This window comes from Phalacrocorax carbo, chromosome Z (assembly GCF_963921805.1).
Source record: "Phalacrocorax carbo chromosome Z, bPhaCar2.1, whole genome shotgun sequence".
Classification (NCBI taxonomy): domain Eukaryota; kingdom Metazoa; phylum Chordata; class Aves; order Suliformes; family Phalacrocoracidae; genus Phalacrocorax; species Phalacrocorax carbo.
The window spans coordinates 31162698-31451055 of record NC_087548.1 but is presented as its reverse complement, the minus strand read 5'-3'; the positions used below and the strand labels follow the sequence as shown (position 1 = coordinate 31451055).

Sequence of the window (288358 nt, the reverse complement as noted above, 5' to 3'; positions counted from 1 at the left end):
GGGGAAGTGATACACCCACTCAATGCCGTGCTCTTTGGCCCAGGTGTCTATGAGGTTGTTTTGGAAATGAGTCCCATTGTCTGACTCAATTCTGTCTGGGGTGCCATGTCGCCACAGGACTTGTTTTTCTAGGCCCAGGATAGTGTTCCGGGCAGTGGCGTGGGGGACAGGATATGTTTCCAGCCAGCCAGTGGTTGTTTCTACCATTGTAAGCACATGGCACTTGCCTTGGCGGGTTTGTGGGAGTGTGATATAGTCAATTTGCCAGACCTGCCCATATTTATGTTTCAGCCATCGTCCCCCATACCACAGAGGCTTTAACCACTTGGATTGCTTGATTGCAGCGCACGTTTCACATTCATGGATAGCCTGTGCAATAGCATCCATGGTCAAGTCCACCCCTCGATCACAAGCCCACCTGTATGTTGCATCTCTCCCTTGATGGCCTGAGGTGTCATGGGCCCACCGAGCTAGAAATAATTCACTCTTATGCTGCCAGTCCAGACCCACCTGAGCCACCTCAGCCTTAGCAGCCTGATCTGCCTGCTGGTTGTTCCGATGTTCATCAGTGGCCCGACTCTCGGGGACGTGAGCATCCACGTGACGTACTTTCACAACCAGGTTCTCTACCCGGGCAGCAATATCTTGCCACAGTGTAGCGGCCCAGATGGGTTTGCCTCTGCGCTGCCAGTTGCTCTGCTTCCACTGCTGTAACCACCCCCACAGGGCATTTGCCACCATCCGTGAGTCAGTATAGAGATAGAGCACTGGCCACTTTTCCCGTTCAGCGATGTCTAAGGCCAGCTGGACAGCCTTTACCTCTGCAAACTGGTTTGATTGACCTTCTCCTTCAGCAGTTTCTGCTACTTGTCGTGTAGGGCTCCATACAGCAGCCTTCCATCTCCAGTGTGTTCCCACAAGACAGCAGGACTCATCTGTGAACAGGGCATACTGCTTCTCATTTTCTGGTAGTTTGTTATAGAGTGGGGCTTCTTCAGCACGTGTCACCCCCTCCTCTGGTGATATTCCAAAGTCTTTGCCTTCTGGCCAATCCATAATCACTTCCAAGATTCCTGGGCGACTGGGGTTTCCTACTCGAGCCCGCTGGGTGATCAGTGCAACCCATTTACTCCACGTAGCATCAGTTGCATGGTGTGTAGAGGGGACGTTTCCTTTGAACATCCAGCCCAGCACTGGCAGTCGGGGTGCCAGGAGCAACTGTGCCTCAGTACCAAACACTTCTGAAGCAGCTCGAACCCCTTCATATGCTGCCAATATCTCTTTTTCAGTTGGAGTATAGCGGGCTTCGGACCCTCTGTATCCCCGACTCCAAAACCCTAGGGGTTGACCTCGGGTCTCCCCTGGCACTTTCTGCCAGAGGCTCCAGGTAGGGCCATTCTCCCCGGCTGCGGTGTAGAGCACATTCATTACATCTTGTCTTGCCTGGACTGGCCCAAGAACTAGTACATGAACTATTTCCTGTTTAATTTGTTCAAAGGCCTGTTGTTGCTCAGGGCCCCATTTGAAATCATTATTCTTCTGGGTCACTTGATAGAGAGGGTTTACGATCAGATTATAATCTGGAATATGCATTCTCCAAAAACCCAAAACGCCCAAAAAAGCTTGTGTTTCCTTTTTGCTAGTTGGTGGAGACATGGCTGTTATTTTGTTGACCACATCCATTGGAATCTGACAATGGCCATCTTGCCATTTGATTCCTAAGAACTGGATCTCTTGTGCGGGTCCCTTAACTTTACTTTGTTTTATGGCAAAACCAGCTTTCAGAAGGATTTGGACTATTTTCTTCCCTTTCTCAAAAACTTCTTCTGCTGTGTTGCCCCACACAATGATGTCATCAATGTATTGAAGGTGTTCTGGAGCTTCTCCCTGTTGCAGTACAGTCTGAATCAGTCCGTGGCAAATGGTAGGACTGTGTTTCCACCCCTGGGGCAGTCGATTCCAGGTGTACTGGACGCCCCTCCATGTGAAAGCAAACTGTGGCCTGCACTCTGCTGCCAGAGGGATTGAGAAGAATGCATTAGCAATATCAATTGTGGCATACCACTTGGCTGCCTTTGAGTCCAGTTCGTATTGAAGTTCTAGCATGTCCGGCATGGCAGCACTCAATGGTGGAGTGACTTCATTCAGGCCACGATAGTCTACTGTTAGCCTCCACTCTCCATTAGACTTCCGCACTGGCCATATGGGACTGTTAAAGGGTGAGTGGGTCTTACTTATCACTCCTTGGCTCTCCAGTTGGCGAATGAGCTCATGGATGGGAATCAGAGAGCCTCGGTTGACGGAATATTGCTGCCGGTGCACTGTTGTGGTGGCAATTGGCACCTGTTGTTCCTTGACCCTCAGCAACCCTATAACAGAAGGGTCCTTCGAGAGGCCAGGCAAGGTAGACAGCTGTTTAATCTCCTCAGCTACACCAAAAGACCACTTGTACCCTTTTGGGTCCTTGAAATACCCTCTCCTGAGGTAGTCTATGCCAAGGGTGCATGGAGCCTCTGGGCCAGTCGCGATGGGGTGCTTTTGCCACTCATTCCCAGTTAGGCTCACTTCAGCCTCCAATACAGTTAGCTCTTGGGATCCCCCTGTCGCTCCAGCAATGCTGGTGGGTTCTGCCTCTGTATAGTTTGATGACATTACAGTGCAGATCGGATAAACTAATATTGAGAACAGAGTCTGTGCTGTGACCAGCAACTGTTATTATCTCAAACCCTTCGTGTCCGTCGTTTGGTGCCAAAAAGGACTGTTGTGGTTCAGCCCCGGCTGGCAACTGAACACCACACAGCAGCTTGCTCACTCCCCCCACCCCTGTAGGATGGGGGAGAGAATTGGAAGAGCAAAAGCTAAAAAAAACACTTGTGGGTTGAGATAAGAATAGTTTAATAATTAAAATAAAATGATAATGATAATGATTATGGTAATAGTAATAATAATGATAATATAATAAAAAGGAATAGGGAAAAAGAAAATAATAATAATAAAAAAACAAACGATACAACTGCTCACCACCCGCAGACCGAAGCTGCCAGTCCCCGAGCTGCGATTGCTGCCTGCCTCCCCCACCCAGCTCCTCCCAGGTAACATACTGGGCATGACGTTACATGATATGGAATATCCCTTTGGCCAGTTTGAATCTTCTCTCTTAGCTGTGCCCCCTCCCCTCCCGGCTTCTTGTGCACCCAGCAGAACATGGGAAGCTGGAAAAGTCCTTGACTAGTATAAGCTCTTCCCAGCAACAACTGAAATATCTGTGTGTTATCAACATTATTTTCATACGAAGTCCAAAGCACAGCCCTCTCCCCTCCCGGCCTCTTGTGCACCCAGCAGACCATGGGAAGCTAGAAAAGTCCTTGACTAGTACAAGCTCTACCCAGCAACAACTAAAACATCGGTGTGTTATCAACATTATTTTCATACTAAGTCCAAAGCACAGCACTAGGCCAGCTGCAGTGAAGAAAATTAACTCTATCCCAGCTAAAACCATGACAGTAAACTATAGTAGAAAATAGTCATTCCAAGAAACAGCATCTTGTCTGTAAAAGGATTAATAGGTAAGTGTCTTTTGTTCTCATCTTTACCACCCACACCCCACACATACTTTGCATTTTTATTGCATCTTTTTATGTTCAGCCATGTTATTTCAGCTCTGACAAAGGTCCTTGGGTGGGCAAGGAGTTGTATGATCATGCTAAGCTGACCTGTAGGTTCACTGACCTGTGTCATTTATGCAGGAAAACAGAAAGTCTGTGGAAAAGCAGGTACCCACATGCTTTTCCCATGTTCAGACATGATCCTGTTTGAAAGAATGTAGCTTCAGCTCCAGCTTTGAAAGCCCATGGCTGATTTTGTTCTCCATCACCAATTTATATATTTCCTTTTTGGAAGTGGGAGGGAGGCCTTCAGATCACTTTGCAACTGCAGGAAATACTGCCTGAGCTGCTGTAAGGTCTGTCCTGCATGGTTGCCTGATCCAAATGCAGGCACCCCAATTGAAAAGCCAAATGTGCCTGGCCTTCCTGGTTCAGAAATCAGTCTGTAAAGGGAGACCATGATCTAGGCCTTTCACTTAGAATACTGATTTATCATTAGATCCTGTCCTTGATACACCTTCTTCCCTTTGGTTATTTAATCTTTTGGTGATGTCTTCTGCTTCTGAAAACAGGTGTTGCCTCTGCCTCCATTGAAACTATGCACAGTGCACAAGGCTTTTCTGCTTAATCTGGCCCTTTGAAAGCCTCTGTGCAGAGATGAAAACTGGTGGTATCGGAAGGATATGTGTCCTTACCCTCCCGTCCACAGTGTGCACTTCTGTCAAGGTGCAATTTGTCTAACCTTGTTATGAAAAACTGTGGTGCATATATGGTCCTGGCCTGGAAAGACTGCTGCCAGGAGAAAAGCAGATGCCCTCTCTCACCTGTCTTTATAACCATCAGGACAATGCTGTGCTCAGCGGTAATTTCTAGGATGTCATTGTGCACACACTGCTTTATAGGTTGTTGTAGGTGAGCTAATTCTTGGGTTTTTGTAGAAGATAGTCTTTAGTAGTTTCTTCTGGTACCCAAAATAAAGCCCTGTAGTCCAAACAGGCTTTATTTGTAGATGTATCAACCACTGTCTTTCAGAAACAGCCAGTATTGTTAGTGTATTCCCCTGACTTAGAATCCACACTAAAATTCACTGGAATTGGTTGCTATGGGCCTTCTCCCCTCTTCTTATTATAGCTTGTCATATTAAATCAGTTTAGGGAAAGTTTTTCAGATATGTCTGCAGGATTCTACATGTCCACAGTAAGAGAGAAGCTTGCATGCTTTGCTCCAAAGCATGCAAGAGTTTTATAGTTTTTTTTAAGATAAAAGGGAGATACAATGCCATATACAAATGCCTTGTTTGTCCTGCAGCACTTCCCTTGCTTTTAAAATAGCATCTCAGGTCTAAACTCTGAAACCCTCTACTGTAGGCAAAACCAAGGATTGCTCTTACAGAGCTGTCATCTAGCCAGCCTCCTAGGACAAGAGTCAAAGGACAGTTCACAGTCATGAGTTTGACAGCAAAAAGTGAAATACAAGCAAAAGTCTGCAGAAGTTATAAAGGCTCTCTTCTTTTGGATTGGACTCAACATAAATGTAGTGAAAGGTGGTAAGCTTAAAACCTTCCCTCCCCAACTCTGCTGCAGTCATAGAGATCTTATAAGGTCCTGCATTCTCCTTGACAGATATTTTGTCAGCTGTATAACAATACATACAATAGTGTAAAGTCCTGGAAGGAGAAAGGTAACGGGGAGGGAGAACTAGAAGGTGACATGTCCAAAAACTCTGCAAAAATTGCTAATCTTTTAAGGAAGTAGAGTCAGCCAAAAAAACCGGTTGTATTCCTCTGAAATGAAGAAAAATGTCCAGTGATATCTAGTATACCCATATCTAGCTCCTCAGCATCTTTTACAGGGAACTATCATGGTCTAGAAAAATGTGGTTTTCTGAACATGTTCAGAATCATGGCAGGTGTACATGTTATCTACCAGCAGAGCAGACCTTAGTGTTTATACAAATATCTGAGTTCATAACAGAATCACAGGATCACAGAATCACAGAATGGTAGGGGTTGGAAGGGACCTCTGCAGATCATCTTGTCCAACCCCCCTGCTTGAGCAGGGACACCCGGAGCAGGGGCACAGGAAAGCATCCAGGTGGGTTTTGAATGTCTCCAGGGAAGGAGACTCCACAGCCTCCCTGGGCAGCCTGTGCCACTGCTCTGTCACCCGCACAGTGAAGAAGTTTTTTTCTCATGTTTCAGTGGAACTTCCTGTGTTCCAACTTGTGCCCATTGCCCCTGGTCCTGTCATTGGGCACCACTGAGAAGAGCCTGACCCCATCCTCCTGACACCCACCCTTCAGATATTTATAGGCATTGATGAAATCCCCCCTCAGTCTTCTCTTCTCCAGGCTGAACAAACCCAAGCCTCTCAGCCTTTCCTCATAAGGGAGATGCTCCAGTGCCCTGATCATCTTGGTAGCTCTCTGCTGGACTTGCTCAAGCAGTTCCACATCCTTCTTAAATTGGGGAGCCCAGAACTGAACGCAGCACTCCAAATGTGGTCTCACTAGGGCAGAGTAGAGGGGGAGGATAACCTCTCTTGATCTGCTGGCCACAGTCCTTTTAATGGAGCCCAGGATATTGTTGGCCTTCTTGGCCACAAGGGCACAGTGCTGGCTCAGGGTCAGCTTGCTGCCCACCAGCACTCCCAGGTCCTTCTCAGCAGAGCCACTTTCCCGTAGTTCAGCCCCCAGCCTGTACTGGTGCATGGGGTTGTTCCTCCCCAGGTGCAGGACCTTACACTTGCTCATGTTGAATTTCATGAGGTTCCCCTCGGCCCAGCTCTCCAGCCTGTCCAGGTCTTGTTGGATGGCAGCACAGCTTTCTGGTGTATCAGGCACTCCTCCCAGCTTGGTAACATCGGCGAACCTGCTGAGGTTACACTCTGTGCCTTCATCTAGGTCATTGATGAATATGTTGAACATGACTGGACCCAGCACAGACCCCTGGGGAACACCGCTAGTGACGGGCCTCCAACCAGACACTGCCCTGTTGATCACGACCTTCTGAGCTCTGTTGTGCAGCCAGTTGTGAACAACACAGTTAATCTTGTGTTGTATGTGTTTCTACCCATTATATATGTCAGCAGCCCATAGCCTTAGAGTTCCTCTGAGGAGGGACATGCTGAAAAATTCAGTGGCTTATTTCTTTCTCCTTAAATACTTAACCCACCATTCTACTGCCACAAAAATAATTGTATCAGGGCTCAGTCCTCCAGGAACTAAACTCATTTGTGCTGCTTCATAGCTCATGTAACTCTAAACTTGCAGATGATTGCTGGTGTCAAGGTTTAGCATGCTGTACCTTTTATATCCAGAGCAGAGATGACTTTCAGGGTGCCAGGCTGAGGAGCAGGCATACGGCAAAGTCTTGAATTAACAAAGTAGGGGATGTGGCAAGAGTCTGCCTTTGATTTAATCAACAGTTTTGAAATGTCATTCTCATGCAGTTATTTGCAATTGGGAATCAGATCAAGTTAAGACTGAATGAGAAAGACTGCTTTTGTTTTGTCTGCCATACTGCAAACAACTGTTATCTTAGATGACTGGTCTATGTCTCCAGCTGTGATAAACTTTCATACAGAGAGGGAGGGAGGAGGATGAGTGTACTGTTAGCCCGTCCTTGCACAGTGCTCTGAGCTGCAGAATGACCTTCTCTGCAAAAGCACTGGGCAGATGAGCAACGTCACGTTCACTGCTGTCTAAATAATAGCTGTGGAGGTGGTTACTGACAAGAAGGCTGTAAGCGTTTAAATGAAAGCAGTGAACAAAATAGGTATTTCAAGTCAGGTGGGCAAATTGCCTTTCTAATTTTCTTGGTTTAGTTGGATTGCCTTTGAAGCACACAGCCTGTAAATGCACAGATCATGTTTCCAAGAAGACTGCGCTCGTACACGCCCTGATCCAAAGTAAGGTGTTTTCCTAGTGACTCTTCCTTTCATGGGAAGAAGGAGTTTTGTGGCTATGTACTAGGCTGGGACCACTTGAGTGTGCTTTAGCACTGTCTGATTGTGAGTTTTGACAAACTACTGTGTCCCTGCCTTGGACACAGAAAGCAGGACCTACTTGTTACTCCCTCCACTTTTGCATTAGCCTGCTTGCTAAGAACTGTGCTGTAGCAAAAGGAATGGTGGCCTGACTCCTGCATACAGCTTCTTGTCATATTATTACAGAAGAAAACCTAGCATTACACAGAAATAATTTTCTTAGGGTATTAAGCCCAGAAGGATACACCCTGCAAAAGCAATAAAAAGCACGATTCATACCTAGATAAGCAACTGCTTTGAAGAGAGCTGTTTGAAGGGAAAGAGGTAAGAAGGCCTGAATCAGTGAAGAAAGCAGGAGATATTAGGACTTAATTTAATGAGGAACTTTGAACTTTAAATATGTTCAGAAATGTTAATAATAATCCTGATCATGCCTAAACAATGTGACTCTTCCTTATAAAAACTTGATTACCAGGACTTGTATTATTCCCCATAAGGTGTGAATTCCCATATTAAAAGACTAATCCTTCCTAATATACAAAATATAAACCACTGACATAAATGAATCTACATTTCCTCCCCATCTGACCTTCATTTTACTGTGGCATACACCAATGGCTGGGCATTAGAGCCAGCTAGAGCAAGTAATGATTGGTTCTAAGGTTGTGACACCTGAAAACAGCACAAGAGAAGCAGCAGGGTTTTTGCTGTTGAGTTTCTGACCTGGTTAAGAGGTTTTCTCTTGAATGTCTCAGTCTCTGGTGAAGATTGGCTCAGGTAAACCATAGTTCAGGCAACCTGAAATAAGAGGGTGATAATGAGGCAGAAGAAACTCCAGTCAGCAGAATGTTTCCGCCTTCTGTGCACGTGCCGCTAACCTCCTGGGAAAGAATATTATTGCATAGCTCAAACCTTGAGGATTTCTTCCTTAAATATTAGATCTCCACCTATTAAGACCGTATCAGTTTTCATTCTATGGACCTTAATCAGTTCTTGCTCATATAGGTGGTTGTGCATTTTCTAAGCACGTATTTAATTATCCATGTGGTATCTTGTTCATAAACTGAACCCTTTCATATTTTCTCATGTCAAGTGATTCAGTAGCCATAGCTTTACTATATTTAATAATAGAATAGCCTTTCATAATACAATGCCATCTCCTGAGAGATTGCTGTCGTACGAAGTCCTGTATTTTTTTGTTCTCCTGGAGAATCACTCATCCAAGAACAAGCTAAGCGTCTCTCTGTTTTTGACAGTGGATAAGATCAGTGGCTGATGGGTGTGCTAACACAGACATTAAATAATAGAAATTGCCAATTAGACAATAAAAGCAGCCTGTGGACGTTGTTTAGCATTTTAATGCAATAAGTGGTTTTCTAACAATCAAACTACATTTACTAACAGTGTTTAAATAGCTGAGCATGCTCTTTCAAAAAAAGGTGCTAAAAGCTAGGAAGTTCAAACACTTTTTTCCTAGATTATATACGAAGAATAACAGGTTTGTTACTGAGATGGAGTGAACTCGTACTAGGAACTAGCGGATAAGAGCTGAAACTTTGAACTGCCTGGGAACATCTGTTATGATAGTGAAACTTACACCTAGCAATAAGGTTTCTGGATTGAATCCCTGAATTACAGAGCCACAGGACTGGATACACCATCAATACACTGTCTCAGTAAAACCTCCTTTATGGCATGCGTACTGTTGCACAGTGAGCCAAGGACTTTTTTGTGTAAAGGTCAGCGTGCTCATGACAGAACGAGGCAAATTGGTTGTACCATATGGACAGACTCCCCGTAACATGCCATGCTTCTCACTAATGCCTATTAAAGAGAGGAAAGGTACTCTAGAACTTCCTTATATTTAAACCTTAAAGAGAAACAGACTTCACGCTGAAAAGTGAAATTAGGCTGAAAGACTCTGGCATATAAATCTGACTTGAGTGCTTGGAGATAAAGTCCCCTGTCTGTCAATATCGATGTCTGTCTATACATATTTTGCTGGGACCAGACAACAGTGGACAAAGATGCAAGATGGACCAATGTCCATACAATACTATCATACAATAGTGCCTACAGAAAAGCCATGTGCCAGCACTCCTGATTTCAGATTGTGTTAAAGCACAACCTGTGACAGAAGTTAGGAATCCATGTGAGGTGGCTTTGGTACAGACATTCTCCTTCTGGATGCTCTTGGCTGAGCATCCAAAGATGCCATGAGTCACACAAGAGTCATGCATTTGGTATAAGCCTTCTGTTTTTTCCAGTGATTTTTACTACACCGCTACCTGACACTGCTAGTGCCCTGAAAGGGAGCATGGTGTTTGAATTAGTGAATTGAACTTTTGGCAGGTGTACAAGCCAGATCTTAAATCAGCTCTATATTTGGAAACTGTGTAAACCACTGAATTGTTATCAACTCTCAGTTTATGAAATGGTGTGCAGTGCAGAGGGAAAAGGAGCTGCTCAGGCACCCACTGGTGACTCCCACTAGTCAGGGAAGTTTCCCAGGTGGTATCTAAACCTTTTCACAACAGAGTGGAAGTCCTGCTATCAGCCTAAATGGAAGTATGGCACAGCACCTTATAACAGGATGACTTCAGGAGGCTTTTCTTTTTCTTCTCTGGGGTATGGCATGCTGGAAGGGCTTTTTGTCTTGCTGGTTGGTAGATCCTAACTGACACTTGGAATGAACAGATGGTGGTGAATGGTTGTTCCCCTTCCTTCAGTTAAATTCCTTGAAGTCCATGAATGAAAGATGGGGTTTGGTGTTAAATCATCCTAAGTAAAAGCCTACAACCAAATGCTTATTTTACAGCTAGTTGAGGCACTTTTGTTTCTCCACTAATCACAGGAGAATTTCTGCCTATGCATCAACTCTGACATTTGGAGTACTGGTTTTATATTGTCCGCTATCAGAGAGTTACCAGTCTGACCAAGATGATACAAAAATGGCACCTCTTTCTGTTGACATAGGCCAGCAGCAACCTGCTAGTACTCCTGGTGAGTCCTGCATGGAGGACCAATGTTCAATTTTACAATCGGACAGTTTATTTTAACAGGAAGATCTGTTGCTACTAAAGAAGAATATATTTCACAGAACATTGGTGATTTAAAATATTGGCTTCACATACTTTCTTCCTATATGCTTGCAGCCCCTAAACGAGCCTGGGTTCTCTGGAGGATTCGGGGCAGGGGGGGAGGACTATTGCTTTTCCTTTAAGCTATCTAATGGTTGCTAATAGAAACTGTCCGGCTGACTCCCTCCTGAACTGTAGTAATCATGGATGAGTTTGCTACATCATTCCCAAGTGGCTTGTTCCCTTACAACACTGTCTTGTACATGAGACCAAACAATGTAGGAAAACAAGTTCGTTTGAAGGCAAGTTCAAAGATGAGTTCATAAGCTTTTCCCTCTTTCTTGTTAAACAACTGCTTGAAATATCAGTGGTTTTTATTTTTCTGTGATACTCACATCAGTTAAGTTTAGTTTCAGTACCCCAAACATGCACTGAAGCTTACTGTTAAACTTGCAGCTAACACACCTGACTTGTTACTGAGAGTTGCTGTGCAAGAGGAAAGGAGAGAAGTGGTTCTAACCTACAGTGCCGTGGGAAGAGGAAGGTGCTTATGGAAGCCGGTATGTACTCCTGACATACTTTGAAGCACAATTTCTGAATCTGAGACAAACAGAAAAGTGAAAGTAGTATGAAAAGGGCAAGGTATAGCTGTGGCCTGGCAGAAGAACTTGCTCTTGTTAGTGTGGACATAACATGTGTGCCTTGCAAATACTACTGTTCTGGCCTTGTGTTACAGGACTTCACATCAGGTGTGGGTTAGACCAAATTAGGCACAAATTTTTGTAGGATCATCCTCCCTTTCCCAGCATTCATTAGAGTGACAGAGTAAAATGAGGTCAGACCAATTCTAATCCGGGAGAACAGATATTCCCCCAAACATTTTAAGCTGTCAAGAACTAGTCTGTCAGATCTTTGAACTGGAAATGCTTCTATAGTGCTCAACTGCTCACCCCCAAGGTGTCTGTGAAGGATGAAGCTGCCACTCCTCTCCTATCCCAATTTTTTGCCTAATGGCAAGTAAGCCATCATATTAAATCTACATGAATTCAAGAAGTCCGTGAATAGTTCCACAGGAAGAATTGCAGCATTACAGCTGTGCTTCCATACACATTAGATTTGAGATGTAGTGAAAGAGTTTTGAGAGAATATTGCCATATTCAGCCAAGTGGAAAATTCGTCTTTAAATACATCTGACTGTTCAGAATATAACAAGCTAGTGAAATAATTTTACTGGTTGCAAATATCAAGTTTTGTAGCATCATAGCCTCAAGGCTGATGCTTTAGATTATGATGTCAGATGTTGTTTCCGCACCAGTCAGGAAGACACTTAATTGCAAATATATTTTATACACTCTATGGATTGTTCAACATGGCACATCTCACAGATCAACCAATGTAAAGTTAATGGACACAGGAAAAACGTTCTTCCAGTGTTGATCCAACTTTGTCTTTTGACTTTCCTAAGAGCCTAGTATTAATTTCACACCAGTTTTCCCTTGTTTTAGCATTGTCTTTCCTATTTTAAGGGATGCAAGTGAATTCTGTGTATTGTTTAGTGAAATATTAATAAACAAAAACAATCATTCTAATCTGATGCACAGAACCAAAGCAATTCACTGTGATATAATATAGTATTTTAAAGGTTTACTTGCACCCTTAAATAAATACCAGTATTCTTGGAGGGTGAGGTAGACAGGGTGCTTTCCTTCTCCTCTGTGCCACAGTGTTGGTACTGGTGGTCAGAGTAATGACTCTCAGCATAGAAGCTGTTCCTCACCACACAACAACCCTGTCACAATTAAGGAGAAAAGGTCCAGAAAAATAATTCTTCATTTTGTCAGGTTGAATTATGCCTTGGATAATTATGCAGGTGACAGCAATCCTTCAGCGTTTAATGGAAAAATATTACTCACTGCAATCCAGAAGGGTGAAGGCCATTTCTATTTCATGTCTTCAAACTAGATAGCCAAATGCTGCAATACAATCAATGCTCTCTGCATGTGGGAATTCGTATAAGTATTTTGTTCTCTTAAAATATGAGGGTGGGGGACCCCCTCAGTGAATTTCTTCATGCATAAACCAATATTGTCCTGCAAGCTTGGTATTAGCAGCAGCTCAGCAGAGAGCACAATGCGGAGTAATTTGTATTTCTAAACCAGAGAGCTTTTCCCTACAGCTTTTTTTTACTCTGCTAGCTGTGTGGCAGAGAACAGTAGTTGCTACGTGTCTTACTGCCTGCCAAGCACTGCTCTGCTTCAAATGTTTTCTTCAGCCAACCATGCAGTAGGTTTTATCCTCTGACTCTTGTTGTCAGCTTTGTGCTTGACCCTAAGATTTACAGGCTTACAACAGAGCTATATACCAGTCTTCTGGCATATAATTCTGTCCAAGTGGCACAAACAAGATGGGGGGTTTTGGAGGTGCCAGTCTTACTGAAAGCCAAATAACTAGTGTCTTCCTCTCCTCCTTTTTTTTTTTTTTTTCTAACAATAGAAAAGAAAGACAAAGTTAGCAAATTTCACTTTAGTATAGAACTACTCTGCTCTATGACCAGTGTCGTCTCAGTAAAATATTTCTCAGAAGACTTCCGTATTAAGGTTGAAAGACTATAGAAATTAACAGTGAATACTTTGGTTCATTGATATAAGAAAAATGCAGCAATAATTAGCATCGTTGTTTGAGTGAGGTGGCCATGCAGGTTGAAACCCAGTATTATCTCTTCTGCCGGTAACAACAAGGATACTAGTAAATGAGTAGTTATGGACCACGAAGCATTCTCCAAGCTCAGAAGGCAATCACTTCATGCTATCACTGATTAATCTGGTGGAGGATTCATAGCTGTTGTCACATGTCTCTTTAAATGCAGATGGATTTCTATATCATCCTGCAGACGGAATCATGTCGTGCTGTGGGGCTGCATTGACTCCAGCAGGTGCAAGAGATTGCGGGCACTGAAGTCCCAAGGACTTTGTCCCTTAAAGCTGAGAAGTATACATTGGCAAAAGCACAGGAAACCATTTCCTAAATCCCTATGCATAGGGACATCTGCTGTTTTGTGTAGTAAGTGTCATCATATAGAAAGTCAATCTGAAAATCAACACTTTGAAGAACAGGGCTTGCAATGAAGATTTTCTGTGAGTATTTCTTCCCTTATTTCAAGGAGGGCAGTGGGGAGGGAGGAAATCTGAAAAGAATGCACTGCACGGTTTTTTGTCTTGATATTTTAGAAAACACACTTTTTCAGATGTTAGTACAGGTTTCGTTACTTGTAAATTGCTCCTTCATATGGTTTATGATTTTTGTGATATGGCTTATAAATAACTGATGAACTACTTCAAGGAAAACCATAAAAATTACTTAAAAGGATGCTGTCAAAATGTATGTTACCTTTTTTTCCTAGCCTTGAATATTTAATGACTTCATTTTCCTTGTTTCTTACTTGAAAAATAGCTCCACCATGCAGCTAAAATGTTGATCTTTTTAAAAATAGAGCACACTAGAATCTCACTTATCTTAATATGTATGTATTTCTGAGGATTTACGAAATAGTACACAGAAAGTATTCTTGTGGGTGTATTAAATACTGTAAAACAAAGCCCACCATGCTTTATGAACTATTGAAATCAGTTTGAAGATGGTCCATATATTGTTTGAATGAGACTTCCAGTCTCTGAAGTACACCAGTGCTAAACACAGGTCTGGAAAATGGGAAGACAAGGAGTCTGTTTTTGTAGAACTCCAGGATGACACAAGTTTCTTCTTCTCCACACCATTTTTGATTTGGTGAGTTCAAAGTTCAGAACTCCCTATGTCTTTTCCTAGAGGGAGAGGAGGATTCAATGCTGAGCGGTGGTCAGGTTCATCTGATACGATGTTTACCTAAATGAAAAGTGGATGGCATTCACAATTTTGGAGCACAAGTCATGAAATTGCAGAGGACCATTTTCTTGCTTCCAGCCATAAACAGCTTTCAGCCAGCATTGAGTTCAAAACTTCACTTGGCTTTTCCTCAGTCAACATGGAGTTCTCCCTTTTGCCTTCTCCCTGATCTTTGTATTGCTTTGGATGTATGATCCAAAGATCCGCAGTCCAACCAGTGCTCTCATTTATGTATTTGTTTGCCGTTTCTATTTAGACTCCGAGGAAACTGTTTAGACCACGTGATTAAATTTTATTTCAAGCACTGTCATGTGCCAATAGCTTATATTCTAAAGGCCCTTGATATTTTTTTAAATAATTGTAATTACTCTAAAACTACACCCAGCTGCTAAGAGTTTAAGACAGACCACAGCATTAATACTTTCTGCTTTACAAAGTGATGGCATAAAGAATGCTAACTGGGTGATGAGCCAGGGTGATCCAGTGAAAGGACATGATCTGGTATTTACAGTTGAGTTCTCCTGGATCTGCCTGTTTCCTTGCTCTTGCTGTGTAATACAACATAGCATTTACTTTGGTTCTGAAATAAACATAACTTCCTCAAACAGCATTTGATGTGCTCTGAGGTGAATAGAAAGTGGTATCTTAGTTACAGCCATGTAGAGTGAATGGATCTTCCCACAGTAGAAAACAAAACTGAAGTAGTGAGATAAAGGGAAATTCGTGCTGTGGAGGCACTGAATCCTCTCTTTCAGAGACATTAAGATAAGGGTAATTGCTTTCCAGTCAAATGTCTAGCAGTTTTCAGGTATTTATAGCTAAATATCTTTTTTCAAAGGTATTTTGACTAACTTTTTTTACAGTCATAAGCATTCTACAATAAAGCAATTAGGAAAAGGGGAAATAAAGTCAAATTTATAGAGAAGAAAAGTATAATTACAAAGTTTCCTAGAAATCTTTGGAAAGAGAGGGGTACACATATGAGTTTGAAGTTTAGATGTATAGGTGAGTTTATTTGCCATCATGATTCTTAATGTTGACAAGACAGCAAGTCCTTAACAATGGTTGAGGACAAAGCAAGCAGTACTCACAGGATCACAGAATCACAGAATGGTAGGGGTTGGAAGGGACCTCTGCAGATCATCTTGTCCAACCCCCCTGCTTGAGCAGGGACACCCGGAGCAGGGGCACAGGAAAGCATCCAGGTGGGTTTTGAATGTCTCCAGGGAAGGAGACTCCACAGCCTCCCTGGGCAGCCTGTGCCACTGCTCTGTCACCCGCACAGTGAAGAAGTTTTTTTCTCGTGTTTCAGTGGAACTTCCTGTGTTCCAACTTGTGCCCATTGCCCCTGGTCCTGTCATTGGGCACCACTGAAAAGAGCCTGACCCCATCCTCCTGACACCCACCCTTCAGATATTTATAGGCATTGATGAAATCCCCCCCCAGTCTTCTCTTCTCCAGGCTGAACAAACCCAAGCCTCTCAGCCTTTCCTCATAAGGGAGATGCTCCAGTGCCCTGATCATCTTGGTAGCTCTCTGCTGGACTTGCTCAAGCAGTTCCACATCCTTCTTAAATTGGGGAGCCCAGAACTGAACGCAGCACTCCAAATGTGGTCTCACTAGGGCAGAGTAGAGAGGGAGGATAACCTCTCTTGATCTGCTGGCCACAGTCCTTTTGATGGAGCCCAGGATATTGTTGGCCTTCTTGGCCACAAGGGCACAGTGCTGGCTCAGGGTCAGCTTGCTGCCCACCAGCACTCCCAGGTCCTTCTCAGCAGAGCCACTTTCCCGTAGTTCAGCCCCCAGCCTGTACTGGTGCATGGGGTTGTTCCTCCCCAGGTGCAGGACCTTACACTTGCTCATGTTGAATTTCATGAGGTTCCCCTCGGCCCAGCTCTCCAGCCTGTCCAGGTCTTGTTGGATGGCAGCACAGCTTTCTGGTGTATCAGGCACTCCTCCCAGCTTGGTAACATCGGCGAACCTGCTGAGGTTACACTCTGTGCCTTCATCTAGGTCATTGATGAATATGTTGAACATGACTGGACCCAGCACAGACCCCTGGGGAACACCGCTAGTGACGGGCCTCCAACCAGACACTGCCCTGTTGATCACGACCTTCTGAGCTCTGTTGTGCAGCCCATTCTCAATATATCTCACTGTCATCTCATCTAACCCACACTTCCTTAGACTCTCTTTGAGGATATTATGGGAGAGAGTGTCGAATGCCTTACTGAAGTCAACGTAAACAACATGCAGTGCTCTCCCTTCATCTACCCAGCCAGTCATGCCATCATAGAAGGCTATCAGGTTGGCCAGGCATCATCTCCCCTTGGTGAATCCATGTTGACCTCTTCTGATAACCTTCTTGTCCTCTATATGCCTGGAGATGACCACCTTTCCAGGGATGGAGGTGAGGCTGACTGGCCTGTAGTTTCCCAGCTCCTCCTTCATGCCCTTTTTGAAGACTGGTGTAACATTTACTTTCCTCCAGCCCTCAGGCACCTCTCCTGTCCTCCACGACCTTTCAAAGATGATGGAGAGTGGCTGGGCAAGAACATCCACCAGCTCCCTCAGCACTCGTGGGTGCATCCCATCGGGGCCCATGGATTTGTGAGGATATAGTTTGCCTAAATGATCTCTAATCCAATCCTTCTCAACCAAGAGGAAGTCCTCCTTTCTCTGAATTTTCTCTCTCACCTCTGGGGGCTGGGGTACCTGAGGGACAGCCTTAGCAGTGAAGACTGAAGTAAAGAAGGCATTCAGTAACTGCCTTCTCTGCATCCTGCGTCACCAGGGCACCCACCTTGTTCAGCAGCAGGCCCACCGTTTTCCCAGTCTTCCTTTTACTTCTGATGTATTTGAAGAAGCCCTTCCTGTTGTCCTTGACATCCCTTGCCAGATTTAATTCCAACTGGGCCTTGGCCTTCCTTGCTGCGTCTCTGCATACTCTGACAACGTTCCTATTTTCCTCCCAAGTGGCCAGTCCCTTTTTCCATATACTGTGAACCTTCTTCTTCCATTTGAGTTTTTCTTGAAACTCTTTGGTTATCCATGCAGGTCTCCTTGCTCCTTTACCTGACCTCTTCCTCCTAGCGATGCACCGATCTTGAGCTCAGAGGAAGTGGTCCTTGAATACTGTGTGCCTTGGTGTACAGGCATTTCAGAATGGTACTTGAGTAGGCAGATTTCCTTGGAGGGGTGCACGAGGATCCACTATAGCGGATAGCCATGCATGCCCTTGAGGTGGCTGGTTTCCTGACTGTCATCTTGTGAGGCAGCTAAGGCACCTTTGTCACTGCTCTGGTTGGCCTGGCTTATTCCCCCATTAGATGTGAAGGCATTAGCGTTGCCACTTCAGCCCTCACCACCCAAGTCCCTCAGTTTAAAGCCCGCCTCACCATAATCATAAATTAGGTCTCTTGAAAAAATAAATCCTTGCATTATCTGTTTATCAGCTTCTTTAGGGAATATACCTCAGTGATCTATTTTTGAGATGTGTTCAACCTGACTGGTGACTGGAAGGCAATTGGAAGTTCTAAGAGTTCTTATAAAGATGGAAATCAAACAATTGCTTAGATGATGTGCCAGTCTCTACAGCAATATTTCAGGGAGAACCTGACCAGTCTAGAGCAGGAAGTATCTTAGGAACTTCAGTGTTATATTTTATCCTCCTAGAATAACAGAAATCTCTGGAAAAGCATACAGCTTTGGCTGCTTCAGTCTGGATTGCGTTGCATTGAAATGATTCAGGCTGTGATCCAAAACCCATTGAGGTCAATGGAGATATTCCCATTAGTTTTCAATAGTTTTTGAATCAGAGCCTTGAAGCTGCTGTTTTGCTGTCAGAATTTGCTTAGACAGACCATGAAACATAAGTATGCATTTCTCAGAAGAGCAGGAGAACACTGAAACTGGTCTATTCCCTGCAGCTATATCGAGGATTATGCCTGATTGGCAAAGCTTTCCAGAATGTTTAATCTTCACATTAATTTGACGGTTCTGCTCAGCACAGGGTAAACACAGCAGCAAAATGTTCTGCAACATTTATTCACATTTTTAAATGGATGGTTGTCAACAGTATTTTCTTTCTTTTTGTTTACCTTTTTGATAAATCATTCTAGTGAACAAGTTTGCTAGCTGGAAGGGATTGCTGATACAGCAAACCTTGATTTGCACTCTTCAGTCAATTAGCAGTGAAACCCATGCATGCTATAGTTAAAGGTGCAGCTGCAGTTTGCGTAGTTGTGGACAGGCTGCTTTTGTACTGTCAGCTGTGCTGAGTGGTCTGTTTATCCAGCAGATCACAACATGCAGTGTAGCCATTGTGGATTGAGCTGTCTCCGTATCCTGTTAAACATATGGCTAGCATAGCTTTGTCTAGTGGAGTGGCTGCCTGGTATAACTCCTGCTATTGGCAGCATATGGGAAAATGTGTCACTTTTAACACCTACAAGTTGCAGAGAATTTATGTCTGATAGAGAAAATGCATATCAGCTGCTTTTAAATGCAGTGCCCAGTGGCAGTAGGGGAAGTATGAAGGTAGACTAGGTGCCTAATTTGTTAATAGTCACTTTACTGAGTCCTTAAAATACTTTCAGATGACACAAGAGTTGGCATCTAAGTTTTTTTAAAAGTCAGGACCCTGCTGTATCCACCTCTTTCTTAAGAGATTTGCTTTCTCTAAACAATAAAGCCATGCAATGATAATCCAGAGGATCACACCAATTGTTGGTTGTGAGAGGAAATGAAAGATAAGTCTGTGATTCATGATCTGGGTTAGGATTTTAGAGGTCTGGCCTCTTTCTTTTTCATTGCTTTTCTGACTGACTTCTAAGAAATTGTTCAATCTCCAGCCACAATTTCCTACTGTAAAACAGGAATAATCTCCCAACTTTAGGGAGGAGTTTGAAGATGAATTTGTTACTACCTGCCATGAAATCAGTGGTACTACAAATGAGCAGACCAAAATCAACACATTGTAAACATTGCTAGAAGAGTTTTTTTTTTATACTGCACTGCCATTGATCATTCTGGCATTGTTAAGGCAACACAGAAGAGACACTTACTGTACCCAGGTTTATAGACATTTCTGAAGTCTAGGGAAAGAGCTATCACTCCCCGTGGATAGTAAGCAGGTGGCCACAGCCTCTGGCGGAAATTCTGATTGTTGATACTTATAGTTTATAAGTACTTATAAACTTATAGAAATTGTTTATGGTCAGAAAGAAGGTGTTCTGGAAGGTCAGTCCTCATAGTACACCACCCAGAGAAACTGGAAAACAAAGTGGATTTATTGCAGCACACGCACACTTTCAGCTTTAAAACATCATCCACTGTGAAGGATGTGATTCTGTGTGATCCCCATGGTAGCATGACAAGCCAGTAAACAGGGCACAGCTGAAGGTATTAAGTCTGTCCTCAAGTGTGTGTCCAGGATGGCTCATCTACACAACTACAAAATGTATGTAAGTGTTAGCTATACATAAATATTTAGTGCATAGAAGTGTGTAAAATTTCCAGTAGTCTTCAAGACAAGGCACTATACTTAAAAAAACTGTAGATCATACAAGCTTGATAAAAGAACGAGTTAGTGCTACTGCTTCTCCAAGCAGTAGCAGGATGTCCCCAGCAGGATATTTCTCCTGGCATACACGGAGACCTGGCTCCCCCTTTATGATGCTGTGGGGCAGCTATGTACTTGATGCAATTTTAGCCACATTCTTTAACACCACCTTTCCATTTAGAGCACACAGTGAAGTAGGATGCTGCAACTCAAACTGCAGGCAGTGACTTCCAGATTTTTTTATGAATGCTTACCATTCTTCTGTTGGGAGTGAGAGGCAAAGAGAGGCATCACTTACCCTCAAGCCAAGCAAACCCCCAGGTCTGAAATCAGGTATTAGGCATTACATATTAGGTATGTCGTAATTTGTAGTATCAAATGTGGGCAGAAAAGATACTAAAAACTTTCAAGCAAGGGAAGGTTTCATTTTTATCTTCCTTTTTTACAGTTTTCTCATAGCTGTTGCAGGTTCCTCCGAACATATCACTGGAGAATGAAGGAAAAAGTGAGACATATTCCTTTAACCATAGGCAGGAATTGTACACAGTTTCCCTTCTTTTGTTAGAAAGCAGACACTGAGATGATTCCCTCATTTTAAATTATCTAGCATAGCTGAATGCCTTTATGTTCTGTTGATGCATTATGTCTGTATTATGCATTATATCTTCATATAATAATGCATTATGTATGATATGTTCATATATACCTTTTTCAGTCTGTTAAATAAACTCCTCAAAAACACTGCTAACACCAGAAATTACAAAGTACTGCTGGTTGTCCAGATGAAATACTTACAACAGACGTTCTTACTTTCATCTTTAGGGCTGTCCATCTGCTTTACTTCTTGTTGTAAAATTCTTAAAAGGAAAATCTGAAAGGCTAGAGACAAATATTTTAATCTTCATTAAAAAATCTATTGTCTGTGTAATTCCCAAACATTCAGAATGCTCTCTGCTTTCTGTTCTGTGAGCTATTTACATCTTTGTACATACACTGTTCATGATGCTGAATTTATTCTTCCCTGAACAAAATTTTGTTCAGGATGGGATGGCCTGGTAGTTCAGTAAAAGGACAATTGCATTTCGCTCTTAAACTGTGAAGACTTAGAAAGCCCCACTGTGCCAGAGAAGGTCAGCATGTTCCTGGGAGCTGCTTATGGCAAATAAATGTCTCCTGCAATAAGGCTCACGTCTGAATGCTGTGGTTACTCTTTCATAAAGGAGCTGGGGGAGGGGTTAGGGAAACACCACTCCTGAGACCTCTACAAAAATTCTTTTCTAATAATTTCTGGCAGGCTTCACTGATATCAAGCCCTGGTGCTCACACCCTTCCCATGTGTTGCAGGCTGAAAGCCAGGCTCCTGCTGCAGCTGGACCCCCTCCCTCTGCTCAGCACCACCCTGCAGCCCCAGGTGTAAGGGGCACCTTGGTCACCACCACCCTAGTGAAGAGCATCCCCCCTGCTGGGGCTCCATTCTGCAAATATCTGGAGCAGTTTTGCCATGTGCTTCAGTCTGGCTTTTGGCATATCTCCTTAGTCTCTTTGGGTTTGCCACCGACATGTTGTTCCCCATGGCTTTGTTTTTCTCTGCATTCAGCTTCCCACGGGTGGCTGTGGTGAGATGTCCCACTCAGTTGCCCCTGGATGTCACCTGCTTCTGGGGAAGTTCAGGCAGCCTCATGCCACACACACACTGGTAACACTGTGGGAACCACACAACCATGGAGCAGGGCAGCCCATCCCTGCTTTTTAGAAAAGTTAATGAGGCCCTCTGTACTTGGCTACAACCCCATACATCTTCCCAGCTCAGGTGGGCCCGTGGCTCTGTGGAAGCTTTTCCAGGACACAGAGCTTAATACTGTTCCCAGTTAAGCCAGCAGAGAAACTGATAACGACTTTGGTACCTGCAGAGCTGGGTCTGCTGTAAAGGAGGATGCAGCAGGCAAAACAGGTTCAAAGTACACAGAAAACTGTGAAGAAGCATCCTTCTTTCATAAACCTGGAAGAGGATATAACTCTTTAATGAATGGAAGGATATGGGTCATAAACTTGTGGGAAGTAACCAGCTTTTTTATGGTAGAAATACTTTGAAAATACATGATTTTATTAAGAAGGTTACATATATCCCAAGTTTCCAGGAGAAGCAGTATTTTATTTTGGCCTTACATATCTTCTCTATGTGGCTTTAAGGGTGTAGCCATGTTAATATATGCTGATGAAAAACTGTCTCCAAACAGAGATGAGCAGTAATAAGCCATCTCACGCTCCTTTTCTCACCCGGTCTGCCTTGGAGTGCTGTGAGTAGCTCTGAGCAAAACCAGATGAAATTTAACACATCTGCCACACTCCCCATCCCTAGGCCAGCAGAAAGAGCTCAGTTATTTCAATACACAAAGTGCTTTACCATTACACAAACACAAACATCTCCCTGTCTTTGTTTCTGAGCAGAAATCCAGCAGATGGTGTGTTAGTGTGCATTGCATGGCTCTGTGGGATCATGGTGAGAGAGGGAGAGAAAACTCCTTGCTTCCATCACTTCTCTGGCATGTTAAACCAACCTTGTCTGTGATTAATTTGAGTTCTGGCTCTTGATGTCCCTTGTACTAACTTCCCCAGCAGACTGAGAAATACTTTAATTCAAAAAAAGGTTCAGGCTAGTGGTTCTGGCTGCTTTGATTGGAACAACTTTCTCCAAACATTGATGGGCCTTGGGGTGGGCCTCTGACGTTTCAAGAGAAGGCAGGCTGGTGCCAACCACACATGGCTGTTGCAGAACCCATTTATTACCCCTGAAGCTGCCTGAAAATCAAAAGCACTGTTTCCTATGTGTGACCAGAAATACATTGCACTGAGCAGTGACCACAAGACACAGGGGTGTCAAACATCCTCGTCTTCTAGCTTCTGCTGGTGGGCTGCTGAAAAAGTGTATTTTTAAACACCAACCTTTTGCTGTAACTACCTTACCAAGAAAAAGCTGTCAAAAGTGTCATTCCTTACTTTTATTCCTAAAGATCTGAGTGTTAGTAAAGAGATTATTATGCCTACAGCAGACTCTTAAAATCTTTGAATCCACAATATTTTAGTTTTTGAAAGCCACTGGATAGCTTTGAGTGGCAACCATTATCCAGAAAAGTTTCTTTTCACCAGTATCTGACCTTGAAATCCATCTGTCCTACAAGGTTTTGTTGTGCTTTGATTACCTCTGTAGCCTCATTTGGGCATGAGCGCAAAGGTGACCGTGCCTCTGACTTTAATATTGACTCAATAGTACCAACTGTCTGTGGGGAAAAAAAAAGTTTTCGTGAATTTGGCTCCACCATTTTTATCCTGAACTAGTTTCTGGGTAGACCTACAGGGCCTTTGAGACTTCCAGAGGAGAAAAAGAATTTGGGGATCAAGCTTTAAAAAACCAGAGATAAAAAAGTCTCTCTTCAGGTTATCTCTGCTGTTGAATGACAGTGAAGTGAATAAGTGCTGGTGCCACACACACACACTTCTCTAGAACAACCTGAAATACTACCATCCAGAAAGCTTATCACTGGTGGTGGTGCAGGGCGGCAGTCAGGATTAAACCAGCTCCTAGCTGCTGAGTAGTACCACAGCATCAGTGCATCCTGACTGTGAGAAGGGAAAAGCCCAGGGCTGACAAGATGTAGTCCAAACGAAGCATACAAAGTCAGAGACATGTAGATAGTGACACCCAGAAACATAGCTGAGACTGGAAACAGCAATTCCCTTTTACACCCAGCATGTTAACTGCCAATATGTACTAACTGCAAAGACAAATATGAAGGAGGACAAGAAAACCTGCTGAAAGTCAGTGAAATTAGGATGGACAGTGTTGGCAGCTGACGTAATAGGAAGAACTCCTTCATGCTCCCTCATCCTCCAAAAGCACAAAAATTCAAGTGACTTTTTAAAGTCTTCTGCTATGCAGGAGATTTTCCCAAAGCATTTTGATTGCTATTGCTGTTAATCCACATTACAGATGGATGGAGGAACAAATCAGTGCAGTGGGATGAATTATATGGTTTTTGTAGCCATACATCTTCTCCTATCTCACCTGACCAGCTGCAAAGCCATGTGATGACACAGCTTCTGACAAGAAGCCAGACAGATTCTCTTATTACAGGGCTGAGCCTTTCAGAGAACAAACATACTAGTTTAGCAAAATAGTCAAGGACCAGAGCATGAAGACTCTTGCAAAGACTGTCCCCTTCCCTTCAACAAAGGGATGTGAGGAATCACACATGAGGCAGGTGCCTTCAGTGCACATGTTGTTTTAACTCCGGGGCAGCTATTTGCAGGCGAGAAGGTCACATTGCAAAGCAATGGCAAGAAGCAGCGGTCTAAATACTGTGAGCGAAGGTAATGGAGTTTTGCTTCATTTGCCTGCAGGGTACAGTAATAGGGGCCCTGATAGTACTCCGCAGCCAGAACTCATTCATTTGGTGCCTCATGCTGTGTAGAAGCATGTTTAAGAACCAGTTTAGTTTCACAGTCACCTGAAAGCCCTCATTGTGTAGTTCATAAAATAATCCTAAATTGCCATCTTGCTACTTCTTATCACCTATCCTCTGGGAGACATTAAAATGGAAGACCCCTTCCAGGATTACATGGCTGCTCTAACCTCATAAACCAATTTTAAAATATTCAGATAATGTCAGAATTATTTTTTCTTTTCCTTGTTTAGACTTTATGTTTCGTTTTTAAGTCTATCCAGCAGTGGTAAAAAAATCCAGACTAACTGCACATTTTCTTTGTATAGAACCATAGACATGAGCTTTAATTTATGTTGGCAGCAGGATTTCATTTAAGATTTAGGTATTGAAGAGTGAAATGTTTGCCCTCCAGAAAGATCAAAACACAGATGTCATCTAGCCAAATAAAGAGAACCCATAATCAAAACTCCATACACTTCATAGCCTACAGTCCTTATCTGAGAGTTTGAAAGCAACATTGTTGTATTAAAACTGAGTTTTTCAGCCCTTACACGGTATTGCATTCTGCCTATTTGTGTGAACAGTGGGTATGCGTGGAGCTCTGCCTGGGCACAGGCAAAAAGCCACCTGAGAGCTTAAGGATTAGAAGGCAGACCAATGTGGGTGATATTGCAGTGGGTATCTGCTACAGAGACCACCTGCTCAGGACGAAGAAATAGGCAAGGGACATCTTCAAACAACTGGAAGAAGCCTTACATTCAGAGATCCTGAGACATTGAACAACCCTGATAACTGGCGCAGGGGCAACACAGCAGGGCACAAGCAGTCCAAAAAGTTTCTGAAGTGTCTTGACAATAACTTCCTGACACAGATGATTGAGGAGCCAAGCAGGAAAGATGCTTTACTGTGCCTTATGTTTACAAACGAGGAGGAACTGGTCGGAGATGTGAAGATTAGAGCAGCCTTGGCCACCATGACCGTGAGATGGTAGAGGTCAGGATTGTGGGAGGGAGTAGCAGAGCAAATAGCAGGAACACAACCCCCGACTTCCAGAAAGCAGACTGCAACCCCTTCAGAGATCCGCTTGGAAAAATCCCATGGGAGACAGCCCTGGAGAGAAGAGGAGTCCAGGAGAGCTGGTTGATTTTCAAGCACCACCTCCTCCAAGCTCAAGAATGGTCTATGCTTACAAACAGAAATCAAGCAAAGGGGGCAGGAGGCCTGCATGGAGCTCCTGATTTGAGTCAGACATATAAAGGGGGCGTACAGGAGGTGGAAGCAGGGGCAGGTGGCCCAGGAGCAATATAGAGATGCTGTCTGACCCTTCAGGAAAGCCAAAGCTCACTTGGAGTTTAATCTAGCAAGGGCTATGAAGGTAAAAAATAAAGATTTCCACTGGATCATCAGGAGTAAAGGGCATCCCAGACAAAATGTGGGCCTGTGACTACGTGGAGCAGGGATTTGATGGCAAAGAATACAGAAAAGGTCAAATTAATCTGGGTCTTTTTGCCTCAGCCTTCAGGAATCCCAGGTCCCTGAGACCAAGGGGAAAGTACAGGGTGATGTAGACTTGCCCTTGCTGGAAGATGATCAGGTTAGGAAGCATTAAACAAACTGGACTTACACAAATCCATGGGATCTGAGGGCACACACTGAGTGCTGAGGAAGGTGTCTCATGTAGCTGGCTGTGGAGTCTTCACCAATGGAGGAATGCAAAATCCTTCTGGACAGAGGTCTCAACAACTACCTTGAGCTGAACCTGCTTTGAGCAGGGAGGATGGACTAGATGTCCTCTAGATAAGGTCCCTTCCATCTTTAACCATTGTGTGATCCTGTAAAGACAGAGTAAACAGTGCTCCAGCTGCTCAGCGCTCTAACCCTGTCAGAGCTGGCTTAACTGGAGGGAGCATATTTCTCTCAGGCAGGGCTGCTGAGCTAGGTTTCTTCCATACCATTTCCATCATGACTGCAGCCAGGGAGTCATCTGGGAGTCTTCTTTCCCAGGTAAAGAAGATGATAATGAAGAGCATTCAGCAAGGTTAAGAAAACAAATTCTCTGAATTTCTGGCATAGCCCATGGAAGCAGAGATATGGTAAGCTCTTTTTATATAACCACCTGTGCTTAGGAGTGCAACCCAACTAATAAATGACAAGAGTGAAGAAGAAGCTTCCCCACTGGACAGCTTGCTCCCTAATTACCAGTTACTGGGACTTCTGGACTTTCCTTTGAAGCACCCCACAATTGGGTGCTGGCACCCAATAGGAACCAATAGGAAGGGAAAGGATGCTGAGATGCTAATCTGCTAATTTATACAGTGCAGGAAATATCAAATACCTTTGTTAATTTTAATCCAAGTTTAAAGACTCACTATTGTATAGGGAAGCCCTTAAGTGTCATCTGAAAAAAATATATAAGTTGAGCTTCTTTCAAATTTGAAAGTGTTTAAGAAGTTTTCCTAGGTTTTCTAATTTTTGTAGAAGTTGGAAAAGAAAATGTCCTTCCCTTCCATTCACTGTCCCTCCCAATTTATGGTTGAATTTATACAAATATGGCCAACATGCTTCTGTTGCTCTATCCCCTTACTCTCCAGACTCTCATCTTCCAATTACTTTCTTGTCTGTTTGGGCAGGGATGGAATTGTGAGCTTCTGGGTCTCCTACAGCAGATGGGCTACATGAGCAGGTTTCTCAGATGCTGACTCACATAACTGCTGTGACAGCAAATGCCCTGGCTGTTTGGGGTGAAGGCAGAGGAAAATGCTTTTTTCTTTCCATATGAATCACAGACCTGAGTACTGTAAAGCCAGCAATGACAGAGTTAAACAAGATTGTGAAAGCAGGTTTTTCAGAGACCAGACTACGTTTGCAGCTTGAAAGCATACTGAAGGTTTGAGGAGAGTTTTTCATTATTGGACAGAATCCAGCATCTCACCATCTATGTTACAGTTTGCTCAAAGGCAGGCAGATTATGAAGAAATAGCAGCCACATCTGTGGCAGCTACATTTATTCCATCTGCTTTTTATTTTTTCAACTGGGAAAGTAAAATCCTAGTCATCACACAAGACTGTTTTATAAGGATTAGTGGAAATAACTCAGCACTGACAAAACATACACATAAATGTTTTTCTTTCTGGATGAGACATTTAAAAATTACATTTCCAGTTGATTTAATTACAGTTAAAATCTTTCACCATGTATTCCAAGTCATTATGGTTCTTACAAGCTTCATTCAAGTAGTTCTGTGCCTCCCTTGCCCAAGTAATTTTTAGAACAGGCTATTAAAAACATTACCACACAGTGGTCTTTAATACAGCATGGGTCTGGATACACCCATTTTACCTTTGCTCAGGTCAGTGTTACTACTGCCACTGGTAGGAGGTTGGCATGGATGTGGGGAGTGGGAAGGAACAGCAAGCAGGAGAACTAGGGAACAGAAAATACAGCTCCATAACACACTTTCTTCTTTCACTGGGACCTGTCCCAGGTATCACCAGTAACCATATACAATGCTGTTTAAAAAGTGACCAGGCGCTTCCCTGTGATCTCCTTATGCTATTAGCCTGACCACACACAACCTCACTTGTCTGGAAGGGAACCTTTCATTTCTGGTTTAGTTCTGCAGGCACTGCCCATTTGTTCCCATGCCAACATCGGTTAATTGATTTCTTCTCCCTCTTTTTTTGTTCAGATCTCCTCGTTCTTTCCTGTGTATTTGCCTAGAAAGGTCATAACCTCTAAGAGAACAATGGTTTTACTATATTAGGCAAGTCGAAATTGTTTATGTCCCCTCTTCCTAATCATTTTGCCAATCCTGTCCTATACCTTTTTTGGTTTTAGTTAACCTTTCCTGAGCACGGGTGACAAGAAACTTGCACAGCATGCTGGGGTAATGTTGCCAATGCCTTGTATAATGACATTAACATGTTCTTATCTCTACTGGAATTGATTCATGTGTCAGAGAGTTTTTGATCTCCCCAGGCACAGAGAAGCTGCATCTTTGGCACTAAAGCACAGCATGTTCAGTTCTTACTCACTGAGTCCTACATGGAGTACATCTGAAAACCCTCTCAAAAGGATGTTAGTGTCACTGTCCCCATTTTACAACAGCAACTCAGGCAATGAAATAGCTTGCCCAAAGCCACGCAGCAGGCTGATAGCCAAAATTAAGTGAAGACTCTTTGTGCCTTGATCAAAAAATGCTTTGTGCTCTAGGCCACAGACTGCAAAGGGATATCAGACAGGCCTTTTTAATCTAAGGGCTAGAAAAAATAAGGTGAAATAGTATAACTGAGGAGGATGGAAGACCTTTCATATGGATAAAACAGAAAGTGACCCCTGTATGAAATTTTGTTTACATTATATCCATACTTTTGAAAAAAAAAGAAAAGGAAACATGCCAGAGCACAGCATTGTTTTGCACATTGTGGGGTCTTTCATCCATGGGGTACAGGTTATCTTTGCCAGATCAGAAATCATTTCCAGCTTGCAAGCAGACAAGTAGCTGTATCACAGACCCAAGTAATATTGCATAGCCCTGACTCTGCAAGACACAAATTTTTACTTTTTCCACTGTGATTAGCAGCAGCTGCTTACATGGCTTTTCATTAAGTGCTCAAATGAGTCTTTGGAAAATTTTAGTGCAAGTTGCTGGGAGCTGGAAAATTAGAAATCTCTGAGTTTGGGACATCTGTCCCAACCCACTGTCTTCCACTAGGCGTCTTAAAATTTTGCTATTGACATCTTTCTCTGAGACAAAGAGTAAGCTTCCAAGGAAGTAGATATCACATATATTTTATTGCTTGGAGCAAGGTCTGAAAGAATAAACTTCACTGAGTTTAGATCTTATCACGGGTTTATAAACATGTTATCCTGACTACAGAAAGACAGAACTGTTGACTTTGGGAGGTATCTCTGGAGATCACCTAGTCCAAGCCACTGCTCGGAGCAGGTCAGCCACAGCAAGTTGCTCAGAGCTGTGCCAAGTAAGGTTTGAATATCTCTAAGGATGGAGACTCCACAACCTCTCTGGGCAATCTGTTCTAGTGTTTGACCACACACAGGAAAAAAAAGTGTTTTCTCACATTTCAGGGGAGTTTCATGTATTTCAGTTTGTGCCTGTTGCCTCTTGTTCCTTCATTGGATACTACCAAGGAGAGTCTGGCTCCATCCTCTTTACCCAATACCCATGTCCCCCCACCAACTGTGCTCCCCACTCCCTCAGGTATTTACACACATAGTTAAGATCCCCCTAAGCCTTTTCCTCTCCAGGCAGAACACACCCAGAACTCGCAGCCTCTCCTCATATGACAGATGCTTTAGTCCCTTCATCATCTTTTTGGCCTTCACTGCACTCACTTCAGTATATCCATGTCTCTCCTTCACTGCGGAGACCAGGACTTAGCATACAGAACCCACATGTGCCGCAACAGGGCTAAGTAGAGAGGAAAGAGCACCTAGGACCTCCCTCCACATGTTGGCAATGCTCTAACACAACCGAGAATTCCATTGGCATTGTTTGCCACAAGGGTACATTGCGTCCACCAGAACGCCCAGGTCCCTTTCTGCAGAGCTCCTTTCTGGCCTGTTGGCCCCAGCATGTAGTGGTTGATGGGGTTATTCTTTGCCAGGTGTGCAGTTTGCCATTTTTCTTTGTTGAACCTCATGAGGTTCCTGTCAGCCCATTTCTATAGCCTATCCAGGACCCTCTGACTGGCAGCACATCCACCTGGTGCATCACCTAGTCCTCACATTTTTGTATCATCTGCAGACATGCTGAGGATGCACTCTGCCCCATCTTCCTTGGCATTAATGAAGACAGTAAACAGGATTGGACCCATTATTGCCTTGGAGGGCAACCCTTGTGACTGGACTCTAAAATGGGCGTTATGCCACTGATCACAACCCCTTAGGTCTGCCCATTCAGTTTTCAATCTCCTTCACCGTTCACTTATCTAACCCACGCTTCAACAGATTGTCTATGAGGATGTTATGGGATACAGCAGCAGCAATCCTGCCAAAGTCCATAATAACACTCTCCACTGCTCTTCCCATGCCCATCAAACAAACCACCTCACTGTAGAAAGCCATTAAGTTGGTCAGGCATGATTACCCCTCAATAGTTCCATGCTAGGTACTCCCAGTCACCTTTTTGTCTGTAAAGAGTTTCTAGGATTACTTGCTCCATCACATCACAGGCAAACTGTAGGTCCACTTTTTAAAAATGTTTCCTAACCTGATTGTCCTCCACTGAGGGTGAGCCTACATCACTCTGGACTTTACCACTGCTCTTACTAGCCTGGAATACCTGAGGGTGTTGTACTGGTAAAGAAAGGGGGAGGAGAGCATTGAGTACCTCAGCCTTCTCCACATTATTTTTCACCAAGGGCCCTGCCTTTTTTTTTTTTTCTGCTGGTGTTCCTGTAGAAACCTACCTTGTTGCTGTTCAGATCTCTTGCCATATTCAACTCCAGGTGAGCTTTGGCTTTCCTGAACCCATCCTTCCATGGTCAGACAGCATCTCTATACTCCTTCTGCCCCCTTTGCTTGATTTCTGTTTGTAAGCATAGACCATTCTTGAGCTTGGAGGAGGTGGTGCTTGAAAATCAACCAGCTCTCCTGGACTCCTCTTCTCTCCAGGGCTGTCTCCCATGGGATTTTTCCAAGCGGATCTCTGAAGGGGTTGCAGTCTGCTTTCTGGAAGTCGGGGGTTGTGTTCCTGCTATTTGCTCTGCTACTCCCTCCCACAATCCTGACCTCTACCATCTCACGGTCAGTGCAGTCAATTCTGCCACTGATCCTCATATTTCCAGCTAGTTTCTCCTGGTGTGTAAGTGTCTGGTCCAAGCGAGCACCTTTTTTCTTGGCTCCTTGTTCACCTGTGTCAGGAAGTTGTTGTTTACTCTTGCATTGGAAATGTCTTGAATATCAGGTCTATTGCTGAAAAAAAAAGTAAGTAAAGAACACTTCCTTTTGTAGATAATAGCTTGTAGCTTCATAGATGTAGGTTTTTACTAACTTTGTCAATCCTGGCCTCAACCTGAAACACACATCTGTAGTTTTTGCTTACTGCACAAATCAGGAGTATATAGGCTTGGATACAGGGCTGAGGATTACAGTGACTTATTCCTCAAATGAAATTGGCACAGATGTCAGTTCTTCCACTCCATCAAGCTGTGGAATGACAGTTCAGTTTGTCAGCAGCTTGTCTATTTTAGGAGCAGGACATGTATTCTGCTGGACAGTGAATTACAGAAAAATGTAAATGCAGCTTTGCATTTCTGAAAGATGTTTACTGCACAGATTTGTGAAACTGTACCCAATGACATGGACCTTAAACTTATATTTTTACTACATTTAATTTGCTGTTGCACTAGGTTTATTTGCTTTTTGTGCTAGTAAGTCTGCTGTAAGGAAGACTTACAATGCATCCATGAAAGATGTTATACTGTGATGATCTCTGAAACGGAACTAATTCTTGCTCCCCTCCCTACTTAATTTTTAACTTACATTAACAGTCAAAGACATTTGCTTGGTTTTTGTTTGGGGCTTTTTGGGAGAGGCTGGGGGGATGACGTAACTGGCTTTTATATAAACCAAAATAGAGGGATTCTAAGAAACTTTCATCTGCCAATCTGTATTTCATAAGCAAGTTTATCTGGGACAGGGGATGAGGTCTTCTATTTCAGTGAGTATTCAGAGTGCAGAACCACCGTGTGGGAATGGGCATTGCCCTTTTATCATCATTAGCTCTGTTCTCCTGACTTACTGAAAGGTTCCCTAGACCTCTTCCAGGGCCCTGGCTGGAGGAAGAAAAGGAGAAAAGAACATGAATGCAGAAAAGGGAAGACAGGAATGCTCTAGTACATCCCACAAGCCATCAGGAAATTAACACTTACAGTGCTCTTGCTGTAGCCTTAGAGGGTGGTTTTAATGCTGTAAAATAGATCCAGCTGTGTCACACTAGGAACAGCTGCTTGGGAAACAGTCCTTGCTAGTATGGTCTTCTTACAAAAAAATCTTTCATCCTGTTGGCTGAAATGCCCTGAATCATGAAGTCTGCAGAGGATAATGCAGCTTTTGCTGCCCAGCAAGACTTCAGGAAGTATATTGTTCTCCATTTTCACCAGATTTCCCAGTCTTCTTGCTCCTTTGGCATGTTGTGAGCCTCTGCTATAAAGTACAATCAATTTTGTGCCCGTTCTGACACAGAAGGTGACACTCGCTAAGTTTAAAGAACTGTATAATGTGAAGTGCTTCTATGTTATTACACATGTACAATGGAAAAGTCCAAAATCTAAACCTTTTTCCAAGCAAGTAAGTTCTTTAGCATACAAAAGCTAGCCACAATTTTCATGTTCTCAGCTCCATTTAAGTCCATTGTATTAAAACTTGGAGCAAAGTGTATGTACTGGTACACCCATTCGACTTTTGTAATAGCTTGAAAACTTAAGATATTTTAGCAAAAAATTTTATTTCATTAATAAATTGTTTGGTTAATAAATTAAAAATCTAGAATTCGTATCTTCACTTGTTTATTTAAATAGAGGTAGTGTTCTCATGCAGAGGAAAGTAAGTGGAAGGCAGTGCAAAAAGTATGGATGGAAGGTAAGGGTGACCTCTGCGTTAAGTCTTTACTATTCAAGGCTGGTATGAATACCAATAAAACAAAATGACATTGTTCCTGGAAAAATCTGGGATAGTAAAGAGTGGCTTGTTTATCTGTGTTAACTAGCTGCCTGCTGCAGTGTTGAGGCTGAAGCTGTCAGCTGTAAGAAATGATTCAGAAGTTGGTTGTACACATAAGAGCTCACAGAAGTATAATTCAACCACCACCATGCTGAAGTACATCCATTCTCTTCCTATTTATTGTGCTTTCAACCAGCTCATGGTATGCATTACAGAATTTATATAGGGATGGGAAATGCATAGAAATTAAAGTAGAGAACCTTTTTTCTGGACTTCTGGAAATTAAAACTAGCTATCGGTTACAATATATACACTCAAGAAATGGATATTGCTTGGTGCTGGCTGTGGAAAGGATCAAATCTGTGTTGTCTTTCTCTCCAGGACAGAGTTATGCCATGACAAAGCTAGTAAAGTCCCTCATGACTTGGTTTCCAGAGCCACAGATTTATGAGCTGTGTCAGAGCTGAGGAAAAGGTGCATTTTATACATGCTGTTCTTAACACATATTCAAGATCTTGAAGATCCATCCAGACTCAGCCTTCTCTTTTGACATGCTAACTTCTCTAGCCAAGAATGCGACTGAAAACAGCCAGGTAGCTGCAGTCACTACCCTAAATATTTCCCCATACTATGACAGGAGCTCTGTCCTCCAGCTCTCCTAACTGGTACCTCCTCCATAACAATGATACTCACTGTCATGGAGACTGGCAGTGTTTTCAATAAAATACATTTTATCTCTTTCTCTGGGAGATAGATAACTTAAATACTTCAGTGCAAGTAGCCCTGTTTATTGACAATTAATATGACCTTAGTACTGTATTAATTTCTGCAAGAAGAGTTTAAAGGTTGGGGAAAGGAGTGAGCATGGTTGAGCAAGTAGATGAGAACATCTTTACATCAGTAAAAACAGGTATCAGGCAATTTCTAACACAAGGAGTGCAGAACTAGCCCTTCCATGAATAAAGACAGGTGTGTCAGTTTCCAGAAGATATTTATGGACAGAAGGGAAGTTTAATAGCTGACAGTTTTTAAAAACAAGGGGTCATAATACAGTTTTGGTACAAAATTGTGCACCTGGAGAAGCATCTTATTTCTCTATCAAAATCAAACAGAAGTATTGGAGAGGTTTTAGTACTTATTCGCACAGCATCCAATTTAAACAGCAGGCAGAACTCCTTAAGAACTGATAGAGACCTAACAGATAAAGTCCATTTGATGCCAGATTATGCTAGTTCATGGAAAGTAGAGTTAGGCTCAATGGCGTTGGACTCAAATTGGACTTGGTGATCCTTATAAGCTCCTTCCAATTTGAGATATCCTATGATTCTAAATTCAAACTGAGGGAAGAAAATTTCATTCTGGAGTGACTGCATTCAGGAAATGAAAAACAGTGCAAAGATGGTTTTGCAGAGCTGCTTTCCTTGTTCCATACTTTAAACAGCTCTATACTTCTTTCTAGAGGACTTCTGATGCAAGCCTTTGGAAAAGAGTTTCCTTAGAACATGGAATTTTCTCTTGGAGGGAGTGGAGCTGAAAGCCAGCACACAAGAATTTGAAAGTTGCCTTTGCGTTGTCCAGATTTATTTCAAACTAGATGATTACACCGAAATGGAATGGAAGTTAGCTTGAACTTCAAATGCAGATAGTGTGTGAGGTGTTTGAGACTGCTCAGTCCATTTTAACAAAGCCAGGGGTTTTCACCTGGAGTTACATCAGCTTAAGCAGATGATCTTTGTCTGGACAAAAGCACTTCTATAAATTACAGAGGTTTGTATGAAATCTAGTCAAATGAAGATGCTTTGTGGATTAGAAATTTCTGACCAAACTGACTGGCCACATTGAACTTCTTGTGTTATCTTCTCTGAGTGCAGAGGAACTCTGCACTTTCTGCCAAGGTCAGCTGGGTGGGTTTTGCAAGCCAATTTAGACGGAGCATTTCTGCTGGGTAGTCTTTAATTATAACCTCCAATGTGTCAGGTTTTCAGGGAAGAACTGCACAGTTATCCCATCTGTAAGAAGAGAGAGAGAGACAGATAGACCAAAGTTATGTTTTGGGCTTCTTCCATCGAAGGTTCCATCAATAGAAGATACAAAAACCAAAAACTGTGGGCATAGTGTATGTAGTCCTAGTACTGAGATGTTCTTGATGCAAGCAATTCTGCTTGCATTTTTGACATTTGTATTTGTGCTCCCAATGAAGCATGAGATCCTTTAATCCTTTTGGTACTAGTGTTTTCAGATGTAGTAATAAAAAATAGATTGAATATTTTCAAGATAAGACTTAGGATAGTTCTGTAACATTAGTTGTCTGATCACAAGCACATACTGTATAGCTTCATGCTTCCAGGACATTGTAACAACTTACCCAGATTTTAACAAAGCTTATCCAGACTTCGTCTTGTCAATCATTATTCCTCCAACTTATTTTCAACAGTTTAAAGTCCGATTTAGTCTTCTTTATCTGTGTTCCAGATAGTTCAGGTAGAGCAGCCCTTGTAATGTTTCAGGTTGGATGTCCACACCAAACTGGGACATGCTGACCTTTCCTACTTTTTCTCCTGGGCTCACAGAACTTCAGGATAAAAATACTGTTTTATTTTAAGTGTAACTGAACTATTAGACGTAACAGAGCAGTTACAGTTTATCATTATGAAATGTATCTGTGGATTAAACAATGAAATGAAATGGTGGCGTCTGTGTGTCATTCTATTCTGAAACCACAGACCCACAGAAGTGGTGGGACTTCACATCTCCTGCCAACCATTTTAAATTACAAAAGAGAATATAATTCCAAACAAAGAGACCTGTCTGGGAAATCAACTTTAACATTCTTATTCTTGAAATTGATTCTGAACCCTGCAAACATAAAGCCAAATTATCAGCAGGTTGCTCTGCTGTGACCCCTTGAAGAGAGGATGGGGCAATCCAACATTTGCACTGATGGAGTTCTGGTGTGGATTTAAATTCTCCCATTAGACACATTCATCTCAATTTTCAGATTGCTTTGCTAAGTGTGTAATTATTAAAAGCACTACATCAGCACTACTAAAAAAAGCAACTTGCTTATTCATATTGATGTTGTAATATACCCACCAGTTGCATAAAGCTCAGTACTGCATCCTTTAGCACAAAAGTGGTCACAACACACAGTTACATTTGTTGGCCATTGTATTAGCATGTTGACATATTGCCTACGTATCTAGTATGCCTGATGCCTGTAATAGTAAACTAACCAGAACACTTAGTAAAGTCTGAAACATCTTGTTTGTTTCTCTTTATATTTCATGGTTATATTCTTCCTTCCTTTTGGCTTTTGCACATGATCCTTTTCCCCAGCACACATATGTTAAAGTGAGAGTGAACACAGTCTCATGCTTTCACTTTAGAAGGCAGTTTTAAGCTGCCCCGTGGGAGCCTTCAACTTCTTGAGCTACATCCACTCACCCTAAGACTGGGCAGCTGTGTTGTGAGAGGCAGAATCAAGGCAGGAGGGTTGCTGATATGTTTCCTAGCCCGGACTATCACCATCTGTACTGGTGCAGCTGGAAAACCATCCTTTTCAATTACTACTAATAGATGATGTCCCCTGTCATACCCCAACAGCTGTGTGTGCTGGGTCAGCTTTCTCAAAGTTCACCTGATAAAACCATCACAGACGAAGCCATCAGGATGATTACCTTAAAATATGCTTTACTATACTCTTATCTCACATCTAATATATTTTGCATTTTTGTGTCAGACTTGTTAGCAAGCTCACTTCAAGCTGTCGAGCTCAACTTTAAACCTTGCCATTTGAGAAACAGCACCTTAGAGCTCAGAAACTTATTAAAGATGGTAGCAAGTGCCTTTGCAATGACAGTTGCCACTTCTCTCATTACTCTTGGATGCCAGTGCAATAGGCTGTGCCAAGTTTCCACAAGTGATCCCTTTGCCCTCCTCCACCTTTGTATGTTTTCAGGACCCAGCCAGACAAATCCACAGCTGACCTGATGGGTGCTTCAACAAGAAGGTTGGACTGAGCTACCTCCAGACATATTTCTATGTACTAGCTTCTAGAGGAAAAGTGTCAGAACACAACATCTGTGGATGGAGATTTTCTGTTTGTTAGTTATTGCTTCTCAGAACAGGCAGTGCTTATTGTTTAGGTTTTCTATTGCATGGAGTATGAAAAGGCTGCCTGCTCTGGCCTTGTGCTCTGAAATTGTCCCCTTGTGCAGAACTAGCACACGGCTGTAGTGTGTTGGAGATGTGTTTAAGCATGTTCTGCCACAAAACATGGGGAACGTTGTGATCATGAAGACACAGACAAAGAATTTAATAGGCTGTTCACAAAGAACCTGAGTAAACCACTGTAACAGGAATTGCATTGAACAAAAGATGACAAATAAGGATTAAAGTAAACCACTGGAGGTTGTTTGCAGCCCAGTACTCTACAGAAGTGCAGAAGCACTGGGGAGAGGGAAAAAAGACCCACCTGTACAGAAAAAGGTAAGTTCTTCAAAATAAGTTCAGGCAATCTTTAAAAATGAAAGGTTGAGACTACAGAGAAAGAAGCAACCTGTGATAATTGTATAACATATAAAGAAATGGAGGGGGATGCCTTTCAGACCAGTACTAAGGTAAACAAAGGTAATGTAGAGTACATCAGATTATAGTGCCTTGATTCACTCGTTTTAATACAGAGAAGAGCTTTCATTTTACAAGAAAAATCATCAAGGGTAGCAAAAGATGGAGGTTTTCTTTAGAGCAACTAACATACATTAATAAAGTGTGGAGAGCAAGCTACATACTATTTATAAATTACCCTTTATCCAGAGAGTTGTTAAGACCAAATTCTTGTTGCTTAGCAGTAGTGTGTCCCCTTGAAAGATAATTCAGTCAAGGTAGGAGACAGTCTCCAATGTTCTATTCACTGTAGCCTTACTTTAAGTGACAACACACTTTATTTGATAGATATTTTGTGGTTGCTATGGCTAAGTGTAGAAAAGTTTCCCAGATGTCTTAGAGATGTCCGTGTGTCGTCAAAGCCTATGTGCTGCAACTTCTCTAACAGTTTTCAGGTCCGGGTTGATTATGATTCATTGTTTAACATATCCCAGAATATTTTCCTTTCCTATTAAATGTTCATGGTTCTACAGAGTTTATTGTACATTAACCTTTCTGGAGGTAGTGACAAAGTTACTACATGTTCAGTCTATGTTATCAATAGCTTGCAAAATAAGTGGCTGATTGCAGTTTAGTAGCAAATTAATGCAAGGCTATATTACTTTCTCCATCTTCGGTATCTCGCTATATGCAGTTGGATAGAGCTGGACAGCAATGGAAGACCTTTCAAATGGGTAAATCCAGGTCAAATTTTTCCACAGAACAATCCATGAAATAATTTTAGCAATGTAATAAGAGGATTAACTACCCCAGCAACCTCCTTTCAGGTTTTTTTTGTGTAGAAATCAGAGGCTGGACTCCTTTCTAGGGCTCTCTAACTACTTTGAAATATGATATTAACTTGCAGAGTTAGTTAATATTTCAAAGATACTTAAACCCAGTTTAATTTAATCCTAATCCATAATTACACTTTTGATCTTTCCAGTTTTGTCCCACAGAAAGGTCCAGCCTTGACATTTTGGTTAAAGTTGTATTCATCTTCACAATAAAATGTATATAGTTTTCCTGCTCTGCAAAAACATCCTGAGAACAAAGCACTAGACTAGCATGGGAGAAACATGTTCTAGTGAAATTCTTAGACAGAAGCAAGCAGCAAGTCTACCTTTAAAAAACTGTTTATGGTTAGCACTGCCAGTCACACATGTCTATTAGTATGGCTCTGAGTCCCATATTCAAGATTTCTTTAGCTCTCCAGGGAGAATTTATAACCTATAAACATTGCCATAGATCTTGGCCTTATTACTGAAAAACAGGTATCTTCAGGAGGCATTCAGACTATCTGAATAAATGCTCAGTGTGGTAAACCATGGAATCAGCCAAAGGTGACAACATGCACAGAAACTGTTGTTAATTATAGACAGCTTACACCTGATTAATTAAATGAGGATTATATGACTTCAGGTATTTGATATTAGCTAATGGTAGTAGAAAACATATTTCTACGTTGTGTCCAAGAAGCAGCAGAACAGTGGTTTTATATGCTGTTAAAACATATTTCCTCTAAGTGATATTGAGAAGCAAAGCCACAGAAACCAGAAGGGTCACCCAAAGGGCTTGAGAGATGTTTCTTATGATAGATCCCCCTCCAAAGGCACTGTGGCTGTTTGCACAGACCTTGACAGTCTCAGACCCTAGAGCAGCTTCTGCAGTGTACTGAGCTTTTAACTGTGCTTCTCTGTTCTCTTTAATACCATCTCCCTACTTAAATGGAGAAGAGTGGGATCTTAGACATAGCTTTACATGAAAATGCTAGTGCTTATTTCACTGGCACAGATGTTGTTTAGTGTGGACTGAATGGTTTCTGCCAGAAGAAGAGAATATTATATGCTCGTCCTCTTCGTTTATGAACCCTACATATTTGACTTGGTAGCATGCATGAGATTTACATTGCATGTTACTCTCTGATAAAAATAGAGCCATTCCCTTATTGCCATTTTTTCCAGCTGTAGAGATCAAGTTTAGCCACTCTGCTGTAATTTCAGTAACTTCAGTAAACATTTCCACCATATCCTCTAACCCTCCCCATACAACACTGTGATCCGAGCATCCATGTAAGTCATATACACAGTGTATGTCCTTTATCACTCAATTACTAGAATCATAGACAGAGTACTGTCTTATTTTATCATTATTTTTGGTAATTGCGAGGAACAGTGAAAAACCTGGCTCTGATCAGTGAGTTCCTCCTGTGAGAAGGCAAAATTTTCTTCCATGTTAATGTTCATCATTAAAATAAATAATCTAGTCCTGTCCTGAGGTGAGTAGCCGAATAAATCAGCAGAATATTATAGCTTCAGAAGAAAAGCAGTTCCTAAAAAATTTATTTTACCAGGTTTTGGTCTGCACAGGAGCCACAATTTTTGTTGCCCCGAATGTATTGCATTGTATTTCCAGCGAGAAGAGATTCATGAAGTTCAAAAAAAAAGAAGTGTAGCATAAGCAAGGATACTCAGTGGGGATTTATAACCCACCAGCAAATAGCCATCTGAATTATAACAAGGAGTTAATCCTACAGAGGGGGAAAAGAGAAGAGGGGACATATGGGAGCAGTTATAGATAGGATAAGGGATTCAAAGACCGTGATTCATTAGTTTGTATACTATGTCATAGAGAAAGTCTGCTGCCAAGGTTTAGTTGACAGCCATTAGAACACACTTCCCAAGTGTTCCCTTGCTAAACAATTAGCATGTTTAATCCCAAGCTCTTAGATCCAAGTAGGTAAACAAGGAGGTATAGACAGAAGAAATGGACTTCATTGTGAAGCCATGGGACTGGGATGCAAGACTGTTAGACCCTTCCCTGATCTCACCCAGGTGCACTGGAAGTCTCCTGCAGGGCAGATGGGATTAGACTGTAGCTCAGCTGGGTGCCTAGTTTAACTCTGCACTGCTGAGTGTCCTGTGTATGGTTTTTAATCATCAGGAAGAAGAGAAAAAAAACAAGGAATAAACAGAGGTTTGGTCCCAGTAAGCCAGCTACCTAAGAGAAGGGAATGTAGACCAGCATGTAGTTACAGAGATTACACCATGGAAGGTTGCCTGCAGAGTGCTGCCTCCTATGATGCTGCCCTGAGATCAGGCAGCCATGAACTCCTGTGGGTCCTGCCTCTGAAGTGTACAGCCTGGTTAGGATGTTTTGCACTAAGGTATCAAGTATAAAGACTTTGGCCGGAACAGGGCAAACTTCTATTTATCAGTATAGAGTTATGGAGCAATACTTAAAAACACAACATAGACACACTGCTTAGGACATTTGTGTTGCTCAGGAGTTTTAAATTATGCTGTTTTTTTCTGAAACGCTGTCAGAACTGGCTGAGGCCCTAAACTAGTCTAAGCATATGTGTGTTTCATCTCTTCAGGTGCAAGGAGATAATTCTCTCCATTTCATAATGAAGCCAGCAGGTAAATTTTTTAAATAAAAATAACTGAGTTGCTTTAGAGTAATATTTCTGACTCAGTCATTACTTCCATCTAGGTAACTAAATTCTCAAGCTGAATTGGTTTAATTTGAACACTTCCCTATTTCTCGGGGAAAAAAAAAAAGAAACAAACCCACAATTTCCCACAATTAACCCTTCTTTTAGAGGAGGGAATTTGCTCAGCAAGCTCTACCCGTTGACTTTCTACCAACTTAACCTCCAAAAGGGAAACAGTTGCAGTTTTAAGAAATAGAGTGGGAGGGAGGAGGCATCTATAAGACAATCAGTTGTCCCAAGCACTATGGCTAAATTCATTCTCATCCTGGCACATACTAAAACAATGTAGTGCAGAACCAATCCCTCCCTGGTGTCTAGCTTCTTCCCTTCTGTAAAGATGCTCCTGTGAAGGCTTCAGTAGGCTTGGGTGAAAAAGAATGTCTTGGACATCCCCTCTGTGCATATTGAGTGATGTTGGTGAGTGCATGTTTTTCTGTCCCCCTTTGTGTCCCCTATTCCACATGAATGCCACGGCCTGATCCTAATCAGGCAAAAAAGGGGAATTTGAAACTCTTGTAAGACTTCAGTAGAACAGTAACAGCACAATAAGTTATTAAGTATTTCTCCGACATTTCATTTATAATAAGGAAGAGAAAGAAGACAGAAGGAGAGATCAGCAGGGCAAGAGAAGATTTTGACTTCCAGCAAATATTTCATGTCTAATTTCCAAGCATCTATCAATTATATTGAAAAAAAACAAACACAAACAATTCCTTTTTTTCCCTGTCTTGCATCATCTGTCCTTTGTTAGTGCTTTTTCAAACTTTACGAACTCATTAGATTGTTAGCATGCATTAGTGTGTTAGTGTGACATTTTCAACAAAATATCTTAGTCATGCAAGATCTAAATAGCTTCCTGGGAATTCAGGCTCTGTTAAGATACAAGATGCTTTTCTTTATCTGCATCGTCAGCCAGAGATGCTATTCAACATGGAGCCCCCCAACAGAGGAAAAAAGCTAAAAACAATCCCTGCAGATAGAACAAGAAACATTCAAGTTGCTGTTGACATCAATGAACCAGGGAAGTTTTGTTCTCTGTGAGTATACTGCAATTAATTTTTAATATTTTTTTTGGCAATGTAGGGATTAGCACAGCTGCCACATACTTCAACATCATGCACAGTGCTCAAACCTATGAAGCAGATATAATAGATCAAATTGAGGATTCCAGGACTGGCAGAATTATTCTTGATTTGTCCACAGGTATTTTTCAACAGCCTTTAAGGTTTTAGGTGACAGTGCTTTATTTACTTTGTCCAAAGTATGGCACAGGCTAAGCAGAACATCCTGACAAACAAGGCCGAGCTGCCTTTTCCCTCTAGTGTACAACCCACTGAACATGCAGGCTGAACTGCTTATTGGACACACAGCCAGTATGTTCTCAGGGAAACACTGACTTCAGCCAAAATACGTAGGCTTTGACAGATAGATTTTGATTAAGCTTCTTCACTGAGCTAACCATTGCTCTCAAATATGTAGCAAAACACAAGTTTACTGAATGTGCTTAAAAGGATTTGTGTTAGTTCAAGTCACAGGTGAACTAGAAAATCAGTGTGAAGCAGACTTCACATCTCCTGCCCAAGGCATAAAGACTAAAAACTAGTCAACTGCAATGGGCACCATTCTTGAGGGAGAGCTAATTGCTTGGTGTTAAAAGGATTTATCTCCTTTTTCAGGGAGAATCAGTTCCAATCTGTGAGTTAGCCTCATGGGCAGGCTTTGGCTTCCCCTCCACATCAGATTTTTTCAGCTTCCGAAGATGGGATGGTTGTCCTTTGATCCTTGCTGGGAGCAAAGAAATGCTGAGCTTATCCATGCTTTAGCAGCCTGTGCCAAGAGCTGGAAACTCCTTGGATGTATAATTCATCTGCACAAAGGCAAATCAGAGTCCTACACAATATAGCTGCATCAAATTGGCAGGCTGTGTTTTCCCCTCCTCCTCTACTCATAAGGCAGATAAAACTGTTCTAAGGCATGGGTCTAGCAAGACTCATACAAAAGCTATGTGCACTCACTAGTATCAACTCAGCTTCCACCAGTAGCCAGGGAGGTTGGGGCTTCTCCATTTGGAATTGGAAACATGCCAAACTACTCACCAAACCAGCAGTACCCTAAAATCATTGAGTGATGTGCTTTTGTCAATGATGAACTTAGCATCTGAGCGTCACTCTGCCCAGGAAACCTCAGTTTCTGGATCATTTGCCTAAGGATGTTCATGATACTATAGAAAATTTTCCTGAAAATTGGACTCATTTTCTAGACAGCCATGAGAAAAAGATTTATAGGCAAAGCGCTGCACTGTAGATGAGTCAGGATTGCACGAGTAGTTCTGGCAAGTTAGAGTAGAAAGAATCATCTGTTTGATGCCGTAAGAAAGCTCCAAGAACAAAGGCTCTCATTTCCTGAGTTCCAATTTCTTAACCTGGAGATTACATATTTTTTGGCCTGGAAACACACATGTGTACACATAGTCTTGTTAAATAAAAAATCATGATGGAATAGGAAAACCTTATGGGTTAATCCATGACCTCAATGAAGTTGTTCCAACAGATATGACAAAGCTGTTAATGTTTATACAGAATGATGTGATTTTCCATACCGTCTAGCCTCTGTGTGTCTAGCCTCACATGGTTCTACTGGCCAACATTAGTTATTCAACTCCCTTTGCTATTGGTTTCAAGCTAAGATAGAGTGTCTTGCAGAATCCTACATCATCTTAATGAAACCTCTTTTAGTTTCAAAGCTTAGTGGTCTGAGGGGAGATAGGTAATGAACAGTCATTTAGTCAGCTCAGCATAAACCAGCCTAGTGGAGAACTCTAAATTTCCTTGTCCAGGCATGGCAGGCTGCAGACAGAAATCAGAAGAGGTATATACAGCAAAAAGAAAGATGTGAGACAGATACAAACCTACTCTCTGATTTCTGCCTGAGACAAGAAATTTGATATAGTGGCAGCAAGGTGCGCATACCCAGCATTTATGTCAAAACATTATTCCCCCCAATGACAAGCAACTATCTTTTGAACTGGCAAGAGTAAAGACAGCGGAGAAGCAGGAAAGTTACAGGAGGCAAATTTGTTATTTGCAAGAAAGAAGGGGTGGCCACCAGGACAACCGTGATCAGAGTTTCATTTTGTTTCAGCTTCATTAGCCTCATACTATCTCCGTTTGCATCAGGTCTTTGTGTCCTTCCAGTTCTGGCATTTCAGGCTGAGGCTTTGTTCTGGAAGAAAGCAGGTCAGATGGAGAAAAAACCCAAACTGTATAAAATCTCTATCTCTAATTAGAGTACAGTATCTCTAATTCTGATGAAGCATTAACCAAATAACACTTCCAAGGGAGCACTACAGGCCAAATAGCTTCTAGCTTGTGGATCAGTTAAGTGCTAAAGAAAGAGCAAGAGAAAGAATTGAATTGCTGTAGAGATGGAAACAATAAGATGGTTATGGCCTTTCAGAAATACAGGCATGAAAGACAGAGGCACTGAGGGAGCTGCATACAGTATCATTTATGTTTTAAAAATGCCCTTTCTCCCCATCATCACTGCTTGACCTCCACCCGTACCCACCAATGATCCCTTCACTGCTACTGGACAAAATGCTGGACAGAGGCCAAGGTGGACACATTTCTTGTTTTGTTATGGAGGATAAATGCCAGCTTAAATGCTCTGCAAGCCAAGATGAGAACAGCTGCCTGTAGAAGGGCAAGACAAGAAGAGATTGTCTGGGCCATGAGCTCTGCTTTGTACCCCTAGGCAGTAGGCCACAGGGCAGTGAAATGTGGTAGTGGGGTGGGATTCCCAGGAGGCACCCAGAGGGTAGCACTGCTCTTAGCAGTCTTTCTTTGCGTGTTCAGTATAAAGGACATGTCTGGAAAAAGGGAACCAAACAGCAGACTTCTTCACCTGGTTTCTCCAGGCACCCTGCTGCCCACAGCTGCCTAGCTCACAGAAGCAGCTCGTAGCCCGGACACCCTCAGGGACTGCACCACAGCTCACAATGCCCACACTGGGGACATGACTAGTGCTGGTTACTACCTCTACCTTTTCTAACTGTAAACCACTAAAGCCCTGATCAGCCTGTGATCCAAACCCTAGCATCACCTGAATCTCTCCCAAACATCTCCTATGCTGCCTCCTACCCCTTCCTTTCTCCCGCTGCTGATGGCAGGGCATCCACCATCCACAATGGGGTCCCACCCTCCTACTTGGGAAAACATGAGAACTGCCTGGGCTCTGCAGACCTGCATAACCAGCAGAGGGTCTCACATATCGCTAGGCCTCCAGCTCTTAAACACTGTCTTTTCCTTGTCCTTGCTCATCTTCCAGAGGCTCCTAATCACTCTATAGCCTCCTCCTGTTGCTCCTGCCAGCACTCTCCAACAGCATCTGCACCCTCCAGCCTTTTACAGCTGCTCTTTACACCTCACAGGCAGTAATTAATTTGACACTGGCAGGCATGGCCAAATTCCCATTGAGAGGTTCACATCCTCTTGGACCTGCCTCGGCAGCTGGAATAGTACAACAGAGATTTAGATTTGCTCCTTCCCCCATGACCTCTGTCTTCCTGGATCCTGGTCCCAGAATCACATATATTCACGACCATCAGGGCAGGAGGGATAATTTTTAAAAGCCCAGATGCTCGAAGAAGCAACAGGGCCTGGCTAAAACACCAGTGACAGAGTGATTCTTGACAACATCCCAGAAATTCACCATCTGGGATTAAATGGTAAATAGGCTTTTGAGGTCTTACATGAGGTCATCAAGGCAAATCAAGAGAAGATGTTTCTATACCTCTCTACAGGAATGCTCGGGGCCTGGATCAGAGAAGCAGCCCTTCTTTACCAGGCTAAGCTTCACATGAGATGTGACAGGAGATGGCTACAGACGGTTTCCCCTTTTGCTCTTGCTTTACATCCAGATAACAACCAACTTCCTTACTGATACTCCCAAAATGCTTCTGTGTGAAGCAGAAAAGTGTTTTGTCTTTTGGGTCTAAAACCAGCTGAAGTTGGGTTGAACAAAACTGTAGCTGGGAAACAAAGATTAAAAGATCAAACTAATAATTACGCGGATTTATTATTTTATTAGTATGATATACTCATCTGAATTAACTTTTATTGATCAGAAATGGGGGAATTTCTCCTTTGTTATGAAAAGAGACATAAAGCAGATAGACTTGGCTTTTTCCTCTTCCTTTGTTTTTATATATATATATTTATATATAATTTGATCTGGTCCACATGATGTGTCTTTCTGATGTAGGAAGCAGGAACTGAAAACACATTCCCTTATTTATTAAATATCAGAAGATATTTATTAGTACAAGGCTGTTTCATGGCATTTTGCCAGCCTTCCTTGACAAGAAGAGGCAAACGATTGGTAGACCCAGCTGGTCTCTCACGCCCTTTGATTTTACTCTCAGATGCAACCTAGATAAATTCACAAAACCATCTTCCCTGCATGCATGTTGTGTACATGCTCGTGCAAACATTTCTGCAAAGGCACTACCAGGGGAGGAAATTAGGGTCAGAGAAGGCATAAATTACACCAGCATCTAAATTACTAAGATGTCATAGCCTAAAGAATGCAAATGACAGCATTATAAAATCCTCCTGAAGTTAGGCTCAAGATATTTGCATCTGGAGAATTCTCCTCTATTTCTTCTCAGAGGACAAGAGTAAATTAGTGGGATGGAGAAAAAAGCATTTTTTTTTTCTCGAGTGGACTCTGAGAGGGTGGCTAGAGAGAGGCAGTCCTCTTTCCTGCCCATAACCTGTGCTGGGAGATGTAGTCTGTTATTTTGTGAAATTTTAACTGTGGGACACACATTCTTTTTAATCATGTAACTGCCATAGTAATGGTTGTTTACTGGATAGTAATTTTAGCAAACAGCTGTGATCTGTACAAGAAAATTGGTGTGTATAGATGGTAAGCAAATTATGATTGGGCACAGGTAGGACGGAAAATATTAAAACTATGTATATACAAATATATCACTGTAAATTTTACTTATTTGTATGTATACATGCATATATTTTTGGTATTATATACACACACAAACCCTTACCTGGACTGAGTTATTTTTCACTTTGGAAAGATTTTGTTTGGTTGGTTTTTTGCTTCTTTGTATCACTTCTCTCTTCCCATCCTCCACAGAGAAAAATCTTTTACATACTCAAACAGGATACCAGATGAGTATTGCACTTGGAGTGTCATCAGTTTGTTGTTAGATAAAGTTAATCACTTACATGCTTAATTTTAAATGAACCAAAATCATCTATTTATCAGTTCAGACTACACCAAAAGTAACTGGTGATGAAAAACTGTCCAAGAGTTTGTTGTGCTACAGCTCAGGCCAGACATGGGAGAAAGCTGGCTGGATTATACCAGAGTCACAGAAGGCAAGAAAGCCTTGTAGGCACATCTTTTTTCTTCGACATCATCTTCCCGTGAGCCCTCTTCCTGTGAGCAGGTGAGACTCAGCAGAGAGGCTGGGGGTTTTGAGGAGAGAGGAGAGGTGCTGCTGGGCAGGCAGGGGAGAGTGGAGCCGCCTTGAGGGTAAGGGGAAGGAAAAGTTGGAGATACTGTGAGAAAATAAGCAGAGAGAAAGGCACAGGGAGTGCCATGAGTTGTGTACATGCACATATGGGGAAAGGGGACTACTACCATGAGAAGATGCCACCAGAAAGGCTGAACCAAAGGGAAAGATTAAGTTGTGAAATAGAGAGCTTCATAAAAGAACAAAAAAAAAGAAAGAAGGCAAACATGATGGCAGAAGGGAAAATAAAGACTTTGAAAATGAAAACTTGGACAGGAACAAAGTGGAAGGGAAAGACAGATACAACCTAAATGGTATTTTAAACATTAAGTGGCAACATTACATTGTGATGGTGGCCTCTATATGTACCCCTCCCCTTCTCACCTCAGCTTGTGTCAGACTGTAGGGCAGCCTTATATATGAAAAATTATGGTTTAGTGAGTAGAAAACTGATATGAATCTTAAATGTAGCAAGGGAAAACTGTAGGTACTTCTCCTTGGACGTGTATTGGAAGGGAAATTACCCACTCTGCTGGCATAGTGGGTACAATTACAATGCCTAACACAGACTCCTTGCAGGCTCCTTAAGGAATCAAACTTGTTTGTTTCAAAATTTGGAAAGGAAAGTTTATGTTGAAATAGTAATTTCTGTATACTTAGATTACAATAATCTGCTGGTTTGTTACATGGACAGCCTGAGACTCTGTTCTTCTTTGTTTCTTAGGATTTATAAATTACGTGAATGCTTATGGTACGGCTGAACAATAGAATCTAGTCTTCAATATTGATTTGTTTGGTTTCAGACAGAGGCACAGGTTTTAAAGTATTTCACATCTGCAGACAGAATTAACAGAATTAAAATCAGAAATATCTCAGTAACGTCTGTTGAACATGTTTATTGTTTCACCTTTCTTTCTTTAATTGCAAGTCCTGTAGAGATGTTATGAACATATATATTCAGTTAAAGTACCTATACCTATATAAAGTGGACTTCCCCACCAAAAATCATTTTGGGATATATGACAGGTAAAGCCGCATGTATCTGACTAACTTAACAATTTTGACCTGAGCCTGAAAATGAAGACAAGACAGATCAAAAGACACTTTTGTGAGGCAGTTAAGAGGGGTCAGCATCTGAACTCCCATAGATTAGGTCCCTCTGGCTTTCACAAAGGGGTCACAGAGAAAGAATTGTTAGCACTTTCCAACCACAAAGCTTCAGTGTGGGAACGTATCATTGTTATTTCAAAGCTGGGAAAATCAGGACACAGAGAGGTCAACACAATTCCTTCAAGGACAGATAATGAGTCAGAGGTGGACCAACACAGAGTGGTGTTTTTCAGATTTCCAGGCCAGGGCCACAGCTATCGGGTGCACGAACTCCCTTGCCAGTGCATGACGATGATAATTTCTAATTATTTACCACTGTGGAATTTCTATTTGCACTTCTGATAAAAGCCTCCAAAGACCCAGAGCCAGGCTCAGGCATCTCAATACCCAAGCAGAGTTAAGTGTTAGTGAATTAAAGAGCTGCTTACACTGAGGCTAGAGTACACAAATGCAAATAACAGAGCTCCGTGCATTTAGGCAGCTTTATGGCAAAACAGGTAACAGGCTTCCAGAGGAGCTGGCAGTTGTGCTGGAGTGTTAGGAAGGTAGTTGAGGATTTAATGCTGAAAGCAGGACTTAAGCAGAGCTTGGGTCCTTAAATCCTTTGTAAAAATTCAGCCCTTGAATCTCCATCTGTGCTTCTCTTTCTCTGTAATAAACTTGTGCATCAATCTCTTCTCATTTGAATAGCAAGCTAGCAGCAGAAGGTCTAGTCCCACTCACAGACTTCTTTCCTATCTGGCTCCAGGAATCTCGTCAGAAGGGAGTTTCTTGCATTGGCAGCCTATACACTCTCTAGTGCCCTAATAACAAAAATTTTTTGCTCTGCACAAGATGTTCTGTCGAGGAGATGGTGGCTTGGCAGGTTGGGAGCTGTTGTTGTGCACACTGTGCATCCAGTGATCCATGGCACAATCTTATTTCTATCACTTAAATGTAACCGTTTCCCAGGTCACTTCTGATCTTTGATGTATTTTTTTTTTCTGGTTTTAAATTGACAGAAATGGAAAACAGATAATACTCAAGGGTCATTGATTGTATGGCACTGGTGACTGAGGCTCCATATACACGCCCAGTCATGCAAAGAAATATGCTTGCTACACTAATAGGGTTTTGGACACAACTTAGAGGGATACATTTTCTTTACCCATGAGCTAAGTTTAGTAAACCATAGTTTGTTATGCCATAACATGCACACAGTTTTGTTCATTTGTACAAATGTAATCAAAAAGCTCATGTGCCTTCCCCTGTGAATTCATGCCAGAATGAAAATTCATGGTTTTAAACAAACGGCTGAATAGTATTATCTGTTAATTAATTTGCCCTTGCAGTTCCATGTAAGGGCAGACTTCACCTAATCACTGTGTTGGCAGGTGTAGCAGCAGTGTAAAAGTTGCTGGCATTTTTGGCGGATGCTGAAGGGTCACAGAGCTGGATTTTGAACTTGTGTTTGAGGATGTCTTTTTTATCATCACTAGCACATAGGTCAATACTGAGGCACTCAGGAGCAGTAATGACGCCATACACCTCAGCCACAGGAAGAGACATATTTTTCATTGTACTTCAGACCCAGAGGAGAAACCCAAGAAATGTAGCTTTTGATATTTTTTCCGACATAAGTCCAAATGCATGGTCCCATCTTTGGTGCTCTTTTTCCATTTGCTTGTCCCTGTGTCAGCCCTTCTGTACAGGGCTACTCTGGTATTTCCTTCAGGTGAAAGTTTCGCAGTTGCCCCTGCAACCTCCCGGTCAGCAAACATGGCAGGTGGGTCAGGTTTTCCAGCAGATGCACAGAGGAGCCAGAAAACAGCCAACCAGGAAGACCCACAGGCTTTTAAATCCAGGTTTGACTTCGTTTGTTTTTAGATCCTTACAGGTTTTTCACATCATGTTCTTATTGATGTTACCAGGGCTTAAAGAGGAAGCTGCATACTAGTGGAGATGGGAGGACCATATTTGTAGGCAAGGGAGGTTTACTTGTTGAGGTGAGGGAGTATCCTTCCTGCTGGTTCCAGTTGTGAAGAATTTTCAGGGAATGACCTTGGAGTTTCTGCCTCTTGGAAACCATGGCAACCAGCATTTGTTCTCATAAAATAACTTCTTGTCTTGCAGTGAGTGCTTACATGCCTCCTCCAAACTCTTAGATAGAATCTCTCCATAAAGAAGAAAAGAAAAATACCAAAGAGAAAGCCTGAGTTGATTATTCTGAATCCCTATATCCTAAATAATGCACTGCAGCATGGTTTTCTGCTGCCAGCTGAACAACAAGCCTAAGAGTAGCCACTGGATGATTGTCTATTCCTGTTTCTAGGTTAGCATAATTAAGTCTGAAATAAATACAGGCATCTTTGGTGAATGCTTGTTTGTCTCCCTAATTAGCATCTGACAACTATCAGGAAAAAACATTCCAAGATTATACTGAGGCTTTTGTTGTGCAGTTTAGGAATCACTCACACAGTCATTTCCCTGTTCTTAGACATATTTTAAGGGAGTAAAGGCCATTTGCAAATTATCTGTTCCTGGTATGATCAGTCTGTGCAATTCTGGCTGTAGAACCTTATGTGTCTTGTGCTCCCTCTATGCAAAAACTCCCATCATCTGGGCATGTGAAGGAAATGTCTCTCATACATCCATACACGTGAAAAAAAAAAAAAAAAAAAAAAAACAACCAAAAAAAACACAACAAAAGAAAACCACCAAAAGCTAAAACCCCTAAAACGATAAAGCTGTGGTAGCGGCTGAGCTTGTCCTTGCACCACAACATGCATCACTTGTGGCCCCTTAGTGGTAAAAAAATGTGCAAAAAGACATGGGCAAGCCTCCACACCTGCTTTAGGGTCATGTTATTTCACAGGGAGGCAGGTTGCTGAGGGACTCAGCTGTGCTTTACCCATCACAGCTTTATAACTACTTCCTTTAATCTGTAAAAAGTTGCAGATGCTGAAAATTGCGTATTTTAAGCCTGGTTCCTAAGGAAATAAGTCATAAGGGGGATCCAGCTGTTTCTGCCTGTGAATAATCCCTTTCCTGCAGTAACTTTAAGCCTTCTGACAGAATTCAAACACATCTGAATGAAGAGATAGGACCCTCAAGGACACTGATGCTTTTACAAGCATGCTGAGCACTGAGGGCTGGGTAGGAAACAGACACCAGATTTCTCTCCCTTCCCTTGCCACCTGCACTCTGCCTAATGGCCCTGTGCATCCCAGCAGGTCACCAGGTGGTGACCCCAACTTGCTCCTGAGGACCCTGCAGTCTCTGGCCCACAGGAAGGCCCACAAGTTCAAGTCTAGGGTCTTCTGCCCTGCAAGAGGCAAGGAGAAGACCCTGGGGACATGGATTTAACTGCTGTGGCAGTGGCCCTTAAAAGCATTTCATTTCACCTCTACCTACTTCTCCTTGCAGCCTGTGAGCTCCCTGGGAAAGCTAACCCATGAACAGGTTTGCATGCCCACACGCTGCCTGCAGTCCCATCTCAGCAGCCCCCACGGCACCCTGCTCCAAGGGCTGCCCTGGGAGCGGAGAGGGGCGCAACCACTGGAGGGGCAAGCAGGCAGGGTGATCATCCCAACAGCATCAGGGAGGGCGTCCCCTGCCATTTCCCTCTGTCGGGTCTCTCCTGGCCTCTTCCCTCAGGGCTCAGGTGCCCTCCCTGGAGCCACAGTCTCCCCTTGCACCCCTTGTCACCTGTACACCAGCCAGACTGCAAAGGCAAGATTTATGTGCACTGTAATATCCCCACGGCTAATACTATTTGTTGCTTTCCTTTATCAGAGACAAACCTTTCTACAATAGACATAATAATGATTCATGGCATTATTAGTGACAATTAAATATCATACTTGAAAACAGGCAACATAAACTCCTATTTCATCACAAGACTGCCCTCCTGCTGCTTTGCCACTAACAGCGACTTTCCCTTGCAGCTTTAAATCACTGTGCCAGGGTGTCCAGCTAAGCAAGGACTTGGAGCCCTCTTCTTGAAGCCAGCACTCCCCAGCAGCCCACAGGCATCCTCCAAGGAAAATGCAGCAAAAGCTTATTTTTAGAGGATTGGAACACAGGGTGCTTCTGAGCTCTGACAGACACAGTGGCTGGGAGATGGACAGGTTATGGTGAGACCTGCATGTGCCAATTAAAGGCACCGCTGCCAAAATTGTGGCAGCAGAGGGACCACAATCTGAAGGGGAATACGGGCTGCTTGAGGAGGCTTGCTGCAGCATGTGGTGAACAAGCAGCCCTGTGCAGAGCTCTATGGTGGGGGAAAAAACAAAAGGAGTTCTTTGGGGACTCAGATTGCTGTAGGTGCTTTGGGACCCTGATGGGGCCCATCACAGACCCTCTAACAGCAACTCTGGTTTTGTCCAGGGAGTGTGACTGCACTGATACATGCACAAAGTCTCAGGGTGCATACCATCCCAGCCCCAAAGCCTGGGAGCCGGGAGACAGGGGCTTTCCCCAGCCCTAGCCAAAGGGCTTCACAGAGGAGTGCAGTGATGCTGCTGCCAGATCCACAGGAGCCCCGTGTCTAATAGAACCCCATCCCTCCTGGGCCACAAGTATACCCAGACATCTGTGCTGAAAAGAAATGCTTAGCAGACATGTGCATTAGCTCCCAGATTAACTGCAGCCTTTCCCAGACAGTTACTAAGAAGTGGGGTTTGAGATATGAAAGCATTGCATGGGATTAGCCATGCATCTGCCATTAAATCAATCCTCTGCACAGCTTTGAAAATCTCGATTTGCAGTTATCTGCCTCTGGGACAGAAGGAAAGAAAAGAGAGGAAAAGAGGAAGGAGAGAATGAATCCAGAAACTTTTCAGATATGTATTGTGACTCCATGACATTTGCTAATGATATCCTAGGAGGCTTACATTCTTCTTCTTCTCAAGATCTTCAGATTATTTTTGTTAGTTTCAGTTCAAAATGTCTAAACAAAGAAAGGGGTGATATGGTAACTGCGGAAGAAAAAAAGGACCTGCTTTTTTTATATAATACTGCTAGACCCAGGTCAGGTCCTAAACACATTTTTCACTAGATTTTTAAAAAATACAGATGTCTATTTTCTGTTATTTGAAACTTAAGGGTTGGGGTTTTTTTGTTTTGAACCTTAGCTCAGGTGAGGACTTCAGTGCTTTCCTTTCAGCATGTATGCCCAAAACTTAATAGTTGCATAAATAAACAAACCAACCACCGAAATTCTCCTGTGATTGCTCAACTCTGGGTATTGCTACTTTCAGAACCCAAAAGCTTGAAGGCATAGTGTGGTGATGAGCTCACAACTGTGGTGCATGGGAAGGTGGTCACAAGTGGTGCCTATTGGGAAACAAAGGAGCTAGATGATAAAATAAAAACAGTTTAAAAAAATGGGGGGAAAAAAGGTGAAAGCCATGAAGCAGGTGGGTAAATGTTTCTGTGGATGCTCCCAGTTTTTTTCCAGAAGAACATTTAACATGCCAGACACAGAAAAGGTGGAGCAACTGTTGGTATTAGGAAACAAGAACAAAGAAAAAACTCCAATCACAAAGCAAGTACTGATCACAAAGCAATCACAAAAAAAGAAATCACAAAGGAAAAAGGTAATTCCTAGTGTTGGTCTGCAGCTGCTTCACACTTGTCTCTTACAGAGATAGGAGAGAGTGAACTGGGTGGGTGACTTGCCCTGTGTCTCCCATGTTGCTCCCTGAGCTCCCCTGCAAGGGGTCCAGCAATGCACCCTTCTAGGAAGAAAAATGAGATCTGAAAGTGAGTTGAAGGTAATAGCGCGACAAACCGAGATAGAGAACCAGCACAGGGAGAGGGAAGGAGGGATGTTGTAAAACGGCAGCTGATGCTAGCACATTTCCATGGGCCTCAACAACGGGGAAGAAGAGTGGGGAGAGGTGGCCACCACAGGCTGGAGAGCAGCTCCTCAGCAGAGATCAGGGGAGGAGGGAGTGTAAGGAGTCAGACTCCTGAAGGAGCACTGCAATTGCTCATCTTTAACTTGGTAGCCAGCCCCAACATTTCATTCTTCACTAGATCATTTATTCTTACCAGTTAAGTGGAAACCTGAAAAATTCCCTTTTGTACCAAAAAGACTTCATTCCAGCCAAACCAAAGCATTTGATTTTGCAGCCTGTGTAACAAAAGCAGAGGAAACAGGACTAAGCTCAAGGGTGAGCAGAAGAGCAGAGAAGCAAGGTCTCCCTTCTTTCTAACCACTGAGGACAAGGGACCCGTGTTCCTTGCACCTGACCTTGTTCCTTCCTCCTTGTACCTTCCTTGTTCCTTGACCCTGCCTCCTTGCAGCTTTGCATACTTTTCTGGTTTTGAGGCAGGGCTCTTGCAGGGGTGGTGAGGCTGTTCTCCTCCACTGGGAGTCCTCCTCTTTGTGTGGCACCTTTAGTTACTTATCAAAGAGCAGCATGCAAGTGGTTAGGATACTAGCCACAGACATAGAACATGAAGGTTCATGTCCCAGCTCCACCAATATCTTAGTGATTTTATCACAGAATTTGTGTAGCAATCTCTGGATCAGAGCAAGACGCTGAACCTCGGTCTCACACGCCCTAGGCAAGTGCAGCCCTTGATAAGAGAAGTAGTTTCATTGATGACATGCCTGTTGCCCGCCATCCTATGTCTGACCTCTTTATGCAAACAGTACTGAGATTTGCAGAAGTACATTATTCAGCGAAGAAACCATTTCCTCAAATCCCATAGCTCAGGAGAATGACTTTCACAATACAGTTACTTTAACAGTTACAACTGCAGACAGTGAGAAGGCTGTGAAACTAAAATGGTGGGGAAGTTACTCTGTTTCTAAGCATTTAAAAAGTACCCATACAATAAGAAGGCACCAAAATATATAATGAGAGGGAGTGTGGTAGCCACCAACTAAGATGCATGCTGGGGAAGAGGGTGAGAGAGTGGAGATGCCATGGTAAGAGCTGCCTGAAAAACAATAAGGGAATAGGGAGACTGTTTCATTTGCACACTACATTACTAACCACTTGTGACCAGCAGAGTTTCAAGATGCACAGATGTCGGGAATAATTAGGTCAGTTATGTCTAGATGCAGAGACAGCTAGATCAAGCTTTCTCATCCTGTAGCTTTCACCAGGAAACCACTGCCATCACAATATCAGACTTCAGGAGAGTCTGCATCTGAGGAGGTACAAAAACTACCCTATTACCAACAAACTGAATGGGCTATAAGAGCTGCCTGCATCTCAGCCTCCCCCCACTCCTTGCAGGTTGCTTGCATAAGCAGGTCTTCAACTTCAGAGGCTAGTGTGAGTAAGCAGGGAGATCAAACATACCCATCCTGTTTAAACATAAACTTAATTGTCTGTACAGCAGAACATGTAAGGCCACGCAACATAGTATGTGTTCAACCTGAAGCTCACACTCAAGGATTTCTGTGGGTAGGGAAGGACTGTGGGATGGAAGCCTGAATGTTAAGTAGCTTCATCATCCCCACAATGTCAAAACACCATCTTTTGCTCCAAGAGGTTTCTTTGAGTAATATAATTAACACTATTCAGCCTGGTACGTGAGGCAAGAGGTGTGTCAGGCCTGGGTTTTCACTTGCTTCTGCTGGCACAAAGAAGGCAAAGGGCAATCCTGCACTCCTGGCAGATGAGCTGCACCAGCTGGAAAGCAGCAGGCGCACAGGGAGGGCATCCCTGCCTCGCTGGCTGGGAGTCTGCAGTCACACATGAATCATCACGATCGCTCAGCCTTGCAGGGGTCGGTTCTTCAGCATCAATAAGAAACATACTGCTAGAGGAAGGCGATAGAGGGTTTTCTGTAGAGATATTGAGACCTAACGGAGGCAATTTTTTTACAGTCACATCACCAGGTCCCAGACAGTCCCATCAGTATCCTTGCACCAGAGACAGCAAGTGGCAACACCCTCCTACACCTTCCTGTTGCGCTAGTCTCTGTTTTCATAACGTAACAAAGTAACCTTGCTAACAAGTGCAAGGGAAATTAGTCTGATTTGGTTTTGTTTTGAATAGGTTTGCAGTACCTGTGACAGCAAAGAGAAATCTTCCCTGGGTGTAAGCACCAGGCCCAGGATAAACACATTCTTGAAATTGGCTCCATTCTTATATTGAATCAAATATTAACTGAAGCAACTCTGATTCCATCTTTGGTGTGCAATAGAGACCACACCATTTATTTTTCATTTGATTTAAAGTGAAGTGCAGAGAAACTTGCGAGTTAGCAGTAGCACAAGAATATGGTACAAGTGGAATTTAGATTATATTTCATAAGAAAAAGGGACATTTTTCCACATAGGCATTCCAAGATTTTTATAGCTACACATAGGATTTCTTCTAGCCTTTGATGCAAATTATTCTGAAGAAATAACAAAAGCGGTAAAAGAATTGTTGTCATATCCAAAATAAGTAGATTTTGCTTTCAATAGCTGGCCCTCAGCATTTTAAACATTCTTTACAGGTTGCTGTAATTTCTTTCTTGCATATCACAACCATATCAGTAAAGAGCTTAGAGCCAAATACAACTTATACTACAAATGGAAATAGATAAATAAAAAGGCATAGAAAATAATTTACAAAACAGCAGTTATTGAAACAATATTGACTCATTAGCTAAGGTCCTCATCAACTTCCTATATTCAATCTCTCTGTATCTAGTAATTTATGAAGAAAAACTATTGTATTTTAATATACACTATGCTTATTGTAGACTCCACAGAATTTTTAATATAATAAGAACTTCTAGCAGCTTTCAGCTGTGGTAGCAAAAAGTGTTACTATGCCAAGGACATTGCATCATTCACTGGCCCTGGTTAGCCACCAAAAATAGTACCGTATTGAGTGAGTTGTGGTAAAGAATAGATTTTTATATCACAACCCACAAGAAAATACCACCACCTCAAGAAACGAAACATGAAAGCAGTTGGCAGAAATGTATCGTATTTCTGGACAGTAACCGAAGGAGAATGTCAGATGGGATCCTGCCAGGGACAGGACAAAAAACTGCCCTTAACACTGTTAAGTGCTGAAAATGAGTTAGAAGTGGTGATTCGAGGATCCGGCTTTCACTCTCATCTAAAAGGTGACACATACTTCTGTGCCTATGTGACCTCTGTTCCACTATTTCTTCAGGAAAAACCCCTGCTTAATTTCTTCTTATGGTAATTACATGTTTCTTGGGATAAACTCTGGCCCTCAAAGGCTCCTTACCATGCTTGCTGTCTGGTATTTAAGAAAGGCATGCTACCTGCAGGATTTAGCACCTCAGGGTTTAGTTTTCTTCTTCTTTTCGAGCATCTGTGCCTGCACTTCGAACACTCCTCTGCCTATAACAGTTACCTTTTCCACTAAAATGCCAGTTACATGGTTGGCTAGGATGAGCAGGCCCAGGAGCTACTCAAATCTGATGTTCTCTGGTGCCCTCTTTGGGACTGAGAGTCACAAAGCCCTCGGGGGCTCCAGGGTGGGCGAACGACAGACCACTAGGAGAAGAAAGTGTGAGAGGAGGCTGGACCGAGTGCAGCAGCAGTAGAGTAGCTGCTCAGCTTAAGAAAGAAGGATTTATCTGCCATTTTTAGCCTTGGTTTACATGAGCTGTTTGCACTTTAAAGCTTTCGGAACAGTTCTCAGTCCATCCATACTAGCAAGAGGTTAAACCACAGCACCAGTTGTCCTAAAGAACTGAATTACCTAGGCTCCATTTGCGAGCTGTACCCACCCCTGGGTTCTCCTGTGGGCTTTCACCTTTCATGCAGTCAGACTGTGTATTTAATCTCCAATTAATTAACTGAATAGTCATGCCTGCAAAGGGGACCTCTGAGAGCTCTAACAGCAACCAGAGAGGTTGTTTGGCAAGGTGTGTGTGTGTGTAGGTTTGCCAAGCTCACATCACTTTAACATTTCCAGGCAATTTAGCCTAATGGGACTGACAGAAGAGACAGAGGCCAGGAAAGAAATCCTGGGAACACTTTACACCACTTGGCCTTGATTCGCTCTGCTGTCAGAACCCAAGTACAAGGCATCTGTTTGTGGTGCTGCCTGAGGGGTAGGATGGAGCTACGGGGACCAACTTTAGGCATTTAGAAAAACTACTGTAAAGTCCCTGTGTCATTTTCAACATCTTTCCTTCTGCAGAAACTCTTGGAAAGGGCAGTGTCTCTCAGCCTGCTCATAGAGCAGCATCCAAAACACAGTATCTTGACTTCAACCACAAATTTCATTCATGTGTTGGAAGGTAGGACAGGACCTACAAATAGTGCATCTCTTTCTGTCTTAACAGCAGTTAGCACATAAATCAGGGCTTGGCTCTTATACGAGTGTTTAGCTTCTTAAACAGAGTTGCTGCAAGAAAAGCAAGGAATGGATCAGTTTGCTTATTTTGGGATTACAATAAGATGGCCAAAATCGAGAATGAATTCTTCACAAAAGCACTTCAGAATTTGTCTGTGGAAGATATCCTGTAAATCATTCTTTTTACTCAGGTGGCAGTGTTGAAACATCTGCACGTGAGATGTTCGAAGTTGCAACCCACCACTTATTTAATGGTTTCCTAATTTAATTATTAGGTCCATATCAGTAGGTGTTTGGACTGGCTTGCCAGGAAATACAAAACCACAAAAGCACCACACATCATCTGCACACCAAACTGTTCAGTGAAGCACACGTACCTAAAGGGATCGTCTTATCATTGTGTATGAATATCTGAAGGGAGCAAAGCCGTCTGAACGTGGTCCCGAGCAGGCAGCTCCAGGTGGCCCTGCTTGAGCAGAGAGGTTGGACCAGACGACCTGCAGTGGTCCCTTCCAGCCTCAACCATTCTGTGACTCTGTGAAAAGCTGTATTACTTTCAGCAAAATTAATTCTACATAAAAAAGCCTCACGGCTCATTACTTGTAAGGGCAACAATACTTACCCACCTGTAGTGCAACATACCTCACAGCCTGCATCCTTATGTGAAGAATACTGTGCTAGAACAGTTCTTTGGAAATCATTGGTTTTACACCTATTACATAAGCAGAGGATGTGGTCCAGGATCTTTTCATGCATTATCGAACAATGTTATAAAGGATGTGTGTGAAATCAAACCAGGAAGTGGGTGTGCATAATTTTCTCTCCATAGTGACAACCATATTATAGCTTACCTTCTATTCATACATGCACTGCACAGACTGGCAGGACAGAACGAGAACCTTACTTCGTCACCATTTTTTATCTTAGATTTCATCTTCCGTGGAAGTCCAGTGCTGCTTCCTTTGAAACCAATGTTAAAATTGTCGCTAAGCTTAATGAGAGCAGTAGTGATCTACCTGCCTTAATCTGAAAAGTGAGTCTAACACTGGACAGCTGAAACGAAGTAAAAACATTGTATAAGTCTTTTCTCTATTTGGCATGTTGTTACGAGTACCTGAGGACATAATCAGGGGAGAATGTTAATGGAACAGGCTGTTAGCACAGAATAATTGTTCTCTATTGTTCGATTAGTGCAAAAGGTATAACATTTATCTGCAATGCACAAGACATGAGGCCTGTCATAATGCTATGTTTTGTTTAACTTTATTTCTCCACAATTGTTTTTGTGTACATTAATTACTTTCCTAAGGGATGTTAGTGCTGTTACCCATTCTTCCCTCCCTGCCTCCATGCGTCAGAAGGGAAAGACCTAATTTTCAGCTGGTACAGATATATCAGCAGATCAATTTTCTAAAGGCAAAATCACTAGAAGTTTACATTGGTTATGTGCTAACACAAACCTGGGTTTTAATCAAGAAGGTTATGCTGCAGAAACAGAGTAAATGGCACAGCTGTGCCAGACTTAAACTGTGTTAGTGTGAATGAAAGTCTCGGGTATACATTGTTCTGACAAGAGGTGAGGCAGTGTGTGTCTGTGAGGCTATTATATTACCAGTATTGCTCAGCGGGGTTCAGCAGAGCTGTACTCCAAAAATTAATCCAGCCTAACGCTTTCAGATCATACACATTTACCCTGGAATGGTGTTGCTTGCAAGCTTATTGACATGGGATTCCTTTTTGCTTGTTTTATGATGGTAAAAGTAAAGTTGCTGTAATTAATGCAAAAGTTAACTACCAGAATAAACCGTTAAGAAATGGTGGGTTCTTTATTTCTTGCTCTTTTGTGATCAAGAATGGATTTTTTTCCCCTGAAGGCAATACTTTCATTAGACACAAATTGCAAGACTCCACAGAGTAGCTGGGCAGAACTGTATGGTGTGCATCAAGCAAGAACTCAGTGCAAGTGACGTAGTCATGCCCTCTGAGCTTATGATCAGTTAAAAACAGGTTAAAAAATCCAGCTGCATTACAATGCATAGGACTGACATTTCCCCTAAATTTAAGAAAAAAAAAAAGCAACTCAAACCTAAAACTAAATACTGTTTTGTGCACCTGATTGACAAAACAAAAGATTCTAACAGAAATCTGTGTCTAAGAAGACTATGACTTAAACACAAGGTATGAGATAAATTCTCAAGAAAGGAAGTAGTCTAGAAGACAAAGCTGTAAATAAAGATACACTTTTGGCAATGACTTTCATTTTGCTTTATTCAGGCCTTTACCCCACTACTTCTATGACAGTATTACAGCCCGAAGTTACTCTAATTATTATCAGGACACTGCATAAACTACATGCACTGCCTAATTGTTTGATCTTTTGCTGCTTTGCTACATCTTTCTTACAATTACAATGACAGCCATGCAAGACCCCACCAATGTCCCTGCCACAACACATAACTTTCTAATCCTGGAACACTGTGCTGCTGTTCCCTCCTCGTTAGATTATCATCATCAGAACAAACAGAGCATCACTCATGTCAGACAGGACAGGGGCTTCTCAAGCAGCACACACAAAGCAGGTCCTTCCCAGTAACCTCCTGTTTCTTTAGCTCGTAGCCTGAGGAACACAGAGTAGCCTCATTTAAAAAGCCTAGATCATAAAAAAATGGATGTCCTACATCATGTGTAACAAGGTTATGCCCTCAGACGTTTACTGAGATTCACTTCTTTCATAGCTGCAGTCCTCTGTCTGCCAAACGTCTTCTTTACCACTGCACTGAATAAGAGGAGAGAAAAAGCTGCATGGAAAAACGCCAGAAAGATTTCCCTAGGTCATCCTGTGAATTTTATCTATGTCTGTTTTGAAGACTTCAAACTAGTCACAGCAGAAACAGAGTTTTAGTGGTGTTCAGGTAAGGCCAAACATGTTTCTACTGCTTGACTAGATGGTGGTAGGTAGGCATGTAATGGCTAACGCGTCACCTCAGGACCAGGTTAAAGAAATATAGAATTCTATCAGTTTCTTTGTACTACTTACGTTGCCTAGATGTGTCACAAAGATAAATGCATTCACCAGAATCTGAATTAACCTACTTTGTTAATTGGACTGAAACCACCTGCAAAGACAAAACATTTCAAGTTATCATCTCTTTCCAGTGGCAGGTGTCCTTCATCATGAAAACATAGGTGAGAGAAAGACAAGTCCCAGTCATGTGGGAGTTTAGTACAAATGAGGAACATGTTTCTACTGTTTCACAAAGGCAACATCATGCGAAAAAAACCAACTCCTGAGAATATCATCTCCAGGCAAAAGCTGCTGGTTCGCTGATTCCTCTTTCCCATGGCCTGACTTGGAAAAGCTGTGGGATGACTTTCCAAAGCATGAGGCCCCTGCAGCTCTCAGAGAACTGCCAGCATTTGTACCTTTGGTGTTGCTTACTGGTAAGCCAGAAATGCCACAGGTTACCTGGGCATCTGTAGTAAAGTTCCATACCTACCGAGATTTGTCAGAAACACCTGACCTTGCTTAGCTCCTGCACAGACTAAACTTTTGACAGGAATCACAGAAAGTGGCCCTCTGCACCATTAGTTAAAGCCTCAGAAATCCACTGAAAAGGAAAGGCTGACCTTGAAAATACTAGCCTTTTTAGATACTTCCTAATGTATCTCACCTGATAGTCTATAATTTTTTTTCTTCCCAGTCAGGCACACTCAGCTTTTTCTATTCCAAGCAAATAATACTGTTAACCATGGTGATGGTATGGTCTATAAAAAACATTTGACTTTGCTCACTGTAGCTTCAAGACATATATAGCAGTAATACAAGAATAAAAGGAGTGGCAGAACAATGGGATGTTAAGTAAAGTTTCTTTTCGAGCCAGTAGCTCAAGAATTGAGGGAAAAGATATGTGGTTTTGGCCCAAAGAAGTCACTGTAGTAATTCTCCCTAGGCAGGATTTTACCTATGATGAACAAGAGGGAACCACACAAGGGGAAAATATTAATGATAAGCCTGGTGAAAACTCCCTATTTACTTGGCCTTCTTAATAGTAGAACAGAGACAAACTGAAGGGAAAAGCATTTCAGGTCAATATCAGGAATCAATTTCATCAGATAACAAGCCCATATGGAACCATTGCCACAAATTAAAAATGAAAACAATAATTTAGAAGGATTATAGAAGGACTGAATAGCAAATATTGGCAGCATGGCATCCTGCTACAGAAGGCTGGTGAAGACTAATTACTCTCCAAAAAAGCATTGTGCCATCACCATAAGAATCACAAAAATAATAAAAACCTTTCCCTTTGGGCTGAGGGCTTAGTGACAACCTTTCTTTCATGTTCTTTTAATAGATCTAATACTAGCTTCCGTCAGAAACAGAGACAGAAGCAGGACAGATCCAACCCACTTTGGCTGTTTTTGGCTAGTTTAGTAGGTTTTTTACTCATTTTTTTGCCTTTCTTTGTTAGGCCAGGACAGTGACCGAAGAGGAAAGGAGGTCTGACAGCAAAAGGCACCTCAGCTGATGAAAACAGTGTATTCATAAAAGTGATGTCACTTGGTGGTAGTCAGCTCCATTATGGTTCTTACTAAAAATAAAGCAGATTTGCTTGTAGTGGTGGGCGTTTGAAGACACAGACACTGACAAAACAGCACCTCCTTTATCTTTGCATTTTCTTCTAGATGTCTCAGTAACGCTCCGATGTCAAATATTGAAAAGAAAGCCATCTTTTCCCAATCAACATATTTACTCCTCCAGAAATGCTAATGGAGGCTTAGCACCAGAATAAGAAAGAAACACAAAGAGGGCAGCAGCACTGTACTTTCATCTGCTACAGCAAGCAGCTGTCAGTGCTGGTATAAAAATTACCCAACAGACAGGCATCCAAATTTATGCTAAGTAAACATTTCTTGAATCTATTACATATAGCAAGAACCTAGATTTTCTCTGGTCATTGCTCTGAGCAATTATTTTCCAGTCTTTCTTTTCTATTATGTATTGTACATAAATACACTGAGCCAGTCACCTCATTGCGGAAGGCCGTCAGTTGGTCAGGCATGGTTTCCCCTTCATAAGCCCATGCTGACTACTTGCAGTCACCTTCTTGACTTGTATGATGTCTGAAAATGGTTTCCAGGGTTAGCTGCTACACTACCTTCTCAGGGATCTAGGTGAGCCTAAGCAGCCTGTAGTTCCTTGGATCCTCCTTCCCCTTCCTGGAGAGAGACATTTGCTTCCTTCCAGTCCTCAGGGTCTCTCCCAGTCACGCCCTTCTATTCCACGCCCTTTAAAGATGATCACAAGCAGCCTGTAATGACACAGGCTAGCTCCCCCAGTACTTGTGGGTGTAATGCATCAGGCCCATGGAAGTGTGTAGGTCCAGTTATTTAGATGTTCCCTAACATAATCGTCCTCCACCAAAAGTAAATCTGCTTTGCCCTGGAATTTCCCACTGGTGCCCAAGATTACTGATGGCAAGTCTTACCAGTAAACACAGAGGTGAAGAAGACATTGAGTACCTCAGCCACCTTTTTGCCCTTTGCCACAAGCCCCCCTGCCCAGTTTAGCAGTGGGGCCACATTTTCCTTAGTCTTTCTTTTGCTGCTGATGTTCTTGTGGAAACCTTTCCCGTTGCTGTTCGCATCTTCTGCCAGATCCAACTCCAGGTAAGCTTTGGCTTCCTAAGCCCATCCCTCCATGGTCAGACAGCATCTTCATATTCTCCTGGGCCACATGGCCCTCCTTTTACCTCCTGTGCACCTCCCTTTTATGTCTGAGTTTAGCTGGGAGCTCCTTGATTGTCCATGCAAGTCTCCTGCTCCCTTTGCTTCATTTCTGCCTGTTGGGATGGACCATTCTTGATCTTGGAGGAGGTGACCCTTGAATGCCCACCAGTTCTCCTGAACTCCCCTCCAGGGCTATATCCCATGGGATTCTTCCAAGCAGATCTCAGCATAACAAATTCTGCTCTCCAGAAGTCCAGGGTTGTGGTCTTGCTGTTTGCCCCATTCCATCCTCTCAGAATCCTGACCTCTACCATCTCATGGTCCCTGCAGCCAAGCTTGTCCTTGATCTTCACATCCCTGACCAATCTGTCCCTGTCTGTAACAGGTCCAGTGGAGTGCCTCTGCTCCTTGTCTGCTTGATCACCTATCTTGGGAAGCTGTTGTTTATTCTTGTTTTGGAAGTGTCTTAAATATCAAGTCTATTCGTGCAAAAAACCACAGTAAGTAAACAACACTTGCTTTTGTAGATAACAACTTGTTACTTCATAGAAGCAGGAACATGTCAGTGACCCTGCCATGGTAGTGACACAGTTATGCTGTTCTGAAAAAAGCTCTTGGACCATCATGTGGACTCTTCTGCACAAACCCCTGCTCACTGTTGGCTCCCTCTGTTAGCTGCATTTGCCATCATCCAAGCTTTTCATCAGCTGTAGGATGACATTCAGTCATCCATTTTCTGTAAAAGTCAACCTCTTCATGCCAGTCTTGCAACACTCATGACAGCTACAATTTTGAACCTTTTTGTCATCCATGTTGCAAACAACTCTAGGATTTATTTGGCTGAACTTTGCCATAGAGGTAATATAAAGTTTTCCTGAAAGCAAGTTCCACTTTAAACTCAGCTTTTTTATTCAACCTGGTTGGCTGCGAACTAGATGAATCAACAGATTTGATACAAAAGTGCATTACAGATACAGTGTGGTCAGAAGAATTAAGGCATCCATATGGCCTGGGACACAGGTATCTACGAAGGAAAAAAAAAAAAAATAAAAAAATAAAAGGAACGATAGCTTTCACAAATGAGTCAGCAATACTGAGGGGAAATTTCAGAATAGCCAGGAGCTGTGGAGAGAAAAGAGAATTTGGTCAGTGCTTCTCACTGCAAACAGTAATAGCACTGAACTCTGGAAGTCAACGTCAGGATTGGTGGGGAAACAGCAATGAAAGGTATAATCAATTGTCAGAACGTGTATACAAAGCCTGACATCTGATCAGTCAGACACTCTGACACAGGAGCTAAATCTTAGTTTTACTTTTTTTCATCTGACCAAAAATACTATTTACCTTAAAGGTGACATTTCTTTAACTTGCCTACCTTCATCAGCAGAAAAGAGATGCCACTTCCTTAGAGAAAGCCTTACAGGACACAGAAACCAGAAGCTCAACAGGATGCTGTAGGTTACTGAACCATCATATGCAATTCTATTGGGAATGCAATTCATTATTAAACTGAATTGAATAGGTACAGAAAAGCTGGGTGAAGTGCCAGGAAGGAAGTATGGGCTGGATACTGCTGCCGTTTCATTCTTTAACTGCTAAAAACACTCTTTCAGGCACTGCCAGTTCCTCTATACAGCAAAGAAAGAAATTGGTAAGATCTGTGCTATGAATGAAAATGCCTAAACACAGGGAAATGGCAAAAGCAAGTCTGTCTGATAATTTGCTGCATTAGAGGTATAATTCCCTCTTGCAGGACAGACAAGGGGTCTGTACGCAAGGATGCCTTTCAATGGGTCACAGTCTGGTGGTGATGTTTAGCGTATGCTCCAAGGACTTAGCACTAAGCCTGCTTGGCCCCAGGCTGTGACGCTGACCAAAGATGCCAAACTAAATGAGTTAATTCCCAAAGCAACTTCATGGGAAACTGGGAGAAGAGATCAGAGCACGAGAAATCATAGGCTGAAAGAAAGCATAAGGGGAGAAAAGGGGAGAAAGACACCTGCTTATAAAGCCTGATTAAACAACTCAGCTGAACTCTTACAAAAAAGAAAACCGAGCCCTCTGACCAAACCTGGGCAGAAACACATAGTAAAAATTCAGGGCTATTGTGGCTTCTAACAGAACTGGGTTTTATGGACTTAATTTATTTTCTTAATTAGTTTATATATAAACTCTAAACATAAATATTCAAGAAAGCCAACTTTATACAGGAGAAAACTTACAGACCTCCCAGAAAGGCTTTAGCTGGCACTATGCGGCAAAAACTCTGCCACAAACAAAGCACTTTATTTCAGTGACTTGCTGCAGCCAGAAAAGAAGAAGGAAACAGCAGATCTACTTCTTTCCAGACTCGAGGTCAATTGGACAGGAAGGAACTTCTTTCAGCCTGAGCAGGCTCTTCCAAGATCTGAATGTCAGCTAACTTTATGATGCCAACTAATTAAGACACAGACAGAATGAAATTTTCTTCAAGCAGTGGGATCCCATCACAGGATTCAACAGAGTCACATGAGGTGAGACTCCAGGGCTGGTGGTGACCCACATCCACATGCAGGCTGCTGGTCCTGGGCATGGATGTCCTTGGGGATTTTATCTTCTTACATTCTATAGAGAATGTAAGCATTAAAACAGAAGCCAAAAAATGACACCTTTCTCTTTCTTGTCTGATATTTCTGATTTCTTTGTCATTACGAATTTCAAAAGCTGTGTGGGTTACAATGGTCAGCTTTGCTCTGCTATTCCTTGATCAACCACCAGCTGCAGTTCTGGCATGGGAGGAATATTTCAGGTTGTTTTGACCTTGATATAAGGAAAAAAAATGGCTTTCTATTTCTTTGGGTTGGTACAGTAAAGTGGCTTTGAGTTTCTTGGAAACGAAGTTGAGGTTTAGATAGTGTATGCCAGGAGTTAAAAGGAAGAAGTCTGCTTTAACAAGAAGTCACAGTCAGCAGAAATTATGATCTTGGTTAAGAATTAAATATATTTCATAGGCTGACTTTTGCATTATGATTACCTTTGCTGTCTTGCTGGTGAAAAAGAAGACCACAATGAGAAAAACCCTCTTGTTCCAGAACTGAAGACAAGCAGCAGAGAGAAGAGAGGAAGCAACCAAGAACAGCCCAAGACTAACACAAGCTGAAAAGTTTGCAAGTAAGATCCCCTAAATTTGATTTCTAGCCACACACTGACCCTGGGGACCTGTGCACTTCCCTGCTGATTAGGTTTTTGATACTTTTGGCATTTGCTCTCTGCTAAAGGTTTATTTCCATGGAAACAGACACTGTATTCAGGAAAACAAGGAAGCAGGTCCTAAAAACTGATGTTTAAAGAAAACCCACCTCTTCATCCCTGTTTATGCAGAAAGGTACTAGCTTAATAGAAAATGGCATCTACACAGTCCATCTGCCCACAGAGATATAAAATTTTGAATTGCAGCAATCATCAGCCTGGTTTTACACCCATCTGCCATCCACAGAAGGGTTTGTTTCAAAAAGGCTAGTCTGGATTGGCCGTTAAGGACATTGTACTACCTCAAAGTGTGACCAGCCCGTGGGGGTTTGTTCAGAGAATGCATGATTGCATCTCACTTCATTGCTTCAGTATAAATTATTGACACTGACTGGTCAGTGCATGTGTTTGCAGGGCACAACTCTTCAGAAATTCAGGTTATTGCCCCCAGCATCAGTGGTACAGTTTAATTTATTAAATTCTGTTGTATTCCTTCTTTTTGGCTTCTAATTATAATCATCCTATGCAGACTAGGATGGGACTGTGACTGAGAGAGTTCAAGAAGACACGTTGTGAAAGGTTTTGTACCAGCAAAATATTTTAGTAGCGACGATGCATGAAAGGTGAAGACAGAGAAGACAACCTTGATGCTGATTTCTTCCATCTGCTCCCTGGCACTAGAAGCAAACCACAAACTTTTGCCTGTGGCTGGGGTTCCCTCTGAGCCCTGGGAGACCCATGCCACCCTCCTTGCCTTGTGGCAGCTGGGAGCTTGAGTGTCGCATGCACCCTCAGACAGCTCCATCCTGTGCCAGGATGGCAGCAAGGCAGCGTTGCAGGGGCAGAGGTCAAGGCTCTTTCATGGTTTGTTCTTCACACAGCAAATCTCTGCTGGCATCTTCTCAGGTTCTCTGGACAATGTGAAAGAATGTGAGCAATTACTTATTTTCTGTTTGAAAAGGGGAAAAAAAAAACAATCCCAAAGGTCTGGTAAACTGGAAGACCCTGAGCTGTGAAAGCCTCAGCAAGGGAGATTCTCCCAACCTGCCCTGGGGGCTGCTTTTAAGCTGGGCTCTCACTTTTGGTCCATCCCAGAGCTGTGTCACCAGTGGGCTCTGCCTGGCCATGGGCCCCCTGAGCTATGGTAACCTGTGGGCGGGCTGATGTCTGAGCATGACCTTGGCCATGTCCCCAACCCCATGGCCAGACTCTGGTCATTGCCATGGGCCTGCCCTGCTGCCACCTGCAGCTCCCAGCTCACCCGCCCTTGACCTGCTCATTTTCCCTCCCTAACAGGCCTATTCCTGTGCTCCAGGAACATTGACTGTCCTGGAGACTTCAGTTATGCCTTAATTTCTACCTTGTACAGTTGCATTAATTTACAAGAAGAAAAAAAATAAAAAGCGTGAAGCACATGGTCATCAAACAAATGCCGCCTTCTTGCAGTAGTCATTGTTTTATATAACCTGAAGTTTGCTGATGTTTTCAGTTGTTGCAACATACTGAAGACTGAGTTGTTTCCAACGAGCTGAGATGGCATAAAAATACTCCATTGCTATGTCTGTGTTTAAAGTCAGGATCACCTCTGTCATAAAACCAAGAAGCTGATGGACTGCTTAAGGGATTGTTACTGCAAAGCGTATTTCTCCCACTGAAACCCAAGAAAGCTAAGTACTTACATCCCTAAAGGTGTTTTTTTTTGTTGTTGTTGTTGTTTGCTTAAATCAATTTTCTTTGGTAATATTTCCATTTTGATATAATCCAAAGATTACCATCAGGCTTGAGATATACTGGTGCTGTACAATGTTTCCTCTTCCTTGGTCTATTAAAGTCTAGAGAAGAAATAGATGCATTTCTTGACTGAGAGGGTGGTCAAACCCTGGAATAGGCTTCCCAGAGAGGTGGTCAATGCCCCAAGCCTGTCAGTCTTTAAGAAGCATTTGGACAATGTACTTGATAACTGTGTTAACTTTTGGTCAGCCCTGAATAGGTCATGAAGTTGGGCTAGATCATTGTTGTAGGTCCATTCCAACTGAAAGAGTTCTATTCTATCCTATTCTATTCTATTCTAATCTATGACAGTGGAAAGCAATGAAACGTAAGTGAAACATTGAGGATAACAACAGAACAAACAGAGTTTTAAAGTACCTTTCTAAACTTTCAATTAAGTGCTTCTAAAGCAAAAGGTAAGTATCTTTTCTAGCATCCAGCAATGCCACCTTGTCTTAGTTTTTATGTTCTCGTGTTCATTGTCTTCACGTTTCTGGTTGTTCTGCTATAATCCTTTCATTTGGTTTGTTTTTGTTGGTTTGGTTTGGTTTGGATTTTGGGTTTTTTTCCCCACCCCATATCACAAAGTAAGTCAACTCCACAGTTTTATTTCCTTTTCAGTGAAAAACACAGCAGTCTGTGTTGTGTCAGAATATCTGGAATCTGGAGCTGGACAAGCAAAGGATTTTGGGCCATTTAGGAAAGCCTGACTTACTGAATCAGCACCATGCTACAACTGCCTTCTGATACTTTGGGAGGAAAGGTCAATGATCAGGATCAGTCAAGATTTTTAATTCTGTAAAAGTTCATAGGAGCCTGAGAAGGGAAATTAAATCACATGGAATTTAGGAAAAACATAAACAGAGGGAAGGAAAGGATATAAATCTGGTATCCAGGGAGGAGCAGGATGATTCTCTAATGGGGCACGTATGTAAATACTGCTATTTCTAATTGTAGTAACATGTATTTTTCGTGTCTTTCAGTAAAGATTCTAAAGGACTGCTTTTTCTAGTATTTTGCAAATGGACTATTTTTTTCCCCATTTCTCCTATATCTTTGACATATTCATTTCAAACTTTGTGATACTTCGGACAGGAGTTTTGGGATCTAGGAGGACTCTGCTGAAGAATGAGTGCTAGCAAAAGCACAGTGCTCATCTGCCTTGGGACAGTACATGTCCCAAGCCCAAACAAAACATAAACCCTCACTATACACAGTTGCCTTCCAAAGCTGTTGTGTGAGTCCACAGACAAGGCAGAGGAAAGACAAAAGTGCAGAATGGTATGAATAACATAACTTCTCTTCAAGTTAGCTGTAATTCGCTCCTCTTCTACATCAGGATTTCAGTGAGTGCCAGGTTGAAGGACAGCTTTCCTGTGGTGTTTGTCCATGAACACTGTGGATCCTGATCTGCAGGTCCAGAGGTTTAATAGAAAATTGCAAGCCAGAGATATAGAGATAAAAATGCAGAGGGGTACAGGAATATTTCTATTCCTTTCATACATTATACTATTTATAATGGAAGCCTATCACAGTGTGCTTTACAGGAGAAGAGCATGAATTTTAGACAAAATATCAGTAAGCTTGATTTTTCTTTCTTTCCTCTGGAGCATTAAAAATAGTCTCCTTTCCACACACTGTAGACTTGCAGGTAGGTCCTATCACTGCTGGTACTCCCAAAGTATTTCCTGTTGTGACATTAAAACCTAGACTCCACTTATGCAACATCGCTATTCACTTGAAAGAAGGAGCAGTCATGTAGATGTGAATTAGAAGAGAGCATTGTTTATTAAAAATAAAAACAGGCTACTACATAGTTCGAAGGATCAATATTAAGATCTGAAGCCTGGCAGCTTAATTTCAGTTCAGGTTAGAGGAAATAAAAGTTGAGCTTGAATTTATTCAGACAAGAACTGCCACTATTTGTCATTTGCTTGCTGGTTTACCTGAAATATTGACACCATAACTCAAATTCCTATTGGACATATATCCTCAGTGCAAACCTGGTAGTGACTGAGGTGCACTAGACATCTAAAAAGACTCATGACTGAAGGGCATAAAGAGCAAGATATCTCTTTAGCTTATAACAGTATTTTCTTCCATTCAGACTTGGAAATATTTTCATGGGTACTGGGTCATTTACAAGCAAAAGATGAAAATTCAGGTGTGTATCTCCTACAGCAAAGGTTTTGTTGCCAATTTGTAATAATCTATGCAAGCATCAATAGTTACATAAGTAGAACCAGGGATTTAATTTAGTGTTAATTGTACCTCCCTGTCTCCCAGCCCAGAGTCCTGAAGGCATTGGCTGCTTGACCTGCCTGTTTGAGGTCTGTTGCTTGAGAAAGCAGATTTCCTTGGGCTCTCTTCCCCTCCCTCCCCTGCAGTGATAAAGAAACTCCTTGCTGGAATGGAGAGACCACATGGCCTTCAGAGACTCTGCGGACTAACATGGCTCCTCACAGCCCTCTGAAGGCATGTCTGCAAGACCTGTCATCAGGCTGAAACTCATTTCTGGTTAAAGAGCAAGAGATGCTTCAGCAGAGATCTCAAAAATTACTTTATCATGAAAGTAGGTATTTTTTAAACTTCCCATGCATTCCTCACTTACTAAGTTTCATTTTCATTTAGAAGTTCCCCAGGATTTGCCCTTAGGAAAGTAAAGCTGTCGTTTCTATCTAAAATCTTAAAGGCAAAATAAAACCCTCTCCAAAGAGGGATGATTTAATACAGAGTCAATGGGTTACTGCCTTTGACACGATTGGGTAAATCTTGACACTGACTACTGGGTGTAAAGGCTATCAGAAGACAGCTCACACATTTGTGTGAGACAGAGAGTATTTTCTGGAAAAATTGGAGGGGAAAATAGGCTCCATCAGTGAACACAGGAAAAGAAAATACATGTGTAACCTTCATGAAAATGTTTACACCTGCAGTGAGTGCAGCCTTCACAGAACAGTATTTTCTGTAGCTCTCTGTATTACTAAGGTTAAAAAACATGTACTGAAATTTCATGTTTATCTTTCCAGCATTTTTCAGGACTGAATGCCGTAGTGAGTCAAATAGTGACATCACATGGCGCACTGTCAGACCTTGTGCTTGCCGAAGACCATGCTCCCTGCACTGCAGTTTAAGCTGGACAGATGAATAAAGGCGGTGTTACTCAAACAGGGCTGTCATTTGATGGGTCCCAATTGCTTATTACCGAAGCATACAGCAAGACTGAGGTGGGGGCTGATGGCTGAAAAGGATGGCAGGAGGTTAGGGGGCATGGTGTGTTTAAGACAGTCTTCTGGCAAGTTCTCGGGATGTTTTGCTCTCTTTTTGAGCAGCAAAGTGTGAAGTCTTATATGAAGAATTTCTTTATTTTTTTTTTAGAAAATATAATTGTGTGAATTCCGTACAGTAGGTTCTTTCAGAGTTTGAAATTATGATCTTTTCTTGAAGCTGTCACTGTCTTGCACTGTATTTGTTCAACATATGTCTGGACAGAAACCATTATGGGATAAGTTAAGAAATATTTTGCTGTGCAAGCTCATTTATTTTAAAAATAACTAGAGACCACTTTTTGCTCAGTGACTCCAAAGGCTGAGCAGCCCCAAGGAGACCACTTGATGGGCCTCAGGCAGGTGAGGTAGCTGGAGGTGAAACACACCATTACACAGTGAGGATGATGCCTTTGTTATTTCACAGGATTAGTCTCTGTGATACGCTTTACCTACCTACCTAATGTTACTCTGGTTGATCCCACAGAGTTACATTAAAGGAGCCTACAGCAGCAAGCAAGTAGAAAGGAAAGCAGTGATGTGGATATCTCCAGAGAGAATGCCACGAGCTCTTGGAAAGCAGTGAGAAAGCCAGACAGGACTGCCTGTTATGAGATAGTTAAAGTGATTGTTCCCCAGGGCCAGAAATCTCTTATCAGACAGCTGTGAGGCCATTAAAACAAGCAGTCTCAAGGAAGCAAGAAGCACTCTGTGATCAGAGGAACAGTGAGTGACACAGGCAGAACAGGCAGCAACCCTAGTTGCTGAATTGAACAAGGAGTCACAGGTGGGGATGAGATGGTTGTGCTCACCTGAGCTCTGAGAATTGATGAGCTGCCCACTCACACAACTGGTCTTACCAAAAGTTTGCCTCCTTTATTAATCTCTGTGCACCACCCAGGAAAACATGTCCACCTGGAAGAGCTGCTCTGAATTAGTTTCTACTCCAGGGACTGTAGCAGCAATGTGCCTTGGGTGCTAACTTGGAACAGGACCTGGCACAGTTGGAAAGGCAGAGTGCCAGCCCCAGGCACAGTCAGAATGACAGAATAACTGCATGACACCTCCCAAGAAAAAATGTGTCACTGGAGTATTTATGAAGAATAAACTCGTTTCTCCCTTTAACCTATGGCTTGGTGGCTTGGTCTCAAGTGGGCTGAACCCAGCATTTATGTTCTGGGAATGAGGAGGAAGCTTTGAATTAAATCTGAGTGACATATGAGAAATAGTAATATTCTTTTCAATTTGTTTACTCCTAAGCAGAAATAAGCAACTTGCCAGATATAGGACAAGCTTTTTTTTGCCCTTTTTTTTTTCTAACCTGTCCATCTCAGGGAAATCATCAGTGTAATGCCCCTAGATTCTAGTATGGGCCCTGCTACACAGCATCCCTGTACCTTCCAGATTCCCAGGTAGTAGTGAAGAATTCCATTAATGATGCAAGGTAAATGATTTTCCTGTAAGCCCTCAGGATGACCAGGATCTAAATCTTGACTGTCGCACAGAAACAGTAGGGCGTAAGGATGGCATGAAGAAACAGCATAAAATGCTCATCCAGTGGTGCAGGATGGAAGTTGGTCTAAAAGGGTTCCCAAAACAGAAGTAAAATGCTCTTACTTTGATAAGAATACCCCTTATGTAGTTTAAATGAATTTTGAAGTTTAACATACCTATTTTAATTACTGCTTTTAAGTGCACTGACATGGAACACTTACTGTCTTTTGTGCATCAGCAGAATGTCAGACATACTCAGCTTCACTGCTTTGTTCCTTGACCTTAAGAACTGCTCAAAGAAACTTCAAGAACTGCAGGCGCACTGACGTGTCCCTAGGGTTGCACCTGCAGACAACAGCACTAATAGCAACAAGGTGTCCTGGTCTCAGAAAATGAGAACCCCTAAATGAATGGCCAGACAATGCCTTTTTCCTCCTTCTCCCTCTCATTTCTTGCTAGAAGGACAAAGGAGATGGGAAGTAGAGCTGCATAATGAAGCAGTCACTGCTTCAAGTCTGTAAGGCATCCAAGTGCATATAAAACTGATTTCAATAGAAGGGGATGGACAGAAGAACGACTCTGCTGGAAGCCCAAAGGGAGAATGCACATAATAGATACTACTACAGTCAAATGGATATAAACCATAATACAAATAATACAGATGGACATAAATTCATCTCCACTAGGAACTATGGCTGTTTCAGAGAAAGAAAATAATGTTTGGTATATAGAATAGTTCTCTTTCATTTGCAGTGAATTAATGTCTTAGCATTGGGGTCTTCCCTATATTTTAATCTCCACCTCCTCATGTGAGGACAGCTGATGTAACAGTTATATTCACAGGTAGCAGATGATGCAATACATAGTTTAAAACCATCAAGACCATCAAAAGTGATAAAAGTGGTAAAAGCATCAGCAGATGTCACCACGGCAATGGATTGTGAAAATATGACACGGAATACCAAGCACAAACTCAGGAAGGAGCTGCCCAAGCCGGAATTTGTCATGAAAATGGTCCTTGTATCAAGTATAACTTCCAAAACAAGTCTTATGGTCACTTCAAAAATGCAAGAAATTCACTTTGCAGTTATTTGTTGTGATTCAGCCTTTGACACCACCTTGGTATACGCGGGAAGAAAACACAAGCTTTCATCATCTAATTGGAGAATAATTATTTTCTTAGCACGTCTGCTCTAAGGACAGAGGTGAAATACCATCTAGATTGAAATACAAGCTCCTTATAAGAGGCAGGGGAATATTTTACCTCACAACAGTATCAGATCAAAGCAGAGAATTCAACATGTTCTTCAGCAGACCTATCTCTGTGTGAATGTAGAGTCAGAAGTATGGTAAATATTGCCACATTCACAACCCTCATAAGTAAAGCAAATGGAGAGACAAGGACTAGTGCCTGGAAAGGAGGTGACCTCCTCATCAAAAAGAAGTAGAGATATGCCTGCACCAATCACATCTCATCTAAGAGGGTGAGTTCTGGGTTGTTAAAGGGAAACAAGAGAGTGATGCTGCAGCCTCCAGTTAACTTAAAGTATGACACAAAACATATGTCATATAATTGTTGGATAAAATCTGACTTTCTGACTTCCCTCAAAGAGAATAAGCAGGCTACCTCTGGATAATCCTTCCTGGCATTTTTGGTTTTCATTTTAATTAACAAAGTTACCCCAAGCATAAGCATGGTCCTTGATGTTTAAACATGAATGCACAGTCCCAAAGTAAAAAGTTCTGTCCCCACTGAATGGGATGTCCAGTTTCAGTAAAATAGAACTAGGGAAATGCTGACTGGTAACTTGTTTCACATCCTCCCCTTATTTTCTGTCTCATCTACCGTCTATCCCTTGTGCGGCACAGCAAGATTAGAGGTGAGTGACTCCTAATATGACATACAATTCTACTGCAATGGAGTCAAAATTGTGTGTCATTCACCTCTTTGCCTGCACTGAACCGATTTCCCCTTCTTCCTTACAGTCAACGCACACATAAATGCTTTTGCTATCCCCTTTTGTGAACCCACAGAACTTGATTTACATTCATGTTTCAGCTTGCAATTCAAGTCCCTATTCAAAATCGAGAATGGACTTTTTTTTGCAGGAATTTTAGAATATTTCAGGGGATGAGCAGAGGGGAAAGTAAGAGACCAGTCTGAAAATGCCTTCATAAAAACTTCTAAATTCATTTTTAAGATCTGACCCGTTTTCTAGACTAGACGCTGTGTTCAAGTAAACCCTATTGTCCAAGCATTTTTAATGAAAAAGTGACCGTAGACTGTGCATTATTAATAGAGCTATCAACGTCCTGCCCGGGTAGTTGACAGGATTGAGCATGTGCCAACAGCTTAATAATTGCACTCCACTTTGAGGCTTACTACTGCATCAGCTGTGCCTTTGTCTTACAGTGCACAGCAGCTGTGGCAGTATTTGCAATGACACACCCAGCCGTGTCTCTCTGCCTCAGAAATCACTGAACTGCCAGCTTTATTCATGAACCGAGTGAGCAGTGAGAAAGGCAGTCTGAAAACATAGCACTGAAAACAGTGCAATACTTTGCATTGAGGACCAAACACATTTAAGCAGGAAGCCATTTATATTAATGAGTTTAGTCCATTTTGTTTCTTTCAGAAGGTGTGAGAAAATAAAGAATATTAATAGCACCTGAAATGTATAAAAGCTGTTAAATGTTATTAATCTGGCCCACTTACACTGCTGTATACTTCCCAGGAGACGCAGATGCAACAAGAAAACCTCCCTCTGTTTACTTCACTGTGCTTAACTTCCTCAAAGCTACACCATTTCCAATTTTATGTGACAATTTGCTGAAATTAAGGTAGGAAATGAGTTAATTTCCCTCCATATGGATTGTAGCATTGTGCTTTTATTTGTATATTGTCCAAAAGGCATTCCAAGAGCTTTGCATGTAACTTTGTACTAGAAAGGGAATCCTGTAAAAGAAAAAGTGTGCTTCCATCTTTATCATGGATTTGTACCTACCTTAAAAAAAGATTTCCTCCTCGTCGTGTAAAAAATTTGGAAGGTTACGTATGACAACAATTTAGCTAGAACCTTCTTCATATAGTGATATGCTGAGATTACCAGCATATCTGGTACCCTCATCTTGCAAAATGCAATAAATTCATACAGACAAAGAGCAAGATAACAATTAAAAGATCACTCTGGGTAGAAACAAATTAAAATCCTAAGCAAAATAGCAGGACCAATCGCAGCAGAGGCATAGGCACAACTTAACAATCACAAATCAATTTTAATCTAATGATAAAAATAATTGCATTTTTTTCTTGAAACTCAGAGGGGAAATAGAAAATATTTTGAAATTACTTAAACCTGATAAAACAAAAACTGCAGCTAAGAATTCAAATGTATTTCTTCATTGAAACCGATATCCTCATATGGCTTATAGTTATTGATTTTAAAAAAAGTTACTTTCATTTTTCACAGAGGTGTTGGGTCTTCTTGGTTCATTTTATTCTTCAGCTGAACACTCATCTGTAAATAATGAGTTCTTGAAAAATAAATCAAACTGGGTCACTGCAAAGTCACCAGGCGCCCTGGGGATGGGTAACATGATACTGTGCCTTTTACATCTAAGATGCCAGTCTAGGCCAGCAGTGACTGAAGCCTACTGCCAGATGTTTCTTGTCATGCATAATGGGTTGGTAGACTTTGTTCATTTTGAAGTGAAAAAATAACATTTATATATGGTCTTACGAAACTGTCACAGGAGACAGAATGGCTTCTGAGAACTTGTATCACAGGATCACAGAGTGGCTGAGGTTGGAAGGGACTTCTGGAGGTCATCTGGTCCAAGCCCTCTGCTCAAGCAGGGCCTCCCAGAGCCAGTAGCTCAGGGCCATGTCCAGACAGCTTCTGTATATCTCCAAGAAGGGAGACTCCACAACCTCTCTAGGCAACCTGTGCCAGGGCTCAGTCACCCCCAGAGTAAAAGTCTTTCCTAATGCTCAGAGGAAACCTGTGTTTCAGTCAGTGCCCGCTGCCTCTGGTCCTGTGACTGAGAATAGCCCAGCTCTGCCTTCTTTGCACCCTCCTTTCAGACACTAATTACCTTGATGAGGTGCCTTTGAGCCTTCTCTTCTTCAGGCTGAACAGTTCCAGCTCTCTCTGCATCCCTTTGTATGTCATATGCTCCAGTCCTTTAACCATCTTAGTGGCCCTTCACTGGACTTGCTCCAGTACGTCCATGCCTCTCTTCTACTTGGGAGCCCGCCCCACCCCGGACAAAGCACTCCAGATATATCTCCCTAGTGCTGTGTAGAGGGCAAGGATCACCACCCTGCTGGCAAGGCTCCTCCTAAAGCAGTCCAGGGTACTGTTAACCTTCTTTGCCACAAGGGTGCACTGTTGGCTAACGTTCAACTTGGTGCCCACCAGGACCACCAGGTCATTTTCTGCAAAGCTGCTTCCGACGTTGGTCTCATCAGTGTGTCCCTCAAGTCAGTGGTATCTCTGTGAAACACAGGGTCTTCCATTCACAGGGAGCACACACTGGGAATGAAATGTGTGAAATTGCTAAAACTAAGCATTATTTTACATTATTTACTAAGTGTTATTTTACTACTTCAGTTTTATTAGTCTTATTTTAACATGCATTGCATATCTTCTCTCCATCTCTGAAGATACTTCTATGGTATTTGAATGAGTTCTGATTTTACATTCAGGACAGACCACAGTGGACCTCTCTACAGGAGACATTCCTGCCCTTTTGTCCCTGCTATAAAAAGATTTTTGTGGAACTCATAACACAAGGCTGCATCTATTGAGCTAAATTATCTCTTTATTAGGAAAGCACCAACACCACATTCTTCAAAATTACTGGAATTTTATTTGCCTCAGGCTTATGACTTGCAACCAAAGACATTGTGCAAAGAAAGCAAAGATTAAGTACACTTTAGGGAAAAGGTGATAATCCATATTGGTAACACAGAAGATCAGGCTGATGAAAGAAGCCGTCCATTACACTATATAGATTGCAATATTCAATAGCATTTTTTAACCCAACTTTTTTAATTGAGGAAAGAAAAGTTAAGCAAAGTTTACAGTAGCCATAAATTTGATACAATTCAAAAAGCACTTTTCTGAAGATCGTCAAGCATAAAGTGGAAAAACGTATATGGGACAAGGTGGATGAAGGCTAACTACTGTACATTTATAAGCTATTAAACAAAGTTGCATATATGTACCACAGTGTAAAAAACCCAATGCAGAACAAATTAAAACTTTTGAAACTGCCTGATGAAAAATAAAATAACCAGTGGCTTTTAATGGCTTCTCCTGGTTATATCAATGCTACAAAAGACTTTTTTTTTTTTTTTTGTCTTTCTGATGCCACTGAAAAACATCCTATCAAATGATAGGCACAATCAAACCATCTCCAAGCTAAAGCCAGCTCACAGAAATATACTATCCACCCACATTTTCCATCAAAAGCTTTTTTTTAATTGTTGTTTTGTTTTTAAATCTTTTGAGGCCCATTTGGTCACAATATGTTACATTTTTGTCCTTTTTTACACCATGATATCATATGTTTGTCTGGCACTACCCTAGAGCTAATTTATAGAGAATGAGAATACAGAAACAACCCAATGTCTATTTGACAAAATGAATTCACTGGGTGTAAAATAGGAGAAGGGAGAAGAGAAGGGGAAGGGGTCAGTTCTGCCAAGAAAATAAACCCTATGGATCACTCATCATCACTTCCGCTTGCTTCCGACTGGTCCTAGAGGTAAGAGACACAAGACAAGTCAGAAATTCTTTGCCAGCTAGTCTGTGGAATTTGTTAAAGAAGGAAAAAAAGTATAAGGAAGAAAAACTACAGTTAAACTGACAAATCAAGATAGCCTTAAGAAAGGTACCATGTTATCTAATATTTCTCTCTCATGGCATTACATTTAATTGCTATAGACTTCTTTAGAGAAGGAAAGACTCAGAGTCAGGAAACACCAGATCTTTCTTTCTACCCAACTACTTAAAAACAACTGGGAAGAGATCTGTTTTCATTTGTAGCAACAGTAGAAGCACCCGGGGGGTGGGGGGTGGGGTGTGGGGTGTGGGGTGGGGGTGTGAGGAATCAATGAAGCTAAGAGGTTTTTGTCTGTGGACAAAAGAAAATAGGTTTAAAGGTTCAATGAAAGTAGGAACAGCTCCAAGAAATAAGCTCAAAACTTCTTAGACTTTAATGTCTTTCAGGACTGGGACCAGATCTCACAAGCACACCCATATACAGTTAACACTCCCTCCCAATTCTCTCAAGATGATCAATACAGATAAAAAATGTGCTGAAGCATGAATAGTTGGAAATTCTGACAGCAAGCAGGACAGGGCAGAGACGCAATCACTGCAACCACTTCCACAGTCTCAGTGAACAAAACTTACATTTTCATCTTGATCCTCATCACTATCATCATCACTCACGACAGGTTTGGCTTTTGCCCGGCTTTGTCTCTTCTTGCCTTTTCCTTTCTCCCGACTTTTTTCATCCTTCTTACTAAGCTTGATTTTGACTTTCACTGATTTTGCTGCAAAAAGTTTAACAGCATACAGAAATGTGACTTTCACTTATCAACTTTTAAACTCTATCTCTGTTCACAGAAATTCACCCCTGGTAGCAGCCTGAAAAGATATTCCCCTCTGTTCTTTTTCTAGGCTGTGGAACAATGAAGCAGAGGTATGTACTTTTACTTCTCTATTTCTTGATAGTTTTAACAATAATTTCTGTTAAACTATGAAGAGTAACATTAAGTCAACCATGCACATCTCAGAATGCATGGTGTCTGCAGGTAGCATATGGTCCTTTGAGAAGATCTAAGAATATTTTCTTCCTTGCACATTCAAATGTTTATCCTTTGTACCAACAGACTTTTTTTTAATATATATTTTGAACTACAGAAATGCTATGTGGAGGTGACTGGCAAATTTTGAGTTGACACCTTTCTGAAGAACATGTTAAATTCCTGATTCCAGAATACCCACTCATTTCCAAACAAACAGCCGAAGCCGCATACTTTGCACACCCACGTGATGTACGTGGAAGAGTCACTCAGGGCCAAGTACTACAGTTCCTGTAACCAGACAGATGGGGTAGCTGGACAGTATGCGCAGATAGGTGCGAGTGGCAGAAAGTGAAATTATGGGATGCAGAAAGTGAAATTAAGGGATTCAGAAAGTGGGTGAAGACTGTCTCTGGCCTTTCCAGCTACTTCTATTTACAAATAACATGAACAGGACCAGAAGGGTTTATACTCACTTATGGCCAGTCAGACCTGCTTCCACAAAGCACCTCTGTTATTTGTTTCTGGCTTAAAAATAGTTTACTATACTCTAAGAGGTATAGCCAGAACATACAGCCAAAAGATTTAAGCTGAATGTTATCACCCAAAGTAGCAAACTAAGTAAGAAGTTATTTTCACCAACAGAAAATATACCCTTAAAATTAGTTTCCATGCAGAAGCTGGAAAACTTCCCCTTCCATCCCCAGATGCACTTTCTTTTCAGTATTTAGAGTAGGGGACTCACATTCTGATTCTGATTCTTCTTCTTCTTCTTCATCTTCATCATCATTGCTTTCATCCTCGCTTTCTTCCTCTTTGGCAATCTTCTGTCGCGCGCTTTTGAACACAGACTGAAGAACAATGGAATCCTCATAGATCTACAGTATGAATACAAACCTATGTCAGAACTGTAAAGTCAAGCAATATAAAAAATTCACAGCATAGACCTTAATTTTCAGTCCAAACCCAGAGTATATGGCCTTTTCAAATACTGAGTAACAATGCTTGTTGCATGAATTTTACAAGAAATGCCAACATTAATTTTTCATGATCTAAATGAAGAAATTTATCAATAGTGAGCCACAAAAATACAACTTCTAAAATGTACTACATCTAAAATTTCCAGTTAGAGTGTTTTATGTATTATTTTTATTACCCCAGAAACGATTGTGTATTTCCATTAGATCATAACAGCCTTGAAAAACTGTCAAAGCAACAGACACCAACAGTAAGCACCTTAATTTAAAAAACGGGTAATAGTCTAGCAATACAGTTGATAATGACAAATGGCTAACCCTCATGTTAATTATTCTTAGTTCTTTCTGAAATCCAAAGTGGCTACAAGGAAAATTAAATTATCCTAAGCAGTTAATTCCTTCCCTCCTCTCAGATCTACAAAGACTGAAAAAAAATAATAATCAGTGCTCGTTCTAAACTTAGCACCTGTTCTCAAACATTCTGTAGCTTGCTAAGTAGCTTGGGTACATCAGATTTTCTCTTTAACCTCAAGCATGAAGGGACTCAAGAGTGAGAACACTACATTTGGCTTTTAACACACTTAGATTATCACAGTTAAAATCTTGTTGTCTTACTGAGTATCTAGGACTTCATAATCACCTTAACAAATGAGCTTGTGCATTTTATTTTGTAAAACATCAGAAGACAAGCACTGGACAATTCAGCACTAGACAATTAAGGATTGTTAATGGAAGGGTACAGAGTCATAGATGGTTTTCTTCATCATCATCACTTGAACTACCTTGGCTGTCATACTCCTCCTTTGGCTAAATTACAGACTTTCAATCGGTATGTTAGAACTGACAAAACTGTTCTAATGCTTTGCAGGTTCAACAAAATTAATCACAAAAACTGTGTTCAGAATACTTTACATGAAACATGCAATCTCTCTTTTTTCACTTGACTACCAGGTCCTTTCCAGGAAAAACTGCTTCTTACTGCAGATTGTTCCCCATTCTGTAAGTACCTCTCCTTTTTATTATGAGATGTCTGACTGCTCTTGACCATGGTAAAATTTCTTGACATATAGATAATGATCACAAATGTATTGAAAAGGCTTTTCTCCTATTGTCTTATGACATTAGTGGGCTGTGACTCCGCACAGCTTTCTTCCTCAAAGTCATATGATTATTGACTTTCTCTTTTCAAGTCAGCTATCAATAGAAGTCCCTGAGTTCCTCCCAAGGATCATTTATTTTTCTTATGCATAGGCCTAGCATGCCATTGTTCTTAGGAATGGGTGTTTCAACTAACCTTGCTGTCCTTTCTCAGCCCAAACACTTTTCTAAGACAAAAAGAATTAAGGATGCATACATTATAATTTTTAACGCTGGTCACTATATATTTAAGGTATCACTGTGACCCAGACTTTTAAACAGAATTTCCTAAGGAAATAAAGGGTTTTAAAAAATTACTTTAACCTTCTTAATGTGGAACTATTTGTAATAGTCAGTATCTGTTTTGATCCAGAAAAAAACCTGGTGCTACTTCAGGAAAAGCTGCACAAATAGAAGTTTTCCTATTTTGACCAAAATAAAATTGCAACAGGTTTGTTGTTTTTTTTTTTAAAAAAAGCAGCAATGACAGTGGAACTTCCTTCAGAAAGGGAGAAGCAATGACAACAGAACCTCATGACAAGGGACAACATTCATGACAAGTCTTCTGTTTCAATAGACACATACTATTTTTACCCCCTTACATGTCTGTGTTTCATTTGACCGTTACTTACAACATGAAAAACTTTTCAAATCACTGAGGTTACATTGAGGACAGAAGCCTCAAAACACAAAGTCTGTCCCTCCCTGAAAAACCCTCAGAAGGTTCCAGCTCAGGTGGAACTGCTTTGCTCCAAGGAAAAGCAGCATGCATCATACTAACAGAATGAACACACAGAATTTCACTCAAAGTCACTGTGTACTTAAACAACTGCCTGAATTTTTGGTTTTGGGTGCACACTCAAGTGATGTAGTTTACTGAAGTGAACTGGTATTTCAGAGCAAAGGTGGACCCGAATTATTACAAAGAACATGAGGCAGCCTTAAAAACTGAAGAACTGCTGCAGAAGTGTCCCACAATTCACTGTAAACCAAAATAAATGGTATAAGAACTTAGCAGAAAAAAAAAAAAAAACCATAACAAAAAAATCCAAAGTCTAAGATGTGAGTTTTTGGCTCTGGTAATTAATGTTGGTACACTGGAATGGAAAATTATACTGCAACCCTCTGATACAGGTTGGGTTCTTTCCAAACAGAGCAGCAATATCTACTGAACATTTCTACCCACTCAGGATTATTCCTGTCAATTCTACCACCTCTGCCTAACAGGAGACCCATCAGCAACTTGAGTCATTCCAATGAGAATAATTTCATCACTTTTCCGATTTACCTACTGATTTTTCTGTGTCTCTTTTTACCTCCCCTACGAACTTCTACCATTTTCTAAAGTCTTGGTGACACTTTTTGGTATTAGCTTTCCTTCACTTTTCGGTGGTTGTTGTGTTTTTTTTGGTGTGTGTGTTTTTTTTTTTTCTTTTGCATTTGTTATCTTCCAGTTTTTATAGCTATTTTACTGCTATGTGACTAAAGAGCCACACTAAGCAGTAAGGAGTAAACTGGCAATTTAAATTTGGATATGCAGAAAAATATTGTCTCATGCTTCCTATCATCATTATTTTTCTTATTAAAATATTTTTAGCTGATTTGTTTATATGTTGTTTCCATATAACTGAAGACAGTAGAAACACTGCAGATACGTATTACAGAAAAATTATCTGTCTCTAGACACAAAAAAAAAAAAATCACAAAATTATAACCTGTATTCAACAATCCTTAACATTTAATTGCATGCTAGTTTTAATTTTTAATTCTCAAATTTTAATATAAACTCCCCAGTTCAGGAAAGGAACATCAGTAGCGTTCAGGAATTTAAAGGATGCATTAGTATTGGCAGCATCAGCCTTCAGCTTACTTTTACTTAGGTTTCTTTTAATATAACCTTTTTCCTCTTCCACATTACAGGAGCTGTCTTAATCTTCTCTGTTTCAATTTAATATCGTGTTTGCATCACACTATTTGGACCTTATCTACAAAAATCCTGTCTCTTAAAATGGAAACTGATCTTTCAACATTAAAATAAACTTACCAGAGTGTTCAGAGAGTATAAAGCTTCATACACAATGCTTTACTGCTGGACAAACCTTGAATTTGCATCTTCCATTAGCAGAACAGAAGAGCAGGCTACAAAGTATTTCCTCAACAGCCTGTCCTAAATTGTACTGTTACATCTGCTCCTTCTATCACCCACTGTGGTAAATTCAAGCTCGTGTATCGCTCTACACGCACTGCCTTTTGCCATAGATTCAAATAGTCCTACAGCAGCTCTAAACTACACACAGATGAGGAAAAAAAAAGTGATCTCAGAATTAGAGTCAAAATCAAAATCAATTTCTCTGCATGCACACACTGCAGCTGTGTCCAGTGAATTCTGGATGATTTTAAGAATCTTGGCACTCTTCTGTATTCAGAGTAAGAATTAAAAAACAGGGTTTGTACACACAGTATAATAATCCACAAGCACTCAAAACATTAGGTAGGGGAAACCTGTATGTTTGACACAAAGTGGTTCATTCAGACCTGTGATCCCTCCAGATTGAATGTCTGAGCATTGTGACACAGCAACATGACATCTTTCTCCAAGTCTCCAAGACTCCGATACTTATGGTTGCGAATTCTTTCCTGTTGCATTTATTGAGGAAATGAAGTACAGACGCGCAGTGGTGCAGAAAGAAGAACAGCAAACAGGACACTAAATTAATATTTGATTTCAACACATTAAAAGCTTTCTCTCTAAAAATTTTACCTAAGCATCAAGACAAGTATCTGTTTAAAACAAACAAAGTCAGTCTTATAACATATTGTTAACACATTACTCAAAAAATACACCAGGGTAAGAGAGTATAAATTAAGCAATTGCTGTGTGAACTGGAAGGGACAAAAGCAACAGAAATGGAGCTCTTTTGGTAAAAGGAGTTCCAGTTTCTCCCTTCTAGCACAGAAACAAAATAAGCTGTGACATGAATTAAAGTCATAGAGTTATGACATCACCTAACGCGCAACAAGCCGCCTAAACCCCATCTGCCAAACTGTGTTTGGATCTGACCTGGCTGTTCCAAGATGTGATGCTAGTTTAGGGATGACTATATTCCCCTGAACCATTAAACATTCACAAACACTGTGTTTTTACCAAAGATGTGCTTACAGATTCACAATTAGGTCTTTGGAAAAAGACACTGAGATGTCACCTCTGAAAGTGTCGTTCATGTCACACCACTACATTTTGATTTGACTTCGAAATTACAGCGATATACTGCAATGTACACTAACCAAAATTCCTAGCAAGGTGTGTAACAAGGTTTAAAATGCAAGTCACAAATACAGGTACATGAATATTCATGTTGTTGTAGTTTTAATGATGACTTCATGCTCCCCCTTCTGTACAACAAAAAGAAATGGAGGAATCTTCACTTCCAAAAAAGGTTCTTACCTTTATCTTCTTGAAGTCCACTGGTTTTCTAATCAATTCATAATACTCTGGTAATTCTTTCCTAGACGGGAGCTGAATGAAGACTTCGCTTAGCTGCCGTCCTGAGCTGTTGAGAAGAACAATCCCACAGTGCAAAGAATTACTACAACTTTCTGACAAAAACCACATACACAGATACAATCTAAAAAGAAAACATAAAAATAAAAAAAAAGAAAAAGAACAAATTTTTCTTCCAAAGAATTAGAAATTGAACACTGCTCTGATTTTTAGATTTGGTACAGATAATTAATTTACAATTCGAAACATATCCTTCGTGCTGTTGTCCTAACACATCACCATCATTACAGGATCATATGTGTAAGGGGCTTTATAGAAGCAGGATGAGGATTTGAATCTGAGTTCTGTAGTACATTGCCGAGTACAGTCTTATCCTTCTCTCCGCTTTGTTTTATAGTTTTTAGCCAGTGTTCCTCCTGTCACTATATGTTTATCATCTTCTTGGTTATTTTATAGTTGTTTCATACCTCCTCATCATAGCAAACAATTTGTTAATACTGATTTCCATTATACCAGATGCTGATTGCTATCAGACTAACTAGATGCAACAACAACAACAAAATTATTAACTTCTACTAATGACTGTTAGGTTTCTGGGAAGATCATTTTAACTTTATTGAAAATCACTACTGCCATTTGTACTTCAGTCATCTAAAATACAGTGACGGGTTATCTAAAAAGCTTTCACACTCTAGGAACATTGCCTACGACTTACAGGTGTTCAGAATTTCTAAGATTTCCAGATTTCCCATTGTTCATCCTTTATTAATAGTTATTTTAACACTTCCAAATTGAGGAGTCTTTTTAATCTTCTTATTTGTGGCTTTGCAAGTAATACATGGCTATAAGTCACCTGGAGAGGAAATGCATTGGTGGCACTTATGGGCTTAGTCTTTTTTTTTTCCCCCCTCCTGTGTGCCTGTCATTTTTCCCACAAAGTAGCAGAAAAAAACTCTGCTGAAAGGAACTGTAATTCACTGCACATAGCATTCACAAGCACTTCCCAGTCCACACTCACATGCTTCCTTCTCTTGCAGCTACTCTAAAAAGGACCTGTTTTCTCATTTGCATCTTCGGCTGTTAGCTGAGGAATACCAAACCTTTACAAGAGTTGGGCAAGAAGGCTGCCAAGTCCTGCTCTCCACCTGAGCTTCTCTCCTGCAGTCACCCTCCACAGTGGTGTGGGATCTTACCAGCCACATTAAACTGAAACTGAATTGAAGGTTAACTGAGGCAATTCTGCTGTGGAGAATGACAAAAAGCACAGAACAGCTCTGCCCTTTATGGAAGACACGAATGCCTGCTATATCTTAGGCATTTATTAACACCTGAAGTGGCATCAGAATTTGAGGAGATACTATTTTCCTTATGGACCTGATAGACCAATGAACAAGTAGGAACAAACAGAATTTCCTAAGTAGCTGTTGTTTACTTAATGCAAGATTTCTTATTGTTCTCTGTTTAGTCCTGGGACACTGCTGCTCCTTATATACCTTGCATCAGAGAGGAGAAGAATGCAAACATTCTAACTGCAGCTTGCCAATCAGTGTTATTGAACCGATATCCTGGGCACCAACTGCCAGCTAGAGTATTTTTCCATGCAGTGCAAACCTAGAAACGAAAAGACTCTGACTCATCCTGACAACTTCCGTCTGACTTGCAGCAGCAGAAGCTGTTCCCTTTGCCTGCTTAGCAGTAACTGCCAGGCTGCCTCCTAGGTTACAGCAAGATTATGGCACATGGATGAACGCACCTCTGGGTGCTGCTGCTGCACGGTGAGACCAGGCGGTGTACTGTGCATGCCTGTCAGGGAAGGTGAGAGTGACATCTCTCTACCCTGTACAGCAGTTGGGGTAGATAGCCCAACAGATCACCTGCACCTCACACTCCAGGCAGTTACTAGCAATTTCACCCAACAGATCTAATGTATTTGTCAAGTACCCTGTTACTGAAAGAAACGAAATCATTAAAAAACCACATAATTGTCATCCCAAGTCTTATAATTTTTCTCTGCCAGCAAATAATTGTGAAACTCAGGCCACTGCACGTCCCTTCTCCTTCAGTACTGATTCACACCAGACAAATTCGTTACTTTCCTGCTTCCCCTGTCGCAGTGGAAGGTGTTTATACTATGGATTTAAAGGCACCAATCTTGTTAATGATCTATGTGAGTGACTATCTCATGCCACATGACAGAACTTGCCTTTATCTCAGATCGCCCTCTCAAAGAGAAACTGGAAGCAATACAAGGAAAAGCAATGCATTAAGTACACACTACACAACTGACTAAATTAACAGGTGTTTCTGCTTCTTTGCACATTTTTTTTTTTTGTTAATAAAGAGAAGTGTTGAGTACTCACAGCTGCAACTGAGATCAATGAAGTTTGTTCTGAAACTATAGAACACTAAGTCCTCTGAGAAATCAGATCTCTGGTGCCCAAACGGTGTCTTAAAATTTAAGTTTCTATTCCTCATTTGTAAAATGAGAATAAAATGACGTGAAAAAAGTTCTGTGCCTGCAAAACATTCAGATGCCTTATGAATATTATAAAGAAGCCTGGGGGGAGTTCAGCCATTCATTAAGTGATCAGTGCCCACCTTGTATATGCAAGCCACTAGTCCTGAGGAAAAGCAAAGCAAAGCAGTACACTGTCATGCCATTACACAGCATACTGTAACATACTTTCCTGAGGGAAAGCACATTAGGTGTCCACCCTGTTTCTGTTACATCCTATTTTTCTGTGTGCTTGACTTCACAAACTTAGGTGTTTTAATAAATCTGTGCAATATGCTGACATATGATATAGATGTAAGCTAATACTTTTAAAAGTGTGAAAACTTGCTTTCAAAACTTTGTGCAGTATGAATCTGGATTTGCTATGCAGAAGGACTGAGTTATCATTGCTATGTTTAAACTTCAGCAGCTTTCTTTTAACAGAAATATCTATTTGAAAAAAAATTACTAAACCGCTGATACTGGCATTGCTTCCACTACACTTCAGAATCTAACAACAAATAAAATTATTTCAGTATAAAGAAAATAGCTACAAATAATCTAATTTTGATAAAATTTTAGAACATGTTTAGCATGCCTGTCCTATTTTAAAAGCTCCTGATGATTGTAGAGCTTTTTGTCTCATGGCTATATAATTTTTTTCTCTTTTTATATCGACACACCCACCCCTATATTGTATTTAATATTAAAAATATGAGTAGCAAATTATTAAACAGCAATATTCTATTTTCAATATATAAATCTAGGCAACTGTGATTAGTTCACACAGGCTATTAAACTAAGAATGCCACAGAAAACGTTCAAGCTTTTCCTTGTTAAAATTAATTACTAAGAAGCATTTAAGGCTGTCAAAGAAAAAGCATTAAGGGCATGAAATATGTAACAGACAGAAGACTAGTGCCTGATTTTGTCTACTCAGATCAATAACAGCTTATTCTGTTCTATCATTTTCATAGAACCTCCTCTCACAAAGAAATATTATCTTCTACTCCCTTTGTATATGTGCATCTGTATTGTAAATCAGTGTGACCTTTTCTTACATAACCTCAAATGGCTGTGTTGTGGATACAACAGGAGAAAATTAGTAATTATTAATGCAACTCTCATTTTAATCCCTGTCCCCACTTTTGTAATTAGAAAATAATAACCACAGCAACTACCACATAAAAATCATGTGCGGTAAAAATCACGGTTGCCTAGCAACTAGCAGGATACATGCTGAAGGGAAGAAGGACCAGAATAAATTAAAAGACCCGACTCTGAAAGAACTGAGTGACAGTTCACTGCTACTGTGTCAGCTCAACATGCTAGTCTTATCTGCACTTACATAAAAAAGATGCTTTTAAAAAATGTTAAAAATGATTAAGAAATACTGCTAATTTAAAAAATATTTTTGCTTAGAAAAATATTTGTGCTCAGTTTTTCTGATTTTCCCTCATCTTTGTCAAACTGCCTACAAGGTGCATACAAGCATATATGCCCACCCATTTAGTCAGTATTATCTTCAGTAGAATTAAATGCAGGAACAATTAGGCCTCATTCATATGAGGTTCCTTTTGTATTTGTTTTCCCTGGCAGTATGTGGCCAGAAGCAAGCCGCCACTGACCTGTCAAAAGTATTACTACTCTCAATACCCTTTCTCCTTTGCAATCAAAAGGAGAGACAACTATGAAGCTGAAACTGCAAGACGTTCTTATATTTCTGGCAAATTTCACACTTTTAACAAACACTGAAATTCAATTTAGAGTGGGTAAAATGAAGAGTGCTGAAAGCTTGCCCTTGTCAGAGTGCTCACAACCAGAACCACAGCGTGCAAATGACAACTCCTAATCAAATGCAACTCACAAGGATGCTCTTTAAAAAAAATCATGTGTGGAGGAGGAAAATCAGAAGAGCTTACATAGCATAGGTGGTTCCTCTACATTTAACAACTTCCAACAGTAACTGTGCTATGCAGGGAGATGATTAATTTCTCTTAAATGTATTCAATGGTTCTTCCTTTTTGTAACTGACTGCAATAATACGTGGTGGATCCGACCCCATCATTGAAATGGAAGTGGGTAAAAATACTTAAAAATATAATTCTTGGTTTGACATATGGCTATGTACTCCATAACTTTGGCTTGGCTATTAATAAGAATTATTTGCTTTGCATGTTTGAATACTCGAGTACCAGTTGGTATCATTAAGTTCTAGTTAGATTAGGAATGGCTACTTACCTTACCATTTTACAACCGTTAAAAACTGGCAATGCAAGAAAATAGCTGGAAATAGTTTGAATAAAATCCGTTTCACATACAAAAAAAATACTCTCTCCCTGAGCTATGTCCTGTCAAAACTAGAATAGTATGGGCACAAATTTAAACATTTTGGCTTTAATGATTAAAATGCTAAGCACCACAAACAGAGGAAATCTCTCGCCAGGCAGGAAATACGGACAGGGCACAACCACCCCACCCTCCAGTTTTCTGTCAACTTTGTTACAATGTGGTCAACAGCCACCTGCTATGGGGAGGATGCTTTGTTAAGTTAACTGGTATACCATGCAGAGGTATTCGAGCAGAGCAGAGAGCAGGTAGATCACAAATGAAAATCATTGTATGTAACAGAGCTATCAGCGTCCCAGGACTCCTAAAGTCAGCTGTTGCTATCTAAACAAAGTTAATACGAACTAGTGGTAGCATCTAACTGGCACCTACACAGGAAACATCAAACTCTGATGCAAGGCAGAAGAGAACAGTGGATTTGTAGGGAAGCTGAATGATTACAAGGTATGAAGTATTATTCTTTTTCTCCACTTAATTTTAACAATCAGGAAAGGGAACCTACACTTACAGCTTGTCTTCCTCTGAAATGAAAAATAAAGGAAAACCTTCAAAAGAGGAAAAAGACAGTTAGGGGGACTAAGCCTGCATGTGCATGATGCAAAATCAGCAGCTCAAATTTGGCATACAAATTCCTTATTCTAAAAAGAAAATCTATCTCCGGTAAAATTGTTCCTGCTTTCAAAAGGCTAAAGCATTTAAACTGATATAGAAACTAATTTTGTTTTATGAAAGCATAACATATATATTACACATATGATTCTATGATTATCCATTTCTATGGGCATTCCTAATTTGTGAGGGAAGGAAAGACAGGTTAAAAGCATCAGAACTGGAAAAAAAAGTATGACAATAATGCTGGACTGGTGCATTTCAACTTGCCCTCTTCTAAAGAGCTGTTTTACACTGCAAGAGTAGAACAAGGTATAAGGCTCCAAAGACCCCTCAATCTTAGTTTAAGAAATAATTGCGACAAAATTCCAGATTAAAATATATTGTTGCAAATTAAGTCTGCAAAGATAATGCATATACTTTACGTTGGAGAATCAGGATCAACTGTGTAACTGGAAAGGTGTTTCCAGATGCCTGATTCTTGGGCCTTGGTATTGTCAATAAACATATAAAAGTTTTTTAATCAAGGAACAAAATCCAAATCTACCTAGGTATTTCTGCCCCACCATTCCATATGGAAAGGTTCCACAACAATTAGTTAACGACTTGAATATATTAATGAACGTTCACAGTTATATAAACTTGTGATCACCATTCTGTATTTTACATATTTCTATACTCTCCCCTCCCCATATTTATGCTACCTTTCTTTCCCAGGTGAATTAACTGAGAGCAATCACCTTCCACTCCCAGGCTGTGCTGTGTTTTGATAAACAAACCAACCTGTTTCCTCTTCCAAAACTCTTCCATGCTACTTATCATTGAAAGAATTATTTACACTTATCTCAGTGTAAATTTATCTTTCTTGAATGGAAGAAGTATTCAAGTACTACATACAGCAACTCAGAAGCTTTAATGGTTTCACATTTAATGGCATACACATATATTGGGTATTTCTTCATCCACACAGAAAATAGTCTCAGGCTCTTATTTTGTTCTTGGGGCTGGACAATACTGATGGCTCACAGTTAGCTTTGATCAATAATTTCTTTGCCCAGGTCATTCTTTTTCTGTCAGTTCCACCTGATGAGCTTCCAACTCAAAGAAAAGTTTCCTATTTTTAGTCTGTAAGTGCCTGATAGCACACTCTGAGGCACTTTAGTGCATGCCCATTCTTTTACTCCATATTTAAAGTATGTTCAGTCCTCCATGAATACCATCCCAATATTGATATTTTACAACTTTGTATTTTGGCTAGGAGAGTCCTTATTTTTTAATACATATCATTAACATATTATGATCTACGCCAACACCAATTCTTCAAGAACTTTCATCATATCTTCTTTCCAGTTTAATAGTTCCTTTTCTAACAGTGCCTTCAGTTACATCTTTTTCCTTGTTTTCACTCAGACTACAGACCTTACTTACTAGACCTCCTCTTTCTTTCATATTATCTTATAATTTTCCTCTGTACCCTAACAAATGCTTTACCAGAATCATAGAAAGGTTTGGGTCAGAAGGGACCTTTGAACATAATCTAGTCCAACTCCCTGCTGTGGGTGAGCAGGGACATCTCCCACTAGATCAGGTCACTAGAAGTCAGAGGATTCTGACCACCTTTTCTACCTTACTTTTGCTTCGTTAGAGATTTATTCTCTACTCTGTGGCATTATAGATGAAACAGAGATTAACTCAGCTTCACCTATGATGGCAAAGCAGTGTACAAGAAAAAAAAAAGGCTTTGCATCTGTAGTACTGCTCTGTATCTATTGTACTGCTCTGTATCTACAGTTGGCAACATATTTTATGGTTTGATATTTAAAGCTGAGTAATAAGAGCACAGGTGCAGTTTAAAGGGTAGCAGTGAATTCAACAACATTTTCACTTCTTAACTATTAGGAACACTTACCCCACAGTTCCTCAAATTGACGTATGACTATTTGTTTCAAGGTTAACAAAGAAAAATACAAAGGTACGATAAAGAAATGCCTATCAACATGAAGAAAAGCTTAAAGCACATCACCCGATGTTGGAATCCAAAGCACAGCAGCCTGCAAGAAGCAAGTATTGTCAACTTGACAAGGGCCTCAACGGCTCTCACACCAGAGGAGTCCGAACAGTCTTGAGTTGAACATTTTCGCCGTGCCTCATGCCTCTGTCAATTTTCTCCTTTTTTACTATTTCCTTTATTACATGGGAGACACCCCAGGTACCAGAATTCTAGGAAACTAGGCAGTTAGGCTGTGAGTTACATCGAATCTCAGCAGAGACACTAAAGTTTTCTCTCCTTCAGTGTGTTCGTAGTTCTCTAGATAGATCCATAGACACAGTAAATTGCTCTGTAAGAACTATTAAACTTATTGTTAATGGAATGGTTCATTAAAATCAGTATCATGTTGGGACATGGAATAGGAAGGAAAGGAAATCTGAAAGTTGCTATATAGTACCGCATAAAAATAGGAAAATCTAAAGAAAAAGCTAGAATTTGCACTGAGGACATAACAGAGATAAACAGTAATTTGACTACAGTGCTAACTTCCACTGTCTTGCACGGAGTTCTTCAACTGGGGTTTGCAAGTAGCTGGATGTCTACCTCTGAATTTCCTTTTCAAAGAACCATAGGCTGCATTTTTCTACACTGAACACTTACCACAAATGTTGCCAATTTTTCTGTTTAATCTTATTTTGACTTTTATATAATAATTGTGTAGCTCAAACTTCAGTTTACTAGAGCTTATTGCATGCATTATTGTAGCCTCTAGCTTTCCTAGATATAGGCAACCCAGCCTATTTTGTTGGATGCTTTTTAAATAAGGAAGGAAAGGATTGTACTTGTCCCCAAATGCCTACAGCAGAAGACAAGCACAAAACAGTTAGGAAAATAATTGGACATGCCTTCCCTCCATCAACATTAGACAGAATGACCACACAAAAGAAGCCAGCTGGTACTCCAGATGTTTGTGGGCACCATGGAAAAATGTTCAAATGTTCAGGTTTTTTTTTTTACAAATTGAAGATTTTAACAAGAACAGAGAAGTGGTTCGATATTTACAAAGAGGTCTTCTTGAAAGCAAGGGGACATGAGAAAAAGCACAGAGATGTATTAGTTTAGCAATGCATTCTCTTGATTTTTTTTGCCTGCTGGCTTATTAACTGCAACAAAACTTACAAAGACTATAAAATTGGTTTTGCAAAGGAACTGAGGCCAAAGTCGGTAGGATTTTGGATGGGTATCACCTGACCACCTTCTGGGACACAATCAGCTCTCCATGGTCCAGGTCAGCGCTCTAGACTTTCATAAAGTAGAGGTGAAACATCTATTATCACTAAAAATTTATACTAAAGACAAATACTAAATAAATGAAACCCCTTCCACCCCCAGATGAAGCTCATGGCCTACTTTTATTCCAATTAACCCGCCCCTCTATACTTACCCCAATTGCCTTTACACACACAAAACCCCAGAGATGAACAAACAGGAAACCCCAACAAAGCTGAAGGGTTCCAATGCCTAAAATCTACTGAATTCTAAAGCTGTAAATCCTGAAAATGTTCATCTAACTCTAGAACAACCTTAATGCCAATATGTTAAGATATCCAAGCTTCATGATGCCTATATTTGCAATTCCATTCTGCCCCAACTTTCATAGGATTGAGTGGCTTGATGCTAGCTCACAAAAAATCAGAATATAGGAACTTAGAACTCCTCTGCATAGCTCATCGCACTGAAGAGCTCAGTTTAACAGGCATTTTTAATTCTTAAGAGAATAGAGCTCCATACACTTTTTAAAGTGGGAACCAATTCTGCCTTGCATAAATGTGGGCTCCTGGGAGAGGGTACAGTATGTCTCATGACTACATAATAGCACAGTGGTTAATTTGTTTGACAGAGATCAGATATGAACTTCCTGGGGCACAAGCAACAGGCAAAAATCTTAACTTCCCCAGTAACTATCAGTTACTATCAGTAGCTAGCCCCTACTGGAAGCTAGCGGAAGTAGCTTCGCTATTTTAAAAATGAGAAGTGGGCGCCCTGATCAGAAGTGCTTGGCTTCAGGAGAAGGCTCAAGACCAGGGATCCAAAATGAAGGGATGCTTACTTGCAGACCTGACTGGAATACCTGAATTTTAAACACTTCTCCCTTCTCAGCTATTCTGTTAGTTGAGAGTCACAGCAAGCTGAATACATTGAGTTTGTAGTCAGCTTCTTGCTCATCATGTTCATTGCTGTGACTCCTGTTCCAATGCAATAAACTTTTTGGCGTACTCTAGAGAGAGCCCGCAGATCACAGAATGCTTAATTTCAACAGTTACATGCCAAAAAAATCACAGCATTGTGTGTTTCACCAGTTACCGCCCAAGTTAACCTTGTACAGGCAGACCCAGAACAGTAGCTGCAAAAAAGGAAGAAGTGCAACTTGCCATTTGAAGTCACAAACTGAAAGTTGTTTATATGCAAAAATTATACTGTTACACTTGTGTGGGTCACCTAATGTAAATATTTCTTCATTTTTGTCTGCATGCATTTAATATTCATTTAGCTTGTAATTGCTCCTTATATGATTTAAGTAATCCAACGTACCGAAAAGAAGGGATAAGCACACTAGAAGGATTTACTGATATTTGGTAAACAGAAGTTGAGTTAAAAAATACAACTTTCTCAAACAAGTCTGATTTGACGATGCTATTAACTAATAATTTCTCCCTCATGAAGCATAGATGATTTTCAGTCTGGAAACCTAAAAAACGGAAGTCTTCAAATGACATTTCAGATTAGAAGCGCTGTTTTTTCCTAAGGTCCAGCTATTTAGCATTTTGTTACGCTGAAAACAGGGATTTCTTGACAAACAGCCTTCCATCTCAGCTGCAGTCAACATATGACCCTCAGTTTTTCTAGTTTTGACTTTTGCAGCTTAGAGGCTTGTGATATGAGTCCTACATTTTTTGGGGCAGTCTTTCAGGTCATGGTGAGACCCATGTTAACTTGCATTAATAAATCTGTAGCCATTTATTTGAAAAGATTAATCTTAACAGATGCTGCACTACTAAACTGAAGGAAAATCCCACTCAAGCTAAATGTTCTAAGTACACCTCCTGAGCAGAACAACTTCATTTCTAAGCAGGAGCTCTATACCTATATTTTCTGTTTGTGTTTCAACAGCTTCCTGTTGGATGGGTCTTTTAAAAAAAACCCTACAAAGAGTGAGACTTACAGGATCAGGCCCCTAAGTGGAATTACTTTTCAGAAATGCTGTGTCAGCAAATCCTTCTAAATACTGAATAAAAAATGAAGCCATTAAAAAACATAGATAGAGATCAACAGAGAGGAAGAGAACACATGCAACAGAGAGAGACCATCTCACCTGTCCTTGTAGTTTATCACAGTATCAATGATAGCATTCATTTGTTTTGTCAGTTTGGGTGGATTGGGTGACAACTTCTCTGCAGGAGGTCTGCCTCTTCTTTTCTTTGCTTTCTCTCCATCCTCCTTCCCAGAATCTTTATCCACATTTCTTCGTCTCTTCCGTTTTTTAAGCCGGACTTCCTCTTCCATTTCTTCCAAATTGCCGTCTTCAATCGCCTGACAACCATGGATTCAAAAAGCATGACTTTTAAACAAAAGAGGTATTGCAAACGGAAATAACAAACTGTATTTAAAAACAAAAACACAACCCTACAGGATGCAGATAATTTAACTCAAAATGTTCAGCTTATTTATAAATAAGAGTACAACAAGAAACTGAGTTACTGGGAATCGAAGGCACACTAAGCATTAATTTGTTCTAAGAACCCCACTATCATCTAAGCAGATGTGTCTTTATCTGAATCTTGAATTCCACACCAACTCACAGTTTCACACACAATAATGGCCTGTGGTACCGTGTCAGTAAGTGTACAACACTCACTTGTTCACGTCACTGGCAGTTCTGGCTTATGTAGCTCCATGCAAAACAGACTTTGATAGCGCATGTTTTCAAACAGGACAGCCTAAACTGTGCTAAGGTCCCAGAGCAGATCACACACAGTTCTTTGTACACACAAACAACACACAGGTACTTCTTGCAGTAATGCCTCAACTTCTCTTTCAAATAGTTTAAGCAACTTCTAAATCGCCTAAGCATTAAAACCATCCCTAAACTGTACCATTTTCTTCTAGAACAGTAACCAACAGATAGGCGGAAGCACTGACAGTACAGTGTTTTACTGTAAAACACACTCTTAACATGGGATGCAAAAAGAAACCCCCCCAAAACCCAAACCTGACACACAATCACAAACAATGAAGACTATTTTCAATTACCTGGATGTATGCTTTTAGCCAGACCCAGAAGCACTATGCAGAGGGATAAGAAAATTGCTACAAAAAAACAAACTAGGAATAAAGGGAACCTGTTCACACACTGACTATCAGATCCATGTGATAAAGCAAGAATCTGAACTTTTCTTGATTTGGGAAAGCCAACAAAAGAAAAGAAATAAAAATACTGGGTCATGAGAAAACGGAAATTAAAAAATAAAATAAAATAGAAGACCACAAAAAATACCCTAAAACTAGGCTGATTAATGCTTTCTCAGAACATAACTGATGTTGATATTTGTCCCTTTTGCCTCTCAATATTGCCTTGAGTACATGCAAATGCTAATCAATCCTTTCTCGTAGCTGAAAGAGCTCTAATCATAAGGCAATTACCTTCATTTCTCCACAGCACCAAACATGGCTAATATTTATGATCATGTGAGCATAACAATCAATATAAAAAGAGTGATTACAGCCCAGACATAATTTTTCTCAATTGTGTACGATGTCTCTTGAAAAACATTTTGTGAACAAAACCTGATGCACAACACAAAACAACCTGGCATGTTAAAAACACCAGTGGGATTTTGAAATCTGTTTCCTATGCATCCTCCGATGTGCAAATCCACAGAACAAACACGAATGCAGAATCCTGAGGGACAGCCTGAAACTAGGCCTTAATAATCAAAAGACAATTTACATCATGCTTCCACAGCGTCCAGATAACCACTATGAAGGAGGCTTGAGTTAGGAAGAAAAAGAAGAAAAAAAAAAAATCTGCACACAAATTCATTAATATTCATTTGGCTAAAGCAGGACACCCACTATAAACCACTGCAGCTAACGAAGATTAAGAAAAGGAAATTTCTCTGCATATCTTGGAAGCCAGAAAAGCTAATAATAAATACAGCATGCAAGGCTGTCAACAGTTAATGTCATTGCTCTCCTTAAGCACTCAGTTGTACATTGAAATACGGAGAACACCGACTTTTGATGTGTTACACACCTACACATGCCTGTGATGTAGTTCTACTGAATCTTCAAGACGGCAATGAAAAAGGATATTTACCTTACCACTATCAGCAGGCCGGCTATCGGAAATCACAGTTAGTGGGGATAAAATTAACAAGCCAGCAAAGCAGCGAGCTGCTAGTCTCTTCATCAGCTGATCAGGAAAAAAAAGAGAGCTGGGGAAAGGCTATGTTTTCATATACAAGTAATTTTATTTTACTGAAAATTTAATAGTGAAAGGATTGTGGATACTCAAATCTGCTGTTTCATTCTACCTACTACAAGGCCCGAAGCCTTCCTCCTTCAGCCTGCTTTAATATTGACAACTACTTATCATATTTCTCCCCTTATTATTCTAGGCATTCAAATCAGGTTTTTAACTGGGCAGTTACTGATTCTTGTTAGCATTTTAATTATAATAGCACAATTAGACAATTTCACATATAATTTTAAATCTGAAATAGATTGCATGCATTTTAAAGATGCATTTATTACAGAGAATTTATTTCTATTGCTGCACAGTGAACAGATCAGGCTTTGGTTATTGAAACTGATAAAAAAATCTATTCTGATTTACAAGAAATTAGGAGGAAAAAAACCAAATCAAACAAACCATAACAAAGTTATCATTTTGTTAACTTTGGTAACATTTTGTTGTCCTTCAGAAAACTGGCATTCACTTAAATAAAATACGTGGTTTTTTTTTTTTTTGCTTTACAAATTTTCTACCACAAAAAAATTAACAGTGGTGCTGTCATCACAGAGTTTACTAACATCTCGTTTTAGAATTCTGCATAAAATTTTTGCTTGGAGTAGGTAATATTTTGGAAAAAAATACCAGGATAAAGATAAAAATAAAATTATTTTCTTAATATTACATATACCAATGTAATAAAGACAAAAAATAAAAATAAAACCCAGGTAAACTAATATATAATCTTGCATTCTTAAAATTAGTGACTGGCAGACAGCAAATTAATTCTTAGCATGATATAGATCTGCAAACAAATATTACACTATCTACATAGCTAGTAATATATCACTTTATTACTATACTCAGTTTTTAAAATTTTTATGCATGAATGTAAACTCAGACAGTTTTTCTTAATTTAAGACTTTAGCGACACCACTTGAAAATCAGTGTGACAATAGCAGCAGTCAAAAAATGTTGTTACTGTGACTCCCAACATTAGTTCTCAAGTGGCATATTTATACTTTGCACATAAACAATAATATTTAAAACTAAACCTCTATGATTTATGCTGCTTCAAAAGTTGGCTTAAAACTGCATCAAATAAATCATCAGCAGAGATATTAATGCTCTGTGCATATGTCTACACATATGATCCACGCATGTGTGTATGAGCAATAAAATATTAAACTAATTCGTCTGACTGAGCTCTTTGTTAGAAAAGCTTACTATTCTCAGGCTGAAGTGCCACACCTTCCAGGCCTTTACCAGATAATGATACAAATGCCAGACACAGATCTCCAGTTCCTGACAGATGATGGGCTATGTGAGAATGCAAGATACCATACACATCTCCCATGCTGAAGTGCCTCTGGATTAGTGAGGTGAACAGCAAGGGAGTCAAGGAAAATAGTACACCAATAAAAATTTAATACTTTCCTCCCCTTAAGAAAACAGGGCAAAAGAGTACAATAAAGTTTGAAGATTTCATTTTTTGAAAGAAAGCTGTGAAAATTTTATGTCAAATTTTGTAAAGGGTTGGGCACCTCAAGAAAGGCAGAGATGCCAGTAGAAGTTTGAGGACCCGATTTTAAGTCCAGTACTGACAAAGTTTTCTTGCTTTCCTGAATCCTATTGCTGTATCCTGGTCCATGTACACAAAACAATTTCCTTGCTAAAGAGCTAAGAGCATGCAGGCTTCTCGACATCTGAATTTTAAGAACGAACATACTGACCATGGGTTAAAGGAACCAAACTGCCTTCCTCCAAAAAGATGCGTGTATGTGTGTCCCCTGCTAAACAACAAAAACAACAACAACAACAAAAAAAGCAGCAACCCAAAAGTGGATTTTTCAGAAGTCAAGAAGTTACTTCTGAGACAGCTGGCCTTCTTATTGCTGCTTGCAATTACATTTTCTTCTTAACGGAAAATAGCTGTTTGGAGGTGGAAGTATCCTTAGTGAACATGGATACAGCTACACGAAGACCACAGAAACAAAGTAAAGATGAAATGGAAACTGTTTTGTTTCTCTATTTGAAGAGAAGGACATTATGGATGTATTCTTAACTTCTTCTGGAGACTGTGACACAGCACCACCACTGAACACCTCTTCAAGAAGAATTACAGACCCAAATAAGCACCGAACACTACAGCTCTGAGTTTTGTTTCATGACCCCCTTCTGCAAGTCAACAATCATGCTGGTTTTATATTAGTTTTAAATTCATTTTACAGGAAGGTAACTGAAGTGTAGTCACACAGTGAATCAATGGAGGTGCTCAGCATAAAATCAGTTTTTGGTGTCAAAGGCCTGTCTCTAATATTTAGATGACACAACACTGTAAGACATAGTAATTTTTTCTTTGATTGGAGATAATTATAGTATTGTAATGATAAAGTTAAAGCATAGCAAAAGCTATTGCTACTACTTACAGTCAAAGAAACTGTACACACAAACCAAAAATGGTAGGGAGCCATGTAAGAAATCTACTAGACACTGCTGAAAATATGTTCAGAATGGAAAATGGGCACAGAACAAGAGACCTCTTCCTGCATCCCTCTCTGATTTTATCTTAATAAAATGAACATTAAGATAGCTTGTCCCCTTCCATCTAACCATCAATGCCCTGTGTCTCTCCAACCTGCAAAGTTAGAACTCTTGTGACTAACATTACCATGTGAACAGATTTGCTAACATGCTAATTAAACTCATTTCCATAGAAAGCATATAAAATATAAGTGAACAGAAGAAAAAGTCAGCTTCCCAACTCCCTGAGAATAAACACTAACCCAAGCATGCAAAGTTTCCAAAAGAATGAGCTTTTCTGGGAACACCAAATAACTTACCTGGGCATTGTATTGACTACTAGCCAAGAGGCGCTAAGTTTAAGCGTTGTTAAGCACTTAAAACCAAAAAAACATGTCATTAACGCAGTGATGAACATGAGGTGACTGCTTTGCAAAATGATGTTCCCATTTGCCAGTTTGGAAGAGAAGAAAGAAGTCAAATAACCCCACAGAAGGCTAATAACAAACATCTAAATATTTGTAAACTAAAATGTCATCTACCTGCCCCTATCAATTTCTCTCTTCAGCATAATCCTTCAAGTCCTATACTGATTTTCCACAAGAAATTCCAGTTGGTTTTTTTTTACATTTTGCTCTGTTTGAAATCCTACTCCTCTCAATTTTACATTTTTGTTCTCAGCTTATATCTGACAACTGATTAAGACTTCAAGTTTCCAACCTGAAGTTCATCTTCTCCAAAGACCTCTTCAAAATCCAGTTCGCCTGCTTAGCTCTTCAACAGTGGCATTCCTGATGTCTGGGACTGTTTCTGATTTCTACACACTGGAATTATTTCTTTGCTCTCTAGAGCAAGTTCCCTTACTTTGTAACTAATTATCTCTTGCTATGCTATGGCATAGACGTCAGTACACTACACATGAAGACTGTGAAGAACAATTACATAATACTTGAAAAGTAGATAAAAAGGCGTAAGGTACTCAACAGCACAATGACTAAAGACCTGAAGATAATTATACAGATTGATGAAGAGTTACTGTAACTGAATTGCCTCTCCTTGCTGGATAGTACTGCACAACATATCTACCAGACCAGTTTAGCTAGGATTAAACTAAATCGCAGTGTAGATTAAAATCTGCCAAAGGCAAAGAATTAGTGAATAACACCCCGTTTTATCTTGCTTTTATTGCTGATGCATTCTCCTCCACATAAGGAATATTCCAAAAAGTCTCCATCCAGCACTTAAGTAGAAACAAAATATTGTTCTTTTTAAAAATGCAAACAAAATGCAATTATTGCAAAAACACATCAACTTGTAATAAATGATCTTCTCAGATATGCTGAACTTTGACAAAATAACAAAACTGAATCCTTCAGCCACATGTTCATCAGTCAGGGTCCACATCTTCACATTGCTGAAACTTGCTTCTTTTTGAGAACCAGAAGATAGTTTGTTTTCTGTTTCGCATTTGAAAACTATTAAGAGTTGCTTAATTATTTACACAGAAACTCCAGGTGCCTATTTTTAATTGACATTAAGCAAAATAAAAATACAAATTATAAATAGTTTTTCCTTGTATTTTGATTTAAAGACCAATGCCAAGAAGACCCAATAGAATCACACAAAAACAGATTTACCTTTAAAGAGAAATGGTCTCAACCAAAGCAACAAAGCATAACATTTTTTTAATTTAAAAAAAAGGTATATGTTTAAAATATTCATAGGATCAAAGCTTTCATCTTCTGTGTTTTCATCCTGGTCTGAGAAAAATATTTCAGTTAAAATATCCTAATATTTAATTTTAATGTCAAATACCTTAATGCTTAAGCTTAATCTTTAATGTGACAATTACTAAGTAAAGCATCATGTAGATAAACTTGCTTCAAGTTATGGCAGACTACATTGGCAAGGCCATAAATTTTCTTCCATTCAAAAGTGAAATCTTGTTAAAAAAATATAGATTAATAATTAGTCTCAGTCCTCCCTCCCCAAAAAGGCAAACAATAATTTTAAATGGAACCACTCAAACTGATTTTGCACCAATGAGTTTTTTTCACAAACTGAAAGAGACTGAAGAGCACAATAATTACCAATGAAACCAGGACCCAGAGCCTGCTCAGGGCACACAGGCAAAGCGCTCCATTAGGAGGAAAGAACTGTCTGATAAAAAGTAACAGCTGTATCACGCTGACCAAAGAGATGCTTTCCTTAACCAGTCAGAACACTGAGAAAATACATACTCACGCTATTAAGTCACTGAATGTGGAATTACCACAAATCATCCTTATTCTGTGGTCTGCAACTCCTCAGCCACACTCTTAAAAGATCTACAGAACTATCTGTAATTGTCTTCTGCAGTTTTCAAAAGTGTGATTTACCCCTCCCATTTGACATACTGTTGTACTTCATGATTTATTAGAAGACTTAACTTGAACAGCCTCTTGACTAAGCCAACCTAACCTAGGAGCAGCAGAAAGAGGGAAAAAAATTCCAAATTCTATACCAGAAACTATTGCTACCACCCTCTTACTCTTTAGCACTGAACTGTTCTGGTGGTGGAGGATTGGTTTGTCTGTTTCTTTTCACAAATAATCTCTTTCTTTTAGAAAGCTAGATCACCTGCTGAGCAACTCTTGTCACTTGCAGTAATAGCCTGTTTCTAAACACTGTGAAAAAACTCTTCTCATTCAAGACTGGAGGACAACATATAATGGACTTATGAAATACGGCACATCAGAGTTGCCAGATGATAAACAAACACATTCTGAAAGGGCTGCTGTAATAGCAGTTCTGAACTAGATGGTATCCTGCATATTTCAGATTGCCTTCAGATTGCTCAGAACTTTACAGCATATTTATGACTCAGAGACTAAACATTGTTAACATATTGGCATTGGAAATAGTTGCAGGTATCTTTAGAAGTCTAAGTAAAGGTTAGAGACTGAGTTGCAACTAACTTAAGACAATTCAAGACTATCACTTATGAAAATACTGCAAGCAAATTTAAGTGGGGGGTGAGGAAATAATCTTTACAGGCTCACAGTTGTAAAGGAATACACTTAATGTGACCACAGCTATCTTTCAAGAGTGATTTAGCTGTATTAATTTTAGTTTGCAACTATAACTTCAAATAACTAAATTACAAAAAAACCCAGGAAATTACTATGATTAAGCCATGGCATGTGTTTTTTTAAAGTTAATGTATTTTTTCTATATCTACTTGCTTTTTAAATTGTCTGGAGAAAATGATAAATGATTTAATGTGTATACATGAAGATAATATTCAGTTGATAGAACTGAGATAATACAAATGGCAACTTACTGTTGTACATTTGCTTTTGTCTACCAGATTTAGAAATAACACTATTAAGTAATGAGTTACACTTTTTCTTCTGTACAGAAGGTCCTGATTTCTTCAAGTCTCCCTTGCCAAAAGTGAATCTTACCAAAAATCAAAGGTGAAGAATTTTAAGAACCTCTCAGCAAGCTTGATAAGGACAGCAAAATTCTGGGTTTTTTTGATGACTGCAGGTGCCAAAGGCTTGCTGAAGTAAAATGGATGAGCCGGAAATCCAAGGGAACCTCTGACAAGAACTCAGTTAGGAAGTGTTTTATTTCACACTAAACACAGAAAGATCCTGTTTAGGAAAGAGGGCTCTGACTGCCAACAAGTCTTCCTTCATACCTGCTGCAGTCTTTCCATTCCCATTTGTGAATGATCTATTACATGCAATTTTCACCAGCACCAAAAGATACCTGTTTCCTGGCTTCAGATTCACAAGCAATCCATCTTGAAGTAAAATCTAACAAGACAGAGATGCCTCATTTTTTCCCCTTTATCTGGTTCAGTATGACAGAGATGCATATGTTTGTTGTGTAGACAGGATTCTGGAGTATTTATTGACTGTTTTTTTAGTGAGGAACAGCGGAAGGGGAAAATTTTCTTCCATTTTTTATTTTTACCAGCATTTTCTCCCAGACTTACACAGAATTTTGACCATTGAAAGCCTATTTGAGCAGTGTAGGGGACAGTATACTGACAAGGGTATTGTGGGATAATCTGTACTCCAGTTATGCTTTTTTTCTTGACCAAATACAGTATCTTCCCTAGGAGAGGGGCAAGGAAAATTAATTGCATGAAAAAATTACCTTTTCTGAGGGGTGCCAGGGAGAGTTGGGGGAGATTATTTTTCTTACTTTTTTCCTATATTCCTTTAAAATAACTCTTGCTCTGCAACACACCCAACAGCAGGACAACATAGCAGAAAGTTTCCTATAAAGAACAAGTTGCCTTTTCTTCTACTGTGGAAACAGCATAGCTTAGGACAATTACACAAAGGGGTGATTAGCAGTTTTCCAGAGTGAAATCACTCATTTTGAGTCAAATCTCTAGCCTTAGAATAAGTGAATTATTTCACTCTCAGATGAAGAGATATTCTGTGATGACTTCTAATTGCTCAGAAAAACTTTAAAAGTTTTTTCCTTCTTTTTAATCACCAGATTAGCAGACTAACAAGAGGCTTCTATTTTACAGATGAGCATAAATTTCACACATGCCAAGAAACACTACTGTTCTTAATAATGCAATGTGAGACGCTTATAGTACAAAACACGAACTGGCACTTTTATGCATGTCGAAGTAAACTCATCATCTGCAAAGAGGTATACCATTAACTACTTCCGTATGTTCTCCTTCTTCTTTATATATTCATGCATTCTCAAAGAGATGTTTTTTCTCCCAGGTTTAAAATGTGGAAGACAACAAAATGGAAAAAATAAATTCAAAACAAAACAGATAAAATATCTTGCATAAACCAAATACAATGGGAAAAAAAAAGAACAGCTTTCAGAAATCATTACAGTTTCATTATTTTTCAGTGGATGTTCATAGGTTCTCTTGGATCTAGTCATTCACAGAAAACAGCTTAAAGATTTTTCCAGTAGTATGGGAAATTGGTATCTAGAGATATATCACTATTAATGCAGGTACTCTGAAGCAATTAAGAATAGGATGCATGCAATGTTAAGAGTATGATATGAGAAAATGATTGGCAGGAGATTAGAGTACTTACTCCCTATGCTGACAAAGGAAAAAAAAAATCTTATGTATAGAAACAGACCGTGTTCGAAGAATAAACAGTAGGAGGTAGCCCTTTAAGACAATCCCAATATAGTATTTTAGTAACTCTGCAGAATTTGGAGGAAGCTAGCATAAAATGAAACTAAGTCAAACTTTGGACAACTTGCTGAGAAAAGCTAAATTATATATATCTCTTATGTATTCTATACCAAAACAATATTTTGTGAGGCTAACTTCTAGCAGTGATGCAGTGAGTTCCATTTTTTCAGGATGCTTCTAAAGTTGCAGTTATCAGACTGTGGCAGGACTTACAGTAGAGGTTGACCCTTTAGTATGCATATCACAGCCTAAAAGTAAAAATCTAACATGAATGGTATCTGTCTAGAAGGCCTTTTTAGTCTTCTGAGATAAACTGCAATGCAGATCATGATCTGACAAGCAAAAACTACTACCTAAGCAAAGGCTAACTGAAGAATACAAAAAAGATTCCTGGAAATGCAATGAGACTTAAGAGGAAGTGAAGGTTCTCAACAGAATAATGTATAGCGTAGTACAAGTGCATATATGAAAAACTAAAGGAAGGGTGTAAGCAGCAAAGCCCTTAGGTTCTGAGTTTGAAATCCAGCTAAAAATATTATATACGTTGTCAGATGCAACTGAAAAGAATTCGTAATGGTTATCCATTAAACCAAAATTTGTAACACACTAAACTCAACAATTTCTGATTACAGGGTGAAATTACAGGGTTACGATTACTGGAAAACTTCTGCAGGATTTTCATTTTTTACAGTTAATCCCACTGTTAGAGTAAGGAAATACACCATTCTACTCGGCTAACAGAGTACCTCAAGATGACTCAGGAAGCTAACTGCCTAAGGCAACATGCCTAAGGAAAGGCTGAGTAATTTTTCAGAAGTTCAGCCTTGAACTTCCCTGTTTGTCCGTATTTGCAAAGTTAGTACTTCCATACTGGTTTACATACAAGAAGAGACAAATTGCTTTCATTTAAGTTGTGCATTTCTATAGAAGCAGCAGAACTCTGTGTACATACACTGTTCCATCAAAAGGATTACATTTGCCTGTCGTGCCTACTGCACGGGAAACAGTGTGAAGCTTCCCATCACCTGCTCAGGTCTGCCCTGAAAAGATGTAATTTTACAATAACAGCCTTTCAATTTGCTCCTGATGACAAGTCAAAATATTAAATGCTTCCCTTTTTGCAGAGTGAATAAATGCTTTGGCCAAAATATATGCTTGGAAAGGTATGAGTAATTTCTTACCCATGTCGTAAATGCAAATCAACATAGGAAAATTTATTGCCTCTATTCAAAAGTTCGATATGTGACAAAAGGTCACCTACTGCATATGGTCTATAATCATTACTGTCAAGGTACGTCAGAGAATGTAACAATGCAGCGGACCCACGTGTTAAAAAGTTTGCTGCTTCTCTTTGCATTGCCAAATGCTCCTAGCAACAGTAATGTTTTAAACTTTTAATGCAGACTTTCTTTTTTTGTGGATTTTGTAAAGTGTTTAATAGTTGTTTGTGTTTCAGTTTTGGAAATTGATTTCAATTTTGACCTTCCACATGAAGAGTATTTCAGGCATCTTAACCACAGGGCCTAATTTTTTCATGAAGAGTTTTGCACTTGAAAGAATAATAATATAACAAAGTCTGAAACACAGACTTTTGACTCATGGTTGCCAGGCTATATAAACTTGTTATGTCAGAAAAGTATAGCTATTTCAAAGAAAGTGCAGTTTATTTTAGTCTAACGTTAAAAATACTACTCATATTTTTAAAAAATACAGAAAGGTGTTTATGTGACACTATCATTCTAATGTTTTCTAGGGGAGAATATATGTACAATTCCCATTGAAACAGTGTTAGTATTTTACACGTAACATCATATGGACAAAATCACAGACTGAAAAAAGAAGATTCCTATGCAAGTATGGCAAGATGTTTTATTGATAACTGGTATTCCTCTGAAAGAGCTCTTCAGATTTCCTGTCTCGAGGTTCTTCTCACACAAAAACTATTTCTGGAACACTGAAAACTGTCTTACTGAGATTCCCTCTCAAATACTGAAGAGGAATTTCAAAGTAATTGGGTAATTTGTTAGTTTCCAAAATTAATACTCTCAATCCTGCCTCCAGATTCTGAAAAAGATATCCAGAGTGTAAATCAGGTTATTTTCTTTATAAACTAACAAACCCATCTTGCCAAAACAGAGAGCCAAAGCGATCAGGTAGATGCATTTAAATTCCTTCTCACACATCAAAAGCGAAGAAAAGCCCCTCTCATCTGAACTGCTTAATTGATTTTAATTTCACTGCAACTTAACAGAGGCCATCTTCTTCCTTTTCTTCAGCAGATTTTGAACTGAATTTCCTCAAAAGGGCATGAAAGATAGACAGTACTACTCAGAACATAAAAATGGCTTGGCTTTGTGAGTCCTTAAAGTCCAACTTCCTAATCCTTCAAGAAACTAGCTTCCACTTGCATAAAACTTATCAGCCTCACCTTGCACATTAAAAAATAATACCTAGGGCATCCTGATGATTGCTGGTCACAAAATAGACAGCACCCTAGGATGGTGGACTTTTTAATCCTCCAGTGACAAAGGCTTCAAAATTGACTTGTTTTCCCCTACAGGTTAACAAATTAAATTTTATCTGCAATTCAATATTACAGAGCAGAGTTTAGATTGGAATGCAATTTTCTTCAAATGCCCTGGGCAAATGCTCACTTATTCAACTGTTAAACAGGTTTAGCACCAAGTCAGGAAACTTTGCAATTGTAACCAGAAATGGTATAGAGGCGTAAGGAAGAGAGAAAGATGGGTGGAAGGGGTATCATGTACATGAACTATGCAGACGATCTATGCATTAGGTAAAATATTATTTCTTTTCCCCTCCTTCACAGAATCTCAACCTCCAATATAGCCTATATAAAAAACCTCCATTACAATTAAAAATAACAACCAGTAGATGAAAAGTGAAGCTAAAACAATTATCAAATGTAATACTGATTTTCCTCACAGCTATTTCAGTATGTAACAAAGACTACTGTAAAGATCGAATTCCACAAACACAGGTTACAAAATCATGTCTTAAAATATGTTCTTAGTATTTTAGTATTACTTTAGTAAGTCTAAAGTTTTAAAGTTAAAATATATAAAAGAGAAGCACTCTCAGAAAAAAGAAACCTAACTGAAAAATTTTTATGTCAAATTGTAGTAACAAGCTGGTCCAACTTCACTACCTCTGATGCCAGACCTAACTTCTAACAGACTATTAGAGAGTGTTCAAAATCAAAAAGTTATATAAAGTTCCAGCTGAGGAAAAAACAGTTGAAAACATGCCCAGTAATTTCCTGCTTGGTAGTTTGATTTATTACACAACATATTTACCTTAGTAAACATAAACAAAAAAGCAAATAAAATTTGTCACGATTACGTTACAAAGTATCCACCAGATATTCTATTATGTATGAAAGCCAGCAGTGGTTTTCTTTAGATTTAAATAAGATTGACTAATTACTGACCAAATGCTTATATTTCACTTACAATTTTTAGATGAGCAAAACAAGTAGTCCACAGTAGTTGACTTTTGTATGTCTGGATGATGTATACAAAACACTGCTCATTTCGGACTCAAGTATGTTTCCCTGGACAATATGCAAAGCTACTTCAAATGAACTGCACAACTTGTGAATAAAACTTTATTCATGTCACCTAGCCAGCAATCAAATTGAATGAGAAGCTGAATCCAAGTGCAACTGTCTTAAGAGACTTGTAAGTACTCAAACAAATCTTCTGACTTTTGAAGCCTGCCCTAAGCAATGGAGTCCTTAGTAGAAGACCCCTCTGAAAATAATCTGCCATGGGATCTAGCAAAGTATTTTGCAGTCCTGCTAAAAGTGATGCAGGGATAAAATCTGAGCATGAAATACACCCAGAATACAAATGCTTCATAGGATCAGCAAGCAAATTCCTCCTTCCTGGTTTTTTTTGTGGGTTTGGTTTTTTTTGTTGTTGTTTTGGTTTTTTTTTTTAGGAAATATGGTTGTCATGCCAACAGTTACAGAACAGCAGGCTGCAGCGACAGCTAGTGATGAAGCCTGTTTGTGTCTTACAGCTTCCCTGGGAGGCTGTTACTGAATTACAAGATTGTTCAGGGCAGCAGCACAATCTCATTAAACACTGCGTATGTCCATAGGTTTGACTTCTGTAATTATTTGTCTCCTGCTTCCAAACTCAGGACTTGACCTCCCAGCAAAGAGGGAGCTGACATACTTTGTCAGTGTACATGCATGGATACAGACCTTGAGGTGTATGGCAGATCCTGGGGGGATCTGCCATGACCTTAACTAGGCTCTTCACTATTGGGTGTATCGGAGGAGGGGTCAGGGTCTAACTGAAATGGAGCAGGTAGCTGATCTCCACAGTCAGAGCTGTGGCTGCTGACTGAGGCAAAACTCCTCAGAAAAGAAGAGATCTAGTCAACTTCCCCAAGACACATAAAGAAAAAGAGACAGCTGAGGACTGGATATTGATATTATGAATCCAACTTATTAGTTCAGAAATGTGATGTTTTACTCCAGAAAACCCCATGAGAAGATAGCTATAAAGCTGTAACAGCAGCCACAGCAAGAGAAAAAATGATGGGAGTCCTTTGATGCTGGTAAATAAATCTCATTCTTCTGTAACACTGCAACAAAAATGTATGTATCTATAGTAACTTTTGGAGAGTGCCATGATATGGAGCACGGGTAAAAGAATGTCTTATGAACTGAAGTACCATTCTCAATTCAGAACACACTGGCTTTTCTATTTTTTCTGATATTAGTAGTTCACTGCATCCAAGTTAACATGAAATGATTAATTCAAAATGTTCATGCAACACGCACATTAGTGTTACAAGTTACAGTGACAAAGCCACAAGATACAAATGCTTATAACACTAGGTACCACAATTTTGTGTGTTTATATAGTTAAAGATTCCCTTGAAAATGTTGTACATTATCGCTTTTTCTACATTCTTCCAAAGGTGTCATTACAGGAAAAGACAAACACTTAAATTCTCAAAGACATAGAAGTGATGATGGTGGGAGGCCAATGGGTGTGACAAAGAACTCTCTTTCACACACATATACAGACACACACACACAAAATAAGGTCATGGAAAAACTCAGAAGACTTTTCAGTATCTACCCAATGGAGAGGAGTTTTTGTTCTGAACCTGCACAAGCAGTGTTACTTTTTAGTCTCTCTTAATAGGAATTATATTTATAGTGTATTAGTAGCTCCTACACTTGCATTTGTTTCAACTTACTCTGAAGTCCCCTGAAAGTGAGAGTTAAAATATGTATACAACAGAGTCACAGTAGTGACTGCAATGCACTGTAAAGCAATCTGACTTAGATTTAACTTAACTAATTTGAGAACGTGGTTAACAACTCAATAGGGAAAAGGAGGGAGACTGATTTTCCTAAACAGAATAACAAACCATGTTGAAAAAGGGGTAGTATATGTACCACCTTGACTAGCAAGGTTTCAGACGTGGCCTCACACAACAGTCTCAGAAGCAAACAATGAAAAAACAATTACTATAAAGTAAATTGACAACTGGTAAGAAATTGCTTTCAGAATAGTCCTTAGTGGCTTCTTATCAAATGATCCAGTGCTTTTCACTGTTTTTAGTGTCTTTAGGAAGACAGTACAGAAAGTATGCCTACTAAATCTCCAAAGAACACCAAAAAACTGTAAGTTCACCTGAGGACAGGCTTAAATTCAGAATAGTTTTGGTGAAGAAAATTTGGATATCATTCAACAAGGGCATAAGCTAAATCCTCTTACTAGGAAGGAAGAATTGACTACACAAAATGTGATACTAAAAAACTGGCCAGGAAGTAGATCCACAGAAAAGGATTAAGGCTTATACTGGATCAAAAATTTAACACAAGTCAATACCTTTACTGTTAAGAAGATGATATACTGGATCATGAGGTGTAAGTATCCCACATGTTATGCAGAAGAACTCCTCCTCCTTATTCAAATGAGGCTGCACCTGGAATTTTGATGTCTAGCTTTTGACCAAACTTGCAGAAAGACATCAGTCACACATAGAACACCTAACAGGAATCAGTGAAAACAATCAAGAGATCTAGAAAATAGGAACTACGGGAAAAGACTGAATAAGCAGTGATTGTTAACCTTAAGAATTGACTGAACAGTGAAACAACTCTTCTATGACATAAAGAAATGTTAAAAAAAAAGAGAAAGGTAGCAGCCTATTCTGCATGACCAGAGTGATTAGAACAAGGACTAATTGGCTTAAAATCCAACAAGAAAATCCAGGTAAAATATAAGGGAAAGTCAAACAGTTAAATACATTCACAGAATCCCAGAATCACAGGTTGGAAGGGACCTCAGGGATCATCTAGTCCAACCTTTCTAGGAAAAGGACAGGCTAGGCAAGATGGCCCAGCACCCTGTCCAGCTGAGTCTTAAAAGTGTCCAATGTGGCCGAGTCAACCACTTCCCTGGGGAGATTATTCCAATGGTTGACTGTCCTCACTGTGAAAAACTTCCCTCTCATGTCCAACCAGAACCTCCCCAAGAGCAACTTGTGTCCATTCCCCCTTGTCCTCTCCATGTGACTCTGTGTAAAAAGGGAGTCTCCATCTTCTTTGTAGCTACTCCTTAAGTACTGGTACATGGTGATGAGATCCCTTATAAGCATCCTTTTCTCAAGGCTGAACAAACCCAGTTCTCCCAGCCTATCCTCGTGGACTCTGTGGACTTCTAAATTCACTGCTAGGGAATGTCTTGAAGAACAGATCAGATCTCTCTTATAAATGACACAGGACTGGCTGATTCTGCCCTGACTAGGAAGATAGATTACATGATTTTTTTTAGGGCTGCCATTTTTGACAGTAAAGCTCTTAACACAAGCATCAGAGCCAACTCAAGACACAAAAACATGAAAGCCGAAGCTAAAATCTATGTTGCCATAGCCAGAGTATTCCATCACTAAAAATAATTATCTTAAAATGGCTTTGAGTAGATGTACGCTACACTGTAAGCAACTCCACTACAGGGAAGGGTAAATGTTTGAGAATCCAGACAGAAGTTTAGGTTTCTAGGTCTTTCATCTCCACTGACTACTTGAAGATGTCATATATCAAACTCCTGTAGTTTCATAAACTTGCTTAGACTTACAGCTGATGTATAATTCAAACCTTTGCACCCTTAAACTTTACGCCCAACAGCACAATCTGGATTAGCTCTTAGGATAGTATTGTACAACGCACTCTCACAATCAAGTTTGTAACTGAAGTAGGTAAGATTTCTACCTATCTTTAGCAAGTTATACACAAAAGCTACACTGTATATTCATGTTGGCATTAAGTCTATAATTATTCTACAATAAAACCATGTAGAACTAGTCAAACCATGTCAAACGACGTAGACTAGTTTTGCACATACAACATTTCCTCTATATGTTTTAGAAATGATAACATTATCAAATTTCCTGGTTTTGAAAAGATTTTCCAACAATCGGTCCTCACCTCACCACCTGTTACTAAGATTCTGAAAAGGCACATGCATTAGAATTCATTAGATGTGTATTTCACAGAAGAATGGCAAGAATCCTCAACTACAACAAAACCACGGATTTGTTGTGAGTTAGGTTCAGAATCTTTACTTTCAGGTCTTAAATTCTTATATCACTTATCAAGGGTTTTGACCTCAGTGGAGACAAGAAATGTGCAGGACTTGGAAATGAAACAGCATGAAAGAAAGAAGGCTTATGTGAAAGTTTCAAAATTCTTAAAAGGATTAAATTCAGGTTTTTTAAAATATAATAAAACTAAGCTTCTGCAGCACAGAAAGCTGTAGCATACACTGATCTCCCCCACTCTAAAAGAATTCTTTATATATCTTCAAGGTGACACTTATGAAAGTGTCTAAAGATGTAAGAAATATGCCAAGATCCATGGCAATATAACAGTTGTAATAGAAAGCTATCATAGTCCTGATTCAGCATTTAGTAACACTGATTTAAGTTTCAGCAATGCAGCTTAAAACTAATTTATGCTTTCAACACAGCAGCAAAAGCTGGATGGCAAGTATATTTAGGCCTTAACTACTACATTGTGCTCTAACTGGTGCCCCTGTGCAGTCCTCAAAAAGAAAAAAACCCTATCACAAATTAATACATTTCAACTGTTTAAAAAAAAAAAAACCCACACCCAAACCAAAACAAACAAAAGGGACAACCTACCCGCAGCCATTGTTTCTCTGTGAGAGCATCACTGTAGTCCACATCCCTACGTTGACGGGATCCTCTTCCAAATATTTTCTCTTCTTCTTCTTCACATGTAAGCCTTTCAACTTCAGCATCATCCTTAATAATCCAGGATGGTAATTCATCCTCCTCCATCAAGCGCGGCTTACGTTTGGGGTTTCTGGCATCCTCCCTGCGACGATCCATGTCCATGCGCTGCAATGGCAGTTGGGAAAGGATAGAACAGTTTTAAGGGCAAATATTAAGTGAATCATGGAAATTCCAGGCTATCTAATAATACCTGAAACTTTAAACCAAGTCCTTCACAGATATCTCCCTTCCACCATACTTCTAAATACTTCTACAATGCACTATAGAAAGAAGCAGCTACTCTTGATGGCTCATTTTCAGCCAAGGTCACTACTCGGTAACTAGCTTTTACTGAAGTAACAGTGTACCAGTTCACCACAGTGAAGTAACTGTGTAACAATCAGCAGCTAAGTGATACAAAGCAGATCAGAACAACACTGGTGTGTTAATTAAACAACTCTCTTCCTTTTTTGCACAGGTTTTATGGTTTCTTTGTATTCATAAGTGTGATCTGCAAATACTAATCATTCCTTGACAACATTGCCATATGGTGTTGTCATTATGTGACTGGAAAGAATAACTGAAAACACACTAGTTTTGTGAACCTGAAAATCAGAAAAAAAAAATTTGAATGCTGGTATTAGAGAAAAAGAATCAAGAGACTTAAGAAATCCAGACAAAAGTTTGCCAGAAAGCCAACACGCGTAAACCACTGAATTTTTCCTGATCTCACCGGAGTATTAGGCAAATATCAAAACATATTAAAAATATCAGATAAAATTAGGTAAAGTGTTAAGAATATTAGAAGGTAATGTTAAAGACTAAGCTGAAACTGAAATAATCACAAAAATGAATTTCAAGTGTGGTGAGCAATTACCTCAGAAAACAGGTACAGATACTCAGGATATGTTCCCATGACCCACTGTAGACTCATCAGCAGGTGCTTTATAATCATCCCAGGGAACCATCCACCTCTCTCTCTTGACTGTATGCTGACTTAGGCTCCTATGGGTCTGTGAATCTCACTTGCTTTTTTTTAAGTAGCCCAAATTGGATAATATAAATAGCCTCTTCAAAAGGCCTTTCTGAAAAGTCATACAGTACTTAAACACGCAGTAATCAGTTGCTAAGCAGAGAAAACAAACAGGTGGCCAGTGAGCATCTGATTTTCATATTTGAAAAACTAATATAAATAGACTGGCACCAGAATTGGCTGTAGCATCAGAACAGGCTACTGCTTTGGCAAGGAAACATTTGCAAAAAGCATTCTCAATTATCCCTAAACCTCTCCCTTGTGTGCATGATGCTGCACTTTTACAGTATGCCAACTAGACATATCATCCTTTTACAACCCTAGACAAGACACAGCCGTGCATAAATTCAGAGGTATTAGCTATCTATAGGAGCAGGTCACATCCAGCCAAATTTACTAACTGGGGCTTAATGATGGCACTGTTGAATATGCTGATCTTCTCTCATCTTGGCACTTCTCAAATACAAGCATTCCTGAAATACCGCCTCAAGCACAGCATCTTACAAATGGTCTTCATCATCTTGTCTGGCATCCTATCTGATTTCTAAACTCAGTGAAAAGCAGAACGTAAGATGTGTGTCTGCAGTCTGCGGGTCCAACTACTATAAATACATGTGGGTTTTCCCTACCCTTCATTACCTTAGACAATGATGAATGGGCCATATTGCCTTTACTGTTTTTATAGCAGACTTCCGTATTACACCTTTTATAGAACATCTCATTCAATATGAATTCCTTTCAAAAAATGCCATATTCAAGCCAGACATGTGGCTTAGTTTATTGCTAACTTGGTGACCAACAAGCTGCACTAAGAGAAGGCCCAAATGGGATAGATGGGATAGATTTCTCTATTATTTAGCAGAGAACTTCAGTGAAGCCAGGGGTATCTTATTATAATGACATTAAGCATATGAAATGAATGCTTAATTTTTTTCCCTGATGACTATGTTTCTATCTCTAAGACAAAGACTGAACACTAAAGTAGTGTTTTTAATAGCTGTCTTCTGAAATAAAAGTGCTCAGGCAGGAAAATTAAAGATACTTTCAGTTAATCTGAGATGTCAGATACACAAACAGCCTTTTTTTTTTTTTCTTATGATACTACTTAAACCACTTTTATCTCTGGGAGAACTCTGGTCCTATTTTCCCATGTCTTACCAAAACATGTATTTCCAAACCAGGTCTACCTTATTTTATTGTAACTAATAAAATAATTGTATTTACACTGTCCCCAATGAGGCCTAAACACTGGAAATAAAGTTCTGTGCTACCGATGCTTACATGTAAGTGAAGAACTTAAGTGTTGGCCCACTCAAGGCCTAAAACTTCCATTTTAGAAAAAACACAGAGCACTGCTGTCCTATGAACTGTGAATTGTTATCTTAAATTTTCCAAATTACAACTAAAATAGTCCTTTAAAAAAACACCCAAGCCACTCAGTATAAAACCAGTAATTTATACACTCAGTTGCTGCTGTGTTGCAATTTTGGATTCAGGGAGACAGACTGTGTTAGCACAGTTAGAGTACTGGAACCCATTTCGGTGAGAGGCCTCCCTTGAAAGGCCACTCTTCCACCTTGAAAGGCAGTTTTTACATCAGGAACCTTTATTTGAGTAAATATAACATTAAAAATAACTTTAAAACTTTTCCAGGAAGAGTAACACTTGTTGAAACACACTATTATGCAATGATAAGAGTTGTTCAGATCATATTGAAATGCTGACTTTTCTCTGAATATTTTCTACTTTTTTACTATGTGATGAAGTGCCATCATTTGCAAGGAATGCAAAAGTAGGACAGCGTGAGGTTTGAGGCTACCTAGATTTTTTAGCTATTGTTATATATGTGGAGCCTCTAAAAGTCAGGGGAACAAAGTCCACTTGAACACATCCTCTTTCTGAACAGTGTATTTAGCTCTACAGCTACATCTCAGAATCTATGTCAAAGAATACTTCTAACTTGAAAACTGACGACAGCAGAGCTTCTCAAGGAACTGATCTGCTCTCTTGCCTATTGTTTTGGAACTGCTCACTTTAAATAAACAAAACACATGCTTTTACACCTGTAAGCCTAGTTAAATGAACAAACCAAAATACATTTTTCTTGGATATTGCAATTTGCTGAATTCTGATTACATCTGAACAACCTTAACAGGGAATGAGGTGACACAGGTATCACTGAGGTAAGAGGAGTACAAACCTTTGTTTATGCTCTTTATTTGACTATGCAAGACCTAAAATATTGATAAACCCTGACGGCCAAACTTGTTTTTCAGACTTTTCTTTTATAATTAAACAGTTTACTAAAATGAAAACCAAATTATTATTAATAATTGGAATAATTTCTTAGCCATTAGTATTTAACTTCACTGTTTCTGTCTTAAGTATTTTCAAACCCCTGGCCTTCAAAGCATGTTAGCTTTGCATCTTCAAATTTTTATCACCTACCACCAACTTTTTGCTCTCTCTCTTAAAAAATTCTATGTAAATTAATATGAAAAACATAAGCTGAGCCCACACAGTGCCAAAACTGTCTTCACGCTATGTCCCTCAACTTCTTTACTGAATGGCTGTTAAAAGCATTCAAACTTGATCCAAAAAGATGGAATTGTAGACATTTCCTGCGAACAGACATAAATTCACCAGCCTCTTTCAACACACGAATTAGTTCTTTCCTTCTGGGTCTGAAGGAGAAGTACTGAGAAGCTTTTTCCAGCAGCAAATCTGCTTTCACAGAAGTCAGGCTACTTTCAGCCAATAATTTGACTGAAATTATTCCTTTTGAGTTTTGGATCAAATGGCCACCTCTTGGTTTCTGTCATGTATATGTCCTTAGACCCGAAACACTACAGAAAGCTTAATAAGACAGGTGTCTGTTAAGCACACATTTTATTTATGGCCTAGTTTTAGGGGTTACAGTTCTTCTGAGGTAGCATTAAATGAAACTTAGCACAAAAGAACTAAACAGGCAAGTCAGCAATGACAAAAGGCACAGCCATGTGGGGGCAATATGGCCTTTGCCAACTTATCATCTCAACAACTGTCACTTATGCAAAAAGGACCCCTGCACATTTGTCTAACAGTGAAGTTTTACAGACTAATCCTTGAGCAGAAGATGTGGTCCTATCAATGATTGTTTCTGTGGATACCACCTGATACACTTTCATTCATGCACATACAAGTGTCTGTCTTGTTCCACCTTGCAGAACAAAGCAGCCTCTGTAGAATTAGAGGGGATGGTGCTTTATCTTCAGCACTTAAGTATTCTCCTGTTGCTGTGTCGGTGACTTTCAAAGGTCCTCCAGCAATCCTCACAATGTACACATACTAAGAGGCAAAAGCCATGCCTACACTGACATTTTCGTAGTTATTCCATCGATGTGGTAGCAGCACTAACAAAAAGGGAAGTACTAACAAAAATGAGTTGCTCGCATTTGAATGACTGTCACTAGCTTTTCTTTGGTAAGTGTTCAACAGTTGTAGCAGCAGAGATGCAGCTAACTGGGACCTTGACAAAATCATCAGCAAAGCCCAGTTAACTCAAAGAAAACAGCACTGTCAGTCTACTAATTTACTATCTTTTTAAGTTCCTGTAGTTGCCCTTGCCAATATCGTAGCCCAGAAGTTGGAAGAAATGTTGAAAAATACAAGTATGTTGTAGAATTAGGAAGCCAAACTGCGACTATCAGTTTTGCACTGTAAATTTCTCAGGTTGTGCCAGACTATTCCTCCAGATTGGCACAGTTCCACTATACTGTCCGCAAGGACCTATGAGGTCTTTCTGTCATGTGAGGAACTCTGTATTTAAGTAGACTACCCTTCTTTCCTTCGATAAGAAATGCAAGCAAATAAAGCCTATTCCTCCAACAAAGTTTTCCAAAATTTGAATGACAAAGTGTTAAGGCCTTTGTTAAAAACACCAGAGAAGATACTCTACTTATGACTATATCATGCTTACCATAAAGAGATCAAATTCTTCCTCACGTCGCGCAATCATCTGATTCAGAGTCTCATCATCAGGTACTTCATCTTCTTCCTGGTCACACAGAGGGATAAAGGTATTAGAAAGAAGCTACGTGCAACTTGAAGTAACGGACTGCATCAGGTCAGGGTTGCACTGACTCTCCTTCTGTCACGACACGTGTGAAACACTTAAAATGAAAGTAAAACTTTTGAAGTGTTCAGCGATTTGGTAGTAACGCAAAACAGACATAATTAGAGAGAAGATTGGGACTTATTACCACCTTCATAAATTGAGTATGAGGAAATGAGCAAATATGCAACCAGGAAATTTTGGGTTGTGGTTTTCCTGGGTCAGAAGCACAGTTACTGCTTCAGTTAAAATATATGCATTTCCGTTCTGCTGTTCTACAGTACTCCCTTAAAAATACCTTTCTGCATTACGAGGTCTCTGCTGTCAAAGCAAGGACAATGATAAAGCAAGGTTAAATGAAAAAAATGAAACGCCATTATACTGGAAAACCCCCCTGCTGAATCCCTCTTTCTCTTGACCATTATCTGCTTACAAATTGAGATGTGACCCTCTAACTTCAGACAAAATCAATTATTTCATAAAATCAGAAACAGTCCTTGGAAAAACAATTTAGATCTGTAGAATTAAACTAAAAACGTTAAAGCTGAACAGCCATGGTACCCGTTTTAACACAATCAGAGTCCACAATATTCAGTTTCCCTCCATGAATTACTTTGAAAGCACATGGCATTTCAAATCTGGCAACAGGTCAATTGAAACAGTAAAACCACAAACTGTTCCTACATAGGGCTTAGTGAACCTATGTTACGGCATGCTGCAGACCTAGAATTTTTCATGACAACTCGTATTTGCAAGTAAAAGATGTTTTGACATTAATAACTTTTAATGGAGAGATTTACTTTTTCTTGCCAATCTCTCATTTGATACTCAAATCTTGTTTCCAGTGCTGTTGCAATGAAGAAGCAATAGCTGACCAGTGCAGGGTGGTGCAAATTCAATCCTTCTTACACCCTCAACAGTTTCAGCGTTTGGGCAAAGTTTTGTATAGTCTGTGTTTACAAAGAAATTTTACTTGAAAGCTTCAGCTTCAGTCTGACTGCTAGGAGTCAGACTAGCACACCAATGCTTGCTTTAAAGACTGATCCTGGGTTATGGCAAGCAAACCTTGGTTAAATCTGTGCTTGCTTCAGGACAGCAGACCAAGTGTATCTGAACAACACACAAGAAGCCGATTGCTCTGAAGTCATCTATGAAATAAGGCATGTCAAGCAGGCCTCAACTAAGGTCCTGACTTTCAAAACATTTTCAGATAAATATTTTCTAGGCCTTTGAGAACATAACAAAACTATGACAGTTTTAAAAACAAATCCACAGGTTCACTGAAAATTTCTGTTGGTTTAAATTCACCTGTCTTCTCATGGATGGTGTTGGCTACTTGAGAACTACAGCTTTACTTAATCAAAAATGGTACATATACATCATCCCACTTCTGCATTCACACCCTAAATAAAAGACAATTACTGATAAAGCTGTTTACCTCTCTTCTTTCATTTATTTTGAAAAATACTAAAAAAACCAATACAGAATTATATCTTAACGATGTACTAGCTATTTCTAAATGAACAAGACAGTTTACACAAAAGGTTTAATTATTGAAGAAGTGAACCCCTTAGTCTTTGAAACTTAAAACCACATAATGGAGGATGCCTGTGAAACACAGACTATAAAGTCTTCTTTTTTTCAGTGTGGACCTTATTCAGACATATGAGGCATAGTCAGAGGCAAAATTAGGCTTGAAATCTCTGTCTTTGACTAGTACAGGATATTTTTGACACAGGAAAAAACCATTGCAGAATAGGATTTTTGTGTGTGTGTCTTCAGTATAATTGATACATTTATACACTCTCTCCCAAATGCAGCTTTATCCAAACGCTGAATTTGTTCACATTAACAGAAGAGTATGCAGTGACAGGCAAAAGAAGGGGCTCACCACTCCACAATCACAATTCCAGAGGAGAACACAACAAAAAGACAGGGACATTCAGTCAGTGATTCTATAACCTCACTTCCCATTATTATAAGGAAAGACTTGACAGCTGTGTTTAAATAGCTAATTGTTTCTTGAAGAGGAAGTGGTAACCAGAAGTCCAGGTTGGAGACAGCACCAGAAAGAAACAGTTATTTTACTGGGTTGCCCTAAGCCCAAAGCACATCACAGCAGATCTTAACTCTTACCCAGGATCCAAAAGAAGCACAGTAAGTAAGGTCTTTCATTATTTAACCTAGGTAGTGCTACTTGCTCAGGATGTCTGATAATCAGATCACCTAGTTTAACATACAAACTGGATTTAGGACCTATTTTATACCCTGTTTTGGAAAAATATCTTTATCTGAATACAATTTTTTGCCAAAATTATGAAAGGGCAGAATGGGTTTAAGTTAGAATGCCTAATTCTACACTAAGATTTAATCATAACCATTACATTATAACCTATAACTGTGACCAAAAAAACCGAGAAGAATGAAGTTGTTTCTTTGACTGGATGGTAAGAATATGATGACATTTCTAATTTCAGAGGAGATTACAATCTTTGTAACTGATGAAAAAAGTGACTCAGTACTTCCTGATTATTCTAACTACTCTACCTCATTCTCTTCTTCATGTTCCAATATAGCCTGTAGGAAGGCCCTCCTTTCGTGGCTTGAGGATTTCTGATCAAACATTCCAGCCTGAATAACTTTCTGATCTACATTCAGTTTGTACTTTGCAGCAGCAAGTATCTTCTCTTCCACACTGTTCACAGTGCACAGTCGCAGGACTCGAACTTCATTCTGCTGACCAATTCGGTGAGCTCTATCTTGGGCCTGCAAGTCCTATAAGGCAAAGAACACATAGAATGATATATATTTTAAGTGTGCTACAGAAATCATTCTGTGTTTAAAGGACATTATAATGCTGAATGCTTTTTGGTATAAAAAAGAAGTACTCAAATGACAGTCCACCACTATTCACATCCTCATTGTTTTCTTTCCAAAAATTTCATCTGACCCAGGTAGGGGGAGAACTGAAAGGAAAAAACATGGCCATGCTCTGTACAGTGTAAAAGCAGTAAGCCAAAAACTTCTTGAAAGTATGTGGACTGACTGACAAGGGCTGATGTATTTTTTTTTCACTTCTGTTCAAAACTCATGGACTTCCAAGTCAGAATGAACCCTAAAGTAAAATATCTCGGCTGCAGGAAAAGAAAGCAACAAAATTACTAGGAAAAACCCCATACATAAACTTATTTACCAAAGGCCACTGCTAATTCTTAAATGTGTTAACTAAAAATTATTTGATCTGTTGAATTGCCTTTTAACTTGGAATATTTGTGTTAAAACAGCTTAAGTATGATCCTCCTGATTGAAATGTCATATATACAAGACCATAAATCAATATAACTGGTTTTGGTCAGGTGATGGCACTTAAAAATGGTAGAAGTAAAAAGTACACTGCAGGTCATAGATAAAGAATTTCCTTTATTAATTCAGAATCTTACCTATTTTCTTTTTGGAAAAGAAAAATCCATTAACTCCTATAAATGATGTGTTTCTATTTCAGCATAGTCAGATAATGAAGGGTACCTAACGTCAAAATGCTATCACAGTTTTGTGCTACCTCACAACATTGAGATTTCTTAACATAGACAAAAACAGAAAACAGCAATGAGTTTGCCTACTTCAGTCCAGCGCCTTGCTTTTGCTACCATTGTTAGCTCTTCCCCCTCACAATTCCCTTACCAAGCACTTACACACAATGCAGCTACTGCAGCCTAAAGGTGTATTTGAAGTTTGCATTAACAGTGAAGATAAAGATACGATATGAGTTTGTTTATATAATGATTCTCAGAAGTGCAGGAAAATTATAAAAGTGAAGAAACAGAAGATTTTATTTCTGGAAGTATGCCACTTAAGTGCTACCCATACCATCCATCTGTTCCCCCCTATCCCCTTTTAGCATACTGCTCATTAACATGAACAAATCACTCCCATCTACAGGAGCAGAGAAACTGTACACACTGAAAAAGAGAGTGATGAGATCTCCCCTGAGCCTCCACAACTACCTGAAAGGAGGTTGTAGTGAGGTGGATGTTCGTCGATTCTCCAAAGTAAGAAGTGATAGGACAAGAGGAAATTGAGTTGCACCAGGAGAGGTTTAGATTAGATATTAGGAAAAATTTATTTACTGAAAGGGATGTCAAGCACTGGAACAGGCTTCCCAGGGAAGTGGCTGAGTCACCGCTGCTGGAGGCATTTTAAAGACTTGTAGACGTGGCACTTAGGGACATGGTTTAGTGGTGGACTTGGCAGTGTTAGGTTTACAGTTAGACTTCATGATCTTAAGGATCTTTTCCAACCTAAATGATTCTATGATTTTGTAATTTAGCAATCTGCACATTGAATACTCCAGAAAATCTTCTCTATTTCTTACTATACTGCAAAGATTTATTGCTATCCAACTGTTGAAATACACAGTGCTCTGCATTAAATTTGTCTTTGAAAGTGACTGAAAGACAACCAAAAATCGAAGAATGAAGTGCTTTCTGAGCTGCTTTTAAACCCTCTAAATATAATTGCTCTGAATTTCTTAAGCCTTGCTTTAAACTGGTTACCATGGCACCTATGGGACTGCTGCCTTGAAAGTTCTATACAAAACTCTTTTTAGTCTCACCTGCCTTACTTTTACATGTAGCCATTAATTATGATGTGATTTGCATACATTTGTACAATAGCTGAAAACACACATACTTATGTACTTCCAGAGATATGTAACATACGTTCTTAAAAATAAAAAAAAGGCACTAAGCGACAAAGATGAACTTCCGTTACCTGTTCTGTCTTTTTCAAATAAGATGAAGTGGTTTGATACCCTCTTTTCCTCGTGATCTCTACTTACTACTACTCACCCACACCAACAGTGTAAGTTCAGTGTCTCGAGCCAAGACTGCTGCACTCATACAGCCACTAATTTCCTGAGATAGGCAGCACTCTGCACAGCCTTACTAAAATATTGCAACCTACCTACCAAAGACTCAAAATGGGGAGTTACTTATTAAAGGCTTTTGGGTTAAAGAATGAGTACAGTTATACATATTACAAGGTCTGTGAGGCCCCTAGCTCTGAGGATTCCCTGAGATTCAGATAAAATATATACACAGACACAGAATTACTTCACTGATTCAAACCAAAACATTTCCTGATTGTAGCAGTTTGCCTCATTAATTCCTCTCAAAGCAGCACTTTATGACTTACCTGGATCTATTCCTTTCACCCCAGGCTATATCCCCAGTTTAAAGAAGCAATCAAAAAAAGCATCATTAATTCTTTGCATATTTCATGAAGATAAGTAAACAAAAATAACCTGGTGAGGGTTCCAGTCACTATCAAAGATTATAACAGTGTCAGCAGCCTGGAGATTTAAGCCTAGTCCTCCAGCCCTTGTACTCAGCAAGAAGATAAAGTATTGTGACCCGGGTTCATTGAACTTCTTCAACAGAGCAGCTCGATCCTCTGATTTTGTTGTGCCTGAAAAGAAATTTTAAAAATACCTTATAACAAAGATGTGAACTGAAATAATACAAATACAATGTCAGTTGCTAAAGGTATATGTGGAAGGGCAATTTTAGCTCACTTGCTCTTTGCTGTCACTGCCACTTCTTCCATAACACAGAATAAACACTGGCCACGTATGTTTTGATCAACTGCCTATCACATATAAGAGGCGGACTTTCAATACCTCTTTTAAGTATTTCTTTTTGACATTTCAAAAGTGGTCTTTAAAATGTTGGCTAACATTGTTATACCTTTTTATGATTCGCGTAAATTTCAATTGAAGCTACTACACACAAACAGCAGCAAGCTCCAGTTTTGAGTAATGCCTTCTGGCCACAACAGCATCTAAATATTTTTAAGTTACTTATACAGGATTTAACAAAATGTCAGCGTTGGCCATCAGAATCAAAATTAATATGGAAAGATTGAAAATTCTTAAAATGTCCTATCTTGAGAATGACAGTATACTATATCTGAGGGAGAGCAGGCAAGGAATTCAATCATGGTGAAAACGTAGACAAAGTTCTAAGCAAAAACCAAGCCCTGTGCTCTCTGGTAACTGGATGAATTTAATGTACTTCAACAGCAGTCTATATGGATCACCTTAGCCTCGCCCACTGTTTGCCTCATCTTTTTTACACTTCTGGCTGCAACTGAAAGCCAAAGAAAGTCTCTTATTTTTATTCAGGTACTGATACATGTATAGAAGATGAAGTTTTAATGCTACTGTGATGGGTTGACCCCAGTTGGGTACAAGATACCCATACCCCGTCACCCCCCCCACCTCAACAGTACAGGGGGAGAAAATAAGACAGAAAAGCTCCTGGGCTGAGCTAAAGGCAGTTTAATGACAGCAAAAGCTGTGTATGCAAGCAAAGCAAAAAGAGGAGTTTATTTGCTACTTCCCACTAGCAGGCAGATGTCCAGCCACTTCCTGGAAAGCAGGGCCTCAGCACACATAATGATTGCTTTGGAAGACAAATGCTGTAATGAGGAATGTCCCTGCATCCTCTTCCTTTCCCTCAGCTTTTATTGCTGAGCGCATCCATTCAGGCAGTTTGGGTCAGCTGTCCCAGCTGGGTCCTGGCTCACCCTCAGCCAACTGACCTTGGTGGTGGAGGGGTGGTTTGGAGAGAAAGCCTTGACACTGTGCAAGCACTGCTCAGCAATAGCCAAAACACCGGAGTGTTATCACTGGTGTTATCAACCCTACCTAGCCACAAATGCAAAGCACAGCACTATATGGGCTGCTAGGAGGAAAGTTAACTTCATCCCAGCCAGATCAGTACAATCACACAGCCACCTTGCTGCCTACAGAAACCTATTCCCTTAAGAAGCACATGACTTGGGTAGAAAACACTCTATGTGAAAAGACAGCTGGATAGAATCTATATACCTAGACCCTAGAATTTATATGTATTACACTCCAGCATGGAAAGTATCTGTCATCACAAAACTGGAAAAGATATTAAAAAGGGTTTGTCTCACTAATTTAATAAATTTCCTCAAAAAAACTTAGAGAAAATAAGGTGCTGTATTAACAATACTGCATACTGCCATAGAGATTTTGGCATGAAAAGGAACACATTTTAAAATACATTGTACAAGGTAATTTAAAACATTTAAAATGCAATATAATTAATCTTTCTTGAATTAGAAACATTGCATTAGTACCCTGGCAGGCCAGAGATGCAAGGAGGGTTTTGTTTGCATGCTACTACGTTCTTCAGCCAGTTTTGACAAAGACATCCTGTGGCACAGTGAGGTAGTTTATTTGTGTCTCAGTTTCGTTACTCCATTTACATTTGAGGATAATAGCATTTCCAGTTTATGTTCGTTAATATTTGTAAAGGACAAGAATACTTCCCAGCATTACATTTTCTTCCAAATAAAGTATGAAGCAAAGAGCTGACTTAAAATGCTGTAAAAAGAATATTCAAAAGGACCTTAAACTCTCACTTTATTCATGCTGTTCTTTGTGTTTTTCTTAAAACCATTGCTTTTCTATTAAAAAGGTATTCTGAGAAATACTGCTGGCCCTATGTAATACTATAATGTGTGAGATAAGTACATTAAGTAAAAATAATATTTAAATAAAAATAATGTTTTAGAAGGTCAGTATGAGGCCAGACATCATCAACATGGAAGAAGGCCAAAATGGAAACTTCTTTCAAACAGGTTTAAACCTCAGATGGGATATATTATTTTTAGTTATTTTCCTTTCTGTATTACTCTCCTGTGTTACTAAACCACCTTTTCATTCGAAGGTAATAACACGTATCTACACAAAAGGTAATTGAGGCTACTGACCTTCCTGTGAAATTCAGGAAGAAAACTACAGGTACTACCTTAACTGTCACGAAATTCAGCTGTCCTGTGGAGAACAGCAGTCAAACTTTATACAGGTATAAATTAATTATTTCCACTGGAATCTAGGCAAAACACTGGCATTAGCATCTCTCATCACAAGAATACTTTCAGGCAACTCAGAGAGTGACAACTGATTGCGACCTTGGATTTTAAACCTAGTTTGAAAAAGAGATCAGCCTCTAAACATAAAATCTCTACATAATCTGCATTCCAGGAACAGACCTGAGTGCTCATCAAAACAATCCCTAAACCAAATGGTTTGCAGGTTAAACAGATGAAAGAACACAGTCAAAGAGCCAGGGAAACAGAGAATTACTTAAGATCAACTCTACTGAGAGAGGCAAAACTACATCTTCCTCAGTATCTTGTCTGTAAGACCAGGAAAATTCTACTAAGCTGCAGCTTAAGGGTCTACTGCCATAACTTCATGAAAAATAGCCTTGCAGACTCTTCCTTCGTGGATCTGTCAAACCATTTGTTGAACCTTTTTATGCTTTCATATAGCCATACCACAGCACTGGTGTGCTAGGACAGCACTAGGAAGAGAACCCAGGTCTCCCATGCCCAAACTAATGAAGGATAATACCTCCTAACTTACTATTTATCCTTTTGATTCATTTAGCTTACCATCAAGACGCAGGTAAAGGAAATTTCGAAAGGCAAAGTAGTCTTCCATTATGGTCATGAGTGATGTCATTTGACAGAAAAGAAGCACGCGGTGGTTAGTAGCTCTTAACTTTGGTAGGATACGATCGAGTAGCTCAAACTTCCCTGAGGCCCGATAAAGTTCAGCTCTGTTGAAGAGAAAAAGCATGGTAAATGCTGGAGCAAGCCTGCATTTAGAAAAGTTTTTAGTCATTATTATGTCAGAGTATACCAGAGAGATTAATTTCCTTAACAGAAACAAGACTAACGGCACTTTCTCTCTTTAAAATTGTTTATGCTAATTAAAAAAAAAACCCCAAACACCCATATGAATTCCTGTTTGGAAAGGATGATTCTTCCACTGCAAAACTGTGTGGACTTTCAACCACACAGAATACCTTCGTCTATGAAAACAAATTCTGTTTCATTATTTATCAAAACAAACATTTTTTTCTTCAGCTAGATAAGCATTTTATCAGTTAAGACATTCACCTGCTAGTTTTGCTTTCAACTGTCATTTACTGCAGCTGTAAGTTGTATTCATCAGGCACATGTCAGAAACAATTCCCTTTCCACTCAACTGCTAAGCACATGAAAGTGAACTATTCCAAACTGAACTAATAAACAGAGAGAATGGGAGGAGTCTCCCAGAGGATATAGTCTTTAGCCATATAACCTTAGCAGTCCTGAACAACATTTAGTTGCTTTGATTAGCTGCTCTTCTGTGTTCTATGCTATGACTTGCAAAACAGACTCTTAGCACTGAAATCCAAGTCGAAACTGAGGAAATTAATAAAAGTAAACAGGATGCCTAAATCAGCATCAGAATCATATACTTTACAAAAACGCATTTCACTTAACTCTGTTCCAACCTTGAGTCCGTACTCTCAAAATATGATTTGTCACTAGCAATGGTATACTTAAGTCCAGAGGTGCATGGCCTTCTGATATGCATAATTAGCGGAAGACTGAACTATTTAGGAGACAAGTAGTCTGGTATGCCAGTTAAGTGGAAAAAAAAAATGTAATTAACACGTGAACAGGAAGGGTGGTAGGTGGAAGATATAAACCCTTCCTTTAGATAGCATCCATTTCTAGAGAGCTGCACAAAGAAGTGCCAAGAAATTTTAAATCTATTTCATTTCAAATAATGGAAGAAATGCTACTTTGATTTGGAATAAATATGGTTAAGAGGGAAAAGCACAAGGCAAAAGTAACAAGAAAGAAAAGGAAATCCCAACTGGTAACTCTGAAGAGTCATCCCAATGAATTTCAGATGGTATCTGAACTATGTCAAAATAAGGGGAAAGTACGACATCAATTTACAATCTTCTCTGCCTGTCTTCCTGAAACAGATAGAGGGTCATAAAAAGCTCACTTCTAGTACTGTCAGCTTTTGCGTTAGATATGTGCCTTGTGCCTCCTCTGCCTTTCTATAACTGCTCAAGTCTGTTAGCATGTACGTTCTAGAAAAAGAATGTGATACGTTAGTTCCAATACAACATTATGAACAGGAGGAAAAATTGAAAGAGTTACCCATTGATGACACCATTTGAGTAGCCTAAATGTTCAGCAAAGGACTCCTGCAGAGTTATAAAAAATAAATAGATTATTACAAACTACACAATAACCCCAAAATATGCATTCTTACATCAATTAAATTAAATATATGAGCGTTGGGGTTTGAGTTCCTTTATGTTCATCCTCTGGAATCCACCTCGTAGCACCAGTGCTCTGCTTAACGTTTTACTGTACTACTATCATTTGAAATTCATGGTTTGCAGAAGTAAATTCTGTCAGCATACATTATACCAGATTTAAAAAACAGTAGAAACTAATTAACTTAAAATAATTACTAGAAGATCCATCTGCAAATTACTTAATTAATTAGCATACAAGAGAACAAAGAGGGAAAACTACAACGATAATACATCACAGTCGGTACTTAATTACTCATTCATAAATGTAGCTACATTTGAGATACCCATGACACGTTCTGTCTTTCCAGATATATTATTATATTTATGTACTTTGAGTCCTAAGGAAAGATGCTATATAGATAGTATATTTTTGCTGAAAAAACAAGAGGGATAGAATAGGACAATTTTGGTTGATGTTGTATTAGATTAGCAGCCTGCTAGTTATAAAGATCCTACACATGGAATTTTGAACCAGTGTTTCTACATCATAAATTAGGTCTAAGTAGAGATTAAGTTGTTCTGGAATGTCTTAAATCAAAAAAAAAAAAAACCACTTCATTTTTTGAAGACAGTGTCTACACAAGACTAAATGCTTAAAAATTAGACTTCAAATTACCAATAAAAACCTGGTGGTTGGTCCATTTGTTTCTAAAAATAAGGGACCATAATGATTGGGGTTTTTTTCAAATGTGTCCTTTTTAGCAGAAATTATGTGGATAGAGATGTCCTCTCCTATACAGATAAGCTTCAACAGCAGTTTTCTATTACATTAGCTAACCAAATAAAAACAACTCTCAAAATCAAACCTGTCAGTCTTACCTCAATGTGTTGAAACATGTATGGGTGATTGCATATCTTTCTCAATTGCATGATAGTGTTCATAAGAGTTTTTGCACCGCCTTTTCCCTATAGGTACAAACAATGCAAATCAAATGATGAATCTGATTTCTTAGCTTTTTAATGAAGCTTTTGAAAGATATTTTAAACACAGGCATAAAAATAATTCTACCCCAAACCTGAACACTGTATCACTAATAAACACCCCTCCACCAAACAAACAAAAAAAACCAAAACAAAACCAACAACAAAAAAACCCACCAAAACCCAGCAGAAAACCAGAAGCTACTGTGCAGTTGTCTTGCTGTGTAAATTCATCTACCATAAGGATGCTCTGTAACAAAAAAGGAAGACCTGGATGTAATCCACGAAGTGCATTATATGTCTACCTGCAGTATTCACAGTGGCAAGCAGAGCATCTACCGTCCTGCATACTGCTTATTTATACTGTTTTTTATGAAACCCATGCAAATTCCATCTGGTCTGAACCTTCTAAAAGAAGGTTATTCTAGACATATGGTTTTGAATTCAACAGTATCTCCTCCTGTCTGCTGACTGGATATATGGGTTTCTCTTTCGAGGCCAAGTAAAACATAGGGCCACAGGCAGCTCAGAAGCTAGAGATAACCATATCGCATGAGTCATCTTAATATTTAAGAAAGCATCTTCTCAAAACTTACTCTACAGTGAATCTGTTTTTAGAGCAAGGACAGACCTGAGACAATAGTCAGTTCTGCTAGACTAACCTCTGTATGGTTAAAAACTAATTGCAACTGGTGGATACACGTTTGAGAATGTCATATCATATTAACATTGCCAAATATTTATTGCTTTCAGATGCCACTTAGCTTTGTTGCAATTTTATGAAAATGTGATCAGTATTGGCTGCAATATTCCAAGCTTACTGCACGACTAATTCCGATTTATTTTAAAAATCTCGGCCAACACAATTTAGCAATTTCCAACAGTAAAACTAGGGAAAGTACACCATTTGATCGTATTATGTACTAGTAATATCCTACCCTTTCCTGGAAGGTACAGTGAAATCATAACTTCGATCTAGAGCAGAGATTTTACATTTGAAGGGGGTACTCCATGCATTTAAAACTTGGGTTTGCTCTTTTCAAAATCCTCTCAAATTTGCTCCAAAGTGCACTCCACATTTGTTTTAAGAGTCATTTCCTAGGGCTTTCCAGCTTAAAGAATTGTGTCTAGTCTGAGCTGGCTGCACGCCACAGCTGCAGAAAGACAGGATTTTTCCCTAACACAGTAGTTGTTTGATCACTGAAGCCAAGCATTCTCAACATCCATCTCCCTCTGCTGGCAACAGGTAGCATGGATGACAGAGCTTGATGAAGCAGTTAAAGAAAAAAATTAAGAGAGGGTGGCAAGAAAGGAAAAATTTTAGACCTCTGGGAAGAGGGGAAGGAGAGGAACACGTTCAGAAGACAGCAAAAGTAATTTGAACTGGTTAAGCAAAAACCTGTGTGGAGAAGCAAGTAGGAGAAAATCAACAGAAGATTCTGAGCTGGTAAAAGACACCAGAAGGGGAAGGAGGTAGAAGACTGATACAAAATAAAATTTTTGTAGGATGAAAATAAAGACATCAAAATAGAAAATTACATTAAAAATGCAACAGAGGAAAATAAATTAATGTTTACAATGTGCTCAAACTATGAACATGAGTATCAACATCCAACGATAAGAACCAGCTTTGACTGGAGTTTGAATAAGCACCAGCAAAGAAAACTATATGACTGCACAAAACAAGGTGGGTAAAGTAAAATACTGAATAAGAAGAGTCACCTATTGTACCAATGCAACCTGCAAAAGGATGATGGAAAGACAGTATGTGATTGCACTGCATCAGTAATATACACATTACAGGGTGCAAACACAAAATGTTACACACCAGCTGTTCTGCAGTGCCTATTCAAGGTATTTCACATTTATTATAATGTGAAAAGTGTATACATAAATAAGCTGATAAATGGCAATTTCTTTACTCTCTATTCTTTAACTGGATCAAGTCCCATGATGGCATAGTGAACATTTACTAACATGTAGTCTGAATCTGCCTAAATGACTTTGAATCCTACTGTTCTCTTAAAGAACTTTGTCTTTAATAGACGCACTCAAGCACACAGCCCTAGCTGGCCCAAACAGGACTTATACTTAACCAATAGCTCTGAATTACAAATAACCTTCTGTAGCCAGCGCTGCCACAATCACAATTATTCAGGTACGTTATTGGATTAAACTCAGCCAAGGCAAATGCTGTTTTTTCAAATGTTGCCTGTTTGCAGGAAGGCATTGTTAACTACAGTGAATACAAATAGCATCTTTTCCTTGTGAACAGAGCATGACCTGCAATCTTGTAAAACAAAAGCATGGCTGACAGAAATTTCTTTTCCCTTGACAGATACTTGCAGTAAGAGCCTACATACTAATTTTATAAAACAGAAATCATATTGTTAAGGTGTTTAATCATAATACATTGTTTCCTACAAGTTTTAGTCTTTCTTTTGTACCTTCTTGTCTTTTTCAGAACCATCTGTAAGAAGGATTCCCTTGGCTTGCATGTGACGGTACAGGATCTTCTGAAGAGCTGACATATCACACTTGATCACATATTCCACCTAGTATTAAAAAAAAAAAAAGAAAAACACACCCAAAACCCATAAACATGCTGATATAATGTTAGTACAATCTAACTGTCAGTTCTTGTTAACCTAAAACACAAATTAAAAAAATACTAATCTTTTATCCATACACCACATAAGGTTTCAGTGACCAGCAATCCAATTGCAAGTACAGCAATGAATACCTCAAAAGATTATCTGTGAGATTCACAACTACTGTCAGACAATTGGATCCTAAAAATATAACTGCAGAATTGCCAACCATATTGTTTTCTCATACTAATTTTAAAATTTTAAAAAATAATTTAAAATTAATTCTGTTACATTTTGTTTACAATTTAATTTTTAAAATTATGTTTAATAACCTATGGACTTTATGATGTCTGGAAAGCATTATAAAAACATGAAGCAAAGCATTACAAAAATATCATCACTGTATACCTAGCAAATAAGTATCCTTCACAGTGTCTAATTTGCATTATGCTTACATAGGTTAGCATAGAAATATGCCATTTTCTCAACTTCAACTAAAAACACAGGGAATTAATCAAGTACTCTACGATCCCCACATTCAGTTTGACTTCTTGTTCAGCTTTGTTAAACTATATTTATTAAAGCAGTTTTTGACTGTGCACTCTCTTTAAATCCAATAATACGAAGACTTCATACCTCAGTCTAACCCATTTTTTTCTATTACCCAATTTCCAGATTACAGCCACTATGTTTTAGGAAGTTATGTAAAATAAAAACAGTCACATAATAAAGCCACACTAGTGGCTAGAAATCTTTCAAGTGGTGACTGAAAGAGAAAGTGTAAGCTTCCCAGTGTTTAATAAATAAATGGAATAAAAATTAATCAAGTTATTTTCTTCTCAGAAAGACAGGAGGATGAACTCATTAAAGAGAAGTGACTATTTCTTCAGTAGCTTCTTTACCAAGATCAAATGAAACTGATTAACAGGCTTTGGTCAACAAGTTCAGTCCTGGACTAATTTATTTTTTTCATGAACAAGATACTGGAAACAAAAAGAAACATGGTCCTCTGAGTACCAGTGTGTACACAACTTCTAAATCCTCCTCCTCCAATGCCTGTTAATGGATTTATCAAATACAGTGGCTCTAACTGGCAGAAATTTGAATAGAAATAAAGATTTCAGTAATATTTTTAAATGCAAGTATGTTTCATTCTCAAATAAATGCTTGTGAGGACACTGAGAATCTGACATGTGAAGGAACAGAAGTCACAACAGTAATAAAGTTCACAACATTATTAAGATGAGAAATAAATTTTTAAAAAGCCTTTCCTTTGAGTACTGTCACTAGCATCTCTACAGAGCTCTTCATTCATTCAGCCAGTGTTAGTCAGCTCATAACAAAATTTACAAAAAAATTCATTTTGGTATGGGTTTAACCTTAGTTGACCTTAGCACCAAACTTTCCCCTGTACACCTTCAAATTTACTTTTTTTATTTAGTTGGTGTTGTTATTCTGGGAAGGGTGAATGGGAAAAGTGATGCAGGACTGCAGAGGAGGACAGGGTAGGGCAAGGTGACTTGCCCAGAGATAAAAACAATGATCTTTCAGATCAGAAAAGAATTTTATGTTCTGAATTAAAAAGCCACTAGTTAAAAAAAACACTTGTGCAATTTCAACAAGACACTTCACACAACTCCTGAAATATTAATGCAGGACCAAATTCTGCCTGCTCTATAAATTCCAGTAGTCCTTTAGGCATTTCACTGAACTACCTAAGGGAGCAAAGGTTCCACCTGGTACAAGAAGGATGGGACAGGACAGAATAATCCTCACTGTATGGCTGACTCACTCACAACTTGAAATGAGATTTAATGGAAAGAAGTTGCATGTCTTATATGGATGACTACAAATGGAATTAAAGCCATAAGACTCGCAAGGAATACTGAGAATATAGAAACTTCAGGTATTCAGGCTTCCTCTGTGGCTAACTGTCTTTGCAGAGCTATAAGCAAACAAACCACTGCAATAACAGATGCTAAAGAAGTCCTCTTCTGCAAAATAAATCTGAAAAAGGAACATTACATAATGCTTAAAAAAAAAGTATTAAACCCATTCAACAACTCCTCTCGTTGCAAACCTTTTCTGGGAGTTGAGACTCAACCTCTTTCTTCAATCTCCTCAGCAAGAAGGGTCGGAGCACTTTATGGAGACGACGGATGATCAGAATAGTCTCTTCCTCATTTAAGTCCACCTACAGAAGTTTACAAAAGTCACTACAAGGCAACTCAGTATATTAGGTAGTCTTCTCTGACATAAAAGGTTAAATATGTGCAATAATTACTTATATGTTACAATCAAACTGACTTTGAGTCAAAAAAATATACTAATAATAAAATTTTATGGCATAATAAAAAAGGGGGCTTTTAGTTACTTTAATTCCCTAAGTACCAGGGGTAGTTCAAACACTAATCCTTCCTTATAAGATCCTTTCTGTTGTCATCAAAGTGGTCTGTTTGTGAGGTTTTAAAAAAAGCCTGCCACAGTACCCTTTCTCCAGTCATGGCAAATGGAGCGTTGAACCACTGTTCAAAGGTGCTACAGCTCTTGAAAATGGTTGGGAGGAGGAAATTGAGAAGAGCCCAAAGTTCAGGCAGTTTGTTCTGCAATGGAGTCCCAGTCAGCAGTATTCGCCTAGGGGCCACATAGTGAGTGTTCAAGACCTGAGTCAGCTTGCAGTGATGGTTCTTCATTCGATGGCCTTCATCTACTATCATGTATTTCCATCGAATCTGCAAGAAAAAGAAGAAAAGTTGGCAACGTTAGAGCATGTAAGACTTAGTCAAATTCCTCCCAACAGGTGTAGAACAAAAATATTTCAAGCCTGAGGCACCAGTCATTCTAATTTGTAAGAAAAGCCAAATGAAGCATTACCCAACTACCCTGGCAAGGAGCAAAAATAGAAACAAACACTAGGTACACTGAATCTGATGCTGAATTCTGATGTGAATTGCAAGAGCGAACAGCAGATTCCTCCCATTTCTGGGAAAGAGATTAGGACGAATGGTTCTTCATGACCAGAGAATATTGTTCACAGGGGAAAAAGGAGACCACATAAACTCCAGACAACCCGTCTGCAACAAGAACCTTGTCAGGAGACAAAAGCATTTTCAGACAAAATAACTATGCTCACAAGCAACAGCAACCCTGACCTTTGTTTTGTTTCAGCAAATCCTATATTTTTACTCAAGAATAAAGCAGCATAATTATGATCATCTCATCTCAATCACTGCACCTTGCAATAAAGTTTTTATTTCTTCATGTGAAAGCTTAAATGCAGTCACAGCAGATGTTGAATGAAAGTTGCTTGAGCTCTCTGTTACCACCTACAACTACAACATGGGCAGTCAACGCATGTGCCACACTGACCATATGACTAGGAAGGCCTTGGATTGTACTTTTGTAGGTGCTAATTAATTCCATTTCCCAGGGTACGTTGAATGGCATAGTGCTGTCCTTCCTATCTTTTAGCAAGGGTGGGCAAAAACTAGAGGGGAAGAAAAACTCTGCAGTCTCAAACTGTTGTCAAGTGTTCAGAATTATGCTAAGAAAATGCACTACCTTTGTATCAAGAGAGAAAAAATGAATAATCTGAAAATGCAGTTATGTAGTAGAATGAAATAAAGTGAAAATAAACAACAAAGGGACAATAGAAACATATGGTTTCTCCATATGGCAAAATACCTCCTTAGTCTGCTTTGTGTATATATGAAATAGTCCTACAATACAGCAGCTTTCAAACTACTTCATTACATCTGAGGCACACCTGTTGAAAGTCAGTGACCTATTCAGAAATAGGCCGTGTGTAGTAAAGATTCTGGACACCAAATTCATAATACAGGTAACTATCTAGTCATTTGGGGAAAAGTGACCACATAGCTGGAAAGGCTCTTATTAAAATGAGTTCAGGTCAGAAACAATGGAAAAAAAACTTAAGTCAGGACTGCAGCTTAGGTTAAATGCCATTAAAAAGAGGGGAGAAGTGTCATGTTTTTCCAAGGACTGGCAGGTATACAGTACTGACAGAATTGCACAAAGGAATTGGTCTCCTCGCCATATTTAGGAAAATCCCGTGTTTAGAGGGAGAAGAGGTGTGGCTGAGAAGTTCAGTCATAAACATAGGAACAGAAAAGTAAATAAAAGGTTTAACTTTTACTGAAGGACAGAACAACTCAGGGCCACCCTATAAAACAAAAATATGTTTTGTGCTATGCACCTTTAAAAGGTGTCTCGAAGGTCTTGCTGTTAAGAGATGAAGTCATTATTACCTTAGCAAGTCATTATTACCTTAGCAAGGATATGTTTGTCCTTTATTATGTACTCGTAAGTAGTTAAAAGAACATTAAATTTTCCACTTCGAAGCTGAGGAACAAGTGAGCGGCGCATTGCAGGTGTACCCTAAAAGAGAAAGAGCGGTAAGTAGTTACTCTTTCTCTTGATGAAGAAAATATAACGTCTTTATGAATTAGCAGACACAGGGCAACCACATGAACTTGTAATCCTATAGTACAGCAAACAATATATTGATGCACTCCAGACTTCAGAGTGCTTTCCCTAAACCGCTGTTAGACTGTAAAGCTCTGTTAATGGGTCCCTGGAGACATGTAGCTAATGGTCTAGTCTCCTTACAAATTGCTTGGCCAAACCACTACTACAGTAGCCAAACAGCACAGCATTCAGCTATGTATAAAATATGAAGTAGTTATCATTTGTATTACTCTCACCAGAAGACTTACGATGTGATAACTAACAATTTTATTCTGCATCTCACTATGTGAAAGTAATTACAGTTGTCTTCTTCATATGATTAACTCTCACTGCTTAGTATCCAATATATATGACAAAACTTCATGAGCAAACAATTTAGAAAGGCACGCAGAGGAGAGGAAAACTGGCTCTATTCTCATTCCCTCAACTCTATAATCTTACAAAAAGCAAATCAAACCTTGTAAGATATCTTCACCACAGAAGGAGCCCATTTGTCGAATTCATACGTCCAATTGGATAAAGTCCTATCATAGAGATTATAAAGAAAAAGTAATAAATTTCATCATTTGCTGGTCAAATTTATAAATGTTTCCAAGTGGTTGCCAACTTTTCAACATATTTCATGTAGTCAACCCTTATAATCAACAGAATCTCTTAAAAAAACCCACGATTTATATACTGTAACAAGCACCTCAGAGGGGAGTAAAAAGTGTGAAACCTTCATTCAACTCATATTCAGGAGCCTCTTTGGAAATAATTCAGGAAATATTTTATGTGCACCTGTGGATTTTGGAGCATATTAAGGTTAAGAAAGAAAACCTTGAATAAAAAAGTTTTGTAAGTTCTTTTATGCTACTTAGCATCCAAAAACTGATGTTACAGTATTTCAAATATAGCCTCAAGAAGGCGATAATAGAATTCATTTTTGTTCTACTTGAGTAGAACTACTCACAGCGCTACCCATTGCCACTAATGCAGGTCCATTTTTGCACTGTGGTTCTCCTCTTTGATCACAAAAAATTAAGCTAGTTGCTATCATGATACAGCAGCAAACAATAACCTTGAGGTTTTTTCTTTGTTTGCTTTTTTTTTTCCTACTGGACCTGTGACGGCAGCAGTACTAGCTATTAAGAAAAGGCAGGGAAAGGCAGCTATTAAAATGTATACAAGAAAGATATTTCAGCTCCTCTCTTTCAGAAACATAAGAAAAATCATTACAGAGTACTTAAAAGAAATCTGATTTTTTTACTGTGACCCTGTGAAATCTACCATTGAAAACACTCTCCCTTTATTTTTGTTTTATTTTATAGGTCTTCTCCCAGCCACTTCTTTTCACACTAGACCTCATCATCTGTGTTCATGCAATTAGGCACAGCTACGGTATTTATGTTATCAATCAGTTACTAATGCAGCACAGCCAGAAGACAGGATACCTCAAAAGAAACCAAAAGAGATGATCACAAACAAAATTTATCCCAATCCTACAAGACATTTGCATGCTTAGCACAATCGGTGGACAAATTATCTAACAAAAAAGCCACAGAACTTCTGCACTTCCATCAAGTCTTGGAAAGCAAAGGGAGCAGTACAATGAATAATCATAATCTGGACACCTGACCGAAGTGTGAATATCACTCATCAAGGCTACATCCAGGGATAGTTATACAGTACTTAAAAGATCATTCAACCTCATTAAAGCATGATTACTTGGTATCAGATGGGGTGCCAGTTGTTTAAAGAATTAAGCAACAGATTTTTAATATCATAATATCATAAAATATCATAATAGATAAAAGTTGAATGAGGAACTGCAGGCATATAATATGAAAGAAAACACCATCCCCCTCTTGTAGCTTAAGAATGAAATACCGTAAATTCACTACTCAGTTTGCAAAAGACTGGACAGTGAAACTAACAGAATCAAGTGCTTTATCAGCCTTCTGGTCATCCTTCCAATGCCAGACAATCACCTGGGGAGAAATGATTAACGAAAACACTGAATACATGCTCAGTGTAATGTCACTGCGCACCTCAGCTTGTCATTACATGAGACACAATGTGTGTTCCAAATAAAGCAGTCTACACTGCTTAGGATGATAACTGCAGAAAGAGATCCTTTACTTACGAAAGGGGAACAATGATGAGATAGGGGCCATTAAGTCTTTTGTGCTCCATCAGGTAAGTGATGAGTGCAATAGTCTGTATTGTCTTTCCTAGTCCCATTTCATCAGCTAAAATTCCATTCAGATTGTTATTATAGAGTGAAACCATCCATTCCAGTCCCTGGAGCTGAAATGAAGAATAATAGTTTCAGTTATTTAAAACCCCCACAAAAGAATACCACCAGTACTACAGAACCAAGGCTCTGATGTCTCTCCTTAGTTAGATATTTGATTTCATTTAATAATACTATCTGCATGGGGATCCCTGGCTATCTTAACACCTTGCCCCAGGGGGAAAAAAAAAAAAAAAACACACACCAAAAGAAAACACCACATCACAAAAAATCCACAAAAAAAAAAAGACCAAGATAACATGTGAGGTTGATAAATACTTAACATTACAAGAGTTCATTCTTCAATTTCAACACTGCAAATGTTAAAATTTCTGTGTATATTTCATGCCAATTGACTGTGTCGATTAAAATCTTTCAAAACCAAATTCATCGAGTCTGCACAAAACACGTAAGCCTCACACTTGCCAACTGCATCACTGGTATGCTCAAGCTCTTGTAGCACATGCCCATATAGTGTCTGCTGTCCATCCCCCCACGTGTCAGAGTAGGCCCTCTTTGTCCAATTATGCCTTATGTATAAAACCCCAGAGCTGGAAGGAAGCCAGAGTACTGTAGCTAAGAAATGTCTACATAACAGAGTTTTACACTCCAAGGAGTACTGCTAGAAAACACCGACTCAGATATTCCCTTGTCACAAAAAGTTCCATATATATGTGTATAACATTACTCATGCAAGTGCAAAGCTAAGTTTTTGCTTCTAAGATCCAGACTTTTGGTGTGTCTCATGCATGGAGAGAGAAGTAAATTAAGAGGCCTGAGAAAGTTCAGAGAGAAGACACTAAATGCTTGAAGTAACCTTCTGTTGTCCCTGCAAGAGAGTAGACAAAATAATGTTGCCAATTTACTGGCTTTATATATACATGCTGACTGATTTAATCTTAGGTGTTAAATACTCAGGCCACCAAGAGTTGATCAGAATTTGTCCTGCAACCATAAGTCCCACTTACAAAGTAGCTTCAGAATTGCCTATAGGAAAACTGTCTTTTTGATAACATTGAACTTTCTCCACTGACATATACTGATATGAAGGAAGACCAAAATTGACAGTAAGAAACATGGAAAAGCAGGAAAAAAAGTAGAGAAGGAAGAAGCATGTAAAATCTAGATGACTGGGAAGCACAGGGAGTGAAGGGGAGAGTTGAACAGTCTGTTTCAGAACATTCGTGCTAGAACCAAAGCCAAGCCTCAATGCTCCTGACATAAAGCTCCTTAGACACATATGCCTCTTACCTCTGGTGCAATTACTATACAGAACAAACACCATAAAGATGGTTATTCAATTGCTAGATATCACATTGAGCAGCTGAAGGACTTGCTCTAATTGGTAGTCCCTGTGAGCATCTGTGTAACTCCACAGACTGAATTACTTTGCTTTATGGCACACAGGGAAATTGCATTGCAAAACACAGATCTGCATAATTGAAGAACACTTCCATGTTCCATAAGTAACTACAATTCAGAAAGTAAAGGAATTACACAATCTTAATTTCCCATCCATGAGCACTTTAAGCCAATATGGCCACCAAATTAGTATTGTTACACACTATTCAGTTAGTGTGTTAAGTAAACCTTCACAGACAATGAATCAGTATTATGCAGTAAAGAAGGCTGCTGACTGCATCTGTTGGCTCCCTGCTTCATTGGGTGCACAAGCTGGACAACACTGACAATGAGGCAGGAAAAATAGAGTGCCATAGCTGAGAACGTGGCATATCTCTCTATATGGTTGGATTCTATCCTATCTTAGTCACAGCATTTGTCAATGGTGCCAGAAATGTTATTTAATCTATCATGTTTAAAATCAACCCTGAACGACACTCCTCTTTTTGTTGAGGGCTCACAGCAAGATACCTATAAGTGCTAAGGATTCACAACAGAATTCAAATTCAGATGTGAGTTTTGCTATGAACAGGTAGGCTCATGGGATTATTCAGTTTGGAGCAGACCTCAGGCAGTCTCTAGGCCAATCCTCTCCCCAAAGTAGGTCCAGCCTTGAGGCTAGGTTGCTCAAGGCTTTATATGGTCAGCAACTGAAAACCTCCCAGCTAAAACCTCTCTGAGTCCCTGTCCCACAGCAGCTCTGTCCGCTTCTGTACACCCAGTGTGAACCCTCGTTTCAGCTTTTGTTCATTGTCTTTTGTTTTCGCACCATGTCCCACAGTAAGAAGCCCAATATAAAAATACTAAAATGCTTTGAAAAGAGAAATCAGCTTAACTCTTGAATTTTCATTTATTTGAACAAGCTACTGTAATAGATGACAGTGCAGAGGAGCACAGGAAGCACAGGCTGTAGTCATAATGCTTTGCACACTTCTAAAACAGTCTTCCTATTAGCCCTCTGCAAGTAGAAATAGATAACATCTTTACGACATCTTGGTGAGTAAGTATTATTCTTTATTTTATGTGGATGTAGGAATAAAGTTCTGACTGCAGAAAAGATGCAGGTTCTTGGAGTCTCTTAGAAAGGTGTACAATAGCAGAAGTGTTGAAAACATGTACCAAGGACATTTTCAATCATAAATGAATCTAGCTTATGTCAGAATACAAAAGTTCCTAGTTACTAAAACCAGTGAATGTCTGTAAAGAATACGAGGCATCGATGTCCATAGTAAAATATTTTTCTTGTTTCCAAATTTTATGTATCACTGCACTGAAATATTAGGATCTTAATTAAAAAATAAAATCCTAATTATTGGAAGAAGAAAAATATTGTTAACCCACCACAAATGAAAACAACAAGCAGAAATAAAATTCCAGGTCAATAGGGATAGCAAAGCCAAGCTATTATTGGCCTGCAATGAAAAAGGAAGTTACAGGTATATGCAGAAAGTTGGTATTATTCAAGCAGTATGTATGAAATGTTATCTGTAGTAGGTAACTGTCATTGTTTTGTCCATAAAATTTCCAAACTCTAACCTACTAGAGATCTTGTATTTCTCAACAAATTTTCAGTTTTCCACTTGAAATACTATATTGAAATGTTGACTATAATGCCAAGTTTTAAATACGATAACATTTTAATGATTTCTCACCTGATAATGTTTTAGTGTGCCATTAATAAGAAGAGAAGATTGCTTTTCCACCCTTTCTGTGATTGCATGAGCAACAGTGTAATAGGACTGAGACCCTCTAGCACTATACTGCATGCTATACTCATCATCCACATCTTGTTTGGCTGTCCTGGAAAGCAGAAAAAGGACTAAAGTGAATTCCCACACACAAACAGGTTTTTTGGTCACAGATCACATATGTGTGTCTGAAGAAACAGTGCAAATCCCCAACTATGGCTAGTGCACCAAAGGGTGCAAGCCACTTTATAAACAGGACACAATTAATACCACATGGTCATGTTCCTTCTCCTGCAGTTGGTCACACCAGAGAAACTACAACTCACTCTAATGTAGACCAAGCTACTCTTGGGAAATGCCACTGTAAGAAATCACAATTTCTAACAAAAAACAGCACTTAAAGAACACTCACTCAATTATTTGCTTTGCATCTTTCTCAGAAACTTCCTCACTATTAGGATCCAGGTGTATCTTCTCATCTGCTTCTAACCTGCTTGATTCTTCTTCATCATCCTACAGAATACAGAAGAAAAGGGGTGCTGGGAAGTGCAACATCTTGATACTTTGAAATAAAAAGTATTTTACCCTTTAATGATGTGACTTTTAAAAGCCTTACTCTGTCTGCGGTGTTCATGGAGAGGATTCCAACACCACGTATAAGTTAATACCATACTCCTCATCTATGATAATTTAATAAAGCTTCTTTAGGCTACTAGTTTCTTAACTTTTTAAAAAGAGACCACATTTTAATCTTTTCAAAATAACTTTATCTTCTGGCTACAGTTGCAACAGATAACCAACAACTTAAGATCTCACTAATGAAGCTGAACAAAACACTGCTCTGAGTTCTGCAAGCGTATTCTCCTAAGAACGATTTGCCCAGCTCCAAAAACACTGCTGCTAAAGAGTCTGTGCTAAAAATGGGGGCACACCTCTTTTAATGTTCCTCCTAGAATGTGATAGGTATCAGACTCTCCCCTCCTACTTAATACTGAGAGTGTTGTAAAATTACATTATCAGTAATTAGTCCTACAAAGGCATGTACCTTAACATCATACAGTCCAGATAGTTTCAGTGGTCATTTGGTCTAGTATTATAAAGACTGCTGGAATTAGGACACCTGAACTCTATACCTAACTCTGCTACTAGTCTGTTGACTGAACATGGTCCTTCCCTAATCCTGAGTTCTCCTCTCCTTTAGAAAGCATTTGTCTGAAAAAATTTATACAAGTATCAGTACTGATTATTCATAGTATCTAATAATATGACCCAGCAGGGTTGGGATCTTTGTGTATGTTAATTTTAAGTTTCAGATTCTTTTTAGAGTTTTTGTAATAATAGTATTTAAATCACCATTACAGTACTGAATCAGATAAGCTTACCCTGAACAGTCTGAACCTAAATCCCTGACATAATCCCTAACTTTTTAATAAACATAATATATAAATAATAACTGTGTTATTCAGAATTGCCAGTAAAACCTCCAATGCATAAACATTAAAGAAGTTAACTTCATTCAGCACAAAGCCAAAATATCTCCTTTTCTGAAATATGTTTTAAAATAGGAACCTGCTAATATTCTCTAGTTCATGATTATTAATAGTCAGAGTAAAATATTTACTTTTCCTAACCCCGATTACCAGTTAGGCATTTACATCTATACAAAGGGCAACTGCTATGAACAGAAAAGAATTACAAAACCAGTTACTTTTCCTGTTTGTATTATTCTTAAAATACCTACACACCTGCTATTGCTTTCCTTTCCTTCCTTATGAAAAAGAGGAAAATATCACATACAGTAAGTTTTTTTACTTGTTTTGTACTATACTACTTGTCACAGTATTTTTTTAAAGTACATACCTCCTCCTCATATTCAGAGCCACTTTCGTCTTCACTGTCCGACCTGGGAGCAACTTCATAGCTGTAGAAATACAACAGAAAGATTATGGGTTACAGATAACAACAGGAGGGATTAGGTTCAATACACCTCCTACTCAGTTTACACATAATAAATTAAAGGAAGAATAGACTAGAAAAAAGAATAGACTAGAAAAAAGAATAGACTAGAAAAAAGAATAGACTAGAAAAAAGAATAGACTAGAAAAAAGAATAGACTAGAAAAAAGAATAGACTAGAAAAAAGAATAGACTAGAAAAAAGAATAGACTAGAAAAAAGAATAACTAAGAGAAACCCATGGGAAATATCAATGCAAATAGAAAAAGCAGCCTACGTGTATGCTAACTACTTACCCGGGGTTCATTTCCAGCCAAGCATCCAGCTGACTTGCTTTTGGTGCTTCTGGTCCAAGAAGAACTTTGCCTGTTTCAGTGTGAGTCACTTTGACTGGAAGGTCACTCATCTGACTGCTCTCATCTATGGGCTAAAAAATTAAATGAAATTTTATACCATAAGGCAACTGAACTGCATGCTTGCCATGCATAATGAAAAGAACTAATGGCACCTTCAAAATTCCAGCTCCAAACAAGCCGTGAAGTTTTGTTATTAGAAGCCATGCCTTCCCACATGGCTATCAAGCAAACACTGAGTCACAGTATTTCTGTGCATAATATATTCTGTGTGACATCCACAAATACATCACAGTATTCCAAATAAATTAACAAGAGCAGCACAAAAAAGAATATACTGTTGCCTTCTGTGAAACAAGACACAAGGTATGTATGCTTACAGGCATTTAATGCTGTTGCTTATACCAATGGACATCTGTAACAAAAAAAATATACATTGACCTTATAATATTTCTCATATATGGAGAAACAAGGACATAACAATTTAGCTAACTTTTTAAGTCAAGATGGCCTCTCTTAAAGATTTACTGTCCTGACTTCTTCAATTAAGCTGATAAAGCACCTTCAACAACAAAACCTTTTACTTATTCTGGTGCTCTAACAAAGCAAGAATAGTGTAATTACTTTTTCTGTTATTTCTTCGCCCTGTTTAATCACAGATTTCCTACTTTAAAAACTTTTCACCTTCTAGTGCTGCTTCTTCTGAAGAATCTTTTCCTATTATATATATGAACAAGAAAAAATATTTCTGAACAGCTATAAATACAGCAACTGACAGTGTCAAACGTACCCCATTTCCATAAATACTGCAGTTTTCTTGTGCAACCGTAACTATAATGAAGGATTTTGCTATAATTCTTTAACTACATGAGCAAAAAATCACTTGCAAGTATAAAAAAAAGACCAGAAGTAAAACAACAAATACAATTCTAAAGTGTTTATATAAAAATAAAATGGAGCATAAAAATGGCAATAACAGAATAGCTCTGAATGAGGCAGCATATGCTATGCTACTGAATAAAAAATATTATTCAAAAAAATGACGCAGAAAAATTACTCGTTTCCATTTGCTTCTAAGGAAGAAAGAACTTTCAGATTTCTTAAGCCATGATAGTACTATAGTCTGTCCTGTGTCTGAAAGGTAATTACATGCAATGTCAACAATGTATTTATAAAAATGAGAAGCTAGAATATATTGTGTTTACAACCTCATTTTAGAAAGTAAATTACGTCTCCACACGAACTGGAAGAAAACCATTTACTTTTAAGCATATAACAAAGCTGAGAGGGATCCTACAGCATACTCAGTGATAGATTCAATATATTTTACTTTTAGTCTTCAACTTTCTGAAGAGAAACAGGCTAGCATAAATGTTAATCTAGATAATTTTTATTCCTGGTTATAAACAACTGCTCTTCTCAGAATATTTATGGTCATGACTTTTTTTTAAGCTATAGCAATGGTACACAGAACAATCACTGTGAAGTTAAAAACAAACAAAAAAACCACCACCACCACCACACAAAAAAACCACCTTGTAAAATTCATACCTCTCCATCAGGACCAAGACCGGATGCCATCCCTTCTGCGTTTTCTTCAGCCTTCTACAACAAATGAAGAAGTGAAAAATATCAGTCAGATTACAAGTACAGAGCGAATACTTTATATGGTGTGTTTTGGACCATGAATACATTTCACTCAGTTCACACAATTTAAGGTGTAGGTGGATATAGGCAGAGGTAGGCACAGAGTTACTACCACACACAAACCATTTACTAGTATGAATAGGGTACCTATAGCACCTCTAGTCACTGTAATAAATCTCCATCTAAGAAGTGGCTGGCCTACTGAATTTCTGGTCCAGAAGACGCAAATACAGGAACGTGAAAAAGGCAAAGAGGGAATATCCACCATAAATATTCCCCAAAGAGTACCTCAGAGGAAAAAAGGATTAATTTGAACTACTTCCTCATTGCCATTTCTAGGAGACAATCCCAAGAACTCTTTTCTCTCATTTCTCTGTAAGTACAAGACATTTAACTACATGTGTTAGTAGATTAAACCGTGTTTTACACAGATTACAAAACATAAAAGGGTAAGTATTTAAAGTGTATGGCTCAGAAAAAGATATAGTGCCTGCTTACTTCAATGAGTGCTGCAATGTTTCACACACTGTAGTAGTACAACACTACAGAGCCAAGCAACAACGAATTAACAGAATTATAAATTAAAACAAAGGGTAATATTTGTGAGGACTTCTATATCTTTGGCAGATGAGCAAAAGCTTGGTGGAAAGAACTTAACTACAAACAAAAAGCTGCAGATGATCATGACAGAGCTGAGATTTTTTTTCTGCTAGTTTTCCTTTCAGTTTTAGGCTGGGATATTTACAAGCACTGAATATTTATGGCACATATTTCCTTTTCATTTCAGTGACAGAAAATTATGCCTTTATTGACATGGCCAGAAGATACTCTGTTCCTCATACATACTTCAACTAAATTGACACAGAAATGGAATCATATCACAGATGTGGACTGTTGAAGTAATTAGTATTTTTCATTACAGTAGTGCATTTACGCCACACACTATCTCATTAAGGATAATCTCTACTGTGAATTCTGGACATTAAATCAGGTCTGCTCTCACTGGTAATACAGGTCAAGAACTCTGTTTAAGGCACGTCTTTGTAGGTGGGGGATTGCTCCTATGTTAAGAACATACTTTCAACAAAAAGTACAGAAGTTTTTGAGAGGCACAGGAGAAAACATGTAGCATTTTTATGGCCATAGCTCCAAAATGACTACCTTTATATGCTGGTATTTATCAATATATTTAGAGTGCTACTTGTAAACCATGTAGATATAATGTTTGCACTTGTATCAGTAATTAGTAGCAACCAGGCATGGAAATGGATTACAAAAATCCTCTTATCCATTTTGCAAGAGATGAAAGGTACTTATGAGGTCAGAAAAATGACAAATCATTACTTGATGATTATTTCACACATAATTATTTTTTCAAAAATAGCACTGTTCAGTTTCCACAAGTCTCTCTCACAGGGTAAAATATTTCATACAAAGAAAGGTAATTTTGGAAAGCTTCAGCTTAAATGTTAGGAATGCACAATGAACAATACTACTGGCAGAATACCCATTTACTGTAATAAATCTACCCAAGTTCTTTCTCTCTATTTGTTTCCAGTGGTCCTACAAAATGTACTGAACCAAGTGCAGAATGTGGAGGACTAAAAAAGTTATCCCATATGAAACAGCCACACAAAACAGACTTTTCCCATCTTCTTCACACTATGTATTTTGGATCCATTGGATCTTTTTTGGGTACTTTAATCCTACTTTGCCAGCCTGGCCGAATTTCACCCACAGAAAGTTTATCAGCAAACCAATGTTAACAGCCTGCAATTTTCTAATCCTGCCTCCTTCCCACCTTCTTTGGAATTAATGACAGCAAATTTCTTGTATATTTCAGTGTACAGAGATTACTTCCCTCAGTGTTAAGAATTTGGCAGTGTAAATGATATTAGATATTCTGGTATGTGTATGACAAATGGGTATCACTACATATATCAACATTAAAATTGGATTTGAAGGAGAGACGGCCTAAAAATACCAGCTGTAACTACTTGCCTTCTTTCTTCTCCTTCTCTTCTTCTTCTCTTTGGCTGCTTGTGCTTGTTTATGTTCCCATACCAGGTTAGTCAAGTTAGCCACATATTCATCTGTCTGCTGCAACAGGTAGGCCAGGCGTCTATCTTTCTTTTGGTCAATCAGCTTACGGTAGCCTTCTTCGTCTTCAGCCTAGCAATACAAAATATACATCAGCCATGACAGAAATCTTTCCAGAGAAACACCAACCAACTCATATGCCAATATCCATGTATTATCTTAGGTGATTATGATCTGCATAGGGGGAAAATTAGATGGGTAAAGAACTCATTGGATGATCAGGCCCAGAGGGTCATACATTTGTGTTAATGGGTCATAGAATCATAGTATCACAGAATGGTTTGGGTTGGAAGGGACCTTCAAAACCATCCAGTTCCAACCCCCCTGCAATGGCAGGGATACCTTCCACTAGATCAGGTTGCTCAAAGCCTCATCCAACCTGTCCTTGAACACTTCCAGGAGGGGACATCCATTTCCCTGGGAAACCTGTTCCAGTGTCTCACCACCCTCACAGTAAAAAATTTCTTCCTAGTCTCTAATCTAAATCTACCCTCTTTCAGGTCAAAAGCATTATCCCTCATCATATCACTACACTCCCTGTTAAATAGTCCCACCCCATCTTTCCTGTAGGCCCCCTTTAAGTACTGGAAGGTTGCTATAAGGTCTCCCTTGCACCTTCCCTTCTCCAGGCTACACAATACCAACACTCTCAGCCTGTCCTCACAGGAAAGGTGCTCCAGCCCTGGATCGTCCCACTCTAACAGGTCCATGTCTGTCTTATGCCAGGGACCCCAGAGCTGGATGCAGCACTCCAGGTGGGGTCTCACCAGAGCAGAGTAGAGAGGGAGAATCACCTCCCTCAACCTACTGGCCACACTGCTTTTGATGCAGCCCAGGATATGGTTGGCTTCCTGGGCTGCGAGCGCACATTGTTGGCTCATGTCCAGCTTTTCATCCACCAATATCCCCAAGTCGCTCTCCACAGGGCTGAGAACGGTCATAGTCTGGAGACAGTAAGAAGCAGGATACCAGAGGGATCTATCCTGGGGCATGTTGTGTTTAACTTTGCTATCAGTGACCCAGAGGGAGGGATGGAGGGCACTCTAGTCAAGTTTGCACATGATGTGAAACTGGGGGATCCCAGTCAATACCCTCATGGGCTGGGCTGCACTTCAGAAAGACCTGAACAGGCAGAGAAGCTGTGCCATTTCTGACCTTAGAGGTTTTCCAGACATGACTGAAAAAAAGCCTTGAGCAACCTGCTTTGAACTCAGTGTTGACACTGCTTTGGAAAGAGGTTGGACTAGAATGCTCCCTGTTACCCTGAGTGACTCTGGGTCACTTTATGATTCTATCTCCTACTTGCATGAACTAAAGACTAGAAAATCTACAGCAGTTATGACAAGTGAGGGGGCGTGAAGGGGTAAGGAGGGGGGTATCACTTAATGACACATCAAACAGATTACAACATCCCAAAATAGAATGCTTGATGAGTCTCTTTTAGATACGATTTTTCAAAGACAAATAGCCCATACCCAGAGGAAGAACATAGGAGCTGGATGTGAACTTGCTTTCAGTCCTTTGCCAGCATGAATACAAATCTTTTTGGTTTAGGTGTTAGAAGAAAATTTTCTTTTGAGCAGATTATCTATCATCTTTCTACTCTGGTATTATTTCATCTTTGAAATGGGTCACTATCAGAGACAGGATTCACCAGATAAGCCATATCTCTGAGATATTCTGGCAACTCCTGCATCCTTATGGCACTATGTAGTGTGTCGTTAGGGGTAAGACATACTAGGTAATATTATTTTCATGTGCTGTGAAGATATAATGCAGCATTTGAGCATGTCAGAAAAATACAACTAAAGCAGCAGAAATGCCTTTGTCAATTTTGGCTAAAACAGCAAATAAAGGACGTATACAATGCCTTATAAAAACCAAACACGAGGAAGAAATGTTTTAAAGATTGATACTTTAAAGACAGCACTCTGGGAGATACAAAAAAAATCTCCTGCCTTTCTGGAAAGACACCAGAAATGCAGAAAGTTGGCAAGAATAGCTGTAATGTTCAAATTGAGCTTGTAAAATTGCTTGTAAAATTCAGTTGCAATGTTCAAGCCATCAGAACTACAGAAGTCAAAACCTAAGTTTTTAAAATTTATCATCATCATTATTTAGAATTTATCACCATCATCATCATCATCATTATTACTGAATACAGAGTCATTGTAATCTAGCCAAGGTACTTTACTTCCAAGCTTGTCTTGACAGTATCTTTTTAAATCATACCAGTGCCCATTCCTGCACATGATATATACTAGTATTAATGAGCTGTGACACAACCACCATTTCTAATCATAGTCAGTGAAGGACAATCCATGGAATGAATTCAACATTCCTGTAAAGATACATGAAGAGTTTTAGACAAAGCACATTTTACTAGACCACACCAGGCATCTGAGAGAAGATGATGTTTGTAAAAACCCCTAGTACATATCTGCAAATTCAAAATTTATCACAACTGGACTAAAAATAAATAGGCTAAATAACCCCACTAACATACCACACAGTTTGCTTTTGCAGAAGGATTTAACTGAGCAGCAGGGGCAAAGATTTCTGAATGCAAAGCCTCAAACTCAAAATGCCTATGAAGTGCTGTATCTACAGTAAGAGCTTAACCATAGCCTTGGTGAAGAAGTCTTAGGAGAAAGCACTGATATTCTGGAAGCGCTGCTATCCTGTGCCATTTCTGGACCTTCAAATCTACTTCATATTTTGCAGCAGTGTACATCTTTATTATTTATCATGCTACATGTTAGACTGACATAAGTTGAACCTCACAATGCACAAAAATATTTCTAAAATATAAAGATTACCTTTTCTTCAAACAGCTCTTTTTTCTCTAATAATTAACATTTTACAAGCCTGGTTAGGCTGGCAATTATGTCTAATTACAAAAATGCTCTATAATGCTGATTACTATGTAGTTTTAAGAAATGCTCTAGGGCCTAAACATTTGTTATTTTCTTATGCAAGTTCTTGACTTACATTTTACAAACACTTTTATTTCTAAGTTTTTATCATTTTTTATATTTAATTATTTCTACATTCGTCTGTGATTTTTAAAACCAAACTGTTCACTTCTTATTCATGGTGGGACTAGATTCTGGACAGGGACTAGAGTTTTGCATTACAGCTGCACTCATATTAGATACTTAGGGGTTTTTACCAGCATCTTTCAAAGCAAGCATGTAAATTCCCATAAAATTCTATGTTGGTAAAGCGTTAATAAAGTGTTAAAAAAGAGCTAACCAATGTCTTGAAGAAATTTTTCCAATCCCAATTGCTAACATATTTGTACATATGCATTAATCTGTCTACACTTCAAATTCCACAATTATTTTAACTCCTGAAATGTAGGCAGACCACTGATTCATTCCATAGTGTTCTGAAAAGACATGGTTGTACACTAACCCATTCTACTCTGTCCTAAGAATGATACAACTGATACTGTAAAGATGCAAGGAAGGAAAGGTATGAACTAGCAAGGAGTATGGTCCTGGAGTATTAATGAGTAGAACTGACAGCTATTAATTCTCACATGCATTACTCCTATTGGTTTTGTGTTTTCACATGTGAAATCAGCTTTATGTAAAAGTTGTAGAGTAATGCCATTAGCAAGTAAATCATATGGAATCTTCAAAATTATAAACCTAGATATAAAACATAGTCCAGGATTTATATAATAGCCATGCAATTATGTAACAGCGATAGTATATGAAGTTAATGAGATTTAAGTGATGTTATACAAAAGTGGCTGTGCTAAGTTATAATGCTGGCAGAAGAAACAATTATTCTTATCAAAAGCCTTAAAAAATAAGTAGCTTTAAGTTAAAATGAACAGTTTCACGAACATATTCACTACCATCATCAGAAATACACATAATTAAACTGCAGCAGTTTTAGGTTTGTACTTTTTGCATTGCAGAGGCTTTATTCTGTGAAGGAAGTACATGAGTGTGGCTGAGGCTGTATATGAAATATTAAAAGGATAAGTACGTAATTTTAGCTGAAATAAACATATTCCTTCCTCTGGTCCTTACCATTAGTCTCCTCATTCTTTCTTTCTCAATTCTCTCAGTTTCTTTTTTCTGCTCACGTTCAGTGTTAGCATGCCAAGTTGCTACAGCCTTAGAAAGTTTCTGAATTTTCCCAGCAACTGACCGGTGGTACTCTTTGAAATCTTTAGCATGCTGCAATATGCTATTCAGATATTCCTAGAAAGAGAAAGAAGTTAGTGCAGACACTTCAACAAAGCACAGGATTGAAATCAGGAATACAGAAGTCCTAATCTTATCATTTTCCAATTGCTTATCACATGATCTGGAGTTTTTTAATCTTAGAAACTCCAAAGTTAAATAAAATATGTAGTAGAGAAGACCTGCATAACAAAGCAAGGTGCATATCTGTGATGGGGCAAACAGGTAATAAGTTAAAATACCTGATGCTTCTGCCTGCGCTTCCTTTCTTGTTCTATCTTCTGCTGTTTCTCAAGCTTTTCAGTCATTCGGGCCTCCCTCAAAGTCTGGCGCTTGCTTCGTTTGTAGGCTTTGGAGTTCAATGCTGTCTCCAATGTTGTGTCACGACGCATACAAGCTACTACCTCTTGTCTTAGCTACCAGTGGGGGAAAAAAAAACAATTTTAAAAATTATCATTTTTAATACGTGGAGGAACAACTTTAAACACTGGTATGGCAGAGTAAAAAACAGTCCAGAAGATGTCCCAGTCTCCTCTTCCCTTTCAGTTCCCTTTCAGAACTCTTACAGTTCGGAAAAGATCCAGCATCTATACAGCTGCAGCAGCTCTGCCTGTCTCCCTAAATAAATCTTAAGTCTCCACAGGATGGCCAAAAGTGTTAATCACTCTTAATCACCATTTCTTCCTTCTTTACAAGATGCTGCAAATGACTGTCCTGCTGCAATGAAAGGTGCTAGTCATGATGTTACACCACTGAAGTAAAACACGAATGAAAAACAAACATAACATACTTTTTAGAGCTGGACTTGAACATAGCTAACAACTCATTTTTTTGTTGCCAGCTGCACAGGAGACAGCAGGGAGAGGTAAATGTTAAGGCTTGGAGCAGTATTGCCATAATCCCAGCAGTACAGCAGGGGGAGCCTGCTGCTTTTCATCTGACCTCTGATACAACTTCATTACAAAGGAGTGCCAAGGGTAGAATGAAGGAAGACTTGAACATCATGGTACAACTACTGCCAAAGCTTCTGTCAAGAGGCCCATGAAAGTCTGGCAGCGTGATTCCTTTTCTGAAATTCATTTGCTGACACATGCACTCAACATCCAACTTATATCTTGGGTATGATCTTGTTACAACTAATTTTCAAAGTCTGTGTGCCACAGTGACAATCCTAAAAACAGATGACAGAAATATGACACGTAACACTAATGTACAACTCTTCCTAAAACAAGGGGACCCATACAAATATGAAGTATGTCCAGAAAGAGGCATCTGTTGGGATTTGTGCTGAAAAATCAGCTTGCAGTCTGTCCAGCTCTTGTTTTGCATTTCTGCCAATGCCATGCTCTTTATGAAGGACACAGTTCTATGGTAACAGTTCAGACTGGAAGATACAGCAGAAAGCAAAAACAACACCTGCACATTTTTATTAACAAAACAAAGTAAAATCTAAGTTAAACATTTCTGTGACTTGCTTATCAGCCAAGTTTGCTGTCATGCAAAATCTCCTGCTTAGGCTCAGTGCTGCTGCAAAATCTCTTGCCAGTTTACTCTGTGCAACATTAAAACATTTGTCTGTGACCTCTACAGGAATTTTCTTAAAGCAAAAGGCATTACCTGGCGCTGGAAGTTCAGTAACCTAAGTGCCTTCAACTCCACTGTAGCTTTGGTTCGCAAATCAGGTGGCAGAGAACCAGGCAAGTTCTCCAGTTCCTGGATTCTGTGAGCAATTCGAGCCTGAAGTCTAAGTAAATAGAAAAATGGATAAGACATCAGGAGAAATCTTTAAGTAGTTATTAAAATTATACAGTACAAATAGGCAGTTTCTCTCAGGCATTTATTTGGCTTTTACTAATTCTTTCTGAACTACACAGGCTTTTTGCAGAGAAGACATTAGGTATCCTTTTCCACTTTGAAAATCAATTGTCAAATAATGACAATACCCCTTGACCCGTCTTTTAATTTTCACTAAAAGTTTATGCATGAAAAGAAACTTGGCAATTTTATTTCACTCATACTACAGAGGATTCTGTTTTCAAGCTTCTTTGATGGGTATTGTTTTATGCACAGTGTTGTCAGTGATGGCACAGACAGAACTTTAATATCTGGAATTCTACTGGCTTATTGACAAATGAAAAGTTCATTAGTAAAGTGTTCACACTTACATAGCTGTTACACTGTAAATCAGATTCTATTTCACTCTTCCTTTACAAGCTCCTTTTGCATTCATTTGCAAATTCAAGAGAGAGAGAAAGACAAGAATAATGGACAAGCCAGACAGAACTTGCTGTTTTCTATTTTTTACATTGAAAACCAAGATCACAGAGCTAACAGTTACATAGTTTTTGTGTTTTTATTTACAAGTAAGTACCACTGTGAACTGCAAATTTTGCAAAGGCACTAAAATAACAGGGCCCAAAGTTTTAAGTTATCCAAAAGCTGCATCTAAGTTCAACTGAATCAGTGCCCTCCATTTCCCACATGCTTTAGCAGAAAAAAAAACGGGGAAAAAAAACCCAAACCAACAACCAAAACCAAACACACACTCCCCCTGCAAAACCAGACAGTCTTTTCTCTTCAAAGTCAAAAACCTCGAGGTGCAGGAACAGGAAGGTATCTATCATCTCCCTATACTGCACAGGACTCACAAAATTCCCCTCTTCTTTACTTTCACAAAACACAAAACATCATGTTAGGAAAAAGTATCTGCTGCTGTTTTCCTGGAATGATGCCTTTGGAAGTGCCGTGAAGGAAGAAATAAAACAGTTTCTATAAGGCTTCTCTGCCTACAGTGATCGTTCTTCCCTGCCCTTTCACCCCCTTATCACTCCACAGTTTTAGCACAGCGACATAAACTCTCACGCACTCGACATGTCAGCCTCACAGCTGGAAAGCAGATCACACATCAGGCAAAATGGCTGCACCTGATATCAGAAGCCAGAACAAATCAAAATACTAGTATCTCACAGTAACTGCATGCCTCATTTGAAAAGCAACTGGAATCACTTGTACAGTTTAAGACAATATCTCTTCTGTAATGGTACTCCTTCCTAAAACTCCTAAACTTCCTAAAACTATGCATTTTTTTATATTACCAAAAGACTTTTGAGAAGGAGGTAATGCTGCATTACTGCAGAAGACTAATTTAGGGTCCTCAAGACAGCAAAAAATTGGAGAAGAATTAGGCTATTTAAGTTTTTCAAACAGATTGAAAAGTAGATCAAGAAGGGTTACTTCCTAACAAGAGAAAGTTCTATTAAAAGCTACAGATATTTGTCCAGCACAGAGAAGATCATGATTCCTGCAGGAAAATTATTCATTCAGAAAATGACATTAGCATATTTTGTTCTTTCAAATGTATGTACTACACTAAAAAAAAAAAATCCGAATTTCCTACAACTTCTCCTGTTACTAGGCATTCCAGTTATTAAGAAGAGATTTTAGTACACCTAAGGATGTAGAACATTGAGAATTAGGTAGTTTACTTGGAGATTAGATGTACTATTGTACATCCATATGAAAAAGCAGCCAAGAAAATACTGTTCTAAATCACTGATGCCCTGCCTCTTGCTTATTTACACAAGGATGTAATCATGATTAACAACTATGATTTACTACTCTATTTCACTCCCTAAATAGCTGCAATGCTTCTCCTGAAATCATCACCTACAGAACAGCCAAATCCCAGTTTCACTGACTTTAATGAAACTTTAGGAGAGCAGCCACAACCTTTCCAAACTTCTCTTCTGAACTGTGAACTTAGTAAGGCAGCTGAATACTGAAGAAATTTTCAATGTCTTTTTTTTTTAAAAAAATACTACTAATATTACTAGTAATGTTAGTACCCTAGACAATATAATTAGTACTTCTAGAAAAGTCTGGAATAAAACTTCAAAATATGTTCCTGTAGTTTGTTTTATATGTAACTCATCTGGCTGTCATTTTTCATTATTCTTCCACAGGTATGCTGTAGATTTTCATTAGTATTTAAAATTTTTTGACCAAGACTTTATTTTAATAGAGAATAGACCTGAGTTTCAGTTAGAGTTTTCTAAGGTACTATTTGTACTGACTTAGACATACTGATTTTTTTTTCCTATTTCTTCCCTCTGGATGGATTATAAAACTTTTAACCACGTAACTCATGAATTAGCACTAAATTACTGTCTCCCCAGCAGCACACTTCACACCTTCAGTCCGGAAACACCATATTCAAGGTCTTTCTCGTGATTTAACCCTGGCCAGCAACTAAGCACCACACAGCCACTCGCTCACTCGCTGCCTGCTGCTGCCGCCGCAGCCCACCCACCCCTGCTACTCCCTCCAATCCCCCTGTGCTACCCCCTCCAATCCCCCTCCGCTACCCCCCCAAATCCCCCTCCGCTAGCCCACCCCCACAAATCCCCCTCCGCTAGCCCCCCCAATCTCCCTCCGCTAGCCCCCCCCCACATCTCCCTCCGCTAGCCCCCCCCCACATCTCCCTCCGCTAGCCCCCCCCCACATCTCCCTCCGCTAGCCCCCCCCCACATCTCCCTCCGCTAGCCCCCCCCCACATCTCCCTCCGCTAGCCCCCCCCCACATCTCCCTCCGCTAGCCCACCCCCACCCCCGGCCATGGGATGGGTGTAAAATCTAAGGGTAAAAGTGAGAAAGAAGCTCATAGGTTGAGATAGAAACAGTTTAACAATTCAACAAATAGTAATTTTTTTTAATTGTAAGGAAAAGAGAGAAAAAATAACAAAGAGTGAGGAAAATAAAACCCAAGAAAGACAAGCAAAATAAATGAAAGCAACTGCTTACCACCAACTGACCGAGGTCCAGCCAGTCCCCAGGCTGAGCACCCCCACCAATCTCCACCCACTTTTAAAGCTGAGCATGATGATGTCATACAGTATGGCATATCCCTTTGGTCAGTTGGGGTCAGGTGTCCCAGCTATGTCCCCTCCCAAGTTGGGGTCAGGTGTCCCAGCTATGTCCCCTCCCAACTTCTCGTGCACCCTCAGCCTGCTCCCTGGAGGGGCCATGTGAAGAACAGAAAAGACCTTGATGCTCTGTAAGCATCACTTAGCAATAACAAAAACATCCCTGTGTTATCAGCACTGTTCCCAGCACAAATCCAAAACATAGCTCCCTACTAGCTACTGTGAAGGAAAATAACGTTATCACAGCCAAAACAAGGACAGTCACTGAGTAAACCTAATCTGTAGTTCTCAAGGATTCCTAACTTAATCATGTCAAAGCTCATACTTTCCCACAGTAAGGCAGTATAACAAAATTCTGCCTTTCAGGTCTATCTGTTTGAAATACAAACCCCTGAAATACTTATGTGATAATTCTGTCTTTTCGTGAAAATAAGTAATTCAAACAGTTTTCTAAGTATTTCAAAGTGTAATGCCCCTTTATTAAAGAAGTTAACTACTGAGACATCCTAAGAGCCAACCCATCATCACTAATAAAATTTGTTTTTGCTGTGGCCACTAAATCATCATCCTTTTGACCTCCACTGTTCTCTTCTAACTTCCCTTTCGTTTTTATTCTGAAATTTTTCTGCACTGACTTGGTTTCTCTGTAGACTACAAGGATTTTGATTTCTTAACTGTCAGTGTTTGCAGCACCCAGGCGATACACTAAGCCAGCAGAGTCCTTGAGCCTGTTTTAATCTTATCTGTTTTGCAAATATGCTGCCAGAACGCTTCACTAGTTCATAACTTGGAGCAGAATTAAACCATTGTTTGGTTTGACATTTCTGTACTTCTCTTTGACACACTCTCACTCTGGAAACTCATTTTATACTATTGTCACTACAGTAGTTGATTGCAAGGAGTTTCAGTTGAGAAAGTGAAAAACCAACAACCTGCATATGCATTTGAATCTTGTTATTCACTTTTACCTATATTCACGTTCTTGGAGTATTTCAACAGGATCCAATCCTTGTGGCTTCTGGATAGGGCTGATGCGATTCTGCTTTTGCTGCAGCTGAACAATGGGTGAAGGCTGTCCCGGTGGTGGCTGTGGTACAGAAGGCCCAGGCACAGCAGCAGCAGGCTGGGCAGCAGGGGGGGCAGGAGAAGGCCTCCCACTAGGGGGTGGCGCAGGAAGCTTTTGCTGTGCATTGGAGACACTCATATCTGGGGCTTGGCCTGAATCACAAAAAGTACATATTCATAACATGAAATACGGAACACAGAAGAAAATCAAGATGGTTTCTGAAGACAGAACGTGAAGCTAAGGTAAACATTCACAATTACCAGAAAAAGCACACTGAGATAGACTAAGCTCCCTATTTAAAAAAGCATACTAAAAAGCAGGTATACCATACACTGCAGTATGTGGTCCAAATAAAAACAAAACAACTGGAACTTTATGATGCATGCCATTTATCCCATTCCTGCTGACTTTTAATTCTAGCATTAAAAGAAATAAAACAGCTGTAGAACTGATTTCATGCAAGTGTAGGACTTAATTCTGCCTCTTGTTCACTATCACTGAACCACTTAGAAGGCGGCATCTAGATCACAACCTGGCAACAAGCACAAGTAGGTCTGCTTTTAGAACTGTCAGAACTAGACAGCCATATTAAAACTTCTACAACTGTACTTAGAAGTACCTGTCATATATAAATAGCCTCTGCTTTGTTACAATCTCCTATCCATTGTATTTAAGTATTCCAAATACCAGGAATTTGATTACTGTTTTACCTTACAGCAATCTAATCGTCTTGAAAATTAAAACCCCAGTTAACATGAAAATAGTACCTGCCATTTATAGACACTAAGGGTCAGAGATTTCAGCATGCCATTATGACAACAAGTCACCCATGCATTCAGATGTTCAAAAATTGTCACTGACAACAGACATTGCAAACAAAGATGCACTTAATTGCCTGAGGAGTAATACAATTTAATGCTAGGAAAAACAATTACAAAGTACACCTGCAATCTTCTAATCAGGCTTAATTCAAACCGAACACCCTGAAAACTAGATAAAAATGTTCCTTTAAAGATCACAATTTGTCATTCACACATCTGCATCAAACTCCAGAAAAGAAGCTTGAGCACAAGCTGTAGATTCTGTATTTAGCAACCCTGTGTTTCAGCTTATAAAGAAAAAGAAAAGAAAGCAAGCCCACCAAAAGCCTCTGTGTGGCCTCATTTTTCAGGGAATCATGCACACTGAAGAGTAAAACAAACACTACCACGAACTGCATAATGAATGAAAAATAAGTGTAAAGAAATAAGCACAGTCTTTAAAAATACATCAAAAGAAACCTCCACACAGATACAACAAGGACCGATATTTTTTTCCTATAAAAACAACATCAGTGAAACAGGACACACATATTATTATGACATACTGGATTAGTTAGATAAAACTATCAATCTAGCAATTCTCTACACCTGCCAGCACTTTTAGTAGCAGCATTTGAGCTAGAAGGCACTGTGCCTGGTAAGCTCATACATACAATTTCTTAAGGAACACCTTTTCCCCTCTTTATTATCCTACTCAAATTTTAAGTATTCATTGGGAGTGTTCCAAGAAAAGCAATTCTACATCTGATTACATACTAGTATTTCATTCTCTTTTTATGTTGCCCTAAGTAGATGACTAATGACAGAGATTTTTTTGTGACATCAACTATCATGGAGTCATCACTCTACCCAGATTTACCCACAAGTAACATAGCATAACATTCTATTGTATGAGAAGCCTGCGTTATTCATAAGCCTGCAATATTGTACTTATTTTTAAATCTCTCAAAAAAAAACCCAAACTTCAAAAAAATATGTATTACTAGGGATTTCTAATTCTTTTCAGTACAATACTTCTTCCACTCTACTTTCAAAGAATAAAATTGGCCTGTAAACCGAAATCTGAATGATTTGGTTCAAAACCATAATCACGCAGGGGAAAAAAGTTACACTGTTAGATCTCAATGACTACACTGAACTTGCAATGCAAACCACTTTAGGGAAAAAAAAACACCACCCAGCTTAATTTTACCATGGTTTGAGAACTTTGGTTTACAGTAGCAAAAACTATAGTTGAAAGACAAGCTTGCTGCAATTAAGTATGCTCAGAACATAACTTAGTATGTAGATTTTATGGGTGTCCCTCAAGCAGCTTACATATTTCACTTTGTAAAAAAGTGCTTTATGTTCAGTATGCCTAACAATTGCAGTAGTTTCATGTGGTCAAGTCATTCACGGATGAATGAATGGTTAGACCCTCCTTGATTAAAGTCCTAGGCACAGTAAAGGCTACACTACTTTTCTGCATGCTTTTTACCTTCTTTTTCCCACTGCATCTTCTCCCCAGACTCTACCCACACTGTTTAAACATAAGCCTGCATGTCACAAAATTAGCATTATATTCCACTACACCTTCAGTCCAAGTTTTAGGGGTAATGGCAGCTGTATGTCCAGGCATCCCTGGAGCAGGCCCTGGTCCAGCTGCAGCACCACTCATTGTATGTAACCCAATACCTGCAATTTGACAGAGGAAAGAAATTTATTAAGATACAAAGCATTTCCAAGTACTCAGAAATTATTCTGCTTTCTAGCATACTAGTCTATCCAAGCAAGTAGTATTTCTCTTCATTAAATAAGGATTTAAGTAGATTTTATTGCGAAAAAATCTATGTAATGAAGCATATTAAAATCACGTCTCCGAAAAAAGCCTTACCTGGTAGCAAAGCTATTTCCACTGAAATGACCAGTGAAATTATTAAAATCATTACTAAAAAGAAAATAGTATCATCTTAACACTCAATTTCTATTGCAGACTCAGTAATGGAAGCATTCAGAAACTAACAGGTGCAGGGCATTTAATGTAACAGCTTTCTCAGGACAAAAATGTGCTTATGTGCTTGCCTACTGCACTGTAACATCTATTATCATTAGGAGAAAACAAATGAATATGCTCTTTTCCTTATGTTTTTCACTTGACAGCACACTATAAATGGTTTGGTTTACTTTCAACAACTTAAATAATCAGTCAGCTTGCTCCAGATTTTTTAATCTACCTTTCTGCATAGCAACAGGAGGCTGAAAATTCATTCTAAGAAAAGTAAAATTATCAGTAAAGTACAATAAACATTCAAAAAACGTCAAACATAATCAGGACGGACACAGTACTGCAGAGTGAAATCACTTTTATTTCAGTTTTGACAATATCCTATTGATAGTAGATGCGGTTTATGCACTTGCTCAAGATCAAAACCAAAGGCTGCTGTTCACTTAGATGCCAAAATTATAGCCCTGCACAGCACCCTTTTCTTTATTTTCCACAGGTAGAACTTCAAGAATTACTTGCACAATGACACAAGGCCTAGATTCACTTACCAGACTGTCTGTTGAAGGCACTGGGAGGCTGCTGCTGCTGAATGCCAGGCAGGGTCCTCTTGCCCTGAACAGCAAGCTGGAGGTTTTCTGGTAAAGGCTGACCTCTAGCTAGCATTTTGTATGCTAGAATCTGAGCCCGGAGCTGATGCAGCTGTACAGGGCTGAAAGGGGAAGGACCTCTGGTAGGTTGATTCATAACTTGTGGATCTCCTGGTATAATGGGTCCTGGCTGGCTGGGAGTCATCTGGGGTGGAGTTGGACCTCCTCCAGACATTGGACTAGGCACATGCTCCGGTGCTCCTAGTGGAGACGGGTGTGGAGACATATAACCTAGAACAGGTAAGAGGTTAGTCACATCTAAATTCTATCAAATTTCTTTAACAGTACAAAAATTTCATTATCAAAATTTCTCAAGTCAGGATAGCTGTAGTATTTTCTTCATGAACAAAAGTGCAATCCAAAGTTCCCTGGGACATCAAGATAGCCTCATGAGCTACTCTTTAAGAAGAACCATGATTATATAGTCCAATAATTCTGAAAAATAACAATTACCCTCACATTTGGAATAAGACAAACTAAAACATAAAATACAATACAGAAGCATCAGGATGTGGTACTGTTTCATCACAATGTTGGACAAATATTTTCTTGTGGAACACATGCAGTGAAGTCCGCCTATTTTACAGCATAATATTATAAGTTTATTTTGATGCATACACATCAAGGAATACCAACTCACTGATATAGGCCCTCTTCGCCAAAACTCACCAACACAGAGAAACAGAAACAGATGGTATTCAATTTCTATACAACTGCTCTTTAATTTATACAGATTAAACGTTTGAGCCAGACAAAGAATGTTCAATACCTTTTACCATCTGGGTGCTCAAGGACTTGAAACATCAACTGCAAGCACAGACATCACTTTCTGAAGAAACTGATGAAGACTGTGTTACTCTACAGAGGTCCAAAAGAGCAAGTACAGTTCTGAAGTGAACAGTGCTTGTATCTTATTACAGCACTTGCAAATACAGTGGGTTTAAGTTTTAATTTTAAATACACTTAATATATATTTCTTTGAGCTTCACAATGCACCCATGAAAAGAAATGGCATAAATTTCTAGTGAGGATTCCAAGAATATGTAGCATGTTAGAGAAAAAATATCAAAGATGACCCTTCAGGCAATGCACAACAGACAGCTAGATTTTAAAAATGTCCACCAAGAGTGAAAAAGAGGTAACAATATTTACCAACTTCACAAAAATCAAGAAATTTTATGGCTCACTTCCATAGTCTTTAGCAAGCCACGATCACTGAACTCCAAAGTTCATGCCACAATTCATGGTTCTGTGACACTCTTCCTGACACTTTAAAGTGAAAATACATCTATTTCATCTATACACAGTCCAGATCACAGAAGCAAGTAATTCTGCCCCCTCTTTAGCTTTGCTGTTCTTAGTGGCCTTTCATTAAGGGCAGCACAGGCAAAATCACCAAGTAGTCTCAACTCTTCTGAGATGACAGCAGCTGCAAGTCACTAGAACTTACACAAGTGCGTAGGTGAGAGTGCTAAAGAATTGAAAGTCCACCAATGCCGAGGTCTGGGGATGAAAATATTCTACAATAAAGTAACGGTTGTAAATGTCTGAGATAAAGGACAAAGAAGAGAGAATTTGAGCTCTTCTGAAAAAAGGGAAATGAGGTAGAGGTACACTAAGGAAAGAAAAGACCAGGTAAGACAAGACAGAAACAGACTGAGTTCAATCTTGTAACTGAAGTAGATGAAGAAAGGAAGAACACCCTAGTGAGAATATGGAAAATTAAGCAGTTCAAGAGAAAAACAGGGAAGTGAGGTGCGGAGTTCAAGGAAAAGGTTGAAAGAGACCTTTAAAAGTTAAAATTACTGTATATAAAAACTGTTTATACATCCATTGGCAGCGATAAAAGCTATGATAAATATCCGTAAGTTCACTTAACTTATTCATCTCCTTCCACTAACTTACTTTTGCCTCAATTTTTTAAGAGGTGAAGCTACAAATCCCTCTTGCTGAGCACACTGCTTTAAAAGAACAACCAGCATGCCACAACAAAAACCAAAATATTCAGCTGCATTATTGTTTTATACTATAAAATGGGATTTAATGCAATGTTTATGCATTACTATTAACACTTCAAAATATCAACATTTACTTTAAATAGCACCTACTTAGAATTACATTGCTTTCCAAACTGGCTTTCAAAGATAAGCTGCTTTCCCTGCTCAAGTTTTATGGTTCAAGTTATATATTCTTTAATCAGTGATAGATTTCTGATTCAGGATCTTGAAATCCATCTGTACCATAAAAACTAAAACTGTGGTGTAAGACATTGAGCACTTGTTTTCAGTCCTGACAGTTCCAGCTGCAAGTCTGTGCCTATGTTTGCAGAGAGGAGTTTTTGCAAGCAGACGTTTTTTGAGCTTTCTAGACATATATTACCTATGCTTTCTCTCTCCTTCAAAGCCCTATGCATTAGGATTCTTGGCAACAGGAAACTAGGCTTCATGAGAGTATGAATTAAAACAAAATTCCAATAAAACATCTCAGGAAAGAACAAAAGCCTTCCAAATTTCTTGTAAAGGCTCTAAAATGTGGTATTTACGGAACCTAAATTTTGTTATGCTATATGGAAATTTCCCTTTTTCAGTTTGAATACTTTCAAAAGATTTAGCAGTGTGACAATACACACAGTCACAGCCTGTCCTAATAAAGTCCCTATACCACTTGCATTTTTTCCTATCTTATTACACATACTGTAATACAGGTGGGCACGCACACATGGGCTCTGAGTAAGGACGCATCAAGGTTCACGAAGATTAAGCTTAACCAACAAGTTTAACTTGTCATAAAAGAAAAAGATATTAAAGATACTGTCCATAGGAATGTTTAATACACAGGCAAAGACAGACACCCTTCTGAACTTTGCAAACATGCTTTCATTTCTTTTGAAGCACTTCAGAAGCATTCTTCTGTGGCACACATGAATTTCCACAATAAGTATTCAGCAGGTTTTTAAATAACTAGCTCATTACTTGTTACTTGCTGAACTGCCAGGTACCCCTTCCTCTAGAACTTCCACAGAAAATTTTGTTTTCTATTCTGCATAAATCATTCTGTTTAATTTAACCTTTGCAATGGAAGATGGCAAAAGCACTGAATGATAAGGTTGCAGAACACTCAGAAGAGTTCTAAGTGCTTGCAAAGGACCAGGAACCTTTAGTTCTGAAAAATATATGGAATAGAAAACACCCACCACCAGGAAAAGGAGGCCAAACAGCCCAATGCACCATTTAAAATTGTGGTAACTCCAAAGCTTTATGGAGTCTCTACAGATCTTATCCAGGTGAGTTCTGAGAATCTCCAGTAATGGTGATTCTTAATCGCTCCCATCGTGAATATTCTTTCCCTTAAGTCCCATCAGAATGCCACTTACATAACTTGTGACCATTATTTTTTGTGCTTTTGCTATGTACCTCTGAGGAGAGCCTCATTCTGTCTTCTCCATAATCCTTCAATGGGTCGTAGAGAAGGCTACGTCTGAAACCCTTCTCAAGTTTTCAGCAGTTACAAAGCACTGCTTTCTTAACTGAATGCATAATTAGTAACACTCTTTGCATCCCACTTTGGTATCAATTTGTTTGACAGAAATATATCATCACAACATGTTGTAAACAATATATATTCTTTACAGTATTGACACTGGAAGAAAACCTAGTTCTAACACTTTACCAAACACAAATATTTTTGCAGGGCAGACTGCATAAAGAGTTTCTGCTTTAATTGCTTTTAATTTCACTTTAGTTAACAGAAGCAAAGCACAGCTTCCTCATCTGTTTTAAAGCTGAAGAACAAGACAGCTAAAAATTAGGAGACCTTTTTCCTCCACTTTTAATCTATTGTTAAACAGAGGAGAACACACATGAATTCTAAACCCTGGTAACGAATATTAGAAAGAGTCAAGGTTTTACCAGTCCAAACACTGGAATATTCAACAGAGGTCTTGACTTGCCACTAAAAATTAAGACTGAAATGATGAAAGTATCTGAGGACCATAAACGTCAAATCTTTCTGCTAAAATTGACAGGAAGGGTACATTTTCACTCAAAAATGTGACCATAAGAGGATTTTTGGATTAGGAAGATGTAGATGTAAAACATTTATATTAACTACCACTTCAATCACCAGCAGCTGAAATTCATTTTGAAAAAAAAAAAAAAGAAGAATCAGGTACAAGCCCACAATACACAGTAGGAAAGCATAATGTCTTGAAACATTGTGGAAAATACTTCATGTTGGACCAAGGCTACACACTTTCTCAAGGTAAGCAAAATACATTTCCCTGTTGGTAGTGTGGCCAGAGTTAACACCAATTCTTGTGAAACTCTCAACAAAGAGAAAGAGAGACCACATGTGTGCAAGCCATTTAAAACTAGGACCATAGAAATGAACTGTTGAGAGATCTTATGCTGGCAGCCAGATGGATAAGGTGCCAGATCTTTTCTCATCTTTAAGAGGCTGAAAAAAAATCAGAAAAGGAAGTACAGCCAATTTAAGAACAGTAGGGATAATGAACGTTGTTTGTGAAGAAGCAGTAACTTAGTGAATTCTGTAAGTTAAGCTTAATTTGTGTATCTTTATATGAAGTTCAATAAATACTGAATTATAATTAAAAATATATACAGATCAAGGCCCAGAACCTTAAATCCCTGCAGAACTTATGTTTCCACTTACAAGCAGCACACAAAGACACCTGAACTCTTCAGACTAGTCTGTATTTCGCTGCTGTATCACAGTAACTGCATTTAATTTGTTCCAAATTCCAGAAAACCACAGAAATTGTTTGTTTCAGTCCATTTATATCTTTTTATGTATTCTAATAATGATATTTTATTTTATATAAATATTTGGCTTGTCTTTGCGATTTCTCCCTATAAATCTTACAAAGTCAAAGGCAGTTTCTAATACAATTCAAATTCAGTTAAGTGTAGTAAGATTACTATTGAAACAGGTAAAAAGAAATTAGAGCAATGGATCTTCCTTTCATTTAACCTATAAGCATGAAAACAAGGATATTAAGACTAAACAGGGACATCATTGTGCATAAGTTCAAGAAAAGAAAACTGGTCACCAGACATAGTCAGTAATGTTACCCTTTCTCCAATTTGGCAGCAAGAGTGGAAAGGAGTAACTGTTGAGGAGAAAGATACCAATTCAGAATATTTTTCCCCATAAATTCATGTCAACCTTCTGAAAACCATTTTAGTATTGCAGTACCATTGCAAACCATTGCAGTATGACTGCAATAAAAATGTGACAATCTGTCTGAGCTAGTAACAGATTCTTTCTGCATGACTAGCATCCCACCAATAAAAAAAAAATTCAGAATCTAAGTATTAAAGTTGCATACCTTATTTTAGTAATTATTGTTAGTTAAAAAAATGCAGGCCATTCAAGCAGCCGATTGGCATTTACAAGAAAAATGAAAGTTTTTGCAGATTTAGCTTGCAACTGTTTCTGATTTGCTCATCAAAAGTAAGTCATCTCACGTCAAAATGGGTCAGTTAATTATTTCTTAATATGGACTGTAACAATCATTACTTCCATAATTCTGTATCGATTTGTTCCCTGTAAATTCAGTGGTCTTTATTTCAAGATTGTTCACTCACAACTGTACGTTTGATTTATATAGATTATATCTACAACTGCACCCGCAGTTAGCCAATTTATTTCTAATTTATCACCCACATTCATAAGCATGTATTTTATAAAAATTCCTGCTTTTGTACTTCGAGAGACTCTTTTGCAAGGCCTTCTTCCCTTTAAAAAGTTACTAAAAAGACTGCTATTGGAACATTTAAATGAGATGTCATTTTGTCATCAGTTCCAACTGTAAACTGCATACAGAAGGACTACTGCCTATGCATTTATCACAACTGTTCCACTCAGAGCTCTCAAGAACAGCAGCATTTTATGAAGACTATCCATCTCCCCATTCTCAAAGAATTAAAAACATTGTTTCCTCCTCTAGCTTACCAATTCTTCTCAGAATCTTGGAGCCTGTTTACAGCTTCACAGATTTCTGGCAATAAGGGACCATTACAGCTACAACAGTGTACCTAACATCTTAGACCAAAGACTCCTCTTACCCTCTAAATCATCTTCCCCCTTCAGTCTGTGGAACAGATGAGAAAGACAGCCAGTGTTGACTTAAATTTCACGTGACAAAACCTACCACAAATACTTGGGTAAACCTTTGGGACAAGGATATCTTCGTTAAGTAAGATGCAAATATTTAATACAGTCTGAATTCACCTAATTTAAATTTGCAGGTACCAAAATTCACTGCACCTTTTTTTTCTTTTCTTTTAAAAAGGATCCATCTATTACAAGCTATTCTAACACCTGGGAATGTGAAGACTGATCAAGTCACTCTCTGAGAGCACAAAAACGGATTTTAACATTCTCCAGGCAAAAACCCAAGTCTTTCAAGTTTCAAATAATTCCTTTGCCTTCTAAATAAGGCACAATTTCACAGAATCATAGAATTAAGGATCGAAGGAACTTCACAACCCTCAACTCAAACAGGGTCAGCTACAGCTGGCTGCCCAGCAACACGTCCAGTCGGGTTTTGACTATCTCCATGGATAGCAACTAGACAACCCCTCTGGGCAACCTACTGTACTGTTTACAAAGCCACATTTACAGTATAAGCATGTTTTCCGGTGTTCCAATGGAATTTCATGTGCTTCAGCTTGTGCCAGTTGTCTCCTCTTCTGTCACTGAGTTTCACTACAAAAAGTCTGGCTCCCTCTTTGTCACTCTGTCCCATCAGGTATTTCCAAGCCTTCTTTTTTTCAGGCTATGCAGTTTCAGCTCACTCAGCCTCTTCTCATACAAAAGATGCTTCAAACATTTGATGCTACCTTAAACATTTCTCAACATCTTTCTGAACTGCAGATACTAGAATGGAATGCAATACAGCCTTCAGCTAATTCATTAGAAAAGGTGATACAACTCCTCAATTAATATGCCCCTGCTCCTGTATGGAGGTAATACATTCCATCTCATGGTTTCAAACACAGTATATGGCAATACACATTTAAGTGTGCCAGAATAACCAACTCTTTTCAGCCTTTCTGCTTTGTATGATACAGTCTCATACCACCTACACAATAAAAGGCTTTGCTCCTAGACATAGAATGCTGTTGGCTGTGCTAAAGTCCACGCTAGAGGGGGCATTCTACCAAGAATCCTGATCAGTCTTTGTAAACATCTTGCTCGTTATTTACTGCTAAGCCTCTGTGCTATCTGCAAATCCTAACAGTGCTGATTTTACACTTTTTTCCAGACCACTGACAAATACATTGAACAGCACCGAACCAAAATTGAGTCCTACAAGACTAACTAGAAAAATTCACAATTGGATGGTCAGCTTCTATTTATAGTTAGTTTTATAATTTGTCATTTAACTAGCTTAATATATTTAATATAGGTTATATTGATTTCACTTAGTGTTATCATCCTGCTATATCGGAATGACATAGACCAACAAGCTAAGCACTTTTTATAACTCTATCAGGTGGGCAAACTTGTGTCTATCATTACTACTACTGGCTTTAATGATGCACAGAGAAATCCCACACAGGGGCCAGGATCCATTTTCCTGATGACTCTACAAATACTGAACTGCACTAAGTATTGTACCACACCTGTCTACACCTTAATAAATCAATTTAGCTTGTGATCTCCACAAAAGGAATAGTGAATTTGTTTGACAAGGCTGACTTTATGCCATCCAGAGAGACCTGGACAAGCTGGAGAGGTGGGCCCATGTAAATGTGACAAGGTTCAACAAGGCAAAGGGCAAGGTCCTGCACCTGAGTAACGGCAACCATGGATATCAATACAGGCTGGGGGATTGAGAACGGACTAAGAGCAGCCCTGCAAAGAAGGACTTGGGGGTATTGGTGGGTGAAAACCTGGACATGAGCCAACAATGTGCACTCGCATCCCAGAAAGCCAACCGTACCCTGGGCTGCATCAAAAGAAGCACAGCCGGCAGGTCAACAGAGGTGATTCTGCCCCTCTACTCAGCTCTGGTGAGACCCTACCTGGAATACTGCATCCAGCTCTGGGGGCCCTCAGCGGAGGAAAGACATGGACCTGTTGGAGCAAGTCCAGCAGAGGGCCACAAAAATGGTCAGAGGAATGGAACACTTCTATGAAAAAAGGCTGAGAGCGTTAGTGTTCAGCCTCAAGAAGAGAAGGCTCCAGGGAGACCTTATTGCAGGCCTTTCAATACTTAAAGGGGGCTTAGAAGGAAAATGGGGACAAACTTTTTAGCAGGGCTTGTTGCAATAGGATGAGGGGTAATGGGTTTAGGCTAAAAGATGGTCGATTCAGACTAGATACAAGGAAGAAGTCTTTTACAATGAGGGTGGTGAAACACTGGAGAGAGGTGGTAGATGCCCCATCCCTGGAAACATTCAAGGTCAGGTTGGACAGGGCTCTGAGCAACCTGACCTAGTTGAAGATGTCCCTGCTCACTGCAGCGGCGTTGGACTAGGTAACCTCTAAGGGTCCCTTCTTACCCAAATCACACTATGCTTTTTCCTTAAAACTATTCTCAATGGCCTGAATTATAGGCAAGGTCATATGACATTAAAAGTCAACATTCTTTGATTTTACCCAGAACCAATGCTAGATTAAACAATATTTGACTGATACATGGCCATTCTTCTTATGCTTTCAAACTAATGGCAGACCTTTAGGTTAATCCATCCCCTGGGGCTTTGAACTTCTTCAGCTACTTTCCACCAAATGACTGAAAATAATAACATTAATTAGCACATACATTTATCTACTTCAATTTGAGGCCTACAAACAATAAGCCATTAAAAAAATAGATCTAGAACTAATGAGGTGCAATTTCTATTTGACATGCATATTGTTAAAAATTGTACAGAACTGCAATGTAAGCTCAACTATCAGATGTCCAAGAATCTACAAGGAAGTAAACGTTATAATAAGTCTTGGTTTCTAACAATGTACCAAACAACTAAAGATTTTGTCAAAATTGGAAGATTTACCATGCATCTTTCCATGGATTCTCAGAGAACTCATACTGTCCTCTCCCCATGAGTGTAGACATGGGTAAGCTCTCTCTCTTTTACCACATCACCTCTTTCCACAAAATTTGTAGAAACGTAACTGTCTTACAGGACCCTAATCCTGTGGTAAATCAGAATGAAAGTATCCAATAGGTGGAAAGGCTCCTAAGAAACCTGGCCTTCTACCTTGGATGTGTACACTAATGGCGAGAAAGTACAAGGTTAGCAGATGGGACTTTCCCCAACATGTATCAGAATAGCCTCAAGTGCCTTCACCATTTTTTGTGAGAAGATAATTCTGTAAGAATAAAAAAATTATACACAGAGGCAAAGAAAGCTAAAACACTCCTCGATAATTTCAAGTAGAGTATTTAAAAGATTATAACATGTGGGGGGTTTTTTAATTATTTCTTTAAAAAGCCTGCTTACATTAGAACTCCAGTATTCCCTGTTTACCTTGCACGAGTTGCCAACATACACCAAAGAGAGCAGGGATCTGTAGTCTTTAGCCTACCACAGCTGCTATTAACACAATCATCTTTTTGCAGAGCAACACAGCCTGGAAGTCTGATCTCAGCCAGCACAGAAAAGAAGGGAAAAAACCTCAGAGCTACTTGCATTAGAAGCATTTGCAACTCACGCTTTTGTATTTTGATCACATTATGCTTGAATTGGACCCATCTTCATCTTCAGACTAAGCACTCTGTCAATTTTGAGGAACAAGTTCATTACAAGGAAAACAGTGGCTCTGATTGCAAAGTCAGGTAAAATTTTGCTCTTGGACGATCACGCTTGCACCTCACTGAAATCAGTGGAAGAGTTTTAACTGATGGAGGATTTGTCCCTGCAAAGTCAGTTCTATTTTACTTAACTAATATTAAAAGGTCTAATGGAAAAACAGTATTTTCTAATATTCAAGGTCCCAGACAGGGATTCAGCTGACAAATTACAGACGAGGGTTTCAGTCATAGCTCACTGAAAAGTCACAAAGCAGTTCAGGCTGAGTAATTTTGCTGATCTGTACCTGTTTTCTCACTCGAGCTTTTCACTTATCCTATGTAATAAACATGCAAATATATCAAACAGGGACCATCTCTTAATAGATTTGTACAGTGTCAAAACAGGACCCTAATTTCAGTTGGGGTTCTTCAAGTGTTGATGCACTATAATTAATTATGCAATATACAAAGTGTTATCTGCTGAACTAATTAATACTAGCAGGTGTTACCACTTAAATCTCCAACATACTGAGCTGCTTATAGAACACATGTCCTCTTATGCTGCAAACTAAAGGACACAAAGAAGGCATGTAGCAATGTGGTAAAAAGAGTTTCTATTTTCTGGCATTACAAATTTTGGAAAGAACTTTGATCAGCCCTTGACCAAACATTATAGATATTAAAGAAAGTTTCTCCAGGTTGCTTGGGTTCTTCTCTCTTATCATTCCTTCACCACAGGATTAAAATAGATCATATTCTAATGCATTTACATTAGAATAGCCACATAAGATAGGAAGAAAGTAGGTGGGGTTTTTTTAGAGATGTATAATCTCTAATAGATTTTGTCCAATTACTTGCCCCTGCTGCAGACTTGAACCTTAGCTTTTTTCCAACACATGACTGATGGACAGTCCAGAAAGAAAGGGATTCAGTTATTCACCTTGCCCTGTGATAGCAGTTCAGCCTTTCCAAACAAAGCTGGAAGGAAATAAATGGAAATCTGTTACATGGAACTACTGATTCTTTGTGGAACAAAGGGGCCCCAAAATCATACAGCATGCACAGTATGTATAAACCTTGGCTATGCTGGTCCATTGGACTCTGAGGTGGGCCCATTCCAGGGTGAGGAGGTCGCATACTCTTCATGGAGCCACAATGAACGTCTTCAACCATTCCTTTTTCGTGCAAGCCATCAATAGACTGTGAAAACAAAATAAGTTTTTATATAGACATATATATAAATACACTACAAAAATTGAAAGGACTTTAACTCAAAATCTGAACAAATACATAAAGAGTACAAACTTCTCTTAGCAGTCACTCAAAAGAAAAGTAATGGGAACCTTTACCCGCGGAATCAGACATTTGGGGAAGCACACAGCACCATAAGGCTGCTCGTTCCCTCTGTTTCCTTTTTGCCTTTTCTTTTTTTTTTTCTCCTTATGAACTGTTTGGCAATGCCAGGGAGGCAAACTTTCCAAATGCAAACAGAGGAACTGTATTGGCCTCATATTACAAAGCAGTGTAACACACACCAACTTATGAAAGTACAGCCTGTGGCTTGGCTAGAGTTATTTTTAGCCCAAACTTTGCCCTTTCAGTCACTGCTCTACTGGAATGCCCTAAACACTGTTTCTCTTCAAAAACAAAGATGACAGTGCAGGAGGTAACCTCTTCTTTGCAGGTAAAAACAGGGATAGGCAGTCAAGAAACTGAAGACTCAAATACTTGTGCTCCCTACAGCTCCTGTCACTTCATTCGCTCCTCAAAAACTACAGTTCCCGTGGTACTTGAAATGCAAAACAGGGCCAAGTGCCTTCTTCAGAGTGAAGAAAGAGAAGACAGCTTGGGGTCAGAAAAACATGCTGAAGGCATGCAGGGCATTGGAAAAGGCTCCATAATAGAAACTGAAGGACTCTGAATGTGATAATAGGGGAAAAGTAACATCAGAAGGAAGATGTCTTAAGAAAGCTAAAAAGTTTTACCTGAAAGGAAAAATTACATCAGGTCCCTAACTAGGGAAGAGATTATTAACTTCTCATTAACTTTTAACTTAGAGCTCTGCAAGGCTTTATATTAGGAAGGAACAGGCTGGCATTTCTTCCAAAACATCTCTACATCTCTACAAAAACATGCAGCTCTGCCCCCCTCTGTAAAACGTGCGTGCATGCACACTAACACTGTTCTTGCAAACCCTACTGTGAATGGAGCCCTTACAGTCTATCTAAATGCACACCTATTTATTAAGAATTCTTTTTTAAAAAAAAGTTAAGAAAACTTACTCCACTGGAAACAACAGGCAACTAGCAAAAAGAGTGTACAAGAAGCTACATCAAGTCACAGAAAAAAAAAGACAACTGTCACATTTCTTTTTTTTTCAAGCAATTTGTTGCACATTAATCAATTTAAACAGAACTAAACATAGGTGATCCTTTCCATAGAGGAAAAAATAATTCTAAATTTTAATTTGTAAACCCTTCATATAAATTTTCCACTTTCCATTGCAATAATCAGATTTGATTGAAAGTATCTTTAAACACATGGGGTTGGGGTTTTTTTTGTTGTTGTTGTTTATCAGCATTTTTGAGGGATTTCACTGTCATTTTTCCTATTCAGAAACTATAGACTAAAAGGAGAAAAGATACAGAAAGGAGAAGTAAAATAGATCTTCTATGTTTCATTGAATTGTTTAGTTGTCAGGAAGTATAAAAACATTCCTGAAAAGAACTTGTAACAGAAAAACACCCATTACTTGAGATTATATTTTTGATTACAAGGACTTGGAATAGGAAATAGAAATGTAGAGATAGTTGACTGACACATTAAAAATAGTTCCACTGTGCTAACCAAGTAAATCCCAACACCCTTTCTGAGGCATGGAGATCCCTCCCTCTTCCTTCACCCCTACTTGCAGATAACCAACGTGGAACAGAACGCTCAGTTCACAATCTGGCTGCAGGAGCTGAATACTACAGAAACCAATATACCTGCAAAGCCAGATCCATTCCTATTTTATCATGGTATGTGTTGAGGACTAAATCTTTAGGCCACCAAGAGAAGGAGAAGACTGCAGGAAATTGGATCTGATTTCCAGAACAGAGGACTCTAGGTGTACCCATCTGGTATGTGACTGCAGGGATGGGTGTCACTGCACTAATGCGTGGCAACCATGAAACCTCTGTGAATGCAAGCAGCTCTGATGGGACTAAGGTGGGATACAGCATGCATACCCAGGGCATTAGAAGTACCTGCATATAGAAGGTGGGGAAAGGAGCTGGGATTAACAAAGAGGAACAGTGAAGAGGAAAACAAACACGTGGCCTTTCAAAAACAGAATTAAAAAAAAAAAACAAATACCCAAACAGGAACAGAAAGGTGAAGACATGCCCATACAAGAAAACACCACCTGAAAGAATACTTCTATGGAAAGAACTGATCAAAATAATAAATGTTTCTAAGGATTTAAAAAGAAAACCAAAACCTGTGGTGAACTGAAATGCTTCAAGTGTAATAGAAGGAAGCCTAAATATAGCAAGAAAGGGGTTTGCTTCTGTGTGTTTGCAGGAATTATGCTGCAAAAAAATGGAAGTGAAATTAATCAGAAACCGAATAGGAAAGGTAGAACTCATTAACCAGTTTTTTACTAGCAAAGCCACAGAAGATGAAGACGACAAACTTCTTTGAAACAAAATTAGTTTGAATCATAGAATCACAGAATGGTAGGGGTTGGAAGGGACCTCTGGAGATCACCTTCTCCAAACCCCCTGCTTGAGCAGGGACACCCAGAGCGGGGGGTACAGGAACGCGTCCAGGCACGTTTTGAATGTCTCCAGGGAAGGAGACTCCACAGCCTCCCTGGGCAGCCTGTTCCACTGCTCTGTGGATGATCACAGTACTGCTAATTTATGCAGAGAGACTTGTACTTCCAATAATATTTCCCATCTAAAAGCACCTCTACTGCCTGTGGAAAAAAACTATAAAATAGGGGAGACAATTCAGCAGAGGACTACAAGAACTGAAAATTAGTTATTTTTCATAACTTCTTTGAATCACTGTAGTTACACAGTTAGACAATAACTTTAAACCTATATAACAGGTTAAAAATTACAGAAAAGATCTTACACACAATGCAATCTCTGTAAATTCTTCCTTCCCATATAAATTATTAAAGACACCTTCCACAATTACATTGTTGGCATGAGAAATGTAACCTATACTACCAATAAAGTACTACTAGCATGTTGGGATACGTGGTTTTTTATGCTTTTATTATGACAGAACAGAAGGGAAAGAGGAAGTTGAGACATACTCAACTTTGACTACACATTACTATTTTCATTGGTCCCCATAAGTAAGAACAAGCACAGAACAGGCCAGATATATAAACAGTGCTTCCAGAAAACATAACGAGGGATGAGCTTCAACTGTATGCAAGCCCACACCTACAGACTTGGCAGACTTACAGACTTTACATAACGCCTAACGCATAAGGAATATTTTGCCTACACTGCTTTTGCTCTGAATTTAGTAACTAAGGTCTTCTCACAGGCACTATTGCATCACAGTTTGACCTATTTCCAGGTAAACTGTCAGATCATAGTGCCTTTTTTTGTTTCCTTCCCCCTTCTTAAAAAAAAAAATCAAACAAAACACCAGCCTTGAAAACAGAGACCAAGATCGAATATCCAACTAGATTTCTTCTAGACCATGCATCGTCTATATGAACAAAAATTACATAGATCAAACATCAGTGTGCTGTCACATAACTGCACAGCATAACTGAAATCATTACTGATGGACCACCAGACTTTGTTCTTGCAGTAAGGGCTTGGCCAATAAGTCTGTTAATCTCTTATAAATCACTAAAACACCATTTTACACAATGTCTCTGCTGATTTTTCAAGATAGACAATAATACTTTTTTCTTTTTTTCACCAATGTAAGCACATACAACAAAAATAATGCAGGGAACATGCCTACTGAATAAAGAGGCATTACTTCCAGGACCATGAAAGAATTTTAAGATTGCCAGAACATCTAATGTGCACAGATCTGTTAGCCAACAATATTCGAAATGGGAAACCATTTTAATGGAACATCTGAATGAAGAAATAATATACTTAGTGAAAAAAAATATTTTTTGTAAGAAAATAATTTTTTCTGTTGCTTACTTTTTCTCTCACTCAGCAAAACCAGTAATATTGCCCATAATATCATAATAATTTTTCCACAGCCAGTAACCATTTACAGTACACACCATTACAAATTCACAGAAGTAGTGATTATGCATCACATTACAAATAGAAGATAAAATAAACCAAAAGGTCAGAGTATTCTTCCCATCCCTCAAGTGAGAACCATCCAAATTAAATAGATATACTGCTGTCATAACTAAGAGTTAAGCAGTTAATATGTTGGACACATGCAGAGAAGGGCCACAAAAATGATAAGAGGCTGAGAGGGTTGGTGTTGTTCAGCCTCAAGAAGAGAAGGCTCCAGGGAGACCTTATTGCAGGCCTTTCAATACTTAAAGGGGGCTTAGAAGGAAAATGGGGACAAACTTTTTAGCAGGGCTTGTTGCAATAGGATGAGGGGTAATGGGTTTAGGCTAAAAGATGGTCGATTCAGACTAGATACAAGGAAGAAGTCTTTTACAATGAGGGTGGTGAAACACTGGAGAGAGGTGGTAGATGCCCCATCCCTGGAAACATTCAAGGTCAGGTTGGACAGGGCTTTGAGCAACCTGACCTAGTTGAAGATGTCCCTGCTCACTGCAGCGGCGTTGGACTAGGTAACCCCTAAGGGTCCCTTCTGACCCAAACCATCCTGTGATTCTATGATTCTATTCTATGAAAATCATGTGGCCTAGAGTCAGGGACTAGAAACTTGTCTCAACATTGTTGGCAGGCAAGTCTCACTACTAAAGCCTGATCATTACGGCAGCTGAATGGAACAGTTTAATCACCAAGGTTGACGCAGCACAAATGTGTACTCCATTATCTCGGAGTACTCATCCTCCATGCATACGCCCGGGCCCAAGGCCAACTGGCAACATATGGTGGGGGGCCTCGGACCCTCTGGAACGTTCAAGCACCCTCTAGTGACAGTACTGGGCATGCGCCCTGCCACCGAGTGGGAGGCAGGGGTATGCAGAACAGTTACTGACTATGCAAGAGAGCAACGTTATAAAAGGGAAAACCAGCAGAGAAGACATGGGGCACATTCTGGAACATTCCCCCTCCATCGGCTTCAAAGATTCATCAGACGCCCGGACTCCACCCGCGCCTGGACCGGGCAGACTGCTGCAGATCCGTGGTGATAGCTATCACAACGGTCCCACTCTCTCCCTCCCATTCCCTTTTTCACCTGTGGGGTTTTTTTTTTTTCCTCTCTTCCTTTACTTTTCTCTCCTGTATCTATTTCTGGCCAAATAAAGTGACTTGGCACTTGACTCCATCTTGAGTCTTAATTCGGTTTCCGAGAATGTAAAAGGAACCTAGTCACGATAACACATTGGAGTCAATCAGAAGTGAAGCCCAGTCACCCCCAACCTCCCAGAATTATCTAAGGTTGGCTGGAAAGCAAGGGGGTTTAACCTCTGTCAAACTGTTCAACCCAACAGTGGATCGTGACACCCAGCTGGTGCACAAGAGCATACAGAAGGCTGTATCAGTTCTAACTAAAACCAATCAGCCCTGTGTTCTGCCTCCAGGGGTGCTTGTATGTGGATGCCAAGGAAAAGTAAGATTAGGGCAGTCACGTAACAATGCTTTCCTTTATTATCTTCCCAGCTGCCAAGTATTTTCACCTCATGAAATTCTCCATATTACCATTTGTTCATCTAGCAGTGTCACCGCCTGACAGACTTCTTTCTCCTTAAATGTAGCTGTCTTACATCCAAGGCATACTTCAGTAAAATTTTGATCTGTTCAGTATTTCCCTGGCAATTTCATCAACAGCCTAAAGATTACTTAAGAAAATAGCAGAAAGACAGCTAATTTACTGCTTCTGTCAAAACTGCCTTATGTAAATCAATAGCAAATTTTCCTGTGGAAGGGTCTTCTGGTTACTAAGTGAATATAGAGTTTTCAATTTTCATATTAACAGTTGTTAAGTAAACATACTTTAGGAATTATGATTTATTATTATCTATATCGCACAAGACGCAATGGACACAAATTGGAACACAGGAAGTTTCACCTCAGTATGAGAAAAAATTCCTTTACTGTGCGGGTGACAGAGCCGTGGAACAGACTGCCCAGGGAGGCTGTGGAGTCTCCTTCCCTGGAGACATTCAAAACCCACCTGGATGCTTTCCTGTGCCCCTGCTCTGGGTGTCCCTGCTCAAGCAGGGGGGTTGGACAAGATGATCTCCAGTGGTCCCTTCCAACCCCTACCATTCTGTGATTCTGAGAGTCTGTGATTTGTATCAATCAGTGTTTTCTCTATTGTTGGATACTTCTGATCCTTTTAATGCATTATATTATTCTTCATAAGCTAGTCAAACTTTTAACACAGAACGAAGGTGCTTCCCTACTTAGTTTGTGAATTTAAAAGTAAGAAGCACACCCCGTTGCATACATGGGATCTGTACTCCACAAGCACTTGTGTAACTGGGACACATTTTGGGCAATCTCTCACTTTTACTGAATCACACTGGGACTTGAAATTCACACTAAGCAGAAAGAAAACGTTTATTTGGCCAAACTGCAGGTGGCTGACCAGTGTTTTATTACATGGAACAACACTCAAGTAATATTTGCAAAATAATTTTGAGGCACCCTTCCACAGCATTTCTTAAATAGACCCTTCCATCAGTTGTTACAATTCACTATTCGTGGGGTTGCACAGGAAAACAGACCAGAAAACTGATCTAGACTGAAAAGTTAACGAAGAATATTTTTTTCACCTGGATCAGTTCAACAGACCCATTTTCTAACTTAATCACACACACATGAAGGCATGCTGGAACTTGTGAACTGGCAACCAAGAGGACAGCAAGGCTGTTGCTACTAAGATAAAGACCTATGAAATTACAGCCTTTGTTCCGTTATCAGAATCAAGGTACAGAAAAGGAAAAGTAATTTTCCTATAACTATACTGACTGATAGTGTTTGAATTAGCTATCCAAACTCTTCACATTCATGGTGTGTTTTTCAAAACATTTTAATGCCACCTCAGTAGGAGAATTTCTAATTTCTACTCTGGCTCACAGAACTTCTGATACTCTTCTGAAGTCTCTGAAAGAACTTTGTGGGATGAGTTTGTTGGTTGGTTTCTAATGCTAACATCGCATTAAATGTCTTAACACACAGTTGAAACAGGATCAAGCAGTTAAAAACATAACGTATGGAGCAATCAACGATTCTAATGGATAATTCCTGGTGTCTCTGTCTTCTTCTGCAGGTAGAGAATCTCTTAAAAACAGAAAGAAATGAGAGAACTGAAATATGTAAAAACCCTGTCTGCCTATGAAGTTTGCGACATGCACCAGAGTACTGAAAGCTTGGCTGTAACTGACTCTGCAGCAATGAAATGCCAATTACAAATGTCTAATATGGATAATAGCTAAATTACATGCTTCAAGATTCAAATGCAGAAGTTTTAGCTACTGAATGTACTGACCTCTCAGGTATTACAACAGTTCAAACAGGCAGCTAGATCCTCCACTTCAGCTGTCTTTGTGCTATTAGAAATTTTAAAGACACAGTTCTTCACACAAAAGATGGTAGTGTCATGTCCCTACTGACTAGACACTGTTTTAACTCTTTTAATGAATGAAACTGATCCATACATGAAGATGGCACCATAAGGATTTGCCAATTCATGAGGAATATTAAAATATGTTCACAATACTTTAAAACTATTTTTTATTGTAGATTTAATTTCTTTCTATGTTCATATAACAATTTCAAGTGGAATCCACAATAGTTACCAAAATGTTTTCATTATCTTGGCTCTGTAAGCTGTTACTGTATCTTTCTGAGAGGAGAAGGTCAGAGAAATTGAGATTATTGTAAGCTCTGGTACACAACTAAATAGAAATGACAATACATAAAGAGATCATTCTCACAAAGGGAATTCCACACAAGCAAGTATTTCCTCGAAGCAAACTACATTAATGTTAGTCTAAGCACACATGTAATTTTAACTGTATGACAACCACCAGTGAAGTCCAGTTATTTACATGTTTTACACTACAGTTTTAAATTCCTTAGTAAGATGGAGCCTTTATAAAATAACTTGGAAATCAGGTTTGCCATCAACATGGAAGAGTAAACAAATTTGTAAGCACAAGCCCTCTAAGAGCTAAAAAATATTAATTAAAAAAAAATAATGCAAAACTAAAAACCACCCCAGAAAAGCACATGATACATCCAAACAGACAAGAAAAGTAGTGAGGGAAAAAAAAAAGGTGGTTAGAATGGTCTACCATAAGGTTTTAACACTACAATTCAAATTTTTTCCCTAGTAATGTCTGTCTTACTGAAAAGTACAGTTTACAAATTAAGATTTGCAAACTACTAACTCTATAGTTCAAAGTAGTCTACTCAGAACAAGGAAACTGTTTGATATACGCATCATCTTTAGTAATAAAGACAGAAGTAGGAGTGTAGCTGCAGTTTTGCAGGTGATACATGATGTGTAATAGCAGTTATGCACATCTAAATTAAGTGCAAGTAGTTTTCTTCATCAGTGCAGAAAACTCTAGGAAAAAAAGGTTTACTTGTAATAAACTATTACCTTATGCATTTGGTGCATGCCTTCCTGTGGATAATCAGTAGGCCCCATTGTCGGCATTGGATGCTGGACACTGGGCGGACCAGGACTTGGCCCCATCATGCTGTGAACTGAGCCAGGAGATGGACCTGGTCCTGGGCTAGGTCCTAGAATCGGTCCAGGTGAAGGTCCTGGTCCAGGAGAAGGACCAGGATGAGGCATGGTGCCAGGATCTGTAGGCGTGGACATCTATTTTCTGTCTCCTTTTCAATTAGCAGAATAGCTCTAATAATAAAAACAAAACAAAACAAAAACAAAAACAGAATTTCTATGTGACATTAGGGGCACTCAAAAAAATATAATAAAATCTACGGGCAATCATTACACACATACATGCACGCAAGCTGTAATCAGAAGAAAATGCTTAAATGATCCTTAATGTTGCACATTTGTTTGACCATCCTTCTAACATCTCACTAGAAGGCTAAGGATCCTCATAGCTGACTCAATTTCTAGATGTTTATATGTTTCTCACAGAACAATGCAACTGGTACGCCATGAGAAACATCTACCAGAGGCAATGGTAGTTCAAATGACTTGGTGTCATCAAATGTATCATGTGGGGTCAAGCACAGTACTACTAAAGGCAGGGAAGATAGGTAGGCACCCCTGTAAAATCTCTCAAAAATCTCTCCCTAAACAGATGTGACTGCACTGAAATTCACACTTACAAAATTCATGTTAGTGCAGCAAAAGAAGTATTAAAAGGATTACTAAGACTATTTTTTGGCTTTTGGGTTTTTAAGTTACATAATGTAGGACCTATCTGGTTATCTCTGTATGCAATCATACAATTGACATAAAATTGACAATTGACATACAATTGACAATTACTTTGGACTGAAAAGCTATAATCGACTTGAGGGTTCTGCCAATGTCAAACCAGAAAACTGCAGCACAAGTGGCTTAGAAGTGCCCTGAGAACAAATTACAGACTTTTACAGGCTGGAAAACCAAGTATTACTATATTTTTATTTCTGTGTTCTTCGTAGAACAAACTGATGAAGGCTTGAAACATTCTTCTGTATTCTGAGAACTTCTACCAATGTCTAATATTGGGAACGTTTTGTTTACTAATGTCAGAGTAAGGCAGTGATGCAGGTGCCATATTTTTACATAACTTATGGTAAGTTGCTATCAATGAGATCAGTCATATTTCTTGGTATTCCCCACTCCAAACAGCACCATTTTCATGTGTTTGATCACACAGTGATCTCATTATTTGAGTAGTTAAGCCAGCAGAAAAGTGACCCCATATTTAAAAAAAAAGAATAAAAATCCAGTGATTCAGTTTACTGAACTGACTTTCTGAAAGGACAGATGAGTCCCAGTGCCAGCACAAGGAAGCAAGTAGGATCACCACTTTCAGCAGTAGCTGACAGTTAGGTGGGCTTAGCCTGCTCCCTTTAATTATTTTGGGTCTACCCAAATCAGGTTACCTGCCCATGATTACTTGTCCCATAACAATAAAGTCAATACATTTAAAAATTCGTCTTATTAAAAAGCATTCTGATTTGGTACATTACAAGGTAGTGACAATGCAATGGTACATTACAAGGCCTAAGAGGACTCCCTGTACTAGCCTCTCTGCTTACAGAATTTATCACAGAGTGTTCCACCTTCCACATCTGGGTCCATCACTATCCATAGTTAGCAGTAAGTACTTTCTAACATAAGTGGAGTAACCTGGTATGACAGTGCTTATATAAAGCCACACTGTAACACTGCAAACATGCTGGCTTGTAGTCAAATTAAGAAACAGACATTCAAGAAAAACAAAGTACCCTCCCAAGGTTTGCAACAAAGCAGAAAGGAGGTCCATCTGTAAGACATGTCAGAAAAAAAGCTGAGTGGTGCTTACTGCTGCCAATCAGGGAATTCAAAGCTTACAGAACTGATCATCTTTCTTCTTTCATGAGCAGGTGTCTTTACTTATCAGAATGCACACAAAAGATAAAATGCTACTACATCAAGACCATTTTCACTTATTTACCCCTACTTACCTAATCATTCTGTCAGGATCAAAACCAACTTAATAGCTTTTGCTTATAAATTCCCTTTTGTTATGTTTTAATAGCTACTACTCTCTTCTGATTAAAGGCAACAAATTAGAACAATGCGTAACTCATTAAAAATAAAATATCCTCACTTGTAATAAGCTACCTTGGGATACTATTTCCTTGCAAAACCAGGGAGATGCCTATGAAGTTTCTCTGTTCAGAACAAAACATTATAGTCACTAATCAGTCCCCTACAACCACACAATATTACCACAAAAGGAATCAAGTTATCAAATGTTCACAACTGTGTGTACCATGCCATAGCTTCCTTTAAGAGGCCTACAGTTTGGCTGTATGAAGAACAACAGACATTTCCACACAACAAAGATTTTTTTATGAGTCAGTCATTACATTGCAAAATATAAGACAGACCTTCTCACAGCTGACCCTCTCCTTGCAGGTTATAAGCCCAATTCAGTCCATTCAACAAGGCAGAACCTAGCACTACCACCACTGCTACCCAGAAGAAATTACACAGAACTACAACACGATCAATTACGAAACTACTATCAGTACACAGTGTCCCAAAATATTCCATTTCACAAAAGACTTCTACCTACACCTATGCATTAAAATGGGTATCAAAATCTCCCCCCTCTATTCACCTCTATTTCAAATTCAACTTGCAGTTCTCATAAAAATTAACTGGCTCCAGTCTCAGCTCCACTACTTACACTGTCATTTACATATACATTAAACAAGTCCTGTATGCAAATTTGGAAATTTTAATATTCTTTTTAATGGACTAGCAAGTGCCCAACCTGTGAAAAACAGTAACTACCAGAGGGGGATGTTGCACCCCACACACCAGCTCAAGTCCCTTTGTTATCTTTCCTTAAGAGCAGATAAACTCACCCAATCTTACCTAACTGTGAATTGTCTTAAACAGATTTGTATTCAGAGATTTTTGTATGTCAAAGAACATACTTCTACGCAGGAAAAAAAAAAAAAGTACTTTATAAGATTTATATCAGGGGAACACAAAATATTGGAAAATACTACCTGAATGCAAGTAATAAATCCTGCCCAAACACCCATGGATATAAAGAGACAATGCCACTTCCTCTGGAAATAGTAGTCCACAGAATTAAAAAACCCAGCCACTGCCATAAACCAGAACACATTATACATGGTCCTCCCAACTAAGGATCCGTTCATAGAACGGAACTGCTAAAAAGCTTATGATTCAACATGTTTCAAAAATAGCTTAGTTTATATTTACTCAGACAGAAATTGTATAAGAAACCCACAGAAATTAGGCACCCTGCTCTCATTAAAATTCAGTAAGAGCTAGATACCTAATTCCTCTGGACCCTTATAAAAGTCTCATTAAAGTCAAAGCAAAAATGTACAAAGAGACAACAGGTGCAAGAGTGGCCAGGCTCCATGCAGATTACATTGGTATTTGTTTGGGTAAATTCTGGTGCCTATAATGAAATTAAAAAATTAAGCCATTTCCCAGCCAAAGCCAGTGTTGACCCATTTGTTTGCTCTGATTTTTAATGAGTAGTGCTTAATTTAAAAAGCTAAAGGGGGGCGGGGCGGGGGGGGGAGTAAATGCTTCTAACAGATTTTAAGGACTTTAATAAAATGAAAAAAAAAACAAATTTCCATCTCATTCTCCCAAATGATAAGGCTTCTGGCCCTGATTCTCAAATGCATTACATACTGCTTAATTGTTTCTCAAGTGTCCAATCTTTAAACTTCCTCAAAACGCTCACGGGAGTAGTGTTATTCACATGACTTCAAATAAGATGTATCTCTTCTTGAACTGTAATCCCTTATCACTTCTTAGGTTTATTTACATCAACATGATCAAATCACTTTCGTGAACAGCCCCAAATGGAACTAGTCGCAATTGAAATAGCTGTGGTGAATCACGCAGTTCTTCCTTTGGTCTCAGGAGAATTTCTCCACCTCTGCTGGACACATCAGAGTTGCTACAGAGAGGAAAAATTCTATCATTGTCAAGGTAACTTCAGCCATATGCAAGTATAAGAAAAGCCACAAAACCAAGAGCTGCAGCTGAAGGGAGAGACTTGATTTCTGCTCAACTATTTCTAGATCAACATTCAAAGAATTTGAGGGAATATTCCCTAAGCATAAATGTTTCTGCACCTAGAATGTTTTGTAGATGTAGCTAATTCATTGTACAACAGGGTCTTCATCAGCTCAGTGTTTCAGGACCCACAGCATCCAAGCACATTACACATATTTTGGTATAAACCAAAAGACCGGCTGGACACCCAAAAAGATCCAGAGATTATAGACTTTGACACAGCCCACACACTGAGTCTAAGAACAGATGGAGCAGTAAGTATTTGTGATTTTTCTAGCTGTTTCCCTTCACCATCCAATATAACTTCTGCCTTTCCGTGACTGAGTCAACCTAAATTGAACTTCAGCCAGGATGTTTTGGCCAGATCCCCTGCCTTGGATAGGTAGCGGAAAGTAAGGAAACTGCACCACTTCAATCTGATGAAAAGGAAACATGGACCCATGTAACAGCCACATACACATCGCAAAGCAAACTGTATTAGCCTTCACAGAAAAATAATTACAGTCTACTTCTCTGCACACATCTCCAACTGTACTCGTGATTCACGGGTGGCTCTGAAAAAATATACTGTGAAACTGTGATACACTACAGGGTCAAGGAGTTGCCTTCATGACACTACTACAGAAAACATGAAATTATACCATCAGTGATTCGTAGTATTTGCTCAATCTGCTAACCATAATCAAATGAAGATGTTCAAAGTTTAAGAACTGATTAATAAAGACAGCATCTCATCATAATTAAAACAAATAACTTAGAAGCAAATCAGTGTTTTGTATTATACAACACCACAGGGTACTCTGCATTAACATTTATCAGGATTTAACAACTGTCATTTCATCAAACAATGATTCAATCAATAAAGAGGTTTACATGGGGGGCAGGGGGGTGGGGGGAAATCAGTAAGGAGAGTCAAATCTTCAACTAACATAAGCCAGTTCACATGAGAGAAGCCAAACACACTAAAAACTGAGAGGCTCGGCCTTTGCATACTCTTGTACATAACTGTAACTTCTGTACATAACTGTAACTGTAACTTCAAAACCTTCTGGAAGGGACTTTGCAGTTTGAACTACAAACCACAGAATCAGAAATGCTGCACCTTAATTGCTTATCCAGACACTTAGGCCAGAGATAAAAACCTCTGGACGTTGCTTTAGCTGCACGTCTAGCTGTCTGTCAAAAACTGCCTGCATGCACCCCAGCAGAGCTAGCAGAATGGGTGGTGCACTTATACCAGAAACTTCATTGTGGAGTCATGTAGGGTAAAGCTCCTTTTCACATTCAGAGACAGTTAAGGGTGGTAGTCCTAACACTCCCCACTTTCAACCTCTTACAAATGTTCTTGTAGAAATTCTTATTCCTACTGTGTAGCTGTTCCAGGTTCTCATAAAGCAACTTCTCAACTCCTTTAACTTACAGCCTACCCTCTTACAAAAAAAAAATCAGCACCAAGAAATGACTGGCTAACAGCTGGAGTTTGAATGCACTACAGAGTCAAAAGGCATCATCACAAGTCAGAGCTCACACAAGTCAAGCTAAGCTATGCCGCCAGACTTTTCAGTGAAGAGGCTACGGCATAGACATATGATCCCTTCTGATGTCTTTGCTGCAGAAGGCAACAGCCTTCAGGAAAAGAGGAGGGCAGACAGCTGCAGTCAGAAATTTTAATTGCCTTTTAACCCCATAGCCACAGTCACAGCAGACCATGCCCAAGATCAAGCCCCTCCTTCCTACATATGTAGACTCCACTATACATTTTGGGCACAGAAAACTGACTCATGACAGCACTGACTGGTTAGGGATTAAGTCTCCGTACTGTGACCTTTACTACAGGTATTAATCACAGTTATTGAACACCAACTTCATGTTAGATTCTGAAGAACGAAAGCCATAATGAGATGTAGGCAGATGAAAACGAGTTTGGCATATTACTGACAGGCCTTGTCTTTACTTAAATGGAGAAAAAAAGGAGGAAGAAGGGAAAAGATTGTTTTAAATACAAGTTACCTATGGTAAAATATCAGTGAAGATATGAAAAAGGTAATGTTTCTGTAACAACAAACTTATTTTTAAGAAGGTCCCAACTCCAAATGACCCACCTGGGTGCTCAAACCCTGCAGTGATACATAGGAAATAATCTCTACCATGTGGAGCCAAACAGGATAATGCTTACACCTGAGAAGTGATGACTTTACATGTGTCAGAAACAAATAAAGCAATTTTAAGTATTAGTCTTCTTATTCTGCTACACTTGCAAACTACCAAAGCCATGTTTAAGTAAGCCTTACTTCTTTCCCTTATTCATCCTTCCTTATTTTATCTTGCAAATAAGGCATATGCTTTTCTCTGCTGCGTATTCATGACAAGTAATCTTTATGTCATAACATTGTGTTTAATACTCTACTAGAGGATCAAACAAATAAAAAAATAAACAGATACATTTCAAGGAGGTGGAGGTCCAGGGAAACACTCTTTACATAGAGAACTTCAACTGCAGCAGAAAACACACAAAAAAGTAACTGGCATTTTAATGAGTAATTTGCAAAAAATGTTCTCAGTCATACGAAGAACGAAAGTCTCCTCCTGAAAAGGATCACTAGTTCACAGCAATATTACTAATCAAGACCATGAAAATTTAAGAGAAAAGTGCAGACACTTTTAAAAGTTGCTACTGTGCACATTCTGACCTTCAAAAGTCCAAAAAAATTTATAAAATATATCTGCAGATATTAATTTCATATAGACCTTTGTCAAGAATATATTTAATATAAGAATGCTAGCTGGAGCACTTTTTTTCTTGTCAATTTTCAAGCCTCAGGTGCTGCTGAAAGCATTTTTAAAACTTTACAAGAAACACTCGCAGACCACTTCAGAAATGAACAAAAGAAAAGATCTAAGAGTCCTTTGAACACACTTTGCTGGCGCATGTTCTATGAAACACCACAGAAATACCAGCCTTAAAGCTGAGATATAACTCATGAGATACTGTATTTAATGAAGGTTCACCCTCATCTCTGTGAAGTCCACATATGCTGTATGATACACTTAACTTCAGATTTTTAAATGCTGATTATCCATACAATCTTTTTGCTTTCTACTGCTGATATATATGGGCATAAAAGTCTGTCTCCAATCCTATCCACAAAGTGGCACACCACTACTATCCTTAGAATAACAAAAGGACAAAAGAAACAAAGTCAAAGACAGTAATCGGGCAATTAGGTTCCCAAAGAGAAAGTGTGCCTTTATTTGCACAACAATACTAACTCGCACAGAAGAGGCTGCCCTACCCCGAACATCTAACTGGTATACTACCAGAGCAATTAAATTCCGATACAATGTTTATTGTCTGGGTCTTAGGAGCTGTGGTTAAAACCAAGTAACACTGAAGAAATCTAAAGCAAAACAGAAAAGAATGCAAGAGGAACAATGCCGTGTCATAGATCCCGTATCTTTTTTTTTTTTTTTTTTTACAGAAAGCATGCAGAATAGTTAAAATGGTGAAATTAAAACAAAATCCTTATCGCTTCAATTCTTCAGTTAATTATTGAGTTACCTATGTAAAACACTCATCAAAAGACAACTAAAAAGAGAGAGAGTTAACCCGAACTTTGGAAGGTCTGAATATCAAACATAAGCAGGAGTTACCAAGGAGCACCAACTCCGGTGCAATCCAGGTAGTGACGCTAACACTTAACCACTCTCTTTACTTGACCGTAATGCACCCGAGAGAAAAAAACACAACACCCCAGCTCAACCGGTTAACTGTAACTTTAGTTCGAGTTTAGAAGCGCTGTAACTTTCCCAGCCGTGTGCAGTTTGTTGTTCCACCATCATAAATTACGGGGTGGGTGGGGAGGAGACAAAATAACAAACCCCATTTCTCTCCGCACCAGGACACAGCGACACGCGGCGGGGGGGGGGGGGGGGGGGCACACGGGACAGGGCACCCGTGCCGGCTCGGGCACACCGGCTGCCGCCCGCCGAGGCGCACCGGCGGCGGGGGCGGCCCGCCCGCGACCCACCCGCTTCCCCCGCGACCCACCCGCTCCCCCCGCCGCCGCGCTCCGCCCCGGCACCGCCGCCCGGGTCTTCCGGCCCTGCCGGGCGGCGGGTAGGCCTCGCCGCCCTCCGCTTCGCAACCCCTCCCGCAAAGGCGCCGGGGTGGGCGGGAGCGCACAGGCTGCAGCAGGACCCTGCACTCCCCCTCCGCCCCCGCTGCCAAGCCGTCCCCCCGGCCGACAGGCTCTAGAACGCCCGTACCCGGAGAACCTGCCCCGCTGCCTCCTTCTCCCTCCCCTCCGCGAGGCAACGGCTGCGCCGCTGCCGAGCGGGCCGCGCAGGGCCCCGTACCTCGACGGCCCGGGACGGAAGGGGGGGGGCTCGGCGGCAGGCGGGCGAGCGAGCCGCGGGGGCATGCTTCAGGGCTGGGCTGGGCCCGTCTCCCCGCCGCTCCGTCCCTCCGCCACCATGTCACGCCGACCAAACATGTCCGTGCGCGCGCGTGTGTGTGTGTGTGTGTGTGCGCGTGTGTCGGTGATCCTCCCGCTGCTGGCACGGGCAGAGGGACGGGCAGGGCCACCCCGCCCGCCACCAGCGCTGGCCGCTGCCTCCCTCTCCCCGGGGAAACGGGCTCTGTTGCCCTTCCGCCCCGCCCGGCAGCTAGCTGCACCCACGGCCCTCTGCCTGCCCCCGCCTCCGGCAGGGGAGAGAGAACTTTTCCAGGTGCCGACCACCGCCGCCCCCCGCTCCCCACGGGGCAGACAAGCCGCGCCTACCTGAGCACCCGCCTCTGTATGCATCCCCGCTCCCGCCCGACCCGATCAAAAAAAGGAAAAGAAAAGAAATTTCCGCGCACACCGGAAATAAAATGCTTTTTGCTTGGAAGGCGATTACAAAATTGCAAGCGCATGGTTTGTGCTACGCCTCTTCGCCGCCTGCTGCAAGGCGGGGGGGGGGGGGGGGGAGCATGATTTCTAACGAGATGGCGGGGAAGACAAGCTATTTTGGGAAGTAAATCGCGACACCTTTACAGAGGAGTGACTGCACAATTACAACAGAAACTAAAAAGCAACAGGAGCCGCTGCCTATCGGGCGAAGTCCCAGCCCCCACTTCCTCCCCGCTCCCCGGTGTGTGTAGTGCTTGTGACAGGAGACGATCCGGGCCGTAGCCGGCCCGGGTCCACCGGGGAACGCCGCTACTCTCACGGGCGAAACAGATCCCCCACGCACCATCTTCCTCACGCCTCCCCACTTCCCTTTTTCCTCGGCCGGGTCTAGGCGAGTGTGTGCCACAGCGGAGAAAGAAGCCCGCCCCCACATGCCCCCCCGCCGACGGACACCCTGAACATCCCCCTGGCAGCCGCCGAAACGCGGCCCAGGGGGCGGCCCGCACCCGGCGGGGCTGCAGGCGAGGCTGCCCCTGCCCGCCGAGCTGCCCCGGGGCGGGGGGGGCTGTCGCTCCCCCGCATTGATTTCTCTGCCGGCTGCGTCGCCCGGAGCCTGTGACAGGCTCGTTCGCCGGCGCGACCAGGGGGTGCCAGGAGCCGGTCGCTGTCGCCGTGCGAGCCCACCGGCCGCCCCGGTGAGCGCCGCCCGCCGCCCAGCGCGGCCACAGCAAGCCGAGAGAGCACGGCGCCCCGCCGCTCCCCCGTTCATCCGCCGGTGCCGCTGACTCACACGTCAGCCACCAACGACGCCTCGGGGTTTTTGGGGGTTTTTTAATTTTTTTTTTTTCTCCCCTCACACCCTCCCACCCCGGAGATCTGCATCGTGATTATTCCAGAAATACCGGATCAAAACTTTCTTCTCTCCACCCACTGTGGGATACAAATACCGGGGAGGGCCGGGCGCCGGGGAAGGTGGGGAGCGGAAGCAGGTGGCAGCGGGGCGCCGGAGCCGGCGGGGACGCGCTCGGGAAAGGGGAGGGAAGGCGGGCACGGTGCCTGCCGGCGCGATCGCTAACAATAAAGGGGGGCGCCGGCGCCGGCACCGCCGCGCCGGGGTCGGGGACCGTGGCGGGGGGCGGACCGAGTCGTCAGTTATATTTACCTTCCGCCCGGGAGAAGCGCCGTGCTGGATACCGCTCCTCTCCCCCTCGGTGAGTCACCCGAGCCCGGAACCGGAGCGAGGGACTAGATTATGAACATGACTTCATTGATGACAGCCATTCCCTCCTCTTCCTAAACTCCTGCCCCTCCTCCGGCCCCCTCCCGCTGCCTCCTCTCAACGACGCTACCATTCAGGAGCGGCGTTCCCATTGGCCCGCCGGCGAAGGGAGTGCCCGCCTCCCTACGCAGAAATGGCGGTTCTATTGGCAATGGTTAACTGTCGCTCAACCGAGAGGCTGGGGAGAAGGGGAGGAGTAGCAGCAGCAGCAGCAGTAGTAGTAGTCGTAGTAGTGCAGGAGGGCGGGGAGCGCAGTGTGAGCGAGTGGGTGAGTGTGTGTGTGTGTGCGAGCGACTGAGCGAACGTGTGCGCGCAGGCCGAAGGCCCCGCTCGTGTCACTGCCGTGCAACGGCGGGGCATCCCGGGCCGCCTCTCCAGGTTCCTCCGCGCCCCTTCAGACCTACCAAGCTGGCATGTGCTGAGGGGGGGACACGGACGGGAGCGCCCTCCCTAAGGGCGCGGCGGTGGTACTGTGGCGGGTGGTTTGGCGAGAGGGGAAGAAGGTACTGGAATTCGGTGGTGCCGCTGCCCCAGCCTGCCGGGGCGAGCCCGCCGCCCCTGGGTGGCCGGGGAGGAGCCAGCCTGAGGGGCGCTGGGGTCAGGTACGACTGTGCCTGGCCGGGGCCGGAGGGAGGGAGGGGAGGGTGTCCTCCCGCCTTTTAAAAGGGGGGGGGGGGGGGGGGGGGGGGGCAGGGCATGGAAGGGCGTTGTCCTGAAACTTAGACCCCGTGCCAGGCCTCCGATGGCAGACCTGGCGCCGCCGCGGGCCGGAGGAGGCTGCCGAGAACATTCCAGTTCCCGTTCTGACAGACAGCCGTCAGTCAGTCCGCCGGCCGGGCGGGCTCCCGCGGGCGCCGGGCAGGAGCCTCCGCCGGGGCGGGGAGGCCGTTATTCGCCACACGCCCTCTGGGAAGACCCGGCCGCTCCTTGTCGCGGGTCGGGAGGCAGCTGTTGAAGTGGTCGCCGGATATAAGGCTGTGTGAAGAGCGGAGGTGGACCCCTTGTTTCTTAGGGATAGGAAGGGTAAATAGCGCAATTATGTTTGTTTCGTCTTGCTTGCTTCCGTCCTTTTAGCTTTTTAGCAGTTGGTTTGGAAGTGCGCTTTTCAGCTCCGCATCGTCTTGCTGTGGGTTTTTTTTCTTCCACGCTGCAGATCGTGTGCTGCTGCAGATCTCCCACGTCGTCTGCAGAAGCTATACCGGTGTACGTAGCAAACGTCTAAGTAATTCATTAAAGGAATGAGCCTGCCAGTCTGAGGGTGTTGGGTCTTTTTTTTGGACACCAGCTGTAGAGTCAAATTTAATAAAAAAAAAAAAATAGAGCCTGGTGACTGATCGTTGTTGACATTTTGGGACGACAAGCCCAACTGCCGTACGTGGTGTTATATGTAATTATCTTTTTTATCTTGTCATATGGGAGGTGTTTTCCATTCTGAAGCTAGTGTAACTCTCGTGCTGCGATTTTCGCTTTGTGCTACGGACTAAAAACGTTGAGAAACTTCAGTGTTAAAATCGGTAGCTACTGCAGACGCTCAGGTGACAGTAATGTGAAGTTCCTCTGCTGTGGCCAGGTGGAGTAGTTAAGGTCCTGAAGCAATGCTGGGAGCCCAAATGCACCTTGCGATCATTAAGGGACAGCTATTGTTTACGTGGTGTTTAGCTTAGGGCTTTTTCTTTTTATTGGTTGAATAGGAGCAGTAATCACCAAGTAACAATGCTGGCTATACAGTGCTAATTACTACTGTTTCTGTAGTTTTGCAGGGTGTTAATACTCAGTCGTTAGCTTCGTCTTATTTGTTATGTAAATTTGACTACCAAAATGCTGAAAGTGTGTAAGAAGTTAGTGCTAAGTGGACAGCACTAAGTGTCCAAAAATAAATTAAAAATAAAATTACAAAGCTGTATTTGTAGTTCACCATTGTCTGTGTGAAAAATACTTATTTACCTGGGAATAAAATCAAAGAAGTTGAAACATTCAAATCGGTGTATACAAAAAGGCCAATATAATTATGTAAAACTTTTGATCCACGAGTAATTTATAATTTTTATTTTAGCTTTGTCTTAAACTATGAATTGCAACCGATGTCTCAGAGATAAAAGAATGCAGTTAATAGTTTTGGAAACATGCCAATGGCAATGAAAGTGGTAAAGGGATTCTTCCTTTTTTTTTTTTTCATACCCTATTGTAACTCATTAGACAGTCTTTTTTTTTTTTAACTCCTTCATTCCCCAGAGTAAGTCTGAGGGTCCTTTGTCTTTTTTCCCTCCAGAAGAGAAAACAAGTCTTAAATAATGGAGGGGAAGCTTCCCTGAATACAGCTCAACTTCTTGTTGGACTCAGCAGTGGTCAAGCCATTCTTTTTGGTTGAAAGCATACAGAGAAGAAAACAGGAAAACAAAATTAATCTCTCAGGCAAAAGAAAAAATGTGCACTTGATGTTAGGATAAATGTGCCTATGTTTAGTTAACAATGACGTTTATTTTGGGAAGGCTGCAGCAGCCAATTGCATTTTGGGGCAGCAAAAACTCCAGTTGAATGGGCATGTTGCTGATGTCAATCTGAAAGGCGTTTTCTTTTTGTATTTTGATGAAGTATCATTTAATCTCATTGTAATGTATATTAAGGGGTTGGAAAATACATTTTTTTGTCAAGTCAGGCATGTTCAACTTACAGGAAAATCTTTACTGAAATTGGTAGGATCAATACGGGTTCACAATATGAGACTTGGGGTGGCTGAAGCTTTGTGCATAGCGAATATGCAAACATGGTGAATAATCACATGCTAAAGGATAAATTAGTTTTCCCCTGATGGATTTGTCTATCTTAGGAAAAGTAGATGAGGGCCCTTAACTGAATTAATGCTTTGGATGCTGCCGACAATGGTACAATTGCACATAAAATTTTCAAATGAGGTGAAGTACCATGTTGAGAAGAGGTACCATTTTGACTAGCTAGATGTCTCCTTGTGGAACTAAAGCTTGTTTATGTGAGGAATGATACCAATATAATTAAAACCATTTAGAAACTGATATATCAGTGGTACATTTGCAGGGATGCTAACATGAAGAGAAGGTAATTACCATCAAGGAGTTACAGTTGTTTACAGCAACATCACTGTTGCCACCTCAAAACCCCTGCTGCAACAGTTTGTAGTGGTATTTCTCTGCTACCGACTCCCTGACAGAGGTTGCAGCCACTGCAGCAGAAATGGCAGAAAGGAGTATTTTTTTAGTGCCTCAACCAGTTCCTAGCAAAGTCCTAGGTGGCCAGTGAAAATGTGTTTAAGCTAGAACGTTCCATGAAGATGGCTTCATGCTCAGATGTCTATATAAATAACAAAACAGAACAAAAAAAATTTTATGTATCTGGGGAAGTCGTAAGTGAGCAAACTTAAGACCCACCTCACAGAAATGTGTAACATTTCTGCTTATGTCTGCTGCTTTGGTAGATAGTGTTCACCCCAAAAAGCAAAGAGAAAACGCATAATTGATTGAACTTTAATCAAAGCCTTCAAAGGTAAAAATGGAATGAAGGCAAGATACTCCAACTTTACAGTGAGGTTAATTCATTGAGATTGTCCTCAGATGGGGCAATAAGGCTGGCCTCCATGACGTTGCTGCAGTAAAGAAGCGTCTTATCTTTTACACCAAGATAGTTCATGTTTCTCAGGTAACTAACATAACAACAAAAAAAGTGCCTACTTTTTCTAAGTAATGAAGGCAAATCCTGTGATGTTGAAGTAAATCATTGAGATAAGAAGCTGTGGAAAGTGTCTGTTTTGCTGGTACTCTCCGCTGAAGTCTTCTCATGCCCTATCCATTGTGTATTTGGAACAGTACTTTTCCTGAAGTATGTGAATCCTAGAGGGAAGGATACTCTTCACCTACCTGTCTGTTGATCTCCAGTATGTGGTATTATGAGTGTGCCATATTTTGTTGAAGTGGTGCATTTCAGCCTGATACATCTGGCAACAAAGTAATTATTAGAGCTGGTTAGTGTTTCTCCTTTTTTTATGGAAAATGTAATTGTTTTCCAATTTAAAAATAAAATTTCTTTTCTAATACAGCTTTCATGTATGTGCTTGGTACTCATTAACTTTTTCCTTCAGCCATTTTTCTGGAGACTTAACCTGTTCATCTAGCTGTCCTCACAGGTTTAAAAGAGAGAACCTCTTCCAAAGTATCTTCATTTGCTCTAAACTCTCAAGGTTCCTTTGTGAAGGTGATGTTGAAAAGATGATATTCAGCTGAGATCTTCTTAAGGTTAAGTAGATGGGAATAATTATCTCTCTTGTCAAAAGTGCCTTTCTGAATGTATTCCAAAATGAAGTCTGTGCATGAGAAAGGTGTGTTGGCTTGTGGTGATGATGCGTTAGTGTTTCTATTTATTTTGTAGTCCACAAAATTCCAGAGTGTGGTTTGATGTCATATTTTAAGGGTGAGAAGCACACTGTGGTGTTGATCTTTCTATCCATGTTTCTTTCAGGCTGCCATTTTGCTTCCCAACTAGGTGGTCCCAGTTTTGTGTTTGTGTTTTTTGCAAGAGGATCACTTTACACTTGATATTATTGAATTTTATCTTAATATTTTCTAAGCCCCTCTGCAATTTCTCAACATTGTTTTCAGTTCTAATCCTCTGTTGTAAGGTGCTCACCAAATCTCACTAGCTTTGTACAGGTTGTATAAACAAATTAATCACTGAAGCAATTAAAAATAATATTTAATAGAACTATGCCCAGAATAGACATCTCTGGGGCTCTGAAGTGTTTTCGGTTATTAAGCTTTCATTCCTGGGTGCTAACATGTTCTGGTTCAGGCAGGCAGTTACTTTTTGTATGGTTTTGGTAGGATGTTTCCTAATTTTGGCTATTGCTGGCCTGTTGAAGTGCCTGTTGGAAGCGGTCAGACAACTTTTGCTGAGAGGGACAAACTCAGAATTCTGAACTGGTGCTAGTAGTTCTTGAAGAGTCCCTTTTGCTCTTCTTGTGATTAATGGTGCTTTGACTGCAAATGTGAATTTATCCATCTTTAAACAGTCTCAAAGTTTGTGTCTGAGTTCAAGAATCAGAAGTAAGGTCTATGATGATTTGTTTATTCTGGTCCTCCCAGTATTAGAACTGTGCTAATTGCCGCACAGTGGGGGAATACATAAGGAAAATTACCACTGTAGGATTTTGATCCTGTAAGCAGCCAATATTGTGAATGTACTAGACTGTGGAAAAATAAATCTTTGTATGAATATGAAGATTAGGGTGATTCAATTTAGTCAAAGTGAAAAACAAGTATAGAGGACCATGTTGCCGCCTTCTGATAACGTTCAACTCAAACCAGGCTACCATATGTTACAGGATCAGTTCTAGATTGCAATATGAAGTTGGGTTAGAAAGGAAATCTAGGTAGTAAATACTGGGGCCTTTGAAAGTGAGACTTACACTTGAATTCTGGATAAGTCACAGTTATGTACCAGGAAAATGTTATGACTGTTCGGTATATCAAGCATGGCAGTCACAAAGGCAAAAACACAAAAACCTGGATTCCCAGATTAGTGGAATTTGCTACAGCTTGCTCTTTTATCCTCCATGCACTATTTTTTTGTCTAAACCCAATTTTTGAGTAGCATTCCTCTCTTTTTGCTCACAAATATTTAACTTCACTGCAGCTTCTTCCTTTTTATAGTTATCTACTTTTTTCATTTGCATTACACTTTCTTCCAGTATATTTGTTCCTTCATCAATGCTATTTTAGCCAGTGTTATGCATAGTGACTACAAGGTGGAATTATATTGCCTAAGAAATATTCATTTATCTAAGCTACTGCTTGCATCTTATGCACAATTTGAGAACCAGTTATGAGTACTGTCTCCACTTTTTGAAATACAGACTTGGTTTTGCCGAGATATAAGCATGTTTAAGACAATGGCATCAAAATAAGGATAAATTTGGCCTAAATTTTCCAACTGCTGCTAATATGACTTACATCCTTCCTAAATATGCATTTTCTTTCATACTTAACTTCATAGCATGAAGATGGCATATCCTTGTCCTGGCAACCAGGAAAAAGAATACTTCTGATTAACATAACTCTGACTCTCACTCTGAAGGGAAAATGTGGAGATTTTTTCTGTTTTCACAGTATTATCTGGGGATATTATTGCATGTTTCATGTGTGCTCAAGTTTGAGACTAGAGAGTTGTGAATCCACAAGCAAAAAACAGGTTATGTTAGTATAAATCCTTTTTTCTTTTTTTTTTTTGTTGTTTCCTGAGCGGTAGAATATATTTGCAATTTATCAGTCATGGCTTTTTGATAGCAACTATCAAATAAAATTATAAAACTTACCAGTATGTTCTTAGTCAAACAAAAGCCTGTTTTCTGTCAAGTAGCAGAATATGTTGAGATTCTCTCCTACCTAAAGGTGGAACTTTCGAGACAAGTCCAAGAACCTCTCTTTAGCCTTCATATATCAAAAATGTATGTTATCAAAAATCAGCCCAATGGGTACGATGAGGGAAAACAACACAGTAAAATGGGGAGGGGAATGGTCTATTAAGAGCTACCCTCATCAATATGCAAAGATTTCCTAATTTAGTGTTCACGCACTGTTTAGGGTATAAGAATAGTTTGCTTCTGTTTTGCTTAAGTGAATTGACTTTGAAGCCAAAATAAATCATTCACCATGGGACCATGTACAGGACACCCTTAGATGCAGCTATGCCAATGGAAGTAGATGTCAGCTGTCTGCCACTGCTGTTTACAACAGTCACTGCCTGCTGTCATCACAGCAATTCATATGACCACTTTCCAATACCAGAAATTCAGATAAATCAGGTTAATTAGGACTGTTAAGGTAGGTGGTGTAAGCCAACCCATCAGATTTTGCCAAAGTAATGCTGCTACAGACTGTTTTCAACATTAGAGAACTTCATTCTTCACAACAAATGTAGTGGTAGGTGAAGGCAACATTTAATCCAACAAAACATCTGAATCCAGAAAGGGACATCCATCCGTAAAGACCAATTCATACATGGGATTATAACTGAGTTAATTTTAAATTAACATATTCTAGTTAAGTAAGGGACATTTCTGTGTTTAAAAGATCTGTGTGCTGCTTTCAGAAACCCTAATGAGTTGTTCAGCTTTTATCCATGTTTCCTAATGTCTCGTATGTAAATTATGCTACCTTAGCTTGAATGCATTTTATGTTCGTTGTTGCACTGACTTTGCTTTCTGTCTGCCTCAGAATTAGAGCTTGCTCACCCTTTACCATCTTATTCAGTGACCTGTACATGTTAAGCTTAAAAACACTTGTGAACTGTTGTTTTAATACAAGATGTTTTAATGTACGTGAGTCATGTGCTTGTATAAGTCCTGCTGATGTGCTTGAAAGCTTCAGGGTGGGATAGTCGTAATGATACTTACTATCCAGTTTGTCTTGTGCAATAAATGTTAAATTAGATAGCTGAGATAGCTTAAGGGCAACTAGCCTTGGGCAAAGAAAGTTTTCAGAGCAGCTGTAGCTACATACTGGCTTCATACCTCAGAAAATCTAGTGATTATTAATTTCACAGCCCTCAGGCATCCCGACCCCCAGAGGTGAGAGAGAAAATCTGGAGAAAGGAGGACTTCCCCTTCTTAGAGGAGGATTGGGTCAGAGGTCACCTAGGCAAACCGGATCATTACAAATCCATGGGCCCTGATGGGATGCACCCACCCGTGCTGAGGGAGCTGGTGGATGTTCTTGCCCAGCCACTCTCCATCGTCTTTGAAAGGTCGTGGAGGACAGGAGAGGTGCCTGAGGGCTGGAGGAAAGTAAATGTCACACCTGTCTTCCAAAAGGGCAAGAAGGAGGAGCTGGGGAACTATAGGCCAGTCAGCCTCACCTCCATCCCTGGAAAGGTGACGGAGCAGTTCATCCTGGAGATCGTCTCCAGGCATGTAGAGGACAAGAAAATTTATCAGAAGTAGTCAACATGGATTCAACAAGAGGACATCATGCTTGACCCATCTGATAGCCTTCTATGATGGTGTGACTGGCTGGGTTGACAAAGGGAGAGCAGTGGATATTGTCTATCTTGACTTCAGTAAGGCGTTTGATACTGTCTCCCATGGCATCCTCGCAGGCAAGCTAAGGAAGTGTGGGTTGGATGAGAGGACAGTGAGGTGGATAGAGAACTGGCTCAACAACAGAGCTCAGAGGGCTGTGATCAACAGAGCAGAGTCTGGATGGAGGCCTGTCACTAGCGGTGTTCCCTAGGGGTCTGTGCTGGGTCCAGTCATGTGCAACATATTCATCAATGACCTGAATAATGGGATAGAGTGTAACCTCAACAAGTTTGCAGATGATACCGAGCTGGGAGGATTGGCTGATACACCAGAAGGCTGTGCTGCCATCCAACGAGACCTGGACAGGCTGGAGAGCTGGGCCGAGGGGAACCTCATGAAATTCAGCAAGAGTAAGTGCAAGGTCCTGCACCTGGGGAGGAACAACCCCATGCACCAGTACAGGCTGGGGGCTGAACTACTGGAAAGCAGCTCTATTGAGAAGGACCTGGGAGTGCTGGTGGGCAGCAAGCTGACCCTGAGCCAGCAGTGTGCCCTTGTGGCCAGGAAGACCAATGGTATCCTGGGCTGCATTGAAAGGATTGTGGCCAGCAAGTCAAAGGAGGTTATCCTCCCCCTCTGCTTTACCCTAATGAGACCACATATGGAGTACTGTGTCCAGTTTTGGGCTCCCCACTTCAAGAAGGACAGGGAACTGCTTGAGCAAGTCCAGCGGAGAGCTATGGAGATGAGTAAGGCACTGGAGCATCTCCCTTATGAGGAAAGCCTGTAAGACTTGGATTTGTTCAGCCTGGAGAAGAGAAGACTGAGGGGGGATCTTATCAATACCTATAAATATCTGAAGGGTGGGTGTCAGGACGATGGGGCTAGACTGTTTTCAGTAGTGCCCAATAGTGGGACAAGGGGCAATGGGCACAGGTTGGAACACAGGAAGTTCCACTGAAATATGAGGAATAACTCCTTTACTGTGCGGGTGCCAGAGCAGTGGCACAGGCTGCCCAGGGAGGCTGTGGTGTCTCTGCCCCTGGAGACATTCAAAATCCACCTGGATGTGTTCCTGTGCCCCTGCTCAAGCAGGGGAGTTGGAGAAGATGATCTCCAGAGGTCCCTTCCAACCCTTACCATTCTGTGATTCAGAAACTTAGGTATAAATGCAGAAATAACTGGCAGAAGATGAAATTGTGGGACTCTGAAATGAAGACTCTTCTCCCCAGCTTTGCTAGAGACGTCCTATGGGAAATTACTGAGCTCTTCTAGGTTTCAATGGCTTAAATAGTGCTCCTCTTATTACAGGTCTGACACAAGTTCTAATAGATTCATATAAAATATTTTAATAGCCCACTACCCCACAGGTAGGCTTCCTCTCATATCAGCCACCTTACCACCCCTTGATGTAGGGCCAGGAGAAAAGCATATTCCTGGAGTTGGTCTAATAGGTTTTTAAATATTTGTGGAGATAATCTACTGGCAGAGGCTTGCTTGTGCTGTTGCAGTGTAACCTGTGATAGCTGAGGTGTGGACATGGCACTGCTTCTGAGCCAAAACCATAAAGTGGTGTTTTTTGCCATGGGGCTTTGTGGATGTCTAGGCATGTGGAACAGGATGCAGTGCTCATGTGAAAATATGGAAGAGCAGCTTGTTCTGAGGATCAGTTGGGGATCTGACTTCCTTGGAGTTAAACAGCTGTCCAGTTGAGAAGGTGGAGGATGGAACTGGATGTGTATGCTGAAGGCTTAAAAAGGGAGAATTAGTAAACATGCAAGCTTCAAAGACAAAATTATTCCTCTAAGAAAACACTAAAGGGTAGTGGTGTCTGACCCAAAGGACGAAAGAGATTCTGTTACTGTCCATTTCACAAAGTCACCCTGCTCTTTTGTTGAACTGAAAATAAAGCTTGCTGAAGAGGCTTTACATCACAGTGCCTGGGATGCTCCATTGTCCTGGCTGGCAGAAGGCAGAACAGTCTGTGTGTTAGTAATGCCTTTAACTGCTGTGGCAGTTTGCTGCAATGCTTATGAGTCAGAGCCCTACATCTCTTTCTAAGCACTCTTTAATGTTCTGGTGGAATGTAATATATGTGAGACACCATTATCACATTCAAAACATGGCATTCTGGTCGCCCTGTTTGATTTTTAGGACTTTTAAAAGCCTTTATCTATCTGAAAGCCTCTAATTGTGTCTCAAACATAGATGCATCTACGCTTATGGTTTTTTTCCTAAGACAGAATAATCAGAACTGTATTTTACTGAAAAACACTGTTAATAGGGTTATAAACTTGATTTTTTAAGGCATTTTGTGGATGAAGGAGCAGAACTGGATACTGGTTTTGAACAATGTGAAAATAACCCATTTCTGGTAAGATACTCAGAGGAGTTAAGTTCTGTGTAACAGGCTGATATCAATGGTTTTCAAATACTTCTGTTAACTTCTGTTTCTTGACAGTTATTTTCTTTATTTCAGTTCCTGTATAAAACATACGCAGTTAACCAGCTCTCCTTAATTTCTGACAAGTTAGCACTTCCTAAAAATTATTTTAATGATTACTTTTTCCTCTATAAAAAGAGAAATAGAATGACCTGCTAAAAGCAATAACAAAATAAAGAACCTCAGATGTCAGGTCTCTCCCTGGGGCAGGGCAGGGCAATCTGGGGAAAAGTCAATTATCATTTATTATCTGAGGTAGTTGTTGGGTCATAGAAGCCTTAAATGACCTGAAAATACTTGAAAAATGTTACTGTAAAGATACAGAGGAAGAAGATGCCACAGAATCTCAGCATACCTCTGGGAGAAAGTAGATAAGTTTAAAACCTCAGAATTCTTTAGAATAAAAGATGAAAGTATCAAGGAAAATAGACCATCAGGTGGCTGTGTGCTTGTACTGGAGAGGTGTGTCTAGCAGGGATTTAACTCTAGTGTATTTGCTAATTTCAGTAAATAAAAAGGGATGCATTTAAATGGATCATCTCTGATTAGAAGCTTTCAAAAGCAGAGTGATTCCACTCCAGGGAAGCCGATGAGCTAGGTAAACTTACACGCCTTAGTTACAGAGAGCCTGATATTAATGTAATGGAGGATGAAACTGGGTAGACATATCATTATTATTTTGTCAATAAAACCCATAACTTTGTTAATTTTCTGTATTATTTATTGGCCCTTTGTGTTTAACTCCTATTTAGCAGGACAAATGGATTTTCCTATGGATTTCAGGGGTACAATACCCCGTCTCAGTATTACCTCCATCCATGCTCATATGTGTTCATGATAACATTAAGGACTATGGCTGTGCATCTTTTGCCCCTGACTGCCAGCTGCCTTCTCACTGGACCCAGGGCTGTGAACAAATCATCAAGCAGGGGAAGCTTGTAGCCTAGCTGCTTGTGGAAGCCACTAAGGTTTTAATGAAAAATTATGCCTGGGTATAAGTGTATGCTGAAGTTTCAGTTCATGTGTGAGCAGCTATATGTTATTATGTGTGGCATACAGACTGGTAAGCAGCACAGATGCATGATTGTATTAAACTTGCTCAGAAGCCTTACAAAAAGCACAGAGGACCTGCATTTTTCTGGTGAACTTCTGAGCCTCTGCTAAGACTGGATGCATTAAGAATAATTAGCAATGAAGGAAACAAATTTGTGAGTGGATAGATGCAAGCAGCCTGAGACTGAAGATTAATAAGACAACCAGTCCCACAGTAACCAAATAAGGTGACATTTAAAAGATAACTGGAAACCAGAACTGGACTGTTGTGCAAGAGAGCCCGAAGAGCAGGGAAACAAATATAATCAGTTAGGAAAAAAATGCTAATACAGCGCTACTTGTAAGGGATCTAATGACAAAATAAAGCAAGCTAGCAATAGTGTAATTGGAGATGCAGTTGTATAAGGCCTGAAACAGGTATGAAAGACATGGAAATCTCTAGAAATCTCTTGCAAAGCATTCATTATCCTGTACCACAGTAAAGAAACAGACCTATTTTGTTTTTACTTAGAAAAAAGTGATACATTATTAATTAATAAATTGGGATTGATGACCATAACCTTCTCTTGTTTGGGAGGGAATGATAAAGGGTCTTGTAAGAGGAAAAACTGATTTGAAGGAATGATTAGAGGTATGTCTCTCTTCCCTCTTTTAGCTCTTTTTCCCACATCTCTCTCACCACAGCCAGCTACTGTCCTGCTTATTAGGCTGCTGAGAAGGGGCTAAGCTTGCCACTTCCGTCATGGCATAGGACAGCCAGGAGACAAAAAGGACTTGCTACTTTTGTTTCTGCTGCTGCCTTGCATCCCTCAACTTTTTCATCAGAAGCCAAGGTTGTGCAAGTAGGAAGTAAAACTGACTTTTCAGGTTGTATAGGCTGCCGAAGCAACTGATAATTGCTGTCTTAGCCCAGACAAAGCAGATAGTCTGCTGTTGCTGCCTACTTTGTGTGTGCCAAAAGCTAGCCCTTTTCACTTGCAAGACTGTGAACAGGCTGCATTTCAAAACCTAGGAAAGACCTAAATTCAGATTAATCCAAACAGAGAATCCACAACCATGGCTGCTTCTGAAGCCACTACATTGAGGACCTTCCCAAACAGCCCCTGAGAGCAAAGGTGTGGCACAAATCCTTACACAGGGCAGGTCCAAGCTGGAAGCCTAGCCTTAAATGTACTAGCATCATGTTAGTACACTCTGAAGTTAAATAGAAATTGCCCACTTGAAAACCAATTGGCTGGTTGGACAGACTTCTAGCTATTCATGTTGCCTGGCAAGCTGGCTGGCAAGCAGGCCTGTAAACATGTGTTTGTCACCACAGGAAGAATTTTGGAAGAAAGGGATTGGACTATATGTGTGAATAAGAGCAGTGGCAGCAAGATCCCATTTCAGCCCATAGGCAGCTTGGCAGTAAAGTTGTTATCAAAAACTCATGGACTGTTGAGGAACAACCCAAATATACTGGATACAGTGGGTCTCACTGCTGTGTAGTCAGCACCCACAAAGAATAACATTGACAGGGTGTAGTAATGTATTGCTCTTCCAAATCTAGAGGTAAGGCTCCATTGCCAGCATCATTAATGTATCCATAGCTATTCACTGCTCCCTGTCCTGTTGCTCACCAAACAAGCAAAATTTTGCCTTTCTGAAGAATGAATGATCCCAACAGAGAATGTTACTCCTTCTAAATACCCATTTTCTTTCCTGTACCTAATTCCTGTGTTTTCCTTTTTTTTTTATTTGTTTGTTTTGGTAAATCTGCCTGCAGATGTACATGAAACCTGTTAGCTTACTTCTGTGTTCCTAGCTGGTATGCATGACCTGCCTTGAAGAAAAATGGATTTTTGTTTATTTGAGGGAGGAGCAGAGGAAAGGCAGTGAGGGTCAGAGGAAGCACAAGAGGAGGTAAGAATGAGAGAGAGGCCATAATGGGAATGAGAAACAAGCAGAGTTAAAACAAGTTGATGGGAAGAAATTCAGGCCAAGGAAAGTGAAGTGGAAGCTCCTGGCACTTAGCGGGAAGCACATTTGACTGAGCCAGTTCTTTTGCTTCCTCGTGGCTGCTACAGCTTTTTCTGGTAGCTTGTGTATAACTTCAAAACTTATCTCTATACATTGTTTCATCTGATAGGCGGTTTTGGAACATCCTGCAGAAGTGACTACATACGGAAGTGGCTATGATTGTAGTTGGTTAGAGGATGATCTCAAGGATAAATTAGGCTGCGTAGAAATTGTCAACAACTAAACCTCTTAACATGCTACCTTGGCCCATGTACACTTTGTTATTTTCTGTTACAGTTAAAGCAATGGTAACTAATTTAAGGAACAAATACCTTAATGCTGATGTGACTGTGAAGAGGTTACTGCTGAACTGAGGGGTAAGGAAGTCAGCCTTCAGAGATCTTAAATTTCAGTCATTATGAAAGTGCCGTTTTCCAAGCAGGGTTATTCAACATGTAGGTGGATTTCCATGGTTGGGTAACTTTGCTCAAGAAACATTCCGGCTGCTAGCAGGCACTGGCGAATAGAAAATCTATGAAAAGGACTGTCGTAGTTTCTAAAAGCCCTTCAAGGGAGCAGTACAACCCACAGATCAAACCACCAGGAATGGAGGTGAGCAGCTATATTCAGTTTTGTGTCTAATGACCATGCTTTGATAAAGGCCCTCTGAAAAACAAAGCACTGATTTCAAGATCTGGAGAAGATCTGAGTGCAGATGGGACTTGAAATGTCACTGGTGGATCTTTTCCTACTTTGTTACTGAAAGTACACATATGTGGTCTGGGTTTGTCCCCCTTTGGAAATTCTTTCATTTTTAACTTAAATAACAGCAAATGAATTGCTGCTAAAGCATTCTGGAACTATACTGTGCATAGCTACTACGTTTTTCTGTTCCTGAGAAATACTGCTTTCATTTCTTTTATACCTTGGGTTAAAGAAAGCAGCATTAATTTGCATTGGATGCTAAACCGAGTTAGTAAACTGTACCAACACTCCCATTCAGATCTGTAACACTGTCTTTCTTATTATGTACTCCTGGTGTATGGAGCCATGTTGACACATGGTGGTAGAAGTTCTGGCTCAGCATGCCACAGTGGTGAATTTTCTCCCTCAGCATTTGCTTATGTCTGCAAGTGTATGGAGGAGAATAATATTCATGTTTTGCAAATGTAATTTGGCCAAGCACCCAAATTCTTGCAAGATAGACAATCTCCACTTTGAAAGCACAAAGGCAGCATGCAATTTCCCTGAAAGAATAAACTAGTAACAGAGATATGGACAGCACACAGAGGTCAATTCTTTATCCAATGACCTAACTGGTAGAAATGTTTAATCTTTGTTGACATGGTGAATGTCCACTCGCAGCTCAATAAATTGCATTAATTATTTGATGGGAAGAAAAGGGATATTTTGAAGGCATTCTGTGAAACAACCACTGACAATAAGAATTAAGACAGGTAGGTTTAAAAACTTGTGGGTTTAAATTTGGTTTCCATTAATTAAAAAATTATTTAAAAAACAAGCCTTCCAAGAATAGATAGTGAAAATAAATAGTGACTTGTATTATCCTTGTAACAACTTGCTGAGTAACTTCATGGGATGGAAATGTTTGTTAGGAGGATGTACTTTGATTTCAAATACAAGCACAGCTTTGTAAACATGTTTAAACCACTGTCTGTGTAGCAGCTTTGTTAGTGCCTAGAACCTACTCCAGATCAGTTATATATAAATGGAGTACAAACCTCATGCTACAGTTACAGTATTATGCTATTAACATATTTAAAGTTTGTTAAGGTACTTTGCAATTTTCTTTCCAATCCCATAGAGATTCTGCTATCCATCTGATCACAGGTTTTTGCATTATGAAGTAATTTTGGTGCCATCTCCAAAAAGCACATTACAAATCCTCTGCAGTATCAGGCTGTGCTGGTTTTGCCTTGCAGCTGGATTGCTGATTGGGTAAGTCTGTGACTACATCCAGTTCCAGAAGAGCCATTTTGTTTTTTTAATTGGTACAGCTCATGATGACTTGCAATCCATTGCCTTGAAGATCCACCACCCACAACTACTTTTTGGCCAAATTTAAGACTGAAAAGAGGGGACCAAATAATGGCTGAGTCATTTCTGTTGTGTGCCAACAAGTTGCTTGTTTGCTGATTGGCCACCTGCCTTTGATCTGTATTATATTGTACCAGGGAGCTGCTCCAGCTGGCTGGAGATTGGGGAATGTGAGCTGTAGTCAAGGATACCTGCAAAGCACTGGGAGCTGCAGTGAAGAGTCTTTGAAGAGAAGCACAGGGAAAGGCAAATTAGAGGGAAGGCAAAGGAAAAATAGGGGCAAGGAGCCAATTTCTGATCTCAGCATCACTGATGTCACCAGTGAGGATCTGGTCCACGGAGTGCTGTGAAAGAAGAATAGGAACAGGTCAGAGGGAAAGGTGGCAGACAAGCAGAGATGACAGGGGATAATTAATCATGTCTCAACTGTAGTCTTAATGACTATTCTGCTTTAACACTTGTAATGCTTCTTACTCAGCCAAGAGCACAAAATTAATAAAACCTTTCCAAATGACTGGCTTGTCTGTCATAGCAGCCCCAGCAGTGATTTCTACTGGTGGCACACTCGGCTGTGGATCCATCTGAAGAGCAACGTGCACAGATCTAATGAAGACAAAAAGGTTTAAATCTCCTCATGTTTCAGATGAAATCCTGAAGTAACAAAATTCCTTACACTTAAGATCTACTTTCTGGTAATGTTCTACACTTTTCCAACATTGCTTAATTTGTTGGTACTCTAAAGCTAGATGAAAGCCAACAAGTTTAATGGTTGGTTTGGGGTTTTTGTTTTAGTATTTCGAAGCTTCAACTACACTTTAGAACACGTTCTCTCAAAAAAAATAATCCAACAAACCCTCCAAAAGACTGACCTTCCTGAAATATTTTATTTTGGAAATGCTCATTTGTTGTAACTCTGCTGGTGAGTCAAAATTGATGAAAATAATGTTTGGTGCAAGGATTTCTTTAGTTATTTCACTAGACTATTTGTTCTGAAAGTATTTGTTCATCTTCTAAAATAAAGAATAAAAAGTACACATAAAGAACCTGTCATATGCTTCCAGATATTCTTCAAGCTAAAGAAGTTATTTTTAATTAATTATTTGCTTATAATGACTCCATTCCAAAATATTTCCCTTTACAAATATTTGCCCCAGCAAAATATTTTGGGGAGGTTGACCTGCAGCCATAAAACTAAGGCAGAGCCAATAGCCAGTTTCCTGTGTCTAGATACAGCTAGGGCTAATGTGATCCAGAGTTAAAAAAACTTTTCAGTTACTGTCTTTCATTAAAGAGGACATCATTCTCTAAAATACAGCTTTGGAATTCTTCATCCATTATTTGAATAGCAGTCTGATTTTCAGAAGTGCTCTGTCTGAGAAGTCCAACTGAACTGAGGGAAGCGAGGCATTGCCTCCTATTTCTGTTGTGCAGATACTTGGTGGCCTAATCTAGCAACAAGATGTGCTATGTTGTTTTTCTGACTGTTGCATTAGAAAGTGCAACAGTTTTTGCTGGAATTTTTTTAGAAGTATGAATTTAAAGGAGCTTGTCTTTGGTTTGAAGCTGACATACTTTGCAAGGCTGAAAAATAACCTCCCACAAAAAAAAAAAAGGCAAATAAAATTCTACTTCCAATTAGTGAGAGTCTTAGACGTAACTCAAACAGGTACTGCATGTTAAAATCATGGACCTACCCCTGCCCCAAGAAACAAAACTACTATCTGAAATCAACAGCTTACATTTAAAATGTATTTTAAATTCTCATTTCCAGATACTTCTGTTGCAGTTTGAATTCTTTTATTCTATATTACACCAACCACCCAAATTTGCAGGTAGAAGCAGTCCTATGGCCTCAGATTTGAGCCTACGTAGAACTGCTGCTCACACAGGACAGTTGTGATTTCAGTAGGATTGCTTGCAGTATGTTACACTCATCATGTTTACAGATTTCCAGCTTGGAGTCTAAATGAAGCAGGTGTATGATTAGAGAATTAACTCAGCTGATTGATCTTTTTAAAAACTCATTTGAATATACAGAATATAACTCCATCTAACACACAGACCCCAGTTTTTAATACTGCTAGGCAAGGTCATTCTCTCCTAAATTGGAAGGAGCTTCAGTAGGGATGGATACGTATTAAGAAAAGTCATTAAGGGAGTTAACAGGGTTGTATGATTCTCTGTAATGGAAGTCAAATAATGTAATTCAGCAAATATTTATGTATAAGTTTAGGAAATATCTGTAGAGTTTTGCAACTTCGTTCCAAATATGAAGAAATCTTAGAATACGAGATGTCTTGCTATAGTAAGTTTACAAAATATCTTAATGCTATTATTTTTGGAAAAATACATATAATTGTGCTTTGCTTTTCACTACTGAACTTAAGTTTTTTCTGTTGAAATAAATGTTCTTTCCCTTTACAGCAGCTGGAGCTGTTACGCTCCATGTCTTCCTGGTATAGCTTGTCTTAAGAACTCATCCAAGTACAAGCATTAGGGACAGAAATTTGCGCTAAGCTGCTAGTATCAACTCCAGTGTGCCGTACATGCAGCCGGTCAACTTCTTACTAGGGCAGCTTCTCTAGCGGTCCACTGATGAAGGATCTCACCACCGCGATCCTCTTTGGAAGAGCGATCTGTCCTTTGTTGTATGATCACTAGGGAATATGAGTGAAACCAGGATGTGATTATAAAGGTTCCCTCCCTTCAAGTTTGGTTGGCTTTGTTGTCTTAAACAAAAAGTCTGTTTATTGCCAAGAGAGCATTCTCCATTTTTCTGGGAGAATGTGTCATGGGATGATCATATGAACCACAACTCCTTGCTTCCCTCTCAGCAGTTCATCCTCTCCTATCTTGTAGTCCTCACAGCTGCTAGCTTGGAGGTGAAGCCCATTCTGTACTGAGCCTGCCCAAACCAGATCCCTCTCCAGCTGATTCCAAATACATACAATCATCTTTCAAAACTGAGTCTACAGTTTCACCGATAAATTGCCAGCATTTGTTAATACAAAGGAACGCTTAAGAAGATGTGTATTAAAGACATAGGGCCATAATTTTCAGATGGTCTGGTTTTAGACAAGTGATTGGACAAATACTCTTCAGTCTGTTATTAACATCCCTTTTATATGCTGCTCATTTGAGAAGATTCCCCTGATATGCAGATTGCAGCCAGGAATAACGAGGATGTATAAGGAGCTGTTAGGAAATGAGGTGACACCTTTGACATGAATGAGAACAGGGGTTATGGTACCACTGACATCATAGTGGTTGGGTTGCTGTAATCTGTGGCAGATTGATTTATTGCACATTACAGAATACATGCAGATATGTTCCTTTCATCATATGTAGTAAAGATAAGAAACCTTGAAATCCATAACAAAAATGTTTCTGCTCTGCATTCTGCAATGAAGAACAATATCTGATGAATGTGAAGTATATATACCAGAAATGCATCAGAAACATTTTTCTCTGAGGTTAGAATTGTATTTGACCTGTTAGAAAAATGGAGTTTAGCACCATCCAAACAAATATTTTTCTGCTGGCAATGCCTGCTGTTCTCCAAAAGGGTACTCTAGTTGTTCATAGTATTCTCCTTTCACTCATCTGCTTGTACAGTGTTCTCTCACAATTTCTCTAAGAATAATAGTAAAGAAATTGATACTTCAGACCCATCTTTCTCGCTGATAGAAGTGACAGGAAAGACATGATTCTCTCCCCAAGCATGAACATTCTTTGTGATAGCTTAAAAACCACAGTCAGGCAATGCATAGGAAATTGCTTGGGAAAATTCCCATGATTTCTTAGTAAAGTTATGGAAGAGCTGCTTATTTCTCATTCTTTTATAAATCAGGTTGATGTAAAAAGCAGTCTCTATATAGCTTGAATCAATGCAAAATATCCTTCTAAGTTGCCTAGATGCTATACAGTCTTAGGAACTGCGCTTTTGTAACATGATGTAGGAACTGATGCCAGTCTTGTTAAGATGTTAATAATATTAGCATAAAATAATAGATTCTAAATGTAATTTATCCTTTCCGGCATGTTAAAATTGTTGGATTCATTGATAGTTCTTCAATGCAGTCACTTAGCCATTCCTATAACTTCCTGTAGTTCAGACATTCCTAGGTAATGTGCTGCAAATACTGGGTATAGTTGGAGTTTAAAAGAAGTGCTGAAATCTGTTTTAATATCCACCATGGTTTGAAATAAGAAAAACAGCAAGGCATGCTTTAAATGCAAGCAGAAAGTCAAAGATGTTTATGATATATGGCAGGTGCTCATATAGCTTTTTGAGCCTCCCAGGAACTGGGTTTAATATTAAATATTCATAGCTAAGCTATGAGCCCTTTTGTATTTCTGGTTTCTTCACCTTATGTCAGGTTTGGTTGCAGGCAGAAGTTATCGCCTCAGACTGCTTTAGAGTTTTGGTGGTTCAGCATATTCTGTGTATCACTGGACTGGTGTGAAGTAGTGTACTGATAAAATAAGGCTACTGCTGTTTTCCCACAATGACTTGGAAGCAGTTCTTTAATATAACTAACTGTAATGCTTCACAGCTGGTGTAAGTGGTTTGCCTGTAACAAGTTCACATTTTGTCCAGAAACTGTAATTCCATTTTCTTCAAAAGTTGGATTTGCACTCTTTTAAAAAAAAATTACAAGATGTTGTGCTGTGAGTTTCTCAAAGCTTGAAGATGTTTTTAGAAAAAAAGATTTTTCAGCTTCCAGATAAAAGTACACCTCCATGTATAATCAGAATGTGATCTCTGCTATTTTTCCCTGATCTCAGTAATTTCTTAGCATTTCCCCCAAATTCTCCTAAGCATTGCAAATGAAGGGGAGAACTGAATATGCCTAAAACAATAGTTTTTAATCCACTATGTCATTAGCTTTTTCTGATAGACCTGCCATTGCAGAGGAAAAAGATGTTTTTATAGCTGTGCACATTTTTTTTCCTTTTTAAGCTTTATGATTGGAAACATAACCTGGCATGACTACAGCAAAGAACACTGATTTGCATGAGACTTTGAATATTAATGACTTTGAGCACCATCTGATACAAGTTGCTCAGCAGAAATCTCTGGAAAAAAAACAACAAAGTCATTTCATAAGACTGAGTCTACTGCTTCCACAGTTTCAACCACCAGAAGTACTCCTCAGTGGGTTAGTATCTTTTCTGACAGATTCATGGACCTTACTTAGTTTGGCAATCATAGTTCTGAAAATGAGTATGAAAGAGAATTTTAAAAAGCCCTAACAATACCTACCTCTGTCAGGATATTATAAAATGAGCACTTTTGTATCCAAGTAGTACAGTTGGTGAATGATGATGTGCTACTAAGCCCAGACTATTGTTATTTTTTAATTAAATAACAGCAAAATGCATACTGAGTCAGGAATCAGTCTTTCATTTTGCCCTTCCTGAAACATCCAGATGCTGCTTCCTTGTTTATGGATATGAAGCATGCAATATATTTTTTTCCATTAATATGTTGATACCTGTATTTCCTTGGCCATTATATCTTGCTTCAAGAATGTCTGTTAAGCTCTGCACACCAAGAACAAGGAAGTGAAGAGATCTTTCTTTCATCATTTTTCCTTCTCATTAGAAAAAAGCATAGAATAGACATTTAGTTTAAGATTTCAGGTTCACAACAGTACAAAGACGCTGACAATAAGTGTCTGAGCGTTTCAGTGCCGAGGCTTGCTTAAGTACAGCACAGAGATGTAGTAGTGTTTATAGCCAACACTGCAGAACCCGGCAGGCCAGAGCATGAAAAACCATCTGTAAATAAAAGAAAGGAAGGAATATTGTGCTGAGAATCTAACAGGGCCTGTTCTCTTTTGTAAGAAACTTGTTGAATGAGTGAACACGTGCTCAACAATAGACAATGCCTAAATAAATATGAAAAGCCAGCTTCTTAACACTGATAATCAAGGTCAACATTTTAAAAAGTGCAAACTATTAGTCGTGAAAATAAGGGACCTAATCTTACAATCTTTCTTACTAGGGAAGTTTTCTTGACTACACTAACAGTGCTCACCAGAGTAAATGTACTGAGACCAAATTTTGCTGTCACGCTGACTTTGTGCACAAAAGTTTTGTCACCACTGACTGGCTAACAGTGTATTTTTCTTTAGGGGTAGCTGTGGAGGATGCTGGAATTCAGTCATATTGATGTCTGCTTTTGAAAAAGAGAGCAGTGGGAGAAATGGAGTCCTGTTGCCTAAAAAGCAGAAACATCTGCTGAAGTTATTAACAGTTTTTTGGCCGAGTTCAACAGCAGGGCACCTTGTGGTTGATAGATTCTTCCCCCAGCAATACAAGATTGTAGTTAAAGCAAATTTCTCATTTCCAGAGAAGCAACCTAATGAGGCAAAACCTACTTTTAAAAATGGTGTACCTATGCCACGACTTACCAGTGGTAATAATCCTCAGGCCTACTTGCAGCTGCATGGCTAACTAGGATTTTTACAGTTTCAGTTACATTATTTGTAATGTTTCCATAAGTGATCCGTTCATATATGCTGACAGATCTTTCAAATGGCTCATTTCACCTTCTTCAGCCACAAGGGAGATACTTAGGCTTCAAAGCACAGCTTTTTGAGAAGCTCTGGGAGCAAATTCAAAGCTGACTAGAACTCAGATGTTCCCCTTTTCACTGATTGTTTAAGGTTTCCCTCCTGCAGAGTGATTTAAATTGAGCTGGCAAAGTGGGTAGATGAAAACAAGCAGACTTTCATCTTATTTCCATTTTTTATGACAGATTGGGTGGTGCTTGGAGGAAGGTGCATGTATAAACAAGCTCGGAGGTAAAATACTGGCAAGTCTGCAAGTTCTGAAAATTGAGCATGCATCATGCTGAAGTGCTCCCCCAACAGAGAAAAATAATCCTTGTAGATGCTCATCTCAGAGGTGTTACACAAGATGTTTAAGGTTTTTGAAAGAAGTGATAGAGGTGCTGGGCTTGTTATGCTTTCTCTAAATATTAATTTAATTAAATTAAATATTTAATTTATTAAATTAAGTTAAATAAATTAAATGAAATATTAATTAAAATTAAATAAAATGTGCTAGCTTGCACTTTCAATAAGAGAAATACGTGCTTTATGTTGGGTTAATTGAAATGTGTTAGCTAAATTTAGCTGAAACTCAGCCATTTCTCATTCCCTGGAAGTTCTTCACCACTGCTGGGATGATTTTTTCCACAGTCCCCAGATTTACAAGAGGTTCTTTTCCTTGTAATGTTGAAGAGTGAGAATTGGCTTCATGTAGTGTTCAACTTTTTCTGTTGCGAACTTTCCTTATAGAAAGTATATCCAACTTACAGTGTCTCTCTGATCATGTGACATAGTATAACTCTGTGTGCTACATCTTGTTCTGTCTCCTGAGCAGGTATTTAATTAACTTTTGCAAATGTTCAACTGTAAATTAATCTTGCTGTGTAGTAAAATGTCACTCATAGATTGGGATAAATATGACATTAACTAACATTTTTGCCCTTTTCCTTTACTCTTTATAAAATTGCTCTTGTTTTGCAGGTTAACAGTCAGGACAGAATAACTGTCTGTTAATGTGGAAGAGTTTAGGCACCTAGAAATTTAATAAAAGCATGCAATCCATGGGGGTAGCGGAACCACAGTCACTGAGGTTGGTGGGCACTTACTAGTAGTCAGGTACAGCAGGTTGCTCAGGGCTGTGTGTTGTTGGTTTTGAATATCTCCAAGGATGGAGACTACACATTATCTCTGGACAACCTGTTCCAGTGTTTGATCACTGTCACAGGAAAAATTTCATTTCTCGTGGTTACATGGAATGTCTTTTATTTTGGTTTGTGCCAACTGCCTCTTCTTCCTTCACTGGATATTATGAAAAGAATCTGACTTTATTCTCTCCCACTCGTGCACGTTTATAAGACCCCCCCAAGCCTTCTCTTCTCCAGATGGAACAGTCCCAGCCCTCTCAGCCTCTCTTACTATGAAAGGTGCTAGAGTCCCTTCATCACATGTGTGGCCTGTCATTGGACTAGCTCCAGGATGTTCATGGTGGCATAGACCTGGACCCAGCACCTGCATGTGCATCACCAGTGCTGAGCAGAGGGGAAGGTTCACATCCCTTGACCTCTTGGCAATGCTGTTCCTAATGCAACCATTGGCCTTTTTTTCCACAAGGGCGCATTGCTGGCTCATCGTCAACTCATTGCCCGCCAAAACTTCCAGCAGCTTTACTGACAAGCTGCTCTCCAGCTGTTCAGCCCCCTGTGCATAACCGTACTGTGTAGTGGACTCCTATATGTCCAGTTTGTACAAAGACCCATCCAAGTACAAAGGCACCTGAGTTTTCGTCATAAGGTACCTGTCTATGCCTAGGCTGCAGCTGGCTTGGCAGGTCTGAGCACTGCTTTCCAGGTCATGCCTGAGCCTGTTCAGAGGTTCTTCTATAAGTGATGCTGTGCCTACAACTCCAAAGGGATCCAGTGCTGTTACTGTGTTTATATCATGCACCTGAATGTGTACTGCTGTCAATGAATCATCCCAAAAGAGAGTGGCTGTTGTCATTTTCATTCTTAAACACAGCTGGAAGTCCAGTCAACATCCATATATTTTTTGCAACAGGACTTTCCCAGCAAACGACGAACCAGGCTTCTTGGTTTTTGGCAATTTTGGGAAGTTCAAAATAACAGCTTCCAGAGAGCCCAAGTTCAAATTAACTCATTTTATTTTCAGGCTAGTGCCTACATGCTGTTGAACAGTCCTGGCATGATAGTGCTTTTAAGAGCTTAGCTAGGCTGGATGCTGTTTGTAGGCCTGCAGCAACAAGCCGCCTTTCCGGTGGTGCTCAGATACCATGGCAACTGTCACTTCATAAATAGACAGATAGAAAGCCAAGACCCTGAGCCATCCTGTTGCCCAGAGCTACTGAAGCTTTGCAAGTTCCAGTAAACATTAGGGGTTGCACTAAGCCTGATGTGAACAACTGCAACTCCAGTGACTTCAAAGGAATTGTGCCACTGTCACCCTCACTGAAGCTACTATTTCAGTGTCAGTGAAATAACTCCCATCAAGTGCAAATTACTTGGAGAAAAGCTTTTGGGCAGTACTTAACTGGACAAGTTAAACCTATTTGTCATAGCTAAGATAAGTGAACTGAAGACAGGAAATCAATCTAATTTTACTGTTTTATTAAAATGTGAAAGTTGGAAGTGGCTCCACCACAGGTAAATCCCTATAGAAAGCATCCATTAGAAACAGAAGATTCTGTCCAGGAAAGCAGGACCAGGCCATATTAGAAAAATTAATTCTAGGCAATTTACATCTGTTCATTGCAAAAACAGTTTGTCTCACAGTCACTGCATGGAGAGACGAGAGGCATCTGTCTTTGTTTAGAAAATGTAACACATGATAACAGTGGAAAGCATAGGACTGCCAAAGGGCAGACTGAAAGGACTAGTGCATTTACCAAGTAGACCAGAGTTACTACCAGGGGTCAGTTACTGATTTAAAGCATTTCTGCTGGGTCTGGCTGGGACGGAGATAATTTTCTCCATACCAGCTCCTGTGGTGCTGGTAACACACCAGTGTTTTAGGTACTGCTGAACAGTGTTTACACAGCATCAAAACCTTCTCCACTTACTCTGCCCTGCCAGTAAATAGATTGGGGTGCTTGAGAGGTTGGGAGGGGACACAACCAGACAGATGACCCAAACGTACCAAAGAAATATTCAATGCAATACAGTGTCATGTTCAGCAGTAAAATCACAGAATTACAGAATGGTAGGGGTTGGAAGGGACCTCTGGAGATCATTTTCTCCAAACCCCCTGCTTGAGCAGGGACACCCAGAGCGGGGGGTACAGGAATGCGTCCAGGCACGTTTTGAATGTCTCCAGGGAAGGAGACACCACAGCCTCCCTGGGCAGCCTGTGCCACTGCTCTGTCACCCGCACAGTAAAGGAGTTATTCCTCATATTTCAGTGGAACTTCCTGTGTTCCAACCTGTGCCCATTGCCCCTTGTCCCACTATTGGGCACTACTGAAAACAGTCTAGCCCCATCGTCCTGACACCCACCCTTCAGATATTTATAGGTATTGATAAGATCCCCCCTCAGTCTTCTCTTCTCCAGGCTGAACAAATCCAAGTCTTACAGGCTTTCCTCATAAGGGAGATGCTCCAGTCCCCTGATCATCTTGGTAGCTCTCTGCTGGACTTGCTCAAGCAGCTCCCTGTCCTTCTTGAAGTGGGGAGCCCAAAACTGGACACAGTACTCCATATGTGGTCTCATTAGGGTAGAGCAGAGGGGGAGGATAACCTCCCTCGACCTGCTGGCCACACTCCTTTCAATGCAGCCCAGGATACCATTGGTCTTCCTGGCCACAAGGGCACACTGCTGGCTCAGGGTCAGCTTGCTGCCCACCAGCACTCCCAGGTCCTTCTCAACAGAGCTGCTTTCCAGTAGTTCAGCCCCCAGCCTGTACTGGTGCATGGGGTTGTTCCTCCCCAGGTGCAGGACCTTGCACTTACTCTTGCTGAATTTCATGAGGTTCCCCTCGGCCCAGCTCTCCAGCCTGTCCAGGTCTCGTTGGATGGCAGCACAGCCTTCTGGTGTATCAGCCAATCCTCCCAGCTCGGTATCATCTGCAAACTTGTTGAGGTTACACTCTATCCCATTATTCAGGTCATTGATGAATATGTTGCACGTGACTGGACCCAGCACAGACCCCTGGGGAACACCGCTAGTGACAGGCCTCCATCCAGACTCTGCTCTGTTGATCACAACCCTCTGAGCTCTGTTGTTGAGCCAGTTCTCTATCCACCTCACTGTCCTCTCATCCAACCCACACTTCCTTAGCTTGCCTGCGAGGATGCCATGGGAGACAGTATCAAACGCCTTACTGAAGTCAAGATAGACAACATCCACTGCTCTCCCTTTGTCAACCCAGCCAGTCACACCATCATAGAAGGCTATCAGATGGGTCAAGCATGATGTCCTCTTGTTGAATCCATGTTGACTACTTCTGATAAATTTTCTTGTCCTCTACATGCCTGGAGACGACCTCCAGGATGAACTGCTCCATCACCTTTCCAGGGATGGAGGTGAGGCTGACTGGCCTATAGTTCCCCAGCTCCTCCTTCTTGCCCTTTTGGAAGACAGGTGTGACATTTACTTTCCTCCAGCCCTCAGGCACCTCTCCTGTCCTCCACGACCTTTCAAAGACGATGGAGAGTGGCTGGGCAAGAACATCCACCAGCTCCCTCAGCACGGGTGGGTGCATCCCATTGGGGCCCATGGATTTGTGATGATCCAGTGTGCCTAGGTGACCTCTGACCCAATCCTCCTCTAAGAAGGGGAAGTCCTCCTTTCTCCAGATTTTCTCTCTCACCTCTGGGGGCTGAGATGCCTTAGGGCCAGCCTTAAAATTAAGAGGGGTGGTTTTGCTCAGGAACTGGTGGGGCATCAGGCTAACATGGGAGGTGGTTAGTGATTGTCTTTGCATCACTAGTTTTGTTTTGTTTCCTTTATTTCTTCTTTCACTTCTCTTTCACCTGTTAAACTATTTTTACATTGACCCACAAGTTGTCTTGGTTTTACTCTCTTTTTATCTTTCCCCATACCACTGGGGTTGGTGGCGGGTAAGTGAGCAAGTCACTGTGTGGTGTTTAGCTGCAGACGAGGGTTAACCCACAATAGTCTTTTAGTGTAACTCATGTAAATATCAATTTTCAGGACAGCGCTTTAAGTGTGTGTTTAAAACCCATGAATTGATGGAATTGAAGCTTTTTGTGGACCAGAGTTTTATGCTATAAAGCCCATGAAAGGAGGGAGCATTAAACAATCAAAGAAATTCCCCATGTGGTCTGGAAAGCACAGTGTGGAGTGAGGCAGCTCCACTGATTCCCACCAGTCCTTGACTTGTTTTCCTTGTCTTTCATGGACAAAACTAACATGGCTTTAAATAAAAGGTTGTCATTATAATTTATTAGAAAACTTAAAAGCTGAACTTGAGCAAATACTGGAATTTAACTGCATTTTTCTGTTTCTACAGTTTCTGTAGGAGAAGTTCTTTTCTACAGCTCTGTAGAGAAGCCAGCAATATCTACACTGCAATACTGCTATAGTGTAGTACTGTATAAGAAGCATTTCCCAGTAACTGCTTACATTAGGGTGTTACACAGCCACTAATAACTTACCTTGGGTGCATTATCACAGAAAATACTAAAATGTAAATATTTCCTACTTAGGAAAGCTGAGATATCACCTTACCTTTATTCTGCTTGAATTAACATGCTCTAGCCAACATTCTGTCAAGCTGGCATTTGGATGAAGTTAACACTGACATATACATGTCAGTAAATAAACATTTCAGTACTATCAAGTAGAGATAGGGTATGAATGGTTTACCAAAGACCATGGATACTAAGTGTGGGAAATAACTCCTTGGAGTGGCAGACACAGATCTCTTAATATCAGTGATTACTTTCATTTGGTGAATTATGGTTACTTGGACGTGACTGCCACTTATCAGACAGTATTAGACATAATCTTGGGACAATAGTGCAATTAAGTGACAGGTAAATGAATTATAGCATAAAGCAGTGATGCTGTATGGGTTTTGTGGTTGCATTCAAGATCAGAATATGCAAAAGCAATCAGGACCAAGCTGAATGTTGTTCAGCAGATCCTGTGCTAGTTTTAATCAGGGGTTCAGAATTTAACTTGATTACGGACTTGTGATGAAGTTGGAATTTTCTGTCTTGACATACCAAGATAAAAGTGATCTATGGTCTCTCCCCTGAAAGATGCATCTCCTTCTGTGCCTTCCTGTGTCAGCTGAGCTTGTCTGACAAACTTAGGTTCAGTGCGTTCCAGTTCATAAGAGGTGATGATGCTGACAGAGGGTTTTCAAGTTTGGTCTCATCTCACTGTTACAGTGGCCTGTAGGTCTATAAAATCACATCGTCCTGATTACTTGCTTACTGTTTCTGTCCCCTCCCACTCAGTTGTGACATATGATGCTTTTACCAGTCACTCTTGATAAAACAGCTTGAGCTAAAAATCAATGCTGGTATAAAAACTCAGAAGAGCAGCTTCAAATCCTCTCTCTATTTTTTTTCTAATGAAGACATACCTGCTTACAGAAGTGATGGATGTGGCATTGTGAAAAGACATAAGCATGTGTTTAACTCTAAGTATGTGCTTAAATCCCCCAGCACTCAGTGAGACTTAAAATATGTTCTTTTGAACTGAGGCCTGTATTGCTAATTCTAAGGACTCTGAAGAAAGCTGCTAAACTGATGATGCAATATAAGTTGAGATGGCAACATCTTTAAGGATGTCATCTTAAAAAATAGGTATTTTGCCCCTTGCTGTGCTTGTAAATGCCATGGCAGAAAAGAACTTGCATTTCCAGGGTATTTATTTGTTTGTTTGCTTGTTTATTGCTAGGATGCATGAAAGAAATGTGGAGAATTGCAATAGAAATTTTTTCCATGTTTTTTTTGAATTTCAGAAGATATTTATGGGCAAGGTTATCCTGTTGGCAGGTCTGGTAACAGTATAAGGAAGTCCAATGGAGGAATTTGAATCACTGGGAAAGGGGATCAATGTCTGTCAGATTTTTTTCAGGGTTTCCTAGCAATATTGTGTACTTATGACCATTGCACCACCACAAAGAATATCCTTCCTCCTCCATGCAGGGTGAGAATTACTGAAAGAAAAAGATGAAATACACTTGTTCTTAATATTGCTTCAGGTGTAACTGAAGAAAAGCTGGTTTTAGGCACTGAAAAGGGTGTAGGGTCATGCACATTGAGCTAAGGTACATCCATGCTATGAATTAAGGATAGACTTCACTGTGCTTTTTGCCCAGGCATGCTCAGAAAATGTGTTTCATTTCTAAGGTAGTGCTAAGATGCCAGTTTAGACTAACCTCCACAAAACTTGAAGGAAAAAGTGTGAATCTGCACCATGCATTAGCCTAGGTAAGCTGTTTCCTTTAAAAGATCTGGAAGGACTGAGCATGTTCATACCACAGGCCAGTCCACATGAGGCTGTACAAAGCTTGGATGTTTCAGACAACAGTGTGGGTGTCTTGGAGTCTTGAGTTTTTGCCAGGCTGACCAACAGCATTGTTCCTGGAAAGAGAACGGGTGCTGGGAGGCAGCCTGATGATTGCTGTCCAGCCTGTGCCTCTCCTTCCAGGGTGGGCAAAGCGTGTGGGCTGTCTCATGGACATACCCCCTGCCATTCTCTCCGTCTGCACATCCTCCTCCCATCCTCTGCGTCTGAACATTACCTGGCTGCTGCCTTGTGATTTTTGTTTTAATCACTGTTTCTTCCTCCTCAGTCATTATTGCATCATGCATTGTAAAATGTCAAGAGAAGATTTGAAGACACAGTATGAATAATAAGACACTTTTTATTTTTTATGGTAATAACATAAATCTTTCCTTATACTCTTTCTATTACACATTACACTGGCTGAATTGTCATTACAGTATACTTGCTTTTCAAAACATAGTGTGTTGGATCAGACATGACTCTGACAGTGTGGCAAGTGCCTTTGTCACAGTTCATTCTGTGTTTACACCACCCACCAGATGACATATTCTGATAAATGAACTCTGCAATGCTAGGTTTTCTATCAGCACACTTATGCTTGAGAATGTAATGTACTTTTGCTTTGAGTATTTGTCATGGTTTTAGCTGGGATAGAGTTAATTTTCTTCACTGCAGCTGGCCTAGTGCTGTGCTTTGGACCTAGTATGAAAACAATGTTGATAATACACAGATGTTTTAGTTGTTGCTGGGTAGCGCTTGTACTAGTCAACGACTTTCCCAGCTTCCCATGCTCTGCCAGGTGCAGAAGAAGCTGGGAGAGGAAGAGGCACAGCCAAGAAAGCAGATTCAAACTGGCCAAAGGGATATTCCGTATCATCTAACGTCATGCCCAGTACGTTAACTGGGAGGAGCTGGCTGGGGAAGGGAGGCAGGAATCGTGGCTTGGGGACCAGCAGCATCAGTCAGCGGGTGGTAAGTGGTTGTATTGTTTGTGTTTCATTTTTTTCCCCTTTTACCCTTTTCCTTTTAATTATATTATCATTATTGTTATTATTTTAATAATCAACATTATTATCATTATTATTTTATTCTAATTATTAAACTGTTCTTACCTCAACCCACAAGTTTTTCTTTTTGTGCTTTTGCTCTTCCGATTCTCTCCCCCATCCCACAGGGGTGGGGGGAGTGAGAGAGTGGCTGCGTGGTATTTAGTTGCCAGCTGGGGCTGAACCACGACAGTATTACAGCAGTTCATGCAGAAAGCACAGGATTAACTTTATCATGTTCACAATGAGGAAGGAAAATAAATGCTCGCTGAATATTATTACCAATAGTTACAGCAATACATAGCACACTGTTTGTTGTTTCATGGGTTATTCCCAAAATACAAGCAACGGTAGAGATAACAAATGAAGCCTCAAACTGTCTGAAGATAACAGTCTAGGTAGTTCTACATTCACCAGCAAAGAACTGATTAAACACTAACAGTTATTTTAAACAGCAGGATGAATCTTTTTTCCCCATTTGGTGAGTCTATGATAAGCTTTCTTACTTTTTCCATTCCAGCTTCATTTTCTGCAATCTGGATTGGCTCTGGCATCATTATATTTCAATTTTTCTCTACTATTGTGTCAATGGTTTTACTAAGCCATCACTTTATTTGGCCCAGCATTTCAGATGTTAGATATAAGCTGTGATATTTGTCTTGGCTATCACAATAAGTAGGTTTGGAATAGTGACTCAGAATGCTTTGACATTGGCTCTGTCCACCTCTTGAAGGGCAACCTGATGGAACTACCTTCTGTCTGATTTAATTGTTCCCTTCATTCTCCCCTCCATTCTGTAACAGTTGTTACAGAAATGTAGAAAAAGACATGTTTTACATACACACACACACAGAGCATTCCTCCGCTGCTGGACAAAGAATGCTTACCTCCCTGCAGAAAAATTGTGATAGATCTGTAGCATCTGCTGTTAAAGAAGGTGAGTTACTATCCTGAAGTACACAATAGCATACATATGAAAGAAATTTGTCTTAATACAATATTGAAAGCAGTGTTTTAGTCATGGAGGCATCACAGAACTATTGAAATTGATCTAGATTATTTCCTTCAGCCTATAAAGGACTCGCAGCTGGAAATTATAAGTCCTCTGGGCTGTTATTAAGCTGAGCACCATAGAATCAGAGAAGAAGCAATTACTTCATTACTGAAATGCACAGATATAATTGCCATTATGTTTTTCAGGCTGAACCAAGAGTTATACTTGTATCGATTACACTCTGTGATTGAAGAGAAGGCCAATGTAGAACTAGGTTGTAACTTCTCATTAAGGGCAGACTAAAATTCTCTGGCCATTAATTGATATTAATTTCATTATAAAAGAAAATAAAGACCCAAGTGATATCTGCTCCAACTTTTTGCAAGGCAAGCTGATTCATGAAAACATTCATACAGGGCTGGACTGAGATCAACTGTAGAATTTGATTTTCATTGCCAAGGTCTTCTGTGAAGCTTCTTACTGCCTGCCCCAGTCAGAGGAGAAGTAGCATATGTCACTGAAGAAAATAAAAATACAGTGAAATAGTGTGGCTAAGGTGTAATGACTTTGCAAGGCTTGAGGAAAACACAATTAGCAATACTCAATGCATGCTCTAAGCTTACCACAGGGACTGACTAATGGGCATGAGCTTGCATATGAGGAGGGAAACTGAAATAACCATTCCAAATACAACCTAAACCATGAAAGTGCAGCTGGACATCTGAGCCAGACTACCTCTTAAGAATAAGGTATCCCAAATGAACAACGGAGCCATAAATAAACTAACAACATTTGGGAGATTCAGAGTAGACAGGAAAAATGAAATGTACAGTGATGACACTTTCATGGGCTTACATTTTATGGACCTCCAATATTACTTCCTTGATTTATACTTCCTTTTTAATGTAGAAGTATGGAATCTGATGGAAAACAATAAACACAGTATTAGAATGCAGCTCCTTATGTGTCAGAGAGGAGGAAGTATTAATCAGAGCTACACAACGACTGCTAACAGCTGAGAATACCCATATATATAGTTGCGAAGCAGAGCTTTCTATGCAACTTTGGTGGCATATTGAAAGGACGAAATGGAGGAATAATAACCAAACTGGTGATGACCATCACTGTTCAGTATGCTTTGCATAGCAATGAATATGCTAAGTGCCCTCACCTATCCCAGCTACCTGTGTGAACTATCAAGATTTTGTAATGTTGCAAGTAAATGAGAATCAGGTAGTAAAAATGTTTGGAGTAAAGGCTTGTATCTCTTTCATCACTGAAAACAGCATGCACACCCGCAATGACAGATAAGGATTTTAGCAATGGGTGCATTGGTGATTATTTGATTATTGTGAGAACAACGTGTGGACAAAGCCACTCAGGCCACCTTGCCTAGGTGTTAAAGGTGAAAATGTTCTGAAAACATCTGCAAAGTTGTGTGGAGCATCCCTGGGAATCCACAGTTTTAGGAGGAATATGGCAGAGGAAATAACCTGCAGCCCAATATATGTTTCCGTCTCAATTTGAAATAAAAAGGCATGGATGTCCCTATCATGAAAGGAACAAGAAAATTACATTCCTGACATTTTTTCTATATTACTGTCACTTTTCCTTCAGGACCAATTTATGCATAGCCTCAGTCAGATGTTTTGGAGGCCCTGACACTAAATTGCTCTCCACAGACAGACATCTGAAACAAACTGCTCCTCCTTTGGTGCTCCAGATCTACAGTTCACTTTCAAATGAGGAAGCCAAGAGCATTCCCTTTTTTCACAAGGTCCATGTTGTTCACTGTGGTCAGCTGCACAGCCCATAAAGAGTTCCTGAAATGACAATGCTTCAAGGCTGTTGGGTCGTTGGCATGGCTTCTTGCATATAGAAGGTGTAATTTAAGAGGTCTTTGTTAGCAATGACTCCAGTGAGAGCTTCTGACAAAATAAGTGACACTGCAAAATATCCTAAATGATGGATTCCCCCTCTATTTTAAAATTACCTTGGATTTCTATTTACATAGTCCGGGGCTCTGGCATTGATTTGTATTTACATCTTTTCAGTTCAATATATTTTTAATGTAGTTTTGGCTTTGTGGGGCTCCAAAATAATAGAACACAAAAATCACATATTTTCATGGGAAATATGTTAGTATATTCCTTATATTAATCTCTCCTTCAAACTACACTTATGCCACTGAGGTGATTTAATTCAAGGCTAAGGCCTGGTATGTCTAGTAGGAATCAGTTAAAATGGTTAAACTTGACTTTACTCAGCTTAGCGCAGCTCTTTGAGGTTTTCTTATCTTGATGTAAAACCTTGTGATTAAATTCTGGCAGTTAGACACAGGAGTACCACACAGGAAGGGTGGCAGAAAACCTCACAAGCCCATTATTATGAATAAGAATGCCTTTCAACATATGAACATTATATGACATATAGTGTCACCAGAAAATGTGAAAAAATAGACTAAGATGGCTCTTCTGTTAACAATTAGAACATTAAGAAAGAAATCTAAACCAGGCACTCCAAAGCACACATGGATGCATGCTCATATGCATACAGAAGCATACAATGTAGTTGAGAGGAGGTAGGATATGTTGGAGGATTCACCTTGCTGATATCTTAGTCAGAGCCCTAATACTTTATAACTTTGCATAAAGACTGTGGATTCATTTTTGACATAGAGTAAATTATTTTTAGAGGGAACGACCTGAAATTTTTGGTGTTGAAGATGCCCAACTTCTGCTTATGCAAAAGTTGTGTATTCATTCATTCATTCCTGACAGAGGTAAAATTTCAGATAAGAGATTCCATTCCACTTTATTTGCAAGTCATTCAAGGCAGATACTCCTCTAATGAAACATTACATTATTAGTCATTATTTCCTTCCTGTTCATCTACCATTGCCTTACACAATATATAAAGAGTGCATGAAAAAAGATAGTGATACTGTTCTGCTGTGGCAAACAGAGAAAATGGAGAGGAAGAGGCTGATTCTTCTGTGAATTCCCGTTAAAACTCTAACAAGGTGTCAACATAAAGGGGGTCAAGTGACTGTTATTTGTGGACAGTAACAGTAACCAGAGTAAGATGTTCTCTTTCTAACCAGACAGTATACTGTGGGATTTTAATATCAAAGATTTACTGCTCTTGCAACATTCAAGTTTTGGAATCAAACTCTCCTGATAAACCAGGTACATATGTTCTAATGTTACATTAATGAAGTTGAGTTGCACATGAATATAAGGCCAGCCTATATACTTAAAATAAACCAAGAGAAATCCAGGCTGTTGCACCCAGGTAGAGGAGACAGACATTGAGGCAGGGCGGAAAAGCCAGAGGATTAAATTCCATGGTTAATCTCTCTTCTTCTCCCCATATGTACTCATAATATGCCCCAAATAAAATCTTAGGGAAAGAGCAAAATTCAGTTCTGAAAAGCAAAGAAAGAGCTTTAGAGTTCACAGACGAAGTTGTTATTGAAAGCAAAGAAATATGCAGTTGAGGACATTACAGCATTCATGTTGGCTGAATTATAAACTCTTGAAAGCCTTTCTGCACCTGTAAAGAGATGCAAAAATCAGTGTAGCAGGAAATGGCGATACACATTTTTAAAATGATAACTAAACTGAGGTCTGGATTCTCTAAAGCACTAGTCTGACACTACCTCTCAGGACTGCCTGGAACACAGCTGCGCTTGCAGTTGGAGAATCTTTCTACTCGCAGGGCTTTGCCAGGCCTCAAAAAGGCAGTGCTTACACCTAAAATTTACTTTATTAAGCTACTTCAGCCCAAGTAGTTATCAGGCCATTTGCTATGCAAAAGACATTCACATGCAGTTGTACAGACCAAACTGGTTTTGTAGGAATATCATAGTCCTCACTGAACCAAGGACATTGAAAAGCGAAATGTGTACAGGCTAAGGATGATTTGTGTAAAGAGAATTTATTGATGCGAGGGCTGATAAGATGACCTTCTTCAGCTAACCATCCCATTCCTTCCCCATGGACAGCTCAGCTGTGTGTAAAACAGCTCCTGAATCACTAGCAGTTACAGCCCAGTTATTCTGAGGTAGAATGCTAACTACTTCACAACCTTTTACTTCAAAGACAAATTGAACTGAAATATGGTGTTTCAAAAGTAGCCTAAGCCTCTGCGTGGCAAAAATACAGTACATTCAATACTCCCCCTAATATGAATCGAACAGCTCTTGGGTCACAGGTTAAAGCTTAGTCATGTCCTGATATCCAGAAGCAGTCCCTTTTTCTCTGTGTTTAGTACAACTGTTCAAGTAGAAACCCCAGTTTCAATTCCCTGGTATAATCAAGCTAGGTAACATCATCGGTTGTTTGCAAAGTGATACTGCCATCCCCAGGAGAACTGATAAAGGGGGCAATTCACATTCAAATAACCCCTTGGCTCTGGCAGTCTGGTGCTTTACAACATTTTCCCAACATTATAGCAGGGCCATGTGTGATTCTTCCTCAAATTTGCCAGCTCTGTAGCTGCTAAAGTCATACAAATCTATCCATTCTGAAATGGGCTTTTTCTTCCCCCCACTCCCAAGGTGTGACTGAGTAAGCTCAAGAAGCTTGAAAATGGGAGGAGAAATGAAGAGGCTTTTCACTGGCTAAGGCTGTCTTCAGTACTAATGGAAGTAGGCCTTGCTGTGTGAAAGGCTTGACTGCATTCGGGGTTGATTCAAATTTTTTTTCAGTGTGCTCTTGCCTCCTTAAGATACTGCTATTTATTTGTAGGAGTAGCTGAAAGAAGAGGTCCATAACCTTTACTGCCAGGATGTAAGTCTAAATGCTGGGTGAACAGAGATGTTGGGAAGGGATCAATCTGCCAGCAGCCAAGGTCAAAGCTGGAGTATAAACTGCAAAAAAAAGAAATCAATGCACCATAACCCAAATCCTGCACAGAAACAGGTAAAATGCCGAGACAGGTTGCCCATAGCACCAGAGCAGAGGTTGCAGTGCCATCAGCCATGCTAAACAGCACATGTAGGGGCTCCAGTCTTGCAGACCAACCAGCCCACACAATACAAGTGCCACATATCTACTGCAAAGACTCTCAAGCAGTATCACTAAATTCCCCAAAAATCATGGGTCATGTGACACGGAGAAGGTGGGAAGCTAACCCATAATTGTCACCATAACATGTAGCGAATGCCCTCACAGATGCCCATCAAACCCAGGTGCAGTAGATCTGGCTGAGTGACTACTTCAGAGCTCAGCATCAATGCTACCTCTTGGTACTCAGAGTGAGCCTGTCATGAATCCTACTGCTTATGGCCTTGAAAGAGAACCTGACAAGTTTACTTTTCTATGTCATCCCTACCTAGGCAGGATGCACTACCTAGCCTTGCAGTACCCTATACCTCAGTTTGCACAATGCTCTCAGTGGTTGATCTGCTCTGATCTTCAGCACATTTGGCGCATAGAGGAACTGTACTCCAGATGTCTGCTTTCTGCACTGTCAGTGGTCTAGTGACATTTTTGTTAGCTAACTGGTCCAACTGGGTAAGCCAGAGCAAGTGAGGAGCATGACAGAGGGTAACGAGTGGCACTGCCCAGGAGGGGAGTGTCCTGGACCCAGCCCTGTCCCAGACCTCACTGCGCTCTTGGGCAGGCTGTGCCTCAGCATCTCTGGGATTAATGCCTCCCCACTCTGATGGGCAGAGGAAGGCTATTCATGCACTGAGGGTAGACCTACATGTCAAGACACTAAAGTAATGTAAAAGACATGTAAAGGAGAGCCAAAGCACTAGACGTTGTTGTTAGATAAACCTGAGCAGGATCTTTCACTCAGGGATCAGTGTGGAAACTTGTCTAAATCAGAGGTTTTGGCCTTTTTTAGGTATGGATGTGGTTAGGAATTTCTATAAACTTCATGAAAGGAACATCAGGGCAACACAAAGCTGTTTTTTCCTACCTAGCAGCTGGAAGTAAAGTGAATTTATCAGCCTCAGTGTGGTCCCTTCTGAAGAACAGTGGTCCACAAAGACAAAAAGCAGACAAGTAAACTAGCACAGCATGGCATGATTAAAATTATGTCCATCTTGTCTTGTGTTCCTGGAGGAACAAACTTTTTGTTACAACATAGGTGTAATTCAGTCTTCATTCTGTCTCACTCTTGGGACTTAGCTGAGGAGAAACTGTAAAATTTGATGGATTATTTATTATAGGGTTGGGATTTTATTTGTGTGTGTGTGTGTATGGGCAGAGGTGGTTCACTGGGGAATGAGAAACTAATTTTCAACTAGGGCGGACTGCATTTAGAGCAAAGGCAAGTACTTCACTGGCTAAGCCACCAATCCATCTTTTTCTTCTCTTTTTCTCCCTTTCTGCTCTTCCAAATACTCCCCATATGGCATCTCCACCCATACCCAAGTGCTCAAATGTAAACTAAACCACATACTCCCCCCCTGCCCATCTACAAAAGAATGTGTTCCATTGCAGTGGGAAGCCACAATGTTTATTACATCTCTGTCTAAAATGAACCTCAAAGCAAGCATCTCATCCTCATGTAATCATCATAAGGTAGAAAATGAAATTTCCAAAACCTAAAAGCATGCTGCAGAGAGCTTCAGGGCACCGCATGTCAGTTTTCACTTTGATGTATGCTATGTTTAAAAAAAAGCTGGGGGGGAGGGGGGTGTCAGGGATGGGGAGGAAAAAGATGCACTGAGTGTCTTCCTTGAGTTTTCCTCTCTGTTTCTTAACTCTTTAGATGACAGAAGGAAGGAAATAATCTCTCCTTACTCTCTGCAGTGAGAATGGAAGTATTCTGAACAGACATTGTAAGAACTTCATTTAGCACCATGGATGGCTTCACATTGCCTCTTGCATCTTAATGAAGTAAGCATCACCTCAAGGATTGCAGTGAGGGTGTAAAGATTTATAAAGCATTGGTAGGATCAGCCGATAAACACCAGCTACTTTGTCTCCTAACATTATTTGGAAAAATAAGAACTTTATCTCAGACTAATGAACCTTCCCACCTGACCCAGAAGTAAGGAGGTGTCCTGCAGGAGCTGGGATTTATTGTAGGTGTTTATCCAGGTGCTGAGTGTTAGTTTCTGAAATGCCTACTGCTGTTTATTTCCTAGGAGAGCAGAGTGGCACTCCTAAGGGTCAAGTGCAGTTGAATATATCAATGTCTTTCTCTCTCTCTCTCTGTCCCTCTCTTGCCTGTTTCGTAAGACATTTAAGCACATGCTGTACTATGCTCAAGAAGCAGAGCTGGATGTTTTTCTCCCAGTGGCAACTGAACCCTCCCTACCTGCTTTCATCATTTGGTTGTGTCTTCAAAATAAGAGCTCCTTTTCTTACACTGTTCTCCTAAGCCAACTGCATACCTCCCCCCCTCCTCTCTGCCACCTCCTATTTGCACTTACAGCTACTGTCACTGTCAGCCGGGCCTGCCATCTGCTTCCAGAATATTACAAAGCTGTAATCATAGGACATTTTGAAATTTATTCATACAAATCAAAGACGTTCAGTTGCTGTCAGGGGTGGATTTAGTGCTTAGGAAGGCACAGGTCTCCCAGCAGAGGCTTTCAGAGCCAGCAGCTGGCAGAGAGAGGCTGCAGGAGGTTTCCTGCAGAGTTTGGCCATCCCACATCACTCCTAACCTCCAGCATTTCTGCATTCTTAGGCCTGGCCTCAGCTGAGACGAGCTGACTAATTGTGTCAGATTATTTGCAGTTCAGCTGTGAGCTTGAATCTGGGTGAAGGTGATACCATGGTAGTTTTTCACCTATGACCCCATTTTTACCTATTCTTGAGAAGTATATAGCTACAGCAGTAACCTCTCTGTCTTGCTCCATTCGCAAATAGGCTGTAGCTCAGTATATTTTTTCTATTCATGTTGTCTGGGACAGGGACTACTTTAATAAGCCCAAGCAGTGCCTATAATAGTAGCCTAATCCCTGTCAAGGGCCTCTAGGTCCTACTCTAACACATGATAGTAGTAATATTGGAATGCCAGTGGTGAGTTAGCTGTCTTCCCACATGGATAGCAGGTGCGAAGGGTTACTCCTGCACTGTTCAGTTTATACTCTTAGCTTTCCAGTTTAACAGAAGAAGTTGTGATAGGCTATGTTTGCATTATAAAGTGGTGGGGGCTGCTTCCAGTGCTCTAGGAGAGATTCTACAATGTGAAACAGCTGATGCCAAGGACCCACATACACAATACACACATTGCAGTGTGGTGGGGTTTTTTTGCCCTGGACTCGCTCTACTCTGATTCCCCAGACTGAGCACATATTTGGGGCAAGCCTGTGTTAGGCGCACTCTTGGTGTGCAACTTCCAATTTGGCCTCATCCAAGGGGAGTCTGATCCGTGCTCTGTGATGCAAATCGAAGTGGGGGTGATGGAGATCTGCACACTTCTGATCCAAACTAAAGGGCTGATGTGGATGCAGCCAGAAAAACACTGGTGTCTGCAACACAAAAACTCCATTCTTGCTCTATTGCTCTTTCACGTTTCTGTTTGCAATATGCTCCACTGACTTGGAAACTACTTAAAATCAGTTAGAAAAATTTTACTCTTTCACAGTTCAATGCATTTGGTGCATTGGTGTGCCTTTTAATCTGCCTCTGCTAGGTCTCCTGCTTTCCCAAAGCACCTTCAAGTATGCCAGTGTATTTATGAATGTCCCTAAAAGAAATCATCATTATGTGGGAAAAGGGAAAAGCAACAGAAATTAAAAAAGACCTGTTACTTATTTCTAGAAAAACAAACCAATCCTCAAATGGATTCCCTTTCCCCCAAGACCTGTTGAAAGCTGTAGATCCAGCCTGAATGTAATGTGCCTATGGCCTCAGTGAACAAAATGCCTGCTGCCTGTGCTGCCCACAGCAGTCAAGCTGTTGCAGGCTCAGCTAGTGGCTGGATGCAAGCCAGCTCAGGCTCCTGCAGGCTGTAGATGCAAGTCAAAGAGCTGTGGTCAAACGCTTGGCAGGTATTAGACCACAGAAGCCAAATGAGTAGGAAGGCTTCATTTGGCTCCATTGTTGCTGCTGGGTTGATGTGTGCGAATAAAGAAGCGTGACCTACTGATCTGCAGTGGCAGTACAGCAGCCAGAGGTCTGCAAAAGCAGGATGCTTTATTCCCAGAGGATTTATTTTTTTAATTTAGGGGGAGATCTTCAAAACACACACAAAGGAGCTAAATGTGACCACAGTGCAAAGAGAAGCAGTGTTTGCAAGGGATCAGAGTTAGGATTAATAATCCCCATAATTGTCTACCCCCCCTCCCCCAGCTGGTGCCACAGCACTTGCTAGTATTCCCTCAAAGGTGGCAAAGCTGAAGAAGGTATATGTAATTTGAAATTAAAATCCCTGACTAGGACAAAGAGTACACCAGGAGAGGAAAGATTAGAGTCAGCTGGTGCACTGGCTTTGCCAGGGACTGTGGCTGGTACTGTGTCATCTAAGGCTGACAACGACGTATATGAAAGGGCAGACATGGAAAGGATCAGTAAAGGCAACAGTAATGACAGTGAAATACCAGAGACTGGGGAGAGGCCACAGTATATTACTACCCTGGACAAAATACCTGAACCTTGGTCCCATGGTGACAGTTTGTCGTCTTTGCTGTCGGGATGTGCGGAGCAGCAGCAGAGGTCTAGAAATGCTGGAAGAGAAGGAAATGGTGATTGTGGGTTTGTGACCAGGGCAAGCAGGCAGGAAGGCACTGAGTCCTTGAGTCATGCTGCCGTAGAGTGGCTATTGTGGGCATACAGCGGTGAGGCAGGCAGTGGTACATACCAAAAACCCATTCCAGTATTAGCAGGTGATTTAGACCCCAGGCAAGCACAAGGTTCTTTGTAATGCTGTTTCAAAACATCTCACATAAGGACTGTATCATTTAAATGAACTGCAGACTACTTCAGGTGCAGATCAGAGAATTATGAGTAGTTCTGCTGCATCCAAAATGCACCAAAACAACTACAACTTAGTGGGACAAGTTGAAACAGCCTTCAGTTCCTTCCTCCATCCCACAGCTTCTGTATGAACATGCTGATGTGCATGTCTTGGGATGGGATGTGGAGACCCTTTACCTATTATGCTGCTTTCACTATCAGAAGCAGGAAAAATCATATTAACTCAGACAAGAAGCATCATCATGTTCATCATGGAGCTCACAAGTCCTTGCTCTGGGCCATAACAGGCAGGTATGACAACAGGGGTTGGAGCTAATGTGAACACTTCTGCACTATGTGGACTTAGCATGTGGTCTCTTTGGGCACAGGTACACTGGATGGTGGGTACTGGGTATATACCTCAAAGAGCCTTGAAGACCTCCTCCTTTATTGTCCAGGTCTGAACAGACTGTTTCCTTTCAGGACCTCTCATCTCAGTTTCTGTGAAAACCATGGTGATGTGGGATGATAGTATACCCCAAGAAATAGATGTCTCACCAGGACATGCATCTAGGGTCTCAAAAGCTTTCCCAGGCCCTGCAGCTGCATCCATGTGCCTAAGTTCCTGTAGCTTCAATGGGGACATGGCACCCCCTGCCTGACAGTGCATTGCAGTCATCAGCAAGGACAAGCTTCACAGCCCTGGGATGGATAGGGTAAGTATGATTACAGTCAAGGACACTGGAAAGAAACTGTCTGTTGGGAAGCAGATATTCAATGCAGGACAAGCGCATTTCCTGCTTTTTGCCTAAAGTAGCCATACATAGACTTGTCTAGGTTTGAATACAGGTGGGTTATTTTTAAAAAAATGCATTCAGTAAGACAATTTTAAAACAGCTTGGCTCCTGGCTAGTCAAAGCTTCACAACTTTAAATTGTGTTAGTTGTACATGCTTAGCTACAGACTCCATCAGGTATAAACCAACATATATTAGGTGAATATTCTGTGAACTCTGAACCTCAGCCTGTTTCCCACAGCTTCAGCCCTTAGTTGTCTTATCTTATACCTGCCTTTGAAATGAAAAAGTCTGTTGAAGTGATTATTACTGTGTAATGGGAAATACAATTTCTTATTAAAATACTGTAGAAATTATTTTTATGTGCAGCTTGCAGAGAAACATAGCTACAGATCCATGGGTCATGCACAGAAACCTGTCTTTGGTAGTAAAGTACACATCTTTTAAATGTTGTTCCTTCAAATCCAGCCCGATATTCATAGTAGGACTGAAAACAGCATTGACTGCTGACTGCTCGGAGTAAATGATTCCGTGCACGCAGGACAATCCTTAAGGGGCCTGTAATTGGAGGAATTCAATCCTTAGCTTCCTAAGTTCCTGAATCAGATTTTAAGTATGTACTTAGCAAAATGAAGATAGCCCAGTCTTGTCTGTGTTGGTGTGAAAGCTCAGAATGGAACAGCATATGAAGTCATAAAATAGCAAATAGCAAGTGTAATTTGGAGGCAAATAAAAGTAACAATTTGGTTTGAATTTTCTTTGTTTTAAAGCCACAGAGTGACAAATAACATGATTATAACAAATAATGGGATTTTTCAAGGCACTTCTTATTAGGGAATTCAGATTGAGCCTCACTATTTGGCCTCTATATGCAAATAATATATATCTCGCCTTTTATAAAATAACTCTTTTCTAACCCAAGGGCTGATACCCGCAGCTAAACTTGTGCTTCAAAACACTCTTCTGACATGAAAAGCACTCATAAATTACAATCTAAACTGCAATTTCACATCCTCTTAGAAACCACTCTAACAGAGGCATGGCAAGTCATTGAGCTAGTTGGCAGGGCAAAGCCTGTCAGTACACTAACACTGCAGGCATGTAACCTGTTTTCCCTTCCTCCATCTGCCACATCAATTTGGGGTTGGTAGACATTATGCAAAGCAATAGCTGCTACCATTTCAGAAATATGTATAATTCCCCTTCAGTTTGCAGCCATTTCTATCCCATCCTATTGCATCAAGATTTTGACATCACACACACAGTTCTTTAATGAGTCTGAGAGAAAGGGAGCTAAAAACATAATGGGAGCCACGGTTTTGCCAGGAACATGGTAGTCCATGAGAAGACCATAGACAGATGGTCCATTAAATGTTTGTCCTTTACAAGCATGGGGAATATCACTCAGAAAGTAAAAACCACGGCCTTAGGCCACCCCCACAGCTAGGAAACCTGCAGCAGAGTGCTGCACATTTTCCAAAGTCAGACTCAGAGGATTTCAAGTGTCAGTGGCTGAGGACATGCAACCTGGAGGACTCTGCATGACCGAACATCCCTTGCCCTCTGTAGGCAGAGCAGAGTGGTGGAGCAGGGTATTGAAGCACCATTGGGACCAGGCTTGATGCCACAGAGGCTACAGAGAACAGCAGAGCTTCAGGGGTGCTGTGCTGCCCTGGGCAACTAAAACATTGCTAAAATGACCTGAGAATACTGCCTCTATGTCCTGGGTGTAAGACATATCCATGAAATGTTTCAGTGCAAATGAAACCAGCACCTCTCATACTCCTGTTCTTTGGTGCTCTCCAAGAGGATGCGTGATGCCTGTGTGCCTTTCATATGGGAGATTTCCCTCTGAGACCACTGTGGGTTTTGAGTGTCACTACCACCCTTTTCTCCCCAGTGCCATCCCCCAAACCCCACTGACCCAGGTGATGCACTCTGGATGCACCTGCTTGTTGGTAGAGAAAACATCAACAGTCAAAGTGAAAAAACTCTAATAATTGGGGTGGGAGATGAGAAGTGGTAACAGCAGAGAAAGGGTGAGGCTTTTTCTCAGCCAGAGAGTTTCTGTTTTTAGAAGTAAAATCAGGACATGTAACAAACAAGGACAAATTGGAAGAAAAAATATCCCTTTGTGCCTTGTTTTTGTGTTTTCTCTTAGGCTCATACTTGTACTGTATTGGCAGCCCAGACTCCTATTAGAGACATCTGTTTTGAGTTTGGAGGGTTATTTGTTTGGTGTTTTGGGGCTTTTTCTTTTAATTTTTCTCCCTTTTACTTTTGATTCTTTTCCCACTCTAAGTTTCCTCCAGTAATATCTTCTCAGCTTTTGTCTTCTCTTTTCTTCTTTTCTGTTTTCCTCTCCTGTCTCTCCAGGCATCTTCAGCTGTGTCTGTCTGCGCGGTGCACTATCTTGCAGATTTAGTAGATCCTTCAGATGGCCAATGTTCAAGCTTTAGAAAAAACTTTTTTTTTTTTTTATTTTATTTTCCCTACCACCTTTTGCTGTCTGCAAAACCAGCTGCAGAGCAGCAGAGAGTCTCTCCCTCCTTCCAAGGACACAGTGCCACCTTACTTGGAAGTGGTTTTCCCTGACTTCTGCAGCTAATGGAATAATTTCCCTTCCTAGTTACTTTGATGTGTTTCTCTGTCTCCCAGTGAGTGAGGCACCTGTGTGTGGGTTATTGGCAGCCAGGCACTTTATCATACCTTCTTTCAGGTAATGGGTTTGATTTTCGTGTTCATTAAGACTGCTCAGCACTTGGTAAAGTGCTGCTTTTAGGACTCTCTAGTCTCCTGAGTTGATGTAAAAGGGGTTTTGGCACAAGTGAGAATAAAGACCAATACTGTCATTACCTGCTGTTCAAAATGACTTGTCACTTTCTTTTCTTTGTGAAATTGGTGCTATCAGTGATATGAGAGAGGGAGGATGTTCTTGCCACTAAAAACAATGCACAGTGACTTTGAGGATTTCAGATTTACGTTTTTGCCTATTAGGTAGTGCATAATGCTCATCAGGGATTACAGCTTGAGCCCAGTTTTGGTCTCCAAAACATGAAAAAATACTTCCCTTTTTAAAGGTGCTGGAGGATTCATCTGCTTTAGGATTAATTTTTATTTGTACAGCACAGATGGCCCCACCACCCTTGTCTTCACAGGGAACTAACCCAAATATCTCATCTGCAATAATTATTTTTTGCAGACGCACTCATTTTCTTCTCCTTGCATATGTTCATTTGTGGGATGTTCATGAGAAGAACTTTTGTATGGGCTGAGCTTTGTCTGCTTCAGGGGTAGATAAAGCCCCGTTACCACTAAGCATTTAGAAAAACGTATTATTCCATACACTGAGTTTGTGTGGGGCACCATCAATGGCTACCTTATTTTTCAGTGGTGTCCCTTGAATAAAAACTGGAGAGGAAAACTGTGTTCCATCTTGCATTTATAAAACATTAATCCCAATCTGTGTTTAAAATTAATAGGTCTCAAGAGTTTAAAAAACATGACATTTTATATTCCTTCCATAATTTCTTTTCAGTCAAAATTTTCCCTTTGAATGACTCACACATAAGTCCTTTCCACAATATTGGCACTTCTTGACCTCATGCTTTCATAGTAACTGTTATGATTTGCTTCAGTCATTTTCTTTGTTGGTGTGATGACATGTGCCTCCATTAGATGACCTTTTAAGTCCCTTCTTTTTTTGTGAAGGAAACAAAAACAAATTAAAAGTCTGAGTAGGTTTTCTCTGTATTTTAAAGTCTCCCTGCAAAAGTATCTTGTGCATCATCTTGAAGGAGACAAAGAGCGTGAGTTTGCAAATATATGTGACCATATCTTCTCAAAGTTTTCAGTGAATGAAACTACACTGAGACATGACATTGCGCAATGACAAAACTTGCCAACCTTTGTCTGCTAACAGCCAGGTCTCAATGTGCTCCAGTAGTTCTGTCTTCATAGAAGGTCTTCTGGAGTTTGCAAAACACTGTGGAAGATAGAGAAATGCTTTAGTAAAGTAATCATGCATCCAGTAAATCTCATATTAATGAGGTATGATATTTAATTTTATATTGTCCTTACTTTTAATATGGTGCAGACTATTAACTTCAGATTTCAGAATTCAGGAAGTTCATAGCTTTTCAGTGTTTCTTCAGGCTGTCAGCAAACTTTGAAAGATATTGTGATTCACATACTGTTCACCTTTTCATTTTTGTCTCAGGAACCATGTGTACTAGAGTCATCATTGTTAGTAAAGACAAGACAGAATTTGAAACAGTTCTGCAAAAGTGGGTAAAACTGACAGGAATTTCTGCAATGGGGATGAATTTACACATATTTGTTACATACACATACACAGACAGAAAAATACATATTCACTTGATGCAAGAGCTCCCTGATTCATTTAAAGTTATGGTATGATGTAATGCTTCCACTATTTGTCCCTTTATTGAAGCATTAATACACGTTTTACACAAGGAGATGAAAGCAATATTTTACCACCTCCCACATCTGTCTTTTAATTTTTTTCTAATTCTTTCTACATTGTCATTCCATTGGCTTCTATTTACAAGTTTAATCTTTTAATTCACCCTGTGCATTGTAATTCTTTTCAAATTACCTCCTTTCTTCCATTTGCCAATGTGGCTACCTCATTATTCTGCTGCTTTTCTTTCTCCCATGATCATCCTTCTTTTTTTCCTTCCAGCCATTCTATATGGAAAAGTAAAGATCCCTCCTTTGCTGCTGCAAAACTTTAAGGGAGTGAGAGTTTGCCTGATAGTTCATCTTTGTCAACAAGGGTGAAACCTTTTCTATTGATTCAAATTATAAAAAAGGTAATAGAACTGGGGGAAGAAGCCTGAGGTCAAGTAATAGTGCAGATGTGATTGTCTTCTCGGTCTTCATGACTCTTTTTCTTGCTGGACCTCCTTCTTTTCACATGTACATGCCAATGATAAGTATTATGCCATGCAGGTGGGGCCCACTGGTAGCATCCTAGAATGCTGGTATTAGGGGTAAAAATCCCATTGAATTCTGTGTCCTTCAGTTGTTTCCTGAGGACACTGGCTACTCTTTAACATAAATAAACAGCACTATTTCTGTTTGAGGAAAAGTATCTCTGTGGGCTTTTTTGGGGAGAAGAAAGAGACAAACAAGAAATGTGTGAATTGTCTATTTCCTCTGTACAGCATATCTGTGCCCAGCTGTGCCCTGCCTTGCTGCTGACCACCGCTGGGGACGTGGGTCGACATAAGCCCGCAGGAGCCTGGATGTTTCTGATAGGCAGTGTCCCTTTGGAAGCTGCAGCTGGAAAACAGTGGCTGCCCTAGTCAGGGAGGACTCCTCCAGCATTCTGTTCAGGTAACATCCAGACATGGCAGACCCAATGGCTCCCGTTAGCTTTTCTGTTGGCTGTGCAATTGCCTGTTAATTGTCAAACAGCTATAGAGGTGGCACAAATTGCTCCGCCCCTTCCTATCTGGTCCACATTGCATGGGTTTTAAGGGATGAGAAACTTCTGAGTTCAGTACCAGCAGTCAACACACAGATTTTAAAGTTGCTGGAGAGGCTGTTATGATCCTCTTGTCTGACCTTCTGGCTAGCCTGGGCCTAAAAGTTGCACCACACAGTGCCTATGTTTAGTCTACAGCTCCATTTAATTGTAGTGTTTTCCTCATCAAGGCAGAAGAAAGGGTTTTGGAGAAGAAAGATGAGAGGGAATGACTGTCTTCCTGCCCTTCTTTATTACAAATTCTCATCTGAGTACAATTTAATTGTGTTTATATCTTGCATGTTAGAGCAAAGATTAGGCACGTAAATACATTCTTTTTGAGGTTTAACAGGTCTGGGGCTTTTAGGGGATGTTATCACTACAAATGCTGCATCCAGAAAATTATGGTTCAGGCAAATGTGAAAACTTATATGACTTCTGTCACTTCAATATTTTTTGACTAGAACCTCATACATGTGTACTGCATTGTGCACTGGCTGTGGGAAAGGCTTTTGCTTTTTTACAGCTTCTCATAACCTGATAAGAAGTAAACTTTATCCACAGTTTCATAAAAGTGGAATTAATGTGATAATTGTTGAAGTGGGGTCCTGTGTTTTTGTCTTCCCCTGGCTCCCCAGAAAAAGAGTAAGTTGTAAAGGACATGTAGTGCTTTCTATCTAGAAAGATAATACTAGTTCTTTCTTTCAAAGTTCTGCATTTGGCACTAACACACTAACACACTTCACACAAGCTGGGTCTCTTCCCTGCAAGAATGCAAATTTAATTGTATGTCCACCACATTTCTCCATGTATTAGGCTACTCCTGTTTTCACTTCAAAGGGGCATTAGTGCTGAAAGGCCTATTACATTTGAAACAAATTTTTTCTTTCGGTGCCATAATGACTGACATAAAGGCCATTTCCCATTGCTTAATGAATTACTGCAGGAGCCAACAGCTTTTAGAACAGGTGGCCATTAGCTGCCGAGGAATACCTGACCCCAAGCTTATTATCTATTGTCTGTAAGCATCCAACCAAACAGTCATTACATCAAGTACAAAATAATGTAATTCCATTTTTTGTGTGTTGAAAAGTTAGTGGCTGAACTGCCCATTGCCATGGATACAGCAGCCTGCTTGCAGGCAGCGTGGGGTGCATCCCAAGGCACTGACCACAGAAGGGACGGTCTCACCCTCTGCTGCCAGCCCTGTCCTGCTTGCTTGGGAGGCAGCCAGTGCTGGAAAGGCACTTCTTCCTGCTTGCAAAGGTTTTTCTCCTTCAGAGGCGAATGGTCCTTTTCAAGAAGCATGCCACTGCTCCGCAGTTACTGCTTCAGACCGTGAAAGTGTGAACAGAAGGAAATTCCTTGCACTTTTTCTGATCCTGGTTAAAATTATTCTGATTCAAACCACATTTCAGGTTAAGTTTAGAAAAAATTCAAAACACCTTCCACAACAAGAAATGCCACCAATGAGTTTGAGTAGTTTCTGGCTCTTGTGGGGAGCAATAAGGGATCCTTGCAATCAGCTATTGCCATGACAGTTTTTGGCTTTTGTATTTCCTGATCTTCAAAGCAGGCTTTTTCCCTATAAAGGATAACTTTCAAGGCTTCAGGGTATGTTCCCCTTGAAAATGTTCAATAAAGATACTCTTTGTCCTGATTCAGCATGATTCCCGGGTTGGAGAACACACTATTTCAATACCCCTGTTTAGGTAAGAGGGCTTATCAAAGGAGACGCTGAAGACACTGGGCTGCCTGCACTGGCATGTGCACAGAGCTTATCCGGAGCACTGTGCCAATGGCTGGGACATAGATTGAGGCCCAGAATTGCACACAGGGAAGATGAACTTTTTCATACATTTTTTGCACATGTATAGTTAAGCAGGAACTAAGGGATTTTTTAAGCGGTTCAAGCAACCGAAACTGGAGATTGCAGTAAAATTAAACGCTACTGCATCACATAAATGTGTGTGTATTACACGGAATCAGGGTTCTCATTAACAGCCCTGTCAAAAAAGCCTCAGTGACACACATTTGAAAACGGATCATGTTCCAGTGCAGAGAATTTTATGATTATGCAGGCTTCTGATTAAATAAGTCATATAGAATTTTTCTGAGCTTTTTTTCTTTTTTTCTAAGAAATAACACAGATAATGAAGTTTTGCTTGCACATAGCTAAAGCAGAAAACAAAAAAAAATTGCATTTATCCTTAAAGTTTATAAAGTTTCTGCTTTTTTCTTTTTTACAGAAGGAGACTCCACAACCTCTGAGCAGCCTGTGCCACTGCTCTGTCACCCTCAAAGTAAAGATGTTTTCCTCATACTGAGATGGAACCTCCTGTGTTCCACCTTGTGCCCTTTGCCCCTTGTTCTGTCATTGGGCACTACTGAAAAAAGCCTAGTCCCATCATCCTGACACCCACCCTTCAGATATTTATAGGGATCGATGAAATCCCCTCTCAGTCTTCTCTTCTCCAGGCTGAGCAAATCCAAGTCTTTCAGGCTTTCCTCATAAGGGAGATGCTCCAGTGCCTTACTCATCTCCATGGCTCTCTGCTGGACTTGCTCAAGCAATTCCCTGTCCTTCTTGAAGTGGGGAGCCCAAAACTGGACACAGTACTCCAAATGTGGTCTCACTAAGGTAGAGCAGAGGGGGAGGATAACCTCCCTCGACCTGCTGGCCACAATCCTTTTAATGCAGCCCAGGATACCATTGGCCGCCTTGGCCACAAGGGCACACTGCTGGCTCAGGGTCAGCTTGCTGCCCACCAGCACTCCCAGGTCCTTCTCAACAGAGCTGCTTTCCAGTAGTTCAGCCCCCAGCCTGTACTGGTGCATGGGGTTGTTCCTCCCCAGGTGCAGGACCTTGCACTTACTCTTGCTGAATTTCATGAGGTTCCCCTCGGCCCAGCTCTCCAGCCTGTCCAGGTCTCGTTGGATGGCAGCACAGCTTTCTGGTGTATCAGCCACTCCTCCCAGCTTGGTATCATCAGCAAACTTGTTGAGGTTACACTCTATCCCATTATTCAGGTCATTGATGAATATGTTGCACATGACTGGACCCAGCACAGACCCCTGGGGAACACTGCTAGTGACAGGCCTCCATCCAGACTCTGCTCTGTTGATCACAACCCTCTGAGCTCTGTTGTTGAGCCAGTTCTCTATCCACCTCACTGTCCTCTCATCCAACCCACACTTCCTTAGCTTGCCTGCAAGGATGCCATGGGAGACAGTATCAAACGCCTTACTGAAGTCAAGATAGACAATATCCACTGCTCTCCCTTTGTCAACCCAGCCAGTCACACCATCATAGAAGGCTATCAGATGGGTCAAGCATGATGTCCTCTTGTTGAATCCATGTTGACTACTTCTGATAAATTTTCTTGTCCTCTACATGCCTGGAGACGACCTCCAGGATGAACTGCTCCATCACCTTTCCAGGGATGGAGGTGAGGCTGGCTGGCCTATAGTTCCCCAGCTCCTCCTTCTTGCCCTTTTGGAAGATGGTGTGACATTTACTTTCCTCCAGCCCTCGGGCACCTCTCCTGTCCTCCACGACCTTTCAAAGACGATGGAGAGTGGCTGGGCAAGAACATCCACCAGCTCCCTCAGCACGGGTGGGTGCATCCCATCAGGGCCCATGGATTTGTAATGATCCAGTTTGCCTAAATGATCTCTGACCCAATCCTCCTCTAAGAAGGGGAAGTCCTCCTTTCTCCAGATTTTCTCTCTCACCTCTGGGGGCTGGGGTGCCTGAGGGCCAGCCCTAATAGTAAAGACTGAAGCAAAGAAGGCAATCAGTAACTCCACCTTCTCTGCATCCTGCATCACCAGGGCACCCAGCAGGCCCACAGTTTTCCCAGTCTTCCTTTTACTGCTGATGTAATTGAAGAAGCCCTTCCTGTTATCCTTAACATGCATTGCCAGATTTAATTCTAAGTGGGCTTTGGCCTTCCTCGTTTCATCTCTGCATATCCTGACTATGTTCCTGAAACCCCCCAAGTAGCCAGTCCCTTTTCCACTTGCTGTAAAACTTCTTCTTCCATTTGAGTTTCTCTAGAAGCCCTTTGATCATCCGTGCAGGTCTCCTGGATCCTCTGTTTGACTTCTTATTCCTAGGAATGCACTGCTTGAGCTTGGAGGAAGCGGTACTTGAATATTGACCAGCTCTCTTGGACCCCCCTGCCTTCCAGAGCCCTAGCCCATGGGGATTCCTCCTAGCAGGTCTTTGAAGAGGCCAGAACTCCAGGTCAGAGACGCTGCATGCAAATACCTGTTCTGCCATTCAGTCAGTGATGCAAAAGCTAAAATCAATCCCTTCCCTGGAATAATTGCTCAAAAAACCAAGATGCAAGTAACCAATTTTCGTTATTAATACTTTAGTTAAGGTTCAGGTACCATATCTGACTTCTTATAATGAGCACAATTTTACAATGGATGTGTGGAATTTGCAGTACACAAGATCACTGACAGCTGCAGAATTCCTGTCATGTGCACCAGAAATGGATTAAATATAAGATATATTTCTCTGGCCAGTAATGAAGTATAAAGAGATGAATTTGCAAAGTATGCCTATTTTACTGCATATGTGCAAATCTAATTTTCTCTGTTAATTTACCACATGGACATATTAATTACCATTTTATTTATCCATGAGGCTCTATGTTCTTGATGTTATATTGCATCTCAATTACATACAGAAAGATGATTAATATATGAGATCAGCTGTGTTGACGGCTTTTATGTACCTGCAGATCCCAATGATTTGGCAATATAATTTCTAATACCTTTGTACGATCTGGGGTGAAGACCCTAGATTGTGCACTTCACCCCCTAATTTGTTTGCACCATAGGGATGGGAGATTTTAATTTCTGTAACAGCAGTGACTTGGATGATTTATGGATTCGTGATTTTCTCTGGTGTTAGCTATATCCTGAGAAAGGCAAATAGGAACAGAGAGGTCATTAAAATAAATCTCTCCACCTACTGCCTAGTTTACATGCAGGTTTTGATGCATTGGTGGAAAACAATCTCCTGTTTCAAACAAAGATTAATTCCTAATTGCCACAGCCTTCATGAGGATGCTTTTGCAACTGATTAAGAACTGTCTTAACAACTATTTTTTAAATGAAGCTTTTAAGTTGCAGACCTGCCATCATCCATGAATCATCCTCCTCACTGACTTGGATACTGCTGGGTCTGTTTTGAGCCTGGCTTTATGGCATCGGTGCCTGTTTAACTCAGATGAAACAGCAGGAATGTGCTTGTGCATGAGGACAGCCCAGGGAGGGCAGTATGAAAGGAGCTTCTGGTGCTTCTGCAGGACAGGCCTTCATCTCACACTGGTAATTGTTGCTTATGTGGTGTTCAACAGCGTGCTCTGTCAGCAGCACCCAGGCTGAAGAGGCATGCAGGCTCTGCCACCCTTCTTGTCCCAGGAGTGGTCCTTTCAGAGAAGAAGGTGCCTTATTTAGTGCATTGGTGTGAGGGTGCACTGCTGAGGCAATGCTGCATGTGGATTGGTGGAAGTAACTGCCTCTGAGGATTTTCGGATGAGCTTTTTTTTCACATGCACAAGACTGTAGGTGGAAAAGCAAAATGAGGGGGACAAACAAAATTTTATTGTCAGCCACTGCAAGGGTGGGAGTGGTAAATCTTCTCAAGATGAAGGTATTCATTTTTCCATCCTTTGTTTCATGGCTTCCTATAATTTCTGGGGGACGACTGCTACCTCTCAGTCCCCCAAGCCTCATTCTTGCACCCATCCTAATTAAACCTATAAGATGGGCTCTCAGGTCCTATGAGTAAATCTCTAATGGCTACCATCTAAGTACAGAAAGGCATGAAGATGAAGCATGAGGCCAATGTTTGTGTCTGAGACATTTCCTCCCCTACCCTGGATGCTGAGTTTCATGTCACATTGCCATGTTTCTCCACATTATATGCAGCAAAGTATTTCCATCTTCATAAGCGGACCTCTTGCTGTAACAGCAAGTTGCACAAAACCAGAAGCGTATTCTGAACTTTATGGATCCTTGTCTGCTTAAGATACAAGTCACTTCAGTAGTATGTAACTGCACAGGCCAAAAAAGAAAAAAAACAAGCCCTGAATGATCACAAGATTATTGTTCTCTCACTGTAGGGAAATCTGGAAATCTGTTTGATCTCCCATACAGATTATTCACTAACTAAACACCCTGGCCCAGTCACTGTGAAGCAGCAGACTGCACAGCCAGAAATAGCAATGGGAAAGAATGCACATTAGGGAGCACATTCCTCCCCCTGCCCTGGAGATAATGAAGAAACAGAAGGGGAAATCTTATTCAAACTGGAACTAAGCCACCCAGAGAAAGACTTCCATCAGAAATGAATTATTCTTAGCAATGCCCAGTACTGGAGCTCAGCTTCTATTCTATGCCAGGCTTTTATTAGGATTCGCTCACAAAGAAGGCATGTAGTAAGACTATAGTGTTAAGGAATTTAGTGTCTCATACAGAAAGTGCTCCATTTTTAAAGTATTAGGCTTGACTCCCAACAGCGGGCACAGTGCGGATCCCCAAAAGACGGTCATACACCATCTGCCCTGCGGGGGGAGCAGCCTGTCCTTACTACCACCCGGAGAGAGGCGAAAGAACAGACCCTGCACCATGAGAGGTAGCTCTTGCAGAGGAGAGAAAGACATCCTCTTCTGCACTCGAGTTTGTGGTCACAGGCACAAGATCAAAAGGCAGTATGGTCTTTAATATGTGAAGAAGCATGATGAAGTTTATCCAACAAAAGGCTCTTTTCCCTAGTGGCAATCAATTATGGTCCTCCCTCTACTCTTCCTGTCACGACTTTTTTTACAGAAACTGGTTCAGGACTCAGGCAGCAGCAGCAAAACAGCAAGATGGGATTTCCCTCCCCTCTCCCCCCCCCCCCCCCCCCCCCCCGAATGATTTTATCGCATAATAGCCAATCTAAATAATGTTCAGTGCAGTGCAAACCATACTTTGCATGCAAATGTGAAGACAATATTACCACAGGAATGAAGTCTGTTGAGGTATGGGGCAAGGAGAAGCTGGCTGCTTTTTTCTGAACACACCCAAGTGGTGCAGCAAGAGGTTCATAGATTCAGGGAGAGCAGGAGGAGTATCACTCCTGCTTTTGCCAAACTCTTAGCTTTGACTTTACTGCCAAGTAGGAGACATTTTCAGATTCAGGAAGCCAACAGGGAGTTAGCAGCAGGGAGATTTGTCCTCCACCCAGACAGCGAAACAGTTCAGACCAGCCTTGTAACTTTTATATGAAAGGAGAAATATCTGCATATTCCCCAGCTGGCATTTGGTCTCTGTTTACTATCACTCCTCAGCTTCAAAGAAGCAGCAAATGACCCCTGGCCCATACAAAGACCAAGGCTTCATGGGAAGACAGGTTTTGCCTGCTGCCTGCTGCGTTACCTTGGCCCTTTGGATTCAGATTGCTGGAAACACTCAACAGCTTGTTTCCAAGGATTTTATACTATGCCCAAAAGTCACATCAAAACTAGCCAGCCAGCACTGCTGGTATATTCTTGTGCTAGAGGCAAAAGCATCCAAATGCACTGATGTACTACACAGCACCAATCACCATTTCCCAGCAGTGTGCAGCTGACACGGGTGATGGAGGCATTCTGTTCTGACACCTCTCCCATTCCCAGGAGAGCGTAACAGCATACTGTCAAAAGAGCTCACTTGTCAACTGGCAGCCATCCATATTAAATAACCAGGTGCAGCCCTACCAAAGACTTTTATCATATCCTCCTCTTACTATGTCTGAAATCCCCCATCTTGTTTTTATCACTAATTGTTAACAACCCTTCACCGGTTGCTGAAAGCTGATGGTATGCAGCAAACACACTTGTGTGGCTGTGTTTGTGAAACACAAGGGTATTATATAAATTTGATCTAAGTATTGCTCTCATCTTGGCCGTCCATGTTTTGTGCGCCCTTATTCTAAGTTCCTTCAACACTTCATGCTTTCTGATTCTCCTGCTGCTCCATGTCAATATTGTCTGTTTACTCTGCAAAGAACATACAGGTTTCATTTGCACACCAGTGAATACAACAGGGCCCCTGACTTGGCTGGGGCTTTTGGTGGAAAGAGTTCCTCCTGCAGATAAGGCCTGAATTGTAGCATTATTCTGGACTCAGGCTGAAAGATGCACACACTCATTCAGGCTAGGATTCAAAGGCAACAGAGAGTAAGGTGACAAAGAGCTACTTCTGCCTTTTGATATATAAGCAAAGGAATTAGCAGGCTGTAACCACACTAGCATATAGAGCCTGGAACAGACTCTGAAATTGGCAGGCAATGATGTTTGCATCAGCTGATAAAAAAGCAGCAATAAAAAATGTAGAACAAAGAACTGTAGTACTTCAGAAGGTTTCCCATTGAAAACAAGGAAATCTCAACTACTGGTAGAACACAATATCGGCTGAAATTTCCAAAGAACAGAAGGACCAATTTTAAAGTGCTCAGCGTGGCGTCAGGGCCAGGTTTTCAATTTAGCTCAGTTCCCATGGAGGCAGCTAAGCAAGAGCCAGATTTTTAAAATCACTCAGTATCCAGCTGTTCCCATTGCAATAATTCTGGTCCAGTTTTTAAGCAGAACTCGGCACCACCCAACAGGCTGTGTCGTTTCAAGAGCTTGCCTTAAGTGACTTCACACCTGGGGGTCATTGCTTCACCAGCTACCTGTCAGAGGCTCAGGTCACCTCCATTTCTGTTTTGTTGCTCCCTTTCTGAGCCCTGATCTGGACTGAATTATATGAAGTATCAAATGACTGTTTTGAGTATATGCAGAGAATGTCAAGAGATGCACCACATAGGCATGGTGAGCTTCACCACTCTGCCAATTTATCATGAGCTTTTGAGCTGCAAAAGCCAGCATTATGCTTTGACCTGCCAATCATGATGACTTGTGTCAAATTATGTCATCTTCCAAATGGCTGAGTTTGAGGTCTCAACCTATCTTCGCATGCAGATGAAGCCAAGAGTTTCTTTCTCCTGAAGCCTGCAAGAAAGCTGAAAAGGCAGCAGACACCATGATTCAGGGAAGACTGTGTGTCAGGTGATGTAAAGCATTATCTGTATATCAACACACTCATAGAAACTGTAGTCTTCCTTCATCAGCATGTCAGTGTGAAGATTTTCAAAGGCTGGAGTAACCTTTTGCTAGGAGAAGCCAGCCTGGGAATCCTCAGCCACACACAGCTCCTGTACTCTCTCTCCAACTTTCTGGAAGCTTGTAGGAAGAGCTAAATAGACAGACAATGTGGATGTGAAGGGTAACTTCTGCACTAGTGCTTATGGTCTTGCATGGTTCTTACCTAAGCAGAGAGGTGCAATTCGGTGTAGGGGAATGAAGCACAAAAATTCTCAGAAGTGAAGTGGTCTACCATAAGAAAAGAAAAAAAGAGTTGTTCCCTTTTGTTTGGGTTGTTTTTGCTGTTTTGGGGTGGTTTGTTTGTTTTTATTTTAACTGAAGATCCAGGAGACAGTCAGGGAAGGGCAGAAAACGGAGTTGATCAAAAAGGCAGCCCACCACACAGCCAGCCTCAGGCTGTGCACAGTGAGGCACAGTAAGCTGAACACACTTTTCTGCTTTCAAAGTTTCTGTAAAATGTCTCTTGCTGAAATCAAACTCCCTAAAAAAAGAGAGGGCTTGAAATGCAGGTGAATTTCAGTCTCTCTAAAAAAAGATGCTGCTGTTCATTTCCCTGTTGGAGAGGGATGTATCTCCCCATTTGAAACTTCCTTCTCTGTCATTCTTCCTCTTGTTTCATCGAGCCCCCTTGCTGTGTGACATGCAGCCGTTCAGTGAGAATCAAGAGAGATATTGGCAGTTTGGGAGCTGTTGTTCCTCCATATGTATGCAAAGGACATAATTGCCAAGTGCGTCATCTGTTGTAATTTACACACACACAGAGCATAGATCAGGGCAGTCTTCACATAAGGATGCAGTGCCTTATTTTCTTCTTGTCTGCTTTTCTGGGCAGGAAAGTATTGGGTCTGCTGGACTTCATTTTGCTAAGTGTTGCACAAATGCTCCAAAAGGTGATGCCTGCCTCAAATAGCCTACGCTCTCAATACAGCTGCAGAGACCCAGGCTGGGAGACAGTATTTCTTTAACTCTGCCACTTCACACGTAGGTAGCACAACTGTTTGAAAGAACTTAGCAATCATATATAGAGGTCTGCAGCAGGTGTGAGCAGTTAGCAATACCAAACCCAGCATTACAAAACGACTCCACAGTCACAGACCCACCAAAGCAAGGGCTGTGCTCCTCCCAGATGTTATCTAAACAGGAGGCAACCAAGAAGCAGGCAGTGAATACTGGTCTGCAAGATAAAAATACCAGCTCTGTTATAAGAGGACAAAAGTAAAAAAAAAAATCAAGCGAGAATGTGAGAGGAATTTCCAATTGGCTTCCCCGTCAATCGTTTTGACTCTCACTGTCACACTAATTTGACTTCTCATGATCTTCTGCAGCAGAAGTCAAGCCTAGATGCTCTTCTCCTTTAAAACCTTCAGATGCAGGTCAAACAGAGCCCCTGCCTGAAAGCAAAGACTGCACAGCTGTATTGGAGACCTCAGAAACCAGCACTGTGCTCCATGATGACAGGGAATGTGGGTTTTCATTCCCTTCCCACTCCCTTAAGTAAATCTGCAGCAACCAGGGCTCTTTGAATTCCTTCACCAGGTAGCATCTCTTGCACAAGGTCTCCCAGTTACCCTTTAGGACCTTCAGCAATAGACCCTCACTGCCCAAAGGCTCTTTTGAGTCTGTGGTAGACACCACAGATGTTTATGTCAGGATCCTTTACTCATCAACCTCTGACCATATAGTCTCAGGAGACAATATGGAGTCTCATCTCCTCCCTGGTGCTACATTTCCATTTAAGCAGAGATTCAGAAGAGAAACTTTCCCCTCAGACAGCATTCTTGAAACAACACTGCATCTTGTGCAAGCCCAAGAAGGGCCCCCTAAGTGTCCACTACCATTGGCATGCCAGTTCCCTCCCAACCTGGCGCTTCTGCTCAGTGAAGCAGAATGCTGCTCTGTTGAGCACTACCTTGTGTGCAGCACCTGGAAGCGGGGGAGCTGAGGGCTTTCATTGAGCACCAGGCATTTTCCACACATGTGCTTTCAGGTGATGCTTTGCATGTTCATGCAAAGTGCTTAATTTTCTCCACCTGTGCCATGGTAATGTGGCCCTTAGGCAGAGCCACAGCCACTAGAGGGCATTTGAAGGACACCAGATCAATGGGTAGCAGGTGGCTGGCCACCAGACAAGCCAGCCCTGCCTGTGTGACCCACTGTGCCAAGGTGTAGCATGTGGCAAACGGTCTTACCCCAGTGCCTTTCTCATCCTGTCTTTCTGCAGTTGCCCCTGGGTGCTCTGGGCTAGTGGTTTTCAGCAGACTTGGCATAGGTTGTTGCCATGGCATATCTGGATCTGCTGCTGCAGATAGGCAGTAGCTGAGGTGTAGCAATGCTGATGAATAGACCACTGAATAATGACACCTCTTTTGATCACACTCTTCAAAATGGCTATGGATGTAAATATCACACATAGCTTTATTCATCAATTTTAAACATCTGCCTGTGACCCCCTCATTTAGTTTTCCTTGACATTAAGTCAGAAGTCCATGATTTTACTATCTTTTTCCACCTACTCTCTCTCAGTTGAGACATCTGTTGTCAAAGAGCAATCTTTAGCTAGAGCATACACCTACACTCTCCATACCAACCTCTTTCAAGTCCATTTCAGTAGATGGAGGAATTGCATGTGGCCTCCTGTATTCTAGAAGAAGACCATGGCCTTCAAAACACAAAATATTTGCAGGGACTTCACCTCCATGTAGCTGCCTGCCATGCAGAGAGAATGTCTGACATAAACCATAAATTAATTCTTTCAGTCAGGCTTAAGTATCTCCCCTAGTTGGTCCTCTTTTCTTCCAAATTTTTTTTTTAAAGCAGACCAACATTACAGAAGTAGCAATGATAGTACATGCACTTGCACAGTGGGTTTCTGCACAGATGAGTCCCCATGGGAGAAGTTTGCATTAAAGAATGCAGCCAGCAGCTGCTCTGAATGTGTTGGAGAAAAGGCAAAGACACGACGAGTGGACACGAGTATGAGCTTCCACATGCCGTGGGCCAAGAAATATCAGAATAAGAATGCCTGGTTTGGTACTTGCCTGTTGGCTCCACCAAAAGCCTCCAGGCTCTTTTGGAGTCTGAGAATGACCAAGTTTCGCCTCAGTTATCTCCAGATTGAATTGCCTGGCAAAATTTCAGATTCTCAGGAATGTCCTTCTGAAGAGGAGCAGGAGTCATGCAGGGTTGGTGCCAGGAAACCTAACACTTTCCATAGACATAAGAGACAGCACACCAAGCCACCATCAAGTACAACAGGTCAGACTCTACGAAAGCAAAAGGGGAAACCACATATCCATCCATCAGACATCCTCAGCTTGTGTCAGTTGGGCTTGCAGTGGGGATTGGGAACCCCAGGGGCAGAAATCCAGACTGAGACTCAACCCCTATGCCTCATGCAGCAGCACAACACCATGGCTCATCACTACATGCCAGGATACAGTGGTAGGCTAGCTTTAGCTCAGGACACACACATCTGTGGTAGTGTAAGCACCTGTCTGCTCTCAGGGGCAATCCTGCTGGGCATGTGATGTGGTAATGGTGCACTTGTGCTTTCTGCTGTGGTTGGTTTCTGCACCACGCTTCAGCTTTCAGGAGCTAGGTTTCAGCACATAAAACTTTACAGCCAAGAGAGGCACTTTTATAGAAATTCACTCTTCAGGTCTCAACAACGCCTCAGGAGTCAGTACCAGGATTGTTTTTATGTCAGAGGTAGGGACAAGTGAAGTTTCCCAGGACATAGTAGCAGGCCTGTGGATAGAGCCAGAGAACCTGATACATGATTCAGAGTCCAGCATCCAGTTTTTTTATGTAACAAACCAGCTTTTACAGGTGTTGAGCTACTGGTCTCCACCTGGTGAACCACAAACTGAGCTAAATGGTATATTCCTTGCTTAAAAAGAGATTAAAAAAACACTTGTGCTGGGAAGTGTGAGTGATATATTCTGCCTGGAGGTAAACAAATTATCACTGTAGCAGGCAAACTCAAATCCCCAGGGCTCCGAAAGCAACTCAGGTTGACACTTTCTTGTTTTAGACAGTTGGAGATTTGAGAGGGCTGATTTGAGGTGGGAGCAATGGGGAAAATTCTCTCCTTGCTTTATCTTTCTCTTCTCTTACATGACTGTCACACAACAGCTGCTGAACAGGCTTCCTCAAAGTCATTATGGCAAATGCAGATTACATATCACATGCAACAGGCAGTTCCTGCAAATCTTGACAGGTCCATGCTTTAATGATATACTGGTTTCAGGAAGGTCATAGATGCCATTGCTGATCAATAAACTATAGATTCCCCTCCCTGCCTCTGGCATGGGATGCTCCTTAGAAGGAGGACTGAATTAAATAAATAATTTATTTCCTAGAATGAGCAGAGAGCACTTGAGCAGCTTCTGACTTTGATGGGCTTCCTTTCATTCCTGTCCTAATCCCACCTTCTACTGCTAGTGTTTGGAGTGGGTAAGCCACTTAATGTAGGGATTATTATACCTCTCAAAATGAGACTTAATTATACAAAATAACATTTTTGGCTGGGTAGTGGGACAAGGTCTCAATTACACCACATTTTTTCAATATTGTATCACAAGGACCTTTCTGGGAAGAGTAAATTGCAGGCAAAGTAGCTTACTGAGAAGAACACTGTTTTCTGTACCTCATCCATAGAAACAAATAATAGCTAGTAATGTGAGTTGAGCAGATTTCTAGTGTAGCTGGCTGAGGAAAGTATTTGTCTTCTGCTGAACACCTTCTGTTGCACTCTGCAAACACAAACTGTTAGAATGACCTCAGAACTTCTTTAACTTTTATTCAAAGTCACTGAGATGTTTATGATTCAGTTTCCTCCCCCATCTCACCAATAAATACCTACACAGCAAAGGCCTGTAAATCTGCCATTCAGGCAGCAAAAACAACAACATGTCAATCCAATAAATGACTCCTTCACATTGTTTTTATTATACAAAGAGGACTTTTTCTGTGGTCCATCCAAGAACTGCAGGGGTTATTTTATAATAGACCAGGGAGGTCCAGCAGAGATGGGCAGCAGATCAGAGGAAAGGTAGTGTCGTGTACCTTAAAGCAGGGTGGAAAAGCAGAGAAGGCATAATTATTCATGAGCATCTTCTTAAAACCTGAATTATGCAATGATTCTGCTATATTCACTTTTCTACACAGCTTATGGTTTTTTGTGGGTTTTTTTTGGAAGTGGCCTTTCATAGCTGTATTCATGAATACATGGACATTTCACAGAATCACAGAATGGTAGGGGTTGGAAGAGACCTCTGGAGATCACCTTCTCCAAACCCCCTAACTGAGCAGGGACACCCAGAGCAGGGGCACAGGAATGCATCCAGGTGGGTTTTGAATGTCTCCAGGGAAGGAGAATCCACAGCCTCCCTGGGCAGCCTGTGCCACTGCTCTGGCACCTGCACAGTAAAGGAGTTATTCCTCATATTTCAGTGGAACTTCCTGTGGTTCAACTTGTGCCCATTGCCCCTTGTCCCACTATTGGGCACTACTGAAAACAGTCTACCCCCATCCTGACACCCACCCTTCAGATATTTATAGGTATTGATAAGATCCCCCCTCAGTCTTCTCTTCTCCAGGCTGAACAAATCCAAGTCTTTCAGGCTTTCCTCATAAGGGAGATGCTCCAGTGCCCTGATCATCTTGGTAGCTCTCTGCTGGACTTGCTCAAGCAGCTCCCTGTCCTTCTTGAAGTGGGGAGCCCAAAACTGGACACAGTACTCCATATGTGGTCTCATTAGGGTAGAGCAGAGGGGGAGGATAACCTCCCTCGACCTGCTGGCCACACTCCTTTCAATGCAGCCCAGGTTACCATTGGCCGCCTTGGCCACAAGGGCACGGTGCTGGCTCAGGGTCAGCTTGCTGCCCACCAGCACTCCCAGGTCCTTCTCAACAGAGCTGCTTTCCAGTAGTTCAGCCCCCAGCCTGTACTGGTGCATGGGGTTGTTCCTCCCCAGGTGCAGGACCTTGCACTTGCTCTTGCTGAATTTCATGAGGTTCCCCTCGGCCCAGCTCTCCAGCCTGTCCAGGTTTCGTTGGATGGCAGCACAGCTTTCTGGTGTATCAGCCAACCCTCCCAGCTTGGTATCATCAGCAAACCTGCTGAAGTTGCACTTTATCCCATCATCCAGGTCATTGGTGAATATGTTGAACAGGACTGGACCCAGCACAGACCCCTGGGAACACCGCTAGTGACGGGCCGCCAACCAGACACTGCCCTGTTGATCACGACCCTCTGAGCTCTGTTGTTGAGCCAGTTTTCTATCCACCTCACAGTCCGCTCATCCAACCCACAATTCCTTAACCTCTCCTTGAGGATATTATGGGAGACAGTGTCAAATGCCTAGCTGCACTCTGCATGGTGCGCTATGCTTTCCTGATTTCTGAGTAAGAAAACAAACTATTTGTCACCACTTCTTGCTGCTGACCCCCTAGTAAGGGATGACTGGCCTACAGACAGTTGCAGCAAACTGCGTGCAGGCAAATCATGAACTTATATATGTCTACAAAGCGTATTTCAAACTCTTACAAGCAAAACAATCTGTCAGAATGTAAGCCAGTGCATGCATCATTTGCAAACTGAAGAAAAGACAGCTTTTACTTGGTAGTTCGCTCATTACAGTTTGTTCAGTACCGAAGTGTGTGATAAAGCAGAGAGGCAAACAATGTTGCATTGCCTTTCCCTAGCTGCAGAAGGAGCAGTATGCTCTGATTTACAAATGCAGCAGAAAGAAGGGGTTAAAAAATAATTTTGTTCCGTTGTTGCTACTTTGCTTTTGAGAGCAAGGGTAGATGTGATCTATCAGCGTTTTTTGTTTCCCTATAGTGATAGATTTTCAACGTTTATTTACCTCTTAGGAATAAGGATAAAACACCTGCAGACAATTTAAAAAAAAAAAAAGACCCAGAAATCAAAAGCTACAATCAGATTGGCTCAAAAGTTTATGTCCTTAAGGACTTAATTTTCTTCCATATCTCCAGGCTCAGCCTGTAGCACAGGCATCCACATATTTTCTTCTTTCAGAAAAAAAACAAGTTCTATTGTGGCACAAAGTTATATAAATAGCTTTTTACCTACCCCAGGGAAAATAGGAGGAGGAAGAAACAACCAGGAAGGTTTTATTTGTTTGTTGGATTTCTTTGTATAGACGGCTAGATTTAAAAAAAAAAACAGCAAGGCACTTGCTTCAGTAGGTATGTTTAAACCTGAGGCCAATAAGAAAATAAAAGTGGTGGGAGTGAGAAATGGAGAGGAGGCCAGAGCCACTCCTCTTCGATGGAAGGATGCTGAAAGACAGTGAAGGGGGAGGGATGGGCAGAGAAGGGAGATGTGATCCCTGGGACAAGAGGGGATGGTGGCAGTCGTGACAACAAGGTGAACAGAATTCAGCCCTTTCTGCAGAGAAGATAATATTTAAAGAAACAGTCAGCTGAGGAAGCTGGAACCAGGACATCCTGAAACAGGGTGCCATACTGGAAGCATTAAAAGAGGGAAAAGGAAGAGGGCAAAAGTCTCAAACACAAGGAAAGCTAAAGTGCTGCAGCAAGACAGAAGGAAGAGAGGAGGTCAGTCCTGCCTCTGTTCTTCTGCACAGCAGCAGTGGAGTCCTGATGTACGTGCGCATCTGCAAAAGGAGAAGGGCATAGCAGCACAGAGTGTGACTGCACTGCGGCTCACTAAAAAGAGCAGTTTCCACAAGAAAGGGAGAAAGATGCACACCAGAGTGGTTCAGCACCAGCTGTGCTTATTATTTTTTTAATGGGGTTTTTCCTTCCATTGTACAAACAAACCTAATTTTGAACAGGATATTTTCCTTTCACTGCTTTCCCCTGAAGCTGATGCTCTGTCAATATCTCCTATCCTAAAATACAGACTGCATTGTAATGATGCTGCAGCGCACTAAGTGTCAGAGACAGCAGCAAGAACTTCATTTTGATAACAGTGCTGCCATTACAGCAGTAGGCTGCTCCTTATTAAGGTGTTTAGTATATTTTGTCGAGAACCAGTGCAAAATCACAAAGTAACTATTGGGCAAAGCACAAGGCCTGAGGGAAAATGGGAAGCCGGGGTGACTGCTTTTTTCTAGCTTCCAAGTACCTTGTTGATTGCAGTGTTGTAATAACAGCGCTTCAGAGGTATCTGTGGTCCTCTAACACTCTATGTGGGAAAAAGGGAAAACTAAGGCCCACAGAGCTGGTACCCGTCTTTCCCTCCAGCAGAACCCAGCCCCAGAGAAAGGCGGCGCTGCCCAAGGCAGGAATAAGGACCATCTCCATTTTCCTTATTGTGGGCTGAAAGGTTGAAGAACAAAAATGGCATCTTTTAAAAAACTGGTATCTCAGCTCTTTGAAAATATCGTAACAAAGACAAGGTAACAGCTTGCCTCTGTCTCTTTAGTCACTATCTATTATAAACTCCTATACCCTGCTATCCTGCTATGACAGAGGACTTACAAATTATTTCTGCAGGCCTGATTTAAGAGTTATCTGTGGCAAAATTATCTAAGCTGTCCATCTCAGGTACTTAGAAAGACTTAAGATAACTGTATGGCAGAGAGCTGGAGTTACCTAACACAATGGGAATACAATTCAATTACACATCTATTGCAGAAGCAGAGCCAAAAATCACAACAAAACTGTGCAAGTTCTTGCATTTCTTTACCTGCATAAGACTGGGGAGTCTATTAACCCTACCAATGTGTTAGCCTTAAGGAACTGTATTCAGCATGCTATGTGACTATTCCCCACAGCCTTGCACTATGAAGGAGGTCAGGACAGAGATTCCTTCAGGCATGGTGGTGTAGCTGTGTGCATCAAGGACAATTCTGAAAATGTGGCTTGAAACAAGAGTAAATTATGGTATCTTTAGAACAGTGTTATTTCGCAGAAATACTGCCTTGCTTAACTGCCCTTGCCAAACAGCCAAGCCACCATAAAATAGGAGAATCTGGGTAGGGCTAGCACAGGGCAAGCATGGATATGCCCTCAGAGGCTACAATGGCAGGTCAGGCTGCAGGAGCACAACACTACTGGCAGAGAAGGTGACAGTAAGCTAAGTAAGGTGGGCAGCCTCAGTCACATCAGGTGAGTTTTGTGGAGACCCCAGTGCTCTTTCTGGAGCCATTAGCCAGCATCCCAAGAATGCAATTTTTCAGGAAATGCATAAGAGTGTATATACACGTTACCTGAGGACCTTGAAAAGAGGACATAAATTCTGGTGCCAGTGCCATTAGTTTAGCTGCCTGTCCCAGACCAAGATATGCAAGAATTTTTTCAGATAGTTATGATGATCCTCAACTTTGTTTTATTGAAATGTGGGTAAAATCCTACTGTCCTAATACTCCTTTTTTACTTAGCTTTTCCTCAGGCAGATTCCCAAACAATAAACAAAAAGGACTTCAGGATCTAACTCAGGGAATTTATTTTCTCCTATAACAACAGAAGATAATAAGTTTCTTTCTGTTCTAAGAGTTTGAAAAAGGTTTGTAAAGCACATGCACAGAAGAAGTTTCCTCAGCAACCCTCATTTCCTGGCCACAATAGGCCTGTTACATTTCCACTGATCTGTTGTTCAGCTTTCGGAAGCAAAAACAGCGCTCTGTCCCTCTGCTGAAATTTGCTCTGTTTGTACCATAACTGGTCATATAATTCTAACTGCAGTGTCTTGGATTTTCACTGCATCCTTGTTAAACAGGAGGGAATGCTTGATGCATAAATCTTCCTGTGGTTAATTTTGCATGCCATATTATTTCAAGAATATTTAGAAATGCTGCTCTTATCCAGCATTTATCCTCACTGCATAGCTGTTTCTGTGTCAGTGTCTTGGTTGTTCAAGATATGACACTGAATTTTCATTGTAAGCAATATCCACAGTGTCTGTGTGATAACAAAGCAGAACAGCTTAAGGCATAAACTCTCCCACTGAGCAACATTCACCTTTCTGAAGAGGACAGGCCTATGTGTCAAGTTCTTAAATCCCTGCACTGATCATAAGCCCTGTGAATAGACTTCAGTCCTCTTTTCCAGGGCTCTGCAACCACGAGCAAAGCTTAGGAGTACAACAGTCACCCACCTGCCCACAAATCACACACCCTGCTGTTTCCAAGCATGTCTTTCCCTCTACCTTGACACTTCCCTTGAAGGAGAGGGAATCCTTATCAGATCTACCTGCTACAGTGGGTTGTGCCTCCAACACCAACCAGTGTACCAGTCCTACCAGTGTATTGAACTGGGATAGGCTGCAGCAGGCAGGATCAGGGTTGAGCCCTGGTGAATTTTAGATCGGCTGCAAGAGTGCAGGAGCTCCTGCCCACTGCAGTAGTACAACCCTCCCCTCAGGCCAGGATGGGAAGCCTTCACCTTACTTTAGCTAATCTTGACAAATGCTCACAGTCATGTATTCTCATATAAATTCCTGCTGGAGACAGGCTGTTGACTTCAGTTCCTGAAGCAAAATTAATCAGATAGATCCATACTTGAAAGGAATTTAAAAAAATTTAAAAACTCTTGTTCTCTTTTCCACGGCAGCAGAAACTTCTGCTTTAGCTGAAGGACATCACAGTAAACAGAGAACAGATGTTGGAAATAAAACGTTTTTCTTAGCTACACTAACACAAAGCAAAGGTGCCATAGTTCCCTTAGCATTTGTGTTTTACATCGTACTGTGAAACAGTCTACTTATGGATTTTACTCCTCGTCTGTCAGTGGTTAAAGTCCTTGTAGTAAGGCCTTGAACCACACATTCAAGATCTGGTGATTGAAGATGCCCCCCAAACCTGCTCAAGACAAAACAAAACGAAACAACCTCTTTAGGGAAGAGAAAGTTTTATCAACATGCAGGTGCCATGTGTAAACAAAATTCTCCTCTCAAGAAAAGCTAATAATCATCATTACAGGTTTATATTCTTAAGTGGACCATGAGGCTTCATCAGGACATGCAACTTTAAGGGAAAAGGAGTGAGGCAGGTGCTTCAGAGCTCTGCTGTTTGCTTCAAGTCACGACACAACTCTCCTCCCATCTTCATTTTCCTCCTTTTCCCAGATCAAGGTCAAGACTCCAGTTTAAGTTGCCACAGAAATTTTTCTGCTATGAAGAACTCCAGGAAAAGGGTCATGCTTGAAACTGACCATTTCATTACTTGTGGATTGAAGCAGCTGGGGAATGCTTTGAGAAAGGATATCCCAAGGTTAAAATGAAGGAAGTGGTCCTTCCCCGAGTCTCTTCACTTGCTGTTGAGCCTTACATTTCCCATGATGAAACTCATACACAAAGGAATAGCTAGTCTCCCCACCTCTCTGTGACTGCCTCTATCTGTTCAGTTGTGTTGGGGTCACTACTCTAAAATCTGCAGCTGACCTCAACCTTTTTCTCACACAGTTTTCCACCCAATGGGTCCATTGGTGGCAGGAGTGTCTTTGTGAAAGCAAGTTTTGAACACCTGCCCTAAAATAGCCATTTCTGAATCTAGCTGGGGAAAAGGCGCTAACTGGTAATTCCTCCCCTCTATTAACCAGTGGTGGGGACTTCCCATACAATGCCCCAGCACATATATCCCAAAACATGGTTTTGCATATAACATGATGAGACTTTACCTCAAACTCCTGGTCTGAGCAGCTCCTGAGAAAAAGCTCTGTCATGGGACTTTACTCTCAAGAGAGAGGTGCACAATCCCCTGCAGCACAGATATCCCCATGGCTATCAACCTCGCCTTCAGCCTGCTTTAGGGTAGCCAGTCCACCACCGTCCAAGTTACAGAAGTGTCAGCCAAGGGCACTGACATCTCTGAGGTCCAGATCTTAGCAGTGATGACCACTCAGCTTTCTTTGAACTGGGGCACTATTAAAAGTGATAAGTCATTTTATTCACAGCAGTAGACACAGAAAGGCCACACACCTGCAGTCATGAAGAGGACATATTACATAAAAATTGGGACAGGGAAAAAGACAATTCTGTTATTTTCAACTGAAAGAAATAGTCCATCTCCTGGGCAGATCACCTGGGAAATGACTTGGTACTCTAACTGTAAAATTGTTGGGATACCTTGTGCTTATATTGTCTCCTTCAGTTTAACATGGGCTAAGTGAAAATCCCACCATTAATTCCTTTGTATGCTTTACTAGGAGGAAATTTTGACATTTCCTTTCTTCTTTCTCTACCTATGATTTCGTGGTGTGTCACTGGCCTTCAGCAATTTGCCCTTGCATTCAATCCCTTGAATATTTTAGAAAGATTGTACTTCTGAGAAATATTATAGCAGCACCAAACCCACGTGCCAACTAGGTTCCTCACTGTGCAACATGCTGTGGAGGGGGACAGCAGGGCTGTGCATGCCTTGGGCAGCCACACACTGTCTACCATGCCTCCCTTGTACTTCCCTGTAGCCACGGGCATACCCCACCACCGGTGGAGTCCTCAGACTAATTCTGGAGTTATTCCACATGCAGAAGTTACAGCACTGAGCTCCAGCCTTTTATTTACACGTTTTCCATGAAATGTGACGTAGACGGTAAAGCTCATTTTAAAGCCCTGTTGAGCACATGTGCTTGTTTTGTGTCCTTTCCCAGCTGAAGAATTGTGCATGAGAAAACATCCCATCATGACCACCTTGTGAGGACAGAATCAGTGGCTAATGTGCATAGCAGGGTATCAAAGATTTCCAGAACTGAAAAAAAATAACAAAACATAGTAAAAATATACAAAGCAAACTCAGATGAAAGCAAATGAATTTTCCTTCATCCTTAATAAGCAGCTGGAGTTTTAAGTCTGCTACTTCTATAGCCACATAGTTTTTTAGAGCTATGGGCTGAAAATTCAGGTAACACTAACTGAGACAATATTAACTATCTTGTGTGTCACATTTGATTAACAACTAAGACATTTTCATTCTGAGAGAAGTGTTCAGTACGGAAATGTGCCTTCTGCAAACGCAAATAGCCCACACAATTTATTTGCCAATGATAAACAAATTAAGATTTGCACAGGTGTAATTAAGAAGAGAGGAGACAAATCTGTGTGCAGAACTGATTTACAGCCAAATTCACCTGCCTTGATAGCACAGATTATATTACATGTTGCTGAATTATCAAACTGGTGTTTCAGTTCCTTGGATTACCAGGCCTGCAGAATGGTGTAAACTAGCTGATAACTGTGGAGTCAACCTTTTAAGGTGGAATGGGTTTAAACTTCAACAGTGTCAATGCAGGGGCAGGATGGGGTGGGGCAAGTAGTGGCTTATTGCAAGAACTAGAAGCGTGTCTTCCCAAACACAAACATACAGAAATGCAAGACATATAAACTGTTGAAGTAGAAGGTAGTGTCTGCCTTCATGGCAGGCATTGCATCTATCAGCCAAATCTGATTTCAACAGATTCCAGGAAACAGAGAAAGATATGAAAGAAGTTAAATATGATTTGAGGAATTTTCTGTCTTCCTTATAATTAATACTCAAAATATGTAACAACCAGCAGATGTCTCTCAGCCACCTGATGAGCAATACACACATGAGGAAAACCAGGGAGGGAGAATTTAACAAGTGGACATTTCTCTTAAAGATTTACTTCCAGAAATGTCAAACCTACACAGAAAATTCTGAAAGAGCACTCAGAGACTGACAGCATTACAGCAGCACTCCCTAGGGAGGAAACAGCCTCTCACTTGGTTTTACAAATAGTAACATGAATGCCTAAGAACTCTCTGCTATCAGACCGGTAAATGAAAAATAGTAAGTTTCTAGATTTGGTGTCTTTTCCCTTACTTTTCAAGCTATTTTTATTATCAAAAAGGGCAAGCTTGTCTCTGCCACCCTGGGAGCTGACCTGTACCTGTGGGATAAGCTCCCACAGATGGGGTCACCTGTCACAAGCATCCTCCATTCTGCTCCAATGCAAGGCATGCAGCTTCAGGCTTTCCTTTGTTAATGTATACATGCCAACATGTGATTTAAGTAACATTTACCCTACCAAAACAAGGCATGCTGCTGAACATTGAATTCCCTCCATGGGGACAGGCTGAGCTGGAAAGTGAGCCAAATGATAGTTCTGAGTCACACTATCTAATGCACTGTGTTAAGGCACTTAAATGTTATGACTGTGAGAGCAATAGAAGAAGCTATCTGATAACAAAGCACATATTTTCTGCCACTGTGAGCTAATCTGTAAACCCAGTGAGTTTCTGACTTGCAGCCTAGTGTCTCCTGGTAGTGTAAATTTTATTGAACCATGCTGATATTCAAGAATGCCTGGCAGGTAGATTTGGATGGTGTTTGTGACTTGTACAGAGGCAGCCCCTCTTGCCACAAGCTTATACCTGGATGGTTGGCTTTTGACTTGGGACAACTGAGGAAAACACTTCAGGGAGTGCAGCAGGAAGACAGAAACACTTTGAAGCCACTTTTACTCTTCCTGAATACCGGGTGGCCCAAGAACAAGAGTAATTTGCAATTGACTTCAATGCAGCCTGCTTATAGACTGCTGTAAAAGGAGCACCTCTTCTCTCTCACAGATGACATGAAACAAATGTTGGAGATGTGGAGAGGCTGATGGGTGTGACCATAGGTGTTGCGTCTCCCCACATGGTGCGTCAATGCTGTGGGTGGAGGGGAGCACAGGTTGGTGTTGCATGCAGAGAAAAAAGCCCCTGCTATGCCTTCGGTATTCCCTGACCTGTTAGGCCATGTGCAAGGTATTGCCCTTGCTGTAGCAGCCTAGACTCTGGCAGTAACCCCTACATGCATATACATGTCACTTTATGGAACGAAAATGTTAGGAAGTAAATCACTGCTTTTGATTCAGTTCTCAGAATATAATGAGTGCATAGGGCCACAGTTTATCAATCATCTTTTCCTGATCTTCTAATTAATAAAATTCAAGAACCCTATTTCATTCAGGTGATGTAATAAGAAAATCCTTCTGGCCTTACGATTCTTGGCTGAAGGCACGTAACAAATGTGATCCTTCTTCTCCTTCCCCTTCCAAGTGAGGTCGTGGATCATTTAATTTGCAGGGCAAAAAGGCCAGATGGTAGCAGACATCTTTATTATATGACATATGTTTGTATAAAAGGTTTTTATTTCCCCCTTCCTTTAATTTCCATGAATTGCATTTTATAAGCAGCAGAATCTGTATATATGTTTTACCACCATTTTATGAACTGTCTGCAGTTCATACCTGTGATACATGATATATGACGCTCCCACAGGAAAAGTAGCTAGTATTGTTACAGACCTTCATCTTAATTAGGAAAATTTTTAATTTAAATGTAGGGCTGAGCATACAAAATACAGTACTAAGCCATCTGTTAGTTTTCCATCTGGGCTCATTTGCAAAATACTCTCTGTTTCCCCCCTAAACACTATTTATAATCTTTCTTGGAAAACAAATATGGCACACTAAAGATAGCTATTTGCGTGCAGTTTTGAATAGAAGTGGCTATATGGTTAAGTAGTAACAAAATACATTTATTTTGTTTTGCATGCAGGTGTAAAAGTTCATATGGGTTTTAAATATAGACACACACACAAAAAAAACCCCTTCCTATCACACTGCTTTTACCTAGCAAAAGGTGAAAATCCTCAAGATGTCTGATTTCAAGGGAAATTTACAAATGAGGATGAGCAGTCAGCATTTTGAAGCCTCTGACCAGGGTTTTTGCAGTGATTCCAAAGTGGCTTGTATTTATGGCTTGCTCACTCTGAAATATCCCCAGCGGCCTGATTTCTGAAGATGAGCACTCAGATCATTATAAAGTATCTTGAGCTGAATATCCCAAAATTAGTGTAATCACTAGTCATTTGGTCCAAATCCATATCCCCCAGACCAGTAGAAGTGTGGATAATATGTCTGACAGCAAAGCAGCAGTTGCAGGGAGTCCATGGAAACATCCTGGGAGATGGGACCAATTCCACTCCACCCTCCAAGACTTTCTGTGGGTCACTAGCAGCGTAATCCAGAGCTGCTGTGACTTACATCCTCTTTTCTCTCTCCGCTCAGCACTGCAGAGGGGTGAAGGCCTCATTACCTGCTGGCTACTCCCTAATTACTCTAAAAATTTTGAGTCATGTATCATGAAGAACCTTCTCAGGTCTTCCTTGCTAGCCCTAGCACATCATCTTTGGGAGAGTTTCCAGAGTACAAAGCAAGGAGGGGCTTATTTCAAGGGTTTCATGATTTGAAGGGTAACTATTCAGTAGTATCTTACTCTCCTCTTCCCATTCTCTTCATGTTTTGGTGGACTGAAAAATGCCTTCAGACCCCCTTGCTTTGTTTTAATTCGTCATTGGAAGCCAAAGGCTGATTTGTCCTGACTAACTTGCATGCAGAATTCTGAATAAGTTCTTTGCAGCATCACGTGGATGCTTTTATTTTTTTGCCCTTTTTTTTATTTTCTGTGTGTGTGAGCAAAACTGGAACAATTGTGTTCTAGAAAACACATTTTAAAAATTTGGAATAAGTTGCTCCTTCAGGCTGTCTTATCATATCTCATTGCTCTCGCCTGCCTGTATTCCTGCCAGCCCTGCCTGATGTGTATTAAGTTCTCTGCAACAAAGACTACTTTTTTTTCTCTTTTGTTTTCAGTAGTATCTGGCATAACAACATTGTTGCAAGCTGAAGCTTTCAGGTGCCATTACAATACAGCCCTCCCCTCTAAGCCAAATCTGGCAAAACTGTGGTCCCTGACTACTGATTGTGAATTGGACAACACCTGCAAGGGTGCAAGAATCCTATATGCAGAATCCTTACCGTAGCACCTGCAAGATCTGAAAACTGTACACAGCAAACCAGTTTTCATTTTATGCTAATAACCACAAAATGACACCTCAAAATACCAACTGCCTTTTTAATTTCTCCCTGTCAAAGATGAACAAGCAGCCTTATCTTAGAGCATTGTATATATTTACAATGAAACAGAAAATCAGAACAGATGCAGGAGATACACAAATAGAAAACGTACTGAGTTTAAATGACTATAATGCAAACATTAGTAGCTATTTATTAACAATTTAATTAACTTCCCCCCCTCCTCATGCCACCTTAGTTTCAGTTCTTTCAATAACATATGGCAACTGTAGACTGCACTTTGAAAACATTTCCCTCCCCTCTCCCCCCCTCCATGTTTGCATACTGAGGGCTAGAGGTGGCTCAGGAGATTAAAAACCTTCTGTGGCATATGGTAGGCAAAGGTGCCTGGCTCCACAGGTAAGGCTGAGCAATGTGACCCTTAACTGGGCCTCAGTCAAATTTTGGGCTATGTAATGTCCCCCTTCAAAGGGCTTCAGAGCCCTTTCTCCTCAGGAAGGCTTTCCTGTTGGCTGGTGTGCTGCTAGTGATTGCCCTGCCCTTTGCTCAGTCAACCTTTTCTGGTTGCTTGCGTGACAGCTGCAGTTAGACTCACCACTTCATACTGGGACCATCCAAAGGCATTACATTGCTGCACCTTGTCAGACCCAGCTGTGCAGACTGCCTTGTGGAAAGTCCTTTGTTGCTCAGTTGGGCTCAGCCAGCACAGGGAGTTGCACAAGTAGTTAATCCTTTTCCTGAAGCCTTTGCTCTTAGTTTCCAAAGAGAAAATAGAATAACTTGAAATAAGACTCCTTAGCAACTCACTGGTAGTGAAGCTTACTCTTGATGCTTTGGAGGTCCCTCTTCCTGAGCCAGCATCGGCACTTATGCTTCCCTGCTAAGTCAACATTGCTATCTGAAGTCCAGCCGCTGTTCCCTGCTGCACATTGTTTCTGCATTTGGGATGCAAGCAGGAGAAAGGCACCTATCTTCCCTAACACCAGCTTCAGGGTGGTATCCGTGATGCTTTTGAAAAAGCACCCAAAACACAGTGGCAGCAGAAAGGGAAGGGAAGGGGAGGGGAGAGGAGGGGAGAGGGAGGGAAAGATACTAGCTATGGCAGAAACCTGTCTTCTATTTGCTGCCCAGGAGAAAAATTTTCCCCACAAAGAAGTCTTGAGCCTAATTTAACACTCTAGATGTAAGCACTTCCAGCCTCTGGGTTAGTATGAGGTCAAAAGCACAAATGGCACAACATACATTTCTCAGTAGGCCAAGACTGGTCCAAGGAGCTACTCTTTTTGTATGGGTTCAAAGGAAGCGATTTTGAACTCTAAACTAAAGGTATAGAATGCAGTTTGGGGTCACAAAGATGTAATAAAATTTACATACTGTGAACATGCTGGGCAGCCTGCAACAGGTGTGAGTTTCAGGTTTTAACATGGCCAGTAAAAGTGAAGAGTAAAGCTTCCACAGTGGTTATGGTTAAGTAGAAATGACGCAGTTTTCAGAAATACTGAACACCCACATTTTTCATCAGTTCCCACGAGATTTTTAGGTGCTCCAGACTTTTGAAAATCGTGTCACTCTTACTCAGACAACTGTAGCATCAGATACCTACAACTGAATCCTTTGGCAAATGGGCTGTTCAAGAGGTCTGTCGAGAGGTTATTGTTATTTTAGCCTCTGTTCTGGTTACTATCATGCAAATGGCTAGTCCTTCTAACAGGAGTTTGCAGAATCTGTTCCGGAAATTTCTTCATGTTTTAAGTCAAACTCTTAAATGTATCTAAAATGCTGTAGAAAACTTCATTTAAAAAAAAAAAAAAAGAACAAAAAGATCAGATGACAGATTCATAGGATTCATTTTTGTTTATCATGCCAGGTTAAAGGAATATCTATACACAGCATAGCAGCAATCACCCATCCATTAACAAAAAGCCCTGATTTATCTTTTCATTGTAGCAGGTTTAATTTCATTTCATTTATCAGTATGTCCATTTCACATACTTTACTACTCAACACTTTTTTATTTTCAGTCATTTGGGTTGCTTATAAATAAACATTTGTTAATGCCAAGTGAATCAGCAGCCCATTGTTAACTTTACTGAGCCTGAAATGCCAGTCTCTCACTTTCTGGGTTGTGTGCATATTCAGCGATCCCTGTCTAGAGAATTACAAACTAGGAGATTTTTTCACTTTTGCTAAATAGAAGTACCTTGTAAATGGGAAGAGTAATTTCTTGAAGAACATTATGCAGGTGGGGGTCATGCACTTTAATGCTGCTCCAGTTTGCATCTAATCTTGGAATAACTTGAATAGTGGTTTAAAAAATTACTCTCTGAACCTATTACAGGTGATCTGGTGGCATCGAAGCTTAGTGGTAAAGACTACATACACTTCATGTGATTTTCCTTTGAAATTAAAGACAGCAGGTATTTGACAGGGACTTTTTTAAGAACACCACAGTGGTATGTATGTCTGAAATTTTTCACAGATATGGTGACCGTCAATGGTCAATCCTGTTCAGACAGGTAAGAACCTGTAGGAACAGGCTTGCATATATAGGTCATAACTCTTCATGTCAAAATCAAGACCCAGTCTTTAAGAGGCTTTCTTGCATTCCTCTCCAGGATTTTTCCACATTCATCTTAGCCACTTCATAGTATTTCAATATAGAAAACCAATGGCAGGTTTGAGCACACTTGTAAACCTGGTAGATGTTTCTGTTGCAGATCTGGCATTTAGGCAGATGCGTTGCTGGAAAGCAAAGCAGATAAATTTTTGTCCTCAGAGTGGAAGGAGGAATTGTGAGGTCTGTCTATATCAATTGTCCATATCTTTATTAATGAAAAAGTATCCCACAGTAGTCATTACCACTGACTAGTATCTCTTCACCATCATGAGACAGTACCAAAGAAAACACCACATGGTACAACCTAGGATTGCTGTGCAGTTTTCCTTCTTAGAAATCACAAAAGCTATCAGAAATTACTTGATTTTTCTTGGAGCAAGGCAGAGTAAAATTAAGTGGTGGCATCCTCTTCGCTCCGATGCCTTTAGGCATGGTCTTTGCCATTTGATCAGTGGCAGATGTGTAAAAGGATATGGGATCAGGTGGGACAATTAATGCCTGGGTCAAAAAGCAAGAAGACAGGTGTTCTTCCCCAGTGTGTACCCATCTATGCCTCATCAATGATAACTGCGTGTATAGACTCTAGCTAGTATAAGAACCACACAGAGAGGTGATTCCCAAGAAGATGGGTTAAGGATTAGGAAGGCAGAAACATGTTGAGTGTGTTCATTGGTTCCCTAACAATCATAACATCCTCTGAAGAGTTTGACTGCAATGGAACTTTGCTTGCTCCAACACTGTGAATCACCTCTTCTTTTATTAGAGCCAAGACCCTAAGGTTTCAGCTGGGCTCCTTTCTAAACAGTCCTCAGAGAGTGGGGGGCCCAAATGCATGAAGCCATGGACCATTTGGAAAAAGAATGAAAATAACCTGAAAACAGTCTCAGTATTGTCAAGACATTTTCCCCTGCTTTTCCTTGCAGCCTGATCAAGATAGATTCTAAGTCAGGTTCCTCACTGTGCTTTGCTCTGCACTTCAGTGTCCTGCCCTGGCTTTGGTTTTTTGGCGTTTGCCTCCCACATGTGTTTCTGGGTAGGCAGTGCACAGAGCAGACTGGCATGAGGGGTTTAGTATTTCTGAGTGTATTTCTAAGGACACCAAGAGGTGCTGTCTCACCACTTCCTTTGTCAGCACAGGAGCTCAGTCCCATGGAAAGATGGATCCCAGGACACCTGATGGTAGGAGCCACAAGGGCTTCTTGTCCTTCAGGTTGTGCCTGCATAGACATATTACAGAGCTGCATGCCCCTGGGCATGAATCTTCTGAGCACCTTGGTTAAAATTTTCTCTCCAGGACAATATATCTACAAACTGTCACCTGTTTTGTTGAGACATTTAATTTAAAAAGTCACTCTCATGTGTTGTCTATCATGAACAGTCAAAATGCAGTAGCTGTTGGAAAGCCTCCTGTGCAATACAGGATAGGAAACCTAAGTCAATCACAACAACCCATCGGAGTGAAGAATGAAATCCTGCTTCTAGATCTCAGCATAACAGTAAGCAGATACTAGATCATATTGCCATCAAGAAAACAAAGCTTGGCATATTCAACTACTGCCATGTCACTTCTGAAGTAGAAAAGGTGATACAGGTTTGTCTTGCAACCTCAAGCTTTTGAGGGTACAAGGCAAAAAATAACCATAGTTCTACTAGCACAAGAAAAACATCATGTTAACATGGCTCAGAGGACCCTAATATACATTGCAGCCCTGCAGAGTTACACCAACAAAGCTCCATTCAATGCTATGAATTTGTAGCTTAATGCCAATGAAGTTAATGCAGTGGTCAGTCATTTCCCTTGTGTTTGATAGCATGAAGAAACCAATACAATTTACACTTCCAAGCCATCAGTATGGTTTTAAGACCTTCTGTGGTCTTGAAGGTTCATTTCCCAGGAGAGGGACAACCAGTGCCATGCAGCCTGGGTTTGATTTTTTAAAAAAGCGTGACTCACTTGTTTGCTTGGCCTGAAAAGGAGGGAGCGCACTCTGTTGTGGCCATTCCCAAAAGGAACAGATATGACCTGCCCTCTTTTCTGGTAAATCTGATGTAGGTATATATTATTCCTTGAAGAGAAGACCTCACAAGCATTGTACAAATGTACCTCTGCAGGAATGGCCACACAGCACTCCTTTCTTGCTCCCCAAAAGCTGTGCTTTTCCAAGAACCACCTGATGAGAGAGACTAAACCAGGAAAGCCAGGCTTTGCGCTCTGTTATATATTCAGTCAGGTTGCTGCTCCATGCACACAGCTCTGAGCTCCATAGCCTGCAGTGGATTTGGTTTAACTAGTAGCTAGAGTAAATCCAGCCACCCTGCTGAAGCTACCTGGAGCTATGCCAGCATGAGGAAAACAGAGACAGGCCACATCTATCCTAGTGAACTCAGCCAGTCTGGAGAAGGGACAGGGATGGGTTTCATACAGCTGGGTGAAAGGATGGTGAGTATGTCTCAGATAATGATGTTTTAGTTGTCACAGAAAGATACTTTCCTCCCTAATGAGTATGTCCATGTTTTTTACTCTATCTTCCTTCTCCTTATGATCAGTATTGGACAGAAATGTGCACTCAAAGCCCCAGATAAATCTAATGGGACTTGCAGAGGTGAGGTGAGCCCATTGAGTCACAGCATCTTTGAGAACACAAAAAGAGTCTTGGGAAGATAAATGTGCATTGGTGGGAAGTAATTTTCCCAGTGCACAATGCCACTAAAGCAGGGGGTTTCATCAACTAGTCTTCCATTCCTGAACCCACTCATCATCTCAAGCCCTCACAGTCCCATGGTTGAGCCAGAAACCGAAAAAAAGTGCAGATATTACTGTGGGACAAAGTACTTCTTCAAACAGCTGTTAATGTTGCTTTCAGCTTTGCAAACTTCTTTACCAAGACTCTTCCCTACTTTGAAGACATCATTGCTCCTAGGCTGACATCAGAGGCCAGAGAAGCAGTTGCACTGAGAGGACTCCAAGCAGCATGACTGATGTAAGCTGTAAACCTGTCCTGCTTCAGAGCTATTGCTAAGCCACAGGGTCTGCTTAAAGGGCTCAGGGTCAGGCCCTTGTTCATTCAGTGAGGCAAGCAGCTGCAAACTCTTGAGAGAAGTGAGGGGGAAGGGATTTATCTCAGAGATTTGCAGCTTAGTCATTGCTGTTTTTTTTTAAATGGAGACTGTCCTCACCTTCCCTTGTGCAAACATGTGCAAGTAAGAACTAGAGTCAGGACGGTTCCTGGCTTTTGGGGCACAAGACAGGGCAGTACATGGCTACAGGAGCACAGCAGCAGAAGATGGGACCCTCCTGGTCCTTATTTCCCTCTGCAGAAGATGCTGCAACACTCACCCCACCCCTCTTACAAAACACTGGGGAGAAATCTCTGAACAGCTGTATATCTCCCCATCCCATCACCTCTCTGCAAGTTTTACTGCAAGTGGAAGGGTCTGTCCTTTCTTTCCCCTTCACTCCTTGTTTAGCAAGAAGTGTTTTTTTCCCTTGAATCTCTCACAGCTTCCCTTGGCTATAGTTCTGAAAATTACTCTTCTCCCAGTCAGAACCTGAGCCTATGTGTAAGAGCTGCTTTAAATTAACATGCTTGTATTAAAATGTTCTCTGTTGCAACATTCTGATTTATCTATAGATCTTTATTTTTGGATACCATTGCTTTTTACAGCTTTCTAATTTATATAGCCTTTTTTTTTGGCTGTCAAAACATTTTTAATTTTAATTACTGTGTATCATGCTTCTGGATATAAAACTGTCAGATGAATCTGAGTATCTGCATAAACATGTGGGGAACTGCATGTGTTATCACCCAACAATTGCTGTTGGGCAGTTAGCAAACTCTTGCCTGGGATCTCTGTTCAGCTACTACAGAACAGCGCCAGTAGGATGAACTGCTGATTAGTTGTCAAACCATGCGTAGTTATGTCCTTGACTCTGCATAACACAGCAGAATATTAGGACTGCGCAGCCCCTCAGCAAAGTAGCATGCACAGCCAACCTTACTCCAGTCAGTCAAATCTGAAGTGCTCATTCAGCAGGACACCTTAGACAACAGATTTGTTCTGGTTTTAAGAGAAAAAAGTGTCATCATTTGCTGTATTGGTTGGCCAGCAGACAGGTGACTCCTTGTCAGTCCCTAGGAGCAGAAAATTGTGTTTGTGTTTGGCCTTTTTAACAAGGATAAAGGTCTCTTTAATTGAATGTTGAAAGATTGAAAATCTTTTTCAACAAGGAATCTGTGTGTGGTGACTGGAGTCCCTCTTCTCCGGCCTGGGAGAGGAGGAGCTCTACAGCACCAGCAGCTCTGTGCCATGCCATACAAGGGCACCATGAGTGGTCACGTATGACTGAGCAAAGTAGCCTTTCCTCCCTGTCTGAGGGTCCGGACCAAGTCAGGCAGAGGATCCATAGCACTGAGGTGCAGCGTAGCCCAGACTCAGAGCTCCTCAAGGAGTGAGGCTTTCTGAGCTAGAATTGGCATTGCTGGCAGATGGGCTGCAGCCACATGCCACCCTGTGAGCACAATCGTGGTGTCTCACTGACAGCACCAGGTAATGTGTCCTGCCAGATGCCTCCGGTGCTCCTGGAGCCCAGTTCAACAGAGGTATTTCAGGTCTGCAAGGGCAGCAGCTCCTCTGAGGTCAGGAAAACCTCCGTCCGTACCAGCATTCTGATGTGCTTGTTCAGCTGGACTGTGCAGACATGTGGGAAGCTGTATCCACACCAGGCCCAGAAGAAGAATCATGTTTTTCCCTGCTGTTTTCTCTCTGGGAAGCTCTCTCTGGGAAGAGTCAGAGAAGACTTAGGGTTGTTCAGTAGTGGAACTCCACCACACGAGACAGGACTTTCCACATCTCCCTGAACCTCTCGACCTAAGATCTACCTTTGTTACAACCTATAAAAAGGTTTCCCCTCATCTTTTTCCACTACCAGAGAGTAGCTCTCTGTTTGTATGAATAGTTAGCAGTACTTGGTGCTCCTGTCAAACAGCTCACTGTTTGGGAGACACAGGGAAAGAGTCCTCATGTATTTCACACACTACCTACTGACCTTGTCTTTGTTTGCAGTCCTTGTTTCTACTGTCTCCTCTGGTGTTTGTTGTTGAAGCTCCACAGAGGTGGGATTAACAGATCTGTGTACACAGCGCCTGACACAGCAGAGGTAGCCAGCTCTGCCCTCCTGCACTAGAGGTGAAACATGGTTTCAACCTACTCAACATAGATAGGGAAAAATGTAGTGGGCAAAAAGACAGTGGCCGCTATCACCCAGCACAGCCAAGGATCTGCTGCAACATTCCTGTGACTGTTCTTTCAACTAATCCAGCTGCAAGCTAGACACAAAGGAAAGCAGATTTTTTGGCATGCTTCTCTTCCGTTTACTCCTCACTTGGCATGTTTCATGCTTGTGACTATTTTGCTATTAAAGATATATTGTTTCACTTTTTAATGAACAGCGTCTCTGAGGCAGAGAGAATTCCAGTGATCTTTTGATATATCCATCTTTGCTTTTTCATTTTGTGCCTCAGGTACTCAAATTGAATGAACTTTACTGCCATCTGGAGATGTAGTATTTTCATTTCTGTTTGTCATTCTACCTTTGAATTTCACTGAAGAGCCTTGTTCTGGGGTTTAAGGAATAAAAGCTTTTTAGTGTTTTTACTTACTGTAATGTTGTACTCCTTTCCATAGTGATTAGCTACTGAAATGAAAGTCAGTTCTGGCAACTCATGAGAGTGTTTGCTGGGATCTGGCAAGCTAATCCACCTAAAGGCAGGCCCCTACCTGGTGGGTATGCACTGGTTTTGGTGTCCAGGAGAATGATGCCAATGCACTGCACCCACTCGTGATTGTTCCCAGACCCAGGGGAATGAATGGATAAGCCATGCCCTACATCTGAAACATATGAGAAGCTTGAACTGGTGGAGTGCTGGATGCAGCAAGTGTCACAGGTAGAGTTTTTGGGTTTGCCTCATTTTCTGCCACCCTGGTGTAAGCTTTTGTATCAGGTGTGGCAGTGTCACGCATGTGTAGCGGGCCATCAGCTAGGACATATACTATGAGTATGAAGTCTACATAAAAGGGATACATAATCTCGTAAAAGAGCAAGGAAATGTCATGTCAGACCCTTGCAAAACACATTACTAGACTCCCTTGGAACTACGGACAACATTATTTCAGTACAGAAACTACAGACTATCAAAGGAATCAAATCTAAAATGAAAGGAGGTGTTTTGTTGCTCAGTAGGCAGTAGATCTGTGAAGCACCTTTCCAAAGGAAGCTGCAGATACAAAACATTTGTATCCCATTGGAGGAAGATGGGATTAATGTTTAGAAAACAGTAGGTTACTCAGCTAATCACCCCAGGCTCAGGAAATTGCCTGTGCAGAAAACAGGTGGACAATGGGAGAGTCCTGGGGACACAGCAGGGGGATGTGCTTGTGTTGTTCTTATGCTATCCTGGACACCTGCTAGTGGCAAATGCTGCTGGGCTCGATTCACCCTTCTTCTGAGACAACATGGCCCTTCTTATGTTGTCCCTTTATCATGACAAACCACATGGCAGGAGGTAAAGGGATTGATGCAAAATAGGTGGAGTATTGAAATGATTATTTAAAATTACTGTAGTTTTCACTTGACACTTGAATGTTAATTATTTATGAATGCTCCTGCTCAAAGAAAGTAGTAAAAATAGGATAGCAGTTTTGATATGATTCCACGTAAACTTTTTTCCTACTTGGCATAATGAAAAGCACATTTAATCAAAGCAAAATAACCTTGCTCAATACTGCTTTCTACCTGCAGTCATTCTTACTAACAATCTTATAGTATTTAGATCATCAGTTGGAACACTTGTGAAGTTATGTGTCTTGTTTTCAGAGAGCTGCACTTGTATTTTGATGAAGGAACAGTATTAAATACAAGGCAGAATAAAGGTTATTGTGATAAAAATGTTTTGCTTTTCACTTGCTGAAAAGGAATATTGCTATGGTCAAATAAATTATAATCCCGGTTATGCTCTTAGTTGCTTTAAAGGACTTGAACCTGAAGGAAAAAAAAAAAGGGTGGGCAGGGCAACAAGAACCTTCGCTCTTGAAATACCATCAAGACCAAGACTTTGATGGAATTGACATGAGCTGTTTTATTGCTAAGTTGCACTGCAGAGAAGAGACCAGCACACTGAGGAGGGTGGCAAGTTCTTTGAAACCTATCCCTCCTTTCCCCACCAATCTCACCTGCTATTTCATGCGCCAACCCATAGCTGGAATTGCAGCACCTGTGGTGTTTCAGATGTTGTGCACTGAGTTGCAACAAATTGTGTATGCTAAGGCACCATCTACACCAGGAACATTTTTCAGTCGATTCCCACTGGTTCAGTTTCACTAGCATGTGACCTCAATATTCATTCTGCACTCCTCACATGACCCACTTGTGGTCAGTTATCAGGCAGCAAAACTTGGGTCAACAGGGATTTGGTGAAACTAACTGTTAGCTTCCAGTTGCTAGCTGTTCAAGGTTTATTGAGCATTGTGTCTTTAATTAGGGAACTAAGATGTAAACTGCAGTGTCCTTTACAAAGTCAGTCCTGTGGGAATAATTTCAAGAGCCAATTGCTGGTGCTGGATAGTAATTGGGAACCCAAAGGGATTCACATATGAATAGTAAATTAAGACACACAGTAGTAGCAGGAGTTTATACCTGGAGCATTAAAGTTCTTAATGACCCCATTAAAGGGAATAAAGTAATTTGTTATTTAAAGGATCAGGAGATACTGCATTTTCTAAGGACAAAAAGCATGCATAAGGTTAAGAAGTACAAGGGTGAGACATGAGGGGTTTTGTGTTGTCCATTGGTAAGTACTGCCAAGCAAAGTTAGCCTGCTGGGACAGAACATTTATTCTATTTTTTTAGTGACACTATCTCTTCAAGTCCCAGGTGTTGACTGCCTAGAAAGAAAGAGTGAAATTAGGCAAGGTTACTTTTTATGTCTCATTTTGTAAGTATTTTACACGCCTGAGTTTCACAGGACAGAGCTGGTTAGTGAGTGGGTGGGATTTACAGCAAAGAGGCTAAGGGAATTTGAGTGCTTCAGGTGGTCTGGCTGAAGAACCGGATGGGACAACACTTTCTGAAGGCAGTAGGACAGACTCAGTTTTCTGTTGTAGAAACACTGAAGACTGAGAACTCAGTTTTGTGAATCATACTATGAAAGTGAATATAAAAGGCTGCAATAATCACTGACGACAGGTGAATATATGTACAGACATACTTTCAGATTACAGCTCATAATAACATTTTCAAAGGCCTGCTTTGAACACAAGACTTAGTCTTGAGTTTCCTCACATCTCAGCTGAGCACCGACATCACCATTTCTGTTCTGGCAGTCATCTCCTTAAAAATTACGAAAACCATTGGTATTTAATCCTGAGATAAAGGAGGAAACGTGTCTGTGTAACTATGGTAAATTTCACTGTATCTCAACACCACTTCCCACTTGTTTCTAGGCACTCTTAAGACACTGCTTAGGGTTAGCCTCAAAACTCAAATCCAAGCCTTCTTCAAATCTAAACCCATGTGCTACACCACCTAGCTCAGCCCAGACAAGATGTAGCTGAAAGAAAAATCTTACAAGCATGAGTAAAAGCAATTGGATACTTCATGACAAGAGCATCATAAACTGAAAAAAATAAAGAACATCTAGGTCTGAGCAGCTCTTTGCTGCCAGGTTCCCCAGCCAGGAGTAGTAAGCATTAGCCACAGCTCTGGTGCCCAACCAAAGTAGCCCACTTACACATACAGAATCTTGCCTGAGTGTTGGAAGTCATCAAGCCATTTTAAAATCCTGTAAAATTAACAGAAAAGAATGCCAGAATGTTAAAATCTTACGCAGAATTCTTGGCAATAAGAGGGTCAGTCCCTTCACAAGAAAGAGGCAGAGCATGTGAAATTTTTGGGAGTAACAGGAGCTTAAGCCTCCAAGCTTTCCTCTTCAATTATTCATGTAACAGGCTGTTCACATTGTTTCTGAAGGCTGTTTAGACTGCCAGTCTTCCCTGAGGGCAAGGACATTCAGCAGTGACTACCGGCTGCAGCTGGGTCCTTTGCCCTAAGATCTGGGAGGCTGGATCTCCACTCCCAGTCCTCTGAGGAAAGCAGAACACCATTGCCCCAAGAGATATCTTGCCTTTGATCACTATATTCAAGGTTAACCTTGCCCTTCACCTGGATACATGTAATGAAATAAGTATGAATTTTTTTTCTTAAAGACATATGACCAGTTTTCCGTAGCATTTTGCCTTCCCTAAAATTGCATTTCCTAGTCCCAGAAAGGTTAGTACTTGGCAGTATAGCGTCACAAAACAGTAATGCAACTTCTGCTCATGCATAACATGTGAGAAAAACCTGTGCTAGTAAAGTCTAAAAGCTACGGAGCTTCCAAGTCAAATATCTATACAGTGCCTTTCATCTGGAGCACCATCTGATGAACTGTCATTTTGCTTCTGATACCTATTACTTTGCTTCTAAAAAAAGTTCCATAGAACAAGAAAATAAGCCTGATTTTGTATGGGCTTATGACTGCAGAGGTATAGGACACATCTCCACAATAATTAGCTTTTCTTCCCTCTACCCTTTACCCAGCATTGCCTTCAGATTCCCTCTGCATTCCTAGATCACCTTCACCCCCCGTACTACCAAAAGGAGAAGACATCATTACAGGTTACTTACATGATGACAACTGATGGCCAGCCAGCCAAAAAGGTAGTGGTTGAACTTCACTTTTTCTCTGTTGTTAGTGGAAAAACCAGTTGAAAATGTCCTTTAGAGCCAATTTCCAATTTCTCACAAGACTGCTACACACGCAGTTATTTTTGAGAAATCTGTCCTTACCAAATTTTCTTGAATCCATTCTCAAGGTATCAGAGTACAGATGACTGAAAAAGCAATCATTTAAGCTCCTACTCCTACAGAAGCCAGGGCTAATAATTTTCATTCATCTGCATTTTGTTGAGTAAAATAGCTCAGTCAGCTTACTGGTCATTTTCAAAGCATATTGTGAAGGTAGTCAATATTTTTAATAGCTATGCATGGTAGCCAGCATATATAAGTACAATTATTGATTTAAATAATGATTTTTATCAATAAAGCACCAGTTATTATGTTACCAAAGTGTGCCATTAGTGATTCTGCAACTGTAGTGAAATGGTCCTAGTAATTTACAGTATTTTGGTGGACAGCTCAAAGGACCCCCCTATGTCATAATGTTAACTATTCATTACCAGCCTTTTAAATAGATAATCAGGTGAGACTGGATGCTTATGCTAGCAGTTAGTTAACTTCTCTGACAGAGGAAAAGCAACCTAAATGTTTGAGCCTGGGTATAAAGTGAGTTGCATATTTGGGTGCCTGCACCCAAGAGTTCAGTTTCTTTTAGCTGACAAGATGCTTTCCTGGTCTGCTGTTTTCTGAGAAGGAATGTTTCCAAACGGTTTTAGTAATCATCCTGCAAATAAAATATGACAGCCATGCTGAACATACCTTCAAGTGTTGGCCTGGCCTCCTGCTTGCTAATTCTTCAGTTTGTATTTCATGTGGGCAGGGCAGGAAATAATCAGATGAGATACTGCCCTTGTTCCCATTGTTGTCAGCATGCTTTTATCTTGCTTTTATCTCAAGAAGGATGCACTTGAACTTAACTCTTCAAATATTTCTAAAGGTCACTGTCAGCTTCCCTGACTGTGGCAGAACTCTGTGTGGACATAGGTGGCAACCCAGCAAACTGACAGTAGAGTTAGTGACCGCATTCACCATCAGGATGACTGCAGCTCCTAGGGAGCTTTGTCCAGAACGGTAAGAATCATGGTGGAAATCAGTCACGCCTGTAGGAGAAATAAGGGACCGAACTGACTGTCCTCAGGAGACCAGGTGATGTATCCTCGGGCTCATAGTCAACTTTAAGTTGCATTATCCAGAGCAAGCAAGCCACAGGTCAAAGCAGGACCCCAGGCTCTCTGCCCTTGTTCATGAAGCTACATCACATTTTCTATGCATATGTATGATTATAAAACCTGTGAATCTTAAAAATCTTTACTAAGGTAAAAATAGATAGTATTAGGCCCAGAAAGATGTCCTTTTAGTCCTACCCTTTAATGCCCAAATTCTGCTTAACATCGAGAAGTTAATTCTCAAACTTAAACTTTGCAAACAGATGGACAGAAACCCTCTTTGTTAATCAGGATTTGTCTATGTAGTTTCTAAATGCTGCTTCCTTAGGGCTACAGCTGTAATGCTCCACCAGAATCTTTACAGTGTTTTCATTTTTTATATTTCCCCTCAAGAAGAGCACGTTTTCATTATGTTCTAACAAGTGGTGGCAGACAAAAAATTTTAAAAGGGAGCAAACTACCTCCTTTCCCAAAATACATAAGCACTTTAAGCAGGGACAAGAATGATTGTATAGGATTCATTAGGACAAAAGTAAGCATATTTCCTTTGCTTTAGTCTACAGGAGTCCAACTGAACTCACAAGACAACTGGCATCAGTGCAAAGACAACAAGCAAGTTTTCACACTCTTGTCAATGTGAATCGTTTCCACAGCTTCTGATCCAGCTTGAAAAAACCCCCCTACAACATTAAAACAGATTATTCCACAGCCTCTAGCCTGACTGAGAAAACTACAGTACAATCAGTGCTAAGGACTGCCCCACAGCAGTCATTACCTACATGTTAATTCCTTCACATTCCCTTCTCCACATGTTCCTCTTTTCTCAGTCAAATAGTTACCAACAATAATTAAAAAAAAAAAAAAAAAAAAACAAAACACCAAAAAACCAGAAGGGACCAAATGCAGGCACTGGTTTTTACTGTGCTGACAATGCAACCCAGTTCTTCAAGTATTCATGAGACACTTGTAGTCACAGCCAAAAGGTGGTATTGCACAAGTTACTCACCAGCAACATCAGCCTTAATGTTCAGATGAGCCTTGATCATTCTCATTATGCACACATTTTCTGGTTGCTGTGATCTGCAAGCAAACATCAAAAGGGCCAGTAGGATACCCCTTAGGGATTTTGGTGAAGCATTAAAAAGCAGAGCAGCAGAACGTGACGTTTATTTGTCTTGAAGTACAGACTACCAGAGCCTTCTTTCTTTTCCTTTCTTGTTCCTTATGGGGCTTCTTGTGGTATCAGAGGTAACTTAATCTACTTGGCCTCAGAAAGATGCAGAAGGTAATTACCTCTTCTGTGAAATTTCCACAGCCTTCACCTGAGCAGTAATGCAGCTAAGGACAAACATGGGTAAAAGATGTTTGCCTCCCTTTAATTAGGACAATACAGGATTTATTCACTGCTCAGTGCCTAGCCTGGACTATCAGAGAGGTGAATTTTATTCTCTTCAATACATGTGCTTCTCTGTTCATTGGATGTGCTAACAGGAGGAGACAGGAACAATAGAGGGAACAACAGCCAGAGAGGTGCCTTTCTCCCACAGAGGATAGAAATTATATAGAGAAAAAAGTACTGACTTCTATTTTTCTATCAGATCTTCAACTACCTAAGAAACATTTTAAAAATCTTGCTAGCTCTTGGGTTTTCTAGACAACCTATAAAGGATAAGCAAGTTGATTATGTCACCCCATAACAAAGGCTGGCAAAGTTACAGAAAACATAAGATCATGAGCAATCTGTAAGGATAACAATAAAATATCTCTATATTTAAAGATACCCCACTACCATAACATTTGTAGACAAAGTGGCCAGGCCTTTGAGGCTGCTGATTTACCACTCTTGCTGAATACATATGTAGCAGGAGGGAATCAAACTGAAACAAAATTGGGAGATATTCACAATGTCTGCGTACATACTTTTTCATATAAATTTCAGATTTTACAAATTAATTCTTACTACATTCGTTGCCAATAGATTATTAATAGTAAGCAAAAAGGTATGGAAAGCAGTTAATAAGAATTATTTGATGAGGTATTTAAGAGTGTTAACTCTACCAGCACTGTATTCAACACCAAGCTTATTTATAGCAGAAAGTGATTTCAGTAATAATGTAATGTTGGATCTGATGCGCATCATTATGTTCTCTTGTATTAATGAAATAGTAACTTTTTAGTTTAAGAGATCTGCTTCTATTTCTGTGACTGTCTTTTCAGTGAAGAAAAGACTTTAACAAATGATGCCACAGAGTGTCAGTCAGTCAGCTGGGTTTTTACTTTAGGACTTTTTAAATTAATGGCCTAATCATCATGGTGTTTTATTACAAGAGCATTAATCAGGAAGGACACATTTGCCATGAGTAGAGGGTGTCATAGCACTTCTCCAGGATTTTCACTGTAATTCAGCCTTCATTACCTGGATCACTATAGTAAGGTGCATTTTCAGACACTGTGGTGCCATTACCAGAAATACTATAGTACTTTCCAAAGAAGATACTTTCAGAAGGTATATTAGGAATGCAGGGACTTGGCAGCTGGTGAACCATGTATTTATGCTTATGTCATCCAAGATATGCATGAGATACACTGTTGTAGGTAAAGCACCAAACTTGCCTGTGAAAACAAGTACCTTTACCTCTGAGGGTGTGGCCCAAAATAAAGTTAATCCTGTGATCAATTATTTTCTTTCATTATACTTGCTTTCACTATGCTTTCTTCACTGAGCTTTCTTTTCACTACAGCATTGTCTGAGAGTACAGAAATGAAGGATCCATGCAAAGTATACTGAAAAGAAAGGACATGTAACTGGTCTGCTGCTTTTAGAGGTTATCTGTGTGATTTTTTTTCTGTTAGCTGTGCCCTCCAAGTAAGGTGTCCAGCACAGTAAGTCACAATTCAGTGGGCTCTTTTATTTTTTTTCCAGTTCGCCACTGAAAGATGGTATTCTGTACGTCTCCTTTGTATTACTCATGCTCATCCAGAGTAGCCAGATTCACTGGCCAGCCAGCATCTGCTGGACAGCAGGACAGCACCAAACACTCTGCCCCATAGAATGCATCTCTGCTTGCTCCATGAATACATTCAAAATAAATTTTCTGTAAAACTCTGTAACAGAAGTTCCAGAAGATCTTGGAAATGCCAGCAATTTCCTACAGAATTTACTTTTAGGTAAAAACTCCTGTATACACTCACACAATTTTTCATTAACAGCAAAACTCTTTTTCTTCTAAAACACTGGTCAGTACTCCTCACAAGGAACAAGGCCACTGCACAGACAAATCAAGTAAAATCTTTTTCCCATAGCAACACTATCGTGTATTCCCCAGGGAAGGGATTTATTTCTATAAACTTAAACATATATCCCCAAAATCGCAGCAGTCCAGCAAGAAGAGATTTTCATTGATCTTCCTGCTTAATTATATCTGTGTGAGAATTATCATGCACTCTAATTAGGCACCTGTTCTCTCTCCACTCACAAGGAAAAAAGTTTCAATAAGAACCAAAAAAAAAAGCATTATTAAAGCACTATCCTTTTCAATTTTTTTCCCTAGATGATTAGATGAAAATTGGCTTGAGTGTTCGCACATTCATCTAGGTCTCCAGTCAGGTTTTATATAATAAAATAACAAGGCTAGATTCTGTTCTTAGTTAACCTATGGAAATGCAGAGCTGTATTAAGTCCATTAGCAGATCTGATGTTCTCCAGTTTCAGTACCAGGAACCTCTCTTTGGTCCTTTTATGCTCATAGATCTGGGGAAGTAATGCTATTCCTTCCTTTCCAAAATACCTCAATACAAATTTGCAAGGGGAAAAATACACTTTTCAGAAGCTGATACTTGTAAGCAACACTGCTGCAAGTGGTCTAGGTGTAGAATTGCTAAGTGATGACTGCAGCTCTTGGGCACAAGGCAACATATTTTCACCATTTTGCCAGCCAGTGGAATTCATGAAGGCAGGTACTTATTGGATTGCAAATTTTCATCTGATATGTGGAAAGGTTTGTGGTGCTGGGTCCACACAGGTTTTGTGGGGATAAAGACCAGAAGCCTGCAGGCTGAATTCCTATCCCCTTGTTGTGCCTCCGAGAGCTGACTACCCTGCAAAGGAAGGCAAAAAATTCAAAACTAGAATTACAGGCCAAATTTTGGCCATTTATCTTATGTGTGGGCTATATATTGTTGTATTGCCTAAATAAGGCTTAGGAAAGCAGGCAGGAAAGTTATATTCCTTTTTTTCCAGCATGTACTCCTGACAAAGATATACACTTGACATGCCTGGAGCTGCACATTTGTTCCCTGACAAGCACGGAGGTGCCACCCTGATATGAGGCAAGGACAGGCTGCCATGCCAAACATCTGCTGAGCCGCTGCCTCTCCTCTTTTTCTCCTCACTTGCTGTGTGCACAGAAGGGCAAGCCCAAATAGCTGCTTCTCCTCTCCTTCCTGCTCCTGCCAACAGCTGATGCAAGAGTGTTATGAAACACACTCCCCAGCTCTCCTGCTCAGACACATCACCACCACCAGGATTCGGCCCTGGGGCAGGTAAATGTACCCAAGGGATTATTCCCTGGCACTTTTTCCTGGCAGCAGGGGAAGGCTGACAGCCACAGCAGGAGCCTGTTGTCTTTGCTTCAGCAGTGGGCACACTTCCAGCTCCTGACATAGCCCAAAGTCTCATTCCTCTCCCTGAGACTGCTGCTGACATGCAGTGTTATCTGTGGGGTGGAGAGGAGAGGAGCAAATCAAGGAAAGAAAGTGATCACTAAAACCTGGGTGAGCTGCAGAGCGCCTCTAGGAGGAGCTTGCTTATTATTTTCTGTCTCTCCTGGCTCCTTCCACCATCACTGAGCTGGGACAAGCCCCAGGCCTGTTGTTTAAATAGATTTTGTCAGAATGTAATACTAGCTTTCTAACACCTGTTTGCATTTTCATAGAGACTAACATAGGAAGGAAATGTTATTCTAAATCAGCACACACATGGTCCTGTCTCAGGTTGCATCCTTCCTGGGGGGTAGGGAAGCACTCAGATGTTTTTCATCTGCTTTCATTTGCACAGTGTGGGCTACCCTACCTTTCCCATCCATTACTGTCACCATCCCTTTTGGGGCCATAAGGGGAAGGCTGTCCTAAGGACCTTATAACTAATATTTCCATGTCAAAAGATGGAAGATATTATTATTGGTATTAGAGCTACCATAGCAGCCATTTAAATAAGACTGGTGTTTTATTGTCTGTGACTGCATTCAATAATATTGCATGAGACTTATCCTGGTATGAGGAACTTATACTCTAGACAGACCTGAATGGATAAATATGCTTTGGGAAACTAAGGCAAAAAGTGGCACTTTCACATGTCCCTTGTCCTACAGGAAAAAGCAGATAAGCAATTCTGCAGCAGTAAAATACATCTTTTCAGGACTAATATTTGGCTCAGGTAGATGCTAGAACATTGAAGATAGAGTCAAAAATTTACATAAACATGTTCTTGACCCACCATCCTGTGTCAGTCAGGCTGTGCTGGCATCTAACAAGACCTGGACAGGCTGGAGAGCTGGGCCAAGGGGAACCTCATGAAATTCAGCAAGAGCAAGTGCAAGGTCCTGCACCTGGGGAGGAACAACCCCATGCACCAGTACAGGCTGGGGGCTGAACTACTGGAAAGCAGCTCTGTTGAGAAGGACCTGGGAGTGCTGGTGGGCAGCAAGCTGACCCTGAGCCAGCAGTGTGCCCTTGTGGCCAAGGCGGCCAATGGTAACCTGGGCTGCATTAAAATGATTGTGGCCAGCAGGTCAAGGGAGGTTATCCTCCCCCTCTGCTCTACCCTAGTGAGACCACATTTGGAGTGCTGTGTCCAGTTTTGGGCTCCCCACTTCAAGAAGGACAGGGAACTGCTTGAGCAAGTCCAGCGGAGAGCTATGGAGATGATCAGGGGACTGGAGCATCTGCCTTATGAGGAAAGGCTGAGAGACTTGGGCTTGCTCAGCCTGGAGAAGACTGAGGAGGGATTTCATCAATACCTATAAATATCTGAAGGGTGAGTGTCAAGAGGACGATGGGGCTAGACTGTTTTCAGTGGTGTCCAATGACAGGAACAAGGGGCAACGGGCACAAGGTGGAACACATGAAGTTCCATCTCAATATGAGGAATAACTTCTTCACTGTGCAGGTGCCAGAGCAGTGGCACAGGCTGCCCGGGGAGGCTGCGGAGTCTCCTTCCCTGGAGACATTCAAAACCTGCCTGGATACGTTCCTGTGCCCCCTGCTCTGGGTGTCCCTGCTCAATAAGGGGGTTTGGAGAAGGTGATCTCCAGAGGTCCCTTCCAACCCCTACCATTCTGTGATTCTGTGATTAAGTTCTAGTACAGGTACAGAATTAGCCCTGAACTGTAGGGGAACAATAGTGTGCACAGATCAAAGGCTGGAAGTGTGTTGGGTTTCACCCCTAGCTGAGGCTTGGGAGGGGACAGTGAGGATTTCCCCACCGCCCCTGAGGTTAGTGGCACCTGGAAGCAATGTGCTGCTGGGGCGGAAGCCAAGATGTCGGGCTGCG

The 288358-nt window shown here is 40.6% G+C and overlaps 1 protein-coding gene and 1 long non-coding RNA gene across 4 annotated transcripts; one reads left to right on the top strand and one right to left on the bottom strand.

Annotated features, from left to right (window-relative positions):
• Positions 1–79643: 79643 nt before the first annotated feature.
• Positions 79644–194428, bottom strand: SMARCA2 (SWI/SNF related, matrix associated, actin dependent regulator of chromatin, subfamily a, member 2). 3 transcript variants are annotated; one of them, XM_064439135.1, is made up of 34 exons: positions 194288–194428; positions 184079–184339; positions 175411–175534; positions 164467–164796; positions 163507–163608; positions 161016–161265; positions 156744–156870; positions 155369–155542; positions 154971–155144; positions 150826–150996; positions 148729–148782; positions 147121–147251; positions 146731–146791; positions 145283–145383; positions 144835–144982; positions 141632–141795; positions 139964–140030; positions 139306–139416; positions 137508–137750; positions 137099–137212; positions 134875–134982; positions 132326–132412; positions 131343–131389; positions 129789–129955; positions 126601–126764; positions 123846–124073; positions 121164–121241; positions 116080–116298; positions 98043–98260; positions 87171–87276; positions 86261–86362; positions 82357–82489; positions 81217–81359; positions 79644–80560 (listed from the first exon to the last, which is right to left on the bottom strand). In XM_064439135.1, exons 2-34 carry the CDS (start codon positions 184301–184303, stop codon positions 80525–80527), a joined length of 4707 nt encoding a protein of 1568 aa, XP_064295205.1. In that variant the 5' UTR covers positions 184304–184339; positions 194288–194428; the 3' UTR covers positions 79644–80524. The 3 variants fall into 3 exon arrangements, with proteins under 3 accessions (XP_064295205.1, XP_064295206.1, XP_064295207.1); XM_064439136.1 differs by lacking the exon at positions 194288–194428 and adding an exon at positions 193015–193031; XM_064439137.1 differs by lacking the exons at positions 184079–184339; positions 194288–194428 and adding an exon at positions 175684–175763.
• Positions 194429–194572: 144 nt separating this feature from the next.
• On the top strand, positions 194573–200327 carry LOC135310637 (uncharacterized). Its single transcript, XR_010370712.1, has 3 exons — positions 194573–195006; positions 195140–195427; positions 196674–200327. It is a non-coding gene; the product is annotated as an uncharacterized LOC135310637 (long non-coding RNA).
• The last annotated feature ends 88031 nt before the right edge of the window (positions 200328–288358 follow it).

Coding starts and splice junctions, on each gene's coding strand:
- SMARCA2 (XM_064439135.1), bottom strand. CDS start 184,303: ATGTCCACGCCTACAGATCCTGGCACCATGCCTCATCCTGGTCCTTCT. Junction 155,145..155,368: donor AGCGCAGGCAGAAGCATCAG/GTATTTTAACTT, acceptor TTCTCTTTCTAG/GAATATCTGAATAGCATATT. Junction 134,983..137,098: donor AGTCTCAACTCCCAGAAAAG/GTTTGCAACGAG, acceptor TTTTAATACTAG/GTGGAATATGTGATCAAGTG.